The 266,384-nt window shown below is 39.9% G+C and overlaps 12 protein-coding genes across 19 annotated transcripts; 4 read left to right on the forward strand and 8 right to left on the reverse strand.

The window, feature by feature from the left end:
- Positions 1–5,734: 5,734 nt before the first annotated feature.
- On the reverse strand, positions 5,735–14,417 carry myca (MYC proto-oncogene, bHLH transcription factor a). Of its 2 annotated transcripts, XM_054622930.1 has the most exons (4): positions 14,309–14,396; positions 9,972–10,112; positions 7,357–8,025; positions 5,735–6,861 (listed from the first exon to the last, which is right to left on the reverse strand). In XM_054622930.1, the coding sequence occupies exons 3-4, from the start codon at positions 7,997–7,999 to the stop codon at positions 6,182–6,184; spliced, it is 1,323 nt and encodes a 440-aa protein (XP_054478905.1). In that variant the 5' UTR covers positions 8,000–8,025; positions 9,972–10,112; positions 14,309–14,396; the 3' UTR covers positions 5,735–6,181. The 2 variants fall into 2 exon arrangements, with proteins under 2 accessions (XP_054478905.1, XP_054478906.1); XM_054622931.1 differs by lacking the exon at positions 9,972–10,112 and having other exon boundaries at positions 14,309–14,417.
- A 5,003-nt stretch (positions 14,418–19,420) lies between these two features.
- ankha (ANKH inorganic pyrophosphate transport regulator a) lies at positions 19,421–29,208 on the forward strand. Its single transcript, XM_054622807.1, has 12 exons — positions 19,421–19,997; positions 20,936–21,152; positions 21,353–21,471; positions 21,748–21,831; positions 21,947–22,117; positions 22,280–22,414; positions 23,275–23,367; positions 23,456–23,548; positions 26,929–27,058; positions 27,177–27,300; positions 27,493–27,592; positions 28,243–29,208. The coding sequence occupies exons 1-12, from the start codon at positions 19,902–19,904 to the stop codon at positions 28,363–28,365; spliced, it is 1,485 nt and encodes a 494-aa protein (XP_054478782.1). The 5' UTR covers positions 19,421–19,901; the 3' UTR covers positions 28,366–29,208.
- Positions 29,209–29,493: 285 nt separating this feature from the next.
- LOC129110653 (titin-like) lies at positions 29,494–41,650 on the reverse strand. 3 transcript variants are annotated; one of them, XM_054622806.1, is made up of 11 exons: positions 41,315–41,650; positions 39,745–39,906; positions 38,047–38,676; positions 37,065–37,277; positions 36,100–36,468; positions 35,146–35,213; positions 34,207–34,313; positions 33,975–34,121; positions 32,751–32,882; positions 31,777–32,046; positions 29,494–31,199 (listed from the first exon to the last, which is right to left on the reverse strand). In XM_054622806.1, the coding sequence occupies exons 2-11, from the start codon at positions 39,891–39,893 to the stop codon at positions 30,987–30,989; spliced, it is 2,298 nt and encodes a 765-aa protein (XP_054478781.1). In that variant the 5' UTR covers positions 39,894–39,906; positions 41,315–41,650; the 3' UTR covers positions 29,494–30,986. The 3 variants fall into 3 exon arrangements, with proteins under 3 accessions (XP_054478781.1, XP_054478779.1, XP_054478778.1); XM_054622804.1 differs by having other exon boundaries at positions 39,745–40,025; XM_054622803.1 differs by having other exon boundaries at positions 39,745–40,028.
- Positions 41,651–43,878: 2,228 nt separating this feature from the next.
- otulina (OTU deubiquitinase with linear linkage specificity a) lies at positions 43,879–47,354 on the reverse strand. Its single transcript, XM_054623260.1, has 4 exons — positions 47,290–47,354; positions 46,298–46,549; positions 45,752–45,873; positions 43,879–44,481 (listed from the first exon to the last, which is right to left on the reverse strand). Exons 2-4 carry the CDS (start codon positions 46,409–46,411, stop codon positions 44,052–44,054), a joined length of 666 nt encoding a protein of 221 aa, XP_054479235.1. The 5' UTR covers positions 46,412–46,549; positions 47,290–47,354; the 3' UTR covers positions 43,879–44,051.
- Positions 47,355–58,791: 11,437 nt separating this feature from the next.
- Positions 58,792–130,670, reverse strand: pou6f2 (POU class 6 homeobox 2). The gene is given in 12 exon segments (XM_054622573.1): positions 58,792–59,551; positions 64,443–64,611; positions 68,110–68,263; positions 70,068–70,277; positions 75,482–75,619; positions 87,930–88,270; positions 102,992–103,211; positions 110,138–110,235; positions 124,653–124,841; positions 127,795–127,877; positions 130,584–130,642; positions 130,644–130,670. Coding segments are annotated over 12 exon segments (2,196 nt in total). The 3' UTR covers positions 58,792–59,043.
- A 1,413-nt stretch (positions 130,671–132,083) lies between these two features.
- Positions 132,084–150,107, forward strand: vps41 (VPS41 subunit of HOPS complex). Its single transcript, XM_054622574.1, has 28 exons — positions 132,084–132,280; positions 132,591–132,629; positions 136,402–136,509; positions 137,952–138,029; positions 139,125–139,199; positions 140,162–140,224; positions 140,889–140,954; positions 142,543–142,662; positions 142,752–142,898; positions 142,985–143,051; positions 144,130–144,227; positions 144,323–144,452; positions 144,587–144,702; positions 144,789–144,907; positions 145,813–145,894; positions 146,036–146,128; positions 146,227–146,354; positions 146,718–146,862; positions 146,961–147,002; positions 147,092–147,142; positions 147,219–147,356; positions 147,444–147,498; positions 147,585–147,725; positions 147,822–147,958; positions 148,527–148,626; positions 148,719–148,763; positions 148,865–148,944; positions 149,784–150,107. Exons 1-28 carry the CDS (start codon positions 132,260–132,262, stop codon positions 149,862–149,864), a joined length of 2,565 nt encoding a protein of 854 aa, XP_054478549.1. The 5' UTR covers positions 132,084–132,259; the 3' UTR covers positions 149,865–150,107.
- A 3,185-nt stretch (positions 150,108–153,292) lies between these two features.
- Positions 153,293–164,488, forward strand: LOC129110844 (microtubule-associated protein futsch-like). Of its 3 annotated transcripts, none has more exons than XM_054623080.1 (10): positions 153,293–153,355; positions 153,940–160,513; positions 160,609–160,696; positions 160,968–161,046; positions 161,134–161,242; positions 161,372–161,503; positions 162,121–162,210; positions 162,439–162,582; positions 162,696–162,880; positions 162,975–164,488. In XM_054623080.1, the coding sequence occupies exons 2-10, from the start codon at positions 153,941–153,943 to the stop codon at positions 163,141–163,143; spliced, it is 7,569 nt and encodes a 2,522-aa protein (XP_054479055.1). In that variant the 5' UTR covers positions 153,293–153,355; position 153,940; the 3' UTR covers positions 163,144–164,488. The 3 variants fall into 3 exon arrangements, with proteins under 3 accessions (XP_054479055.1, XP_054479058.1, XP_054479057.1); XM_054623083.1 differs by having other exon boundaries at positions 161,137–161,242; XM_054623082.1 differs by lacking the exon at positions 153,293–153,355 and adding an exon at positions 153,526–153,615.
- A 26,319-nt stretch (positions 164,489–190,807) lies between these two features.
- On the reverse strand, positions 190,808–192,940 carry sox17 (SRY-box transcription factor 17). The gene is made up of 2 exons (XM_054623008.1): positions 192,468–192,940; positions 190,808–192,056 (listed from the first exon to the last, which is right to left on the reverse strand). Exons 1-2 carry the CDS (start codon positions 192,763–192,765, stop codon positions 191,146–191,148), a joined length of 1,209 nt encoding a protein of 402 aa, XP_054478983.1. The 5' UTR covers positions 192,766–192,940; the 3' UTR covers positions 190,808–191,145.
- A 22,924-nt stretch (positions 192,941–215,864) lies between these two features.
- On the reverse strand, positions 215,865–217,479 carry sox32 (SRY-box transcription factor 32). The gene is made up of 2 exons (XM_054623295.1): positions 217,167–217,479; positions 215,865–216,553 (listed from the first exon to the last, which is right to left on the reverse strand). Exons 1-2 carry the CDS (start codon positions 217,477–217,479, stop codon positions 215,865–215,867), a joined length of 1,002 nt encoding a protein of 333 aa, XP_054479270.1.
- Positions 217,480–225,384: 7,905 nt separating this feature from the next.
- mrpl15 (mitochondrial ribosomal protein L15) lies at positions 225,385–229,756 on the reverse strand. The gene is made up of 5 exons (XM_054622681.1): positions 229,592–229,756; positions 229,330–229,487; positions 228,137–228,302; positions 225,977–226,100; positions 225,385–225,884 (listed from the first exon to the last, which is right to left on the reverse strand). Exons 1-5 carry the CDS (start codon positions 229,694–229,696, stop codon positions 225,547–225,549), a joined length of 891 nt encoding a protein of 296 aa, XP_054478656.1. The 5' UTR covers positions 229,697–229,756; the 3' UTR covers positions 225,385–225,546.
- lypla1 (lysophospholipase 1) lies at positions 229,404–234,023 on the forward strand. Of its 3 annotated transcripts, XM_054622684.1 has the most exons (11): positions 229,404–229,493; positions 230,066–230,352; positions 230,481–230,564; positions 230,711–230,742; positions 231,123–231,188; positions 231,339–231,386; positions 231,474–231,544; positions 231,682–231,755; positions 232,944–233,045; positions 233,328–233,504; positions 233,596–234,023. In XM_054622684.1, exons 3-11 carry the CDS (start codon positions 230,496–230,498, stop codon positions 233,653–233,655), a joined length of 699 nt encoding a protein of 232 aa, XP_054478659.1. In that variant the 5' UTR covers positions 229,404–229,493; positions 230,066–230,352; positions 230,481–230,495; the 3' UTR covers positions 233,656–234,023. The 3 variants fall into 3 exon arrangements, with proteins under 3 accessions (XP_054478659.1, XP_054478657.1, XP_054478658.1); XM_054622682.1 differs by having other exon boundaries at positions 230,066–230,564; XM_054622683.1 differs by having other exon boundaries at positions 230,069–230,564.
- Positions 234,024–235,604: 1,581 nt separating this feature from the next.
- LOC129110980 (regulator of G-protein signaling 20) lies at positions 235,605–239,951 on the reverse strand. Its single transcript, XM_054623261.1, has 4 exons — positions 239,803–239,951; positions 237,209–237,292; positions 236,870–237,104; positions 235,605–235,793 (listed from the first exon to the last, which is right to left on the reverse strand). The coding sequence occupies exons 1-4, from the start codon at positions 239,949–239,951 to the stop codon at positions 235,605–235,607; spliced, it is 657 nt and encodes a 218-aa protein (XP_054479236.1).
- Positions 239,952–266,384: the final 26,433 nt, after the last annotated feature.

The raw sequence follows: 266,384 nt of genomic DNA on the forward strand, positions 1-266,384 counted from the left end.
ACATGAACGGAAATTAAGTAATTTACAGATAAATATGGAAGATAATGGCTTTAACATTCAGTATACAGCTGTATCTACTATAGAGCAGCATTACTCTCCTCCACCAAGACTTCCTAAACTCTGCCCTACTCTTGGCCTCCACACCATGCTGAAGGGGAGCTCCTGTGGGAGAATTAGCTCTAATCCAGCTGGAGCGTCCTGCTTTGATGAGGACCGTCGGTATAATATTGCACATGACAAAGCACTCTGCTATGCACTGACGTCGCCGGTATGCAAATAGGAAAAAAAAGGGCTGACCAGCTACAGCATTCAGAGCTGAAAGTTGATACAGGGCTAAAAAAAAAGGTTTGTAAGAATAGACTTTCTATGAGATTAAGGTGGTTGAAAGTGAACGCTGAGAGGGAAGGTAATAAGGTGTGGTGGAAGAGTATTCAGGTAATCTGTAAGAAAACAAAGAAGTTTTTCATGAGAGTTTTGAATGTATACGTTGTTTTTTTCTCAAACTTTCCTTCCTTCATCAAGTTATATATATTTAAAAAGCATATGAGGTTAACCAATGACATCATTCACCAGAGGGACCAATGCTGTTGCATAACAGCCAGACATGGCTGTGAGCGCCCCACACTACTGCTCCAAATGGTCTCTCTCTGAGGCTACAAACAGCACAAAGGACTACCTACTTATTTAAATCAGAGAAATGATCTCCAGGACATAATTTGCGGGGTAACAGTGAGGTTATAATATAGATTTCGACTAATCCGTACAAGGTAAAAATGTCAGAATTCGTAGCCTTAACTTGCTTTTAACAAAATTAGGAAGACATAGAATGAGTCCTATAAAAAATCTAAGTAAAATTAAAATGTATGTCCTTGTTTGACTTGTCATAATGGTCCAAATTGTAATGAAAAATTTCAGTTAAAGGCAACGTCGTATGCTCAATCCATTCAAACCATGGATGTATAAAGAGACCCCGCCTCCAAGCCCTCAGTCCAGCCTCGATCAAATAACTCTGAATTCGACTACGAGTGCATATCACAACTTTCACGACCTAATGATTAAGGTCAGGTCTATTCAAGTGTTCGTATGGGAAGTTGATTTACCTCAAACGAAATATCCGCTTAATCACAGCAGTCTCTTTTGAGATGAAAGTCTATGAGATAAAGTATTTTAGAGCCCCATAGCATCACGTGACCGACGTGGAAGTTGTAACAACACGGTTTGGCCGCTATGTAAAATTTGTTTCAACGCCTGGCGCTTTTACTCTCGATTCAAGTGAGACAGCTAGCTCTAGCTAGCCAAACATCCTCCTTCCTATTGTTATTTTCTTCCGATTGGAAGCTGGTTAGCCTGACTTGCTAGCTTCCACTTTCCGAGTGATATGCAAACTTAACAGCACAATGTGTCCTTCCAAATGTTGACAATTTAAACTACTAACCCTGGAAAAGTATATTTGCTTGAATCAACATACTAATTCCACACATTTCTAAAAAAGGTTTATAAAACAGAAAGATATTTACAACAGCTGCAGTCTCATGATAGTTTATATATTCCCTCACACACACACAAAAGAAGTGAGAAGTCAAACTTCAGCTCCAAGTAAAGTATGTGGTGGTGTTGCATTCAAGAGCACACGTGTCACATTCCCCAGCAACACACTCTCATGTGGTAAAATTAAAACACTGCACAGGCAGCCAAACACGGGTCGCCACCGCCAACGAAAACACACTGACAGCTTTGGAGACGGAGACAGAGCATGCAAATGAGGCAGCATATTCCCAAAGAGGAAAGTGATGTCATGTGATAATAGTGACGCTGTAAAATGAGACGCAGCCAGGAGGAGAGAGAAGTCTAGCTGGCGAGCGGCTGCAGCTCTGACTTCAGGAATATGAACCGCTTTAATCTACTCCAGCTCTGAAAAACACAGGTTACATAACAGCAGACCTCCAAGTATTCCTGGGCCTCCAAAGTATCTGGAAAAGTATGTGTGCAGTCGCTGTGGCGAGGCAGTGGAGTTTGGCTCGGTTTATTTGACTGGAAAACTCTAAGATACACTTTAACGTACTCTAACGTTTACTGCACAATCACTCCAGTGAGCAGTACAAGTATCTGACAGGCTGAGAGTGAAAAGAAAAAATCCCTTCCTTACTCGAGGAATAGCAGCTATCTATAGACGTGACTCCACTTCATTCAATCGCTCTAACCGTCAGCTGCTATTATTAGTTTAAATGTTACTTTAGTTTTTTTTACATGACATAAGTACAACATTAAGAGTCCTAATCCGCTTTTATAACAGGTTCAATGACATTTATAAAAAAAAAAAAGGCACATATTTTGTGTTTCCAGCTTTTCAGATGTGAGGATTTGCTATTTTGGCTCAGTTTTACATCACTTTTACTTGAATATATTTGAGTTTTGGACTGTTGGACGGACAAAATAAGATATTTGTGAACATGACTAGTTGAATTCATCACCAGATTAATTGATAATGAGAACAATCGTTAGTTTCAGCCAATCCCCAGTTTTTGCTTCTCGTGTGTTAACATTAGGCTTACATTTGAGTTTATGGTTATTTACCATAAAAAGATATATATAAAAAATACAAGGTGAAATTTTAAGAAAATCTACACCTGGAGAGTAAACAAGTTAATAATCGTCTTTTTTGTGCAGCAGATGACTTTTTTTCATCCATATGGTTAAAAAGGATTCTGTGACTTGAATGTAACACTTATACATTAGAGCAGTGATGGAGGAAGTATTCAGATCCTTTACTTAAGTAAAAGTACTAATACCACACAGTAAAATACTTGGTTACAAGTAAAAGTCCTGCATTAAAAATGTTGTTAATTAGAAGTATGTAAGTTTAATGACGAAAATGTACTTAGAGCAACAACAAAGTAACTCAATGCAGAAAATCTGAAAAAATAAATAAAATGTATATTTGATAATAAACTACTTGTTTCAGCAGTTCATATTGTTGGGTAGATTTATAAAAACATCATATTTTAGAGGCTCTTTGAATGTTTTTGTTTGCAAAACTAATAATTTGTAAAGTAACTTAAGCTTTAAACTGTGGTGAAGTCAAACTATATTTCCCTCTGAGATATAGTTTAGTAGAAGTAGAAAGTGGTATGAAAAGAAAATACTGGAGTAAAATGCAAGTAACTCAAACTTGTACTTGAGTTTATGTACTTAGTTAAATGCCACCACTGCATCGGAGGCACAAAATGGGGCTATTTGCCTCCACCTCCACATCAGGTAGCCCGACAGTACAACAGTTCTTCTACCTGATGCTGCTGAGCCAGTTTGGACTTGAAAAGACTCTATTCATGTCATAAAGCATGAAATATTAGCAGGAGCGGTTGACAAAAGATCATCTATGCAAGCAGTTGAATTACTGTGGTTCATTTTGCAGGAGAAGAAAGGCTCTCCAGATGCTCTCGGTGACCCAGTTATCATAATTTCTTTAGGTGTTTTGCAGGTGAGAAGCGGTTAGAGGTCACAGGGAAATGCATCCGCAGAATTGTGGTTTCTAAAACAGCGATTATTTGTAACCCAGACACATAAACGTTCACTTTTCACCCAAATCAAGCCCAGTTAAAAATGTGAAACGTCCCCCTGTAGGAGCCTTTTGATGATCCTAGATAAATTACATCATCTCCTCACAAGGTTTCACTGTTTCCCTGGACAAAAACTTCAGGAGGGTGGATGCACGTTGCCATGGAGGCTTGCAGCCCTGAGGTCAGCCAGTTACAGCACTCTCCCTGCTTCACAATGCCCCCGTCCTGCCCACCCAGAAAGTCCACACAATGAACCCACACTAATCCCATCTCCTGTGGTCCTCCCATGTCTCAGTGTGGCTGTACCTCATGTCTCCAACATCTCTGCCCAACCGCCTTTTATATGCATTCACAGGCCAGGGGAAATAAAACAAATATATATATATATATAGCTCAGAAATCTTCTTTTTTGCACACACACACACACACACACACACACACACACACACACACACACACACACACACACACACACACACACACACACACACACACACAAGCTCCACATAGGAAAAGCGTATGAATTCAGGATTAGGGAGCCGTGAGCAGTATCAGATGCTATCACAGATGCCTTTTATCATCTTTTGTTATGATCACTGTACTATCACACTGACAGCAGAGATAAAACAATGCTAGAAGCAGCTCTACACTTTGAGCTCCATGGAGAATAATAATAATAATAATAATAAAAAAAAAGGCTTGGCAAGTGTACAGTAGCTTCATATAAAACACTAGACAATAGACTAACATAATGCATGCGAACATCTCCAGCAGTGTTAACAGGAGTTGGGCAGACAATAGAGAAGCCAGACGAAAATAACACTTGTCATGAGAACAATAGTTTATGTCTGCTTTTATAATCACATCACATTAAACAGCTGCAAAGCATCTCCACTGCGACTATTGCTGCTTTAAATGGAGTTTGCATCAGCCACTGGAGAGATAAAGAGGTTTCACTTTGCAGCATGATTAATCAGTGTGATTGCACAAATAGTTTACAGTGATCAATGCAGGAGACAGGAGACGCATAAAGAGCTCTTACCGCTTCATTCTCAGCTTCTGTTGCTGCTTCTGTCGCTTTTTTTATATTCCTTATGTTTTTCCCCTTTGCTGATGGTCGGACGCGCGTCTCTCACACACAAATCTCGACCTCACTTCCATGTGCTCGCGACCAGGACCACGCGCTCAGGGGAGCGCTCGGGATACGACGCGTGACGTCACGACGAGAATGGAAAAAAAATCGTCCCTCATATGAAAATAATACAGGTAATATTTATGATTATTTAGGACATAATAGAACATGCAGAGACTTCACTGGGAGTGATTTATTGGATTATTATCCACATTTATATTGATATTACAGTGAAAATATAGTTATATTTTGTTTTATATCTTAATTGAATCTCAAGTGATATTAGTGAGTTGTTAAAACACATTTTGACTGTTTGGATTGGCTACACGTGCATATATATATATATATATATATATATATATATATATATATATCTGTTTGAGACTTATAACAAACCTGTTTTGTTTTCACACATATTTTTTTATTTAAATCTAATTTTGGACGTGAAACTGAGGGATTATTTACAGTAAATGTATGTTCAAAGATACTAGGAATGTGAAGTACTTTTATAATTAACTTACAGTAAGTAAGTTCAGGAAGAAAGCCATGCAGGAAGTTAAGTGTTTGTGCATCATCTGGTGTTTTTTAAAGTGTTTCTGATGCAAAACTGGTGTCATTTAGATATCTGAATTCCATCTTTTGTCCTCAAAACTGAGCGATTAAAGTTTTTAGTGAATTTTGTTCCCTTTAGCGTCGGTAATATTGGAATATCTTCAATAACAGGCACTCACTTAGGTTAAAATGTGTCATGCAGTGCTATTTTAAAGGCTTTATGCATAGATCTGAGACCATGGTCTGAGCTTACCGTGTCTTCTTGATGATCAAAAGCTAGGACACTGACAAATATCACATCTTCAAGTGAAGGTATTAAGTCATTTTAATCCTTAAACCTTAAAGTCAGAGTGAGTTGAGTGAAGTGGAGCCTCATTACCATATCTAAACATGAGCATCTACTCCGTGTCAGTCACTTTATTCAAATCATGCAGTCATTTATGTGTCTCCCTCTTCTGAACCCACGTGTGTCTCTATTACATTTTATTGTGTCTACTGTGATGAAATGTGTGTTTGAGCTGCAAGAACAAGGACACAAATTCAAGAAGAAACATTTTTTTTTTTTTTATATTTCAAAAGAATCTAGGAACATAATGAAAAAACCAAACACTGGGTCTGAACATCCAGACAATTGAGATCCAAAAATACATTTTCTTAGGAAATATTAATTATATACAAAACATAAAAATTTATATTTTAGTTTGGGCCCCTCAACAGGGTAGCCCCATTTTTTTAATATTTTATTAATAAAAATAAACTTTTAAATATTTAATCCACCCATAACTTCAATTGAGGCAGTTTCAACATTGAAATCAAACAAGATTCCAAAACAACTTAATCCGCTTTGCATTTGCATGCAACAACAACTGTACACCCTAAGTCTTGAACTTGCATAAAAAACAAAAGGCCAAAAAAGTCTCATGATGCTGATTCAAAACTCTTAAGCGCGAGAGCTCTGCAGCTGTGTGAGTCTCTGCCTTAAAAGTTCACTTTTCCTCCTCAGCTGCTCTTTGAGTGAGAGGAGTCTCTGTTCGTCCGACTGCATGCTGTAGATGCACTCTGTGGCCTTCTTCAGGATCACCACCTTGGCCGCCTTCTCGTTGTTGGCCACCTCTGGGATCTCGTCCCGCAGGGCGAAGAAGCTCAACTTGAGCTCGTTCCTCCTCTGACGCTCCAGAACGTTATGAGTCCTTCTCTTGTCGTAGTCCTCCGTGTCAGACGTCCGTGGGCTCGAACACTTGCGGTTGCTGCTGATCTGTTTGAGGACCCTGCTGTGGCCGCCACTTCCGCCACCCCCGCTGTTGCTGCTGCTGCTGTTGTTGTTGTTGCTGCTGCTGTTGCTGTTGCTGTTGGTTTCCAGCTTCAGCCTCTTGACAGCCGGCTGCTCGTGCCTCATGGATGGATGGGCGGCGTAGTTGTGCTGGTGGGTGGAGACGTGGCACCTCTTCAGCACGAGTGGGCTGGGGTGCCTGTTCTCTGCGGGGCTGGGGTCGCACCGCTTCACCGCCTGCCTCTTCTCCACCGTGACCACGTCGATCTCCTCCTCATCCTCCTGGTCGTCTTCCTCCTCCTCCTCTTCTTCCTCATCCTCCTCCTCATCATCATCTCCATCCTCATCTTCTGCAAGACAAAAAAAAAATCAAAACAATCACACTCTTGATTCAAGGAGGCAGTTTATTCACACACACACTGCATGCCACAGACGGAGGGGGAACAATCTCCCCTTCCACATCAGCTGATTGCTCAACATTTCAGCCTGGAGCTCCTCTCACAGCAGCCTACTACACAACACGTCTCCACCTCCTGCCAATCTGACTGCACATTACATCAATTAAAAACAAGAGCTGGCCTCTTTTAAGTTAAAGTTTGAGGTCATTTCTGATTATTATTCTGAGACTTCACTGAACGTGGTACTTCACTGGGGACGGGGGACTTCAGAGTGAGTTATTGGATTATTATCCACACATTTATATTGACATTACCGTGAAAATACAGTTATATTTTGTCCAATATCTTAGTGAGTTGTCAAAAACACACACATGTTCACTGTTTAGACACTCAGGGGGAAACTCCTAACTGCACAGAGGGGTGTGTCATTGCATGATGGGTGCTTACCTGAGTCACTACAACTGCTGCTGCTGCTGCCGCTGTTTGGTGGTGTGTCCAGCCCCAGATCCTTACTGGGCGGCGTCCCGGAGCTCTGCTTGGGCGTCTCTGCTATGGGGTAAGGGAACACCACGGATGGATCAATGCACTCTGCAGCAGACGTGTTCAAGTCCTGCAGGTAGCTGCTGTTCAGCCTCCAGGTGGGCTCTGCTGCACAATCCCCCCCGGACGCAGACTCCTTCCTGGCGGCGTGCAGAGAGGCCAGCCGCTCGGAGACGACCTTCTCCAGCTTGGCGGCTGCAGAGAAGCCGCTCCACATGCAGTCCTGGATGATGATGGACTTCAGGAAGGTCTGGGAGTAGTCAGCGTCGCAGATGATGCTCTGGTTGACCGCATCGTCGCCCAGAAACTCGGTCACCATCTCCAGCTGGTCCGCCGTGGAGGGGAAGAGGCTGGACAGGGACGGCCGGCGGCTCGGGGAGAGAGGAGGGGTCGGCAGGAGCTCAAATTTCTTCCAGATGTCTTCACTTGGAGCAGGAGGCTGAAGCTGCTGAGGGTAGAAGTCCTCCTCCTCGTTGTCATAGTAGAAATACGGTTGCAGGGAGTCATAATCATAGTCATAGTTTTTACTCAAACTTGAATTAAGCGGCATTTTGTCTCCTGATGGTGGTGGTGAAGCTGCAGAGAGAGAGAGAGAGAGATTGATTATTAAAACAAAATAAAAGAGAGGAGAAGGGAGGAGTCTGCAGGTTCAAAGCAGCTGCTTGGCACAGATCCTGCTCTGCAACATTGAAGTGTAAGCAACATCACATGGTCGCTGCAAAACACCGTCTGCACGCCTCGCATGCATGCAGCGCTGCAGGTGCGCAACTGGGAAACTGGTTGTAAATGAAGTTGCAAGAAGGAAAAGAAGGGGGAAGGGGGGCAATAATTTATATTTTTTTTTATGCAAAACTAGCGTGGGAATGTGTATTTGCAAGCTGCACAAAAAAAACAACATTTTTCCTTACCTTTTTTTTTTTTTTTTTTTTTTTAGAGGAGAAGACAAAGGCGAAATCGAGCCGAAAGTCGAAATCGAGCCGAAAATGGGTAGTAAAGTTATTCCAATAAGAAAGTTGCATTAAATCCTTCCACGGGGGTTTCTGCGAGGCTGTGTGTGGCATGCATGGGGAGTTGAATGGCAGCACCAGCGACCCGGTGAGGACGACGTACAGTCTGTCATCAGCAGCGTGAGAATCACAGCTGAGAGCTCCGCCGGCTGCAATAAAAACCGCCGCATCACTCCCCCGCGGCTCCGCGCCTCCGCTGTATCCCTCCGCGCGTTTTCCCGCGAAACCCTCACCGGTGTTAAATATGTCACGTGTGTAGTGTTTTAATGGCGCATTTATCGTGTTGGATAATTCACACACGATATTAAAGTTGGGTTGGACTACAAATGGGTGATTTTAGGGGGTTGTTTAGTGCTTAGATTGGATGTTTTCAATGCACGCCGGGTCTATTTTGGGTGAGAAGTGGGAGGGGTCATAGTAGAGGAGCTCCCATTGACGGGAGGCATGCAAAAATACTAATGTAGTAGTAGTAGTAGTAGTAGTGGTAGTAGGAGGAGGAGGAGGAGGTAATTAGGGCGAGTTGTTGTACTACTATCCCGCCTATAATAACCCCAAACATCTTATGCATGTTTTACTCCCATAGTAATCCTTCAATAAAGGAGATTTACAGGTGAAATCTGTATTAATTTACCTGCTTTTGCACAATTTAGCTTTTTATTTTGAAATCCCAAATGTAAGAAAGTGTTTGCAAAAAAATAACACATGCACGTTTTACTCCCATAGTAATCTTTCAATAAAGGAGATTTACAGGTGAAATCTGTATTAATTTACCTGCTTTTGCACAATTTAGCTTTTTATTTTTAAATCCCAAATGTAAGCAAGTGTTTGCAATAAATAACACATGCCAGGTATATCTCATGCATGTTTTACTCTCATAGTAATCCTTCAATAAAGGAGATTTACAGGTGAAATCTATATTAATTTACCTGCTTTTGCACAATTTAGCTTTTTATTTTTAAATCCCAAATGTAAGCAAGTGTTTGCAATAAATAACACATGCCAGGTATATCTCATGCACGTTTTACTCTCATAGAAATCCTTCAATAAAGGAGATTTACAGGTGAAATCTATATTAATTTACCTGCTTTTGCACAATTTAGCTTTTTATTTTGAAATCCCAAATGTAAGAAAGTGTTGCAATAAATAACACATGCCAGGTTTGCACAATTTGTGCAGCGATAAAGCAACGCAGAGCTCACAGGTGCAGGAGCTTATCTCGATCTGTCTGCAGGCACTGACAGCTCTGAATGGGCTGAAAACAGGTTAATTCAACAAGCAAGACACTCTCAGTAATTGCAGTTTTCATGGTGATGTATAAAAAGAACATGCACCAATAAGATATAATGTGTGTGTGTGTGTGTGTGTGTGTGTGTGTGTGTGTGTGTGTGTGTGTGTGTGTGTGTGTGTGTGTGTGTTTGATCCTGACAGTGTAAATGCAGCTTGGGTTTTTGAGGCTGGACAGATTGGTGCCAATTAACTACAGGAAGGAAGCAATTAAAGGAATCAGATGGGTACCGCAGTTGGATGGAGGTGCCCTCCTCTGCTGTGATGGGGAGGGGGATTAAACGGGCTCGGAGCGCCCTCTGCTGGTTCAAATGGTGGCCTCTGGGAGTGGACTGGAGCCAGGTAGGTGCAGGGTCAAACCATGGAGGTGACCTTAAAGTCCACAAACAATGATGAACTGGGGGATTATTGGCCGAAAGTAAATTTAAGAAAGATTGTTTGGTGTAAAACTATGAATATATATCGGTAACACAATAGTGCTGTTTAGTGGGTTAGTGGGGCTTTTTATTGGGGTTACTAGGTCATCTAATTTAAAACATAGAGTTCTGGAAAAACATTAAATGACAAATCTGACTTAGAATGCAGCCTTTTTAAAAAGAGAGTTGTGCTATTAGTTATCAAAGCGTTTATTAAATATATATATTTATAAGTGATCTATAAACTTTATATAATTCTGAGAGTTTGTTTATTTACAATGATCAGTTTATATTTAGTTTTCATTATGTAAGACGTCTTTCTACATGTATAACTGAAACAATAGTTGAGTTAGATAAATAAATGCATATTTTGTCCAACTGTCTTAAAACAAAAAATATATGCTGTGGATTTTGTCCCCAATCACTTACTGAAAATCACCTTTTAAAGGAATCCCTTAACAGCCTTTCAGTGTACATTTTGACATGTGAGTGGTATTTTAAGATAGATATTAAACATATGAAGCTGACCTTTATAAGCAAAGTGCATCTAAAGTTTGTTGTTGATATTGGAAACAGTTGTCCGAATTTTTTTTGTTGACATAACAAAGAGAGTTATAGGTGAGTTTATGCCTTAATATTTAACATTTTTTTTGTATACCACCATTATTATAGATAGTATGACAACCAACTTGTTAATAATAAAAACTAACACCTTTGATGTCTGTGCTTTTATTCTGTTCATGTTTTTAGGTCCTGAGTGCAACCACCACCCGTTTAAACAAATGATTAACTAACATTTATAAAATAACAAAAGAAAACATGTGTACACCTGCAACATTACTGTTGTTCTCTGAAACAACTGCCATTGCAGTGAAGCGTACAGACTTGGACTTAAATCAAATTATTGTATGGTTAAGACCTTACTTAATCCAAAAAGTTATTTTAAGGAAGTTATTTCTGCTACTTTGAAAAAAAAAAAAAATGTAGGCTTATTGTCGCAGTTAAAAAAAATAAAATACAAATTTCAAAACCTGAGATTCAATTTTAAACAATTACCCAATACTTGACTTTTTTTTTTAGACCTGGCCCTTTTTACTTATAACAATTTTAAGACTAAATAATATTTCATCTTTATTATAAGGAGTGTCCACAAGCTCTCTGAGGGATGTGTGGTTCAGTAATGCTCACTGGAACATAAGTGTCCACTTCTTCAGAGGAACAAATAAATTAATCATTGAGCGGACAAATGGAGGAGAGCAGAGAGGAGGAGACAAGAGGAGAGAGGAGAGATTTCTCTTGTTATCAGAGGAAGTGGAAAAGAAAACCTAGACTGAAAGAACAACCTGTCTCCTCTCCTCTGCACTCATTCCTTCTTCCTTTCCCTCCCTTCTCTCCTTTCCTCACTTTGCCATGCTGTGTGGAGGATAGCGATCATAACCACCAGACTCATGTGTTGCGGTCATTGTGTTTATCGACTCCGGATGTTTCTTGTGTTACTCTGTGTTTTCAGAGCGTCCGGAGACACAGAGGGGAGCTTTGAGACCGGCTGGCATCATTTCCTCTGATAAGTGGAGGCCGAAGGTGCTTTTGGAGAAGTTTGATCTCAGTGAAACTGACGCTAGCACTTTTGATGGACACAGTCTGAATACAGTAAAGTGCAGAGGTTTTATTTATATGTTTTGTCAATGGCAGAGATTTCCATCTAGTTTGGCAAATGATAAATACAGCAAAAAAAACTTCTGTAACATATCGTACATGAGTTTTATATAAGTGCTGCAAAAATCATATTATAAGGATCAATATCAGCCATTTAGGTGGATTAACAGTGTTCATACTCTACAGTTATTGGTTAATACAGCTCAGACAAATGAGTTCAGAAACTAAAATCATCTACTTTTTGTAGACTGCTTAAGATATCTCACCTACCAGAAAAACAACCAAGATGTACCAAATATTTTTCACAATACAACGCAAGGTGATTATTGCACATTTCACACTCCAATAATAGCCAAAGTGCTTTTTATATAAGACAGAAAACATGTTCAATAAGACATAAATAAGAGATATGATAATAATTAGTGTTTAAACCAAAATAACAGAGTACAAACTGAGAAATTAAAATGAAAGAGTTGAAGATAAAAGTGGTAAAGCTACAGAGATTTGTGATTTCTTCTGGTGTTAATTATATTAACTAAACAAACCACTGCGAGCAAATAAAGACGCAGTTAGGCATTCTTCTTATTGACTAATGGGTCGATTATATTTTCAATATATCAAATATTTGTTTAGTCTAAAAAGTGAATAATAATCCAAGATCATTTCCCTTCAAATTGTTTGTTTTGTCCAACAAACAGCCCAAAATGATAAGATGTTAATTTCTTTTAAATTATATAAAACAGAGAAAAGAAAAAAGCTGTAAACCCACTCAAACAATTAATTTATGATCAAGATAGTGATTGTTTTTTGGCGATCGAGTCACAACATCACAGTTACGATCTACATGAAAAGATCACAATAAGTCTGAGTCTGAAATCACTCCGTATTAACATATTAGTGCACTAAATTACTTTACACCATCATAATTGATTGTCAATTATATTTATACATATATATTGAGCTCAATAAGTTCCACAATGGAACAAAGGATTAATTGTAAATCCTACAAAGCTTATGTTAATTATGTTAAGACCTGACAATTGAATACTTACAAAAATATATATTTACTGTAATAATCCCCTATTAATGTAAAAATCCCCTATGTTACGGGTATTTTACTGCCCTAAAATCTGAAGATTTTGCCTTTCTATTGTAAGAAAAACTAGAATCTTTTGAAGACTTTCGATAGTTTTAGTGTGTACAGTGGATATATTATATTTAAATCCACCACTTAAACTTTTTTCCCCCATTGAACCCAGTTAGATAAATAACTGTTGAATGAGCCAGGACGACGGTTTTCACACCACTAACACCAGCTGTCGCTCTTCCCTTTGACTCCTCTCTGAACTTCCCTAATTTTCTGACCACAAATCCAACGTCCTGTGGTCTTTTTATATAAAGCACATTCAGCACATCATGCCATGTCGTTTCCTCTTCTGTGTCTCGAGTGTGCTAAGTAATGCTGACAGGAGCTCGTAGGTCATGTGGCAGTGTTTTCACACACTTCAATTCATTCATAGATTGAGAGCCTATCATCAGACACACATAGATGAACGGAGGGTGTGTTGGACACAGTTCAGCAGGAAATCAATATCTGTTCATCTTAGCTGATGAGAGGAGGCTGCCAACGAAGCAGTCACTAATGTGAGCGTGGCAGATCTGTCAGACTACTCAAGAGATAATTGGGTCATTAATTATTGACAGTGACAACGTCAGTTATTGACTTTACAGCTACAAGAACAAAACCTGCACTACGATCATAGAAACATACTGTTTGGTGTTTAGTTGAGATTTGATTTGTCGCTTTGTGTGTGCACAGAATCTAATCTATGCAAATTAAGTCAAATTAGCAGACACGCCCTATACAAAATCAAAATCAAATAAAGGATATACACAAATAGATTAAAAAAATCATTACAGAAGAGAAAACAGAAAGAAAAAAATTGTTATATATTCAAATAAGTACCATAGGATATTAAAGGAAGTTAAAAAAGAAAGATAAAAGTTGATTTTTGTGCTAACCGCAGTAATCTTAGTATAACAAACACTCAGAAATGCTATATTAACCTTTGTATTGTAACCCTTCCTAAAATAATTGTGTTTGCTTTACTAAACCTGATACTTTCTGCTATTTAAAGATAATTTTGGGGGTAATTCTACTCCATTTGATAGACAGGAGAAAGGCCTTAAAGGATCATAGGTCGGACTCAAAAACAAATATTTGAATATATACGAATGTATATCTAACCAAAAAGGGACTTTATTTTGACATGAACTTCCCCTTTAACCCTGTCAAGTGGTGGTTCTGTATTGATTAAACAAATAACAAAAGTTGTATGACATATATTAAGATATCAGTTCAATGTATTTACTCATCTTAACCATCCTCTTAATTTTCATGCTCAAAATATCATATATTCAAACAAACAAAACATCAGTTAAACACTGGAACTAGTTTTAAATTGATCATACTGATAGATCTCAAAGAATACTCACTTTTAGAAAACCGTAACAAGCATAAGGGAACACATGCAGGTTTGGTTGAAGATAAGCAAACAGTTGTTTCTCCTCCTAGTTATTAAAGCACTAATTCAAGGCAGATTGAGTTCACCTGTAGTGACTAGTTGACTCCAGACAGCACAGATGACCTGACTCCTCCTAGAAGTCAACATGGAAGAATTTCAACAGTTGTATAACAAAAATAGAAATAGGAAGAACTTTAAAAAACATTTAAAAGCATGTTAAGTTAACGTAACAGTCCCCTTATACCGAATGACAGATAAAAAAGCAAGTAAATATAGATGATATTTGCATCTTTACTACAAAATGCATCAGGCTTTGCTCATTTATGCCTGTTAACCCCAAATCAAAAGTAGGAGAAAGGGGCAAGAAAGACAAATTAACATGAGGGGAAGGCAGTTTTAACAGCACCAATCATATTCAGAGGGTCCATCCTTCTGTGAGTGGTTTGTGTTATCTGACAATGTCGCTCAAAAGTCTGAGAACAACATAAATCAACTGTGAAGAGAAACAGCTGGCGAGTGAAGCAGTGAAGAGGAGAGACAGCCTCCACATCGTTTACCCTCGTCTCTCTCCGCCTCCTTTGACTAAACCTCTGCTAGTTCCTCTCTCTCATGACTAACAGCGACGTGCTCCTTCAATGTCAACTCAACATCAGCTGCTTTATTTGATGCTAAATTTGAACATTTTACTCAAGTTGGAAAATACCAGTGGATGTTTCCGCTCCCTGTATAAGGCAGCTCATGATCTGTGTGTTTAAAAAGCCACGTTATTCATACTGAACTTTGTTTTTCACTTATGATTATTGACACTGAAAGAAAGGTTTTGTATATCAATGTGCAGTGCAATGTCATTAAAGAAACACCTGATCACAGTCCTATAGAGACAGGAAGTGTTGAGAGTTTGTCTGTTGATGTGAGTTACTTCAAACTGAACTGATTATGAAGTGAATCAGGTGTATTCAGGTACTGGTGCTGATAGCTGTTCGACCCATAAATGACCACTAGGGGGCGTGTTGTATCACCTGTAAACCTTTTTTAAAAAAACATTTAACTAATTAAAGACTCTACTGTTTTTGTGCCTTTGATAGACTGCTTTCTCTTCTGAACTGAAATACTATTGCTGCATTTGGGTCAATTATAAATGCTTATTATATAAATGTATTTCTGGTCTATTTCATTTGTATAATTTTATTTAATGCCATTTCATATCTTCTTCAAATCTAATTTAATTCTATCTTAGTTCACTGTTCATCGTTGCTTATCGTTTTAAATGTAATGCTTTTCTTGGACCATGTGACACTATTGGAATTGTCTCTGAGTTTGAGTTGTGCTTTATAAATAAAGTGGCATTGCCAACATTTGTCATTCATTAACAGTTAGTAAATATAAATGCTACTCATTAAATCACAGCAGGCTACTGCAATGATTCTAGTTTTGCACTTATTTAAAAATTCAACTATCACCATGTTTCTATATGAAATTATTCAAAACCCTTAAGCAAGTAGTTTTCTTAAAACCAATTCTTGCAAAGTATTTAGAAAATGTAATAAACTCTCTGCATCTATATCTCTGCCAATACTTAAAGTACTGGAATATATGTTTTGCCTGCTAAATGTCTGGCAGCCAAATGTCTTCCTAAGACTTCCTAAATTCTGAACATGTATAAATCACAAAACGTCTTCGGAATAGTAAATGTTAAACAAATAGGTGTTTAGATTAGTGATAAGTAACATCCGTTCCTCTTTAAACCCATAAAATAGGTCATCCTACTCCTTAAAAACACACAATAGAATATATGTAACAGAAGGGTTTTTTATAATCTGGGAAACTTGTAAACACAGTTCTCTAAATCGTAAAAAATGAATACTAAAATGGACACGCTCATGCCAATATGAGTGATCTTGAGTAATCAGCTTTTATTGCAACTGATAAAAATGAACCAACTTTGTGTTGAACTCCATGGCATTGTTATATTGATACACAAAGATACACATTAACTCAAAAGAGGTCCTGGCTGCTCAAAGACATTCATGTAAAGATGCCTGAGCACCACTCCCTGCTTTGTTACCCAAAACCAAAAAAACACACCTTACGACACAAGAAGGACACATGTGGATAAACGCTGCACCAAACACACTTCTATGAAAAAACAGGTTGTAAAAATCAATGATTGCCTTTTCAAAATAAAACCACAAAGTCCTCTATTATTGAGTTAGCAGTATATGTAATAAAATACTGACATTATGAAGCATTTCTATTGCAGCTTTAGGATTTAACACACAAAGTGTACTTGCAGGTACGGGCTCAATCATCTGACTTTAGTTAGGCATGTCTGCTCGTAAAAGGCTGTGTACTCCAGAAGCCCCTCAGGCACCAAGCAGACACACAAACAGCTCTGTGCTGTGACTGAACATTACTCACAGCTCTTACAACAGTAGCATGTGTTCACTTGACATTCACTGTAAACAGACCATAGCAGCTACCTGTGTGTGTGTGTTTGTGTGTGTTTGTGTGTGTGTGTGTGTGTGTGTGTGTGTGTGTGTGTGTGTGTGTGTGTGTGTGTGTGTGTGTGTGTGTGTGTGTTTGTGTGTGTGTCTGAGCATAAAGCTTAATGAGCAATCTTAAGCATTCATCTCATGTCGAAAACTTAATTCACTTTTATGTTGAAACAAATGTTGTACAACATGCAATTTGCAATTTATCTATCTTTCACAATTAAATAAGTTTCTTACCAGTGGAATAGTGTTTATTTTCTGGCATGCCTCCGAATCAGGATCGTGTTTAATGCCAAGTAAGTTTTCTCATACACAGAATTTTCCTTGGATTTCTTTTTTTGTTATCATAATCAACAAAGTAAGAAAATAAGTAATACCAAACTCAAGTCCATGTGAAATAGAAAAATATACAAACGAAAACATAATAATAATAATAATAATAATAATAATAATAATAATAATAATAATAATAATAATAATAATGATAATAATAAAATAAAAAGAGCCACACACAAACCAAGTCACCTAAAACATGAGTATGAGCCAACATGCAAGAACTAGTTTGTTTACATTCCCGGTTGATTAAAAAGGCTAAAAGCAGCATTTATTAATTGACGAGAATCAAACTCTACTGGCATAATGACTTATCTTTTGTACACACTCACTTGTTATTAGATATATTACAGAAACAAAAGTAATAGTGCAACATATTTGGGTAAAATAACAACACAAAATTCAAAATTCAGTCTTATGTGATCACACAAACTTACTCTCAGTCCAGAGTTTGTGATACGAATGTGCATAATGTACATTTTGTCACAGTATTTTGTCAAATACATCTATGACAGAAATACACTTCGCACAATTGAAGAGAAATTGATCTGATTTCGTTTTACTGGGTGACAATGTTTATTCCTTTTTAACATTTTTGTTGTCTTTTTCTCAAAAGTGATAAAAGAAGTACTACCATGAGCCTTCCACATAGCACATATTGTATTCGTATTAGTTTGTTTCTGTACTTTTGCTCTGGTTTATGCTCTTAGATGCTTGTTTAAGAAAGGAGATGCACTTATGACTTCTGGTGACTAGTAGTTCTCTTGAATACCTATGTTGAAGACACTTATTGTAAGTCGCTTTGGATAAAAGCATCTGCTAAATGACTGTAATGTAATGTAATGTAATATATTGTTAAGTATTTGCATAAAAAATATTCTAAATGAATAACATTCAAATAAATAAAAGTAGACATGTCATGGAATTAATTTGTCTTGCTTTGTCCACCAGGAGTCAGTATTTCCCTGTAGATATTGCCATGTCAGGGTTTTATTTGTTTATTTGCTGTCTTGAAAGGAGGGACGGTGTAAACACAAGATGCGTGGAGATATATTTGTATAACATTTAGGTTTATTGACCATCTTTGTACCAAATTTCAGTCAAACTTCCCCATTATTTGGTGTCTTGTACATTCAGAAACCCTCATCCAAACATGTACACTTACACGCCAGCTGAACTGACACCTAGTCAGAACAACACATGTTTTTCTGTGTGTGTGTGCTTTAACGTAAACACACATTATGCAGACTCTCTCTCTCTGTGTGTGTGTGTGTGTGTGTGTGTGTGTGTGTGTGTGTGTGTGTGTGTGTTTGTGCTACAGTGATAATGAGGTTTAGAATGTCTGATGACATCACAGCCCAGTTTTATTTGTTTATTTGCTGTCTTGAAAGGAGGGACGGTGTAAACACAAGATGCGTGGAGATATATTTGTATAACATTTAGGTTTATTGACCATCTTTGTACCAAACTTCCCCATTATTTGGTGTCTTGTACATTCAGAAACCCTCATCCTTTATAAGATAAAGGATTATCTTATCTTATCTCATCCAAACATGTACATTTACACGCCAGCTAGTCAGAACAACACATGTTTATATGTGTGTGTGCTTTAACGTAAACACACATTATGCAGACCTCTCTCTCTCTGTGTGTGTGGTAGTCTCTCTCTCTCTGTGGTAGTCTCTCTCTCTCTCTCTCTCTCTGTGTGTGTGGTAGTCTCTCTCTCTCTGTGTGGTAGTCTCTCTCTCTCTCTCTGTGTGTGTGGTAGTCTCTCTCTCTCTCTCTGTGTGTGTGGTAGTCTCTCTCTCTCTGTGTGTGTGGTAGTCTCTCTCTCTCTCTCTCTCTCTCTCTCTCTCTGTGTTTGTGTTACAGTGATAACGAGGGTTTAGAACGTCCGATGACGTCACAGCCTGTCCCACGTGCGGGCGGCAGTGTGTTGCTGTCGAGCCGTCTCGGGGAGGGGTACACACAGAGAGAGAGAGAGAGAGAGACTACCACACACACACAGACTACCACACACACAGAGAGAGAGACTACCACACACACAGAGAGAGAGAGAGAGAGACTACCACACCACACACACAGAGAGAGAGAGAGACACACACACACAGAGAGAGAGAGAGACTACCACACACACAGAGAGAGAGAGACTACCACACACAGAGAGAGAGAGAGAGAGAGAGACTACCACACACACACACAGAGAGAGAGAGAGAGAGAGACTACCACACAGACAGAGAGACACACACACACACACACACACACACATATATATATATATACAACAACCGGACCACTGCGCAGCACACAGTGCGCAGTCCGCCGCTGGAGCCTGCACACTAATCCTCACCCGTTTTGGGATTTAAAAAAAGAAAACCGCCTCCTCCTCGCTCTCTGTTTAAATACCCCCCCACGTGCCTCTCCCTCTCTCTCCCTCCCTCTTTTTTTGATGATGATTTGCGGTGAAGATGCCCTCCTCGTCTGACATTACCCCCGTTGACCTTCGCCTCCGCTCGGCAGCGTCGAAGCGCCGCTACCGGAGCTCCCCGTCCCCGTCCCCTCCTCCTCCTCCCTCCTCTTCTCCCTCCTCCTCGCTACATATATACAGGTGCTTCAACCGTCGTGTTGTCTCCGCAAATCATTGATTATTTTTTATTTTTTTGTTCCACACATTTTTTATTTTTTAAATAAATCAAGACCGAGGCAGATGCCCCTCGCTCTGTCATCCCGGCTTGTACTATGGTGGAGTTTCCATCTCTCAGTCCTTACTGGCCTCTCATCCGCTTTCTGGTGCCGTTGGCGATCACCAACGTCGCCATCGACCTCGGAGAACAGGTAACGTCTCCGTAACGTCTCTGTAACGTCTCTTTACCGGTCCGTTGTATTCGCTGTCATAGCCGCTAACGGTTTTTCAATTTCAAACGGCCGCTGTGTGAGAATTCTATTCCCAGTGTGTGTGTGTGTGTGTGTGTCAACCAACGGCTGTCAGGGGAAACCCCGTTTTGAATTCTGAATTTTTTAATTTTGACCGTTTGTTTGTCCGTTAAAAGACGGTTGGCTGTCCGTTAAAAGACGGTTGGCTGCCGGTGGTGTAGCTTGCGTTAGCTTAGCATTAAAGGGGGGGTTCATATACATTATCAATGGAGGATGTTTCTGTCACTAAATGCATACGTCATTGTATTACCCAGCAGCACACTACTGTGATTTATCAGACATTCATTTAATCAGTAAATCTTAAGGCCATTTTTATTTTTTATTTCTGTTGTAGATCATTTGATTTTGCTTTCATTTCCCCTTTTTTCCCCTGTTTTTTAGGCATTTCCTGTTAGCTGCCCTCTCTTCCCAGGAGACCTTGAGCAGATAGTACAATAAAAACACACACATTATGGCTGTGAGATGTTAGGATTAAGCTTATGTAATGTCTCTGTAGCTGGTATTAATAGCACACACAGACACACACAGAGCTGCAAAGGAAAAAGGATCCGCTGTCGTTGTTTTTGAATGGAAATAAATCTGATATCAAGTGTGGGTGTTTCCTGTCCAGAATATATATTACACTAGTCAAAGGTCTCTTTTTTATTGTGTCTGTAAAGCACATGCAGGTTTCTATTTTTCTATGCAGGGCTGTGGTGGAGCGCCATCTGGTCAGAGATAAAGTTAGGCCAAGTCATGGTCATGTGGGCGAGTCATGCTGCCATACTGAACTTCTCCTCCCCTTCTCCTCCTCCCTTCGTTCGCTGTCTCACTCCTCACCCTCTCCTCTCTTTCCACAGGCCCTCAACAGGGGCATAGCCACAGTCAAAGAGGATGCGATCGAAATGCTGGCCAGCTACGGACTGGCCTACTCCCTGATGAAGTTCTTCACCGGACCCATGAGCGACTTCAAGAACGTGGGTTTGGTGTTCGTCAACAGCAGGAGGGACCGGAGGAAGGCCGTGCTCTGCATGGCGACGGCCGGGGTCATCGCGTTCGTCCTACACATCTTGATAGGTGTGTGTTTTTTAAAGGGGTTGTTTGTGCACAATGCGATGACACGCTGTGCTTAAACTGCATCCGATGAAAAATACAATTTTTGGGTGGCAAACCCTAAGTTTCATGATCACAGCTCCCTCTATCGCAGATCTTCTGCTGCTCAAAACAATGTAAACATGATCTTCTTAACCTCTACTTAATCCTCTTTTTCTCCATAGCTTACACAGATTTAGGATACTACATCATTAATAAGCTCCACCATGTGGATGATTCTGTCGGGGGCAAGACAAGAAAGGCTTTCTTATACCTGGCTGCATTCCCTTTGTTGGATGCGATGGTGAGTGTACAGTACAGCAAGCTTATTCTACATCAGCAGTCAGACATTTTACCATGCAATCATGGATTTAAACACCCTGGACCTATAAATCGCTAGTTTTTAATCCTCTGTCCATGCTGGTTGTCAAGTGAGAGAGTATTTCCCGCTTTAAAGTCTAGCTCTCTTCCATTGTTTGAAGCCTGTCATCCAGCTGTGGTTGGGGAAAATGTCCAAAATAGAGCTTTTGTTTAAAGCTTGGTGTCTTGTGATAACACTATGCATTGTTCTGCTTTGAAGGCTTGGATTCATGCAGGGATACTTCTCAAGCACAAGTACAGCGTCATAGTAGGCTCAGCCTCCATCTCTGATGTTGTGGCCCAGGTAACAAAATCCATTATTTTTCAATTTAATGCAGAAGGCTACATTTGAGGAGTTGGGAGACAGTTTTGTACTCTTTCATTTTTTGTCTGTTAATCATTGCTGTTGTTTCCTGCAGATTGTGTTCGTGGCCATCCTCCTCCACAGTAACCTAGAGTGTGTGGAACCTTTACTCATCCCGATCCTTTCCCTATATATGGGTGCCTTGGTCCGTTTCACCATCGTTGGTCTGGGTTACTACTGTAACATTCACGACAACATCCCAGACTCCAGTGGAATGGATGTGGGCGTAAGTGCTGTCTTTTTATTCCAAAAATTGTTACGACAGGAGTAAATGAGGTTCTGGGACCTTTTACATTTAAACAAAAGGACAATGGAGTTAGTTCATTTTAGTAAATGTTGTCTTTTCTACAACTAGAGTGGTTTTTCAGATGTGTCTTGATCCCTGCAGGGTGATGCCACTATCAAAAAGATGCTGAGTTTCTGGTGGCCCCTTGCCCTCATCCTGGCCACTCAGCGTATCAGCCGACCCATCGTCAACCTCTTTGTGTCTCGCGACCTCAAGGGGACCGCTGATGCCACAAAGGTGTGTGTGTGTGTGTGCGTGTGTGTGCGTGTGTGTGTGTGTGTGTGTGTGTGTGTGTGTGTGTGTGTGTGTGTGTGTGTGTGTGTGTGTGTGTGTGTGTGTGTGTGTGTGTGTGTGTGTGTCAGGAATTGAATTAAACATATCTGAAATTTTGCTCTAGAAAGCATTTTCCTGTTATTCCTTACAGTCACCAACTACCGATTATGATTAAGAAGAACTTGTTTGTTTTTATCATTTAATCTGGATGTTATTAATAATGCTGCAACGAATAACTTTATACTTTTACTAGTATAATTATAGACTCTTGTTTGACATAATTTAGAGGGACTATACAGCTTTGTGAAGCCAGCGAACAAATTCTTCCCTCAAGTTATTGCAGATGAAAAGCCAGATGCTAACAAACTGCCTCTGGAGCTTTCTGGCTTACAGAGACCCAAACTACTAGAGACAATACAAAGCTGTTTACCAGAACCAACTGGAAATCATTGACAACACTGGCTGCCAGTGGTTTGGGTGATTCACCACGTTCGTGTGAAACTCAGGGCATGATTACACTGAGTGAAAACATTCCTACATGGCCCTACTGTTCCTGCGTAAAGCCTGACGCTGTCCGTTGTTGTTGTTTGGGGACACAATGACAAGCTCAAGGCTGTTATCCAATCACAAACGTGTGAAAAACCGCACCGGCGCTGGGAAAGTGAGGGACACACGTGTTGCTTTCATGCCTACTATTGTTAGACAGCTTTCATTAATTTAGCTGTGTGTGTGTGTGTGTGTGTGTGTGTGCTGCATGTGGTATTTCCAACATTTAATGTGTGGCATGCTGACAACTTATAGCGGCTGTGTCTTTGTCATTCCAGGCCGTGGCTGTCCTCACGGCCACATACCCTGTGGGTCACATGCCCTACGGTTGGTTAACTGAACTGAGAGCAGTGTACCCTGCCTTTGACAAGGTAATCCATACTGACCATTATTAGTGCTTTGCCGCAGTTGTAACAGTTTATCTTTTACGCCACTGAAAATGTGCTTTCTTGTCAACAGAACAATCCCAGCAACAAGATGAACGCTGGCACCCCGGTCACCAAGTCCCATATTAAAAAGTTTACATCCTGCTGTCTGGCTCTGTCACTCACGGTAAGATAAGGGCAAATATTTTATCTTTTGCTTTTTCAGGCACTTCATTTTACTCTCAGAATATAGCATGGTTTATTTCAGAAAGAGGTGAGGTTAACAGTTTTGTTTTTATGGTCTGGGTGGAAAAATTCCTTGATGTCTGGCTGGAATTTTTGAGAAAAAATGAATGCGGTTTGGAGGTGAAACAATTAATGAAATGATAGACCACTGCCATTTTTTTGTCTCTACCTGCTCAGATGGGAGAATTTGCAGCTTTTACTCTTTGTTATATCATCATAGATTATACAGAGAAAAAAAGTTGCAGCCCTTTCTTTCCAGACATTGCTGTAATATATATCGTGTTATTCAATTTCTACCCCCATCCAGTTTTTACAGCTAGCATGAAGTTCCAGTATTCATTTTCAGTCCTACACTTGAAGTGAATTTGTTTACAGCCTACGGTGTCCTTCTTTGAGATTTGACCTCTCCTACAGTAGGTGTCAGTTGTCATACAGTGGTGCCCTAAAGCAACCTCGTATGCAAAGCAAATAATTCCTTCTTTTGTATTAATGCCTGCATACTATACTATTATACTGCATACACCATATCTATTTTGACAGCAAATGTATTATGGATTTTCAAGGTTGTAAATCTAATTCTGCACATGCTAAATAAAAAAACCACAAATTCACCCACAACAGAACACCTCTGCTATGTTTACACTTTTCTAATCCTGCTGCACCACAGATTGAAAGATACTGAGGGTAGGTCAAGGTTCATTTCTAAGAGTGGCAGAACTAGTCCAGTGTTCTGCAGTAACATGTTAGACATGTCTCACAGAGATTTTTGCAAAGCTTGCCAAAGGCAATGTTGACAAGATAGCCACTGAATATCTCTGAACTTGACTGCTTTCCCAGAAGCAAAGGCAAAATTTAGGAGTGCTAAAAAAAGGCCCAAACATTCAAGTAAATTATGCTTGAACAGCTGCACACTAATGTGTACAGTGATGGGGGTTTAGAGCGTAGTTGCAGGCATACTGAATGTAATTTTCCTTAGCAGTCATGTAGTGGTTTCAGGTTGCGGTGAGAGAGAGAGAGAGAGAGAGAGACATTAGGGTGGAATTTGTGAAGAGGGTAAGGGTCTTTTGTCTCCCCTCAACACTCCCACCCAGGCTTTAAGAGCTTTATGTAATGGGCATTCACGCAAAACATATCCGTTAACATATTCCAAAAGCATCTCTCAGGTGTACTTTTTCCGCTAAGTAATGAGTGCTGCAGTGTCATTATGTTGTTTTTTCAGCAAAATGTTTTTAATAATTATGTCATAGGGATCAGCATGAACACTGTATGATTGAGGCTCTCTGAGTGTCTTGCAGTGCAAACTGCATGTCTGTTAGGTAAAAAGAAGCTCTTGACCCAGTTAGTTGCCGTAACAGCCCGAATAAGAAAAACAGGAAGTTTGTGGCTAAGGTTTGGTCTTTTTAGGAGGAGGAGGAGGAGGAGGAGTAGGAGTAGGAGGAGAGTTGCACACCAGATGTGGAATCCCAGAGCTATAAACATGCATTTGATGGTGCTTTGAACAGCAAAACAGACAGATAGGTATGTTCTGTAGCGGTGTTGAAAAAACACAAGCTGACAGCCATCATGCCTGGGCTTGTTCCGATTACACATGAAAGACAAAACAATGTTAACGTAACGGAGGCTGACGAAGAGTATTTGAGAAGGGAACTAAGCGATGTCCTGTGACAAATTGTTTTCACCTTTATGAAAACAGACTTGGTCGTGGCAGTGAGTGTGGATGTCAGGGGAGACGGCGGCTTTGCTTGAGCCAAGCAAATTAGTTATGTGCCAACATCTTCATAAAATAATGATAGATGGTAACGCGATGCCAAAATGAAATCACCAGTTACCAATAATCTATTCGTATATTTCGGTGCAGAGGACCAACAACCACAAAACCACATCAACTTTCCGACTACATGTGTTATTGTTTAAGGAGATTGAGATGGTGAAAGGTTTATAGAATCACTCCGGCCGTTTGTTGTTTCAGTGTTATCCCATTTAATCTTGTGCCGTGTGTCATCCTTTCTCCTGACCTTGTTTTTTTCTTTCCATAAAGTATGACTCAATGTTGACAACATAAAATAATTAAACATTTAATCATTTAATCCTTTTGTCCAAAGCAAGGTAAAATAAGGGACATAAATTTTAACATATCATTGAGGCGCACTGAGCTCGGGACAGTGTAGCGGGAAGGACGGATGTCAACAGTGTATATTGAGAAGACAAGGGGACCAAGTAAAGATCCTTGCGGTACCCCAGTGGAAAGAAAATGATGCTTGGGACTCTCAGCATCCCCGTGAGAACTGAGCCCTGTGAGAAAGTACTCAATCGATAGAAGTGCAGTACTTGAGATTGTGTCAAAGGATGCCAACAAGTCCAGCAAGATGAGATCTCGAGGTTTGCATAGGAACAATAGTAGCGATACAGGCCTGAAGTTTTTAACTTGAGATGGGTTGAGGATCGGCCTTTTTCTAAAAACGGGGTAGACTGCGGGAACACATTGGGAGGAAAGCACCTGAAGCCAGTGTTCAGTGGTGGAAGATAACAGCATGTCCAAATCAGCAACACTATTGCACAACTGTCCTGTTGGTAGGGGTAAATAACAATAAAAGATGTTTGCCATTGCATTGCATTCAAATCACGAATGGTTTCATAGGTGAATTTCCATTTGTTGGAAATGATAAAGTCTCACCTCTTCACCCAGTTCCCCGAACAGAAAGCATGATTGGTGGAAAGCTAAGCTGGAGTAGCAGTAGTTTGTGGGACGTATCCAGGTTTCAGAGGGTTAATTTGTGTAATGCGTGACTGGCTCGCAAAGACGGGGTTAAATCAGCTTTATTGACAGCAGATGGCCATTCCACAGACAAAGTGAGAGGAAGGTACAAGTGGGCGAGGACTTGCTGGAAAGCACGAGTGTTTTCTAGATGATGTTGCGTTGTTGCATATGGGTGAGATTTTGCCATTGCTTTGAGTGACAAGAACATTCTGGAAAAACACCTGGATCTCTAGTACCCCTGGTTCTTGTTCTATGATTTGTGTGCAGGATACTATCTTTATGCAATTTCAAACAAATGGACTTATTATTCATGTTCAGATCAGACAGGTTTATTCTTCTGTTTACCACTCCCTGACGTGCAACTGCTTCCAGAAACAATATCATTGTCTGTCATGTGTTTGCTCACTCGCTTGTTCTACTTGAGCTTCAAAGGGCCCACTTTCAATCGGAAACCACTTGAGTTAATGAACTAATGAAATCCAATGAGGCGTGCCGGGCGACTCTATTGTGGTGCAGCGGACGCGAAAAATGAATTTTGCTTTTGTTGGTTTTGTTTTTTCCAGCTTTGCTTTATGGTGTTTTGGACTCCTCATCTATCAGAGAAGATCCTGGTTGATGTCATTGGAGTGGACTTTGCTTTCGCTGAGCTGTGTGTGGTCCCGCTCCGAATATTCTCCTTTTTTCCCCTGCCAGGTAAGACACTCCATTAGATGTTTTTCAGCGGCAGTGTCCAGCTGCATTTCCCCTCCTGCTGTGGCTTTAGCTGGGACCAGTGGGGTGATGTTTCCACTTTGTGTGTGTGTGTTTTCAGTAACTGTTCGGGCTCATTTGACTGGATGGCTCATGACCCTGAAAAAGACCTTTGTGCTGGCCCCCAGCTCGGTTCTCCGCATCATTGTCCTCATCACCAGTCTAGTTGTGCTGCCTTATATGGGGTAAGTGAACACTTCAAAGAACAGTGTCAGGGTCACAAAGGTCAGCACTGTGACTCAGGCTTACTGTGTTATTTCACACAGTATCGTGTGTTATTCTGGTAAAATTGTAATTATTTTCCTTTTTATTCCTGGACCAATCAAACAGGACGATGATCCACTTCCACGTTGTTATGATAATGCTTTGTATTTCAGGGTTCACGGGGCCACACTCGGGGTTGGGTCCCTGCTGGCCGGCTTCATAGGAGAGTCGACAATGGTTGCCATAGCAGCGTGCTATGTTTATCGACAACAGGTGAGAACACCTGGATTGAGCTCACTGCAGACTCTAGAGCACACAGCCAATCTGTGCTTTCTGCAGCAAACCTTTTCAACCAGGCGCGTCCTTTCACTTATAATTATCACGTTGTTTAGCTTGAGTAGAGATGTAGCAAAACTAATCCATCATGGATACATGCAACAAAGAAGACCTTTCATTTAGGATGGATATAACCGCGTGTTTCAAACATTCTAAAGGTATTTTCTTACTTATGTTTGTTGCATTTGATGATATCAGTCCCTAAATGAGGGGAGATTTGCACATGATGCTGAACAATATACTCTCCTTAAGATCTGAAAAGTCCCATGTTTCTATAGTCCCACTGGGAAATCTTTACTTTCTCTTTTTCTGAAAAGTCCTACTGTCTTCACGGTCAAGTCCCCTAAACATCCCAATTTGTGTTTCAAGTTTGTAATGAGTTAATGCCGATAACCAGAAGCATATGAGGCTCTGCATGCTCCTGAGTACTTCCATGCTATACCGTGCTCTTCTAATTTGCAGCTCTTCTAAATATTAGATTAGCACAGTCTCAGTTGCAGTTTGTGGCTTTTCTAGTTCTCCTTTTTTTTCTCAGTGACTTGTAAGGATTGTATGGATTTCATTTCTCTCCGTTTCTGTTTTTGCAGAAGAACAACGAGATGTCCAATGAGCTGGTGGTGGAGGGCGAGGACTCAGCCCCGATGAGCGAGGTGTGCACCAGGACTCAGATGGACGCCATAGAGGAGCTCCAGGAGGAAGAACAGGAGTGAACTCTGACTGCAGGGGAGAGGTAAAGCCGGCCTCCATGTGGGATTTTGCTGAAGAAGAGACTGCCGAGTGTTACAGTGCTGGAGAGGGGACCCGGGTATGGTTTTGGTTTCAGAGGTTCTCCCGACAGACTGAACTTTGAATAAGAGTGACGAGGTCTTCCTCACGTCGACCTCCACACCGTTAAAAACGCACACTGTAAAGAAAGCCATGCACCTCCAATTGTTCATCCATCAGTGTAAATACCGTGACGTCTTCCGACCTTTTCCTCTGTTCTCATAGTTTTTGCATCATCACATCGGCTGGTGTATTAACCACTTTCATGTGTTTACTGGTAAACAAGGGAAAACAACACAGGAGAACTTTTTCCTCCTAGGCATCGAGAATGAAACGTCTGTGGAGTGGAAGTGGAGTTGCCAAAATACAGAGTTCATTATTTTATGTTACTTTATCAAGATTAAGCGGCAAGGCCTTGCTTGAATTCAAATATAGACATGTTGTGGGACTTGTGGGTTGTGCAATCGTATTTTACATACAAACGGTGTACAGATTATTGTTGTTTTATATAGGTAATGGAATGTGTATATTTAATTGCCCGGAGGGGTCGGGAATCCCTCGTCATATCATTGCGTGTGTTACAGAATACAGTTATGATTGTTCACTTTCCATGCAGTCTGGGAGTCCATCTACTTTTTGTTTTGCCAAGCATTTTCCTGGTAGTATTCAGGCTGTCGTACGTACTGTATATAATGTATAGGCATTCTTATTTGGCAAAATAAATTGCTTTATTATTATTATTATTAATGCTTGTGTTTTGTTGATGTTGGATTTTGGGTCCTCATTGTTTGGGGATGTAAAAATTGTAATTGCAAAAATCAACCAATATTTTTCTGTTTTTAAATAACCCAATATACACAAACCTCAGTTTTGCACATTTGATGAATGTGAGAAAATATGGAAATGACCTTACAGCATGTGGGCTATGCATGAATACTGAAAGACATAACCAATGTACAGTATTGTATATCCTACTGTAGTCCTACGGTGATGTTACTTTGAGGACTCCCTGTTGGACCCCGTCTAAACCGGGACTGATAGAGCTGCTAAAGAAAATAGTCCACACCAATAAGTTTGAGAGTTTAGGAAAAGCCATTGTATTCAACCATGTTTTACAGACAGGAGTCTATGAGACCCCAAACAGACTTAATGTGTCATTTTCTGTAGCATACTTCTGAAACTTCAGTTCAAATTCATGTTAACAGTTCTCATGAAATTAATAAAAGCTATAACAAGCTGATACAAATCAAAGAGAGAAAAAAAAATTACAAAAATTGTACTTTCATTTTATCCAAATGCCATCCAAAAATCTGACAGAGAAAGAACATTCCTGCAAATGGCATAATCAATGTTTTACTGTTAACAGATCACCTTCGCCTGCTCTGGAATTAGGGCGAGAAAATGGCCTCTTTTTCCGCCAATAACCAACATTCATTCTTATTGTGCATTATTTCTAAGGCAACATGGAGGACCAAGCAAGCTTTTACTACTGAATCCAGTGGCTGGTGGTTGGAACTGTTGCCAGTATTTGCAGCAAGATTGGCACGTTTTTTGCCCTCAGAACAGCTTGGTTAAAGGCAACATGTTACACATTTAGTTTGACACACACACACACACACACACACACACACACGTACACACACACACAATTGCAAACATACACACAGACCTTCATAAATCACACCTCTGACACAGAGGCTGTGATTTATCGTCCAAGTCCTCCGATCGGGTGTGAGCGGTTGTTAAACCTGATAAATCATCGAACCTTCACTGACTAATTCACTCTTTCACTTGATTTAAAATGCAACTTTTCATATGATGAAAAAAAATAAATTAATACACAATTTAAAGAAACCAAATTCCAGTGTAAACACTAATCGTTTTGGCGCGGTTGGCAGCTCCGTTGTGTCGATAAGGATTTTGAAGAGAAAAATGTAAAACAAGAAAAGTTTCTCAGAAGATTTGGGCTTTTTTCCCCGACCTGAAAGTGAAAGTGACACCCTGCTAACTAATTTGGACTTAACTGAGATGCTGCTGCAAATATCAGATGCACATATATGTACATGCACCCAAATAGAAAACTCTGTATACAGAACAGTGTGTACAAAAGTGTGTAAACCACATCTTGTACAAGGTCTCAAATCAGCATTTTCATTTTTTAAAGGAATAGAGCAACAATTTGGGGAAAAACTCTTCTTTGCTCTCTTGCCGTAAGTTAGACGTGAAGATCGATACTCCTCCAATGTCTGTATGTTTATTATGAAGCTACAGCAAGCAGCCGGTTAGCTCACCAAAAAGACTGGAAACAGCCATTCAGACAGAGCCAGGCTAGCCGTTTCCCTCCGTTTGCAGTCTTTGTGCTAAGCTAAGCTAACCAGCTGCTGGCTGTACTTTCATATTTAAATATACCGACATGAATGGTATTGATCTTCTCATCAAACTGTCAGCATGAAAACAAATGTCCCAACATGTCAAACTCTTCCTTTTTAATTGGCGTAATTAATTCACCTTCATTGACCTGAGGAGTGTTTTGTTTGTATGGCAGGAGATTTCTCTGCAGCGGCAATCAGCTGGAGTTGAGCTGCTCGTGTGGCTCTTCTGCAGCTTCTACAACTGGCACATTGTAGTGGCGGTCATCCTCCGTGACGAGGCACACAGACGGCCAGTCGTCCTTATGGTCGTCTGGGTAGTAGGTGACAAACTCCTCTGTGTCGGCCTTGTACAGTCTGTAAACTTGAATGGTGCACTGCAAGGCGTAGCCCAGCAGGAACATCTCCACCTGGGGGGAAAAACCAAGCACACAGCAGTGAGATAATAGCACGGTTCCAGAAAAGCCCAAAATTAAAATGCACAATGTTTAATCAACTGCTCAAGCACATGATATTTATGGGTGGGGTTTCTTTATGTGAAAAGAGTAAGTAAAAGCTTCAATCACTGGACTGAAAATAACAATTAAATCACTCAGCAGCTTTTCCTTCCTGAAGCCTCCTCGCCCCACGAGGCTCGGCTCCAAAAACAGAAAAACAAAAACAAGCTGCAACATGTCGAACAGTTAAAGTCTCACTATGAGAAAGTTACACGCCCCAAATGTCATAACTAATGTTGTTTTTGTTTGTTATCAGCAGAAATGTATCGCTGTATTTGAAAAGGGCAGGAAAATCCTAGCTGCTAATTTCTACTAAGTGTTGTTTACCACAAAGAAGCTTCAGGTAAATGCCCCCTACCTGCCAGGAAACTACTGTATACAGCCGGTAAAACACGACTTTAAATGCCTGTTCAAGCGAGACTGCGGTCTGCTGGTCAGCAACAACAACAACAACAAAAAAAAAAAAAAGGAGCTCAGGGTTTTCTCCTACCTGCTCCAGCCCGGCGCTGAGGCCCACGTGGCTGAGGTGGTTGGAGAGGAAGGAGCGCGGGCAGTCGGACGAGTCCCGAGCGAACAGCAGCCAGCAGAAGAGCGGGACGTCTCCGCTGCCCAGCATGCAACTGTGCAGCTCCGCCGCTCTGCTCAGCATCAGCAGCTTGAGCGCCTCCAGCAGCCCCAGCTCCTCTTCTCCTCCCTGGAACACTCGCTCGCACAGCTGCTGACGCTCTGCGGCGGAGGAGCAGTCCACCGCCGCCCGCCACTGGAAAACAAATCAATGACATTAATCGATAACTATTTCGATGAGCATTTAAGTCGTTTATCGAGCATCTGCTTGGTATAATTTATTGCTGCAGTTTTCTGTTTGATTTCATTTTAAACTGTTATTATGAAACTTGTATTTGCTGAAGGGCTGTTGGAGTTGCCACATTTTTTTGCATATACATTAGTTCACAGGAATATTTTTGGAAGCAGCACCGACCAGAATAACACAACACTGTCTATTATGAGTGCAAATGTATGGAATTTATAACGTCATGCACAAACCTGCACACAGTCACCTCTCATAAAGCAAAAGAAGTCTGACATTTAAACACCAGAATTCCTCTCAAGCTACCAGGGGCAGTGGTTGACTATACATTCTGCATGGGGCCCTTTTACGGTTAAAGTAAAGAGGCACTGTGGTTTTAACAGTTGAAACGGTTTCTTGTGAGGCTGGGGGGTCCGTCTATCTCTCCAAAATCCTTTAGGGGCATAACATGGCTGTGAGTTTGACACTGAGACGAAGCAGTGCGGCATTTAGAAGACTACCTCCCTTTAACATGTGGAAGCGATTACATCCAAAAGCTCTGTGGATGAATATCAATACCCTCAGTGTCCTCGGGAGAACTAAAAATAGTGCAGTGGTTTACGCTAAAGTACTTTCTCACTGTATGCGTGTTTCTGGGTAGATTTTGCAGCCGGTACCTTATTTTGGAGGAGCTCCAAGTAGCCTTTTAGCTGCAGGGTGGCATCTCCGGTCCCGTCTCCCTGCAGGCAGTCTCCAGGAAATGTCCACTGACTAATCAGACCTTCCTGGGCCTCCAGTTGCTTCAACAGCTGTAATTAAAATGCTCAGATGAGATTTTGGCTGTGTTTAAATGAGCTGAAGCACTGATATCAAAACATAGACATTAGAAAAGTTAGTCTTTTGTATTTTTTATTTTGTTTTGTGGCTTTTCTATGCTGTAACGGTCTTATTAAAGTAACCTTTTTCTAAGCCCCTCTCCCCAAACAGCAATTGACCAACCATGGCTTAGCAACCGTAGCTAGGCACGGCAGCTCTATCAAGCTAATGTTGAACAAAACAGCAGATGTGTTAGGAAGTAACTAATTAACTAGGACAGTGTGTTAATCTTCTCTTACTCAAACTGTAATTTTTAGCCCGGCTAACTAGCACACTACCTCCTGTAATAACCAAACTTTACTTTAAAACCAAAGAGCATTTCACAGGTTACATTAAAATAACATTCAAATTACTCATTACTAACACATCCACTATGCTGCATTTCTCTAACATTTTTAGACTCTGTCCTGCTCGAAAATATGTAGTCTGTTTGCCAAGCAGCCAAACCGGATCAGTCGGTTCTGACATACTTCCTTTTCACACTGATAAAAAACAAACAGTACACTGAAATACAAAGGCCCGATCAGACAGAGCACTTTTTGCAGGTTGCCTTTTTTGTTGAAGCCTGCAAAGATAAAATAAACAGCAGCTCTCTGCATTGTTTTTTAGGCAACCGCTGACCTGTTTTTAGCCTCACCGTTATTACTGTGTTTTAAATAGTTAGATGGACTAGCTTTAATGTATTTTGCCATCGGGTGTATATTTAACTATTTAACTAGAAACATTGAAAAGACGAACAGAGTCAGGGTATTCAAATCATAGAGCTAGCTGGATGACGTTAGCTTAAACAGCTGGCTACAGCGAATGAAAACAGGAAACAATAGTCTGATTTTTCACTTGTTATTGTGGTAAAAAAAAAAAAGAAAAGATTGTCGATGGTCTATCTCCATCTTTATCGCAGTAAATCGCATAACAGTTATTTGCTTTCCGAGAATGGAACGCTCAACGTGCATAGCAACGGTAACTAAGGGGCATGGGGCGTAGCCAACTGATGCCATCTTCCTAAGCGGGTATTTGGTATTTACCATGTTGACGTCCTCCTCCTCCTGCAGCCAGGCGGGCAGCTGGGTGCTGTGGGAGAGCACCTGGAACAGGGTGGCTCTGAGGGCGCAGTAGTTATCACCCCTCACCCTCCTCACGCTGCCAAACCTCTGGGACATCTCTTTATAACCCTAAAGACATCACAGGAAGTCTCTTTAAGACATTCATGTGAGAAAGATAAAAAAAAATGTCTTCCCAGGAGCTACAGACACCGACCTTTCTAATGAGAGCACTCTTGGCAGTGTTTCCTTTCCACTCTCTCTCACTGTAAGTCAGAACATCCACCGCCGGACCCAAACTACATCTGTCCTCCACCTTTAAAACTGAGGAAAGAGGGAGGAAATGATGAGCAAAACAAAAAAGGACTATTGTCTATCATTTATATGACAAACATTAAGACTCATGTGCGAAATCTCTGATGCAATTGGTGTATACACTGAACTTAAGCACACTTTTTTTTTCATGAGTTGAAATAAAATACTTTTCTTACACATTTAAGAGACTGGTTTCCTTCAAATTCTCTGCACAAATTTGTTTTAATGCGTGTTAGTGAGCCCCTCCTTTGACAAGATCATCGACCTGACAGGTGTGGTCCATTAAGATGCTGATTAAACAGCATGATTATTACACAGGTGTGCCTTGGAATGGTTACAATAGAAGCTCACTTAAAATGTGCAGGTTTATCACATGACACAATGCCAAAGATGTCACAAGTTGTTAAGGGTGCCATAGGCATGCTGACGGCAGGAATGTCCACCAGGGCATTTGCGCTTTAACTAAATGATCATTTTACCACCATAAGCCACCTCCAGTGTCATTTCCCAGAATCTGTAACCATAGTGTTGTGAAAGCCGTAGTTCAGAGTGCTCTAAAACTGCACATTGCATAGTTGCCCGTTATTGTGACCAGTGTAACGAACACCTGTAATCAGGCTGCTTCATCAGCATCTTGATACGCCACACCCGTCAGGTGAATGGAGTATCTTGGCAAAGTAGAAGGGCTCACTAACACGGATTGCAACAAAAGCGTGCCACAAAATGTGAGATAAATAAGCCTTTAATCTTTTATTTGTACTCATGAAAAATGGGAGCAAAAAACAAAAGTGTTGCGTTTATTTTTTTGTTACGTGTGAATGTGTGATTTGGATTTACTGACCTGTAGTTTCTGGTTTATCGTTTTGTGACGCTGACAACTCCTCTGCTCCTCTGTAAAGGTCTTCTTCACTAGAAAGGAACAAACAAAACACTTGAGCAACTGAACCCTCAAAGTACAATACTTGATGCATAAGGCTGCCATTGATTACTTTTCTTCAATGAGAACTCCTTTGAAACGACCAAAGCCAACAATGAATTTATGCTATTTACGATCAAGTATTTGTGTGTTTATAAAGCCTGACATGTTGTATTCTTCTGTGCCATAGAGCTCCATTCATCCACTGTGTTGCACAGGTGACAAGTTCCTTCATTTCAGTGAACATGGACACTGATGTTTATTTTTAGTTAATCCCACACAAACACCATCCTGCTGCTGTAAGTACTCACTAGCACACCAAATTGGTACTAATCTGCAGCTGAATATAGTCCCCAACCAATGCACAGTTTATTTACTCTGTTAAGTAACGTTCGCTAGATAAACACAGTGCCTGGCTATTTTAAGAACGAACTAACTATGGAGTTTAAAGTGTCTAAAGGTCAGAGTGTGTGGAGAGACGGACAAACACATTGTGGGTTTTGGTATTTTTCTAGAATTTGTTAACAAAAAAAATCTATACACAGAACTAAAATCTTACTCTTTAAACTCCCAATAAACGGAAAACTGTTACATTTCTTAATATTCCAAATCATGACCGTAAACACTGAAATATTGACATCATTTTGTATTTTCTCATGTTTATGTACAATTTACTTTGTGGCGTATCAGTATGCAAACACAGAAATCACAACTGATTACACATGCACTTTTTAAACAAGGTCTCTGGGAATGATGTGTACGATTTCTTCAAAGCTGAAGTCTATGTTGCCACACAGTTTACAACTGTCTCTTTCTGTGTTTTGTCAGGTATTATTACACAACACTCTATAATGCAACCATAAAATGATCATAACAAACCTGTTCCTCATGCCCTCTTCAGCAGAGTCTTCCTCTTTTCTGACAGGTATCTCTCCAGCGTTTACATCGGGGGAAACGCTCACTCCCAGCTGCTCCTCTTTTCCAGTTTCCTCCTGAATCTCATCATCCTTCTCATTCTCGGCCTTTGCCTCTTCCTTAATCTCATCATCTTTCTCAGTTTCGGCCTTTGCCTCTTCCTTAATCTCCTCTTCCTTGTCTTCAACTTTGGGAACATCTTCTTCTTTGTCCTGCCCTTTCACCATCACTTCCTCCACAATATCCTGTTTGATGTTCTCCAAGGAAGTGACCTCCTTTGATCTCGTAGTTGTTTGCTCAACATCTGGCTCTGCATCCTGATCAGACTTTAAGCTGGAGAGAGAACACATATTTGTTACTTTTCCTGTTTTTAAATTATACAACTCAAAAGTATGCTATTTATTTAAAAGTATTGACATTATTTATTATGACAGATACATTTAGTCATACAAATATTGTAGGATAAAAAGTATAAAGAAGGTATAAGACCAGAAACAGTGGTAAGCAATAGACAATGATCTTACTATAAAGCAAGGAACATCTGTCTGTCTGCCTGACTTTTAATATTAATAAACTTTGAACAAACAGGCGGCCACATATCTAAACTTTTTATTATTTATTATTTTAAAAAAGTAGACTGATGGGGGCCCAGGACCTTGACTTAAGGTAAAGTCTGCCCCTGGTGTGCATTTCATTGGTGTTTCTAACCGCTACCTGGGTGTGTGTCGCAACTATGTCATGGTAGAGTATGAAGTTGTTTGTATGAGCGGTCTGAGCATGTTTTGAACTGACACTGCACTGGTTTTGCTAATGCAACAAGCCGTGGTGTTTAAATGCCCCCTAGTGGTCACAGCGCGGCTCCCAAACACACAGCTAGTAAACAGTTACATAAACGATCAACTTGTTTTGATGTCACTGAACCCACTGACCTCTCGCTGGCGTCTGCCGGAGTTGTGGTCTCTGGCTCCCTGATGCCGTTGGTGGAGTTTGGTTCCTCGCCGCTGTGGTCGAGTCCCGCGGGCTCTGACCCAGGAGAAGACTCACAGACATCGTGGCTTTTTAGGACTTCAGGACCGCCCTCCTCCTCCTCCTCCTCCTCGCACACTGAAGCACCGCCATTCTCTGCATCCTCCGTCACAGCACTAGACACAGGGCGATAGGAGAAAGATATGAATTACTAAAAGCTCAGTCTGCTAATGCACACCACAGATTGCACAGGATCAGGGTCGTGTGATTATCAAATTGGAATTTCAGTTTTGCAACGGTGTATTTATTGCTTGACAAATCAATGAACTTTATCACATCCCGAATTGATTTTGTGATGGCAGTGACCATAGATGTGAAAGGCATAATGATTCATTTGACGTTGGCCTCGCCACAGCGAACAATAGGAAAATAAAAATATTGGCACATGATCTGTATCTTGTATGTAGCAGCATTAGAAAAATACTGTAAATACAATATGAGCCATTAGACCTCCTCCTAGTATAAACATACTCCATGGTATCTTTTGAGATATGAAAAAAAATCTTTTTATAGGTTGTCTCGTTCAAGTTGAGACCAGTCCAAAAAAAGAGAAATGATTCTTCTCTAATTTGTTTTATTTGAATATATCTAAGTGAACTAAAGAGGCAAAATGATAAAGTATTTTACAATAACAAAAGGTGGAAATCTGGAAGAAATATTCCCACTAACTTTGGTGAAGTAGAAAATGTTTTTTCTGCTTTCCTAACCTTTATTCATGCATCCAGTGCCTCATATTTAACTTGCTAAATATGCTAGATAAATATGAATGTATTGCTCAGCCTGAATGGTCACATATTCCAATTCAACCTCATGATGTGTTTTTTTTTAAACCAACATCCAAAATAGCAGCAGAGACTTTGCAGTCTGTCTTGCCGTGTGACTCACCAGCTCGGAGACTCTGAGTCGTTCTCCTGACTGACCGCAGAGATGGACGACGTCAGATCAGCTGCTGCAGAGAGCGGAGGGTGTGGCTCAGATGTGTCTTCATTGTTTGGAGAAAACTCCCCTAGTGGCTCAGCTACAGTGTTTACAATACTGACTTTGGATCCTGCTTCATCTTCTTCTTCATCATGAGTGTTGTCCTCTGTAATGTGCTCTCTTGTTGTGTTTAACTCAGTGAGGTTTTCACAAACTACCTCTGCTGTTATTGAGCTGCTGTCAGGGATTTTGAACTGCTCCGAGGTTGGAATTTCTTCTTCTGTTGTCGCATTTGTTGCTGTAAAATCCTCCCAATTGACTGTGGCGTGTTCCTCCAGCAGAGAGTTCAAAGTGCATTGCATGAGTTCAGCTTGTCCGCTCTCTGCAGGACGGTCCTTCACATCTTCATCTTGCACTGCGACGGAGTTCTCTTGGAGTTCAGACCCTTTGCTGGGCGAAGGCGTTGCCGTTTGTATGACTTCCTTCTGCAAGGCTCCGTTCTCCTGAGTGTTGTTGGGCTCCGTCTCTGCAACCTCAGGACTGTGCTTCACCTGCACGACCACTTCCACCTTTATACCGGCTTCATCTGGCATTTTTCTGGGTGATAAAACACAGGCAGGATGAGCAATTTCACATCATCCAATAAAAAAAACATCCTTTAAAACTCAGCAGCTTTGATATCTTGAGTAATGGTGATGTCATGAACAAGACCCGAGAGTAGATACGTGATCATGCATAACATTTAGCAGCAAGAAGTATGAAGATTATTTATTTAATTTAGGTGTGGAGGAAGTGGGACATGTAAAATCAAAACTGTCATCTTTCCTCAGTATCACTGTACTAACCACTAGTGTGAAATGACAACAACAAAAAACCCATTAAGACCTCTGGAAGTCCCCCAGCTCTATTCTCAGCACTCCTTATGATATTATGTGATTTGGTTACATAAGACAACCTACGTTAAGGGGAAAAACCTAAATGTTATTCTTGTACAAGTTATGCAGCAGTAGGTCACATCTTTAAAGGAAATTTTTATGATTTTGCATTTGTCCACGTCAAAAAAAAACGTTTAAAAACAGGCAGCAGCACAAGCACGATGTTAGTTTAAATGTCTCTGTGGAAAATGTTCTATACTTTCTCTATTAAGTAAATTCCTAACTTCACTATGATGTCATTCTAATAAAACTGCCATTTTTACGAGTCAGAGATACGGAAAATAATATGGAGGGGGACCAAATCAAAGTCCTGTGAGGAGCTACTGGCAGCTAAGGTTGTGGCGTCGGGGTGTGTGAGATTCTACAAAGAGCAACTTTTCTTTTTTAACAACATTGGTATCATCTCAACAGGGTAAACAAAATGTGATTTGGACTGTTAGCAGAAACGGAGTGTCCTCCAGGTTTCTGTCTTCTTTATGTAGCCATTCTCACATGCTCTAATGTGTATCTCCGCTTTATTTTTCTGTATTAGTTCGTTGCTGTCAGGTTTACTCTACGTCTGTGGGATCATGAAAATGTCTTTGAACCTGATTTACAGATATTAAATAACATTTCTCTTTCCCCTGAAGTTTTCAACCATGTCACCAGATCATGTAGTGACATAAGTAGTGATAATGTAAAGGTCCCCAAACAGCAAAAAAATGAACTGTTACTGCGACGGTTATCTCACCTGATGTTCTCATCCCTTTCAGGACCACAGGTGCCCACCACAATGGCTTCACCCGTGGGCACCGTGGCCTTCGCGTCATCCTTCAGCAAACCACTTCTTTCCTCCGCATTTCCACAGGGACTCTCGGCGGGACAGCAAAAGTTCCCCATCTGCTCGCTCCTTCTGCTCGGGAGGTCAGACAAGTTAAATAGTCTGATCTCCAAAAAACAAACCCCACAAGCGACCTGATGAGTCGCTGAAGCCTGAAGACTTCAGGGGTCCATGATGAGGAGAGAGTCAAGCTGCTGAACAGGAAGACAACATGTTTATGTTTTGTTATAGAGTTGTTCACTAAAAGCACAACATGAATGAAGACTAAAAACACTAAATTAATCATGTGACACATTCTATAACCTGTCCTGAATTATAGCTGGAGCTCATTGTTATAAATCAAATACTATATTATGATAGATGTTACCAAAACAGCAGTGGTTAATCATTCTGTATCTAAATATCATGTTGTCACATTTATTTGGTTCTCATCCATCAAAATGTCTCTAAATATTTCATATATTTCAATATTTCATTATGAGGGGAAAGAAAGACAAGCTGTGTGGTTCATGTTTACTTACTAACAACGACTACACCAAAACCCTACAGCATGATTTTAAATATCTAAAAAGTAACCACACATATACAACAGACAATATGTGGAACTATCCGGCCCTACAAGCAAACATTCAATACAGTTAAATGTTTCTACTAATAAGACAGCAGTTCAACAACAATTTGTCTGTCTCTAGTGGCAAAAGAAGTCGTCAATTCCACATTTTTTGAATATTGTTTGGGATTTAAGTCATTGAAATTGTGTGACTTGTGTCTAAATACAGTTTCCTGAACTTACTGCACTGTTCTTACTTAAAAGGGATATCAGAAATAGCATTAAAACACTTCAGATGATACCTGGTCCTTCAGCTTGACAGTGAAATGAACAATCAATGTTTCTACCTTCTTATCATGCACCGATTATTTAGATGGAATCAAAAGCATATGGTCATACACTAATTATTGTATGCTATTGTTCACTTTTCACCCCAGAATTAAGATTTAAGTTAACAGCTCAAAATGAATACTTATAATACCATATCCATATCAATAACATGGTCAGGAGGATTTACTTAAACCAGAGATTTCCAACATGTGTTGCTTTTGACCCCTTTAAAAAAACAAATTATCTGGAACCTCTTATCTCAAACTGTGGCCTTAATATGAACATGAATTACTATTATTATTATTATTATTATTAGTTAAATCAATGATTGGATAGTTTCAATTGATTATTGTTGACTTTTCACCCAATATTGAGATTTTCAGGCAGTAGCATAGGTTTACAGCTCAAAATGAATACTTATATAAATATATATACTAAATATAAATGATTAAATATAAATCAAATACTGTATTATGACAGATGTTACTCATTCTGTATCTAAATATCTGGTTTTCTATCAAAAATGTCTCTAAATATACATCCAATGTCATCCTAAACAACACATTCACTGATATCACTGAGGACAGAAAACAAACATACCTGTGTGGAGTTTATTCAGACACACACTCCTCATGTGGTTTCACTTTCTGTTTCCTGTAAAGGCAGCTGGAGTTAGCTCCCAGGCTAGCTGAGGTACACTTACAACATGAATCACGAGCTGCTAAACGCCTGGAGTCGCTGCTGCCATGTAGCTATCCTTCTACAAACCACCACAGGGTCGTCCTCTAACGCGTTACGTCTCATAAACAACGTTTATTCGCCGCTTTGTGTGAGAAACATCTGTCTTTACGCGGACGTGTAGCTTAGCAGGTCACGGCTCCAGTCCCAGCGCGTGACGTCATAGTCGTGTGCGCCAAGGGGTTCTGCTGCGTTCAGGCGCTCCTCGGAAACTCGAGGCTTCACGTTAACGCCGGTGGGGTTTTTTGTTTTTGCACATAATCAATCAATCGTGACCAAAAAAAATGTAATATTAATTTTTGTCACGTCATATTTATTTTATATCTGTTGATTAAAAGGACATGTTTACAGTACAATAATACCTTTTTTTAAATTGTTATCAAATAACTATTTAGTTGTAGCGGTACTGATTCTCCAGATTCCAGCTGATCGTGAAGAAGCTGTTGACCAGCTTTCAACCTCATAATACAGAAATATTTACTTTTAACAATGAAAAAATACCTTCTAAATTATAATGAAAAAGGTCCTTTTTCGAGTAGAAAATAAATTGTATAAAAGGGGGTTTCAACTCATATATATATATATTATATATACAGTGCCAGTCAAAAGTTTGGACACACCTTCTCATTCAACTACTTTGAAGAATCTAAAATATAAAACATATTCTGGTTTGTTGAGCATTTGTTTGTTTACCACATAATTCCATATGTGTTCCTTCATAGTTTGGATGTCTTCAATATTAATCTACAATGTATCTACAAAAAAAAAATAAAAAAAATAAAGAAAAAACATTGAATGAGAAGGTGTGTCCAAACTTTTGACTGGTATTGTAAATGTGTTGTCCTGTTATGTGGTCTGAACGTCATATTTATTTTATATCTGTTGATTAAAATGGCATGTTTACAGTACAATAATACCTTTTTTTAAATTGTTATCAAATAAATATTTAGTTGTAGCGGTACTGATTCTCCAGATTCCAGCTGATCGTGAAGAAACTGTTGACCAGCTTTCAACCTCATAATACAGAAATATTTACTTTTAACAATGAAAAAATACCTTCTAAATTATAATGAAAAAAGTCCTCTTGAAATATTATTTTTTCGATTAGAAAATAAATTGTATAAAATATTATATATACAGTTTGGACACACCTTCTCATTCAACTACTTTGAAGAATGTAAAATATAAAACATATTCTGGTTTGTTGAGCATTTGTTTGTTTACCACATAATTCCATATGTGTTCCTTCATAGTTTGGATGTCTTCAATATTAATCTACAATGTAGAAAAAATAAAACCATTGAATGAGAAGGTGTGTCCAAACTTTTGACTGGTACTGTAAATATATACCTACCAATAAGCATGAAAACAAGCCTGCAGCCAAGTATAAACTCTTGCATCAGCAGGTAACATATGAGGAAAGGTTTAGTTAAATATTTACTCAAGCGAGGATTCAGACTGCTTCAATGCCTAAACCAGAAAAGAAAAGCAGGAAACAGCAAAGAAGCCTCTAAGGGCCTAAAGACTAGAGTTTCTGACCGAATCTGCAAACATGATGTCAGCATTAACCTGCTCAACAGGTGATCTGACCCTCCAATCAACTCAGGATTGTGACATTCAGCTAAAATGAATTGGGGGGAAAGTGTAGGACACTTAGTATCATAATATATCTAAAGCTTTAAAGACACACACAAAACGAACATTTATAAATGAATTGCTCACCCCTGGTTGCCTTGAATTCTTGAAGAAAACATGTTTTTAAATAGACAAGTTATAGGAGTAAATAGGAGGTCAGATTTTTACAAAAGCGAAACTATATTGATCTAGTGCAGGTGCACTGCGAGCCCGTGCACGAGACGACAGTGGAGGACGTGTTCCAACACCTTTACTACCATACCATTTAGTACGGTCCCTGTCAATACACAGTATTTCAAATGCAGAATGCCAATGATACCCGGATGGTCTACAACATGTGATTGCATTCTGCAGTGTACCAGCATGCTTTCAAAGATACTCTAAAACAAAAGCTGCGTTTCAAACAGCATACTTTTCTTTACTTTTAGTATATAATGCAGCTGACCTTATAAAGTAGGAACTGTAGCATGCAGTATGCAATCATTTGGGGCATACTTCCTCTTATCATGACTGGAACTTTTGTCATACTAAATCTTTTCTGGCATGCTAAATAGTATGTTACAAGTCTACCTTGTGGTATTGTGGCAATGTTTTTTGTTTTAAATATGAATTTTAAGGACACACATTTGCAAAGGGCCAAACGTTTCCTAGATATTAAAACAAATAAACGTAAATTCAACATTATAAAAATGTATGTTCAAATGATAAATAAGGGGCATTATGAACATGTTTTTGTTGTTGGGCAACACAAGCTGTGAGAACAGAAAAGCAGTGGATTATAGCAAGTCCATTTTTATTTTCAAACATTCTTCTTCCCTGTTATACAAATTATGAATGCCAAATTCTTTTTTTAACATTATATACATAAAAAGCACTTCATTGCTGCGCGTAAAGAGTTCACAATAAAACTTCTTCATTGTGTATGTGCTCATTCAAGCATTGTCTGCTGTAACTTGATCTTCAATCACTGCACGTCCTTCAGCTCCTCTATGTGACTGATCAGCTCCTGTGGCAGTTCCAGCTCTGACACCAGATCCAAGCAGCGCTTCACGAGGAGGTTCATGTTTTCCCTTGAGCTGCTGGAGCAGTCAGTGGACCCACAACGAGGCTTTTGCTGCTGGTGAGAAACGTCCAGGTCCATTTTTTCTCCCTTCTTGCAGCAGTCTATTTCTTTACACCCCTCTCCTCCACAGCCCCCTGCCTCCGCCTGCTCCACCTCCAGATCCTCCATGCTCTCAGAGACGGAGGTCACACTGGGAGGAGGATTCTCCAAAGCCATCCTGATGCCCTCCATGATTGAGTCTTCATGCTGCGATACACGCTGCAGGAGGTCGGTCACAGAGGCTGGGAGGGGGTTTTCCGGATGTTGGATCTGGCACCAGCAGCATATAGCACTGTGACGTGAGACACAAAGAGGGTTCAGTGTTGATACAATGGCACAGAGAAGAGACTGGGACAGAAACCAGCTGGACACAAAAGAGACTTCAATAATGACTAGAAAGAAAGAGAGAGAGGCTCATGATGTTTCTGTGCAAAAGAAGAGACTGAAAGAGTTTTTAAACAAGTGTTTTTAAAAGAATGAGTACAAATTGTTAGTTTCCATCATTAATGATTATGAGGGGGAAAAAAGACAAGCTGTGTGGTTCATGTTTACTGATTGACGAATCCTACAACAAAATCCTGTAGCACGATTCAAAATATATAAAAAGAAACAACACAATTACATTACAACAGACAATATATGGAACTATCCAGCCCTACACACAGACTGTTTTCAGCTCCATACTCCCCGTTTTAAAGGCTTTTACGTCAACAAAAAACAACAGCAACAAAAAACAGCCACCATGAAGCAAACGTTCAATACAGTTAAATGTTTTTGCTAATAAGAGAGCAGTTCAACAACAATTTGTCTGTCTCTAGTGGCAAAAGAAGTCGTCAATTCCACATTTTTCGAATATTGTTTGGGATTTAAGTCATTGAAATTGTGTGACTTGTGTCTAAATACAGTTTCCTGAACTTACTGCACTGTTCTTACTTAAAAGGGATATCAGAAATAGCATTAAAACACTTCAGATGATACCTGGTCCTTCAGCTTGACAGTGAAATGAACAATCAATGTTTCTACCTTCTTATCATGCACCGATTATTTAGATGGAATCAAAAGCATATGGTCATACACTAATTATTGTATGTTATTGTTCACTTTTCACCCCAGAATTAAGATTTACAGTAGCTACTGTGTGCGGCATAAGTTAACAGCTCAAAATGAATACTTATAATACCATATCCATATCAATAACATGGTCAGGAGGATTTATGTGTTGCTTTTGACCCCTTTAAAAAAAAAAAGCAACACTTATCTGGAACCTCTTATCTCAAACTGTGGCCTTAATATGAACATGAATTACTATTATTATTATTATTATTATTAGTTAAATCAATGATTGGATAGTTTCAATTGATGGAGTGTGAAGAGGCATTAAGAAGTAAAGTATCCAGTATTTTAGAGGTATAAAATATAGAAAATAATCATAATTTTGGGTATTTATTATACATCATGTCACAAACTTTTAAACATATTGGGACTCCACAGTTTTATCCACTGTTCTAACCCAACATGCATCTCCTAAATACACCACACTTAAGGGATAAATGATGGTCTACCTCACAATTCCTTTGAGCCGGCCCACAGCTACAGTCCGAGCTGCTCCTTCCCTGAACCCGAGGTCAAAACCGGCCTGAAGAGAGGCCTCCTCCCCGGCCTCAACTCCTTCCACATAACCGTCCTGAACGCACCATCAGTCAGGAGGGAAAACATCACATTAGCACAGTACACTTAACTGTAATCCACTTTTATATATATATATATATATATATATATATATATATATATATATATATATATATATAATATATATATAGGTGTATCCAAACTTTTGATATGGTACTAATATATATATATATATATATATATATATATATATATATACAGAAATATTTACTTTTAACAATGAAAAAATACCTTCTAAATTATAATGAAAAAGGTCCTTTTTCGAGTAGAAAATAAATTGTGTAAAGGGGGTTTCAACCCATATATAATAAAATATATTATATATATATGATATATAAATATATGATACATATATATATATATATATATATATATATATATACATATATATATATATATATATATATATATAGCTTTACCTTGACTCTCTTCTTCATGTTGGATGCCCACTCTCTGCTGAGTAAATTGAGGTCGTCTGCATTCTCATCAAAAACATCTTCGCTGTAAGAAGCAGCTTTAACCCAAGACATCATGAGAGTTAAACGATCCTATTTATTTAAAAGGCTGTTAACATGCCACATGGATCTGCACAACAGTGTCAAATCTGCTCCCTGTGCAGCAACTTCTGGTTGAGCTACGTCATCATCCTGCGCCTGGAAGAGAAAATCCACCTAAAAAAAAAGGAATTTGGTAGCACGCCATAAAAATATTGAAAGTTATTTTTATTTATTTTTACTGTATAATAAAGGAACATTTTCAAATACGCTGACCAACACAATTTTCAAAATAAGAACATTTTATATATATATTTTTTTTGTATTTATTACATTTATAAAAACTCTACCTGTTTTTATTGCTTTTTATAATTCATCATTTATATTTTTTTATTTTTAAATAAAATGTATTATTTTAAAATCTGTCAATATAACTGCTAATTGGTGCAATTGTACAGATTACAAGAGTCTGAATGCAATAAACTTTATTTTAAATAGATAGATTCATTCAATTATTTATTCTTTTTTTGCACATTGTCATTGTTTCATTAAAGATATTCCTTTTTTGTTTTATATTTTGTTATTTTATTGATTTTTAATACTGTGTTCAACCCTGCATTTTTTTTTTGTGGAAATTTGTTGTTTATTAAAGGAGGGGAAAAGTTAATACAATTTATCAAAGTGGAAAACTTTAGAATGACATTGACAATTTGATCTCCCTGAAGCTTGAAAACAATAATTTAGATAATATCGGACTCATGTAGAAACAAACATAGCTGAATTGATCTAATTTCATTGTACATAAATAGCAGAAACATTATTGTAAATGGAAGGCTTTTCAATTTCTACATGAATTTGTTAAAAAAAATCTAAATATCTGAGAAATGTCAGGAAACGACATACAATTCATTAATTACCTGCATTACTGTTTTTTTTGAAGTGCCCACTTTATGACAACTCAATTTAAAAATGTCAATTAGATGATGTTTGAGGAAAATATGTTTTCTTTTAGGGTGTACTTTTCCTTTAATGCACTCTTCTTCTGTGGTGAAACCCTGGTGAACACTGCCATCTAGCAATATTATCACATACAAGTATATTTAAATCCTGCAGGGGGCGCTAGTGTCTCGCTGTAAAACTGGACTACACAGAAAACTGAGAGGACTTAAAGACATCAGACATCCTCAAACATCAACTGTGTTTACATATGACAGTAGAACAATTCAACCTCTTAACACAGATCATATGAGGTTAAGTTTTAGTTTTGACTCTTTTATGATTATGACTCCTTGAATCTTTTATTTCTGCATCACAGTTTATATTCCTAAAGGCATTGTGTTGTTTTATGTTATATCTAGCTGTTTAATAAAATAAAGACATAAACAATTAACATAATAACACACATTATTTTCATTTTGCTAAAGTTAAGATGTCAAGAAAATATATATCATATCATTTTAGGCTGTCATTCTTTATGACTTATAAGTAAGTAGAATTTAATTCAATGTTTCAGTGGAATAAAACGAAATATAAGAATGAGACAGTTTTGCATATTAATTAGGAAAGTGTTTTTAATTCCACATAAGGAAAATAATGCATAGAGACTGATGTTTCCTTTTTGTTTGCATCAGCTGATAAGCAAAACATGTAATTTAATATTACTGTCAAATAAATGCATCTTATACGTCTGGTCAGAAACATGTTGTCAGGGTGTCAAAAATCATGTCTGCTGATGTCTTCTTCTTCTTCTTGTTCTTCTTCTTCTTGTTCTTCTTGTTGTTGTTGTTGTTGTTGTTGTTGTTGTTGTTGTTGTTGTTCTTCTTCTTCTTCTTCTTCTTCTTCTTCTTCTTCTTCTTCTTCTTCTTCTTCTTCCATGAAAACACTTAGTGCAGTTCAAATCACTGTCCAGTGCATCTCTACAGCTTCCTGTTTAAGTTTTCAAACCACAAAATGTCATTCGTCATGACAAACACATTATTCACTCATCAATAATGCATCTCACCTCCCCGTTTCTTCCCCTCACTGTTGAGTAGGGAGATGTTTTATTTTCAGATTTTCTCATTCTTTACGGAAAACACAGGAGAGAGCGGACACGTGCCTTTGGTTGGAAGACATTTTACAGCAGCCGGACAACAACGGCCTTGAGAATACTCCGAGGCCACGGTGGAGTTGTCTCCCGCTCTGCAAATGGAGGCCTCATTCACGGCAGCCACACCTTCAGCAACACACCCCCCACCCCCACCCCCACCACCCCTCGCTCAAAGAGTCAAAACAACAAAACCGGGGCAATCACCTGACACATTTCCATCCAATTTCCACTGCAGAATGTGTTCATTTTCAGGCTAATGGCATGTCATTTTGCCGGAGCCTTTGGTCAAGAATTAATCCTGGAATCAAAACAGATTTTCCGGGGAGCAATCTTCCATCAAGTATTGATTTTTTTACACTCACCGAGCCTGTACTCCCTAATTTAACCTGACAGCCAGCAGCACAATGGACTGGGAGCACCTTGGCATCTCACAGAGGGAGCTCTCTCTCCTCCTCCTCCTCCTCCTCTTCCTCCTCCTCCTCCTCCTCCTCCTCTTCTCCATGAAGTGAAAGAGAGATTGAGAAGGAGAAGAAAAAAAAAAAAAAAGAGCATTGCTTACAGAAAACACAGAGATAAAGCTCCCGTCTCTCTGTTTTACCTCTAATTATGTTTTCTAGTGCGCTGCAACTTGGGCAGGTGAGGCTGAGAGGGGAGAAGGGGGAGAGTGTTCTGGGGCCATCAGCTATCATTATGTGCCTGTTGACATCTCCCTGTCTTTGAGTGATTCTCATCTGTGATCTGTGATTTTCCTCAGAGGCACGAAAGAGGGGTTTCATCATGGCCCCGGTAAAAAGGGCCCAAAGTGTCCGTACAGACCAGTCACTAATAAGAAAGCAAAGATGTGTCCGACCATGTCACTCCTCTCTCATCCATATCCGCTCTCTCCATGCCTTCAGATATGCAATCATTCCCCACCCCCCCCCCCCCCACACCTCCTCTTGTGCCTTCCTCTGTGTGCTGTAAGTATACTATACCGTACGTATAGAGGTCAGCAGGATGAGAGGATGATGGAGGGCAGGGCCGGCTATTTTCCTCTAGCTCTTAAAGCCGCGGTGACCCATGAGCAGGAGAGTTGCACTTTGCCAAAGGGGGCTTCCATGCGCTGCTTACAAACTACCTGTCGAGAGGGGAAACAATTTCAGTTTTCATTCGCTGCTTTTAACTCATCGTCGTCTGTTTTTCAGGGATAAACGTGGCGTGGTGCTTCTATTTGGTCATGTTTTACATTAAGCACCACATTATTATACACTGACAGGGCCGTAACCATGGAGAGATTTAAAGAGGATGGGACCCCTGAGTGGAAACATCATTAATGGTAATTTTGCATCTTTTTCTGCAGTATTTTCCAGGTTTACTATAACTCTAACTCGCTGTTCAGATCCTTTTCAAAGCTCTTTCGCACAGCAGATCCACTGACTAACTAAATACTATGGAAGAGTGATTTCCAACCTTTGTTGCTCGTGACCCCTCACATACAAAATGTCCACTCAGCAGAGTAACTACATGAGCACCGAAGTGGAGAAAAGATGTGAATGAGAAAAGTTTTCAGGCTGGACGGCAAACGGTGCAATGAATAGAAAGGTTGTAATGCAGAACCAACATCAGACCTAAAATATGTAAATAGATCTTAACCTTTAAATAATAACCTAAAGCTAGTTTTGGAAGATGTGACAATAATGCCTATTATTAACCGAAATGAAAAGACGTTAAGTCGTGTCCTGATTTATCAACTTTCTTGGAGGTTGCGTCAAAATTTACATAACAGAAAAACTGTGATTTTAGCAGAAAAAAATGGTTAAACGGGGGCCAACGGTAATTATTTGCCTACTTGCAGGTTGATCCAGCTTTTATCGTGACTTCAAAACAAAATTAACATTTAAAGATGATAATACTTGACTGAATCAATTTAATATATGAAATTAAAATAGTAATAAATAGTAATAGTAATAGTAATATAATAATTGGCCCGGTATATTGAGGATTGGGGTAGTGAGGCCTTCCGCAGCAATATTCATTTTATTCATTTATTTTCACCCTAAAAAGATAACTCAGTGGCTCAAAGCTGAGATGTGGTATTTATCTAACATTTTAATTATTTCAAATACATAACACCCATTCTTGTATACAGACTGCCGCCCAGAAGGTTAAGCAAAGAAATGAGTTTGTGGTGAGGTAGGGATTTAAAAGATTTATTTAAAATAAAAGTTTCTCTTTGAGGACACAACTCATTGATAAACTTCACACCTGATAACTTTCAGTTGAAAGGCAGATTGAGACGAAATGTGATGAGTCGTATAAAACACATATGAAAATAATTGATTTAATGCTCAAGGTCAACGCAAAGAGAGACGTATTCTCGTTCACAAACTACATGGAGCCATACGGACTCCGCTGTGGTCGGTGATTATTAAATAATTAAGAAACTATTCACTGACATAGATTTTATTGTGGTTTTGATCGTTTTCATCATGTCCTTGTGCATCTTCCCATTCGATCACTGTATTCAAAAGAAACACATTCAGCATGTGCACGGCTACAAGGATGTGAACTTTTAAATAAAGTGTTATTAATTATATTCTTTGTCTTTAACTATATAGAAATGTAGAATAAAGACCAATAGTGGAGGAAGTAATAATAGCAACTGTAGTATATAGTAAAGTGTTTTCAACAAGTTTTACTTTAAGCATGTAAACTTAACCACATGTCTACCTACCTGTCTTCATTTCTGCTTGTTTACCTGCCTGTCAATCTACCTATATGTCTATACACCTGCCTGTCTACCTGCATGTCTAACTACCTGTCTCTCTATCTACCTGTCTCTCTATCTACCTGTCTCTCTAACTACCTGTCTCTCTATCTACCTGTCTATCTACCTGTCTCTCTATCTACCTGTCTCTCTATCTACCTGTCTCTCTAACTACCTGTCTCTCTATCTACCTGTCTCTCTACCTGTCTCTCTATCTACCTGTCTCTCTATCTACCTGTCTCTCTACCTACCTGTCTATCTACCTGTCTCTCTATCTACCTGTCTCTCTATCTACCTGTCTATCTACCTGTCTCTCTCTATCTACCTGTCTCTCTATCTACCTGTCTCTCTACCTACCTGCCTGTCTACCTACAGAGTCTTCATCAGGCTGCTAGCTCGACACATGTGAGTACTAACATCAGCCATGTTTGTTGTTTACATTCATAATGATTATTTTGGGGGTGTGGCTCTGGAGGGAGGCCTGAAGTGATGGGCTGTCAGTGTTGCCAGGTTGGTCACTTTCTCACTACATTTAGGGACACTGTTTTATCACTGTTTTAAAAAAAATCTTTAATCTGGTTTACATTTACTCATCCATTCTCATTTTGATTGCCAACACTTGGTTTAATTTAAATAACCAGTTTACAATATTTTATATAAAAAAATCTGAATCTGCAACAACTTTTAAATAAATGTAGAGTCGGAAAAAGTACAATAATTGGCTCTGAAATGTATTGGAGTAGAAGTATAAAGTAGCAGGAAATGGAAAGTACCTCAAAATTCTACTTACGTCCAGAACTTGAGAAAACGTTTTCCACCTCTGGTGTACAGACTGTAGAGTGTGCAGGAGGCAGCTGGGAAGCAGATGTGCATCAGCAGCTGTCTCACCTGTGTGTTTTAAGACTTTTTAGGAAAAAAAAAGATTCCTGCACAGAAACACTAAGCAGAGTTTAAGGCGGCGGGAGAACACAGACATCACGGCCTAAACACATGCATTCAAAAACTGCTAGAAAGTTAAATGGACTATGAGCCGATACAATCAGCTGCTCATGTCGGACAGGTGTCTCTGTAAAGAGCCGGGCTATTAACTCCTCTACCTGCAAATACCTCACAGCGTGTCACTGCTAATAACGCTAAAAAAACCACAAGAACAAAACATAAACACAGGAACAACAGTGAAAGCAAAAGGGATCATATGCATGGCCGACCCCCGATTGCATGTGAGGATTGGTAATTGCCCCCCCAGAGGCATCTGGGTGTGCAGAGCAGCAAAGTGGGAGACGCCTGAGCAGCTCGGGGCTTCACAGTCAGCGTTGCCAACATCTCAACCTTGAGGAAGGAGTGAAAACACGAAGGCGGAGGAGCGGGAGGGTGAGGGATCCGCCGACAGTTCATTTACCCAGAACATCAGCCCACCGTGCATCGTCTGAGAGATAAGGAAAGTGAATGCTTCATGCCTGATGGAAAACAAAGGCAGCAATTTAAAACCATCTGCATCCAACACATGCACTCTCTCCCTCCACCTCTCTGTTTCTGTGTCCTGACTGATATTGAAACATAATCCATTTGGTAGCGCCGACATGTCATATACTCTTTTTCATGTCCGGCCTCCCCTCTATTTCAGGTGGTTGCAAGTCTCTGAAGAGGAATGTTTCATTGCAACAAGTCAGACCGCAGTCTTCACTTTGATTCTGTTTGGAAAGAATATATATATAGAGAGAGAGAAATGGAGGGACACGAAGAACGGACAAACAGTTTGAATCCTTCTTAAGGAGACCTCAGCTGTCCTTTTAGGTTCATAAAATAACAATAAACCACAACATTCAGAGGTCAAAACTCGTCTCTACTGGATAACTGTCTTTACTAGAAACATCATACACCACAAAGTCTTCAGGTGTGAATCCTCAAACATCTATATACTGCTATATGATCTTTGCAAAGTTAAGAAAAGGAGAAGAAAATGTAGTTTTAATGTTGATGATGCATTTGTCCTTCTGTGAAGCATATACACCCGACACATTCATTTATCGCACTTTATAACTTAACTTAAATTCCTACTCTCTGTAGTGAATATGGTGCTTTATTTTCTATTTACCTCTCATTATTACTATGAATGGCTTGTGGGTCCTTCCTGAAAGAGGGATCCTTCCTTTGCTCTTCTTCTGTTATTCATAAGTGTTTTATGATTGATTATTTGTTTAACTTATGTTTGATTTGTACATATTATGAATTAATAACACATGTTTCTAAGTAGTATTCAAAATCTATTTGTTTTACAGAGTCTTATAAAAATAAAAGAGATAAGTTTGTGTTGACAATAAAGGCCCCCATTTGTAGTGTGGCATCCGACTTAAAATCTAGTTTGAAGGCCTTAACTTCAAACACGGTGCATTGCTTGATTCTTGAACCAGACTTTGTGTACCAGAAACCTCAGGACGTTTCACCAAGACACTGAGAACATGATGAGTTTGGTTATTTGGGCATTTATGGATACGTTTAAAATATATGTTGTATCTTATTCATGAAATTAAAATGTTAACATGTTCTCTTAAGACCTGGCAGTGGTGGGATCCTATCTTAAGTTGAAAGATTGTAAAGATCTCTGGCACAAACTTTTGATTTCAAGCCTTATAAATAAAATTTACTTTACTGAATTAACATCAAACCTTCATGAAAAATGGATCACAAACTGTTGATTTGAATCATGTTGGATGAGCAGTGGGAATCCTTTTGATGAAAAATATCTCAGACGATTAAGACATCTTGACAGTGTTTGAGTTGAACGTGTCTTCAGGTCTGAGAACTCTGCTTAATAAATTGGCTTCTTTACTCTTGTTTGTTGAATCCCGGATACTATAAAACCCAAAACTTGTGCACAAAGAGAAACTTTTTGTGCATCTTATCAGATTCACATCCCGAAATGATTGATAGGAATCTTAAACCTTGACATTTACTCTGTAATTCTGCACCAGTATTCCTTTTAACCGAGCTGTTACCTTTATTCAAAAGCAACGACTGTGCTGCTGCAGGCAGAGAACAGAAAGTAAACTTTTATCAGCTGCGGAATACAAACAGTTTGAGAAAACAGATATGGGTCAGGAGCTGCATCTGCACAATTACATTGTTAATGGGAAAGACAATAAAAATGGCGCGCATGGAAAACAAAAAGAATAACATCAAATAACTGACTGGAGCCGTACACCTCAGCCATCACCACTCAAAAATGAAGGGGGGTGAGGGAGCTGAAAGGAAGACGAAAAAGCATCTTGAACATCAGTTTTCAGTCTAATGTTAATAATTTATGTTGTCTGTGCTTTTTATTATTATTATTTATTTATTTACTACTTTCTTTTCAGCAGCCTGCCCGTTTTTTCAAAGGCTTCATGGACAGGGAAGCCGTACCAAACTTTTGAGTTTAGTTTCAAAAGGCTTTCTCCCCTTTTATTTATACATTTCTCCTTCTTTACACTTGTCTTGTTGTTATTTGGCGAGGCAAACACATGAAGCTTTGATGAGAAGCAAACCTGACATGTAGCCTATTCTTCTCCACTGACCCCGAGGAAATTTAAATAAATAGCTAAATATTGTTTGTAAGGCTCCTTTTGTACCCCCCTTCTGTCATTAAACACATCAAAGAGTCAGTTCATCTATTCAACAACAAAAGGTCAAATGTCAAATAACATCTTAAATATGAATTTGTGCACGGGATGATTTAAGATGCACTTGACCGTGAGCCCTCGGAGAGAGAAAGTCAGGACAAGTTGGATTTTATTTGACGTTTTCCATCACTGTGTTTATGTGTGGAGTTGAAAAGATGAAAAGAGGAGTTGGTGATGTTTGTGGAATATTTGTATGTTACTGAAACGTTTGAACTCAGCAGCAGACTGTACCTGTGTATGTATTTCTATCTATCTATCTATCTATCTATCTATCTATCTATCTGTCTGTCTGTCTGTCTATCTATCATCCATCCATCCATCTATCTATCTATTTCAGTGACAGTATATTGAAACCAATGATTAGTGAATGTACAATTGACGGCATTTCAATATGTGATTTAAAGTTGAACCACACCAAACTGCATACATTTTGCTACAGAGAGACGGTCGCTAGTTGTCGTTAGCACAATCTTAGCTTAGAGCAGTTTAGCAACAATAAATAGCATGAATTCCACTAGCGTCATAACTGAAATGGCTGTTACTGCTAACCTGCCCAGCCCGTTAGCCTTAGCAGGAGTGCAGATGTTTTTTTCATGGTTTAGTCACTACCTCATTTATGTTAGGCTACCAAAATTTGAAATCAATAATAGATTCATCTACAGTATAGTATATTTAAATATGTGATTTAAAGGCTGTTTGATTACTCCAAATCATGTGAATTCCAATAGAGTCATACTCAGTAAACTGCTACTCTGCTAAACTAGTTAGCTTTAGCAGTTTTTTCCATCATAACTGAATAAAACTAAGTGGGTATCTCTCAAGCTTGTCCGTCTCTCTGATAATGTTACATGCATCGTTGTGCCAAATGGTACAATTCTATGGCATAATTATATTTAGATTGAAAAAAAATATGCAAACAAATCTTGCATTCATTTAAAATCTAATTCAGTTTTGAACAAATATGTATTTATACCTTTAAGGGGAAGAATTTATGTTTAAAAAAAATAAAATCATTGTACTGAAAACAGGACACACAATTCATGTCAAACAATTGTTTATTACTAATTATGGTACAAATCAATGTGACAGACTTGAAGCTTTTTTTTTCTTTTTTTTTTTTGGAAATACACAAAGTGCTGCTTAACTGACCAAACAGATATTGCTCTATAGATTAAGTACAGCTTTCAGTCTATAAAAAAATTAAAACCAACCTCTGCAGGCTCTTCAGCTTTGGTTTCGAGTTCTTCGGACTTATTAACAAAACATCAAACCAGTTCGTTTGTGTTAGTAAAATTTCACAAAAGCATTCAAAGGTGATTATTAACAAGTCATCCTAATTGGGTTAAGAGCAACATCACTGTAATCTCCTTTTTTTTTTTCTACGCGGGTCTACAGGTCTGTGAGAACTGAGAGGTGAAACGTCACAATGAATGAGAAATAATGCAACAATAATAAAAAACTAATGGCAAGAGAGTCGTGTGGCTCAGGAAACCACTTCACAAAAATAAAACAATCATGTGTCACATAATAATAAATAAAACACAAGCCTCTCCCTCCACATCGAAGGTGAACATCGACACACACACACACACACACACACAGTGCAGAGTAACCTTCTGTCTTTTCTTCTGACCCGCTGCTGCTTGTATGGCGTTTTTGTATGATTCTCACGAGAACAGTGCTGAGGTAAACCTTGGATGAACTACTGTACATTTCTACTTTCAATTATTTTATCTCAGTTTTTTTTTAAAGATTGTCAACATCATGAATCTATTTCTCTGTACAATGTGCATAACTATAGAGCTTTGGTCCAGCATTGAAAAGTTGAGCAAAAGGCATAACTCCTTTCTGTATCTTCATTTTACTTTTTATTCTTTTTTGGTTTTGGTTACAGCTTTATTGATAAGCTTTCGAATAGATGTATTTTCTACCTGCAGGAGCCTGCTGCTTAATCATTGTCTGGTGGATGAATGCAAACATGTAGTTTTTTGGCCAAAGATGTGCCTGAATGTAATAATGGAAGCAACATAAAAAGTGGAAATACAATAAAAACATAATTAATCTGTGAAGTAGAAGTTGCCGTAGACGTACAAATGAAAATGTACTTGAATATATGATTAAATAAATAAAAATGAAGATTATATTAAAAATATCTCTGCACCAAAAGAAATGAGCTCACATGACCTCACTTATTTCTTTAAAGACACAGACATGTAAAGCTTTTTTATGTGTTTTTCTAACATTTGTACGTGTGTTTTTTTCAGGCAGTGAAGAAGAACACAGCCGAGCACAGGGGACCGAAAGACTGAGATAACCAATGTGACGTGGAAGGACGGACATCCAGCAGACACATGATTCTGAATAAATTGCATCAAATTTTGCCTCACTTCAAATTAAGTTCACTCGTTCTGACATGTGACACTTATTCTCAACATTCACTTTTTTTTTTTGTCTGTTCCTGTGAGGGGTTTTTGTGAGAACCAAATAATTGTAGGGACGATGTTGCCTGGAATATTGACATATCCTTACAAGGTAATACTATGTAAAATGAACAATTTAGTACACAGTAATGGAGAGTCAAATGACTGAAATCAATTCCTACCTGAACAATAACCACAAATACATGACATTTTGAACAGAATCTGTAAAAAATGAACCTTTTAAAGAATTTTACTGTAGCAGAAATAAATTCATAGGTGCAGAAAAACATATCATTTCCTTAAAATGGTTGATTGTAAACCTTCACTTATAAGAGAGGAACGTAGAATATAAAGGAAACATTTATCGTTGCAGAAAAACATATTTTCGTTGAAATATTCAGGTTATAAAAACTGGAATGAGCTCAGTAGTTTGGTCGGTGGTAACAAACAGGCTTCAACCGAACATGTTTATTAAGTGTTGGGGGATAATTAAAGGGTAAAGGTGTTATTTTCAGTGATCTTAATTTGGGTATGCCTTGTGAAATTGATCTTAGCCATGGCTCTAAAAACAATAACAAAAGAATCCTTCTGCATGTGGTTTGGGTTGAAGCATGCAAAAGTAAATTTGCTTAAAAAGAAAATGCATCCAACACGTTTTCTATATTGTTGTGAAAGGTTATTACAGCCGACACTGATTCGGCTGTTTGACATGGTAGTGTGTGTGTTTTTTTTTGTTAAAGTGGACCCACAGATTAAAACACTTTAAAAAAAAAAAGCTGTGTGAACAAGTAAAAAATGAAAATACAAAAAGGTAAAGTCTTCACCAGTCCTTGAGCTGAAATGTATGTGTTCTTTGGCTATCAGGCTTTGGCAACAGAATGACACAGTAGCTCAAAACAAAGCTGCAGTAGACTTGACAGACACTGAAACTCATCATCATCATCATCATCATCATCATCATCAAGTGAAAGTCCTTAGTTTACTCCCTCCATCATCCTCTGAAACAATCTCATGAGATTATTAATAAATACCTGTAAAAGTTGTACAAAGTTACACTGTGACTGAAAATATTTGCAGATGAAACACAAATCAGAGGCCAACGACATTATTATGCATTTGTTTAACAGCAAAGTTGTTTTTTTTTCAAAAAGAGAAACTTTATCAGTGTGATTTCAATTCGAAGACAGCACTTTTCTTTTTTTTTTCTTTTTCTTCAAAGATATTTACATAAAAACAATGAGGGAATAAAAGTAAGCGAGACAAAGATAAAATGTATACTCAACCTCACACATATAGCTTAGATTTGCCAGTACAAATGTAAAAATTTAGAGCACATTTACATTACAAAATTATTCTTAGTACTCAGATGCAACAGACTTTGGTAAATAGTGTTTTGATTTGGTATGATCTCTTTACTAAATCCCTCCTCGTGGGAACCAAAATTTGGGCGATAGTCTGGTCTGTGAGGCCAGAATCTAAAACTCTTTGAAACAGCACACCGTATGTTTTTACATAATTCTCAGATATTAATCTCTTTTTTTTTTTTTTCCATGTTTTTGGTTTCGCCAAGGTCATTTACATAGCTGTGGTAATCACACTGACAACACATAGTTTTTTGTTTGCAAACTCATGACTGTCCGTCCAGGTGACTTGGGAACATTTTTTTCAGTTCTCACTTCAAGATGAGTTCATCCACCTTTGTTGTTTTTCAACGGCTGCCACTTTGCTGCTCCGCTGTTTTTTGCCGGAGAGCTCGTTCATTTCGGGAGCTCCTCTAGAGAATCAGTGAGAGGGTCCATTGGTGCAGCCGGGCCGAGCTCGGGCTGTTTCAAACGCTTTATTGTGTTTTTCAAGGCTTGCCTCTTGTTGCAGAACCAGACACGCACCACCTCCCTGTCATAGTTCAGCTTCTCGGCTATTTCCGTCATTTCCTGTCCGGAGGGGTGCGTGTTCTTCTCAAAGTGGCTGTTGAGGATCTCGAGCGCCTGCGGGGTGAAAGAGGTCCTCCGCTTGCGTTTTTTGGAAGGCTCGCTGCCGATAAACTCAGTCAGGTTCTGCATGCCGGATCGGTGGCGGGCCTCAGCCTCCGCCATCCAGCGCTCCAGAACGGGCTTAATCTTCTGGGCGCTTTTAGGGGTGATGTCCAACTTCTCAAACCTGGCAGGATATAAAAGGCCAGGGTTCAGTTTGCCTGTCAGACTGCTACCTATAGTGTTCTCTTGGGCTTCCTGTGGTAGGAAAAAGTGGCTTCTCAGGATGGTGTGTCTGGGGAGAATTGAGAAAAAAGAATCTTAGGTGCCCTGCCAGAACAAGGGATAAGCTGCCTGCCTTTTGTCTCCTGAACCAGAATGCCACAGGGACGGAGACTAACATCCAGGTACACATCCGAGCCAAACTCCTGTATTCAAGCCTGGAAACACCTCAGCTGCAGCAGCTGGAGGTGACGGTTGCCAGTCGTGTGTTAATTTTCTGGAGGAGGCTGTGCCTCTGTCCCAAATTGGCAATAGTGGAGCAAGGAGATGGAGCCAATGGCTAAAATCAGGTCCAGTTGAACCAAAAAACATACAAAACATCTAACTAAATACTGCACTTCAAAAATTCTATAAAATTCAACAAAACAGGAATTACTTCAAAATGTCCCATTTCTTTCCCTCAGGTGGTAAAAAAAACAAAAATCCACTAATGCATGCAGTTAAATATGGCACCATCATTTATTTACAAAAAGAGCTTGAATTATTAATCAAAATGTACATTTAATACATTTTTCAAACTTTCTTTCATCCTCTAACAACGTCTCATTTTATATTTAATAAGAATACATTTGCACACTCTAATCCTGAAAGTTCCTGCAACTCTACGGCAGCTCGACACGTAATTCTGACTTTACATGAACTCTGCACAATTTTAGAAAGTCGCAGTAAGAATGCACAATGAAGCTTTTTATAAAAACCCTGCTAGCCGGCAGCCCAATGACCCTGTCTGGTGCTTTTGCCTGTGATATGAACATATGCATTCCTCTCATGTCTGTAATGTTCATGGTATTTAAAGGAAATCCCTTTATCTTCATTTTGTTTAGATATGTTGTTTTGTTTTAATTTAATGTTATGACCTGAGCATGACTAATAGTGGATTTTTTTTGATCACTACCGACATCGATATTTGAGATTTTAAAAACTTTTTTTAATGTTTTTTAACCATAAATTATCAGAACACATTCTTGATAAATCAGTTTATTAAAGATTACAAATTTGACAACGCACACCCAACAAGGTGCAGTCCCGTAGTAGAAAATATTGTATTTTGTAAACATTGTAATGTTGTTTTAGATATTTGCTATTTATGGTAATTTACAAGCTACATGGTAATGGATGGACCAGGTTTACTACATGACAGTTAACCCACAACGCAGTCAAGTGATTTTAATAATTCTTTAGAGTTTATTGTTTGTTTTATTGCTGTTTGTCTTTTGACGGAGCGACAGTAAACAGGAGAAGAAAGGTACGAGGATGGTATTCAACAGTTATTTAGTACTTAAACCTTTTAAACTGAAGGAGCAAATCAGGATTCAGTCTGTTTTTTTAATGGGTGTGCCTATGAGAGACTGGACTCAACTCTACTTGACATTTTCTTGTTTTTTGTTTGTTGTGTTGTGACCTTGGGGATCTTGTAGGTGTAATTTGTTCTCAAGTCTCTCTCTCTGACTTTTTAAAGTATTTTGTTGCATTTTTGAGATTATTTGATAGCAGACAGTATAGATGTGACGGGAAATGAAGGGAGACAGAAGAGGGTTTTCATGTAACAAAAGACCCCAACTGGACTCAAACACACTCAGTGATTTTCCAGAATAAATAAAGGTTAACTAAGTAACTAACATACAATGTACGCACAGACAAATCTTCATAAACATCAGATGTTTATGAGTAGAGAAAGGAGGGCGTGGTAATATGGCCAAAACCTTCAATCACAATATAGGTAATTTCATATCTCGATAATGATATCTATCATGATAGAGCATGTTTTCTGGTAATTCAGTAAATAAATATTCTATATAAAATAACAATATGGTTTTGTATGCTTCTGTATTAAATACTTGACACATGAAAAGTATTTTTTTCTTATTGAATTAAGAACTTTAGTGCAATATAATCCGATTTTCGGAGAAATTTGAGTTAGATTGTACTTGTTATTATCAATTATATAACATAACTGTGTATCAGTATGTCTAAATTTATGATTTAATCAGGATGTGATTACATTGAAAGACAATACATTATAATACTGAATTATAGCCCAGCCCTTAGAGGAAGATTTAAATTGTCATAATAGCTGCTTTTTTAGGAATAATTGAATACACAAGCACACATGAGTTAACTAAAAGTGTTTCTGGGACAAACATGAGGTTGACGTGTGTGAATGCTTTTAGTAGAACAACTCCTGAACTGACAGCCGCGACAGCAGAGATCTACTCTGCTCTCTGTGGAGCAAACAATGCACACAAGACCGTTTTAATGGCGAGGTGAGCTGCTGCAGACAACAACGGTGACGGAGAGATGACCATGCGTGCATGAACTTCCTCTGCTTCTACACTTGGTTGGTGCATTCCTTCTTGTCGACAGGCGGTATTATTTATAACCTCGTCCTAAACAGAGGAGGGCTCCATACTGCGGGGGATACATTAGTAAATATGAGGAGTCACCAGAGACAGGACATTTCATGGATCAACAGGAACCGCAGATACTAAAATGAGTTGAGAGCAGCTCAGCTGGGGTATGCACTCCCTCCTCTAGTGCATCCGCACGAGGGAGATTTCCCTGAATGCACCTCCAGCCTCTCTTCTTAAAAGTAGCTTAGGAGGCTGCTCAGACATTCTGTAGGTTAAGGCCGCAGTTACAGTTTGCCTGAATGTTTGCAGCCACGAACCAGAGTCTTTGAGAGGAGAATGCTTACGTATGACCTAAAATATACAGTATGTGAAGAGATTTACCTCAACAACAATAGATATGACTACTATTATTTTTCATACATCCGGATAAGACTAAGATACAGGGAGAAATGGCTGATCTGACAATATATACAGAGGGACAATATCATTTTTTCAACTGTCAGAGATTGAGCCACACTGTTTATACTTTGGTATCTGACCTATATGAGTATCTCTGGCTGTTATAGACCTTTGTGGGAAATGTTAAAGGGCATTGAATAGGAGAGTTTAATGGCAAAATCATTTTATATGACTGAAATTAATGTGATACATCAAGCAGCTTAATTGATCATAATTTATAAATCACTATATATAGTGATATATTGGTAGAAAATTACAAAAAATGTAATATTAGTCAAAAAAAAAATAGATTTTGACAAAAAACAACATTTAATTTAAAATAAAGTGTTGTTTTCAGGTATTGTACACGCAATATTGAAAACTTGAGAACAATAATCTCCACTTGTGATATAAATTTGAATGTGTATGAGGTTGATGGTCTAGCTCTTCTTCAGGTAACTGATAAAATAAATAAGTTAATGTTTTTAATTATGTTGACTCAAATGTGTTTTGAAAGAGTTAGCTAAATAGGAAAGAGTTTATAATAGTTGCATTGAATTCTTGGCAGTGTGAGAACATTAATAAAGGGGAGTTTCTATCTTAAATGGGGTATTTAAAATTACAATTGTGTGACTTTTTGTGTTTACATTTTTTATACTCATATTAGCTAAAACAGGCCAAATTTGAGCCAGAAGAGGACACACTGGCACATCATCGGTTTGATGACGCCCTCTTTATAAAGCCTGTGCCTGTTTAAATAAACGAATAAATTGCCTGGAAACATACTGAGCAATGAAAGGAGACGAGATGGAAGCATCTGTCAGTGTCTGTTCACCGTCTGGGTTCAGAGCCGGAGCCCCAGAGCCACCGTGACGTCCCGTCTCTCCTCAAACTTCATGTCTGTGTTGATGTTAACTAAACTAAAGCATGTGAAGTTTGCCCCTCTACTTAAAACATCAGGATGTCATGTCCAATGTCATACAAACAAAAAAAAAATTGTCTTAACGGCATGAATAACAGCCCACAGAGTGTTTATTTTTGAAGCTAATGGCTTTTAATGTATGTTATAAATATTTGAATTATGCCTCGCTGTAAATATTTCATGTGTGATTCCAAGACTTTAAACATTAGTCGGAGACGGCTCTCCGGCCTCTGTACTGTTTCACATTTTATCGGCTGTTTGATGTTGATGTGATGAAATTTTTAAAAGTGCGTGGTTACGCCGTGTCACATAAACAGTACAGGTCATCAGCAAAGAATATGCAGAGGGACATTAAAATTAATACAGGAAGCTGGAAACGGAGGGGAATACTTAAAAACTGATGCAGAACAGGCTACAATTGTGTTACATTTTGTGTGTTTTTGGCAAAGAAAAGTTGTCAAACACACACTTCCTTTAATTAGATTTTAGAAAAGATTTATCATTTACCTATGTGTCAACTTTTGAATTAATCTAACACTTTAAATTGTTTTTACGCATGGTTGAATAACATATTTTACTATCTGGTTCTCTTGAAAAATTAATATTTGGGCATGATGTAGCCCAATTATTCTGACTTGAATGAGAAATGTGGCTCATTTGGTGTCTTCATGCTAAATGTTATTCAAGTGGAAAAACAGGAGGGATGAAACACTGATTGTCTGATTGTCTTATGAATATATAATGCACCATTTATGACTAAACTGTCCTGGTGGCAGCGGTAAAACATGGCAATCTTATTAACAGATCATCGCCGTCAAGCTCTCTCATGTTCAGGCGGAGCAGCCGGCGTCAGGCCTTAGTAATTATTAAATGCTTTAAGTGCTTCGTGTTATACTTGTGTATGTATTTTACATAAGTAACACCCGGCTGTCATGTCAGCGGGTGAAGAGGAACGGAGAGGAGGAAGGGCGAGTACAGACATGAGAGCTCCGTTTGTCAGGGTGGTGGTAGTCAATTATGTATTTTAATATCTTAATAATGTTAAAACACTGAATGAAAAATAGATGTGAGCACCAGACAACTCAGTGAGGCTGCACGACTTTCTTTGCTCTCATTTGTCAGAATTAGATCATATCGATCAGAAATAATGAACCGTTTGTTGTTTGAGTTTTACCCTCTTTGTTTGATCTTACCTGCAGATGGCAGACTGGCTGTACGCCGGCCCCTCGGCGGCACTGAGCGCCTGGCCCACCTGAGTCTGAGTCAGGCCCAGAGACAGCCGGCGGATCTTGAATGCTTTGGCGAATTCACGAATCTCCTCCAGGTTGACCCCGTCCACCTCGCTGGGGGCGGTCTGCGGGTCTGCAATACAACACACACACACACACACATCTCATTTTATTAGCCCTCTGCTCCGCTGTTGCTTTCCTCATTTCTTCCAGAGTGAATGAAGCAAACATCTAGACGTATGTGATCATGATCGTCTCTAAACCACTTTTAGAAAATAGTCCCGCTCTGGGTCAGAACTTATTATTTCTCTCCGCCCTTCTGCTGTAAACCCTCAGAAATGTTTGGACAAATAAATTCATCTGAGGTGTGAAAGCAGGCGCGCCACGGCTTTGACTTGCAAGAGTAAATCTTTAATCCAACATACAAAAGTATTTGGACAAAACCTCATGACGCAGAGTTTGTTAATTCAATAGATGAGCAGATAAATACTGGAGGTCCTTTGCTTTTATCTCATCTGTTTGAAGACACATACTAAAGCTGGTACTCTGTAATACGCATCAAATAACATTTAAAGACATTATTTCATACAGCTGACCCTGTGTGAAGACTGCTGAGGCCTTCAAACATGCACCAACGATTCCCGGCTCCAGTCCAACAGAGAAAAAGAAAACAAAAACAGCGTTTCTGAATCTCCGGCATTTGCGCAGATCCGAAAAACATCACTGAAGCATTTTGACAAATTTCCACGCTAATAAAAAGTGATTTCACATTGTACATCAATGTCAGGTGCCCCGGCATCCTGCTTACTAAAGCAAAGTTTGTGCGTCTGAATTATTCATCTTGGTCATTATCAATGAATTATTAAAGGAATCTTCCAAGCGTATTTAAGCAAAAATCTATGGGGCTGCCATCTCGTTGTGCCTCATAAGTGACGTGTAGCGTATGCGGCGTGCTCCAGACGTGTGAACACTTGGAAGATGGGGGACTGGAGACTGCGAGCCGACTAAATGGGAGGGATGAGCACTCACAGCTTCGGGTCCCATCATCTCCACATTGATGAGCATCTCTTCATCATTCCCCACAGAGTCTATTTGCTCAGTGGTTTTAAAGACTAATGGTACTCTAGAGCGACTGGTCTAACCTCGGGATCCACATTTGTCTTTGGACATGAAGTCAAGCATGGTTTTAAGATTTAAACACTTCTAATCTATTTTGCAATAATGAATGGAGAAGTAAAGCTTTCATAAACAAAGAGAGAAGTAAGTAAAAATGTTTGAAAGGACAAATTAAAAAAACACTGAAACAATGGAGACAATCAATTTCTTGGCCTCCAAAAGCTCCTTTTTTTCACAGCAATAATGCACGAATAAGCTTAATAATTACAACACGCAATTTTTGAATTGTAAAAGGAAAATGAGAATAAAAAACACCATCATAAATTACAGATAAGACTCATGCTATTATGCGGCAGACACACAATGAAGTCAAGCTTTTGTCTGTCCGGCCTTCACTTGAGGTGAAAAACTGTTTTTCTTTTGTTGAAATGCTCATCATCCACCTGAAGAAGACTAAATGATGATGTTTGTAGTTGTGACCTTCATTTAAATCTAAAAAGTCTTAGAAAATGTAACTAGGAAACGTAAATAAATACTGTTCCCTTGTTCCTCATCAACTGTTGTTTAAACCTTATTTACACCTGCAATTACCATGTAATCTGTATTTGCATACATTATACTGTCTTTGCATTTTAACCTTGGATCAATAAGCATTCTTGTTATGTCAATGCTTACTGCACTGTGATCAGATACCAACATGCAACATGGTCAATAAATGCTAAATTGGGTGCTGCTAGAAAACTGTCCAATGCTCAGCTGCATTCTCTTGATAAATAGAAATATAAAGTTAAAATGAAAACAACCTCAAGGCAAAACATTGCTGAACTTTTTTCTTTGTGATTGACATTTTCCCATCTGATTATTTGTAAATAACAGTAACAGACATTCTCAGCGTTTTAATCTGTTTTTGGCACTTTGTTTGTGGCCGGCGAATGCAATGACATTTCATCTTCTCTCCTCAGCAGACGACTCTGATTCTGTCATGGGATTTTCTCTCTGTATGTATGCTGCAAGTGATATTGAGAGGAAGTGATATGGCTTGTACTCAGCATAAAGCATTAATTATATTTACTGCAGAACTGAGCCACAATGATTTTGTGCAGACTCAAAAATGGTTTATACAATTTTTTTCCAGGCTACGAGTAAACACAAATGAAACACGGTGTCTACAACAAGTTGATCAATGGCGACTTGTTTTTTATTAAATTCAGTGGCATTGTAGCTGCCTTTGAAATGAGTTTACATGGAGTTTAGGGGGAATCGACTCTGACAAATGAAATTTATCTGAATAAAACAGAGTTTTAAAAGGCTATAGCTGCATGCTGACAGGCTGTGGCCCAGTGATTTATAGACCCACGCATTGAGAGAATGAAACTTATGTTCATTAAACATAACACACGCCACTTTGGATCGTCTAATAAACCAAAGAAATAACAGTCAGGACAAATGAAACAATCGTAGGAGGTGGGGATCAGTCAAAAGTTGTCCACACAGAGTAACGTAGATACTGTGGGGCCGCTCTGTTGAATCTTTAAAAGGGACAGTTCAGCCAAATTACTAAGCATATTTCTATTCTCTTACCTCTGGTATTAAGCCATGGAGAGAGTTTGGCTTTAATCTTGATTAGTTTTGAAATGTTTGCCTCCACTTCAATACAATGGAAGTAAATTTCATTATTTGAAACATTTAAAAAATTGCATATACAATCTGCAGCAACATGTCTTTACAGAAACTGTGTCCCATTACTCTGGATATTCCACAGAACATGTTTTCATAGAGAATATTTATTCAGTGCGAAGTAGTTTAAATTAAAACAATTCAAAGTGAAGTCTTTGCACTGCAAAAATGCCCATATGATCATGTCATTTCTGTCTATACTTGGTTATATATTTATAATAAAGGTAATTCTTATCAAGATTTCATTAAATTCATTATAATCATATTTATTTTTTATCTCTATTTTCCTTTTTTCTTTTTTTTAAAGAGCGAGTCTATTGATATTGTACATATTTTTTATTGCCAACAAATCACATGCCAATGCCTTTGTAGCCGATTCCTGATTAACTTATTCCTTTGTACCACAGAGCTCTATTGTCCAAAAACAATTAAATATGACGCAAAAACACTGAGTAACATGTTCCTTCATTTGGTTGAACACACATTGTAGTTTATTTTGAATGAATACCACATAACCAGTTGTGCTGCTGTAAAATACTTACTATAGCACCAAATGTATATTAATCGGCTGATGAAAATACTACTCCTGTTTGGGTGACGTTTGCTAAAAGCAACAATGCACAGTTGTTTTTTAGGAAATAATTAAGCTTTTAAAAAAAAAAATCTATATCGTTGTAAACGTGAGAGAATATGTTTTGTTGTTATTTGGGTGACGTCACCCTTTCACGCACATTTACAGCCATATAATATGTTTCAAGAGCCAGTGGACCTGTTGTGGTTCTTTCTTCCATGTATTTGAAGACATGTTGTGTTTTTGTGAGCTGTGTCGGACACTTACTGCTGACCAGCTGGCCCACGCTGAGAGCCGAGGAAGAGGAGGAGGTGGAGGAGGAGGAAGAGGCCTGGTGGAGAGGACTCTGTCTGTGGGGCATGTGGAGCAGGTTGGGCTGAGACGATGCCGGGCCTGTCTGACCCTGCTGAGCCTGAGGCAGCTGGACACACACACAAACACACACACATACAGCTGATGTAATATATTGACAGCATGCGGTACAGAAAAATATCTATTATTTCCTCACCTACATCATCACAATAATCGGCCTTTACAGTTATCGTGTCATTATGGTAATTGTGCTATAATATTAAATCTAATTAAACGTCATTAAATTAGCCACTTAGCAGATGAATATAATGGCATTTACCTTGTAGCCTATGATGAATAAATGTTAATTACGGCCTGCAGTATCTAAACTGACAGCGCAGAATATAGTGTCAATAGTCTGCTCAATAGACTACAGCAGTGGTTTACTATTGCCAGCAGACAGTGAGAGTCAGCTCAGGTACTCCACAGCTAAACAACTGCTTCTCTGCAGAAAACAACTCAGTTCAAAAAAAAGAAAACTGCTCGTGACAATTAGAGTCTTCTCTCTCGTCATCAGACCTGCGAGGATGCCAATAATGGCAGCCTGCATCTGAAATATAAATGTGGACACAGCAGTCCCCATATCAAACATAATTCATGATCCACAAGCTATGTTCTCTGATGGCGAAAAAAACGATGTATTTTCATGTTTTATGCACATTTGAATTGCTTTTACAAGATCAAGATGGTACGTCTTCTCTCTTAAAGCGAAAAGCTGTCTCTGCCATAAGCTAGGCCGGCTTCTCCTCTCCTTCTTTGCTATTAATTATTTTCTCTGTGGCATGTGTTTGTTTGGTTGGTGCGGGGTGTCAACAGCGATGCACACACTGTCAGGACTGTTGACAGGCACTGAGAATTATCTAGCTTCACTGGAAATATTCTAGACTGCAGACTCTGACAACCGTAAATTATGCCCATGGAACAATGTGTACATGCGGGCTTTGAAGTGGAGACAAAAGCATAAACATTATTACAAATGCATTAATTCATTCAAGAGTATGATCTGGTGTTTTGGGGAGCCACAATTAGGTGTCCATCTGAAGTTCATCCGTTCTTAACTGTACAGGCCTTCAATGTGAACTTTTACCCTGTAATTCTGCGCTGACATCGTCATTATCGAGTCAATAACATTTTCTTTGGTGTGTGCATGCATCTGACTGCACAACTGAACCCTGTATAGATCTTCAAATTGGAAGGAGAAAATGTTTTAGAGTTTTAACCTCAAATCTAGCGTACAAAAACCCCCCACAAAAAATAAAGAACTTGATTGTGTAATGCACCTTCCTTTAAATCAAAACAAAATACTTCTTGTTCAGGTCAGAGAGGACAAATCATAAGGATCGAGAGTGTGATTGAGGAAGGAGAGAAGGAGGGAGAGGTTGGAGAACAGAGGCATGAGTGTTTGAGTTTTAAGTGGTGTGATGAAAAGTGTGTCATTGTTGTTTTTTTTGGTGTTTTGGGCTCTGCAGGGTAGCAGCAGGCTCCCTGAGAATGAGTCTTAAAGGTTGGCTGACAAGTGCCTTCCAAACATGCACATAGTGAAACATGCAAACACTCACACTCACACATTGTGAACAATTGTACCAAAAGCTGCAATTTCCCCGAGTGGAATGACGCAAATGATCGTTATGAGTGTTGAAGCAGGAAAAAGGTGTTCAGCATAAAGCAGACCTGACTAGCAGTGCTGGAATAAAGCTTTCATGAATAACCAGAGCTCTGGTCTGACTCCACTAGGTGTTGCTCATTCAACAGTTTTAAAGTCTCATCTCTTGATCATTGTTGAAGCAGCAGTCTAAGTATACAATAATAAGCGGCTCTACAACATATCTTCCTCTATATCTGTGTGCGTGTTTGTGCATTAGAGTGTATCTTACCTGCTGTCCGGGCTTGATTGGTGACAGCGTGATTCCCTGGGTGTTGATGACGGGCAGGATCTGATTGCCGATCACCGTGGCGATGATCTGGCCTTGAGCATTGGTCAGAAGCTGAGGTGTAATTGGCTGTACCTGCAGTGCTGGGTTGCCACCCCCTGATTGGCTGGAGGGCCCTGCAGAGTTGGGCATCAGTGGGATTGTTCCAATTATCTACGAAGGGGGTAGAGAGGAGACGAAATCAGCCGGGCAGTTTAAAAAAAAAGAAAAGAAGATGGAGCAGAGAGGGTAAACGCTACTGGAGGTATCAGTCTTAATGATCTCTGCCGCTGAGAGTCTTTTTTTTGGCCTTTTTGGAAACAAAGCATGAGCCGGTCATTTAGCCGTGTTGTGAGGTTAATCAGAGCGCTCAGTGTTCCGAGTCGATTCGAGTGTGATTTTCAAAGAAAAAAAACATGCACAAAGCTTCCACTGATCATCTGTCTGCTGGTTTTACAGGCTCGAGCAAGTGAAGCCAAAGCAGACTGCTGGGAGCGCACTGCAAAAGGTCAGCGCTGAATACCTGTGTGTGTGATGGTGCACACCACTGACTGTATTATCTATCACCAGGCCGAGCCCGGGATGAGTGTGCGTATGTGTGACTGTGTGTGTGTGTGTGTGTGTGTGTGTGTGTGTGTGTGTGTATGTGTGTCTAAGTGTGTTTGTGCTTAAGTGTCTTTGTCTGTCTCTGGTGAGAAGGAGTGAGGCTGCAGAGAGAGACCCCCATTTCACCCCTCTCTCTCTCTCTCTCTCTCACACCCAGGCAGAAAGGAAGGAGTGGAAAGAGAGAGCAAGAGAAGAAACAATGAGAGGGAGGAAAGAGGAGCATCGGAGAGTGAGACAGGACCTTGTGTTTCTAATTCGACTCTCAGGGTCCCAGGGGTACTTCACCCCCCCCCCCTTCAGCCCAGGCTTTCCTCTCCTCTGTGGCTGTAATCAGGAAGGGCAGATCAAAGGGGGCGGCAGAGTGTCACTGCAGCGTTTTAGCTCTCAGAGCTGCCAGAGTGTGGCCAAGAGTGGCGCTTTAGGGGGGACTTAGCGCCTCTTCACCATGATGAAGGTTAATGTCATCTGGGGACTGGTTCTGAGCAGCCGTGGCCCCGGCCCCGCCCCCCCCCCCCGCTGACATCGCTCCTGCACCAGGCCTCATTACACCAGAGAGCAGCTCAACGTGGATGAGGCGCCCATCATTTCAAATTCTGTTATCTGGCAACTGGACAAAGAGATGCTTTTGCAAAAAACTGCGCCGTCTTCAGCTCTTAAAGTTCATATTTTAGTTTAAGCTTCTACACCTCGACACAGAACCACAAACAGCTCCTACATATTATTAGCCAGGCCTTGTGTGGCTCCCTTATAGCCACCGCTGCTGATGTGTTTCAGCACTAGGTCCTCCTCACCCCTCCCCTCCCCTCCCCTCGTCTCTTTGACATAATAGGGAGGGATCAGTGAGAGAAAGGTGGGCCGACAATCTGTAATTCATCCCTGCCACGGCTCATTTGCTTACGTTGCTTCGCATTAGGGGAGAGATAATTTATCTCTCTCTCCGCGCCGGCTTTACAAATTCACTGTAATGCTCTCCTGCCACTTAGCATATTTTATTGCCCTGCCTGACGCTCTTGTCTCCGGAGTCCCACTGATCCCGCTTTGCGCGCCGCTGTGGCAGGGAACTTGTTCCGCTCAATTATTCATCGTCATTGGACTAAGTGGTTGTTCTATAAGCATAATAAAATAGCAGGCAGCTGACAGCTTAGCTCTCGTCCCCGTCCCACCATGCAATGCTTCTCCATCGGACTATCTCAGGCAGATGTTTCCTGGCAGCGTCTCACAGCTCTTCTTGAGCTGGAAGGGGAAACGTTCTTAGAAGAGTCAACTGCTTGAGAGATAATTCATAGACAGAAGGGAAGACTTTATTATACACTTTCCTGATGGGGAAAGGTTTACGGAGCATGGTCCTCATTTACAAAAGTATTTGTGAGTTTATAAATAAGGATAATGATAATCAAACCTCAATACTATTTTACTTTTTGAGCGCTTCTGTTTCACAAAAAAGGGAATTTAATGACACAATGAGTGATCAGAATCTCAGGTATACATATTCTTTTAACATTAATCATCAGACCTAAATCAAGAATACTTTTTTCACTTCAGCTTATATTTAAGCAAAGTTCATCACCTAACACTTTTTGGCAGTTTCGCAACATTCCTACATTTTCCGTATCAAATGAGGTATTGTTTTGATATTAATGCCAAACCTCAGCTATCAAAAAATCTAACATTTTCTACAAATGCCCGACACAATACATACTGACACCATTTCCCACTATATGCTTATGCGTTATAAGAAGTGCAACTCTATGTTACACCATGTTACGTCCAAATCTCTAACTAACCTTGTTATTTTCTTGTGAGACAAAAGTGACAACAGCAATGCCAAGTTATTTGTTTCATTCATTTAAACGTTGCTATAAATTCCTCATGTTTTTACTGATTATGAACACCGCTGAAGTTACTCTTGAGAAGGTTGCATGTGCGCTTCAAAAGCTGCAGTCCTCAAAATAAACCTGCAGGAACTTTACTCTCTGAACAAAAAGCTCAAATTTGCTGGAGACATGCAATCATTTTCATTTCTTCAGGTGCAATTTAATCATAACACCATTTCACAAATACGCAGCTTTCTCTCGTTCACTGCAGAGGCCCTCTCCTCAGTTATCTTTCAGTTTGTTCTCGTTTATTTGGCTTCCTGTGTTTGCTTCCCGCTCCACTTCGTATGGCATGAGAGTAACGTGCCTCTCTCCACCCAGCAGAACTCATTAAGATTATGCTGCTCTTGTTTCCACAGAAATGTCATCTCATCTCTCCAGCCAGGGCAATCTGTATCTTTAGCCATGGTCGCCAGGCAATATCTCTGCCCATTTTCTCTCCTCCACTGTTCATGCGGTGAATTCGAGACCCAAGAGGGAAAATGTTTGGGAAGTTTGGACTCGTGTCAACAAACAAGTCCAAAAAAGCTAACATTCAGAGCAAAGCAAAGGCTAAAACAGCAGACTCATAGTGGTCGACTGGATAGAAGACATTTCCTGGGTAAGCTGTCGGCTATTTTCTATTAATTTAACAGCCTTTGTACAATTTTCTCAAATATACAAGATGTATTACAGTAGATTAATGCAGCAAGGATTACTTGTTTATTTATCTGACAAAATCATCAAACATTAGGTTGTTGCAGAGACTCAAATGCGAGTATTTGCTGCTTTTCTGTGTTTTATATCATTTCACATTTTGTATCTTTGGTTTTGGGATTGTTGGTCGAACAAAACAAGCAATCTGGAAACTTGTACTTCATTGAAAGAATAATTGATAGTGAAAATAATCAATAGCTGTAGCCCTACAGAAGATTTACAGTTACAAGGGCAACAGCAGTTTACACTGCGGTTACACTTAATCTAAGGGCTGGAAGCTTCCGTCAATACAAAGGGGCACACTTGCTCTGCAGGTTAACCGTGCATGTGTTCCTTACCTGTTGTTCGCTGCATTAGTTCCAACAGAGTCGACCTCAGGGGCACAAAGCCCGAATGCTGGGAGTAAAAGGGATGCATGGCCTGACAACCCAAATTTGGGGAGAAACGGGTTCCATACAGAAAGCTAAGGAACCAGTGTTTTATCAAACTGGGACTTTCCACACACACAAACCAGTTCGGTGCTGTCTACACCGCTCAGGACGTGCGGTACGCTCCATGAAGCGGCCGCTAATGTCCTCATTTCCCCAGCACAGTTTTACTGCCATATTAAAGCTGCAGGCAAAGTGAGAATTTGAATTGAATAGAAGATGTTCAAAAAAATGCCACAAAGAAAAAAATTAAATCTAGAGTGGCAGTGATTTAGCAATATTCTGGCTTTTATCCACAGCCTTAATCACTGTTGTAGAGGCGGTGAGGATAAAAAGAGCCTCATTGATTTCCCTTGGAGAATAAAGAAGCTGGGGCCAATATAATTAAGGTTTAAAAACATATTGAACTCCAAACGTCCATCAATCACGGCACTTTTTCAAGGTCCCCAGAGCTCTCGCTTATGAAAAGGTCTTTTGACTGAGATGTGGAGGAAATTAAAAGGTCAAAGACAGTACACCACGTTTTTAGTGACTTTTTACTCAAAGAGAACGGTGATGATAAAGATTGTTCTCTCATTTCCATTGAAACACTACCCTGAATGGATGAAAGCAGATCTCTAGGAAATACAAACCCCCAAAAAATCCTGTTTTGTAGCTTTTCCATGCTGAAAGCTCTCAGAGTGTGTTTGGTGGATCTCTAGCCTTGTTTGAGGTATGTATTCGCCTGTATAATCTCCTCAGTGTTGGGGGGGAAAGGGGGTGTGGGACCTTCTGATATGGTAGTGCGTGTTTCAGAGCCCTCCGCCTGAATAATGCTGTGGAATAATGAGGTGGGGAGTAAAGGCTGTAGCCCACGGCTTTGACCGTCTCTGTGACCTGATTATGTCAGGGACTGTCAGCCGCCAAGACACTACAAAAGCACAGAGCATCCCATCAAGTCCATATCCACAGTGATCTGTCCCCAGTGCTCCAGGCACCTTGTGAGTCCATACTGTCTCATTAGCGACGTTTAGCATCAAGCGCTCGCACACGGACAACACTTTACTATAAACAGGGAGGCCTGGTCACACTGGTGGAACTGAAATGTAAATTCAGTGGGCTATAAGTCAAGTTTAACAATTAAAATTCAACCGTTTTTGCTCGTTTTTAGTGGCAGGAAATTTCACCTAGTGCTTTGGTTTCACCATGTTTGTGTTAAGTTTATACTGAGAACAGAACAAGGGTTAAAAGATGAAACAGGGGTTAAGCTAAATAACACAGAGTGGCATGAAAGGGCACATTGTCCACACAATTTTCCTTTAATATGTGCTGTGTGCACCTGCGATAAGATGATTCATTAGATAGGGCCCCACAATGACAAGCATCATCGTTCAAGCCTCTGGCTACTGATGGAACAATTCTGCAGCCACCCTGTAAATATGACAAGGTCAGCGTTTTACAGCGACAGGCGCATGCGGATGGGAGAAAGAAGGGCTTTGTTTATTCCCAAAAAGCTTAATATATGTTCGGGGGGGGGGGGCAACCAGAGTGTAGACAAACAGCTTGGAGACAACACACAGCTTCCCCACTAGAAATCTATGAGGAAAGATCAGAAATACTATACAAATGTTTTGTTTGGAGCTGCACATTCGTAGGTGATAGATGGTCCAGCAACATCTCTTACAGATCCGTTACCAAAGGAACTGTAGTATTTAATTAGCTGTATGTATAATAGATCATTCAGAATGTATTCTTTTTTTATCATGTCAGCTACATGACAATACACAGCACCCACCTGTCCTTGTGCGTTGGTGACCAGCTGTCCGGTGGCTCCTTGCAGGTTTGACAAGGCGTTTCCAAACACCTGGGAACCGGCGATGGATCCCATGGCTGCTGCCGCTGCTACCGCCGCCTGGCTGGCCAACGGATTCAGCTGGTGAGGGCAGAGAAATCAATCATCAAAATTGTACCTTTATGTACCCGGCATGCAGATGTTTATTAGTTTAATGTTAATTCCTAAAAAAAGCAGGTTTAGGAGAGCTCTGTGTGTGTGTGTGTGTGTGTGTGTGTGTGGGGGGGGGGCTTCATTGTTGCAGAGGCCAGAAAAAGGCTAACTGCACTGGTCTGCGTAGACCAGTAGTCCATCATACAGTTCCCAGAGGTCTGTGCTCCTGAACCCAGTGGGAGGCTCAAGGGTAGGGAGGAGCAGAGAGAACGGGAGGGTGGTTGTGAATAAGTGGCCATTTTACCGCTCTAAGTGCTTCCTCTGGCCCCCGAGGCTCCCCACGGGCCGAGCCGAGCCTCTCCGCCCGCAGCATCGGCCCAACAGCATCTGCTTTCACAATAGAGCCGGGCCGTGTGGCCATGCATCACTGTATCGCCAACCCCCTTCGATATGCTTCGACTAAGAATTCCTCCTGCGTCATAATGCACTATGGCGCAGTGTTACTTCTGTAGGAGAGGAGGGGTAAAATGACCGTCTTTACCCCTCGCTGTAATGGACTCATCTGGTCTGGCCTGTGGTTGTGAAAAGAGGCTCCTTGCATCGGGGACAGGTTGTAGAGCCCAGCCACATCGCCGAGATTACCCATATAAATCAAGCTAACCACTTATTAGGGGGCTGAAAATGCACTGCTGATTTGGTTGTAGTGCAGCAGAGCAAAGTCTTATTAGGTTGAGTAAGTAGATCAAAGACCAAGACGAGATAGGAGACCTCCCAATTACTCAACAGAATAGAGAAATAATAGAAACATTGCTTAGAAGCAGGCTGCCTGCTCCCTGCTGCTAATACTGGGTGGAAACATATTCAAACAAAATTGCTGAAATTGAAAGTAGAGTTTATATAAAAAGGTATTGCATGTGTTTTTTTAAATTGCATTTTTGTAAAAATACAACGTGCTGTAAAAGAAACTATTTTACTAAGAGCATCAATGTTTCCGCACTCTCTGTTCTCTGCAGGGAATTCAGCTGTATTCATCTGAAATCATTCAGTTGCCATTCATTTTTTTTTATTTTTTATCTTACCCCAGCACCATATATTATTACACTTTCTGAAATCAAATGATGAAAAAATGCCACAGAGCGATCAATACTTTTTCATTGACAGTAAAGGTTAAGCACATTAAGAATGACACTGCATTTGTCTTATGAAATCATATTTCATGTAGGTGGCCTCAAATTGGCCGTGATTGATATTGCCTCCTCTCGTCTGAAAGTCATCCAGTTTTTCCTCGATAATCGCAAGATTGTCTTTTTATGTGTCCAGCAGTCGTCCTTCGGAGAGTTCAAAGTCTCAAATGTTAGAAAAGAACCTGATTCTAACTTTATATGCAGAAGTAACAGAAGAGATAACAGAACCTCAGTAAAGCTACAACATTATGTAACCTACGTGTAACTGCGGAATAATGTGTTACCTAGTTTGGATGCTCCAACAGTTAAACAGTAATTTGCATTTGTATAGCTCCTTTCTAGTGTTCTGCTTTACACCACACATCAGCATTCACCCGTTCAAACACACACATACTCTCATACTCATAGACTGTTGGCATAGGCTGCCATGCAAGGTGCCAATCTGCCCGTCAGGATCAGGATGCTCATTCACACACCAATGGCAAAGTTTGGGGTTCAGTTTCTTGCCCAAGGACACTGCGACATGTGGACCAGAGGAGCCGGGGATCGAACCAACCCTTAAGGGATATAACTGAAATATCTTCATAAATATACACAGTTTAAACATTTATACTGCAAAATAAATACATTTTTGTACTACTATCATTATCACAATCGCCAAATTTATGACTACACAGTTATTATGGTCTCTGACTTACTCTCATTTAAAGAAAAGTTTGAATTAAAACTTTGGTTTTGAAAAGCTTTTAGAATTTTTAAAAGTGCAACAGCTAAAACATCTCGCCAGGCCGTGGATAAAATAAGTTTTGTGTTATATAAACAGTTATCAAAATCACATACCAAGATAGATTTGGCCAACACTTGTCTAAGCATGTATAATGCACATTAACACCACTATCTTCTCTTATTAAACTAACCGTACTAACATGAAACGCGAACTAGGCGAAAGTTGTAATAGTTCTTTCATGTTAGATAATATTGGCCATGTTTTTTGCTGTCTGGAGACCAAGACAATATAAATATATATCCGGGAGGACACCGACAGTGGAAACAGCTCATCATGTGATTTAAATGTTCACTATGTCAGAATTTATTCAGAAAAAGCGTTTCCATATCACATTTAGCGCATCGATATTTTTCAACCGCAAAAACTTTCTTGCACAATTGATGATGCTTTATACTTCAAAATGCGCATAAAAAAATATGCCAAACATGGCTACTCAGCAGATAAATCCCTCTTAATTTATGGCATAAAAAGTAGAACTGGTAGTTGAAAGGAAAAAATAAAACCTGGACCAGCTACCGGTGGTGGTAGCTTCTGTTTTGTGAATATAAAATGTCTTTTTAAGTGTTGATGTAGGGGTCTCTAAGCCATTTTGGTGAAAACAGTATTATGGGTGTTGTGATAGTGAATGTGGACACAGAGAAAAGCCAACAGGGCCAGTTAAACAGAGTTAAAAAAAGGCTACAGATCAACAAACAGATAATGTGATCTGCCCGGGCGAGCACACCCTGAGCCCCCCTGAAAATCTGCTGTGCTTGGTGTCATTGCGTGAGTGATGGGTAGTTGGAGAAGCTTTCAGATTTATTTGAAACATTATCATTGGGTTTCATTCGATGATAGCCCTTTCAGGTGCTATGTTATTCTGCTAAATCTAGGTGAAAAGAGAGCAGGCTTTACCGCTGCCTCTTTACTGGCGGTGGGTAATATGGATAGCAGTTGGAAGGAGAGCCAGGAATAAGGAGAGGCGAGGCTGTGTTCAACACCTAAACAGGTGATTTTCCGCCACGGTGACTCCTCTCAACACCTCGGCGGGAGGCACAAAATGACAGACCTGGCCTAGCATTTGTACTGATTGCATGTGTTGGAGGAGATAAACAGTGATCTTCCAGTTTGCAGAGCCTGCATGTTAACCATTGTGTTTCATTCTTTTCATTCCCAAATGAAAAGGGTCGTCTAAGAGGACTTTCAGCACTCTCAGTCAGTGCCGGCATAACAAAAACAAACTGAAGCCAGTGTATCTGTTAAAGAAATGTTTGAAATGTTAAATTCAAGTCAGAAATGTCTATTTTGCCAAGACATTCTCATTTTGTGTGGCAGCAAATCTTTGCACTACTCAAGCCTCCATTATATCATGTGACATCATCTTGTCACCTTTTAGTCACCACCACTGCTATCACTCTCTGCACTATCATAGTTTATTATAGCCAAATATAAAAGGCTACACAGGGATCAGCAAGCACAAAATAAGTGTCTCTGAAAGGACAAAAAAATAAATAAAAAGCCTGCAAATTCTTAAAAATGCATCTTTTCTCTGGGTGATATGAAGGGGAGGGAATCTAAACTCGGCCAGGCGCTCCGTTGCCTGTTTGACCATGAGGGTCACCTGGTGCAGCAACCCGTGTAATCTCAGGAATAGAAGGAAAAATAGCGTCCCCGCAAACCGTGGAGAGACCCCTGGAAACCAAAATTGTCTGACACAAACTAACTGTGGAGTTTATTCTTGGATTTGCTCTTTTCATGTGGCCGTTTAAAACTTAATTGCTTTTTTTTGTTGCGCGACCTGCACAGGACAAAAAAAGAGCAAAGATAAATGGACAAAGTGGTGCAGACACCGGCAGCCAGGCAGATTTGTCTACGCTCAGTCTTCAGCGGTGTGTAAAACTTATTTTCTGCTCATCTATGATTCAACAACAGAATCAAACATATATAATATATCAGAGTTAAAGGAGGATATAAGACCACAGAGAAAGATTAAAGCAAATTGGTGATCAGTAATGGCTTTAATTGACAATGAAAGCAGATATTTGTGAACCAAAATATTTTTCTTTTCAAAAAGTCTTTCAGATTGAAAACAGGTGGAATATGTTAGTTTGGAAGAATATGACACACGCCAAAGTTTTCATGGTTTACTTGCTGCCACAAAATTGCTTCAAAGTGGGTCAAACTGTAAATAAAGAGTCATTGCACTATTGTTTCTGAGAAGAATGTCCTTTATCTCAGGGACAACATGGAAGTTTCCCTCGTTTATCCCGGCCCCACATCTCCGTCTCCTCCCTGCTCTTTTTTCCCCACTTCGGAGTGAATGTAATCAGCTGTGACATGAGAAAACGCGCTCTCTGTCTGTCAGGACTCTGCTAGTCTTCTGCTGACAGTCCTCTGCTGACTCTCCCTCCTCCCCCAAATCGGCCTTTCCCCCACCTCCCTGTCTCCCCTCCCTCGCTTCCTCCGTGCTTATGAACATCAAAATGCCATTAGGCCCTCCGAAACACCTCTGGTCCCTTGGTTAACGGGGGCCTCGCACTGTGGTCGTGCACTCTGAGTCCTCCGAGCCCCGGCTATTGCTCACCACTGGGCCTCTGGTCCAGCCGTTGTGAAAAACAAACCCCTAAAAAAAAGAGCCATTCTTGAGGAAAAATATTGGGAAGTGAAAGACGGATAGAACAACTGGGGCAGATAACACCCGGCACAATACAATAACGCTGCACCCGGAGACGGTCGGACATTGTAATTGCTTAAGGCATTGGAGGGACGGCGGTGGCAGCCGGTGTGGATGTGGAGGTGGCACGGCGGGCGCTAATGGAGTGATGTCATATGAAACGGCAGAATGACAGCTAGTTAACTGAGGAGGTTTGGCTGATCAAATAAAATGCATTAACTCCAGGAAATGGATATCGCGGGCAGCCAGAGAAATGGCCATATCTAATGAGGCAAAATGCAAATGAAGGAGGAAAAGAGTCGTGAAAACGTTTAAACTAACTATAAAGGGATGATGGAGTGTCGGACAGTGGCCGTCAATCTCCCCACTCATTACCCTCATGTGAAATTAACAGCAGCTTTAATCATGACATAAAATCTGCTCCAGCCCATTTGTTGATAATTGTGAGGCACCGAGGTTCAGAGTGGGTTTCTTGTCATCAATCACAGCAGCAGTGTATTTCCTCTGGTTAGGGGACACTCTGCGAGCAAAAACACAAGTTATACTACATTCCTCTTACACTATCTCTCTTCCTGAGGAATGATCTATAATATTTAGCTGTTTCCAGATGTATTAAATTTGAAACTACTTGGTGATTAAGTATCTACGGGAAAGTGCTGACCATTTCAGCTCATGATGTGACATATTTGGTGCAGTTATTTCTGTACCATGCTAGCGTTGGGTTGGAAATCATAGCAGCGTTAAACCGGTGTTGCAGTTAATCTACTGCTGCTCCGGCTTTGACTTTAAAGTGGATACCTGGCTAGGTTTTTTTTCGGTTGCTGTGAGAAAATGAAAAATAAAAATCATTAAAGTCAGGAGATCAGACTATAAAGAAATTATGAACACCAGGATTTTGGTGTATTATTGAAGACCCTCCTCAGCCTTTGGATGACAAGTACCTAAATGATTCAATACGTAATAAAATATATTTCTTGATTTCAGGAGTTCCATTCCCGTTGCAACGACTGCTATCCCATTTGTTTTCGTTAAGTTGGAAATCTCTTTTCACTCTGCTGTTGTTTGACATATAAATATAGCATTTGAATGACTTTAATATCCTTCTAATCAATGTCCGGTGATCTTTTGATGTCCTCAATTCAATATAGGAAGGGTCATCCATGCCGCAGCTTTATAAACACAATAAAGGTAAATGATTACTCTCCACTCTGGTGTCCAAAAATACGGCCAGTAATGAAGAGAAATGGAGGAGTTTGAGGGGAGGCCTGTCATGTGTCATTGGCCAACTCTAAGCCCTAAGATTAATCACGAGAGAGGGGCTCTGTGGCTAAGATGTGGTCACCCTTGATCGATAAATCCGCCTCCCTCCCCTCCCTCCACGTCTCTCTGCTTCACTGTCTCTTTCTTCTTCTCCAAAATATACACAACCGTCGGCACAAGCTAAATCAGCATAAGTGGGGAGATGAATTGATGACATTTACAGCCGTATTTGTATTGATTACTAGAGTTTTGACTTCTGAGGCTCCCCTCTCTGAGGAGTTGACTTAAGGATATTAAGATTTTTTTAATTCTAGTTGAGTCTATTTACGAAACCATAAATTGCACATTCCTTTAATTAAAAAAAAAAGTCCATCCACTAGGAAAAATATAAAAATGCACCTCATAGAGTTCAGGGCAGCAGGGTACAGTTTAGAGGAATTTCAATTTACGCAGTCCACTATACATTGCGAAATACCGAATCTAGTCTCTGCTAAACCACGACTGAAAACACTGTGGAGAAGAATTTCTGGTAATATTCTGCAGGGACCACAAATGGGACTTTTGACTTGGTCTATGAGGAGGGCATAATGCAATAACATTGCATTAGAAGGGTCTTTTTACAGCGTGGCAGTGCTGCACGGCCGTATTCCTTGTGTGAACCGGTGCTCTGTTTGCGGTCACTAATGGGCATCAGAAATTACAGGCAGTGGAATCGCGCCCCGCGGGGGGACTGGCCTCCTCAGCGGAGCGGAGCACTTAGACAGTGTCTGGGAGCCTGCTGGAGGAGGAAGGGGGGAACTCAATGTCACAGCCCTGCCTCATAATTAAAGAAACCCTATTCCTTATCCTCTGTTAGGTGAGCCCTCGCTTGGTGCTCTATGTGAAGGCTCCCCTGTGGGCGTCTAATACGTGTTGCCCCCAATGTGCATGTGGGCTGATCGGGGAGCTGTGCCTTTCTGCTGGGTGTCAGAGCTGGAAGCCCTCTGACCAACGCGAGAGTAGCGGGCGCCACGTTTAGAAGAATCACAGACCTCAAAAATCAAAGGGGGTGAGGTCTGAAAACCCAATAAAACCAGAAAAGCCAAAAAGTAAGTGCAAGGCAGCCTGTAGGAGTAATTTAAAAAAAGTTACCAAATGATCCTTCTGAAATATGATAAATTTAAGTTTCTCCCTATTTATAAATTCAGGGCTCATCGTTGGTCCTTAAGTCTGTAGATTTCCTTCCTGCCTAATCCCTCATTTGAAGTAAATAAAAGTAGTAGAGCTGTCATGGTCAGGTTGTTTTCCTCATCTAGCTCCCATGCTTTATAATTATTCATATGAAATGTGGTTCTGTTGATGGGCAACAGTCTTATTTTCTGCTTCAGTCAACAGTGCACATTTGTATTTCTAAATTGTGGAGCGCTTGTTATGTAAGGCAATTTTCTGCCTTCTTAAGAGCCGGATCTCCTGTGCATTAATAAGAGGCTAGGCTGAGCTGCTGGAGAGCTGAGGGCCCGTTCATGCTCCAAACCACACAGCCAAAACCAGCAGCACACAGTCTGCCACCACAAACCGTTTTATACATACTTAACAGTTTTATGAGGAAAGAGGGATTTTAAAACAGGTGTTATTATGGATAATGGTCAGATGTGAGATGTCTTAAAGCTCATGTGTATTCAGATCTTTTTGCAACTTCCCCTTAAGATTATTGTTAAATCTGGTAAAAAATAGAGAACCGCAGGAAATACTGAGATCATGAACCAAGATTTCCACTTTTTTTTTTTACTTACTCACCTCTATTTACCTGATTATTTATGTTTTCTGACAACTGCCGGTCTGAATGCTTTTTTAAAGGCTCATTGAAATACTAAATACATTCATTAAATGTGCATTTCCTTCCCAAAGAAGTTAAAGATAATAAGTCAAATCATTTCAGAATGAGGAGCAAATCAGTGGCCTCATTATTAGATATGGCCCAACCCTTTACTACTACTACTACTACTACTACTACTACTACTACTACTAAAGTAAACAAACATAATTATATAAGTGACTTTGTAAAATAATACAATGAGCAGCATGTATTTGTTTGGCTTTGACAAGCAATCACCACAATTGTATGCTGATGGTAATTTAATCTGTAAAATGATATTCCTATTAATAAACTCAGTGATCTTTATACCAAACCACAGACAACACAGTTGAGTTATGAGACATTTGATAGATAATGGACTCTTCCCTCAACAGAAGCGTTTCCAGTTTCATCGACAAGCCACAGCATAAGCCATTGGGTCTACATTTGAGCAAGTCATTTTAATTTTGATTTAATGCCCCATGGAATGATGGCGGCCCGTTTCGCTAAATTGAATAGACGTGGAGCTAATCTGGAAAATCAATTAATCGATGTGCAAGGCTCATTTAATACACATGTTAATATAATGGGGGAGACACCCCACCGCCCATAATGAAAAGACACATTTGGAGCAAATTGGACAGTGGTGATTTTAACAGCGGTTGACATCAGTAAAAGTGCACTGCAGTGGAGAAAAAAAATAAAATGACATGAGTGTCTGAAGGGGGCCTCAGCTGGAGACAAAAGCAGCAGAGTAGGGCCCGAGACTAGAGGAGGATGGTGGAGGGAACGGGAGGAGATGGAGGGCAGAATGGCAAGGAGGTGAGGAGAGAGGGAGAGTGCAGACAGCCGGGCCTCTGAAAGGCCGTTGTGGTTGGCAGCCGCTGACCTTGGTGACGATGGGTTTTCACCAGAGGCTTTCTAATGAAGGCTGATTGCCAGGGAATAGTGAGGAAGCCAAGGGGTAGAAAGGAGAAGAGAGGGAAGAGAGAGAAGAGAGAGAGAGGGAGAAAAGGATAGAGGAGAGGCTCAGGTAATTGCAGCACTTGTGGGTCTGAGGCCCTGCGGTCCTGTGATGCCGGGGTGCAGTGGGGAAGAAGAGAGATGTCTGTGGACGCTTTGGTGGTAAATTGTGGAGCACAGGGGTAGGAGGCAGGCCCCTAGGCTGTAATTACCCCTATGAGTGTGCAGCTGGAGAGTGGACAGGCCCAGTGTGGGGCTCTGACAGCGATCAAGGAGACGACTGCGAAGGGGAGTCGAGACAGACACACAGACAGACGGCAGGAGTCTGACGGAGGAGCAAGACAGGACGCCTCCATCTCCCTGCCAGGCAGGCAGGGAGATGGAGGCACACACACACACCCGAAAACCAGCCAGCCAGACACTGGACCAAGGTCAGAGGCTATTAGCTGACACACAACATGCCGGGGACAAGACAGCCATGACAAGAGACAGTGTTGAAGATGCTGCTCCCGGATGGAGAAAGACATAATGTAGAAGGATTTGGCTAAAAAAGAAAAAAAAAGGCAACTAATTAGACCAGAGCCAAAAAGAGAGAGAGAGAAGGATGTTGGGGCTCCACTGGATGGCGCAGCAGGGTTAGGGGGGTCCTCGGCATTGGAACTGGAATAAGAGAGTTGATAGGCTGGCCTAAGCTTCCCGCTGCCACGGATCAGTATGTTCTACCTCTCCTCTCCCTGCCTGTGCTGATGTAACCCACTGGAGTGGCAAATTACACCAGACCTACAGCTGTAGCCCGACATTATGATTAATTTGATCAGTAATTTCTCCTGTTTTTCATTTTAATCGCCGCGACCATTCTGCTGTGGCAGGTCTTTCAGATCTAATTAAGATCAATTCCGGTGTAACAGACTTGGCGAGCGCCTTCACCCCGTCAAATCCCCGAGCTCTCCGGGCGTGGAGAAAACCTGCAGCTCTAATCAATCAACTTCCAGGCAAAATCCAGCGCGCTCCCGCAATCAGCCCATTAACACACTTAAGCAAATTTCATAATCTCCCCCCGTCTATTTGTCATCACTGTGGTGGCTATTTCAGGCAGCCACAGGCCGCATGTACTCTGCATGTTGGGGAGCAGAGAGGGAGTGGGCGGGGCAGAAAGGTAAATTCTGATTCTGTTTAACCAAATTAGCTGCAGTAATCTGAGTTCAGACCATTGACTCAAGGGGACACCGTCTGTTGTTGTATGATTTGCATTGTAATCGGGATATTAATGAGGCAACTAATGAATTCTGTTTCACAAATTAAAAGCACCAAACACTAAAAACTCTAGGGATGTAACGAATGCTCAGGATTACCTCACTATGGGTTTACCAAGAAGATCACACAGCTCCCATGAGAAGAGAATTACAATGGGACATTAATTGGAACATAATGAGTGTTTGTCTCTGCAGCTCTGTGCTGTATTTTCAGCAAATAGTTGAATGGCTGGGTGATTCTGCACGTCTGAATAATGACGGGGGGAAATAGGGGTGTTATCTGCATAATGCTGATTGTATTATGGTAATTATGAGTTGTCTTTACCAGCTCCTCTGGGTGAAGCATGGAAACACCAGGAATGCCTTTCTGGGTGTTCAATTAAAACAAACAAAAGGAGGTTCACGGTGACAATTCACGTGTCTTTGTGAGAAGGTCTCTGCTTAGGGAGTCTCCAGGAAATTGAAAAAAACTTTTGTGAATTAACCACAGTGATTCTGGGACAAAAACAAATCCAATCACTGACCCCGGCGGATGGAGAGAGGAGGAGCCGCTGTTTAAATCCTATTGCATCTTTGAGTGGGTGCTGAGGCTGCGACCTGTCCTTGGGCGAGCCCCTCGCTGGGTGACACACTCTTTGACAACAGCAGCACTGACCCAGAGAAACTAAACCTTTTACGGCCTTTATGCCTCTCCCACACACACCACACACACACACACACACACACACACACACACACACACACACACACACACACACACACACACACACACACACACACACACACACACACACACACACACACACACACAGACGCACTTCATAATCCTATTTGATGAGCCAATATCTTAATGATACCTGATGTGGCCCTTTGGCCCCCCCTCAAGGGAGGTCTGTCCTCAGTCATCATAATCAGCCTCACTGCTTCTTTTAGAAGAAGATAATCCGTATAATGCTAAGGGGTCTCCGCCTTATCAATGCAGGGAGCTTGTTCTAAAGTAACCCTGCTGCCTTTGTGAGTCAGAGAGGGAGAGCACAGATTCTAGGGAATTTAACAAAATAGTGTTTTCCTCATAAATCAGAGACTTATAAGTAGGACGGTCTGATTATAGTGCATCTGTTATCCGAGGTCTTTGTGCGTTGCCTGGTGAAAGCTTAATGTGTGAATCTGTGTGTTGGTCAGTAGTCCTTGTATCCACAGTCAGACTGGACAGTGTGTTTGGTGCAATGTAGCGGCTAGCCTTTGGAGCCCATTAAATCCAGAGGCTGTTTTTCCTGCTGAGTCTCACTAGGCCCTGACAGGGCCGGAGAGGGCTGCAAGGGGGAAACAAATAGCCCAACTCATCCCGGCCATAAAGAAGGTTGCACCACAACCCAATAAGGGTCTGACGCTGATGAATGTGACCAGGGACAGAAAGGCGACCCTGGCCAGTCTCCACCAGAAATGAAACCACAGGGATATAAAATAGGTTATTATCGTCACACAGTGACAGCCAAACGGACAGAAGGGCAGAGATGGATGGACGGACAAAGTGACGAAAAAGGAGGTTGAGTAGGAAGAGCAGGGAAGATTAAGGGACTGATTGCAGCCAGAAAGTCCAAGGTTAAATAACCTCAGAATCCCTCCTGAATCTGCGGCAGGAGGATCTGAGTCGTAGTTCTTCTCTGGTTGTGAGGTTTGATGAGCTCAAATGCGTCAAAGCTTCAGCAAAGAGATTCATATTATAATAGCTCCACATAGAGAGTAGAGCTGCCAGCCAAGATCAAGTGCTGACAGAGAATCAAGCATCGTGTACGCTGCTTATGCACGTCAGTTCTTTAAGTGGAGTAACTACACATCAAATAGAATGTGTAGTTACTAATTAGTGGGGTCTTTTTTATTTGTCTTTGTGGTATAATTAATGAATTGTGTACCTGATATGCATTATTACTGGAAGTCTTGTATCTGCATACAATGGCGAGAGTTGAGATCATGCAAAAGCAAAGCCCCAATCTTACATATTTATCGGAAATACTGCTGATAGAGGCCGACATATTGGATTTATTTAATCAGATATTAGTATGATGTAACCAATGAATTCACATTAAATACTGTTTTGTGGTATTTATTCAATAAAAACACAACTTTATAAATCTTCTAGAAAAGTATATGATCTTTTATAAAAGCCTGAAAAGAAAGTTGTTGTATGAATATCTGAAATGATAGCTAAGCGGTGATATGTAGCTAGAGAATCATGTGACCTTGGACCAACAAGAGTTAAAGACAGTGACTAATCAAGCAAAAGTCGGTTCCATATGGGCATGAGGCCGACTCTATGAGTTAACGTATCAGAATGAGTTGGATTGGTGCAGCTCATGGACTCACCGACAGAGGCATGGGTGGGGTGACGGGCGAGGGGAGGCTGCGGGCCGGCGACTGGTTGGGCCGATGCGGCGGGGAGTGCTGCTGCTGTCCGGAGGCGGAGGAGCAGGTAGAGCCCGGAGACGGGACAGAGGTCTGCTGCTGGCTGGGCGGGGTCATGTGATGCTGGGATGACAGCTGGTTCTGGGTGTGGGCGAGGGTCTGTTGGTGATGGTGTTGCTGCTGTTGCTGTTGATGCTGCTGTTGTTGTTGTTGTTGCTGCTGCTGCTGCTGCTGGTGGTGGTGATGCTGCATCTGTTGGAGCTGCTGCAGGTGTTGGAGCTGGGAGCTCAGTGATGAGGTAGCTGTTGATGAAAGAACAGTGACTTGTTTTGTTTTTTGTCTTTGCGCTGGAGACCTGAACTCTGCATATAGAGAGCAACAAACGCAAATCAAATTGAGACTGACGTGTGTTTTAGCACATAAACAGCAAGCCCTCGTTATTTGAAGAACATGCTCACACCTCAGATAGAAACACTGTACACATGGAGGTGTGGGATGTATGGCAAGTACAGTGACAGACAGATGCAAATTGCATGGAGCCACAACAAGGTCCTCCAGGGTTTTTAGGCTGCACGATGGAGTCAGTGAATTTAATTTAGCTAGTTGGAGGACAAAGCCATCAAGCCTGACTGATATAATTGCTCTCTCTGGAGCCAAAAGTCTTCATTGTGACTTGGAGAATGTCAGAATCTTTGGTTTAATGGCTTAAAATCTCATAAGAAAGAGACATCCATCTTCACTGGAGGACTTCAGAAATAAACCCATTAACTAATTGGATCCAATAATGGAGCGCCATTAGAAGCTAATTTCTACATTTAAATGCTTATAAATTTTTCTGCTGTTTAAAAAAACGGTTAACACTCAGGCTGTGCCGGTCTGCAGCCACACCAGCATGCAAATACGCCCAAGGACCCAGAACGTCCACCTCAAATATTATATCGAAAGAAATCTTGGCGTGAACACTGTGCAGGTGCACCTCAACTTCATGGTTATTTTCTATGGCTGTTCACTCAAAAAACATCTGAATACAGAATACAGTGGATCACATAAATCCATACCCCAACATGGACAGCAAATAATGTCTACTAAAGGTATCAACCGTAGTACAATATGTGGAGAATCGGGCTAAAAAACATCAAAGCTGACCTTCACAGCTCTTTAAAACAAAAAGGACAACCTGAGTTTCCATACAGATATGATGGATAGAAAAGTGTTTTTATACCTGTGCTCACATTCAGAAAGCTCTTTACAGCGTTTTTATCAGTCAGACTAAAAGAAACTATGTTCTATATAGAAACATGTGAGTATACAGTGATACGATAAATGTATTCATGGGCCATGCTAGATGCAAAGGGCATACAAAAAATAAAATACCAATGGCCTTAAACCTTAGAATATAATGTTCCTACACACAGTTCATCTTTTGCCTTTGACCCTGTGATGTTACAGCTCTGTATAGAAAATAACAGAAACGGATCACAACATGATTTTCTCAGGATTGAAAGAGGATACAAGCTCGGCGGGGACAAGAGTCTGATCTCTGTGTTGATATCTGACTGGACTGCACTACAGAAAGAAACTGTTGTGGAGTTTAACAGATTTGAACCGAGGCCAGAAGATAGAAATACAGGGTAAAGCATAAACTTTATATACTGTACTAAATCAATCAATCATGTATACTGAATTATATGATTATTGTGCATCATCTATAGCCAATTAGCTTAGAATTGTCAAACTGGTGAATAAATCAAACAACATATTTACAAGATTGAAAAGTTAAAAAATTATAACTGGTTAAATTGCACAAAGGAAACTATTTTTCTCCCTAAACTACTTTTATGAAACCCCTTTTCCCTTAATTATATATATTAAAAAGGGCTTTCAAATTACCTTACTACAGATTTTGTTTAATTTGACACATTGCATATGTATGTGGATATATATAACACGTTACAACACCCCTCACTACAACATAATGTAAAGCACTATGAGAAAACTGGTGCATTTTAACACAATGCACTGTTAAAATGTCTTGAAACACAAAGGAATGAATAACAATAGAGTGTTTGTGAACATCTGTTGATAATGCAGCAGAACAATAGTGAACACAGGCGTAGGCGAGCTTGTATACATACAGAATCAATGCACTTAAATAATTTACGTATGGTTGCCTCATAAAAGATGAATAAAACATCAGGACAGACATGTCTTTGATTAGTGTGGTCACTACGACTCCGGGACAGGCACATATGAACATTTGATGAACATCAGATCATCCTCCTCTTTCCTCACTGTGGCAGAAGCCAGCGTCCTCTTGGCCAGTAAACAGTCCACTTTTATAGTTCTTCTACCTCCTGACGCATTGACACCTCTCTCACACCCCTCATCATGAATTAAATATCACCTGCGCAAACGGCAAGAGTCCGATTCTCACTTGAAATGTTGGGGCAAGTTGTCTAGCAAGCGGCGAGCCCCCTGACACGACCGGCTCTTTTCCTTTGCAACTTCGCCACGACAAAATGTTGAGAACCTTTTATTATTTATTTTTTTAAAGATGGAATAAAAACAGAACAAAGACGGAGAAACTAAAGGAGGGGTAAAATGAGATTTCTGTCAAAAAATTATCGAAACCAGGAGAAGATCAAAGACGACTGAAGAATTTCCTGCAGCGCCAACCATTACGCCGAGGAACAAGAGGTACAACAAAAAATATGAGGCAAAAGAAAACAAATACAGAGGGAATATGGAAGAAGCCCCATGTGGCCTTATTATAAGGGCTACACCGCAGGTACTATATTCTTTAACAGCAGTGCTTTATAAATTCTGTCATCTTGTTAAGATTGTCAGGACCACTGACCCTCCCTTCCCCTCTAACTGGGCAACTGGCATTTTCTGAAGCTCATTCTTTTAACCCCAGCTGTCTGATTGCTTTGGTTGAGCACATAATCCAAACGGCTTGTCTCAGCTAATTGTTTGTGCTCCTTCCTCCAGCAGACGCAGGGCCGAGGATGAGAGTGGGGAGCTTCACTTATGATGGAGAGAGGGCGAAAAAAGGGTGCCGGGATCCTACACTGCTCATTATATCTCCCACTGTCTCTTTGTTGTGTTTCATATTCACCAGTTCTCCCGACTGCGATAGAAGCGGCGCTCCCACTTGATCATAACGCCCGGGGGGGGGCATAAGAGCAAGGGGGTCCCACTTTCACTGTTGTCACAACTCGCCTGTGTTAATGTTTATAATGAGGAATGAGCCAGATCATAAAAAAAGAGAGCCACGCAGCTAAATGATCAGATACAAGCTGAACTGTGGAGTTTTGTGCTCCATTTAACCATTTAACAACAATCATTTGGGACTATGAAACACCAGCACTGAGAAGTCTACGGCCTCCAACCTCAGTGCTTTGAGAAACTGTCTGCCATCTCTTTCTTCTCTCTTTTTTTTTTTTTTTTGCTTTAGTGCCACAGTAGAAATCAACTGTTATCTTTGACTGTCCCGGCCCAAGCTCGTGAAGTACTGGAGGACGAAGCGAGACTGATTGTCGGAGGTCGAAAGGCTAGGTCAAAGTCAGCTCATTCGTCAGACAAAATGCTATTTTTGTTTCCCGTGCGGTTGAGGAGTGAAGGTGGGGGGGGGGACGCAGCCTGCTCTCTCATTACCAGCGCTATCCCAGTAGTCCCTGCCAACCCCCCTTATTATGGCACTTTTCTCTCTGGGGATGATTCGACTCCTTGTTTTCCCCTCAATGCACAACACCTTGGTTTACAACCATTTCACTTAGAGTTATCTTATATATCGTTTGTGTGAGCAGGTGGAGTCAAAGCAGGATCCAGACCTTTAACATATCTGCCACGTGCATAACTACTCAACCAAGATGTGAGCTTTGAGAAACATGCAGGACATTAATGCTGAAATACTGCCACAAAGGCAAAGTATGTGTGATGTGCATGTGTGAAAATATACAAACTACATAACATACCCGTTCTTCCTTAAAACTAAGCAGCAGCTGTAAATGTATTGCGCAAAAAGAAATATCTAATGATGCATTTAGGCTTGCCAGAAAGCTTATAGGAATAGGTGCCCATCATATTATATCCCTTAGAAAAGGCCCAGCCAAGGCCAACAGGAAGAGGGACTATAGTCATCATGTCCACACAAAAGGACTGCATCAAAATGTGTGTGCTCCACACAGAATAAAGTACGGTCAGGCGAAGGCAGAAGTGATTAACTCATGTCGCAGGAATTCAAGTATCCTGGGGGTCAAAAAGGAGAAAAAAAAACAACAACTGTACAAAAACCTTGGTTAGAAAGTATTGAGTTCACAAGGATGAATAAAATCTAGTCGCCTTTATGTCAGATCAGTGTGAGAGGGGACAAACAAGCTCCCCATTACTGCTCTGCCTCACGTTCCGCTATGGGAGTTCATAAACCACTGTCTCAATTGCCTTTTCAGAGAGTCACACTGATAATTACTCCACTGGAGGTAAGGAGATTTAGCCTCTATGAGATCTGGTAATTACAAAGGTGGTCAAAGGAAGGTCATTTTTACTCTGCGGATTAGATCGGAGCACCCGCTCACTGATGAAGTGGATAACATCACTGGTTCTACTCATTTCTTTAGTAAACTTTTATCTACGTTGGTCACTTTGTGTCACATTGACAACCCTTCGTCCATGTAAGTAAATTCATCATTTTCATTAGGGATTATTCAGTCGATTTCTTTTCCTTAACAATAATCGATTTAGCCTTTTCACTGTCAACTTATACGCAACTCAATAGTTGTTGTTTTTTAAACAGACATGAAAAAGAAAGAAAAGCAAAAAATGTGTTGGGCATTCCTCAATGTAATATAGAAATGCCGTGCATAGAAAATGTAACAGAAGTACCAAAGTTATTTTAGCAAAATTTTATTAAAATATTAAAAGGTAAAACTCCTCTCATGCAAAAAGATGGCAACGAGTGCTATATTATTGCTGTATGTATTACAGTATGTTCTTATTACGGATGCAATAAACTTTAAATAGCATTTTACTGCTGTTAGAGGTGGAGAAACGATTTTGTACACTGCGTTACACACGTTAGAGTGTCATTCCTAACGATGCATCATGTTTTGTTAGCTTTTATATGTTGTGCATGTGCAATCTTTATCTGTGAATTTGTCAACTACAGAGTCCTTATAAATGCGGTGGAGTAAAAATGTAGTGAAGAAGTATAAAGCGGCATAAATTGAAAATACTCCTTACCTCCCTTTTTACTAGCGAGTCCAAACAATTGGTAATCACGTTAAAGAAATGGAAAAATAGGTTTGGCCTTGGCGATGGCTGGAATAAACATGGAGAAAATGAAACTTTAAAAAGGGAACTAGTGAACTACTGAATAAAAACATTACTCAGAGCCACAGCAGGCAATATCACTGTTTCAGCCCTGCTGAAGGGGAACTCGGCAACTACAAAAAAATAAATAAAAAAAATAGGCAGTTAAGGTTTGAGTGGAGTCGCAGAGCCACAGGATTTTAGAGAGTAAACCACATCGCTTGTAGGGATCCAGAGATAATGCTTTCACTTTGTGATGCAAGGCAATATCAAGCTGTGTTGTAGAATTCTCACTCTGGGGGAAGCATTTCAAAGAATCAAATCCTCTCCATGGAGATGTTGCACATACAAGAAAATCCCCGTGTGCTTGATAATGTTGCCCTTTTTCTGTGTTGCTTATTGATTTCCAAAGTGTGGTCCTGGGACCTCTAGGGGCCCTTGAGGGAGTTCCAGGAGGTCCCAAGCAAAGAAAGGTCTAGTTTAAATTCATGATTTCCTGGGATAGAATAATATTGTAGCTTCTTCTACCTTTTAATACAGATCTGTGCAATCAAACTGTGTGCTAATGAGGCTAAAAGTGTGCATGTTTTCCTTCCAACTAAAGACTATATGAGTTAGTTTAACCAATGAGTTGAACTCTCTCTGCTTGAGGGTTTGTTTATCAGTGAAATTAATTGGTTCACTGTCCGATTTAAAGAAAAATAAAATAAAAAAAGACTCTTGAATCTCCTTAGCCACAACTGAACCACCTTACAATGTGGTTCTTTAGGACATAACATTATTCAATCACATGACGAAGCACTTTAATGTAAATTTTCCTTCTTGGAAAGATGTATGATTAGAAACCTTAAGATGTACTGCTGGTAAGGGCTCGTTTTTTATGTCGCGAAAGTTTCAATGGTTTCAATTTTAAGAATTCATCTAAAAGGGGAAGTATTTAACTACATAAACTTCATCTAAATATACTGTTGTATACAACGTCTTCTTAAATCAAATTAAAGACCACATAAACTAGATCTTTTGTGCACATTGAGGGTTTCCCTCTGCCTTTGGACGCAATGAGTTTCACTCTCATTTCAGATACTATATAGACAGTTTGTACTACTGTGTCGGCCAGTCAGGGGTCCCTATGCTTTTGTCCTTCAGAGTCCAGAAGGTGCCGGACCCCCGCCTTCCCTCCACCCCCCTCTTTTAAAAAAAAAGAGTCTGTCTGCCTGCCAGGACAGACTGGGTTATTACAGCGTGTTCATGGTCCCATCATGTGTCGTCAGACCAAAGAGGAGGCCGCAAGTAAAAGCCTCATGCAAAATTTATGTTCATGCGGCTGTTTCAGTGGGCGGAAAAATCAATATTGCGGGCCTGATGCACGGAGATGACTGAGTGCTCTCTGACTGACAGTAAAAGCTGAGAGAGATTGAGGGGCTACATTTACTGCTCTAGAAATGGAGAGGAGTGGAGTTGCTCCTAATAGTCTATCTGCCTTAAATTTGAATATCATTGTGGATTATTTTGGTAACAACTTGGATTTTGAGGGCTTAAAGAAATTAGGGAGAAGAGAACAAATGAGGAATGAGCCAGCTTGTTTTCAAATCATCTGAAACACATCTTGCGTCGTGGTTTCTGAGCAGCTACAGTATCGTATATTATGGGGTTATTAAGCCTTCCCTTCCTCTCCAACTTACACAGATATAAAATGATTGTAGAATAATCAAAAGACAATGTGGGTATGAGGAGGACATCATAGGGATTTTGTTCTGCGCTGCTTCGCTTACATATGCTTTTGATAGCGCACCACATACCCACAGTGCATTTGGGGAGGAATGTGAGAAGAGAGCCAAAGAAAGTGAGAAAAAGAAATTCAGTGGGATGAAATAACCCCAAACAATGGGATTTGCTTTCCATTCTTCTGCCTCCATCTTCTGTCTTTAATTATTCCCTTTGGTTGTCTGAGGGAGCGTGTAAGCACTTTCACACAGCACAACATGCCCAGCAGCACAACACTGTCTGCCTTAGTGATGTGGAGACTTCTGAGTGACACTGAGCCTCTTGTGATTATTAATGCTGTTTAATACAACACAGGGCAGCCGATATGATTGAGGGAAAAAACAGATTTCAAAATGCATGCATTCAAAATGCAATGTGAGTGGAATTATGTACAACACGAGATGTTGGGATACATTTTCCCCCGTGCTACATAAACAATGTGTACACCATGAAAAGAAGGCTAATATTTTGTAGATGCAACACTGAAAGTGTGTATTTGATAACAAGTACCTACTGTGCTCTATTTTGTACACAGCATTTAATGGAACTTCAGCTGATCCTGGTGGGATCCTTTGTGCCGGTTTAGTAGTTTCTCCCTGAATCGTATATGAGATATTTGAGAGCCCAGAACGATGTATGATGAATGAAGTAGCATGCTACTTATACGCTTATCGTGCTCACTGACTAGCAACAGGTTCAGCAAAGGGCAGCGGCAGTAAATGAAATTCCGCACCGGGACAATATATCATCAAAAGAAATGTATGCACCCGAAACTTACAAGCCTTCTTCAGATGCGGACAAGGTGCCTGACGGGGCTGGCTGGGGGAGGTGGTGAGGATGGGATGGTAGGGAAGAAAAAAAGGGGGGGAAATGGGAGAAAACGGGGGATTTTTTTTTTCTGGATGGGTGACGAGCGAGCGAGGGGAAGCAGCAGATTTTGTTGAATCAGTTCTATTTTCATTCCGGCTGATCTGTGTCTTTTAACCATTTCACTGCAGCTGGAAAATGAAAGTACCGGGGCTAATTTCACAGTGAGAGCTCACTGAACAAAACCCCCCACGGTCTGTGGAAAAAGGTGCTAAGTCTACTTTGTCATTGTGAATTACGGCAGCGTAATTCAGGAAACGGGGCTTGTGGGTATGAGAGAAAAAGAAAAAAAAAGAAATATGTTCAGAAAGAAATTCAAGAAAATCTTTTTTTCCCTCCCTAGCTGGAGATAGTGAGTTTTACTTCTGATCTGAAAGTAACAGATATCTCTCTCCCCAAACACGCCGTCCTGTACTGATGCCACAGGATCCATCTGTGATGTGTCTCCAGTTAGTCCAGAAATAGCACCCACGGGACTTAACACACTCCTCAGGGCTCCTACGGGACCTTTTAAGCTGCAGTGATACTGATAAAAGCCCCACAAATCTGGCCCCCAGATACCTCAGCCATTAATTAAGGTAATTAGGCCCTGTCCAGCAATTAGTAACCACAGATAGCTTTTAGCAGCGGCCAAGGCGTCCCTGCTGGTGAGGGGTTTGGTTCCATACCATCTGCTGACAAATGTCACCGCAGACTCTTTGGTTTCACAGACGGGGAACTGGAGAGCCGTGTTTAAAAATGACCTCTGTGTGATCCTGACCGGCTCCCAGACTCCCACAGCCCCGCTGCAGCAGCGAACGCTTTGTTTGTTCTTCTCACTTCTTTGGTTCTGTTCTCTTTCAAACATGGAGGTAGCGAGCTCTATGAAAATCCATACATGCTGTACACGACCAGAGTGGGAATAGGAAACATTCACTGCACAAGGTATCGATCAAAATTAGAACAGGGCTGTAACAGAGTGTAAGTAGTATTGATTAGAGCGTAATGCTACATTGATTTGCTTGTATTATTAAGTTCATGATAGATCCATATTGATAAGATGTTAGTTTACATTATAATGTTATATATATAGTTATAATAAAAGTGTAGATACAATATATCAAAATGAAGCTGTAAATATAGTAGTAATAAGCAGGTTTTCACAGTGATTTATTACTCAAAATAATTATTTACATCAGGACATTCCTGAATGCAAAGAACCTGTGATACACAAAAATCCCAGTAAAAGCATCAACAAGGCAAAGACCAACTGTAAAATGTGAGAAACATTCACAAGCAAATTTGGCATTCTTACTAATGTGAAAATGCAGCAGTGTGTGTATTTCATCCTGTGGCAGAGGTGTGTGATTTAAGGCGCTCTGGGTAAATACACTGATAAAAACCTTAGCGAACAGATCATGCAATAACTCACATTACTGGCAAATGGGAAATAAAGGATGCAGCTGTGCTACTTTACACAATTCCACATTTGAAGCAATCGGTGATAACACCATTTTCATTCCGGTTCAGTCCCATAAAATTACCATTAACATTACAACTCATGCAGAACACAGATAAATGTAAAATGTCACCCAGTTCTGCCAGGCGGGAATTCCAGTTCCACAAGATTACCATCTCTGCCTGCTCTCTCCCACTGCACCTTGTCTAATATTTCATTTACAACATTTCATAAGTTCATTTTCCCCTCACTGACCATGTAAATCACAAATCAATTTTCATTTAAAATGCTTGACTACAGATTTGTTGCTGAAAGCCACTGGATTGCGCCTCAGCAATATGGCAGACCTTTAGCAAATCTTCCGGAAACAGTCTGGCCAGAAAACGGAGGGAAAAAGTGAGATGTAATTTCTACAAAACAACTCCGGGGCCAAGTGGTCAAGGCATTTACTGGAAGCATTTTACAGGTGCTGAAATATCATAAACAATACACATAATGTACTGTTATTTGTTTCAGATTCACTACTCCCCTCATTTATTGAAACGTCAGACTTGTGATCGACTGGTTTACTCACCAGGAACAAATGGGTGATTATTATTATGATGAAAAGATGAACACTATTGATTGGGCATAATTGTTGGGGACATCTCATCAATATCTTATCTTATAATAATCTTAGATGCTGAATATTTATTAAGGATATCAATGTGCAGAAGATTTTAGCGACGGTTAAGATCATTTCGATTTTATTAAAAAATACCCACATAACTTGCAATATTTTTCATTGCCAAACTGTTAATTTAGTTGGACGGACACAACAGTATGCACGTTTTAGATTTAATAACTTAATTACTGGGGGAAAGGGGTTATCTGTTAGAGCTCAGGAGCTAAGGGGATAGAAAACAGCTGGATTAAAATGAAATAATTCGGCATCTTCCTAATTATTCATGTAATTGGAAGCTAATTTGAAAATTTGGCATGTACGTATTCAAAACCTATTCTCTCCTAATACAAAATCCATTTAAATAAAAGCATTAGACTCCCTGCATACACAGTGCAGACAGACTTACTGTGTAATGTAGAGGGACTGTCTTGTAGATTGTGTGTTTATGGCAGGAGGTTTGCAAAGAGCCTCCCCTCAGTGTTTACCAGTGAGGGCAGATGTCAGGGTTTGCTGTGGAGGAGCAGACACAGCCACATCTGATTAACAATATTATTGTCCTCCTCCACACCGCCATAAAGACTCATCCTCCCCCCCCTCTTTTTTCTTTTCTTTTCTTTCTATTTCAGGCTCTGGCAGTGTGCTGTCCTGTGGCATGGCTGAGCCAGAGTGACACTGCCACCATCCACAGAAAAAAAAAAAAAAACACGAGTCAAGAGCCAGAAGGTTAAGACAAACAGCACGACCGTGTCTTACCAGACAGAAAACGTGAAAATATCTTGGGATACATAGATTTAAAAAAAAATATATATATTGCTGTATATATTTAAATACACTGTGCGTCATTTGTACTTTTATTTCCGTGCAATTATGAAATGTATCTAGCTTGAATTCAGAACAAAATCATTGACATGTCTGCAACAAGTGAAACACCAGGGGGGAAATTTACTTACATCTCAGCTTCAAAAAAAGACATCAGAGCATAAATCATGAGTCTCGTGGGAGTGTCTGTGTGCTCGTACGTGCAGGTACAGTAAACCTGCGCTCCAGCCTGAGTGTAAATGTGTGTGTTTGATTCTAACCCTCTCATCGCTCCTCTGTACATTTTGATTGGTGATTTTTTTTTTCTTCTTACTTCCGTCGCCAAAGTGTCACAGAGGCAGTAACCCTGCACGTTTCCAAGCTGCTTATTGAAGACAAACAATAAAACCACTGGCAGATATCAATGGCAGAGATGAGAACCCGGGTGCCATATCTGCTGGGACTGCCTGGCGAACCTTGCCTCTGCCTGCGCTTCATCTCCAGCAGCACTTCTCACTCTCAATTATTTGGCTGCTGTCACAACAAATCAATCAAATTACCGCTCCAGGACTGTGTGCAGCTGCTCCTATTGCACCGCTAGTTGCATTAGCTTTGAAATGTATGAGGTCTACATTTTATCACTGTTATTTATTTAATGCAGCTCTCTCCCCTGCGACTCATCGTACAACCACGGCAAAGTTAAATCATTAAAGGACGACGTGGAATACACACTGCCTGAGAACACTTCAGATTAAACAGCGATAAGGGAGAAGGGATGGGTTTGGCCTCTATTGTGTTAAAATGGCAGGTGTTGATGTGAGGAAATGTGGACCGCTTGCTCTGGGTCCTCTTAATGCACTCCTCTATCGGCTGAATGTGCACACCAAAAAAAAACCAAACACATTTCTTTTCTTATCCCAAAATGATTCACACAACGAGCAGCTAGTGTGGCTGTAACAAACCCAAAAAATGATGTTTGAATTTCTCTATCTCCGATAATGTAATGGGTAAAGGGACACAGAGGCATTCCCACAGCAGACAGGGGTTAAGTCAGCGGCCCGGCCCGGTGATCTAACCTCTTAAAGGAGCAGCAGTCAGCTGAGGCAGAAGAGATGCAGTCTGACATGTCTTACTAGTGTGGAAACATTTGGCTCTTCCCCCGAGGAAGCCCATCCTTTGTTGGTGTAATGAGCAGAGTGATTTCCCTAATTTGTATCGTACCCAACGCCCGCAACCTGCCAACGACACCGCTGAACATTTTCATCAAAACGGCAGACGTGCCTTTGATTGGCACTGACACCGGGTCTCATTACTGCAGGTGAGTGGGATGCCGACCTTTATCGGGGCGCCTGAGTGCTGTTTTGCGTTTCCTGCGGACGAGTACAGAGGAACAATGCTCTCACCTCACCATTAGAACTCAGCTCTCTGATGTGATGCGCTGCCTGGCTTTCTGCTCAGAGCAAATAAGATGGGATATGCTTATTAATATGAAAGAGCTCCGGTAAACTAGCTCCTTGCATTACCTTTGAGTGAGTCTTAGGGAAGAGGAGTAGACAGATGAGACTTTGTTCTGCTTCCTCCCATTGGGCATTACATGTACAGTGCTTTGATACAACTAGTTTTACGAGTATGGTAATCATGTTTTGCTTGTTATAAAATCATGTGAAATGAAAACCTATTAAAAATGCATCAGAAAGTAAGCATCATATCTAACAACAACAAAATATCTGTACATGTTCCGTCTGCATCAGTCGTTCATACTTATGCTTGAAATTGTGAAAATCACGTATGTTTCTTTTTATTCATATGAGCCGTCACATTTAAAGACCTCTAGCATGACCCAACCTAGTTCTTGCCTCTGTGAAGTCAGCTAGAATTGTGTGCACTCTGTCACAAAAGATAACTTTCTCCCTTGTTTAGTTTCATTGGGAATTTGTTTTTACTGCATGTTTGCAGGCATAAATCATTCTGACAAATAACCAGTTACACTGGTGCCTGTGTTTACTGAGCTTGCCACAAGATGCTGCTCAGTTTTATTTAAGCAACTGCTCCAAATTTATAGCACAACCCCATTACAGTGTTAGTTATTCATCACAGTCTGAGAGAGCTGCCCTCCTAAAGCTCACAGCGGTTCAGCCGGTCCCCTCCTGTCAACATGCATGCTTACAGAGCCAGCTGTGATTAGTATGATGAAACGTGTGATCAAAGATGCCGTTGTTACTATTTTATCTGATTTATATCTTTCATTTCTTTTCATTTCTATTCATTTAATTTCCCTCATTACAACAGAATATGAACATTTTGGAAATGCAACAACAAATTAGACTGAAAAAATATATATGTATTAAAATATAACTTATTGAACATAACATTCTCATAAAGACTATGACTGTGAGTCTAAAAGCATGCCTGCTCTCATGTAAATAATCCAATTCCTCCACCCTCAGCCGCCCATTCCCCAAGACAAACAGTCTTATTAGTTGGTCATTAGCTGCCTCATTACATTTAAATACAGCCATTGGCCGGGCTCCTCCTGGAGTCTCATTACTGTGGCTCACAGTTGTCTTGTGTCTGATCTGACGCTAATTAGCTAACAGCGTGAGTGCTGTAAAGCACACTTGCTCCTGAGGTCGTGAAATGAGCCGACTGCTCCCTGGCGACAGTGCACCGCTGTATTATATGTGTGATTAATCAGGCCTGGAGACCCGGAGGGGCGGGGGGGAGGGGGAGAGGGGGGGATACGGGGGCAGAGGCCAGAGTTGCAGTTGTCTGACAGAGGTGCTGTGCCAGCAGGCCTCATTCAGCGGAGCTGTGATGAGCTCAGACAGGGGAGAGTGGAGGAGCGTCGCGTGGCCAGAGGGGCCCGGACACAGTCAAGACATTTAGCTTCACTCGTGACTTGTGTCACTTTCTCTCCATGGAGGTCCCTTCAATGCATCCCCTTTAGATAAGAGGACGTGCGAACAGGCAGTCTGTCAGTCCACACGCTTAAAAAAAGATCTGCCACAGAGGCATTTCTCCACAAGTTTTTTTTGCTATCTCTCATGGACGGGGGATTTTATCAAGACTTTGGATTCCAGGCTGTGTGTGGGTTTGTTTGTCAGTGGACAATAAGGATGACTGAGAGGTGTTTGTTTTGGATTCTGACACCCTGACAATGTGTTTGTCGATCATTTCATCAGATCACTGAAGCCTCTGGGCTGTTCCTCGTGCACCAGGAGGAAGATCTGTTGAAGTGTGAGTCAGACGGGCCTGCTGGGCCCATTATCGTCCACTACTGATGGATACATTGAAGGCCTCGCCGGATAGATGCGGGTTTATTAAAAGCTCTGCCCACAGCGATGGCTGCTGTTATTTATGCATGTTTGTGTCCATTAGGCTTCTACCTCCACATTTCCTCACTCGGGGCATCTGTCCATCCATTTCCCCACATCAGGGGAGCTTTCCCCTGCACTTTGTGCTGCACTGGCATTATTGTAATCTCCATCCTAAAAACACACTGCTTTACATGTAGCCTGGCATCTTTTTACATTAGTGCTGCTCTCTCATCCAAGATTTATGACTGATGGTTTCCCCATCCATCGCTCAATCTAATGGTATAAAAGAGACAATGTTTTAAACATTAAAATGAAAACCATTTACAACTATGATCAAAAGAGAACACTTGGGCATTAAAGTTTAAAAGGCTAGGATAAGTACAGCCATGTGGATGGACAGATGAGGTGGAAAAAAAGATAAAAAAGTGAAGTACAGTGCACTCTTGTGTACAGGAAAGAGGCATAAAGTGCTTTTGCGCTGCACTGCAAAACGTTGACCTGTAATTAATATGGTTGTTCCTTGGGGCAAGTTGAGGATAGCGGCTTTTTGGGATACAAATCCCTGAAGGATTCTTACCTGGTCAAAAGCTTTGTAAAACATTTTTATGAAAAAACGAACAAAAACTAGTCTGTGTCAGACAATGGATGTATAACAAACGGGTGTTGGGATCTTTATTTGTTGTATTTATTACTAATCAATATTGTGTCTAATACAGAAAAATCTGGAATTCTTTTTTTTTTTACACTATCCATTAACTTCCTCGAGTACCTGAATTATTTTCTACTTTCTCCCTGAGATGTCACGTTGACCCTGTTTTGTCATAAGAATGAGTCGCTGTATGTCTGCACTGCCCTCCTTTCTTACCTTGCAGGTTCTGGAGAGGGAGCGTCATGATGCCCCCTGCAGCAGCAGCAGCCACCAGGCTCTGGATGTTGGCCGTGGGCAGCGAGAGAACGAGGCCCTGCTGCCCGCCCAGGTGTCCGCCTGCGTTGAAGGGGATGAGGATGGGCTGGTTCATGCCTGGCCCCGCCCCGGACATCACGCCGCCTACCGCGTTGGCCAGCTGCTGGGCCACCAGGAGAGACTGCAGTAGACACACACATGTATTATATGATAATATATAATCACAGATGGGTAGTTTTATTTATTAGCAAAATTATCATCAATAATGTGGAAAAAGTTAAGCATAATATATTCCTTCTTATAATGAATAAACACTTTGACACTTTTGATCAGCTCAAATAACTTTACTATATTTGAGGTACAATGACAAGAAAACTGTTTAAAAGTAAATTCTATACACCTACCCTAATTTATAAAGATTATAATCCTTTCATAGTTATAAGTTATATTCTTTTGTCCCTGTAGAGCGTAAATATATTTTTGATAACTCATTTTGAACAGGGGGCTGAGAAATAGAGTAGGAGGTGTGCAGTTGGATTTCAGCAGGTAAACCTGTGAAAATGAGGATGAGGTCTAATGTGTTTGCATTGGGTCGCTGTTTACATTAAAGAATGTCAGTACAGCTATCCAGTCACTTTCGCTATCCAATTAAGTAGTTTAAATGAAATCCCTCTCATAGCTAAATGGTGCACGTGGAAATACGTCCCATCACAGAGGCTGAAGATGCTCTATCCTCCTTTTAAATGTAAATAAATAGTGTTGAATTATCAAACATTTAACTTGGTCTTTGAATGTTTATAGTACAATATTGTTTTCAGAATGTATTGGATTTCAGTAACATCATTTTTTATTTAGAATAGACAATTAACACCGTTAATGTAAATTATTCTATTTTGCACAAAATCCTTAATTAACTATTTTGTAGAACAAAAACTTGATTAAAATCCTCTGTGTTAGATAATTGATAACTGATTATTATCTGACAACATTTCTTGTTTTACAGAAGAAAAACACAGATTAAGGGCGTCACATTTGATTGATGGATATACATGTATATATATACAGTGGGGCAAAAAAGTATTTAGTCAGCCACCAATTGTGCAAGTTCTCCCACTTAAAAAGATGAGAGACACCTGTAATTTTCATCATAGGTACACTTCAACTAAAGAATCCAGGAAATCACATTGTAGGATTTTTAATGAATTAATTGGTAAATTCCTCGGTAAAATAAGTATTTGGTCACCTACAAACAAGCAAGATTTCTGGCTTTAAGAGGCTCCTCTGTCCTCCACTCGTTACCTGTATTAATGGCACCTGTTTGAACTTGTTATCAGTATAAAAGACACCTGTCCACAACCTCAGTCACACTCCAAACTCCACTATGGCCAAGACCAAAGAGCTGTCAAAGGACACCAGAAACAAAATTGTAGATCTGCACCAGGCTGGGAAGACTGAATCTGCAATAGGTAAGCAGCTTGGTGTGAAGAAATCGACTGTGGGAGCAATTATTAGAAAATGGAAGACATACAAGACCACTGATAATCTCCCTCGATCTGGGGCTCCACGCAAGATCTCACCCCGTGGGGCCAAAATGATCACAAGAACGGTGAACAAAAATCCCAGAACCACACGGGGGGACCTAGTGAATGACCTGCAGAGAGCTGGGACCGAAGTAACAAAGGCTACCATCAGTAACACACTACGCCGCCAGGGACTCAAATCCTGCAGTGCCAGACGTGTCCCCCTGCTTAAGCCAGTACATGTCCAGGCCCGTCTGAAGTTTGCTGGAGAGCATTTGGATGATCCAGAAGAGGATCGGGAGAATGTCATATGGTCAGATGAAACCAAAATAGAACTTTTTGGTAAAAACTCAACTTGTCGTGTTTGGAGGAGAAAGAATGCCGAGTTGCATCCAAAGAACACCATACCTACTGTGAAGCATGGGGGTGGAAACATCATGCTTTGGGGCTGTTTTTCTGCAAGGGGACCAGGACGACTGATCCGTGTAAAGGAAAGAATGAATGGGGCCATGTATCGTGAGATTTTGAGTGAAAACCTCCTTCCATCAGCAAGGGCATTGAAGATGAAACGTGGCTGGGTCTTTCAGCATGACAATGATCCCAAACACACCGCCCGGGCAACGAAGGAGTGGCTTCGTAAGAAGCATTTCAAGGTCCTGGAGTGGCCTAGCCAGTCTCCAGATCTCAACCCCATAGAAAATCTGTGGAGGGAGTTGAAAGTCCGTGTTGCCCAGCGACAGCCCCAAAACATCACTGCTCTAGAGGAGATCTGCATGAAGGAATGGGCCAAAATACCAGCAACAGTGTGTGAAAAGCTTGTGAAGACTTACAGAAAACGTTTGACCTCTGTCATTGCCAACAAAGGGTATATAACAAAGTATTGAGATGAACTTTTGTTATTGACCAAATACTTATTTTCCACCATAATTTGTAAATATATTCTTTAAAAATCAGACAATGTGATTTTCAGGAATTGTTTTTCTCATTTTGTCTCTCATAGTTTAGGTATACCTATGATGAAAATTACAGGCGTCTCTCATCTTTTTAAGTGGGAGAACTTGCACAATTGGTGGCTGACTGAATACTTTTTTGCCCCACTGTATATATATATATATACATGTATATCCATCAATCAAATGTGATGCCCTTAATCTGTTTTTCTTCTGTAAAACAAGAAATGTTGGCAGATAATTCAGTGTTATCAATTATCTAACACAGAGGATTTTAATCAAGTTTTTGTTCTACAAAATAGTTAATTAAGGATTTTGTGCCCCACTGTATGTGTGTGTATATATATATACACACTATTTTATATTCTGGGACGCATAATTGAGTCAAGTAAAGCAGATGCCACCAAAGTGACTGTATCACTAATTAATGTGTTTTGATGAATGCAGTTGTTTTGCAGATGAATTATGTGCTTTGCTGTGTCACAGACTGACAGAGATGAAATCCAATCTTTGTGAAAGAGCTGAGAATATTTATTTTACAGAGATGCAGAATTATTTATGTTTCATCCCATTGAACAAATCCCTGGTACCACAGAAATGTGCCTGAAATACACAGTGCTTTTCTAAAAAAACGTAGCAGTACTTTACTCTTTTGATGAGGGATATAACACATCACTCTCAAGTCTTCATTCATTCACATTAGTTCAAGTGGATTCGGTGCAGTCATACCCATAGAGGAAAAGATATGTTATCAGAAGCATCGCTCTGAGATATTTTGCACAGTAGAAGATCTCTTCAAATGTATTTTCCGCGGAAGTCGGTTTGAGAAAATACACCGACACATTTTTCATCGAGAGCTTTGAGCCAGAAGTGGTAATGTTTGTACCATGGATGAAATCTCCATGAATACACAGGGAATGACATCTTAAATTCTGTTCATTCGGATAAAACCTTTTTTTTCAAATTATGTCAGCCTTTGAGCATGTCAAACTGAATTTAGAGAGGAGGGGCGAGACAGGAGATACCGAGGATGCTGCACAATCCCACAAAATTACTGTTTAAACATTGAATTGAATTGTTTGGAATAAAATAATACACTGTCAGCTTGTGTTGTGTCCACGGTAAAGCAGCCTTTTAGACGTTGCTAGGTAAGCCTGGCTGCACTGTGTTGACTCCTCCACTGTGACTTAAGTTCACAAGCCTTTAACTCCAATTGTCAGCTATCTGCTTCTGTTTTGCATGGCGTGTCTGCAGCTTGCACAGGATGCAGAGCGGGCTGACTGGTGCGAAGACCCCACCATACTCCCAAATCTGGTGCTCCTAGGTGACAGGCGTGTCACTGTGATAACCCTGCATGGTGCAGAACGCCTGCACCCGCTGCGACATACATGCAATCACGTTTTTTTTTTTTTTTGTTTTTTTTTAGAGGTACAAGGTCGTGTGGGTTTAAAGCCGTAATGCACAGAGATCTCAGGGCAAAATATCTGCACTGAGAGACAACTGAATACCTGTTTGTGTTTCTGAGCTGTTCAAAGAATCACAAAGAACGTGGAGAGGTGATTGTTGCTGGCAGGAGTAATCATACACACCATATAGGATTCCTCTTTCTCAACATTTGCTTTGATACACAACAGCCGCGCATAATAAATTACAATATCTGACGCTTCTGAGAGCATTCAAAATGACATTTGCCATTAACTTTAAAAAAAAAAAATGAAATAATAATTCGGGAGCGTAAAGAATCCTCAAAGGACAATAACAAAGGCAACCCGTTTGTTAGCTGCAAGTGACATATGTTTAATCTTGCGTTTTAACGAAATTTAATCTTGAATAGAAGCAACATATAATCAAAGACAGTCTTTGAACATTTCATCTGTGAGTCAAACAAAATGAGACTGCCAGGCTTGACAGCAAAGACAGCCTCACATAGAAGAGAATAACATTAAAAGACATTTCTGCAATTATCAGATGTAGCCCTAATTTATTTATCATTACAGGCAGCTTTGAGAAACAGGCAGCTGCACAGAGACGTCACTTTGGAGATATATTTTTTTTTTTTTAAAGCATAGAAAATATCTTAGCCTTAAGGCTGTTTGTTGTGCCAGTTTACACACCGTATATATACACATCAAGAATACATTTACCGTGAACATAATTAGCTCGACTCTGCAGCCGCACAACAAGCTTTAACTACGAGAATCCACAGCACCTCTCATCTAGATTAACAGGCAGTTCACCTTCTGGCTTTTCGCCCAAATACTTTCAATCTTCCTCTCCATAGGTGCTGTGGTACAGTGTGTGGCAGGCTGACGGCTGAGTGTTGAGAAGTGGTCTCCTAGGGGCCACGCTGATGCAGGGACTGGGTGTGTGTTGGGCTCTGGATGGGGAAGCAGGCCCACTCATGACTGGATGTGGTACCCAGCCTCTCTGCCCATCAGGGGAGAATAGGCCCTTCTATCTGCTTGGCAGCTCTGGCACTGAGAAATTGCCCATAATCACCCAGATAGCAGACTTTTGTCATCCCTAACTGCGAGTGGGAAACTGAAGGAAGGTGGATTCATGTTGGGTAAACTACCATCGGATAATGGTTGTTCGAACAATATCCGGCTCTGGAGCGAGAATCTATCAAAACATATTGATCCTGGAACAAGAGAATTGGGTATGGCATGCGGAGCGCCTTTGTTTCTGAAAAGTGTTAGCTTCACAGAGACTGTACTGACAGCATTAATATATTAGATGGTGACTGTTGAGAGCCGCCTGCTGAGGCTCAGACTGTAACTGCTTCCCGCTCGAGATGCCTTCCTTTTGTGTTTATTTCTTATCTATTACAGAAACAGTGGCTTTGACCGGCGAGGGCATCTGTAATCAGAACACTGCTTTTAATTAAGCTCATTCTTCATTTCCACTCGCAGCAGATTGACTCCTTCACTGGGGATTTCTCACCCAACAAGCCTTAACAACGAAACTGAACGACTCTCCTTCTCTCATGTTTCCTCCTTTGTTTATCCTGATGAGGATTGACTGTCATTGAGTAACACTGAGTGCAGGGAGAATGGCCTTATTAAAGCGGGTGGAGGGAACCTGACGCTGGTGTGTGTGTGTGTTTGTGTGTTTGAGCGGTGACATTGAGCAACACTAATGAGGTAGATGTTCATTAAACATCGCGGAGCCACCAGGCCAATAAATCCAATCAGATAGGACAAAGCCAGATTGAGCTATTAACAGGGCTGCAGGCTCGGGCTCTTTGCTTCCCTGCTTGTTTTGACAAGGCCTGTATTGTCAGCTCATTAGTGCCACAAGTCAATTACATTTGATGCGCGATGACAAAATACTTTAGGATTTCACATCTTAGATGAAAATGATCCACAGTGTAGCATTCAGGAAGTGAGTGTTTTCTCTTTTTTTAGGGGGGGTTTCACTCACCACATGCACTGAAAGACTATGAAGTTAATTATTGAAACTGTCAAAATGCCTTAATCTTATTCTCATTATGGCTGTGATCAGAGTAAACATAACTCAATTAACAGAGCAGAGTTAGTTGTCAGTTTTTTTGAGTTGCTCTTAATATAATGAACTTAGTTTGGTATCTTTCATACATGGAGGCAGAAACGTAAACTACGAGGAAGCCCACGGCAAACACAACGAGGAGACTGGGGACAAAGTTAGACAGCTCATCATCAAAAAGACGAGTGTGTCATTTATCTTCATTACAGTATCATACGGACAGATACGGTACGACGATGCTTGTCAAACCAAACAGTGGATGTATTTGATTTCACACATTCCACATCGTTTCTACATTACCCAACCAGACTAGACGACCATCACAGTCAGACATGGAGGCTTAATGACTTTGGGGCAGTCAACTCTCTGCTTTAGTCAGCTACATTTGTTTGCAGTATATTTAGGAGATCAGAAGTCAGTTAGAATAAGGTGGAGACAGTGGGCTATGGAGATAGTTAAAACAATAAAATAAAATACAGTATGAAGAACTTGAAAGACTTAAGATTTAGAAGCAAAGTTTTCAGGGACCTAAACAGACAAAAAACAATAGGTAATCAGGAGATTATAAATTGATTATTTTTGCATCTGAAAGGTTATAATATTTCAGTTTATCTTACACACACGACACTGCTGCTTGAAAAAACTGGGTTCAAGAGCACAAACCGTTTAATATTTGTTCGTCTAACAACTTATTATGCTAGTTTTATTTAATAAAATGTATCCAGAGTTCTGTAAGCTTGATTAAAAGAAGGATAATTCAACTTTTATAGTTGAGTACAGCTGTCATAACTCCAAATTTGAGTAATGTGGCAGTTTCGGCTTTTGCAGACTTCATAAATGCCTCAAGCAGGTGGTTGAAACCTGATGAGCAGCCTCGTTATGTTTCCTAATGGATCATTTTATTGGTTCTTTTATTTTATTATACTTTTTATGTCTTCTAATATTTACAATATTTTTTTTCCTTTTATTAGGCCTTCCAGCGAACGCATTTATAATGATTGTACCTGTATAACCGGAACAACAATAAAATATCTTGAATACAAATATTAACTTACCAGGAGCTTTCACATTATCATTGATTAAACAGAGTGTCTTAAGTTTGGGTTCAGTTTGTCGGAGAAATCTTCGCTCACCTGTGGACCCATTGGGAATCCCGGGTGGGACTGGCCCAGGTGACTCTGCTCAGAGTGACTGCTGCTGGTGTCAGACTGGACCGAACCGTCACGAGCTCCTGGGAGAGCGACAGGCAGAGATCCACGCAGTGAAGAAAAGAAAAAGAGACAACAAAGAATCCAGCTTAGATCAACACAGACAATACAAGTAGATAAATAACACACACCACGTTGTGATATTACTACACAGTGTCGTACAGCGCAGAGGAGGGCAGTTGGGAAAGGAGGGGAATTTGTGTTTAAGTGCTTTATCAATAACCGCTGTAGCGCTGAATAAATTACCAACCAGCGGAGAGGCTCATTGATGAGGGATGATGCATACTGGCGGGTCCCCGATGGCCTAGATTACCGCTGAGAGATAGAGCTCCACCACAAACGCTGGGGCCATATTATTCAGCCATTTACATCAGCGAGTATCACTCATCTAAACCCAATCCCCCCCTCTCCACGTTAAGCCTGCAGCTACGAGACACAATTAGACCTGTTTGCTATGAGGGCAGAGTGGAGTGGAGCAGACAGGGACATGATAATAAGCTTGCTGATGGCTGCAGGGAAAACAAAGGACACCAACAATTGGATATCATCGCGATCGCCATCTCACAGAATCTCCACAGTGCACAGAGCGTGGGCTGCTCTAAAAGGTTGAAAGAGGCCGCTTTGACCCTCACCCTTTGACCTCGATGATATCGGGATTGCACGAGGCCTCGCTGTTGACACAAAGGCTCGCCGAGTGCAAAGACGAGTCAATCTTGCAGAAAGAACTGTCAGAAAAATTAAACGTCTCTTAGATGTCTTTCACCAAACCGACTTTATTTAATTTTCTGGGGAGTATTCGTTTAAAAGAAGAGAAAAACTAAAAAGCTGGAAGAATCTAACGTGAAGGATGTTTAGATCCTACTAAAACAGGAATGTGCTGAAAGAAACAACAGGAACACTCAGGATGATTTTCTCAAAATAAGGGATTGCTTTCGTATTTCAGAAAAGATGTGCAGAAGATAAACGTCTTTGGTAATAAGTTGGTGAAGTTGTATCGCCAAAAATGCCGTAAAAGTATGTGCTATTATAAACAAGGACTCCTGTTCTACTACCGACAGGCTGTCGATAAAGTGGATAACCTCTTCCCTATGATTCACGTCTGCCAATGACAACGTCAGGCCTTTTATTGACACCAACAGCTATAATTTACAACATTAGCCTTAACCTGTAAACACAGCTGTCCTACAAGCAAATATCCAAAGAACTAAAGCAGTTTCTTTGATTTTTTTGGTGTATCTTATTTTAGAGACAAGTTGTTTGGGGCGGCTGTGGCGTAGTGGAGAGCCCGGCTTCGGCAGTCGATGTGTCCTTGGGCAAGACACTTAACCCCAAGTTGCTCCTGAAGGCTTTGCCATCGGTGTGGACTGGATGTTGTATGAATGTTAGTTAGAGTCTGATGGTGGCACCTTGCATGGTAGCCTGTCATCAGTGTGTGAATGGGTGAATGATATGTAATATACTGCTGATTGTAAGTCGCTTTGGATAAAAGCGTCTGCTAAATCACTGTACTGTAATGTAATGTCAAGTACTCTGACTTCTTCCTTAGTCTTTCTGCTCTGACAAGTTTTGTGTTTGAATTTAAAAGGCACACCTTTTTTCTCAGCTGAAAACAACATGAATAGGTTTTTTTTATTTATTGTAAAACATTCTGTTGAGTGCATGCAGTGGTTTGCAGTCCTTTTCTAAAAGCTTTATACTGAGCAGTCTATTGAATAGCCTTGCCAGAAAGATCTCATTGCCTGTCATGTATATTTAAGCATTACATTTTTAACTCCCCTCCGCCAACTAAAATCATTTCATCTTTACATAAAATCCAAATAATTGGTGAGTGGCATGACCCAACAAACCTCCAGCATTTGATGGCTGATGTGAAAGCCCAAGGGGGGGAGCCTGCTTTTTCTAGCTGGTTTCCTACCTCTGGCTGGCTGGCTGGCCCTGCTTCTCGATGAAGGTCCACATCCTCTCGCTTATCAACCCCGCAACGCAGTGGATATTTTGACAAGCCAGTCTCTTTTCACCAATTATTTCACCCATTATGGATCACGTTGTGCACGACCCCACCCTGTGCACTCAGTATGTGGAATTAAGATCAATCCGAGCATACAGGAGAGACTTTGTGGCTGTATTAGAGTCAATATAAAGTGACAGATAGAGTACACTATCATCATAACCTGCTGCATAATTGTAGATTTATTTTGGAGGGTGAATATTATGAGGCCATATTTTTTTGCTGGTTTTCATTAGCGGTATTGTCTCCAAGCAGTTAATTCCCACTTTGGATGTTAAATCAAAGTAACGCCTTTTAGTCTGATTTTCATTTACAGCAACTTTCCCACCACCTCACAGCCAATTCTCCAAATGCTGCTGACACACTGTGCTTTTGTGCCAGTTCATTTTCTATTTATAATCATAACAAAGCTAATTTGCTAAATGAAGATATTCAGCTATTATGAAGGAATGAGACTTTATAACATCGATATGCTCCAAACAGTATGGCTCATGACTGTAGTTAAGATATTGGTTGTGAATAATGTATTCTATCTGATAAGCAGTGTGGGAGACTTTCTGAATAACGATTCTTTGATGCCTTCATTTCACAATAACTTAGAAAGCTTCATCCCCTTGCAAATATCTGTAACGTTAACACGTTTATCGCAGGGGAAAAAAATCGATAATAAATAAATACACATGCACATCTTTCCCCAAAGGATTTGTGTAATTTCTTTAACTAAATTAAATAGCTGACAGGAGAAATGCCCGGGGAGTCGGTCTTCAATTCTTTTTTATTGCTAGAATCTTTGTACATGTTTTGCTTTTCTTAAAAAAAATAAAAAAAAAAAAAAAAAAAAAAAAAAAAAAAATCTACTTATCCAATGTGAATGATTCTTAAATGGATTTCCAGATGGAGATTAATACTATATACAGGGGGAAAAGGGAAAATATCTCGATCAAACCTTTACTAAAAAGAAAGTCCTTTGATGCCATAAAACACAGGTTACACAATGGGTAAAATGAAATGAATGGATGTATTGATGTGAGGAGAGATGAAAGAAGAGGCCAAACGGATGAAAGAACAGGCAATGCACATTCAACATAGCTTTACATTTATCTAGGAAATTCAGGCTTGGTCTTTTTGAGCAGTAACTACCGTTACAGTATAAGTACCCTTTAAATCAAAATCATTTAGCCCTTAAATGTACAGGTATGGAAGATTCCACAGCCTTGACTGAAGGTAAGGTATGAATCAAATTACATGAATCAAGTCTTAAAAATTCCAAACTCATGCTGACAGTGACATGATGATATTTTCTGTGTACATTTTTTATTTATTTAAGTGAATTAATTCTATTTATTACAGGGCCAAGAGTGCGATTTGATGCGACTTATGTCATGGAAATATTGCCAATATCCACCGCTATATAAATTCTCTTTCATTGATCACCAAAGTGGCCACTGGAGAGCGACTTTCAATGCCACACAAGGCAGAAGGTCTCTCTGCGCTGTGTGTGAGTGTGTGTGAGTGTGTGTGTGTGTGTGTGTGTGTGTGTGTGTGTGTGTGTGTGTGTGTGTGTGTGTGTGTGTGTGTGTGTGTGTGTGTGTGTGTGTGTGTGTGTGTGTGTGTGTGTGTCGGGCGGTTGAGGGGGGGCAAAGAGCCATATTTATTTGACTTGGTTCAGTCTGTCTTAATGCAGGGTGCCCCAAGGACTACACCACAAAACAATTAGCCTGGATTTCATAAAGCAATCAGCATGCCACCTTGTCTAATGCAACCGCTTCATACATTGACAGTCTGAATAAAATGGGTGTTATTGAAAGCTTTGTGTTCATGTTAGCTTTCGCCTCAAAGCATTCATGAATCAATTTTTGCCCATAAAAGAAGCTTTAACACTTAAGCTATTTTAGTGGAAATGCATTATGTAAGTTGTCAAATGCACGAGAGAGGCCTGGTAACGATTCAGGCTATTCAGAATGAACAGCCAACCCCCATTTTTATAATGGTCCTTTTGAAAATGTCTGGCTGAGTGCATGTGTTTGCTATTAGGATGGTGTCAATCATTTTGCCTCTGAAATCTAATCCATAGAAAATAATTTCACATGTGAACACATTTAAAAAAAAAAAAAAAAAAGCAGGATTATAAGAGGATTACATTAGTAATTGTTATAATACATGGAATTATTGAAGTAGAGATAATTATTATAGCACACAAATATGCAAAACAGCAATATTATTTTTGTCATGAAATTCAAAGAGCGTTTGTGGGACAGCGATCTGTGAGCTGTTGAAGCGTAAAGGATGGGCCCAGAAAAACAAGCCACATCATACACAAGCTTTAATTCCGTCAATACACAACCAATTGTCCCAGATTGCTTGACCATTGATTTTGTTAATACCACTTTGAAAGTTGATGTTGCATTGCAAAGAGAGTGGAGGGAGAAAGAAATGTAGAGCGACAGCTCATTTCACTTTCACTATTCTATCTAAAGCAGCCTGGAATAAAGTCCAAAGAGGCATTGTTACACAGTGCCATATGGAAGAGAGCCGGCTTTAACATACAGTGTTGGTTTCATAGTGATTTACTTAACTCCTTGTAGAATGCAAGAGGGCCAGCTCAGTGTTTCATTACTCCCACCAAAGCCCTCAACAATAACACAGGGCATAATCTGCTGCCAATAACTCCAGGTGCTCTTAGTCAGATGGCTCCCTCCGGACCGGCAGGGAAGTAATACTCTGTTTAGAGGCTGGGGTGGAGAAGCTGCAGAGGATAGGTCAATAGCGTTTCTGGGGATAGAAAATCACCAGAGACGGACTTTTGAGTGGCTTCCTGTAACACTATTAGATACATTATGGCCACTGCTGCTGCTAGAAGAGCTGTCATTTCCTTAATTAAGAGCCCAGCGCAGGGCAAGAGGGAGAAGAGGCCACGGCTCTCTTTCCGGGGCCTCTAACATTAAAGCCTGATTCCTCATCGCACAAGGGCGGATAGAAAAAAAATAAAATCTATCTCATTCATTATTCTGGCACAGGGTGGAATTATGGAGTTAAGGAATTACATAGGAGGTGGTGCCGTGGAGTGTGCCGAACAGAACAGGATTTTACACCTCAGCAGTTCTGTGACTTTTTTCTGAGGCGATTGTTAAGCCACGAGCAGCGGAGGGAAGACTCAGAGGACAAGAAGAAGAAGAAGAAGAAGCAGAAGGACAAGGCAGAGAGGAAATGCATGCGACGGTGTAATAGATGTCTCCTCTGGCTGGAGGTGTTGAATGTAAACAAAAAGGAAATAGTACACTTCAGTGTGTAAAATCAAGCCCCCGGTTTCTGGATGAATCTGCATGCAAACGATGCTTAGAGCAGTGAGGACTCTGTGCTCCAACACTTATGCTCTCACTCGTGGCCACAGGTCTTTACCAAAATGCTCTTTGACATGAGAGTGCTCTGCTCCAGCTCTTACCTGTCTCTCCCTTGATGCTGGAGTGGAGATGGAAGCAGCACAAGCATGAGAGGGGACCAGAGGGAGGTAAATTGGTGAGAAGAGGCAATGCCCATTTCAAAGGTCAAGAAGGAGAGACGGGTGTGATGGAGGGAGGAGGATGGAGAAGGGAAGAGGAAGGAGGAGGGGAGGGGGGGAGGAGAGGAGAGGGCTTTTGTGTTGCATCTTCACAGGGGACTTGGGACACTTTGCACACGAGCACATCTGTTACGGAGCGTCCTCCTCATTCCCAAAGCAATGTCAACCTGATTAGCTCAGGGTTGAAAGAGGCAAATAACAATCCACATTATTCTTCATCCTTTTATAGCCATCAGCGAAGGTGGGACGCCGAGATGGAGGCTGTAGCTTTAGAGAGCAGTAAGCCTTTTAGGAGTTCCCTGCTTCTCCATTGCTCCTCCTCCCGAATTACTTAAATGATATTTGCTGTAAATAGGATTCTGCTGCCGGCCGCCTGCAACCCTCTGCTGAATAAAGGCTTTCTTCTCACTCTGTGTCACTAATCCTTTGTTCATACTTTGTCGGTATAGAAACACAAGGCTTTCTATGACTAGAGTTGAAACGATTATCATCAGTTAGTTGATCAATGAGAAAATTGTGAATTACAATAACTGATAAAGTCAATTTTCAGGCAATCAAACCGTGTTTTAAAACACTTAAAGTAAATATTTGGGTTTTGGACTGTTGTTCAGACAAAATGAGATATCTATATAACTTTAACAAAGAAAACAATAAAATCCGACTGAAAGCTCCATAGTTAAAACTCTAAATAAAAGTGAGAAATAATTTCTGTAATTTTAAGACAAGGGCTGAATGTCTTGGTCAATCAACATGACATTAATCAAGAACAATTCACCAATTAATTAATAGTTAGCAGTTATTTATCAAGCCATGTCAAACATTCCCTGGATACAGCTTCTCAAATGTGATGATTTGTTTTTTTTTAATCTGTTTTACATCAAAGCAACGAAAAAACAAAGAAATATCACCTCGGGCTCTGGAAGATTTAGATGGACATATTTGACTATTTTCCAAATTTTTTAGATTGAACGTTCAATTAAAAACAAATTAACAGATTAATCGTTAATAAAAAATCATAATTAGTTGCAGATGAACCTCAAACAAGTATCTTCAAACTGTAATCACTCTAAAAACAACATTATTTTTGGATATTTGTGTCCATCCGATGTTGCATCTGGTCAGCTGCAGGACATTTAGAAGTAGTGGGGTGTGAGGGCAGTCCAGGGCGAAGTGTGTGTGTGTGTGTGTGTGTGTGTGTGTGTGCGGGGGGGCTAGACACCCACATGTCATGCCTGACACATCAGCCTGCGCCCCCCAGGCTATCCGGCACTAATGCTGCCTATGTCCCACTTTCTACCCCTTGCCCCTCAAAAAAACCCTCCTCTCCTCCCCCCTCCTCACCCGTTCCTTCTGTCATAGAGGTATTATAACAATGGATCACACCGGCGCTGCAGCACAGGCTCAATCACTATAGGATGACATCAGGTGATACGAGCTGCACGAGACTTTATCTTACCTCCACTGAACCTGAGCTCCACAGAGTTTATTTAGAAAATAGTTTATCTGGAAAAATACCTGTATTAGTTCTTACGTCTATTCCCCCGTTGCAGTGATATTTACAGAGCTGAGTGGGTTAAGGTGGAAACAAGCAAATAATCATGTAGCTTAAAAGAAACCAAGACCATCCCATCCCATCCCACCCCACCAAGCACATTATTCTGGTGGAGCAGACAAATAGTGGAAGGAGAGACGTCTGGAAGTAGTATTGCTTTGAAGCCCATAACTCTATTCTGGAGAAAAGAATCATCACAGTGTTATTCCACATCCTCAGATATAAAGGGAAAAAACATAATAACTTCTCGATAGCCTGGATCTCCACTGCCCTATACTAGCACCCCTCCTCCCTCCGCCCGCCCACACCCATGCCTCATCCACCATACACCCACTTCTCCTGCCTCAATCTTTGGTTTCAAAGGAAGCGAATCAGCCAGAAGGACAGAAGGTTATGCATTAGTACTGGTCATTGCTCAAAGAGCGAGCGTTATAAATAATAAAGGCTTGTGAAGGACACAGGGGCTGTGGGATGCATCTCTGGTTCACGCCACACAAGTCAAAGACAAGACTGTAATTTCTATTCCGAAAATGTGACCCTTGCAGCTTCAATTACATCTCAACAACACCAACCGTGTCCATGCCAGGAGATGTGATGCCTCTTTGTTAGCTCTACATGAAAGGCTTATTGATATTTGTTATGGAGCGCATGCTACGCAACATATACGTTTTTCTGAAAATGATTTTCTAACTTAAAAGAAAAGAGTATAACTAAAATAAATGCATATTGAAATTCAATTTATTTTCTCCACAGCTATCCACCTACACAACTTGTGATGTGCTTTTGTTTTGGAGCACTTTCTAGTCAAGGCAACAATAATCTTCTTAACTTTAAATAAACAAACAACAGGGAGAATTATATTGTCAGTTATTCTGAAGTTCCTTATTTTGCTCAAAGTCATTTCTGCATAACCAAGCATCCGTGAAACCTGACGACCTTTACTGCTGTTCACATCGAAAACAAGTAGTCTGCCTAGTGCTCATCCTCGCTGTCCTCCATGCCACGCAGTGATTGTGTTGCTGTAGCCATGAGCACTGCGGGCACATTAGCAAATGTATTACACCTGCTTTATAGGCATGCATTAAGCTTGTTTTCAAGTTTGCGCAGACAGCTGAAACCCCCATAATGAGATCCACCTCCTGGGGAGAGACGTGTTCTCCCTCGGTCTCCTTTATCCACTCTCATTTACTCAGCGTGGCCCATTCAGCACTGGGTTTTGCGCCACTTTATTACTTAACCTCACCACACAACATTACGTGGCTCTTTGCATCAGCAAGCAGCCTATCCCACCATGCATCCTGCTCACTAAGCTGATTACACAAAAATAATAAGAACTCGTGCCTCCAGCAGTGTGTGTGTGTGTGTGTGTGTGTGTGTGTGTGTGTGTGTGTGCGTGTCTCTTTGCCAATTCATACACACGTCTACACACACAAAGGCAAAAGAGAATTTTGCACGAAAGACAGTCCCTTATCTAAATTACATAATGATATTATGAAGTATGCATTAAGTATATTAATATACAAAATGAGTGGATTTTATCGTTTTGCAATAAGAAGAAATTAGCAAGTCAAGTTGTGAGTTTTGCAAATGTAAAATTTGGAACTTTAAGGCAGCATGAGTGGGATCTGCGGTTTGTTAACTCAATAATAAAGTTGGCCCGTCCTCCGGGACTCAACAAGGGTTAAAGCGCTCGCCAGCGGGTGAAAGCCAACTGGTTTTTTTTGTAAAATCCTACTCATTTTGTTGTAACAAAGAGAAGGAAAAATATATGTCCACATTTTGAAAACTTTCCGTATGTGTTTTCCAAGTAAGCTGAAACCATCTCACCACTGTCCACCATTAGTTGTTATTGTTTCCAGCTAAATAGCTCCATCTATTCTTATGTGTAGACAATAGTGTCCATCAACACCACATTAAAAAAATGAAACAAATCTAATGTGAAACTGAAATCTTTTACTTTCAGTAAACTGAATTTGGTCACTTATAAGCCAAATACTAGATTTAAAAAGGCGGATACTCGTATCAAAATCTAAGTAAAAAAATGGTTGGTGAAACATTCGCCTTGTAAAAATTGCTGCATTTAAGGAGAAGAAGGGCTTCTGGTTGGTTGTTCAATTGGTTGGTTGGTCTTGTTCAACCAAGTTTGCGGCTCTGGTTCGGGTGGGTTTTTTTGCAGATTGGCTTGGTTCTAAAAAACTCATACCTGGGCATCACTTGTCAATATGTTTTGTCTAATAAATAAAGCGTATTGTTTGATATTTGACTACAGGCGCATCTCCTGCGACAGAATTTTTTCGGAAAACATAGAAATATGGTCAGGTGCACGCTAGTCGGCCATTGGTGTTATTATCATTAAATTGAAAAATAATTGGGTGAGAAATTATTTAATATCCTGCACATAGATTTTTATGTTTATTTACAATTATTTAAGCCAATTTAGTTACTTTTGATCGACCGCATCGATCGGTTAAACAGTAGGCAAAATGTCAGTCGAAAAAAAATTCTGTGGTTGGCTTCAGCTCCAAGGAGAAGTACTGCTACTTCTCTAATAATGCAACTCTAAATTCTCTCCAAAATAAAGTCCTGTGTGGGTGACTAGTCTATGAATAGTCCGGATGACATCAATTTCACTAATCCAGCATACAATCTGATTGTAAATGAAGCCTAACAAACCTGGAAACACATAACAGCCAGCAGCAGCATTACAGCAGATGTGGCATTCGGTGTGGACTTTTTGTTCTGAATGACCTCCAATAACAGGAATCAATGAAAGATTCATTTTGCTCTTTTGGGGAGGGGGGTCTCTAGGTGACCTTTGTGAAAATGTTCCACCATTTTGGCAGAATCCGAATAAGTGCAGACCATTTCATGTAGACAGTAAGTGTATGAAATGAGTGCTCCTGTCGTTCCAGCCTGGCTCACTTTGACAGCATGATGATAGAAGCGTCACATCCTTGGGAGAGTAAATGCAAACTGACAAGAGATGAGCCTTTGGTTGCTGAATATAATACGGAATTGTGCTCTGAGTGTCTTATTATCTTGTCTGTTGATGTCTGAAAGGGGGAGATTTGCTTGAGAAGAGAAGACAGAAACTGTACGCATCCAACACCATCCCGTCCTTTGAAAAAAAATTGCTTGCCCTACTAACCACAGCTTTCCCACCTAATGTCCACTTCTACTTGGAATAAATACAAGGCGGCAGGATGTTTGTGGTGCCTCGTAGCCCCTGTTAGCTGAAGTGGAAGACTATTTGCACAGGCAAGCTTTTAGGAGGAGAACGACCCTTTCACCGCTGCAGTAAGCATGTGGTGGGTGTAGAAGGTGGACAATTTACTGTAGACAAACATGACCGCTACTGTCATTGTCTCCGACCGACTTCTCCTTCTCATACTGGCACAAACTCTTATACATAGACGACTAAAACTCAAGTCAACCATCAACTCCGCGGGGAAGAAAAGTTGTGGTTGGCTGTCTAGATATGAAAACACATACAGTATTAGGCACATGTAATCGTGGCACAAAGTAGAAATGCAGTGATATCAGGGTGAAGATTAAAAAACGTGTATATTGATGTACACTGCCAGAAAGTAAAGTACACAATTCCATATTTATCAAGCCTTTTGTAACAAAAAGCCTGAGCGACAGGATATATTGTATATATATGATCTTATAATTAGGGGGGGTGTGTTTAACTAATAAGCTGTATGTTGTCCTCAGCAGATTACTAACTATCCTCACAGTTGTATAAATCATACACTGTGTATATGTTCAGTTTGAGTGAATTTAGGATAATTTTTGTTTTGTCTACACAGTATATATACAGTAACACTAACATTCTAGAGAAGCCAATTAAGCCGTGACATGATTTGCATTTCCCTGGAACTTTTAAGGGTGTGCTGTTATTCCGTGCATGGGGTAAGTGTATTGGTTTGTGCCAAAATGTCACTCATGAAATTGGAGCACTATATCATAGAGAATATGCAAAATAAAAGCTGTAAAAAAAGAACAAAGTTTAGATTGTTCTATACTATGAAACTGGAGACTCCAGAAATGATTCATGCTTCTTTACCACAATGCAAGTAAAAGGGAAGAATGTTAATATTGTGGCTTCTGCACAGTTCAGAACCACATAAAGAAAACCGCTGAATAATGTAACTTTAAAACACTTTTCATATCGGTGATATTCATGTTGATAACACAATGGTGAGAATTGCAAACTTAAAACAATATCTTTGTAACCACAAGAGTACAAATACAAGCAAATGTGGCTCAACATAAAGTCCAACTGGTGTAGGAACCCTAGAAATCTGAGCTATTGTCTGAAATGTTTGCTAGTTGTTGTTTATCAAGGGTCAAAATACCTTTAGATACATTACTTCTCATTGTGTGGAAATTGAGCCTCTTCAAAATGTCAGCTTGTCTGGAATCAAGACAAACAGGGCAGCTTTTACCGTTATGGCCACATGTGTTACGCTCAATTGCTTTTAGAGAGGGTTCATAGACCCGACGCAATTCATAGCGGGTTATATAATCTATCATCCGCGGTTTAAACATTAAAGTTTACAATATGTTCACTCAAACTTCAACTGAGTACCCAACAAAACAAGGAGACTACCATTCTAACTCTAAACAGAGTCAAACAAAAAGAGAATAATGCAAGTGACCTATCACTATCACTAAACTTTCTCTCTGGAAGCATTTAAGGAAGTTTATGGAGAAATGTCAGTTCTTCAACACCCCCACCACACACACACACACACACACACACACACACACACACACACACACACACACACACACACACACACACACACACACACACACACACACACACACACACACACACACACACACACACACACACACACACACACACACACACACACACTCTCCTATTCCTCCCTCTTATCTCCCCCAGCAAAAGACACTACTGTGCCACGTTTCCTCGTCCGTCCCTTCCTTCCTCTCTGACAGGTCATGTGGGCAGTGGGTTCCCAAACCAAACCTGCCGCTGGCAAAGCCCAGGGCGCCGCCACCGGGCAGAGAGAAACCATCCCCCAAAAATACTCACTGGAGAGCCATCAGACAGGCCATCAGCGAACACCCAGCACAAAGTAGACAGAAATCATTTTACAATACAGCAAAATGTTACTTTCATGTTTACCTAAGTAACTTCTCATTGCCAAAGGCATATTGGTAACGTAAGGCCAAAATAGCTTCAAATATAAATAACTAGTGAAGCTTTTAATAAGTGTACGTGAGAAAAAGAGAAGCAGAAAGTAGCAGCAGCAGAGGAGTCAAAAAGAGACTGATCAGAAACAAAGAAAGAGGGAGAGACTTGATGCTTATTAAACCAAATTGCAACACTTCTGAGACAAATCCTGCAGTACACAGTCCTTGTTTAGAAGACTTTCGCCTCGGGTTATTCCAGAAAAAAAGGATTTAAAAGACAGCTGAACTCTCGCTGATTAGGTTTGAGCACATTTGGCTAGCCCTTGTCCAAATTCTTATTAAAGTTCGTTCGGAAATATTTGGCAATCTCAGTATATAGGCACTATACTACACTCTCTGCTACTTCCCAGGAAACACGCACACACAAACATACACACAGGCATCCAGACGTGATGATATTCTATTAACAACTCTCATTAAAATCTTGAAAAACAGAAATGATGCACTGTTTACTGCGGTATAAATTCATGACCAGCAATAAAACAATTATATGTCAGAATCTCATACACACTAAGACATGCACATGTGCACAAATAAACACAGTTCAACCTTTCAGAAATGCAAAAACCAGACAAACAGATCATTACCAGCAGAATAGACAATTAGAAAAGATAATTTACAAAAAGGCATCTTAAGACGTTAAAGATTGTTTTTGTTACCTTGCATCCACATCAAAAACAAAAACTACAATATCACAAATTGGGTGACATAAAAAGTAAAAGATGAGAATATGTCTGGCAAATTAGCTCTCCTCAGGAAGTCTACTAATTTGCACAATATTAAGAACAGTCTCTTCAAAGAAGCGTTCTAATAAATTTAAGCAAATATAAACAAAGTCTTAGAATTCATTTGTTTAGTGGAGATTGATACATTTCACAAATACTAAGGATGAGAGACCAATTCCTTGAAATGAAATATATAAGTATAAGATTATGTAGATCTCTCCACAAGGACAAATCTGTTAAATCTGCAGTTACAATCTACAATTCAATGTTATTACAAATATTAATTTTGTAATCATATTATTTTTTTCTAATGACTTTAAAACCTCTTCTAATGAAAGCCTCTCAGGAAACTACATTACCTTTATCATTTCATCAAATAATTTGAAATTGTAATTTATATCATTATGCTTATTGATTCATAATGTGGCCCAGTGAATTAGTCAACATAATTGAAACACCTCACACTAGAAAAACACACACAGACGCAGACACAACCAAAATAGAGTGTGAACACTCAATTAATAAGATAACTGCAACAATAATGAGGCATGCTGATATAGAAATTGCCTCATTTATAAGATCATTTGTAAATGAAGATGGCAAAAGACTAAAAATGACTGAATAAACTGAGAATAAATAACTGTAAGAAGAGAAGTCTCTGCAATGATCTAGAAGCAATAAGAATGTATCTGATGTGCTTATGATAAATATTAAATCTGACATAAAGTAGAGCTTTTAATTTCACAATTATCTGAAAAGTTACTATTAATTGTAACAATGTAACAAATATAATATTTTCTCCATTTGAATGAAGAAGAAAAAAAAGACCATCACATTACCAAACAACACCAGAGTTGTGAAGGTGGGGTGGAAGCAAAATATCTTGACAGCTATAATATTTTTAAGGGTAAATTAAACTTTTAGAAACATTTTATATAAAAGGAGAGCCATGCAAATATGCTGCCATAAAATATACAAAAGTTATAAAGCACCAAATGTACCAGTATTTAAGACAAACAGTGCAACTAAAATGTACCGCATCTTCAAAGGAAACATTTCTGCAGTGTAACTGCTTTTTGTTTTCTCAATTCTCTTTCAACTAACAAGACTGTCCCCTACAAAAAAAAATCTTCACACCCCAAAATCATATAAAATACAATTTCCCCATGAAGATGTCAAAGCTTTAAAAGAGCCAAACATTGACTTGGACATTGCACTTAAACTTAGTTTGCTGTCTGACACTGTTGACACCTGTCCCAGCACTGGAAGCTCTCTGTTCTCACCTCTCCGCCGCCTAAACCAGACTTCAGCCGACAGCTTTTTGAAGGCGAAGGGACAAACTGGAAAGGCGAGAGCCGACTTACCGTACAGCTTGTTGGGAGTGCCGTCTCTGTCCGTGGCCTCGGAGGGCAGGAGCAGGGGCTCGTCGTTCAGATCGCTGTCCGGGGTCGCCGCTTTGTTGTCCGCCCGGAGTTCTGCCGCGCTCATGTCGCTGCGCAGGGAGAGCAGCGGCTTGCTCAGCTGCCCTGTAATCATCGGATCCTGGAGGGGAGCTGCTAGCCCAGGTGGGAAACAGGGAGGAGGGGAAAAAAGACAAAAACACCCCTGGTTAGATGTGCTTCGGCGTCTCACCCTCACCGGCTCCTTCTCTACGTCTCTACTCACTCTCTCTCTACCCGGCTTCTCCTTTCTATCGCTCACTCATCACTCTCTCTCCTCTCTCTCTCTCTCTCTCTCTCTCTCTTGCTCCCTCCCTCTCCCAGCTCTCTCTTTTATCTGAGGCTGGTGCTACCCCGCTGATACTGCTGGCTGCTGCCTGGTGAAGAACTGTTACGGATCGCGTGGCGTTACCATTATACCCTGCAGTCCTAAAACGGTGATACATCCATCTCCAAGGGCTCATTACTACCTGACATGTGCCTCATCTTCAGCAAACACTAAGCTGACAGCAGTCTACAAAAGAGGTCTATGGGATGTGTGCTGATAAATAAATATAATTCTACATCTAAAGAGAAGATATGAGCTAAAATACACACCAGTGATTATATCAATTTTCACTAAGTCAGGGACATAAAATGAGATCAAAGGTGACATCTTGCAGCAGAGAGTGAGGCAACATGAACTCAAGGCCTGATTTAAACAAGAGATGAAGTCACTGATGTTCCCAAAATTTTATCCCAATTATTTTCATTTTTTGTCAGCACTTAGGAACAAAAATGAAGAACATGTACATGACATGATGAGCGCATTATCTGTCTGAACATCTCAATAGAATAAAAATCAGCAAAGAGAATAATTGAAATAACTAAAGCACCGCGGTTTATAAATACAAAAAAAAAGCATGCTTAAGAGCATTTTTTATCAAATGTTTGATTAATAGAATCGAGTCTACGTATATTTTTATGACTTTTACAAATATCAAAAGTTTCTTGAAAGCCGTTGCTCTTACCTAAACAAAGCTCCAGAAGAAAAGAGTCGTAAAAAAAAAAAAAAAAAAAAAAAGTCCAAATGTTGCAGTCAGTCAAAACAGCAGCTACAACATGCCACCACAGCGCAGAGACCAGCTAGTACATGTTTCTACTGAACCAGAAGCAGCCTCCTCAACCCTCGTGTATCTGTGTGGCCACCACAGGTTCAAGCCTGGGGTTGCTTCCTAGGACAGACTCTGGAGATGTCACCTCCTCCCTTTCCCTCTCTCTCACACACACACACACACACACACACACACACACACACACACACACACACACACACACACACACACACACACACACACACACACACACACACACACACACACACACACACACAAACACAACACACACACACACAAACACACACTCCCCCTGTCTCTTCCCTCTTGTGTCCTCTGACTGGAGAGCTCCTCAGACAGTGTTCAACCCACCTCAGGCTCTGAGACACAGAACAGCAGGACTACTGCTCTCTTCCTTATTTATGAATAAAGTCCAGCCTAAATATATCTGAGCAAAGGACAGGTGACCAGCACATTTAGGCACAGAAAGAGGGTTAGTCTTATCTTACCCCCTACACCCATCAGCCAGCCCCCCCTTTCCCCCTTCCACCACCATCACTTCCATCAGGGTGGTCGATGAGTTTCTGCCCACAGGGGCCTTTTTAATGTGCTCATCACGGGAATCAGCCCTCTTTGATATGACACATGATAATCTATGAAAATGTTAATCAATAGAAATAGTTTAAGCTGTCGTTAAAAAAAACGTAAGCCAACTGGTCAATACTCATATCCCGGGTAACAATGTCACTAGTCATCAGGGCTTCATTTGTGGAGCACTTAAATGTGGGACACTGCGCATCAATGCATCTCTCTGCCCGTCGAGGTAAACACATTTTCCCCTCTGTCTGAGCCTGGCCACACTATGCATGCATTTGGGTCCACCCCCCACCCCCTACTCCCACCTCCTCTCCTTTGAGTTGCTTGATAGGTCCACTGGAGGGCAAAATTAATACCTAATTGAATCTTGCAGTCATCAAAATAATCAATAGTTTTTTATTATTTATTCTTCACAGTCTGTTGACTGTTTGAAAGCTCAGAGGGACAGGGCAGAGCACAGGCAGCCCTGAAATTTCTACCGTTTCACAATGTAATTTTCACTGGGGCATGATAGTTTGCAAGACCTATAAAAAATGAGAGTAGTGGTTTTTTTGTTAGGAGGTGAGGGGGAAAAAATAAAGGAAAAATGGGAATCTTTGCCCCAGCAGCTATGATGAAAAATAGAATAAACAAGCTACTGACACTTCAGAGAAGGGCATGGTCCTTTCTGTCCATCCCTCCATCTTTTTCCCTTTCCCCTTTTCTCCTTATTTCATCATATCAGGAGTGTGGCGGTACCTCTCTAATGCTGGCATTTCTCTTCCTGACAGACTCCAAACAAGTGCTGGGAATGAGATCAGAGCTCTAATCTTCCCCTGGCCTCTGAGGCTGGAGGATAAGGGGGCAACACATCTCTCACCATCTCACGCAGCTGTTAATTACCTCATTTCAAAACAGTTTGCTTTGCCTATTTGCGATCATGCCACCAGGTTGGGTGTGTTTATCAATTTAAGCTGAGGAAGTGATGTAATTACACATAATGGGATAACTGTAATCTTATTGTAAAAATCCGTAATAAAAAGGGATATTCAAAAATTAGCATAAGAAATTACATTACTGATTCTAAGCAGTGCTTGTGTAAGGGATTAGCTTCATTTTTTTAAAGTAACCCTCAGACCTCTGATTAGCAATAATGTGAGTTTGTTCATGTGTGTGTCTAAGAGGGCTGGCGGGAGCAGACATGAGGGAGGTTTGTCTCATTTCTTTTCTGCTCACTGAGTCTGGCCACAGCTCGGGAACAGGTTGCAGGAACAAGAAAAAGCACTTGATCCCCTCTCTGCCTCCCGCTCACCAAACTCCCCCAGTGGCCGAATAATCGGTGGTTAGCAGAGTCCCGGGCGCCATCAGATACCCATGCTAATAGCTAGTGGTCTTACCAGTGCTGTCGCAGTGTGAGGGACACTGTGTGAGGGATTTCAGCCTGTGACCGACACACTCCACTCCAACTATCGAGGATCCTCTGGTTATTGAACAGAGAAAAAAACAAAACATCAGTACTCATCATTATTGTCATAATATAAGAATAAGATAAAACAATCATCTCAAATATTTATACCAGTATTCAACATGGACTGCCAAAACAGCTGGAAAGTACAACAGAGTATCTACTGTAAAGCTGTGTTTATACAAATGCAGACCAAGTTAAACATTTGCTGGTTTGAGCTTTTAAAAATGGGAGTATCTGTTCTTTATTTTTGTCAAAAATGATAGTAAACTGAATACGTTTCGGTCGAGCTAGGTATGTATTCACCTTACTTGACAGAAAGATCTTCAATTTCCTATCTTTGGTTGATGGATATGGTAATTTTTCACTATTTTCTGACATTTTATGGATAAAATGGTTCATTTTTTAATTGAGAAAAGAATAGGCGGATTAATCGATGAAGAAATGATTGCTTGTTAAGATTATATACTAGAAATTTAACTTTTCCTCATAGTTAAAAAAAAAGAAAATCTCAACTCTTTGTTTTTATTTCATTTATCTCTGTATTTAGCGTTAATGTATTTTTTATTTTCAATTATCCTGAATCTGTCTGATAAGTGTCATAATTGCAGCTCCTCCTTATTTCTTATCTTTTCGCATTGCACTGCGGAGAAATATTGCACAACAACAACAACAACAGTACTCTCCAAAGTCAAGCTTTTTCTAGAATGCATACTGACATTTATGTCATTTTTTCCATTTCTCCAGTATGTAGTACGGAATTAGGACATAGCTTTTGAGTTTTATTATCTCCATAATGCACTGGTGACCTGTCCATTTTCCTGTCTTTTGCCCAGTGCATGCTGGGATAGGCCTCAGCACACCTGTGACCCTTAACTTGATAAGCTGTTGTGAAAAAAATAATTTAAGACTGAAGTTTAAAATATATCCAAAATACTCTCCATCATGGTTGAGACTTCTCTGTCAGACATCACGTGTTCTTATAAACATTAATGCTGTCATATAATGTGTTTTCCTTGTCTGTCATTTATTCCAAGCACAAATCATCTATTGTCTGCAATCAATCTATGGCAGCTTTATTTCTCATTACCACTGTTCAAAGTATTCCTTGTAATGCAATCGTAATGAAAGGATATAGATACTTTCAAAATTGATGTCCAAAATCTGCAATAAGAAATTCGGTTTTGTTGCTACAGTAAAATTATTTATTGTGTCACCTTTTTGGTAAATCTTTTATTTAGTTTACCTGGAAAAAATGAATTAAACAAATATGAAGGCTTATTTTGCTCTAATAATATAGGAATGCTTGACACAAATAAATACTGTTAATTTGTTGGAGGTATGCGAGACTAAAAGAAGAAAAACATTCCAGTGTTTTAGGAAAAATCTTTCCTTTCTTAAAGTTATGGTGATGATTTAACTACTTTTAAAAAGACTCAACATTAAAAAAATATATTTCAAGAACTAAAATACTGAACTTTACATTTTTGTGTCAATGTATTATTCAAAGGCCAACAATAATTCATAACACCTACTTTGAATAACTGTTCTGCTATTTCACCATACTGTACTGGGCAAATATCCCAAGACCCAAATGTCTAATGTGGTAAGTTAAATGATGATTTGTCTCCCCCTTAGGGTTAATAACCAAACTGTTACCTCTTTCATGGTAAATTGATCTTAGTGTAGTTTTACCAAAACCCCTTCATTCTATCCATTAGTAGTGCTATTAATGATTTCTGTGATTTATTCATGAAAAATGCAGTAGGTTAGTATTATTTTATCTTTCACATAACCAGCTACGCTACTTGCCCTGAATACACTACTTTGGAATAGCAGGCCTGCAGTATAAATAGTCAAAATTTGAGGTGATTTTTTTCAAAACTCATTAATATGATCAGGAGTTATTCCCCTCTACTCCACTAAAGCTAAAATGCTCCCCAGTGGATGGTCGGTGGGTCAGTGAAGGCTGAGCGCTATCAAAGCAGTGTATTAAAAGGAGCTCTTTGAAGCTTGTAAACCACGGTGCCCAGCAGGTCCACAGCAGATAGACGCCTCTGATTGGCCAGGTGTGTGTGTGTGTGTGTGTTTTTTTTGGGCTAGATCGATCCACGGAGCTGACATTCTGGAGCATCAAAGCTTTCAGCACACTAATCTGACTCCTCCTATGAGGGCAAGGGTTGTTTTTTATTATTTTCCTTTTTTTTTCTCCCCCTCCATAAAATGCTCATATCTCAGAGGGGCTCCTGCATGCTTATGATATGAGAGTGAGCGAAATATGTGTTTTAAAGGGGAATGAAAACATATTGAAATCAAGCTCCTACACTGTATTTATCAACCAATAAATAATGCAACACTATAGAGAGCGATAGGGAGAGCAGCAGAGAATCACAGGGCCATCCGTGGGGCAGAGCACTGGCAGTAGAGTGACACCGCAGAGATTCACACACCGCTGCTCCTCAAAGTCAGTATCCCCTCACACCGTCTCTGGAGACCTGCGCCACATACACACTCATGAAAGGTGTGAAAATCTGATTTCCCAAAAAGGATCGGTAATTCTCGGCGAGGGTGGAAGCCGCAATCAATAAATCATTGCTAAGTAGATTGTAAAGAAAAAAAAAATGATTCCCCCTTGGTATCAGTGCATTAGGATTCTCCTGAGGATGGATGAGACGAGATGAGGGTGTGAGACAATCTCAATAAAGAAGAGGCAAATCATACCTTTGCCATTCATCTGGACTCTGGCAAGCAGCTGTCAGCAGGGTGAGGAAGGACCAGGGAGAGTCGACTATTATCTGAGGGATTCATTTGGCCATCAGGTCCAGGAATGTCTGGAAATATACAAAGCCAATAAGCTAATTGGCTGCCTTTACAACAGGCATGAACAAAGCCTTCTACGGCATTTCAATGTTGTGAATTTTCTAAAATTATAACTCTTCAAGCAGGGAAAGCAGAGGGTTTTTGTCTATCATGGGATGGCAGTGGTGGAAAGTAACAAAGTACATTTAGTCACGTATAGTACTGTATCATTTTGAGGTAGAAGTTGTATTTTATACAACTTTATCCCTCTACTCATTAACATTAACATTTTACATTGAAGAATCAGATTTTACAAAACACGATGCATTGATAAAATGAGCTTTACCTTGACCAAACATATTGTACTAATACATCACTCCGAAAGGGTACATTCTGCATAACAAGTACTTTTATCTTAAGTATATTTTTCTAACAATACTAATACTAATAATAAATCAGGACTTTTACTTGCAGTATTGCAATTTCTACTAGTGGAATAAGTATTCAGATCCGTTATTAGAGGTCCTGCATTTAAACTTCTCCTAAGTCTGAAGACATTACCAGTAAGAGTAAACATACTCATTATGCATCAGAATTAACCATGAAGATGTTTTATGTGTTATTAAATGTTTTATATTGTAGCTGGCTGGGGGTTTGCCGCTCTGAACTGTTGTTATGGACTGCAGACTCCTCATTATAAAATGCACGGTATGTTATATTGCTTATTATATATTTTGAATTAAAAATATCAAACTGCAAAGTGACCCATTACAGTAACTTTTTAGCTGTCAGATAAATGCATTTAGCTCGTGGAATAAAAATGTACAGTACCAGTCAAAAGTTTGGACACAGCTTCTCATTCAACTACTTTGAAGAATCTAAAATATAAAACATATTCTGGTTTGTTGAGCATTTGTTTGTTTACCACATAATTCCATATGTGTTCCTTCATAGTTTGGATGTCTTCAATATTAATCTACAATGTAGAAAAAAAATAAAAATAAAGAAAAACCATTGAATGAGAAGGTGTGTCCAAACTTTTGACTGGTACTGTATTTTAAATTAAAGATATCAAACTGCAAAATGACCCATTACGTTAACTTTTTAGCTGTCAGATAAATGCATTTAGTGGATTAAAAATGTACAATATATCTCACTGAAATGTAGTAGAGAAAAAGTATAAAGTACCATAAAATAAAAGAAATCATGTAAAGTAGCACAAAAGTACTTCAAAAACTGCAATTAAATAGATTTGATGCTCAAATATGAACAGAAGTAAATACAAAAGTTTGTAAAAGCTTATAAAAGTATAAAAGCTTTTGACAAATATGAATATCACCTTAAAAATGCCTCACCTGTGTCACCTCATGGCGTCTCTGCCAGAACGACTTCAATACCCAGAATGCTTAGCGGCGGTGTGTCTGTCATGTGACTGAACTTATGACAGACGGAGCAGCTTCGACAACACAAACACTCCTTTGCTGCGTCGTGGATTCATATGTTTTGACATGAGGCAAACCTAATTGCGAGATTGTGGCACTTTTAACATGTTCTATGTGGAAACGTTGTGAAATATTGTTAATAATCTGCTGACAGCGATGGCGGATGTGGAGGAGCAGGTATGCTAATGTTAGCATGCTACTGTTGTGTTCTGTGTATGCATCAAAATGAATGAAGCATATTGGTTTGATTTGGCTTGTTGTGTTGCTGTTTGACAGTGTAAATGTGTGATTGTATGGTAGGTCTACATTGATGTGATGTTTATGTCAGTAAGCTGTGTTGCCCTGCATACTTTCTGCAGTCTGTGTTTGACTTAAATCATGATTTAATGTCACTTTAAATGTACTATTGCATGTTTTGGTGCTTTACTACAGTAAGACATTTAATGATGGGCTGTTTTAAATCCTTTCCAAATATCTCTTCATTCAGGCCAGGAAACAAAGTGAGGAATTCACAGATGAGTCTGAGGTAAGAAACATCAATTTGTGGTAAACAAACAAATGCTCAACAAACCAGAATATGTTTTATATTTTAGATTCTTCAAAGTAGTTGAATGAGAAGGTGTGTCCAAAACTTTTGACTGGTACTGTAGATGTTAAAGGGGGCGGCGGGGGGGAAATAACACCTGAAAATGTCCTGCAGTTGCACCAGTATGTCGATGTAATGATGCATCAAGAGCAGCATATTGTTGATGACAGGGGTGTGCATAGTTCTGTCAAGCATGGGTGATTTTTGAACTCTGGTGAAGCTGGCTGCCTACTGAAAGGACTGTAATACATAGCCAGCCTTTATCAGCCCAGCTTGATCCCGGAAGGATCTTTGTCAGATTTTTTGAGAGGTGTCAAACACTCATGAATTACAGATAGCTTTCCAGATCTGTCAATATTACGACTGAACTTCGGCATGTTACGGTACACTTGTGCTTCCGAGAATCACAAGTAGGCTAAATAAAATATAGCTTCATACATCAGCCTGGCAGGAAGGGAAGAGTCTTTATAGGAAGCAGAGAATCGAATGAAATATCAGGGAAAGGCTCTCAGAGGAAAACGGTTAAGAGTGAGCGAAGAAAAAACGAGAAGGGTAAAATTCCAGGCTTGTAAGTAGAAAGAGCTCCTGCATCCTGTTTTCTGTGTGTGTTCAGTACTGTGGGACATGAACACTCACAGGGAAAACAAGCGCCATGGTTGTGTCTCACCTTCAAGTGGCTGCAAGTAGCAGACTCTTTACTTATAATACTGCAACATAATGAAGCAATCATGCTACTGCTGTTACCTGGTTGACAGCAGGCTCACTGGATAAAGGAAGTGGGGGCCTGTGTGCTCTACACTCTGCTGCTCACAGAGGAAATAAGCAGGGTAACAATTTGTTCTTGAAAGTAAAAGGCATGCTCTTCATCACCTTTGTAATGTGGCCAGACTAGTCTGATTTGTTTTGAGATAACACAAGCAATAAACCAGGCTGTAAGTGTTTTTGTTTGGTGTTGTTGTGATGCCTCGTGTAGTCCAGGAAATAGGGATCATTTTAACTCTTTTCACTAAAACACTGAAACCCCCTCCAAAAAATGTACCTGACAAATGTATACTGGAGAGTTAGGAGAATTCATCAGGAAGTATCTGATCACTTGGATCCAGATTAAAGGATCTTTTTTCACTTCATTTATAACATGTGTGCTCAGTTCTAACTTTATTTAAAGTGGGAAGGGTTAACATTTCTAAGGAGAATGATTGTCTGACATTGTGTCGAAATGTTGTCTTAAAATTGACTTTGACAGCCGTGAGTGTTTGAGTCAGCAAAAAATTCTGAGGTGGGCGGAGAAGTGGATTACTTTGTTAATACTTCGGGAGATATTTTCTCAAGTTTAGCCTTAATGCACATTTCTAACTTGTGTATTTGATTAATGTAACTGACACAAGGGACAGCTCAGCCTATTTTATCTTAACTGCCAATGGACAAAGAATACGGCAGAAACTGTTAAAATACAAAGGCGGTTAAACAAATGGCAAGTTATAAAATATTTAGTTACAAAATATGCTTTTATCTATGGTCCTAAAAAAGTCCAAAATATGGGTGGGCTACCTAAAGAAAACCTGCTTCACCTCAACCTTTCAGCTTGAAGGAGATCACAGTCTACCACGTCTCCCCAGAATCTCTCATCTGTGTTTCTATGGGATGAGATCACGTGACTGTGCTGAGGTTTTTATACTCATTCATTTAAGTTTTCCCTTTTATTCGTCACCAATCTGTACATTGAGTTTGAGACGTAAATAAATGGAGGTGTGGGTGGGAGGATAAACAATTCAATTCTTAACATTGAATAGGACATGTCCTCCAATCTACTATATCTAAGTTAGTGACTATTGGGGTCTTGAGTGTGTATATGAAAGCTGCACGTTGTCCTTATTGTAGACAGAAGGTTTCAGCCTTAACTGTCAATAACCAAAGAAAAATGGCCAAAATGGTTACAGCACAAAGGCCAACTCAGTAGTTGACAAAACAAAAGGCAACTTACAAGAGATGGCAGAAGTTTGAAAATGGGTGGTTTCTCTCTGGGGATGAAGTTTGCTTTTTGTTGTTTGATACACCTTTGAAACCTGTGACAAATGCTCCCGCATCAGAAATCTCACAACCAGAATACACAGGAAATAGCCTAGATATGGCGTTGTTGAGTGGGAAAGGATTGTTTTTGAAAATAACATTTTTTCCACGCTATTGTCCCCCACCTCCAACCCAGTAGCACATAATGGCAGACAATGTTTTGAGTTGATGCACCCTCTGGGCAGCCACAGACTGTGCAGCATTGGTTATAAACTGAATTATGAGTAATATTCAGGCTGTGACTGGCCGCGAGTGTTGGCTCATGCTGGAAAGTGTAACGCAGTAGAATACCTTAAATTTGCTTTATGAAATGACTGAATTCATGTTTGTCACTGGGGATGAAGTGTCTCATGAAAACACTGCTTTATGCTGCATTTCACGCAATGTAATGGAAATCTGTTTGTGCATACTTCTCCTGATACACACATGGAAGACACATACATTTATTGAAGGAGGCCAGAATACATATACAATTGACCGTTAGTCCTGCTGGGTTCAGTGTCTTGCTCAGTGACACTGTGGAAGTGAAACCATCCCAAAATATATTAGTGACATATTTTGATGCAGATTGTGACATGGATGCTGCTGAAGACTATGAAGGACTCAGGTTATATCATCTGTTTAACAGTAGTATTATACTGCATGTGTATATATGCAGTGTATATAAATATATTTATATATTCTTTTAAATAATTGTTTAATCATTTCATTATTTTTTAAAGAACATGTTCTGTGTTTCCATATTCTCAAATGATGCATTTATTTGCCATTTATGATAGTTAACTACATATAGGCATACATAAGACATTTGTCATTTGGGCTACTGGATATATAATAATGGGCTTTTTTAAATTTTTTATTATATCGATATGGTTATGTTAGACGAGATATCTTCTTGGATTTAGGATATCGTAATATTGCAGTAAAATGAAGTGTTGTCTTTTCCTGGTTTTAAAGGGTGCGTTACCGTAAAGGGATGCCATTTTCTATACATACCAGACTGTTCTGTTCTGTTATCTGCTGTTAACCGCTTCGTCATTATATCCAGATTACTGATGATACTTTATCTCATTGTAAAAGCACCAATAGACTACCCTACAATATTTTTGCAATATCAATATCGAGGTATTCGTAAAAGATTAGTATCAGCAAAATATTTTTTTTAGAGTAATTCAAATTTTAAATGGTTTACATCCATGTTTACTACCTAGCTGTTTTCTTTCTGCCTATGTTGATGCATAGAAATGTTACTGTGTTTTTGACGCGTTACCTCAACCAACTGTCAGTCAGTGGAGTAGTGTGAAACCAAAGGCTGAATGTGTTGGACCTTACACATAAAAACATTGCTCCATAGCGCCACTACTGGTCAAAAACTCTACAGGGCACCTTTAAGTTGACTTGAACGCATAAAAAAAAATCACAAAGTCAAAGTCCACCCCTTTGTTGATCGTCTTCTGACTCAGATTTTAAGATGGAGCACAGGATTTAAATAAATTGAGATGAACATTTTGGGTTTTGTGGCTTTCCCAGAACATTATGAACTATAGCATTTGTTAGAGGACACCGTGTTGTTCTATGAAATGCCTGTAAGAAAATGTTTATCACATAGTGAACGCCCATCTTACAAGTCTACTCTGTCAACCAGGAGGAGGAAAGCGAGGAGGAGCCCAAGCTGAAGTATGAGAGGCTCTCCAATGGGGTGACAGAAATCCTCCAGAAGGATGCAGCCAGCTGTATGACCGTCCACGACAAGGTAAAAGTTAAAATCCACAAAAGCACGAGGGCATCAGAGTCTCAAGTCCACCACAGGTTTCACATTGTTTATGTGCACGTTGGAGAGATGGCAGTCCATTCTATTCTCACCTCCCCCCTGCTTTTCCTCTCAGGGAGGTGCATCAGGAGACACAAGGCGCGATTGTCTTCTCTTTTTATTCCCACTCTAACATGTTTTTTTTTTTGCTCCTCTCCTCTGTTTGTCCAATGTTGATATTTTTTTTTTAAAGCGGCCACTCTCGGCGAGATGGTTAATCGTTGTGGCATCCGGCAGCACACATGCACGCCTGAGCAGAGCAAAAAGTCATACCCAGTTATGTCTCCTCACCTGATGTTTTATTAACCGCTATTGATTTTCATTTATTTATTTTTACTTTGAGGATTTGGTCCCCTCTTATGTTTTTTTTTTTTTTTTTTTTTTTTTTTTTTGCAAACCTCAAAATAGCAAGCGTGCCACAGTGAGAGACGTCGGGTTGCTGAAATTCAAAATTTGATCTGACTGTCTTTCTCCCTGGGATTATTTTATGCTTGTGTACCTTCTGCCATCCAGCTACCTGTGTGGTCACCCCCCCACCTTCCGCGGCGGCAAACTCCCACAACCTTAAAGCCACCGGTCGGCACATATTGCCTTATGTTGCCTCATATTTTAAGTGTCTGAATCGGAATTTCATTTGAACAATTCCATTCTAATAAATCCCTTTAAGAGTCGCTCCGCCTCACAAGGTTGAACCTTTTATTTATTTATTTTTGGTTATTTTATTTGGGGGAGATTGCAGGGGCTCTGTCTGACATGCTCAGCTGTGCCTGTAAATATAAGCATTTCATTATAGACTGCACTGAAGCATGGTGGACTCGCCGCACATCCACATGCTGGTCTAGGAGGGAGGGGGATTAGGAGGAGGCCACGGAGCAGGGGCTGAGGTGGAAGAACACACACTTAATCTAATGCCAAAAGCCCCCAGTTTCTATAATTTTTTTGTCCCAGTGGACTCACGTACACACACACACACACACACATATACTCACATGCACTTTTGCTGAAGCACATAACACAGAGAGCAGTTGCTGCTCAGTAGAAATAATAGCTCTGTGCCAGGCAGGGAGGTGATTGGCTTGCACGGGAAAGAAGTCAGATGTACAGTGCATTTATTATGCTTAAGCATTTTAATTTGAGGGGGGAAAAAAATGCCATTTCACACTGTATGCTTTAATAAATAGGGCTTTTCCAGCCCCCTGCAATTTCACAGTTTTGCCTCCAAGCCCACCCAATCCCCACGCTGCTCATGTCGCTCCGGCTCCAGGAATTTTTTATTTTTATCCTTCCACAGCCTTCATCAGCACAAGATTTATTTATTTTTTTAAGTCTTGAATATGTTTCTCGTGTCTTCTGGTTTAATTTACATCGCATTTGTCCCTTTTCAGTTTCTTGCACTAGGTACCCATTTCGGAAAAGTCTTCCTGCTGGACATCCAAGGAAATGTAACTCAGAAGTTTGAAATTGTAAGTACATTAAAGATACATAAGAATATATTTATGAAAGGCATTAGACCTACTGGTACATGAGATTAACTTTTAGCCATGAAAAAGATGAAATTATAATGTAACTAATTATATGATAAATTATTAATATTACAACACTTAATAATGCTCATGACTCAGGTGATTTTCTGACTTTTCCTCTAGCGCCAACAGCAGGTTGACATTTGTGTTTTTTTAAGTGAAATGTCCACATAATTAATTGATGGACTGCCATTAAATTTGGTGCACATATTTGTGTCCTCTTTAAGATGAATCATAATCACTTTTGTGAGCCCGTTTTCATCAATTGCCATATTGGATTTATAACCAGCTGTGATCTCTGATATCACATCGGATTTAGTTCCACTATTAAACTTTACCCACACATTTCTGCTCCCTCGATCTGGAGGACATGACTTCTGAACAACAACTTAATTTGAAAGTAAAAACCATTCAGTAATCATGGCTGATTTGACCGTGGTGTCCCTGCTGAGCACATTGATTCAAGTGCTACTCACCTAAGGAACTTATCAACCATTGACAGAAACATGGACGCTGTTTTACTAAACAGAAGAGACCCTGCTAAGTTCTGGCTGTTGGATTTTTGACGTAGTTTCAAAATAAAGCGTTCAGAGAAAAGCAGAAAAGGATTTAAAATGCATACCAAATACCCAGGTGAACCTAATGCACTGGAGAATTCAAGCAAACAAACTTTGTCTCCTTCAGTCTTCACAGTCAAACCTTTAGGGAAGGTTTTTAAGTAACATTTGCTATAATTTATGCCATTTGGTTGATCCTTTTATCTAAAGAGCCCTATACTGTCATGAATGTGTAAACTTTAAAAGCATCAGCAGTGAATTTGGAGCCTCTAACCTTCACAGTGTTAATGCCACGCTCTATGCATTGACACATATGGGACTGTGCATCCATTATGTAGTCAAATTTTTTTTTTTGCCTTTCGCTTTTTCTGGCATTTCACTTAATGGGGTAAAATGTCAGCCAGCAACATTTGGCAGGCCGCAAAGATATTCACACCACCCTCTAAAAAAAAGATGCCATGATATTGTGTCTCCGCAGAGTTCAGTGAAGATCAACCAGATCAGTCTGGATGAAAGTGGAGAGCATGTGGGCATCTGCTCCGAGGATGGGAAGGTGAGATCTCTCTGCTCATCACCGCTGGTTACTGAGCCTTGGGCCGGCAGGAAAAAAAACATATAAATTCATCTTTCATAATTCATCCTCAGATTCCTATAAAACTCATCTTATCACGGTGAAACTGTATGCTAATGATGTGGAACTGGAGGTGTTTGGTAGTGATGTTTTACCTCCACAGTCGGAGCATTAACTTGAAGTTTTATCTTTACCATATCTGCACATCTTTTTTTCATGATGCGTGAATTTCTAAAAAAGCTTGTACCTGTTTTGACTAGTGGGGGGAAAGGATTGCACTCCGATCCGTCGAGCTGTCAGTCAGCCATCATCCGTGTATGGATACCCTCTCCATGTTCTCCACCTGGCTGTTATCTTGTCTCTTCTCATCATTACCACCATCCTTCATGGATTTCGCAGTCAAGATATGCTCTCTGATATCACCCTCCCCTTACTTCTAGCACTCCGGTGGCAGAAACAAGATCTTGTCGCACAAAAAAAAAGTGGAGCAGACAATTAAAATCAATGCTACAGCAATTGTTCGCCCTCAACCAATTCAGTTGGCTGTTAATCCTTTCAAAATCTAACTTAATCCTTAATCGCTGGTGCGGTTCGGAAAAAGGAGATTGCATCAGAGTTTTATATTATTCTTCTACTTTAAAAAAAAAAATCCCCTGTTTTGGGGCCTCATATGAAGAGAAACCGGGTGTCGTGTACTCTAATGGTACATTAGGGTTTGTTGTAGCCAACTGAGGCTGAGGTCGGGTTTGTAAACCCTGCAGGCTTCAAAGAATCAACTTGTCCACTAATTGGTGACCCAGCGGAGAAGTAGAGAGCCAATCAAAGTCTTTTCTGACCACAATTCCCCTCCGCTGGCCTCAGATAGTTGCAGAGGCAGCAATTAAAGGAGAAATTTTGAGTTATTCACCTTTGCTTTCCGTTCTCCCGTCTCATCTTTGTTTCAGGTTCAAGTGTTTGGTCTCTATACAAGAGAGGGCTTCCACGAGAACTTTGACTGTCCCATCAAAGTAAGTTGATGTTACATTGCCTGAAAACTTGAAGGAATGCTTCACCCGCAAAATGACCATCTGTATATCAAGTACTCACCTGTGTTAACTTGAACTCTTCAAGAAAACTGTTTTCCTTAAAGAACAGAAACATGTCTTGATGAAATGAAGTTAAAAAGGAGCCTTGTTTAACGGCAGCAAAACTTTATCAAAAAAATAATTAATCAAAGTTTAATTTATCCAGTATTCTTCTCACTACTTATCAAACACATGCATCCTTGATTAAAAAAAAAACCTTACAATTTAAAACACTTGGGACTCTGACAGATGAGTAGAACGCCTCCACAAGCGTAAAACTATTTAAGTGTTTTAAATAGATCAATCTTAGTGTAGATGCATGTGTTTTGGAAGTAGTTTTACTGTTGTTATATGCAGAGTTCATCAAGACTTTTCCCCATTTTTTTGATTCTTTATCAATGTGGAGGCAGGCAAGAAAATAAAGTTTTATTTCAAGAATCAAAAGTAACACAGGGTGATTAATTGAAAAACAAATGGTCATTTTCTGGGTATTCCTTTTAAATGCCTCAGTATGCATTATTTTGCTTCAGCATTACCTGCATATAACATAACACAAATATCACATTTTTGACACTCTATTATCTGTCACTTATATAATGATTTGCAGGTGGTGGCGTTACATCCTCAATTCAGCAGATCAAACAACAAACAGTTTGTCACCGGGGGCAACAAGGTAGGTTTGAGTAGTACTTCTCCCCCCCCGCAGAATCATTATGTTCAGTTTTTCACCATTTCCTGCCACAATAATTCCTCCTGATTGTGTCCGGAGTGAAACCGAAACCAGCAAACCTTCTCACTTTGGCTCTGCGGACGGCGATGCACCGGCCTTTGTCTGCCGTGAAAGGCTCTTAGTTTTTCCGTCTCTTTGCTGGAGTGCTCTCGGGAGAGCTGCCCATTTTCACAAAGTGCTGTTCGCTCAACAGTGTTTGAAAGGCAATGCTTCACAAGCACGGCAAGTAGATGTCATTATCAAGAGGGTACATAGTCTTATGGATTGTGATCTCCATCCTAAAAAGTCTCTGGGAGGTATCTAACTGCGGAAGGTGAAAACCATCTTGGACATTATTTTTGTAATTTTGTTTTTTGGAAGTAAAACCACTTATTACCGCACGCCGATTCCTATACACACAACTATAAACTGTTAGGACGTAACGTCATTCCAAAAAACATCAATAAATAAAGTATACTGACATTTATACAACAGGGGTGAGGGAAAAACAACTTCTTTTTTTTTTTTTTTTTTTTTTTTTTATGAAACCCCATTGTTAGTGTTACTTTGCCATTTTCTTTCAATTGCCACTGATTCCTCTCAGTTCCAAGTTGTGAAGGCCTCCACAATGTGCCTGTGATGAAAATCAATAAGCCTCAACGGGAGCCACATCCTGTCAAAGGAAATTCAATTTTGTCTCCACAGTTCTTTTGTCATATCATCTCTTTGTAGAGCAAACTGTTTATTAACACAGCCCAACTGCTGAATTAAAGAGCCTATACAACCTTCCCTCGGCATCCTTGGTAATATTATGCACATTTAGAGGTTTATATAGTAAGGACAGTAACAATGCGGGGAATGCGAATGACAGGCTTTGTCCTCGACGGCTTGTACAACACAAGGCCTGAGCATTAAACGGCAGTTGATGAAGTAGTCCAGCGGCCGCCTTGATACCACATTGCATTGTGGTTTAAAAACACTCATGCTGAGGTTCGACACCTCTGTTAGACAGTGAATATACATTTGTGTTTAAATACTTGTTCCTATACTTGTATACAATAAATGGTATGTATCCTTAAGACGCCTTAACCATTATGATTGGAGGAATAAGGATGTATGAAATCATGCTTTCAACACTTTTTCTTCTGGGCCTTCACATCATCTTCTACTTGAAAATTACGTCGACTATGTGAAACTGTTAAATTATTTCTTCCACCACTGAATGAGAAGCTAATGTGGAGCTTTCTCACTTAAATGGAGACTAATGAGCAATCTGTCTTCATTGTCTTTGTGCCTAAATGCTCTGTAGTGGAATTCAAATCTTCAAATAAGGACTAAATTATCTTTTTTACGTCATCATTTACAGGCTTAATTATAAGTTTGCCTCCAGTTTAAGTTGAATCTATGAAGCTGGTTCACTCTTTTATCAGAAACAGCTCCTGACTGGCTCTTGCTGTGTAATGTGCTGTTCATCTGCTGCCCTCTGTAGGCCGGGCTGCACGACTGCAAACTCTGTATCTAGAACCAAATGTGCCCCCGTTGTCTTCCTCAGCTGCTCCTGTATGAAAGAAACTGGCTGAATCGCTGGAAGACGTCTGTTCTCCACGAAGGCGAAGGCTCCATCACTAATATCCAGTGGAGAGCTAACCTCATTGCCTGGGCCAACAATGTGGTGAGTGATCAGTCACCAGCCTTAATAAAAAGTATATTACTGAATGTTTAAAGATGTTAACGTTTGTTTTTTGTTCTCATGTCTTTTAGGGAGTTAAAATCTATGATATCGGCACAAAGCAGCGGATCACAAACGTGCTTCGGGACAACGTCAGTCTGAGGCCTGACATGTACCCGTGCAGCCTCTGTTGGAAGGACAACAGCTCCCTCATTGTCGGCTGGGGCACTTCCATCAAGGTTTGCTACTTTTCTATTTAAATGAATTACTCACACTAGCTATTCCAATGTTTCTGACTTTCTGTAATCTTCTTATATCTCCTCAGATTTGTGTTGTGAAAGAGAGAAATCCTACTGAAATGAGAGACCTGCCCAGCCGCTATGTGGAAATAGGTAAAAATTTACATTGCAGTTTATAGTAAACTATATGATGGTAAACTTTATTTATAGAGGACTTTGCTACACAAAGGCTACAGTGTTGATCACAACATAAAGCAAGAATAAAACTAGATAACACAGGATTAAAACATGGTGGTTAAAATCAATAAGAAAAAATGAGAGGGAGCCAAATTAAGTTAAATCAAAGAGTTTTACAATAAAAACAACTGTTGTTGTACTCGACATCAGTCTCCAGACCACTTTTTGAAGGTCTCTCTCTCTCTCTCTCTGAAACGGTCTTGTCTCGGTCTCAAAGACAAAGACGTCTCTGGATTATATTTCAAGACCACAGCTGTAGGGATACCACTGAACTACATGTGCATTTTCAGATTTATTTGTTATTATTATTACTGTGATTGGATGTTAAACTTTCTGTTTTAAATGCAACCAATAAATTGACTCACAAAACATATAAGAGGAGTATGAAATAAAGAGGGTTAAGTTTAGTTCAAGTCCTTAGTGTTTGTTCAAATGGTTTGCAAAAGGAAATTCTCAAATGTAAAATTCACCTTTGCAATGCTTTTTGTATTATTTTATCAAGACATTTCTCATGTTTCACAACATGCTCATATATTCAGTATTAATGGCAATGAAAGAGGCGAGTGAGAAGGAATCTTCTTTTTGTCTCTATGGGAATGTGGATCTTTCAGATTAATTCGAGGAGTTCCTTTGTGGTTTGCATGTTCCACAATTTATCATAAGTGTGTCATGCAGTGTGGGACTCACCCTTGGTCTTGGTCTTGAAACACTCTGATCTTGGTCATGACTTGATCTCGGTTTAGGTGGTTTTAATTACAAAACTGGATAAAAGTGTGATTTAATCCGGATGCAGGGAGATTTTGACAATAAGGAGAGTAGCAAGTCAATAAAGTAAAACAGTAGATCTCACATTCTGGTTAAAGATACAGCAACAAATGCATAGAAGATCATTATGTTAACAGTCCAAATGTACAGATGATTTAAATGCCCTCTAACATACTGTATATCATATTGTCATTCAGGCTTTTTTGTTTGGTGTCTTTTCTTCAAACAGTTTCCGCATTTGAGACCGAGTTCTTCATCAGTGGTCTGGCTCCGCTGGCAGATCAGCTCGTCACCCTGTACTTTGTGAAGGAGAACTCTGATCACATGGTAACTCAATTTCTTTTACATCTATATTGATAAAGAGGCAACTTTGGTGTAAGAGTTTTTACTCATTGTGGGTGTGTGTGCGCGTGTGTTTGCAGGATGAGGAGTTTCGAGCGCGGCCTCGTCTCGACATCATCCAGCCTCTCCCCGAGACCTGCGAGGAGATCTCCTCAGACGCGCTGACCGTGCGCAACTTCCAAGACAACGAGTGCAGAGACTACCGCCTCGGTGAGACCATAAAACCGGCCCTCAGAGAAATGTCACGCGGCCTTTTACTGCGCCCTGATTTCATTATGCATCGACCATCAAATGTCAGCTCTAATGCGCAATACGCAAAGGCATAAATGTATTTTCATTAACAGAGCATGCTGAGGGAGAGTCGCTCTTCTACATCATCAGTCCCAAAGACATCGTCGTGGCCAAAGAGCGAGACCAGGATGACCACATCGATTGGCTGCTCGAAAAGAAGAAATATGAGGTCTGCGTGGTTGAATTTTATGAATGTTGCAAAAGGTTACGGTCTACAATTATATGGTTTGACCGTGTGTTCCGTTACTGCGACAGGAGGCGCTGATGGCTGCAGAGATCAGCTTCAAAAACATCAAGAGACACGACGTCCAGAAAATCGGGATGGCTTACATCAATCACTTAGTGGAGAAAGGAGACTATGACAGTGCTGCGAGGTAGGTTTAACTTCTGCAGATATAGAGTCAGTTAATACTTTTGAGAAGTGAGATATTTGGAAAAACATCTGTTTTTTACAGCCCAGGGTCCTTATTACAGAACTTTATATTTTAAGGGTTAAATAGAATGTTTCACTCATGTCTTTATTTGGTATTGTAGAAGGAAGGACTCCTATTAGACATAATCTAATTATTTTCACTAAAATTAACATGATTTCTGAACAGATAAGATGATATTTTTATACATGTGCAACACAAATTCAACCATAAACCTAAACAAAGGAATCTGAACTCAAGATTCCCTTATTATGTTTTCTGGGGCTTTAACTAGTACGTTTTTTTTTACATTTATTTTATATAACTTCTATTTTTCAAGGATATTCCCAATTAAATGTAAAATCTCTTTTACAAGAGAGTCCTGGCCAAGACTGCAGCATGAAAGTTTCACATAAAAGCACAAACAACAGACTTAAAACAATCACAAAAAAGCGTCAACCAAAGAATTAGACAAAGTTGTTCAGTAGCAGGACATTAATGGTTCAAATAATCCTTAATCCTGTTATTACAGTTTGCCTTGCTTATAAAATGATCTATTCTAGACGAAAACTTTAAAAGCTCTTTCATCCAAGAGGTGCAATGATGTGTGCAGAAACCCGAATCTGGGACAAATCGTACCGCAGAATTGCGAACTAAACCTAACACAGAAGACAAATTTGTTTGCATATTTAAAATATCACCATAATCAATTGTTGATAAAAGCTTGAAGAGAAAGAAAAACAGCATGTGATGTGCAGAAGATGTCATGTATAACATTCCTTATTAATTAACACTGCCACTGCTAACAAAGTCTGAAGGCAGAATGTTCTTGTTTCATCTCAATGATTCATGTGCTTCTGATTATTCAGGAAGTGTCAGAAGGTTCTTGGAAAAAACATGGATCTATGGGAAAATGAAGTATATCGGTTCAAGACCATCGGACAGTTAAAGGTGGGAATTTCTGTTCCTGTATTGAACTTAATTACTGAAGTCATTCATAATGATTTGATTATGAAATGTTGTGCATATTTTGTGTTTTTTCTTCCCGTATCAGTCTCTTATCAATATTGCTCCACCTTCCTCTAATTTCAGGCCATCAGTCAGTACTTGCCCAGAGGAGATCTGCGTCTCAGACCGGCCATCTATGAAATGATCTTGCATGAATTTCTCAAAACTGACTATGAGGTACTTTGTCCCTCGATAATCTTAACATCCTGTGTAGTTAATCCACTTGTTAATCATCAGCTTAATGGTTTGTCCCTCCTCCTTTGTTGTCCACAAAGGGTTTTGCCACACTGATCCGGGAATGGCCTGGAGAGCTTTATAACAACATGGCCATCGTTCAGGCGGTCACCGATCACCTGAAGAGGGACCCCACCAACAGAACGCTGCTCACCACGTTGGCTGAACTGTAAGGGAACTTAACGTGTGCATTAATCTACCAAATTAATAAATATCAACTGAAAACAAAAAAAACACAAGTTACTGTTTTTAAATATTTCAACAAAATGGGTAAAAATCTTGTGCATCATTTTATGAACATTTGATTGGAATTCAGTGTCTCTTATTTGGTATTTTTGACACTCTAAGATCTAGACTGGAGTTTTAAATCAAGTTCTGTGTATCTGAACAAAATTTTGGCTGCACAATTTTTATCTGCAAAGATAAAGTCACTGAGGTTCCTGCAGGGCTGAATGAATAATGCTTTGAATGAATTAAAAATGACACAAAATGATTTTATAATGTAACCTGTTGGTCCTTGTTGCTGTTGCAGGTACACGTACGACCAGCGGTACGACAGAGCCTTAGAAATCTACCTGAGACTGAGGCACAAAGATGTTTACCAGCTGATCCACAAACACAACCTTTTCTCCTCCATAGAGGACAAGATTGTGCTCCTCATGGACTTTGACAAAGAGGTAAAAGCCTGGTCACAGACTGAAAAATAAATATGCACATTTTAATTATTTTCATTTCACATGTTTGAATTATAAATTCTCTAAATTTACGTTATCAGAAAGCTGTCGACATGCTTCTGGACAATGAGGACAAGTTATCTGTAAGTGTTCCTGGCTTTCCTCAGTATTCAATTAAGGATGTGATGAAAATCTGCAGCCCACTGATCCTGTTTCTCTTCTCTACTAATAGACAGACAGGGTGGTGGAAGAACTAACAGACAGACCGGAGCTTCTGCACGTGGTGAGTTGAGATAACTTTAAATGAAAATAACTCAAAATGTAATCCAGAACTGATTTGACTCATCTTTTCCCCACAGTATCTCCATAAACTGTTTAAGCGGGATCACCACAAAGGCCAGAAATACCACGAGAGACAGATTGTCCTGTACGCCGAATATGACCGTCCGAATCTCTTGCCATTCCTGAGAGACAGCACACACTGCCCACTTGAAAAGGTACAATTCTTACATGTCCTCTTACTGCACATCCAAGTCTCCAGAAGTTACAAGACTTGAATTATGTTGTGTCCTCTTTTCTGTCAGGCTCTCGAGGTTTGTCAGCAGAGGAACTTTGTAGAGGAGACTGTCTTCCTGCTCAGTAAGTGTTAATTAATGTTCGTTTTCCTGCATTAAGGATTTTTGAAATGATTCAAAAGGAAACTAATCCAGCATGTTGGCTCCCAGGCAGGATGGGGAACTGCAGACGAGCTCTGCAGATGATCATGGAGGAGCTGGAGGACGTGGACAAGGCCATAGAGTTTGCCAAAGAGCAGGACGATGCAGAGCTCTGGGAGGATCTCATCTCCTACTCTATTGACAAACCACGTAGGATACAGTCTCTTATAGACCCTGTCATTCTGTCTTTCTGTGCCGTTTTCTCACTTTCATAATATTTCTTTGTCCCTGCTATTGTCTCCCCAGCATTCATCACGGGCCTCCTTAATAACATCGGTACTCATGTGGATCCCATCCTGCTCATCCATCGCATTAAGGAGGGCATGGAGATCCCAAACCTCAGGGATTCACTTGTAAAAATCCTCCAGGACTACAATCTACAAGTAAGTCAATAAAGTTATCTTTCTTTATTTAATTTTGTTTGGCCTACAGGTGATTTAACAATAATACAGATATTAAAACTGTTCTTCACTACTAGTTTAGCTTGTTTTTAGTTAAAATAAAAGATAAAACCTAAAATAACCACCACAGGTACCAGTGTAGTTAGTTGGGATTTGCATTATTACTTAAAAATCAACAAAGATCAACAAAATAACTCAAGTGATTCTGTTTTATTGCAAGCTGCAGCTTCAATATAAGCGGAGCAAAAACATTTAAAGCCTTTTTATTTTGTAAACACAGAAATTGATTTTTTTTCTTAGGACAAAATCATATTAGATGGTAAATTACATTGTGGAGTAACATAGTTTAATATTTATGTGGATCGTATAACCTCAGGAGCTCCATGTTGAAGTAATGTATCACTCTAGCAGTACTTTGAGTCATTTTATAGGGGGAAATATTAAGTTAATAATAATTATTATAATATATTTTATTTTACTTAATTGCTCAGCCCTACTATTCATCATGTTGTTTTTTGTATTAACCAGCGTTTGTTTCCTCCTTTCTAAGATTCTTCTGAGGGAAGGATGTAAGAAGATCCTGGTGGCCGACTCCCTCTCGCTGCTTCAGAAGATGCACCGAACACAGATGAGAGGAGTCAGGGTCGACGGTGGGTTCACTTTCTTTGGGTTCATGCAGAAGCAGTGGAGATTAAGTCCTTTTTTAAACTGTACTCATGCAAGTGTTGGTTTTTCTTTTCAGAGGAGAACATTTGTGAATCGTGTCATGCTACAATATTACCGTCAGGTGGGTTTTCCTTTGTAGTTCTAACAAAGTATTTTACTCTTGTATTGCATTTGGAAGCTATTCATTGCTTGTTGTTTTGCTTCAAACGCTGTGTGTTTCAGATATGGCCAAACCCTTCAACGTGGTTGTGTTTCACTGCAGACACATGTTTCACATGGAGTGTTTACCATCTTCAGGAACAGTAAGTAACTTTGCTTTCTCTGTTTCTATTGGCAACTTTGAATCAGATGAAGTCAGAATCCGATATGGAGTCCCTCAAGGGTCAATTATTGGTCCACTACTGTTTAATTTGATCCCCCTTGGGTTCCTATACTCAGCAATACAACATTTGATATCACTCTATGGTGATGACACACTGTTATACATATATGTTTTCACTGCCCAGTTAATGATCTAATCCTATGCATTGCTGATATCAAATATTAGATGTGACCATGGCCAAAATCTGTCAACTGCCCTGTTGGTAAAACCTTATGAGCACTTAACCAGAGACACATATTTCATATCTCAAAGACTGCTTTTTATCATCTTAGAAGTATATTTGAAGTTGGATGGTTTCTGCCGCAGTCAGAATCTAAGGTCTGCTAGAAAAGTAAATTGTTTTTGGAAGCAGACTTAAAAACACATATTTTATCCAAAGCTTTTAGTTAGATTGAAAGTGTGTGATTAACGGCTAAAACTTTTCTTTTTGAATCAGTATTATTATTACATTTATATTAATAATAATAATATGTTATTGTATTCCTTTTTTATTTTATTACCTTCTTATTTAAATGTTTTTAATCTAAATTTACATGATTCTAATTTTTTTATTTGATTTACTTTTTATGAAAGCACATTGAGTATATGCCTGTTGTATCAAATGTGTGGTATTAATAAACTTGAATTTAATCTGTGTCACTCAACACATTATTTATTTCATTTCGTGTTGAGTTTACTTGTTTTACTTTTTTATCTGAGAATCTTAAACATTACTTGGTGTGCTATATTGAGACTCCTGCATCTTTCCCCCTCTTTCAGATTCCTGGGGTGCAGTTTTGTAACATCTGCAGTGCGAAGAAGCGCGGGCCAGGAAGTGGAATCCTGGAGATGAAAAAATAAACACAGATTTATGCACTCACACTGTTATTATTGATGCCTTTCCCTTCCCCCTGTTGCTTTCTATTTGCTGTCAGTGCATTGATCAATGGATATCACCTTACTTCCCTCTGCCAAAATGCAAAACATATATATTGGATTGTCTCTGTATATTTAAATCTAACAACTATAAAGTGCTTTACTTGTTTTGCTTGCCACTAATGTGATTTTGCGATAAAATATCTGCAACGTCGAAAAATAAAATCACACAAAAACTTTTTCTGGTTTGTGTCTGATAATCATGCATGTCAATCAATTCCTAAAAGAAAATAAGATGAATATACTCTTCAGTGTTTTAGCTTTTGTTTACTTTCTACTATGGTGTCTATAGTTGAAAACACATTTGGAAAATTAAAGATTCAGCATACTGTGTAAGTTTGTAATAATCACACTGAAGGTAGTGGAAAGCAGCAAATTTGAAAAAGGACAAGTAATTGATTTTGTCAGACTCCTTCCTCAAATTACAGCTATAACAAAAAAAACATATAACAAACCTCAGACCTGTTAAGAAGATGTACAATTATGCCAAAAGCATGAATAATTTGTGGTATTTAGCTATGATGTTTGATGCTAGTGAAATATACAGATGCACTATTCGTTCTTCAAATATTTAATGGTTTTGTTCCTTCGATATTAACAGACGCTATGAAAAAAACCCAACTAGGTGCACAAGAGTTGGTGATGGATAACTAAAGAAAAACTGACAAACTCAACATAGAAACCCAGCTGACTTTAAAGACCTGACCTGAAAGTATTTAGATCTTTGACTAGTAAAAGTGGAAATACTAGTGTATATAAACTCAGTATGAGTGAAAGTACTGCATTGAAACTCTAAGGTAAAGGTACTAAAGGTTACTAAGTGAAAGTACCAAAAGTAAAAGTGCTCATTACGGCCCATTTCATTATAAAACTGGATTGTATTTATTGATGCACAAATGTGTTCATCACTTTTAATGCTGCAGGTGGTTTAGATGGAGCTGATTGTAATTACAGTGACTTAAACTACAATAATATATCATTGATTAGTTGATTTATATTTCATATTAGCAATCGGAATCTGCAGTCACTAAAGCTATAAGTGCATTTATTTCCTCCCGCATTGACTATTGTAACGCCCTATTCTCCTCACTCAGTACATCTGCACTTAACTGTTTACAGTCAATCCAGAATGCTGCAGCTGGACTACTGACCAGGACTAATCGACGGTCTCACATTACCCCCATTCTCAAATCTCTCCACAGGCCTTTGTATAACTCCAGGTCTGCTTTTAAACTTGTTTTTATTATTTATTGACTGTCTTCTGTACCATTTTAACACGTTTTATTGTTTTATGTCTTGTTTTTATTGAATTATTTTTGTTTTCCTGCTGACTGTAATTCCCGCACTTTGTGACCCCTGTCTGTGAAAAGCACTTTATAAATAAAATGTATTATTATTATTATTATTATTATTATTATTATTATTATAAGTAGTAGATGGGTAGAGTGTGATATTTTTATTTTCTTAAAATATACAGTACCAGTCAAAAGTTTTGGACACACCTTCTCATTAAAATACTTTGAAGAATCTAAAACATAAAACATGTTCTGGTTTGTTGAGCATTTGTTTGTTTACCACACAATTCCATATGTATCCTTCATAGTTCAATATTAATCTACAATGTAGAAAAAAATAAAAATAAAGAAAAACCATTGAATGAGAAGGTCTGTCCAAACTTTTGACTGGTACTGTATATTCAACATGCATCTATTGTTTTTTAACCCTATATTCAGCCTATGTACAATGCATATAAAAAGTATTCACCCCCCTTGGATGTTTTCCCCTTTTGTTGCTTTTATACATGAAATCATGGTCAATATAATTTGATGCCAGTTAGTTGCTGGACCTCTGTTGAATTAGGTCAGTCACTTTAACCAGTAACATATATACTGATATTTACACATCTGAACAAATCTCACAAGTGTTCCCTTTATTATTACACCAACATTATTTAAATAGACGTTGTGTTTGCAGAGATATACTCTTTTTATTATGGGTATGCAATTTTCGAGCTGAGGCCTAAAAAATAGGTGTGGTGTTGTCAAAAAGGCCAAATTATATTGACCATGATTTCATGTATAAAAGCAACAAAAGGGGGGGGGGGATACTTTTTATAGGCATTGTATATGTATAACAGTGTGTCATCACCATAGAGTGATATCAAATGTTGTATTGCTGAGTATAGGAACCCAAGGGGGATCAAATTAAACAGTAGTGGACCAAGAATTGACCCTTGAGGGACTCCATATCGGATGCTGACTTCATCTGATTCAAAGTTCATGTATAAAAGCAACAAAAGGGGAAAACATCCAAGGGGGGTGAATACTTTTTATAGGCATTGTATATCTCATACTATTAACAAATGTTTATCTTCAAACTAGGCATCAAAAAACAGTTGGACCAAGAATTGATTTCCATATCGGATGCTGACTTCAATTCAAAGTTCATGTATAAAAGCAACAAAAGGGGAAAACATCCAAGGGGGGTGAATACTTTTTATAGGCATTGTATATGTATAACAGTGTGTCATCACCATAGAGTGATATCAAATGTTATATTGCTGAGTATAGGAACCCAAGGGGGATCAAATTAAACAGTAGTGGACCAAGAATTGACCCTTGAGGGACTCCATATCGGATGCTGACTTCATCTGATTCAAAGTTCATGTATAAAAGTAACAAAAGGGAAAACATCCAAGGGGGGTGAATACTTTTTATAGGCATTGTATATCTCATACTATTAACTTTTATACTTCAAACTAGAAAAAACATTAATAAAAATTATATAGAATATGGCATTAATTATATCCCCCCCCCCCAAAAGAATTAAAACGTTGTGTTTGCAGAGATATATATATGTATTATGGGTATGCAAAAATAAAAGGTTAAAGGGGTGAATATTTATGTAAACACTTATTTTACACTATATATTTTTAATTAATAGAATTAGTTTGTAAAAATCTGTTTTTATGAAAAAACATTTTTTTGCAAATTCTTGTCAAAAAACAAATTATATTCATGATTTCATGTATAAAAGCAACAAAAGGGGAAAACATCCAAGGGGGGGTGAATACTTTTTATAGGCATTGTATATCTCATACTATTAACTTTTATCTTCAAACTAGGCAGAAAAAACATTAATATAAAAAAACATTATATAAAAAAACATTATATATAAAAAACATTATATATATATATATATATATATAATATGGCATTAATTACTAAAGAAAAACCCTTATTCCCCCCCAAAAAAGAAAACTCCCCTCGTTCGGCCGCTACGTCACTTCCGCCGTTTCCCTTCCGGAAGTACAGTTAATTTTTATTCACAGGAAGAAGAAAAAAAAACACACACATACACACACACACACACACACACACAGACACACAGCTGTTGTTGAAAAAGAAAACATCAAAGTGAGTTTCATTTACGGGTGTGTTGGCTCTGTCTCTCCTCCGCAGACACCGGTGCAGGGAGGACTCCTCTCCCCGCTCTCCTCCTCCTGGTTCCCGTCACTCGATCGGCTCATTTGTGGCGAGTTGGCTGCTGCTAGCGTTAGCTCCCATCACTAGCCACCAGCTAGCTAGCTCGCTAACTCACCATTCCTGGCGAGTTTGCACAACTCCTGGTGACAAGAATGCCTGTCATTAAGGTCGTAGATATAGATTGAGAATACGTGAGTAAATGTGCATCGTGCATTGTGTGACTAGGATTCATCACTGTTTAGGTTGTTTGTGAAGGCAAAACCGGGCATGGCTGTGGAAAGGAATGTGGTTCAAAGTAATGTAGTGTTAGTGTTTAATTTAGTAGATTAATTCAGTTTGGATGCATGTATTCTGTGTTGACTTCAGCAGATGTATGTCAACAGAAAGGGAAAGAGAAACTGCAGGATGTGTGGAAGAAAAGTGGTAATCCTGGCTCATTGTATTAGATAGAAATGTTAGAGATATGTTGCATTTCCTCTTTTGTCTTGGCTTCACAGTTCTTATTGTTTTGACAGAATGCCAGCCCCAAAGAGAGGATCATCTCCTCATGATTCTCAGCCCAAGATGAGGAAGTTGGATGAGGATGTGGAGGATCTGCCATCCAAAACTGCACCAGCTACCAATTATAGGTCCCTTAAAACTGGAGATACACTAGAAAACACAGCAGCCCCACGGACTAAGAAAAAACTGTCTACTTCAGCGGAAGGGGGGAATAATGCCACCAGGCCACCCCAACAGAGTTCCCCTCCAAAGGACTCCAGCATAACCATTTCTGACCCGCCTGTGAAAAAAGCCAAGCTCCTAAAAGCCACAAGTGCCTCCTGCGGAGAAGCTCCCTCACAGAGAGCTACCTCCAAAGCTTCTCTGAAGCGAACAGCCTCCACAGAGTCCGAGGATGATCTGAGTAGTGATGGTAGTAAGACGGACCTCTTCAGAGAGAGGGATGACGGCGACAAGGCCCGCTGCATAAAAAAATATTCTAATCGAGTCAAAGCAAAACGCAAGGTTGAAGAGTCAGCGTCTGACACACAGGAGACAAGCAGAGGGTCGCCATCTGCACCTGAGGACCCTGTTCAGATGGACCACAATTATGGTCGATTTTCAGATTCAAGTGTGGGAGAGGAGAATCAGGATGAGAAAAAAGAATCTGCACGGTCTGTCACTGAACAAGAGGGACAAGAAATGTCAGTTAATGCCACACAAGCAGAGTCAAAGGAAACTTTTGTCTCTATAGGAGGGAGTGCTAAAGCTAGCATTGGATTTGAGTGTGCAGCTGATGAACCTAAACATGAGGAATTACAAAATCCAGACAGCCAGAAGCTCATGGATAATCACACAGAAGCATCATGTAGAGAAATATTGGACTCAGTCACTGCAACAGCTGCAGGGTCGCCTTGCATCCCATCTGAGGCAGGGGATAATGAAAAGACGGACTTTGCCATCAAAATCCATGAGGATGTAGATAATGAAACACTTGCAACGTCAGTGGAAACACTATATTCTAGTACTGGAGAGGCAAATCCAGGCTGTGAAGGTGAAGTACAGGTAGATGTAAGGACATCTTGTGGAAGTAAGACAGATGTGATCCGGGAAACTGAAACTAAGGTGATCACAGAGTCTGTTTCTCAGGACATAAAGCTGGATATCAAATGTAAAAGTAATGAAGAAGAGCATAAAGTGCAAGAAGTAAGTGAAGCAGCCAGCGTCTCTGCAGACCACAGTGATGAAGAAGATAAAGCATTGTCAAACAAAACAAACTCTGCACCAGAAGAGATCCTGGCAGGAGGTAGTAATCCAGAAAGTCAGACTGAAGAAAACCCAACACCAGATACCCAAACAGACCTCAGTGTCAAAATTCAAGTTACCTTCAAAAAGGAATCGAAATTGGAGGATCAAGTGGGCCATGAAGTACCAGGTACAATTACCAACTCATGTGATGGTGTGAACAAACTAGTCAGAAAGTCTGAAGAAAAGCTTGAAAGTGAAAGGAGAGGCGTTGAGTTCCCGTCGGCTCAGATTGTTGCTGCTCCTGGGTCTCCTGCTGAGCTACAACTGAGCCAAGAGGTGCTGGACAAGACAACTGACATACGTACTGAAATACTGACACCAGATTGTGAGTCTGTTCTTGAGCAAAATCAATGCAAGGCTCTCTCAGATTGTGATGCAGTTTCAGATGGTCCGATAGACATGGACACGCAGACTAAAATAACACCAGAGGGGAGATCTGACTCAGCACCGAAAGAGGATAAACAAAACCAGGGAAACCACAAAGTGGAAGACCACAATAGAGAAATACCTGTTGAAGTCCAAAACGATGCAATGACAAGTAAAGAAAAAGAGGAAGAGATTCAATTTGAATGTGCCACTGCAACACCAGAGCAGGCGATTTCTAACCAAGAGGCTACAGTGGAAATACAAAGCCAGAATAACCAGGGTGTCAGTGAACATGTCACAGACATATCTACAGAATTAAATGAGGATCATGTGTTAAATTCTAAAATAATGGAAAATGAGGAAGAGAACTTTGAATGCACTAGTAGTGGACCTGAGAGACAGACGGCAACGGCATCAGAGATTTCTAATGACGCATCTACAGTGGAAATACAAAGCCAGGAGAGACCAGGAGACAGTGAACACACCACGGACATGTCTGATAAAGCACAAAAACATCCATTTGCGAATTGTCAGGACGCCAAAGATGAAGGAAGGGTCGATGCTGAAAGTGTTGCTGCTACTGAGAGTCAAATAGAAGCGACTACAACAACATCAGAGGAGATTTCTAACATTGCACCTAAAGTGGAAATAAAAAGTCAAGAAGTCATTGAATCTACCACACACATATCTGCTGTACATCATGAGGATCATGAGGTCAAAAATATGGAAAAAGAAAACGAGGTGAGCTTTGAATCTGTGACTGTACCAGAGAGTCAAATCGAAATGGAAATGCAAACTACATCGACATCAGATATTTCAAATCCATCCGCTTCAGTGGAAATAGAGAAAAGCCAAACAGAAGTGGACATGCAAACTACAACAGCATCAGAGGCGTTCTCTAACACAGCATCGACAGTGGAAGTACTAAGTCAGAAAAGTCAAAATGAAGTGAATGTAGCGGAGACATTGGCGGAGATTTCTGACATGGCGCCTACAATAAAAACGCAGGCCCACAGGAGCCAAGAAGTCATCGAACCTGCTACGGACAAATCGGAGAAAGCTCAAGAAGGTCTAATGACTCAGGAGCCAGAGAGAAATGGAAATGAAAACATGGCGTTAACAGAATGTGTCAGTGCACCTGAGAATCAAAGAGTGGATTTGCAGACAACAGCAACACCAGAGGAGACTTTTCATCAGACAACTACAGTAGAAAGTCAAAACCAGAGAAGTCTGAAGGTCAACGAACTCACTACAGATGCTGAAGTACTTAAAGAACTTATTGATGCCAATACTGAGAGTGAAGAAAACACGAAAAAGCCTAGTGCAGAATGTGTGGATGCCACTGAGAATCAAACTAAAATGGATGCGCAAACAATAGCAATGCCTGAGGAGATCTCTAATCCACCACCTACATTGGAAATACAAAGCTCGGGAAGCCAGGCGGTCAGTGAACTCAACACAGAAGTTCAAAAACATCTAGTGAACATAAGTTGTGAGCCTAAGGAAAACGAAGACGAGGTTAATGCTGAATGTGTCGATGTTCCACAAGTTCAAATGAATATGGAAACTTCTACAACACCAGAGAAGGCTTCTAATGCAGCAGAACAGCAAAACCAAGGTATGGAGGAAGTCCATGAACCCGCAGCGGTCTTATCAAATCAAGCTCACACGCCTCTTTCTATGGCTGAAAGTAAGGATAATGAAAAAATGCAGACAAAGCAGAGTGCTGATGATATCCAAGTGGATATGGACGTAATAAGTGGATCAATAGGGGGGGTTGATTCAGCTTTAGAGGAGGAAACAGGGAGGCAAGTGATTAATGAGGTTAAAGAAGAGGCTGCAATCCTTTCCTGTGATAAGGCTGACGGTGATGTTGTCACTGTCAGTAATATTGAAGGACACGCAGAAGGAGCTGGAAGCAATGAGGTAATAGTCTTTGTTTGTGGCCAACCAGATGACGTTGATGTTGTAATTCAGGCGTCAGAAGAGCAGATTAAGACGGTCAATCAGTCAGAGGGTGAGATTCACGAAAACCAGATCGTGTATGAGCCCATTAGTAGTCCCGAGAGTAACGATGAGCGAGAGATTTCTACAGCATCAGAGAACCACAATGGTGTGTCTTTACTGGACATACAGAGCAACCAGCAGATGGAAGGAGATTCGGCTACCAATGAAGTAAACAGTTGTAACAAACAACTGGAAAATTATGAAAATGTCAGGCAACAAGTTTGTGTCGCAGACGGCCAAGAAATTGAAATGGAAGTACAAGCTGTCAGGGTGCCAGATAGTTGTGTCCCTTCACAGTCGGAGCGAAGTAACACGAATGAGGATGTGAAACAAGTTGCAGTGATCAGTTCTAGTGATGACATCAGCGGGCCAGATGGTCAGTCAGGAGATGCCCCAGAAACAAGTGAAAGCAATGGGTATCCGGACTGCGTCAGTGCCACAGAGTTTCCTGAACACGTGCAGGAGGACTCTGGATATCAGGAGGTTTCAGACGTCACGGTGACGACGACTACAGCCACCACTAAAGATGAAATGCCAGACAGTACATCTGAGGAGTTTGTGATCTTAGAACCGATCCCAGAAGGTGAAATTCACTTCGATATTGTCACTCAAGCAGCTGCTGAATCGGGTTTGTCGGACTCGCTTTCAGAGCAGGTGAATCCAGACAGTGCTTTGGAGGGGGACATGGAAAATGAGGTGATTTTAAATGGTTCCCAGCAAACCGTCTTCCCTGAGGCGGAGGTGCAGCAGTGTCAAACATCTGATGAGATCAAAGTGACGAACACAAGTGAGGTTTTGGATGAGGGGAGCAGGCTTGGGACAGAAATCTCAATCGAGGAAGGTTTTGAAGTGATTCAAAGTTCTGATCAAAGCCAGCAACCATCATCCGCCATGAGTTACCGTAAGGCTGCAAAGATTGACATGGCATGCTCTCGCACTCTAGTCACAAACAAAGCAGTGATAGAGAACACTGGGGTTATTTTGGATATACAGGAAGTGCAGATTCTGGAGGATATAGAAATAGGTCGTGAGATCGTAGTAGCAGAGGAAGAGAATGATGAAGACAGTGACATTATAATAATAGAAAAACCCCAGAAAACACCTGAGGTAGACCCTCCTAAAGAGTCTGAGACTAAAGATGACACTTGTGGGACCAGCTTGAAGCAAAACAGCACAGCTGAAAAGACTGAAGATGATAAAAAGGGACCGGGGGCAGTCAAACCGAAGAAACAAGAAATGAACACACAGGCCAGAACCAAAGCCCGTCTGGCAGCTCTGGCCGAGCAAAAGGCTGCAGCCTCTAAGAGAACAGCAAACCGACAGCAGCTGAACCTCTTAGCTTTGTGTCAGGAGATCGCAGAGGACATCGCCACAGACAGCATGCTGCTGAAGAGGATTGAAGAAGAGAAACAAGCAGCAGCGGCGGTAGCAGCAGCAGCAGCAGCAGCAGCAGCATCAGCAGCAGCAGCAGCAGCCAAGAGCGAGGCCAGCCAGAAGGAAAGTCCACCTGTCAAGACGCAGGAGGCGGACCCTGTTGTAGTTGCGACTCCTGCTGGACCAGAAGGGAGCTCTGATCCGGTGACCCCTGCTGAGGAGGCATCCACTGCCCACCCCTCGACAGACGACTCAGCTGAAGCCAAGCCTCCCGCAGAGCCTGCAGCAGAACCTCCGAAGAGGCGTTTCTTCGTCACACAGATATCTGTGCCACTGAAAGCCCACGAGAAAAAGAAGCTCACCAGATATCAAAGACTAAGACAGGTTGAGCTGCAGAGAGAGAAAATGTCTTGGGCTCGTGTAAAGAAACTTAAATCCGACCAAGCAAATCAGATGTTTTCAGACATGGATTGGCAAGGACCCCTGTCTGCGTCCTCTCCATTCTCCGTGAGTCCTGTGCCCGCGGCTCCTCCACCTGCAGCAAGTCCATCGAAAACACCCCTCCCAAGTCCGGCCTCAACAAGCAAGCCTGCAACACCCGCGGCAGAAGTCCCCAAGGTTGACCCTCCTAAGCCAGAACCCACTAAGACTGAACCCCCCAAAACAGAAACGTCCAAAAGTGAACCCACTAAACCTGAACCTGACAAAGCTGACGCCTCCAAAACTGGGACTCCTAATGCTGGAACCCGTAAATCCGCAAGGCAAAGTAAGGCTCAAACTCCTAAAGAGACCCCTGCTCCGGCTCCCGCCCCAAAGGTGACCAGATCAGCAGCCAAGAGGACGCTCCCGGCGATACCCCCGCCCATGCCCAACGGACTCAATGCCCCAAAACAGAAGCCTGTTGAGTACAAGCCATACAGACCCAGGCCCAAGTATTCCTTTGATGACTTTGAACTCGATGATGACCCGTTACCAGTGGCTGCAACAAGACCCGGCCTTCAGGCGAGGCCAACACAGCCGACAAGACCGAACGTTCAGTCAAACCCCGCAGCTCAATCTAGACCCACAGTTCAGTCTAAACCAACACTTTCATCACATCTTGCCAACCAGGCGAAACTCAGAGCTCAGACCACGCCTGCTGGACAGATCTCAGGTCAGTCAAGGCCCAGCGTTGCAGCTTCAGCTCAGTCAAAGCCCGCCGGTTCCAACGCTCCACATTTAAAGCCTGCCGTTGCAACAACACCCCAGTCAAAGTTCACAGCTACTGCCGCAGCGTCTTCAAAACAGGCTCCTTCAGTCAAAGTTCAAATGAAGTCTCCTGTTTTGACGACACCCCAGTCAAGAGCCGTGTCGGCTCCGGGTCAGTCCAAACCCGCTGCCTCTGCTTCACCGCAGTCAAAGCCAGCTGGAAGTGGAAGTACAGCTCAGCTCAAGCAAACGACATCTCAGGCTGCTGGTTCGACCACATCTGAGCCCTCTGCTTCAAAGGCCGATGTCGGTTCAATGCCCCAGAAAACCCCGAATCCACCGTCATCAGGAGACGGCAAATGCAAGGTAACTCAAATATGAATCATGCCGTGATGTGTGTCGCAAACAGCATTTTAGGAAGAAAAATGTTGATCATCTCCTGTCTCTTTTTTCTTCCGTAGGATACAGCTGATCCCACCTCTGCCATTCCCTCTGAAGACGGCTCGAAAGTGTCAGGTGACACGCTGAAGAGTGAGGAAAAGCCTGCAGGTATGCATTCACTTACAGTTGGCGTGAATTTAAATATCTGTCATGTTGTTGTCACATTATTTCATTATTTCATGCTCTCACTGTTATCACAGGATTATGAAACCTTAGTGAAAGGCACCCTACTATGTGTATATTATGATGTTAATTATCAAGGAAGACTGTTATATTGATATCATGTCACAGTTATTACATGACAACATGGAGCCGAAATATTATTTTTAGATTTACAAAATGTGTACTCGTGTTTAAGGATCTTTCCTTTTCCCTACAGTCACTGGTGTTGCTCCTTCTCCAGAGACCAAGACAGAAACAGTCGACTCAGCCGAGAAGACACCGAAAAAACCTCAAGAGTAGGAGGTTTCTCTGAAGCAAATTTGACATGTTTTTCCCGGTAGCAGCAGGAATCTGAAGTAATGTGATGTGTGTTTGTATCACAGCAGAGCAGGGGAGCCGCAGGACGGCAGGACTCCTCTCTCTGATGCTTGTCTGCAGAAAGAAGTCAAGAAACTAAAGGAGGCTGACAAAGATGGCACCCAAACCATTATTGTAAGCATCCTCTTGTTGTTATTATACAACTAAACTAGAGGTCAGAAATCTCAGGGTAGTTGAGGGAGTTATTGTGAATATTTTTCAGAATAAATCCAAGTGGTGATCTGTGTTCTCTTTGCCTCGTAGGATGCAGGACAGAAGCATTTCGGAGCAGTGGCCTGCAACGTGTGTGGGATGCTCTTCTCTGCTGCCAACCCTGAAGATGAATCCCAGCATTTACTCTTCCACAACCAGTTCATCAGCGCTGTCAAATATGTGGTGAGAGGATGTTTCCTCATATTACAAGTCTTATTATTTGTCTTTCCTACTGTCCAACAACATTGTCTCATCAGGGCAATACACAGATGCTGACTCACTGCCCCATGAAAGCAAACAGAACTTTTTCAGAGTGTATCTTGAGTGTATAAAACATTATTCTCGCTTACTTCAGTGATTTATAAATGAGAGCCACTCTTTATTCTGAAAGCTGCTTTTCTTAATGTTCTACATGCTTTACTCTTTCACTTGCAATTTTCATATCATTTTATGACATTATATGATCCCTGTTAAGAAAACAGTGTCGTTGCAGCAGCATGCAAGATGATGTAGCTATAAAATTATGGAGAGAACAAGTCTGAAATAAATAAATGATAACAATAATAACAATATTTTAACAGATAATATGACAGAATTGTTGAAAAACAAGTAGATCAATCTAATATAAGCAGCAACAATAATAACTGTAATGAAGTATGTGCATTTGCAATATGTGTAGCACATAGGAAGTTACTGTATTTATCAAATGAAGAACATGAATGCCTCATGAGGACAATACAAACATTCCTTGGGAGTTTCTCTGACATAAATTCCTCTCTTTTCTCCCCTCATTTTTTCAGGGATGGAAAAAAGAGAGAATACTGTCAGAGTATCCTGACGGCAAGATCATTCTTGTCCTGCCAGATGATCCCAAATATGCTCTGAAGAAGGTACAGTATGTTAGCAGGGACTGACCTTTGCCATTACATGATCATTTAATGTTTGTGGTTATCACTAGTGAGGACAGCTCTGCTTAATCAATTAATGTATATTTTGTTTTAGGTGAGGAAATGTCATTTAGAAAGTAAAATAAAGACAGTTTTTTTTGGCTGTATCCTCTAGAACCACCGACACCAGCATGTTATTTCTTGACTACACAGTAACTGTTTGTTTCTCAGGTGGAGGAGATCAGGGAGATGGTGGACAACGACCTCGGCTTCCAGCAGGTGGAGACCAAGTGTCCCTCTCAGACCAAGACCTTCCTCTTCATCTCCAACGACAAGAAAGTGGGTGGATGCCTGATAGCAGAGCACATACAAGAGGTAAGAGATTGCCATCTGGTGTCATCAGCACATGTTTATCACGTAAAAACAACAATAATAGAATCACAGAGTGCGTTTTAGTTTTATAAGCTGAACATTGTGAATGATCTCAGGGATACAGGGTGATCGAGGAGCCGGTACCCGAGGGTTCGGAGGGAGAAAAGGTGATGTTTGAACGTCAGAGAGCTTGGTGCTGCTCCACAACAGCCGAGCCGGCCATCTGTGGCATCAGCCGCATCTGGGTGGTCAACACGATGAGACGCCAGGGCATCGCCTCGCGCATGCTGGAGTGCCTCAGGTCAGCGTGGCTCCAAAACAACCAAACCAACATCTGATGTTATGTCACCTCAAAACAAATTGACACTTTTGTTTTTTTGTTTTTTCTCTCACAGGAACAACTTCATATACGGGTCGTACCTGAGCAAAGACGAGATTGCTTTCTCCGACCCGACGCCTGATGGAAAACTCTTTGCCACACATTATTTTGGCACATCTCAGTTTTTGGTTTATAACTTTGTGAGTGGAACGCAATCGTCCCGGCCCAACAATGATGCGGTATGACAGTCTTCAGGAAAAGGTAACAATGGATTTAACCGAGACGCCCACTGACCAACGGGACGCACCATCACTAAACAGTGTCTGATGCAGAATCTGTGTTTGCATAACAATTATAAAAAACTGTAAATTACTCCTTTGAGAGGACACACACATTGGTTTAAATCTCAGGATGAAAACAACAAGGTGTTGTTGAAAAATTTGTATTAATTCACCCTTTAATCCCTCCCCGAATAGTATTTTGAAAAAAAAAAAAAAGAGTATTTTCTTTATACATTTTTAAGTAAACAATTGGTTTTATTAGAAGTATCGAGTTTACATGCATGATCTGACAGCAATAGAAAACAAAGAGCATTTCATTGGGTTTTTATTTTACTCCCTGAGAAGAATAAGGTCACATTAAATAAAACGGTTATTTTAGATTATTATGTTATTATTTTGTTTTCATGTTTTTTACTTACATGATGTAAACTATGTGTACATTGAGGTTATTTCATCCCTTTACAAGTTAAAGTGACACTGCCACTGTCTGAAGTTGGGTTTTAAGCAGCAGTGATGATGCTTAACGGTCAAAACTACACCATTTCTATTGGGCTGTTAAACTTGTATTTTTTTCCCCCCTCTGATTTCACTGTCATGTTTTATTGCAACATTTCAAACTGATCATCCAAACCAGGTGATTTAATTGGAGAATCATTTCAACAGTCTGGTAGAAGAGATGTGGTTTAGAGATGTAGCTCGGGCATTACTTGTGTGCTCTAATTCTTTTTAGATCACCTCGCCTGAAACGTTGTTTTCGAGCTGAGCCATAAACTATACACCATTTAGCAGGGCATTGTAGCCTTTACTGTGTGAGTGCTGTCTTCTAATTTCACCGAGGCTGTCTATTGCTTTATTTGTGCCTGAATGATTAAATGTGTGACTTAAGATGTTAATTTGTTTTCTTAGCCATGCGTTATGGCCTTTTTTATTAAGTTAGTGTAGAGTATCATCCTCCTATTCCTTAGTAACAACAAATTAAAATGTGTATCAAATTATCATGTAGAGTTATGCATACTATAACAACCTTTATAATGGATGAGCACGGCTTTGAGGCTCAGGTGTTAAATGTCATCCAGGTTCAGCCTTTATGATTGCAAACAGGAGTATTTGCTCAGTGATCAACACGAGGGGTTGAGATGAACCCCTCTCAACACAGATCTACAGTATCATTATAATCCATCCCTTATTTTCTTCTTCCTTGTTAAAGCAGTTGCTTTTTAGAAAGATGTGTCGTGTAAGAAAAATAAATTTGATTTATACGAAGCTGTTATGTAAATATTTATTTAAATAATAAACGATTTAAAACATTTTTGTTTGTCCCCCTCCTCTTCTTGGAATAAATGTGATCTGAGCTTTTACATACATTTTACTACTGAGCCCATAACTCCGAGTGTTGTATTGGTCACCAATGCCATCTAGTGGACATTGCTGTTTGTGTTTCAGTGACATTTAAAGGTATTTTTACTGAGCATTGTTTTGGTTTAAAAATACTCATTATCTCCAAAAGAAAAATAAACAGAATTTGTAGCTTTTTAAGACGCATTCATGTTAGAGATAAGTGTAAAAATGCGTAAATTGTCTGGCTGTTTTCTCTTTGTAGTTGCAGATGTAAACACTAACCCTCTTAGTGCATTCCTCGACACTCCTGTCACAACACGGACCAGCTCGATGGCAACTTCTGAGAAACAAAACAGCCTAAGAACAACACGGATACTTCCTCAGGCTGAGAGTGAGAAAACAGCTCCCACTGATCAGCGGGAGAAAACAACCCAGCTGAGCTTCCTTAGGTTCTTTAACACACCAGTCACCTTGGCCTGTTGACTTTCTCTGACGCTGGGATCATCTCGATCATCTGACTTTCTCCTAAATGCACACAAAGTTAAACCCAATCGAGAATCCACAGGGGTTTAACTGGATTTAGTTAAGGGAAAAAGGTCATCACAAAGTAAAAGACAATACTCAACTATTGGAAATAAACACTTTTATTCTTACACATTAATTTAAAGAGACAAAAATGTCACAGCTGCCACATTGAAACCATAAAACAATCTATCCTAATTATAACGGTAAGGTTATTGTTTATACATATTAAGCTATGGGAGTGCAAATCAATAATGTGTTATTTACACTTTAGACAACCAAGATACAAAACATTAAATAAAGCATCAAGAGTATTTACTGGCAATTTCTACAATTTGCACTCAACCTGTGACATGTTCAGTTGCTTGTTTTAGCACCTGAGCTGCGACTTCAACCGTTCACTCGGTTCAGTGCGGGTTGGCCTAGGTGCCTGACATCTGCAGGGACTTTATCTGTTTTAAGAGCTTTAAAAACAAGATTACAGTAATGCCCTGGGTACTTGATCTGTTGACAGGCAAACCTATAAGAAGAAAAAGAGCTGCTCTGGAGTGCGCGTGGCAAATGCACAGTCAGGATGTCACGAAAACACGGTCGCTACTTTAACAATAAACTTACAAGCTTTTAACAAACATGGTAAAATATGAAGGTTAAGCCATTGGCTTGTAACGCATTCGGCAGTTGGCTCAAATGAGTTGACATGTTCGTGTATTATGCCAAGGCTATGGCAACATCAAAATGTAGGCACCAAAACAATATATTATTCTCTAGCTCAACTATGTTCACTGATTTGGACCAAAAAAGTCCTTAGTTTTTGTGTTAGATAGCTCAAATGTCCTTACAGGATGGGACAATTCTGACCACAAAAATTGTAAAGTATGTCCAACATATCAGGCTCCTGAACCCTTCTGCTCATAACGCCTTGACCTTTCCCGGGCTGCACCACCACGACCTCGCCATCGGGCGGAGGCTCCATCAGCGGGTGCACTTTGTTGTCCTTCATCTTAAACTCGATGACACCGACGCCGGGCAGCGTGCCGTTCTTCTCTGCCCACATCCTGGTGTCCTCCAGGTCGTCCTTTGTTTCCATGGTGCCTTCACCATTGGCGCTGCCCTTGCTGACGGTGCTCAGGTCGTCCTGACATGCGTCTGAGTCACTCGCATGGGGCAGAGAAAAGTAGGTGCACTTGCTTGAAAACGACGACTTCTTGTCTTCCAGTTCAGACTTTGTGCTGAAAAGGGAATATGGGGGGTTCTCCTCTGTGTCCTCGCTTTGAGAGTTTGTGAAGGTTTTGTTTATTCCAACCGGGTCTGACACAGACTTTCTGATCAGGGTGTTTTCTCTAAGGACCCAATGTTCGCTATCAATAGAGACTCTGTCTTCGGGCCTGACTTGTGCATTAAAAGCAACGCAGTGTGTTGCTTCACTTACGGTGTCCACTGCATTAGTGGAATTGAAGTAAGACAACTCAGACATCGCTTTGGACTGGGCTATGTGGAAGGGAGAGAAAATGCTTGAATGCTCTTTCTTTTTCTGTTTGGGTGCAGAAGGAGGCCTTTCACTCTCTTCCTCGTCAGGTTTAGCCTCTTTCTTGCCGTACAGTCTCTCGATTGTTCTTCTCACAAAGCCTTTAGTGATGGATTTCCGCACCGAGTCGTCTTCGCTGCTAGACAGCTCTGTTGAAGTCTGAGACTGGTACCCGCCACTGGCTGAGGTCTCTGTTCTGGTCTCTGGTATGTTTGAGCTTGGGAAACATCTGTGCTGGATATCTGTGGCAGCCTTTGCCAGGAACATGTCCCTAATGGATCTGACCTTGTTGCTTTCAGGCTCCGATGTTATGACGCCACTGGAATCGTAGCTGAATGATAATGACGACTGAAGAGCTGATTGGGTGCCGGGAGCCGACTGAGATGTGGGCGATTTGGAGGGTGAATCTTCAACATCTGGCTCAAGAGGTGCATATCTTTGTGATAAACGTCTGATGGCAGAACTCTCTGTTGTCTTCTGGGCATTGGCAACTTGTTTTTCCAGAAGAATCACTCTCTCTGCGACAGATTGGGATATTATCTCTTCAGTTTGAAGCTTGACTTTTTCCACAACCTTTTCACATTTTGTATCTTTAGACTGTGCAGGAGCTTCTTGATGTTCTATATAGCTCTCCTTTGTAAATTTGTCCATGTTGGCATGTTCCTCCTCTGAGCTGGACTCTTTGGCATTGTAGCTTGAGTTGTTGATTTGTTTGTCTTCAACCTTTGGTTGCTCTATCTCTACGTGCTCCTCACAGCTGCTGTGGTCATTCCCACTATCTTCATCTTCATTAAATTCATTAGTCTTTGTTAAACGGTCAGATTTTATCAAACTGCTATTGTCTTTTCTGGTATATGAATCCTGATTTTCTATAAAATGTCTTGGATCCCCTCCTACAGTATCACAAATGTATGTTTCATCAGCATGGTGGTCCTCTTCATCTGAGCTGACATTGTCCTCCTCTGTCTCTTCTGCCAAAGTCTTTAACTCTCTATATTTTCTTGTCTGTTTCCTGTGATCCAGAAGATTAACAAGGTGTTCTTCCTCCTCTTCCTCTACCCCAGACAAACTTTCCTCAATGATAACCTTTAGTTTTTTACTTTCAACCTCCGGCTGCTCTTCCTCTGAAGATGGATCATCAAAATCTGAGTCACATGTGCTCTCGTCAACACTCACATTCAACCCCATACAGGCTGCTTGATGTTCAACCACTGGCTGCTCTTCCTCTGACGAAGACATGTTGTGACTATCTTGGCTGGAAAGTCTCTCCTTCCCTCTTCCATTCAGTTCTGAATAGTAGTTTGAGCTTGCTCGCTTGTCCTCTTCCTCCTCAGAGTGACTTTCAGGGTTGGACAAGTCGTTACTTCCCGTGCTCTCCTGTTTTATCTCCTCATGTTCAACTTCTGGCTCCTCTTCTGAACTATGTCGCTCACCTGCTTCTGAGCTAGATACACTTTGCTTACAAAGCATCTTCTGCTCTAAATCTTTAGTGGCATTTGACATGTGCTGCCCTTCCTCGTCTGAAACTGACTCTTCATCACGGTTAAGCTCATTGTCAGGGATGCTCTCCTCACTGTGCATCTGCAGCTGATTATCTTCCATGTCTTGCTCCTCTGCCTCAGAGGTACTACTGTCTGTCCCGTTATCGTTTGCAAAGAACACTGTACTGTAAAGCTGCTCTTCTTCAGGTATTTGTTTATCAATAGGTTCAGCTGGTGGAGAATTGTCCACACCATTCTGCCCATATAGGCTTTCCTTGTCTTTAGGGTCTTTAGTTATACTACCCATGCTCAATTGTTTTGGCTCGTTAATGTCTGTGAATTTTTTAATAATGGAGCTCACATCAATATTTACTTTCTCATCTTGAGCAACATCCCTGACATTAACAGTATCTTCTGTGGAGAAATGGGATATATCCCCATTAATGTAATCTTTTGATTCCACTTTTTCAATCTTTTCTTCATTGTCACTGTCACTGTCACCTTTGACTTTTGAAAGAGAGGTCAACTCCTCCTTGAGCCTCTCAGGTATGTCAAGATTATCCACAATCTCATCAATACCCTTTTCGTCAATGCCACAGTCTTTATCAGGACCGGCCTCTGTCAGGACTTCTTGCTCTGAATTATTTGGTGTTGAGCTGCGACTCTTACATTTGTCGCTCAGATCCTGAAAGCCCTTCCAACTTTCCAGGAGCTGTTTCGAAGCTGACTGCTGTAAATCGGTCAAACTAACTTTTAACTCGTGGGAATCCTCAATGCTGGCCATTTTTCTGAGAGAATCGATCATTTTCAAAGATTCGGCACAGCTAACATTGTTTGCATTCAGCTCATCCATCTTCATGTCGGCTAGGCCTTCTTTTAGGGTCATGACAGACAAGAAAGCAAGGAGAGCTTTAGATGATGAGCCAAACGTAGAGGCCACATGAGACGAGAAGTCAGGAAGGCTGTTGGACTTTTCCAGACATGATGGACGTTTGTTTTGTGTGATTTGTCTAATTGACTTTATTGAGTAGCAAATCTCCTCAAGCACAGGTTTCATTTCTGGCTGGTTTGCGATGTTTAATGGCTGGGCGATTATTTGTGTTATGGATTTCTCTAGGTCATCTAACATCTGATTGTCATCACTCTGATTAGCGTCCAATGGCATGAGAGTGTTACAAGTTAGTGTTTTGTCCAGTTCAGCTGTTGAGTTTATTGACTGTGGCGTTTGGTGACGCCTCCTTTGGGGTGACGTTTTGCTTCGTGTCTTTTTTGTTGGTTCTGATGCATTGTCTGAGGAGAGATTTCTTGAGAGCAGCCTTTCACTAGACTTGTGTCTGACAGGTGGTGACACTATGTCCAGAGACTGAGAATATGGAGACCGTCTCTTATGTAATTTTGGTCTATTAAGCCTTCGCTCAGTGGTAGTGCTGGCATTTGGTGTTGAATGTCTTGGTATTCCAATATCTGGAGGCTGGTTATGTAATGATGACAATTTTGGAGAGTAATGATGAAGTTCAGAGGGGATTTTCCTGGTTTGTGATTTTCTCTCCGGAGATGGACTGCTCATAAGTTTGACATTTTTCACCAAGGGTTTAGGGGACGATGCTTCTTTTTGAGTGAAAAATTGTGTTTTATCTGTTTTTGTCTCTTTAAGTGGAAGATCACTTGGTGTCGGAGCTTCACTTGATGAAATACTGAATGATGACATTCTCTCTTCAGATGTTAAACTAGTCGGAGATGCAGAAGAACAACATGACAGGCTACTTTTCAAATTTGAGATGCTGTTTGATTGCCGTGTCTCTTCTGGTCGGCTTTCACTGGGTCGTTGTCTCCCTGTTGAACAGATGCCGTTTGTCAGCACATTATCAGCCACTGTGTTGATGGGAGTAGATGATGTGCTTGTCTCTGAAGTGGCATCACTACATAAAGTATATTTATCCAGACAAGCCCTTCTGAGAGACATTTTCCTGTCAAGAGATTTATTACTGACCAAAGGGGCCCTTTTAATGGATGGTGTTCTTGGTAATGGTGCCGCGCTCTGCGTGGAAGGACTGTCATTGTGAATTAATGTCGTCATTTCCATTGTGTGGTCGGTAGGTGATACGGCCTTGTCAGATGGAGGATTGATGGATAATGGATGTTTATCTGACGTTTGAGTGCTCACTGATGCACCCATCATGGAATATTCTGTGTTTGGTATATCGTTGTCTTCAGCAGGTGGTGGTGGCGGCAGTGGTAGCTCCATTGAAGATGTATCTTTTTGAAAATATATTTTGATTCGACTTGATTTGTTTTCCACCTCACTGCCTGTTGGAATTTCTGTTGAGGTCTCGTTAATTGGTGGAATTATTTCAGAACAGACGAGAGGTTTAATTTCGTCTGTTATAATCTGAGCTAAATTATCGTAGTTTTCTGTGTTTGTAGTGGTTGCGTGACTGTAGACGGTTTGCTGATTGACTGTGGCTTTAACCATTGATTGACTTGATGATTTGTTTTCAAAGGACCGGATTCTTTGTTTGATAGAAGCTCCTAGCCCATCCTGAGTCAGCGGGCCAATTTTGAGAGTTTGTACTCCTGATGTGTCCTCCAAACAATTTATTTCATCTGCCACAATCATCAAACCTTTCGTATTTTCAGTCTCGACACACCTTCCGTTTTCTGTTTGTACGAGAGTAAGTGCTTCTATTTTTTTACTTTCCTCATCTGGGTAAGCTGAGGGGTTGAGACGGGCTTTCTCCAGCCAGTTTTCCACGTATTCATTAGTGACAGCGCTGGAGGAGTTAAAAGCAGGCAGTGACATGCTTTCACTGACATCATAGGACTCTTTTTCGATCCTTTTTTCTTGATGCATTGATGTCTGCCGCGTCAGTATTCCCTGTGGTTGGCTTACTTCATTGGGAGCAACATTCAGGCTGCATTGTTCAGTAAAACCTGTCTCACTTGTAGTTTCTTTCAATGCAGATGGTATGTTTGAATCTTTGGGATTACACTTTATCGTGTCATCTGCCTGTTGTGAGCTTCCTGCTGTGTCACCCCTGTCTCCATTTTGTGTTGGTCCCTTTTTTAGCTTCATCGTGCTTTTTACTGATTTCGATTTATTCCCATAAATCTTCTTAATGAACCCAGCACTAGAGAAAGTTTTCACTTTCCTACTTTTCTCGGTCGCTCCTGCAGAATTTTCTTTTCGTCTTTTCCCTGGTGGCGTAAGCCGACGAACACGCTTGGTGATCACTTTGGGTTTTGAGGATACCCACTTATCTTTGTTGACCTCCATTTGTTGGGGCTTGGTTTTGTCTTTAGGGGGCATTGGGAATCGTTGCTGAGCATTTGCTGCTTTAATTGCACCCGTCCTCAGTGAAGGCAAGGTTAAATCAGATGTTCCTGACATGCTCTCTGCTCTCCAGATGCTAATTGACTCAGAAGCTGTCGATGGTCTCCAGGGCTGGGGTTCAAACTCATTACCAGAGGAGAGCTGTCCAGTTTCTGAAGTAGCCGGCCTGGAAAAAGGAATCCCAAAGGCAGACATACCCTGTGAACAAAGGTTTGCAAGGAAATTATCCTGGCACCTCTGCTGTTCAAATACATGTAAGACAGTTTCAGAGACCTCCTCTCCACTGGATTCAATCTGTATGACCTCAGTCATTCCTGTTGATTTGAACGTGGACACATTTGTGTTGTTGGCATCCACAGAGCATTGTCTTCTAGGTTTGGGCACTGGCCTGCTGTTCTTCTGTTTGACCATGCAGTACTGCTCTGTCACGGCTCCATTTTCTGTCTGCTCTCTGTAGGAGTAAGAACCAACCATGCCTTCCTGAATCCCCTCTGCCATCACTGATTGTATGCTCTCCACAGAGGCTTGCCTTTTTCTAATTTGCTTGTGCCCTGGTGTAGGAGCTCTCCTAGGGGACTCCACGTCTGTATGTACTTTGCTAACATCCTCTTCATTATAACTCTCACTGAAAGCTCCATTGCCCAGCGGAGGTGGTTCCTCGTCATTGTTATCCTGAGTTTTGTCCTTGTTGATGGTTTCAATGGAGGCAGCAGGACATTGTAAATCCAGTGAGTTTGATTTTAGTGAGCTGATCTCCTCTGCCACAGGCTGCGATAAACAGGTCACATTAAGCTGATTGGCTACACTCGAGCGTGCAAGAGTGGTCGTCCAATGAATGGTTTCCTCTTCCTTAATTGTCAGCCGCACCTTCATCTCCACTGTCATGCTACCGTCTTGGTTCACTCGAAAGGACTTCTCAATGTCGTCATCTGTGGGTATGAAGCTGTCCTGCTCCTCAGCTCCAAGGCCAAGGCAGGTGTCCGGTGTTTCTGGTACCGACTCCAGCATATGACCGGACTCCAACCCGACAGAGTCACTGGGATGGTCGTATGAACTTTCAGCAATGGAGTTATGAATACGATTCACGATGTACCTCTCCGATGAGGTGGAGAAATTTCTTGACTTTGGAGTGTATGATTGTGACTTCTTTTTACCTTTTCAGTCAGTCAGAGGAGCCCAAAACATTTATGTTAATGTTGAAAAATTAAGAAGAAAGGTCCAAAGATTTTAGGCAAGGATTGAAGAGGACAGGCAGGTGGTTTGAAGAGTAAACCCAAGAAGTATGGAAGGAGAAGAAAGAGAAAAAAGAGAAGTTAGAAAGACAGTACAGCTATTCACAGCTCATAAAGAACAATAGGCCGACAGCCACATAGGCATTGTATGTAGGTCATCCACGGCATTATAATACGTAATATCATTGCCTCAGCACTTTCTCAATCTTCATCCCATGAGAGCAGGTAGATTAAGGCCGACACTCTGTACGTGTCCATCAGTGAGAATACATCAACTCAACAAAACTAAATGATAACAAAGATATCCATCAAAAAATCTTATATAAACTTACGTTTTAAAGCCTTTGGTCTTCTATGACCCTTTCGTTTGGTAGGCAGCGTGGTTGGAGCCGGTGATTTCTGTGCATTGTAGTTTGCATTCCTGAATGGCTCCCTGCCTACAGCCACTACTGTCCCAGAACACATTATCAAACCTGGAAGGCCATCCACCTGCAGCAGACAGAAAAATACGTCACTCTAATGGCATTTGACCACGTGAGCACTTGATAGAATTGGTAAAAGAGAAAATCCTTGAATCTACATATGTCAGAGAGTGATATGATAGTAAATTACATGCATGTAGTATATGTATGACAAGACTTTATTTAATGTATTCTTTGTCAAAATGGCACCTTGCAATACCAGCCAGCTCTGAAATTAGAATATATCCTTGGCCTAAAGCCTTACAGAGTAGTTTCCCAGAATGCCTTTCTACGTATCAGGGTGAGTTGTTTAAGAAGATTACTACTTTCTCTCCTCATGTGACGTCTACTTACAGGCCAGGTTCAAGCCAGTCTTCTATACGGGCAACAATGAGGCTTCCAAAACCTGAAACATATCTTTGAGTTGTCTTTGAACAGACACATTTTATAGGAATGTAGGTCCATTCTTGAAGGGCTGAATGATCATTTTTGTGTTCTACGTCAAATATATTCTGGAGATGTGAGATTATTATGAATTAATATGGTTGCAGAATGAGGCTTTTATGTTTCAGATTTGTCCTCAATAACTTTGTCATTCTGTTTGTTAGTAAGTACAGCAGACTTTATTGGTATTATAAGGGAATAAGAGAATATATTATGGTGTCTTAGTAAATTTTCAGTCTGTAGGGGTTGTACAATCCTATTTTCTTCTTTGAGAGGAATTATTTTGTATGTGTTGGAAGGAGAAAACTCACACGTCTGCCATCAGCTGTGTGTAATTTCACCACACGGAACTGCATCAGCTCTGAAATATATTCCAGGATGGACTCAAAAGTTGGTGTACTCCTCTTGTGAAGCAGCACAAATTGTTTTACAGTTGGGTCACCATTGCGGAAAACCAGTAGCGTCTTTGGCGTGTGCACAAGCATCGACTCATGCTTGTGGTTGTTCCTGCCGGGGAAAAACCGGGCCTGCTGCACCGTCCGACGCCGGGAACTAACAGGCCTGGCGTGGTACCACGGCGCCAGCTTCTTCCTGGCCAGAGCCAGGTTGATTGGTGTTACCTTCCGTCTGTCAGAGCAAATGTAGGATTTCCCATCCTCCAGTTCATCCAAAGTATGAACCGCATGAATCCCTCGGGGAGTGGTGATGTTCCTCACCCCAAACGCCAGGGGAACCTTTTCGAGAGGTTGTCCAGGAGCGCATCAAATGTTTTAAAGGTGCGATTGTTGATGACCATGCGCAGGCCATTGAACTGAGGATCTCCACTTTTGTAGAAGCAGACCCTCTTTGATAAGATGGGGTTGTTGATGCTTGGGTGGCGTGGGGTGCCGAAGGTGTGCCCACTCCCAAAGGACTGCTCAGGGAGCACCCTCCGAGACCCCGTGTCATTCATCATCGCTGATTGACTGCAAAGTGAGAATAAGGGAAGTATTAGATATTGAGTATGAACATTAGGGTACTTGATACTTCCTAGTTTAGGTTCTGTTTTGCAAACAGCACAATAAATGGTGAAGTAATGATTCAGATCCCCAAAAGGTTTCTAAAGTCTTCACATAAAACATTTCACATTTTTACAATAAACAATAATCTTCATTTATATTGTGTTGTCCACTTTTATAAATACATAAAGAAAAAAGGTATTAAATAGCCTAATTGCTGTCAGTGATGCAGTAACAAATAATCGTGACAAGAATAAAGCATGGTTTGGTTTATGATAAAATGTCAAACGAGACATTCGCGTGTCAACTTCTGTAATTGGGTAATCATAGGAACATAACACCATGTGTAAGACAATTTAAATGGTTCATGAGGTGTAAACAGCTAATGTGTAAACGGCAAACGAGGTCTCATAAACATATGTTGTTTACTTCGTTGGACCAGGCCATCAGGTAAATTACGTGACTTCTGGGAACCTGTCATGTAACTGGCATCTTCAATTATTTGATTAAGGGGTTTTAACAACACAGGAGAGCACTTAACAAGTGATACAGAAATGTTTGACAGATTATTCTCTCTTGCAAGTATTTGTTATTTTTAGTTATAATCTATGTAAACCTAAACAAAACAAAAACGATGTTTCAAAACACTTCAAATCAATCAATTAAACCTTTTTGCACATTGAATTTCCTAATAATTGTACATGTCACATGGAAATTTAAGGGTTTATTGACCTTTAAAAAAAAAAACTGATTTTGTTAAAAGTGATCAAAAATGTATTTAATATACCAACATGGTATTATTCCTATGATATTCAGGATAGAACATTTGTAGTTATTGTGACAAATTCCCATCAAAACAAGATTTTATTAAGATTTATTGCCATAGCAATTTCTACTGCTGCAAGTGTAGCAGCACATAATCACAGATTATAACTGGAGGCAGTAAACAAGCAATTAAATATATAAGAACTTCACTCACCTACGCCGGCGTCATGAAATTCCCAACCGTTTTGAAAGGATCCATCAAATGTTATACCGTGCTTTACATGATGATGGCTGTTGAACTAACTGCACAGCAACAGTTTATTTCTGGAGACACCATCCTGGTTAATTTGCTTAATCTTTGGACAACGTTAATCTCCGCTGCAAGTGCATTGCTTGGCAATCCTCTTGGGTAAGGTGTGTCTCACCGATGCACGTAGAGCTGTCATAGCAGGGCGAAGAGGTGGTCTAAGGACCTGACATTTATTCATTATATGTTTTATGTGTTAAATTGGCCGGAAACATGTTTGTGCAGGAGTTTTCCCTATAGGAATATATTGTCAATGGGGTCTTTTTCTAAACCAAAATCATTTTTTTAACTAAATAAAATTCCCACAATTCATTCTTACAATGAGATACAAGTGAAATGAAACTAACACCAGTTCGAGAGTGATTTAAACCAGTTGCTTTACAGTACTACAAAGCATATTTTTATGTTTTTGTACATGTGTTGCTCTTATTTGAGACATTGTACCTGCAGAAGGTTATAAACCAAAAGGAGAGAAGGGTTTTCTCCACCAGTGGCAGCAGATGGTAAATTGGCGTCCGGTTGTGATATTCGTGCAGGGTTGTAATCTCATTGAGGACCTCTTTAGATAATAAGGATTAAGGAGCTCTCCAATGACAGGACCCTTAGAAAAGCCCTTCAATGAAAGGAGTGAACAATCACCTTGTTACCTCTTAATAATGTAAAATCACATTATAAATTATAAAATGATATCTGTGATTATTTTTGTCTTTGACCCTGTGTGATCTGAACACACACAAGGCATGTAAGTATAAAATAAGACTCTTAAAAATAACATGAACATTCCTTTAATAGCAAACACGCACAGAGGCTTTTATAGTCCAAACAAAAATACACGTGCAATAAAATAGTGCTCATTCTAGAAATACAATAAAGTTTAACAGGGTAGTGGAGTCCAGTAGATAAGGTTGAACCGTATTACTGAGGACATTAGCCGGTCATGTATATGCTTAACCATGAACTATCTTGAGTTGCATAACAGTTACAGAAACTGGACTGAGTTGAATCTATTTCTGTAGCGAAAGGGATTAGTCGACAAGGGATGACTTCATTCCTCAGTAAACCTGGGGCTGACGTTGAGGAATCAAAGGAATATACAAGAGTTATCAGGTTTCAGCTCGGTTTCAGCTCGGTTTCAGCGGATAAAGTGATGACACTCTTGTCATATTTCTTAGTTTGGTGCTGTAAAAAATATCTCAGGTGTGTATGAAACGGACGATATGTGATGTAGGAAAGAATTCCTGCTGAGGCCGACCAGACAGAGATTCAGGAATGCCACAGGAGGCTCCCATGTTCCTAGCCCATGACCCGTTCCTAAAACAACAACGAGCACAAAAATGTGAAAAATCCGTCAAAGGAAGCTAGAGGGGGGTGGTGGGGGGGGACGACAATGGAGGAAGCCCTCAAGAGTAAACAGGTAGGCCACGAAGCCTGCATGCCCCTCATTCCAGCCCTCCGCTCCAGAGATAAGAGACGGGTTAGGTTGAAACCAAGCGGATGAAAACTGGTTGGTCACACTGATACAGCAGCACAGATCCTGCCAAACATACTGGGATCCAGTCTCAAAATAGGCCCGAGCTGCATCTCTGCACTCGGAGCAGCGTGACAGGTAATAGCAACAAATGTCTGAAGCTCCATTTGTCACATAACCTTTCACGTCACAGAGTTATAACGAACCAGCTGGTGATATGAATACTGTTATTTTTCCTTCACATGATTACACGTGAAATCACACGCTGCCATGACAGAGATATCTGTCTCTGCGTTCCCGGTGCATTGCCACCCCTGCCATTCTCTATTTTTAAGCCCTTGCGCCTATACTGCAACTAATTGGCGCCAAGTTAGATTCAAACCTATGCTGTTAATGGGAAAAAATGTGTGATATGTTTTGGCCCTTGTCCCCTTTCTATATTTGGCCCAGCGTCCTCTATGCAGCTGTTCCTCCAGATCTGTCTGCCTGTGTTCCCATCAAACACCTCTCTTCAGTCTGCATGTATCGCTTCAATTCAAGAGGCAAAGAGTGCTTCTGCTTAAAGGGCAGAAATACATGGGTGGCTCCATAAAAAATAAAAGCAGTTTGCTCTGATGTTGGGCCATGTTTAGCCTCTGTATTTGCATGTGAAATAAAATGCCTAGCTCGTTTTTTTAGCCCCTTGTAAAAACTGTTTAAAATTCCAAGCATTGCAGCTGCCAGGAATTCAATTATAAGTGATACAGCTGCACTGTGACATACAGACATTCACTTAAATTAAAAGACAAGCAAATTATCCTGCATATATATATAATCTCTTTTCAACTTTACTTGCAGCCAAAATCAGAATTCTTCAAGATGTCTTTAAATGTATGCAGTAACATTGATAAATTCCATTTTTCCTTTGAGGGCAGTTGAATGTGAGCTAAAAAAAAAGACAACTTGGCAAACGTTGCGCCAAAAATATGCTTACTATTCAAAATTCCATTCGAGTTACATGATGTTATATCTTTTCTTTTCCCCTTCCTTACTTCCAGTGGAATTCCCAGATTTTGAATGAAACCCTGCCAGACAGGACTCACACTGTAAGGTCACGGCACCGTCTGTCCCCTCCCATCCAAAACCCATAGCACAACAGTCAAGAGGTCCCCACCCCATCCATTTTGAGCGCTCTGTATCAGCTGTGCCAAGCTTTTAATCTGCCTGGTGACATCCCAGTGTTTCCTGCATGGGACAGAGGGAAAGATAAGCACGCTCCTCTGTGCGGTAAATCACTCTGCACTCCCACTCGTTCACTGATATGACCATTATTCAATTAGGCGGCACTCAAACTGGCCACAATGATTGGTAATTACTATAAGAGGCTTGGTGATTGTTTTCACATATTTTCTTTTTCTTCTCATAACATCTGCTAGAATTGTTAAATGGCAAAAATAACAACGTTTGTCATGGCCAGTGGTGGAAAGAAGCACATTTTCAAAGAGTGGTACTGACTACCTTAAAATATATATTCCTCTGCAATCTAAGAAACAAGAAGACAGAGAAAAACTGAACTACGTTTATTAACTTTGTTATCCATATCTTTCTTTACACAACATTACAAATGGTTATCTAGTATAATGAGGAATAACCCACTACATAATACACTACACACACACATTAGCTTGCCAGTAGTTTATGGCTAATGTTTACTAGCATTAGAATAATCTTCAGCCAGTTAAGCTAAGACATTCTGGAAAAAGTAAACATTTTTATCTTTTACTTGTGAAGCTGTTAACTACATTGCTATGTCTACCAGTAGTAGCCGAATACACCTCAATTTGATAACTTTGGGTACTGTTGCATTAGATTAACTGGTAGAATGAGGGATAACCCACATAGCATCTAGCTAATGTTACTGGTTTACCGCTGGACTTGGACACAGTCTATGGAGCTAACGCATACCAAGAGCTACCGTTAGCATTTACTGTAGGTTATTAATAAAAGCATACAATTACAAATGTGCACTTGTGAAGCAGCTTCTACATTACTGTGCCAAATATGCTGCTTGGTGATCCACATAAGAGAGTTTGAAACAGTCATGCTTGAGCACAATTTGACTCATTAGATTCTTTTTACATTATTAGGCTCAACATTTCAGAGGGAAACATATTGGAGCCGACTTTTTGCTCCATTTATTTGAAAGCAATGCTTAAAATGAGCTTTTTACATTTAAAATTTCAAACATTTGATCAGTTTCTAAAACAAAATACAATTTCATAGCTACACTTGCGTAACAGTATTTAAAGTAGTTTAAATTAAATACTGCTAGCATTAGTCATAATACTCAATTGGTACGTAATATGATATAACACAATAAATATAGCCAATTTTTCTTTTGATACTTTCAGTAGCCTACATTTTGCTGCTACTTTAGTATTTTTTCCTTAAGCCACATTTTATGTGAAATAAAGTATTTAAAATTCCGGTAGGCCTAATGCTACCTTAGTAAACTGTCTTTTGTTAAATACTTAACCAATATATAAATAAACAGTCAAACTGTTTTACCCTTATTTTACAAGAATAGTCTCTGTGAATCTCTTTTTTAGAGTCTTGGCCAAATCTACAATACAGTTTAAAGACAATAAAAACACAGTACATTTTCAACATCGAGGCTACAGGAACCAGACAATGTGGACATAAAAAATAATTACATGAAGGAAACAAAGACAAAACACAATGGCAGATTAAAAAGTGGTGTGTCTGTTGAAAGTCTGCAGATTGTGAGGATACAGTACATCAGCAACAAAAGCCTCTCTACAGTAATATAAATACTGATATGCACAGAATGTGAACTATTATTCTCCAGAGGGCAGTGGCAGTCAGGGTCCTCCTCACCAAAGGGCTCAATACCGCATGGCTGGTAGCTTTGGAGGGCCCGGGCGGAGGGCCAGTCCGCTGACGGGACAACATGGCTACGCGCGACCCAGATAGCAGCAAGGGGTGAGGAGTGATTTATCCGTCTGTGTTCGCATCAGACAACCTTCCTCTGATTAAGGGTCAGTCACTAAGCGACAGAGCCGAGTGGAGTGGACATGGGCGAGACAGGCGGCCTCCCCGTGTGAGACACTGGCATCCTGACGGCCTCACAAATGGACTTTCCAGACGCTGCTACCAGCACATGTACTGTACTCCATGCCTTTTGAACTATACACAGTCATATACACACATTTACCAGTGGAGCATTTACACAGGAATGTGCACGTAGTCATTATTTCTCCTCTCTCTTTTATTCATATGCGCTGGCTGACTAACACACACACACACACACACACACACACACACACACACACACACACACACACACACACACACACACACACACACACACACACACACACACACACACCAGAGCCAAGATAAAGACTTATTGAGCTGGCCTTGACATTCGCTTAACCCAACAACAAAAGGATGTGGTGAATCTGAGTCGCCCACTGTTTGACTCGTCTCTGTAGGCTGTTAAAGACCACTGTTCCTGCTGTTCAGGGTTCACAAACAGGTTACTGCCCCCATCAATTTGAATAGAAATGGTGTCTATTGTATCCATATATTGTAAGGGAATTCTGTAGGGATGAAAAGTACCCTTGTCATAGTTGTTTTAAAGTAAATCATCTGTTGATACATGATGTTGAAGCATTTTTTTGCAATAGTGAAGAAAAGATGGACTCTAGTTTGAGGATGGTTCATAGGATGATTTCATATAAAGCTCAGAGTCCATTACATTATGAAACATCTGTTAGTTCCCCTCATTTATTATTCTGATTCCTGTTTTTGTTGCATCTTTCACACCTCACACATTTATATATATATCACAATCTCAGCCCTATAACACTGTCCAAATGACATAATGTGTCACAACCCCAGCTGCTAGTTCAATTACATTTGTAGTATTGCGTGATGTCCTGTGTTGCTTTCTTTTTCTTTAGTTTCCTTTGTTGTAGTTATTGTTGCTGTCTTCCCCTGTGCTGTCTAAACCACAATGCCCCTTTCACAGTGACTAAGTAGCTGTAGCTCAGAGTCTTCCTTCCAGTTAACTAATACTTATATCATGTACAGTACTTTCACTTGAGCATGAACTTAAAACTTCTCTTTCCAGTTAAGCTATTGAATGGTGTATTCAAAGAAAATCTGTTTACAATATTGCTGTGAATTTACATTAAAAGTTACAAGGGAGTGGTTGCATCTTGCTTTGCGATACGTGCAGCTTGATATTTTTTTATAAATGTTTTGAATTGTTATATCTAATAGCAAAAAGGTACTTAATCTGAGGACAGAATCATTTACATGTTCAATATTTGGGGCTAATATGGATTTGATGAAGTAGAAATCATCACCAATATTGGATCTGGGTGACAGAGAGAGAGATTTTCATACAGTAACGGGATCGAAATAGTTACAAAGCCGTTAAGAAAAACAGTAAATGGTAAAGATCAACAGTTCAAATAAAAAATTGAACAATACAACAACAATCTGTCCATGGATTATTGGCGCCATAATCCCCTCAGAATTTTACAACATGCAGGAAGACAAACCCTGGAAACATACTTCATGATGTCAGATATGCAGAACATTCAGAAGACTTTACTCCATAATTCAACTGTACTAAATATAGACGCATAATGTATTTATATGGTTATTAAACCCCGTCAAAGCAGTCTCTTAACAGCACACAATATTGCCTGCCGTCCTCTCTCCGTAGATCGAGCTGTAATTGTCATCAGACAATAATCAGAAGCAGCCTGAGTGTACATACCCGCCCAGATACGCATACACATATCTCTGCATATTTAAGGTATTACATTAATAAAGTAGCAACTCTGAAATGGAAATTGTACTTTTAGTATATAATAATACACTTAAGACTTATTTTGAAGTTGGCCTAACGATTTTGTACAGCTGTTTTAAATTATGCATGTTTATACGCCTAATGATTTTCGTCGTTCATCATATATCTCAAGCTGTAGAAATATGAATCTTATAAATATTTAATGAATCTACATTAACTTTATTATTATGACAGAATCTTTACATTCTCTGCAACCTTAAATGTGTAGCTGTTTGCTAAAATATTTCTCATCTTTTTGATTATTGATACATTATTGATACATTATTTCACATTATGACATTTTGTTATGCACACATTATGTAATTATGATATAATTAAAAAAAAAAATTATGTTACCTTTATTTTACCAGAATATTCCCATTGAGATTTAAAATCTCTTTTTTTAAGGGGACTCCTGGCAAAGAGGGCAGCATACAAGTTTGACATTAAAGCACAAACATTAGAATTAAAACCATAAGGCAAATTGTATTGACCAATTCATTTGAAGATTCCTATCAGTAACAGCACATTTACATTCAGTGCTAAAATAGTCTGTAATCCTGTTTTTAAAATTGACCTTTCTTATCTAGTTTAAAATCCCTCTGCAGCTTTCAAAATGAGGATGTGCAAGCAAAATCTAACTCGCAGTGTAGCATTAGAAACCATTTCAGTGACTTGTTATTCGGGGTAACGGTAATAATGACAGCAGAGCTGGAGCTTGAAATATCTCGCTGTGCGTGACCACAGCAGGACTTCTCTCGGGGATTACTGGACCACGTCACCTCACCTGGATCATATGGGACTTACATGCTCTTCCTGTCTCTCTCTCTCATAAATTCTCACAAGGACTCTGGACTCTTGTTTTGTCAATGCAATAAAACCTCATCTCATGAATATCATATACATTTAACTATAGGTACAACTCAATTTAATTTGTAAGCAAGTATTTTACTGAGAATATTGCTCACTGTCCATGATTCCTATGGGAGGCAAATATTGAAAAACAGAGAAGGGCCATAATATTAATGTTTATGTAATAATTAGTCAAAATGCAAGTAAGATCTCCCTTTAAATGATCTGTAAATATAATCAAACTTGTTAGCTGATAAATCAGACTTTTTACAATTGTTACAGATTACAATTATTTTAATCAATTAATCAGCATGTAAGAAATCATAGATTCACTTTTATTATTAACCGTTATTACATACTTAACCGATTCTAAATATTATGATCATCAGGGACAATTATTTTTACATATGTTAGTTTATAAATCAGATATAATCAATCAATGTAATTCAATAATGCTTTTTAAAAAGAAATACAGAAAGTTTGTACAGTTTTCATATCAACCCAATTCGAGAAATATGTTTTTTCTTTTTATAAAAGTTGTCTCTTTACCTGTCAATAAGTTAATTTTATTTTTTTATTAAATTTGTTTAACAGACCCACACCTGGTAGAGGTTTAATATCACAGTTAGCCTCATGTAGTCCTGTGCACAGCTGACCCCTGGTGGCAACAAGTGACAGTACAACTAACACTCTTTAGCAGCTGCAAAACCCAACCACTACAGCAACTCTCAAACTAAGAAAACATTAGATCAGAATTTAGAAATGAACATTTTTCTGTCAGTATGACTGTGTTACAGACTGTTCAGACGTGACAGGACAGACCGGTCCCACAGAGAGGAGACAGGACCTGCAGAGGGAGGAACACACTGTCAGCTTTTAGGGAACTGGAAGTAGACTGTTTGTTTTTTTCAGTGGAAATGTGTTTGATATTTGTTTGAAGCTCATAATCCAATAACATGAGCCCAAATACACTTCCTGTGTAAGAGACAGCTTTCAGACTGATTGTGTTATTGAAAAAGAAAAATACCAAACAGTGTCTAGACATTTGTTCTGGCTGAAGGTTCACACAATTTAAACATTTATCTAAAAAAAATATGATACTGTAACTTGGTTTGTTGAGATGGAAACTTCAATCATTACATTTTAGATGGTAGACTTTTGGGTTTTATATTCAAACAAAGAAGGAGCCACAAAATGTATCATTTAGTTAGTCAGAAATACAGTGTGTTAAATAAATATCAATAGATTAGTACTGAATAGTAATAGAATAGTCTTACAAATCTCAAACCAAATCTTGACCCCAAATGTGGTGAAACTCTGTACAAAAATAAAGATATTAAAACAGACATAAAGTTAAATTAAAATCTCAATAACAGTTTACATAACTCTTCTAAAATGGCAATGCAACTAGCTACTATAATAAACCAATAAACAGCAAATACAAAGTTTTTTTATCGAATGTGAATAAGACAAGAACACAAACACATGAACATACACATACAGACTCATTCAGACACGCACACACATACAGATATAATGAGACAACAAAGGGTAGTTGACCCGGGTCATGACACTCTGCCCTCTCCTCTCTTTATTTAGACTATATTTTTATGTATTTTTATTCTTTAGGAAGTCCTACCGGTGATTCCCAAAATGGTGCTAGTGGTGTGAATTTGTCAGAGAAGGGTTTCCTCTCGGATAAAGGATGTTCCCAGCCAATCTTTCATGGATGGAGCAAACAGGAGTCATTGGAACGAGGAAGTGGAGACAGGTGCTCTGTGGAAGATTCAAAGATCCACAGAAAGAAAAAAAACATGAACAGACAATAGTCCACATTTATCTTGTGAACCCCACCTCAGAGTATTTTCACCGCCATTGAATTCATCCAGTTTCTAAATAAATCACTGTACCTCAACCTCTTCTGTCAGACATAGCTTACTATTTCAACCAGATTTTCCATAAATTTTACTATTACTTTTACTATTACTTTCAGCTATATATTTCAACAACTTATCGATTGGCTAAATAGTTGTTTATCCCTTAGTTGTAGTAAGTAATCCTTTAGCTAGCTATATCAACTGTTTGCACAAATTAGGCCACATTGAGGTTTTAGATAACTATTTCAACTCTTTATATTTTAAAGCTATTTCTCCATTAATTTACTATCTATCGCAAACCCATCAGTAAACGTTACTATTTCGACCATTTATCGATTAAGTATTTCAACCGTTGATCCATGAGCTAACTATTTCAATCATCACTCCGTTACTTTTAACTCAAACATTTATTCATTGGCTAACTGTTTCAACAGTCTAGCTGCTCCAACAGTTAACTAACTATTTTAACTGTTTCAAACCGGTTTGTCTTATTCACCATTAGCCCATTAGCTTACTGTCTAAACAGTTAATTAGTTACTATTAACTAGCTATTTCAACTGTTTATACCCATTTGGGTTTTAACTAACTATTATCTTTTTATCCTTTAATTTAGCTATTTAACCATCCATTAACTAGCTTTCACAAACATCTACCCAATAGCTGCTATTTCGAACATTTATCCATTAGCCAACTATTTCAACGATAAATCCTTTACTTTTAATTTAAACATTTATCTACAGGTAACTGTTTTAACAGTCGCTTAAGCTAACTATTTCCAATGTTTCTATTAGTATACTTGTACCTTTTTCATCTTATGCCCAAAGCTAACTGCTTCAACAGTTTATCCATTAACTACTTTTTCGACAACCTTTCAACTGTTTCACTACGTTCAATTACTTTAGCTAACTGTTTAACTTTTTCCTCACTTTTTGTAGCCAATGTTACGTTTTGATGGACTCTCAGTTGGGTTCAAGTGTTAACCTCTGGCTCAATTAGTGCTTATTTTCTCGTATTTTGTCATTTATATTTTATTAGCTCAATTATTTGAGCTTTTCCATAATATTTCAAGGTAGACACTGAAATAAATTTACTGTAAAAGATGTACGTCTTTGGTTTTTCATTCAAACTTTTGAAAAAATGCTGTTAATTTCCTTTTTCCTTTGTAATGGCTACAAACGTAAGTTAGTCAGTAATGATGTTTAGTTTGTCATGACGTCCTTTGGGAGGCTACTAATCAGCATTGCTCACTTTCCTTGGCCTTCATATTTAGTCAGAAGGGAAGGTGCAGAGCCAGCAGGGAATCCTGTACAGAGAGGACACAGGACCTGAAGAGAACAAATTACATCTGTACTCTGCCAACACCTTTCTGCCTTCCAAAGAAAAACACAGTGGAGAGGAAACTGACTGCTGATGTAGTCATCTTATACTCACTACCGCGCCTGGACGTGAGCTAAAAATTGTCCTGAATGCCACAAGAGGATTCGAACAAAAGAACAGGGAGCGCTGAGCTGATCAGGAGCCTGGAGCTGATTCAGCTCCCTGAGTCAATTCCTGACTGTGAAACAAGTGTGCCAAATGTGCCAAATGTGCCGGCCAGCTTGAACAAAAAAACATTCCTAGCCTCTCTTTGTCATAGTGTACTGTGTGGCAATTGTTTATCATTTCTGCTTTTATTCGCCATCAAAATCTTTTTTCCCTCTATTAAACATGAATTAAGTTATTCCTATGTATCACCTGTAAATTTCCCCTAAATAGCTTCAAAGTTAGAATTAAATGTTTGAAGGTATCACACATATGGGCATATTGTGTGAAATGTTAAAATGAGCACATACTTATGGCTTCAACATAACATTAAAGAAAGAAATGTTGATGTCTAATGCATACTTTTGTACAACTTTCCTTGTGTTTCCAAAGACATATAGGCCTACTAAATATACTGACAGTGTGTCGGTTAAAAACAAAATGACATATTGGCTCATTAAAAGGAAAATCTACAGTGCTGTGAGAGTGTCATATATTGTACAGATTGTTCAGGTCCCTGAGGCAAATTCGTGATTTTTGTTATTAGGCTTTATGAATAAAACTGACTTGACTTGACTTGCATTGCAGTGTGAATCCTTATATGAAGCAAAATTTTACCAAAAACCAAAGATTTCTATGTGTTATGTGTCACGTTTTTAAAATAAAATGTATTGTTTCTCAGGGGAAGAAAGGCTTGTGTTTTAGGTGAGACTGTTTTACGTTTTGAAGATTATTGGGCTATACATTTAGTTTATAGTCCTGATTAATTCTTCTGGTTGCATGGTGAGAATTCGAGTTGGGTTTTTTTGTGGCAGATTTTTGTAAATTGTGGTCGAGAAAATAAAGTTCTTTGTATGCAATGTAATGTTTTATGTCCATGTAGTTTGGCCTCTTGTGTGCATGTCACACAATGAACATAAATAACTAACATACTGCTATTTGGGAACTTAAAATCTTGACCACAATCAAGAAAATAAAGAAGAAACAAGAAATAAAAAGCAAGTACTGATGCAAAGCTGTTAAATTGTGTTGCACCTTATGTTACCGAACCATTGCAAGCCGTGCAACAAAAATACTTCCAAAACCATTTGTGAATAATCCCTGTGAAGTTTGACATAGCAGCTGACATCTTGGCACAAAAAAGTGGGGGTACCTGTTCAGTCTATTGACACACGAGACAACTATTTATAACTGAATGTGTGACAAAAGCAGAGCTGGAATCAGAAGAAAAATAAACTATTGAGTCACAGCGTGGAGATTGACTGGATCCACTATATATAGTGGGAACACAACTGGACGGTGGTGTGACTGGAGACCATAAAAGCGATCAGGCCAGAGAGGGACAACATATGCCTGGGATTATGAGCAACCAGCCCTGCTTTAGTCAAGAGACACACCCTCTCCTGCAGCTGTCTCACATGCTGTATTTGCAATCTACTATCAATGACTTAATCAGTTTGGGCCCTCACAGCCTCTCTGTGTCTGTCGCTGAAACGGGACAAAGGAATTTTCACCTCGACCAGTTTGCTGAGAGCGTTTTTTTATGTGTCCTACTAGCTGACATTTATGATCGAACCAAACACATTTCAAACACAGACTTTGTGTTTGTTTGATGTGCATGTGTGTTTTGTTGTCATATTAACTTCAGACGAGGCTTTGTTGACAATTAGACTTTTTTAATTGACTTATTTACTTGTTATTTGGGGTTATGGCTGCAACTCGATGAACCTTCTTATTTTTATTTTTTTTTACAGTTGATCAATTTATCATTTAGTCTATAGAATATAAAAGTTAAAAATGGTGTTCCTAGTATACAGTGAGATGCCTTCAGGTTCCTTGTTTTGTCCAGCTAACAGACCAAACCTAAACAAATTCAATTTACAATATTACATAGAAAAACAGGAAGCAAGAGGCTCTTTTATTCAGCCATTATGAAATACTATTAGATGTTTAATCAAGTAAATGTTTCTGAATTATTCTTATTAGCCTGTTTTTGCACAAACCACTGCTCTACAGAATCCAAAATTAAAAATCATTCTTGAAAAATGTTTTTTAAGTTACTCTTCTTGTTTCTAATGGTGCAAAGTTAATAGAGAGAAAAAACAATTCTGCATAATTTCTTGCATCAGGATTTGGCTCATGAAGAGTATTATCTGTACATCCAGCATTCATCCACACCCAATGTGGCTTTATAATGAAAAACTCTCTCACTGAACTTCACTGTTTGCATCTCAGTTGGTCAAATAAAGTTGACATTGATGGTTTAATGGAGGCTGAATGAAATACATTGCATCTGGCTTTGTGGGTGAATGAGGCTGCGTTTTGTGAGCGGCAGCTACCTGAGATGAGATTAGGGCAGTGCCATGATTAAGTGCTGCTGCGTTAATGTAGCCGACCGTCCTGCTGTAATCTCTGAGTGGCTGTCTGCAGACTGCTGGCAGCGAGGCCTCGGGACAAACACACACACACACACACACCTGCATACACACACACACACACACACACACACACACACACACACACACACACACACACACACACACACACACACACACACACACACACACACACACACACACACACACACACAGCGGCTGACAAAACCATGAAAGCTCACATTTCCTGAGCTTTGAGCTGCTCGGACTTTTGACTTTCTTGCTTTTACCTGGGAACGTCTCGGTGCTGCTGCTCACGTAATTCAAATGTAAATACTACAAATAACTAACAAAGACTTTTTAAAGAATTTGAATGACGACACGCTGTTTATGATTTCTGAAATTGTACATTTTGAAATGTATATGAGTTCATGAGCACATTTTATATTATTCAGATGCTATTTTTTTTAAATATGGTTGTATATTAATGTATATTTGCACTAAATCACATTTTAAAAAAATCAATTTTTTATTTGTCACTCTAGTCTTAAGGGTAGCCACACTGAATTGCACTATACATTCTTTTTGTTTGTGACAAATAAAACCTTTTAATCCTTGAATATGGGAATACATTTTGTTTCAAAAAGATTTCAGGTTCTCTAGATACTCGCCTTCCATTTAAAAGATAAAATATATTGAATTCAACAGAAAAAAAGACAACACACATTAATAATAATAATAAGAATTTTCCACAAAAAACAGTCAAACTCTCATATTAATATCTACCTAATTTTGTTATCCAACACCTTCCTGTGTCTTAAAGATAAACAGTGAGCTCTTCCTCGTCAATTAGCCCTGATCAATTAGTGTGAGGAGATAATATCATGGCTGACATGGGGGGTCTGCCTCTCCCTAAGTCTGCACAGGTGACCCCCCACCCGCTCTGCTGATGCCTCGGGGATGGTGGCCTGAGCCTGTTGTTATGCACCCATTAGCCCCAACAACAGGGAGGATAAACCGGCCACTCAGCTGCAGACTGAATTTAAACACATTCACACCAATTACAGTGGATTGTTCTGCACGGCCCGAAGGGAAATAAGTCAGTTTGTGTGCGAGGGAAGTTAGAGGACACAACAACACCTCACACAAATCACACAAACTTGTGTGGAGTAAAAACACTCGAAAGTCAAAAAGATTCTGCTGTTTTAACCTGAATAAGACTATTTTTTTCTTGACATTAACAAGAGCCGATACCATTAAAACGACCGTGGGAACAACCAGAAATATTTACCTTGAGGTCCGACCATTACTTCTCCTACATAAGAGAATATTTCAAAACATTCAGCACGAACAAAGCGCATTAATATATACACCTCTGGAGCATGTTTCCTCTGAAGTGCTAAAAATGGATGGTGAGGTCAGGGTGATTGACCCCTCAGAGAAGAACCTCTTCCTTTAAAATAGGGAAAATCTCTATTTATAAAACGGACTCCTTTGTCAGCTATAAATACCATGAATCTTCCTCAAGGTTTGATGTAATCTCTTAACGATTTTTAACTGATAAACTTGACGTATGATGCAACAACAGACTGGCGGTAGTGGATAAATATATCATATCCTTTTAGAAATAAACCCTGATCCTATTGTTGTGTAATTATGCAAAGCTGGAGAACGGAATTGAATCATACTTCAAGTTCAGCTGTAAAAATACACAAAATAAAGTGTCACCATTGTTTAACAGAGGTGTAGTGAATTTTAATGGCCCCTTTCATTAATCAGAAGAGACTAAATCACTCACAGACAGGATGTCCGGAGCATAAACTGTGCTCCCATGCTGCGAAAACAAGGCGCCATGTGTAACGCAGACACTGAGATTACCTCCACTCCGTCCGGGCCAGGAAGCCGGGTCGCGGCCCTACGCTGCCTTGCTTCCAGGTGAGCAACTGGTGCTGCCGGGAGCCCATTTATGCTCCATGTGGAAGAGGGAAAAACCAACAGAGAGAGCGGAATGTAATACGGAGCCAAAGCTGAATGAATGTTATGAGTGGGAAAACATCTGAAAAGTGAATAGTTCACTAAGCATTTTCATATTGTTTATTACAAAGTAACGGACCAATCAGTAGTGACGTCTTTTAGCTGATGTAGCTTTTAAATTAGAAATGAATAAATATATTAAATCAATGTGAAAGAAAGCTTCATTCAGTGTTTTCTAAAATAATAAGATAATGGGAAATAATAAATACAAGAGAGGATGAGTCTATTTTCAAACATTTATTTTTCAAAAGTGCAAAAAGTATAAAAAACACTTCAGTATATACATCAACTTTAAAATAGTGGCTGTTCAATATTCATTATCACAAAATCAATCCCTGCAAGAGAGGAAGAAAAAGTTAAAACCAGTGTTTGAAATCTTCTATGGCTTTTTCTTACAGTACAACAGTCTTCTCCAAAGCGGCATTTCAAAATCTCAGGGGCCTAGTAGTGTAGGCTGGCAATGACAAATACAAATAAAAATAAAATAAAAACATTTTTGTTCAAATTTAGCTACAGAGATTTGAGGTCAGATCATGTGTCCTTGCAGCAGGGTAACAGGCCGGGTAGGAGGTTAGGAGTTGTTGTAGCTACAGTAATACACAGCTGTGCTGGCGTCTGACAGCACCGATGATATCAGGCTCTCAGGTCCCTGCATGCCAGCCTCGTGTGGCCCGTACGGCAAGCCTGTCATGTCCGCACGCGCCGAAGAGGAACTCAAATACTGCTCGAACTCGCTGCGGTCCACCTCGGCCAGCAGCTCAGAGTGGTGCATCTGCTCCACGCTGTCTGCCGGGTGAGGGTGGGAGTCAGGTGGTGGGGAGAGCTGTCCTGCTCCGCCGGGATGCCGTTTGGGGTGGCCGGGACTGCAGTGCTGAGTGTAGTACATGGCCAGAGGGTTGGGGCATCCCATGTAGGAAGGGGGAAGGGTGGAAGGCTGAGGGGGCTGATCCTGAGCCGAGGCAGGGTGTCGGTGCAGGATGGAGCTGCTGCTGCTGTGGTGGTTGGAGTGGGGGTCCTGGGGCTGGTACTCCGCCGCCTGGGAGTGGTAAGCGTACGCAGGCATCATGTGGCAGTCCTCTTGTGAATGTTGGGGGAAGAACATGAGGTCTGACTCTACAGCGTCCAGAGGAGAAGTGTCTGGCGTAGGGAGGCTGTAAGTTTCATAAGAGGGGCCCCCAAGAGCCTGATGGTCTCGGTAGTGGCTGAGCGGCTGCGGGGGACCGTGGAAGCCGTGCTCGTGGTAGCCAAGGCCCAGACCCTCAACGCACACCCTGCCGTCTCCGGACATGGACGGGCCCTGGTGATCGGACACGCCGTGGACCAGAAAGCCAGAGTCCAGCCTCTTAATCCTCTTCACCTGCTTCCGCCGCCGGGGCCGGTACTTGTAGTTGGGGTGATCCTGCATGTGCTGAACCCGGAGCCGCTCGGCCTCCTCCACAAAGGGCTGCTTCTCTGTGACAGGAAGGGCTTTCCACGATTTCCCTGCAGGTCAAGAGGAGAGAGCAACATCAATGATTTGTCAGCAGATACTGTACTCAAGTCTGGTGATGCACACAAAAATAGCTTGTTGCCCTATTAGGGGGGCAGGGACGGGTTTTTGAGGTTGCATGTGCAGCTTAAGCCAAACACAGTAACTTTTAATAACATAATAACTTCACCAACCACTGGCTATGATTGAGAAATGACAAAAATACAATTTGATTTAAAACATTAACAACTAAATGAACAAGCAGGTAAAAAAACAGAAACAAATAGTAATACAATCTCTCTCTGATAACTTTACATGTATAAAGTTATCATAGAGAGATCTTATTACTTATTTACTTATTATTATTATTAGATCTTATTGTATATATCTAATCATGTGATGAGATAAAGAATAACATGACTTACCCAACATTTTGCTGAGCTCCGCGTTGTGCAGGTCTGGGTTTTGCTGCGCCAGTCTCTTGCGCTCATCCTTGGCCCACACCATGAACGCGTTCATGGGCCGTCGGATCCGTGGCTCCGTCTTTCCGCGGTTCTGGCTGCCGGAGGCGGCGGCGCACGGCTCGTTCTTCACTTTGGCGTCCGCAAGAGGACTGAGCGGGTCGGCCCACTGGCAGTGTCCCATTCCCGGCATCATGACTGACATCGTACACCTTGCCTGGGTCTGATCGTCGCTGGCGTACCCCGCATCGGGACTACTCATCTCTGTCCAGATGGGAGGGTTTTTGGAGAGGCAGCAAGCAGCAACACACTAGGACTGAGAACCAGCAGACAGATGGAAAAAAAAAAAAAAAAAAAAAAGGACTTAACACGGTTTCTGGCTTTAAAGCTGGAAACACAGTTAGTCACATCCACACAAGAAGTCGTCTGGACTGTTAGTGAAGTGGATACTCAGTGTGGATGTGAAGGCTGGTGCGATATAAACTCACAGGCAGCCAATCACCGTGTGGTGGGAGTGCCTTCTGCTGCAAAGGTGTAAAAAAAAAAAAAGTTGGAGTAGTCCGCCTCCGACCCTTGTTTGAAGCGCAGAGAGATGTGTAATAGATGCACATTATAAATAATAAAAGAATACATGCCCATGTGCACAACATGTGTTTTATGGAGGGATATAAACCCAGGTTTAGTGCAAAGGTTTTTAAAAGCTGGCACTTTTTTTGGGGTTTGAAAAGAGGTGAAACTGATGAACTCTTTAATCCACAATTTATTTAGTCCAGTTTTAATTCACATTGTCTTGTATGACAGTGATGCGCAGACATCACTACACTTGATCGACAGCCTGTGTATTGGAGGGGGTGAAGTGTGTTAAAAGCTTGATTATCAGGTTTAAGTGGAGAGGTAATGGCTCCTCGTTCCCAACTTTTACGCACGACCGTCTCGATGGAGACTTTCTTTGATTGCAGCTTAATGAGAAGAGCTGGACAAAAGGGCGTTAATGGAGGATTTACATTTCCTACAAGTGAAATCAAGAGGTTTAAATAAGAAAGATTAAATAAACACCCATAACGTTTTAGTTTAGACTCTGACACAAAAGAAACCTGTAAAATGTTGTGATTCTGGTGCGCTTTTGTCTGCGGCTCTGAGGCTGAAATGTCGTGGATACACTGTCGTTGTCCGACTAGACGTCGGTCTGGGATGTTAATGAACCCAACAAACAGCTGATTGATTAAGTTGAGGGCGTAAAACAGAGTTTGCAGTATCACATTTATGAAGAGAACAGATATATCTGGGGAAAAAAAGTCAAAATATCTCAGTTTTTACTTGGGATGGGAATAATCCAAAGTCTGTAATGACTGAAACATAAACCAGCATATTCAAAAGAATCAGAAAGTCATTTATTATTTTATTGTGGTCAGGTATTATACTTCTTTCAACAACTCATACAAAGCTTTAAGGTGCATTTCACCTAAAATATCTGAGCTATTAGGTCCCAATTAAATGATGTTTACCTCACTGGATGCTCATTCACTTCATTGTATACTTAATAAGCTTTGTCTGAGTTTAAAAGGGAAAAAGGCTTATTCACTGTACAAATAATACATTTTGCCTCTAAACTATATCTCCCTTAGACTTGATTTTGAGTAAGAGTTTGAGGTGAAACTTTATGACTGCTTCACTGAGCAGCAATCATGGAATATGTGTCGATGAAATCAGCCAGTGTTATCAAATATAAACTTCATTAACTCTATGAAACACACATGCAAGCTGCAGAAATGTGTGAGACTGTGTATCTTTTGCCAGGCCAGGACGGTGACACGGTGGGGGAAAGGTTAAAGCAACCTGTTGCACCTCAAATGTCCAGACTTGGAATGTTTATATAGCAGAGAATGAAGGCCCTGTCTGTGGCCAGAAACCCAAACATCACCCACAGGCCGATGCCGGTTCTTAGGTTCTTATCGGAGCCAGCAGACCTCAACCTGTCAGCTCTTCTCGGACCGTTCCCATCTCGCTGTGGTTTACGGTCCCTGTGACATGGCAAAAGGGGGCTGACAGAAATATGAGAGATGCTTATGCAACCTTTTCGTGCCCCCTGTTCAGACACCAACGGGGGACACAGAGAGCACGCCGGGTGACCCTCTAGGGGTTGGTGGGAGGGTGTTTTGGATGGAGGGTCCGGCCAAGCACTGCATGGGACAGGATCTGGACTATAATACTGTCATCGTCTATTTTACTGCTTATGACCTGATAAGGTTTTTCCCCCCTCCTGTCCTAAGAGAGTGGAGAAAGAGAGACTGTGTGTGTTTGCATGTGTGTCTCTGTGAATGCGTGTGCAGAGATGGGCGTGGGCATGAGCGTGCCCTGGCCACTCTCTCTCTCTCTCTCTCTCTCTCTCTCTCGCTCTCTCTCGCTGTGTGTGGGAGTGAAAATCCTGTCTTTTGATGGGAGAAGTCATAAAGTCTGGAGTCGTAGCCACATTTCCTCTACAAGGTGAGGTTCAGAGTCAGCCCAAAGGAGTGGTGGTGGTGTTGGGGGGGATGAGGGAAGGTGACACGCCTCATACCCTCCCCCCTCCTCCTCCTCCTCCCTCCATTCCCCCCCTGTCCCTCCACCATGTCCCCCACCCCGTGCCTGGGGAGTCTGGGGCTGGGTGGGGGCCAGGGCTCCCGACGCCAGCCTCTGGACTCAGCGCTCAGGGAGAGGTCACTTGGCTTGCTTACACAATGGCATTATCTCAGTTCCAGCCTCGGCTACTGCAGCGGTGAGCACTTCCTGTCCCTCTGCAAGCACTTCCTGTCCTTGGCGCAGAAGCACAAACTGTCCGCCTTCCAAGTGAGTTCTGAAAGTGGAGCTGCTGGTCGCCAGTCTCGCTGTGTTAATGTCTGTGGGTGGCTTTCTTGGGAATTTGCACAATGTGTTTGCTGGCTCCTTTGTGCCGTGCTGCGAGGCAGTGGTGTTAGTTTAAATCACAGGGACGGAAGGTATATATATGTTAGCACTCTGCGCTGATCCCCTGAGCCACTCGAGCTGCGAAGGCCTGAGCCGGACAAAGCCACAGAAGGGAAAAGTGCTCCGAGTTTGAACAATACTCTAATTAGCGGCAAACATTTAGGGACTCTGCCCTATTCTTAAAATCTTGCACTTCTTCAAGGATGTTTATTTGATTTATGGAGTAGTCAATATAAACAGATATTTAATTTGCAATCATTTTGATATTCAGTTAATCATTTGTGCAATTTATCAATAAAAAAAAATAAAAAAAACATTTGCTTGTGTCTTTGTCTCATAAGAGAATATTTTCTCTTTCTCTCTGTGTTATCATGATTAGTTGAAGGTTTTTTGGTGGTGGTCTGCATTTTTAAACATTTGCTTGTGTCTTTGCATAAGAACCTTAACATTGATTTGGAGTTGTGTTTCAGTTCAATACAGTCACTCTGCTTTTTGCTCTGTTTTTGTTCTCCACCAGCTGCTGAGGGAAATATCTGTCTCTGTAGCTGCTAAACGCTCCACTTTGTTCACCAGATAGTCTTGAGTGTGTCTCTCTGCTGTGTGGTGCTGAGCAGGTTTACTGAAATCAGTTGCTGTCTACTGGATAACACCATGACAGTGGCGACTCAAAACAAAACAGTTGTGGTCCTGAAATCTAAAACAATGAGTTTAAAGCGCTAAAACGCTCCTAGAGCTGAGGGAAACTACAGATTTGGGTGATAACTTTGATCCACTGTTGCACTAAATGTTAATTAGTGCTGCTTTAAAAATATGGGTTCTGAATACTTCTAAAGCAGTTTGTCAATTCAACAATGTTTTACATCCTACAGCCAGATTTGTATTATGAAAAATAGTCTTTTTTTTTTCCCATGTAGGTGTCTCGACAACAAAAGAGGGTTGGTGTTAAAGGTTTACTTTGATAAATCATTCATAAAAGTATCTATAGGTAAAACCATGGTTAATTGCAGCCCTACATCAAACCCAGGTTATAGCTCTTCTTTTCATGTGTATTGTAGGAAAATAAATTGGAAGCCATACAGTCAGTGTGTAGACATTTGTCATTATCAATGGTGAGATAGTGATTGTTTAGATTATCTGATTAGACTTTGACTTCCTCCAACACCTGCTCTGGAGAGCGGGAGGTGTTTCAGGATGGGGGAAGGGCCGTCGTCGGGAGGAGAGAATGAGGAGGGTTAAGGAGGGGTGCACATAACAGGTGTGCAGAAGAGAAAGGAGGAAATAAAGTCTGGATTCTGTAAATAGAAATCACACCTTTTCCCCTAAGCTGGAAGTTTTAACACTAATAAAGTCACTTTGGAATTCAAATTGAGTTTCGATTCTGCTGTCAAACTGTGCAGGGAATTAGTAGTAGTTTGAATATATCAAGGAACAGTGCAACCTTTTTATGGCTTTTTGGTTGGAGGTTGATCTTTAGTAACCTGAGAATCATACCATGATGAAGATTGCAGATATGAGAGGTTAAGGTGGTTAAATTATTCTCACAAAAAGGATATGAGAGTTTATGTTCATGATCATGTTTTTTCCACGGGTCCGTCTTTGGTCACAGGAAATAGGGACTTGAAATTCTGAAGAATGACACCAGAAAAACAAAACAGAAACTGATCACGCTGCTTAAAGCGTTGCATCTCACTCACATACACACATAGATGTCTTTATGTGCTATTGGTGGTGCAGTCTTCCCTCTCACTCAGGGGATTGCTGGGAAAGTGTCCTTGCCCGAGTGCACACAAAAAAGAAAGGGTAGCACTGCTGGGATGTTGTCTCCCTCATACGAGCGGGGGGACACAGAGGAAGCCGCCTCCACTCTCGTCTCATTGTTCTGGAGGCGTTAATCTGTCGGGGATCTGCCAGGAATCAGGTGGGAATCTACTCGGCCCTGTCGTGTTTATTGGCCAGCTCACTACACGTGTGAGCAAAGAGGACATTTCGATATCTTCACCCCCGTGCCCGTCTGCAGCACCATCCGGCCCCCCCTCCGCCAGATGAAGATGCTCTAACGATAAAACTATTTCTTGTTTGTCTCTGCTGGTCCGTTTGGAGATGAACACATCCGCCTTATCTTCTCGCCTCGCCCCTCATTCTCCTTTCTGTTTGACGAATCTTAAATATGCCTTTAGTCATGCTAACATGAGGATGTTTGGAAACTTTTTCACGGCAAGTTGTGGTGACCTCAGGGTCTGCAAGCTGCCAGGGGTCAGCCAACAATAAAACGGAAGCAACAAGTAAAATAATCAAAGTCTCTTTCCTGAGAACATCCAAAGTGCTGTAGTTTCACTCAGGCGACTTGGAGGAGGCAGCAATGTAAAATTATAATTTCAAGTATATTAGGCTGTGAATCAGTGCCATCAAATGTTGGAAGAGGCCTTTGCAAATGAAACATCTCGGAGAAGATGATTACACACATTTTAACCAAATAAAAAGTACATACAATTGAAAATTATGAGAAAATATAGCCAGGCTAGCAGTTTCAACTTGTTTCCTGTCTTCATGCAAAGCTAAGCTAACGTCTAAAGGCTGTAGCTTCACATTTAGTTCATAGACATGACATTGGATTTGAACTTCAAGAAAATAAGTACCAAAAGCTCTGTCAAAGGTCAAAGAGGAAGTCAGTCTGTAAACTGTGATGGATGTTTACAACGGAAATTCTATTTAATAATTTCACTTCTCACTTATATTTTCTCTTTTAAATAAACTAAGCTAACCTTGGATTTGTCTAAAACCTATATTATCATTTTACTGCTTGTGTTTTAGTTAAATCTGACTTTGTTGCCTGTTCTCAGCAATTCATCTGCTGTGTACAAACCAACAGAAACAATAGTCAAACCTTTAAAACTAACAACCAAGTCGTAATAAAACACAGTTATCCTTTAACTCCAGTGTGTACTTTAACTCAGCAACCCCCCTTTGCTCTCATGACTTTCACTCATTTGTTACTGTGCTTGCACGCCTTTCTTCCAACTCCACAGGGAGAAGGAAGTATTAATAGAACGTCTTGATTGACTGATGAATGACCATTAGCAAGCGGGGAAAGGGAAAACCCAGGTTTCCTTAGTGAAACGAGCAGGGAGGTCATCCACACGGGAGAGCAGACTCTTTCATCTCTTCACTTTTACTGGCCCGACCCAAATCCTCCGCCGCCGGCCGGTACATTGTCCTGACGGAGACTAATCGAGACCCGTGTTTATCATTTTTATGACTTTATCCATTAAGGCAGAGGTACGGTGGGCTTCCTGTTCTCCAGGTTCCTTGACGGGACAAGGCGCATTATTAGGGTCAACCTCAGCTCCCATCTCGCCACGCCATTGTTCCTACTGGTGCAATGACCATTCCCAAACTGATAAGCCTTGTCTATTTTGGGTCTTTCTTTTCTTTTTGTCCTTGACACGAGTATGAGCCTGAAATAACTTTTTAAGTTCTTTAAAGAGAGAACAAAACATGCACATGAATACTTGCAAATATCAGAAAACATCAGAAAGTGAACTGCAGCTTTATAATAAACCATTCTATAATTTTATTTTACAATCAAAGGGATGACGTTCTACTCCTAAACAATAACTTACGTGCCAACAATACTTTTGTCTAGCTACACAGATAAACACCAAAGTCATTTTTCTCATTTTCAGCTCTCACACATTTCCTGCTTTTGCTTTGTATGGCAAAAGTATTGGTGAGAAAACAAATGATAGATTATGTCCAAACGGCATTATTGTTTTCCTGACAGCCACCAGCCACATAAATACTACTCTTTGCAACTTGACCTGCCTTTGACCCCTCCGCCCGAGAAGTCCCTCAATTCATCTAATCTGTTTTGCAGCAACACGATGATGCATGCAGAAGAGATTGCACCATCACCAGAAGAGACTTTTTGAGATGAAATGAATTCATTACTGATCAAACTCTCCTGACTCATTTTTTCGGACACGTATGAAGAGACAGTGAGGCCTTTGTATATGACAATCAGGGTGTGAATTGATTCCTCAGTCGCTCAAATAGTCTGAATCCTTTCATGTGTGGCCTTTGCCTTGGTGAGGCGCTAAAGCGTAGAACAAAAAACGCAGATACCCCCGAGGGTGCTAACAGGACGCCAAGGCGGCCCAGGGTGACCAACGTCGATCAATAATGCCGTGTGTGATCAGTGGCATCGCACCTTGCAAGAATCTGGATCAATAGAGGTGAGCGAGGGAGCTGCAGAGACAGAAGATAAGAGGAAAGATCACGGCTCGAACTCATCCTGAGCTGTGGTGGAAACAAAATCATAAGACTCAGTTTGAATGGGACTTTTTATAATATTTTTTATCATAGTCAAATAATGCAACGTCATTTCTGGAGATTACAGAACAAATACTCCAAAAGTCATGGCTGGAACTTCCTCATAGACGTTTCAACTTCTCCTTTAATGGACTGCGGTTACAAGCTCCTTAAAACTGTTCTCCCACATGATTACTGATCTTTTACACTACCTATTTATGACGCAACACTTTTATATCATCATGCAAAGTGAGCTGCACAGGAGTCTTTATTAAACCAAACAACATTAGTGAGTGCTCTGCAGACCCTTGTGTCCTTTTTTTATTGTGCTAAAGTGAGAGAAATGACTGAGGAATGTGTTGTTTTCACACAGCTGTGGTTTTATGGAGGAAATGCACTGTGTGTGTGAGGGCTTCCTCCCTGTGTTGTTCCCTTTACACTAACGCTGTATAGAAACAAGCAGCACTGAGAGGAAGAGCCGACCCACCTTTAATCAGATTCACACATATTTTATGTTAAATAGTTTATTTTCTCTCGCTCAAGGCTCCCGTCAAATTAATGTCAAACTAACTAAATCGCGACGCAGATGGATTGGTGTCACATTGACGAGACTGTGCCGTGGAATTAAAAATCAACCTCAGGCGTGAAAATTTGTACTTTCACCTTTTTTTTAATTTCCTATTTGAGAGCAAAGTGAGAGCTGACATTAACATGTTCCAAAAACACATCATTAAGATGAAACATGGCTGTTTTAGTCACACTGAAATGAACTCCATGAGAGCATTTTATCAATACATTATCTCACATATCTGGCCTATCTTACACTTCAAGGAGTTCCTGTGTTTGACTAAACCTCTCAGTGTCTGAGTTCACCTGATGGAGATTATCTCCTCAGGTCATTTACACACAATGGTCTGGATCATCAATATCTACTCACCCGTTACAGCTGTCGGCTGCTGCACCAAAGCCCACCATGCAGCCTCGGTTTAAAGGAATACATTTTTACTACATATGCAACTTTGTAGATCGAATATTTTTTTGCCAAGATGAGAAGATTGATACCACTCAAATATGAAGCTACTGTTAGCAGTTGGTTAGCTTAGCTTAACCTATAACTAACTAGCGTAAGCCTGTTCAAAGAACAGAACAACTGATCACTGATTAACACGTTACATATATAGAATATTTTTATTAGCAAAAAATTGTTGTTTTGCAGTGGGTTATGTACAACCTGTGTCTGTAAAACAGACACATTTGCAAACACATGCCAAAGCAACCTGATAATATGTCAACATTTTGTCACATAAAGCATATACATTTCTGCTTTCCATGAATTAAACAAATGAGATGTAACGTTTGTAACGTTTCATTTAACTCTGAGCAAGAAAACCAAATGATGAATTTCCCAAACTAGCTATTCTTTTAAAGCATATGCAGGCCCATGTTAAATAATTACTCATGCTTAAAGGTCAAGTGTGTATAAATTAGTGGCATCCAGCAATGAGGTTGCAGATTGCAAGCAACTGAAACTTCCCCCTTGTGCCAAGTGTTTAAGAGAACTACTGTGTCCGACGTAAAAACACGAGCCAGTGCTTGGTTTTTCCATTATGGCCTACTGTAGAAACATGACGGTGCAACATCACAGACTGCATGATTCTTGTTTCCAGATGATTGCACACAAACATACTTATTTATATAAGCCTATATTCCATTTCTGCCAATAGGTTGCTCTAAATCCCACACACTTGACCCTTTAAATGAGTAAAAGGCGTTATAAAAAACATTCTATTCAAACTATTCTACACTGATTAAAATCCTTCTTATGTTTAATTTCTTACAATCACATTCAAGCGATCACTGTCAGCTGATCAGCATCCCCTCCTGTGATTATTCCAACATGATAACATGGGAAAAGCTCATATCAGGAAACTCGGGGGAAAGTCCCTACTGATATTATCACGTTTCTGCATCCAGACAAAAGCCCACCACTACCTATACTGACAGTCTGCAGTGGGTGAAACAATGGAGACCCAAGAGGACGCTAGTCGCAGCTGAAAAATGGCATCCAGATATTCTGATCAATGCCCGTGGTGCGTACTTTGAACTTTGCTGTAATTGTTGCATTCTGTGCAGCGGCAGGTTCGGCTTTTTTGGCTCGACACCATCCAAAACATGTGTTATCGCTGCAAGCTGTGGAGCATGGGGCCTTATCAGATGGCCTTGTGGCCTTACAATAACACAGGCTCTATCATGCCTTAGCAGACCCGTATCTGGCAGCGGTGTCATAGAACAACAATAAATACAACCTGCAAGCGATGCACATAATGTCACTCAAGATGCTCATGAGAATAAACTAAATCTGATTTGACAAATATATCAAACTGAGGAAGCTTTTTAGGCAAGAGAGTAAGTATGATTGCTTTGTAATGATGGCAAATCCCAACTCAAGAAATATTCTTTAAGGGAATTTATGAAAAAATGACGTCAACTCGAGCATGATTCTGTGCATTTTAACCACAAACCAGATTTCACAGCCTTTGCCTCATGCTGTCACGTCTTGCTGTACTATAAGGCACAGATTTACAGAGTAAATCAAAGCAGACTATTTCCTCAGCTCAGAGGAAAACCCCTCGGAGGAGAATGAGTTGATAAAGTCCCAATGTGCCCACGGCTTCCTCTCAGATAAATAAATACATAAATAAAAACACGCCTGGCCACTTCAGATTGATTGTTCCTCTGTAGGCTGTGAAGTAGAGGCTATATTGTTTATAATAAATAAGTCCATTAACAGATTTGGCCCAGGTGGATGACATGGCCTCCGTGAAAGCCATTCACCCCCCTGCAGGCACCTAGACCCCAGCGGGGCAACAATACTTCCATTTAAGGAAGTGATGGCCAAGGAAAAGGGGGGACTACAGAGGTTAGTGTTGGTTTGACTGGGCTGAGACCATGTCATGTTTTCTGGAGTGATAAGAGCCGGAGCAGGAAGCTGTGAGAGGGCAGGAAGGAAGAGAGCTGAGGTCTGGAAGGAGAGAGGGGAGCTGTGGAGACGGAAGATGAGGGTAGAAGAGAGTGCAGCAGCAAAAACAAGACATTTAAAAAAAAAGATAATAATCCAAAAATGATCCCAGGAAATGCAATAAATCTTAAATGCATGCAACCGTATGTGGTGTTTGAGTGAAATGCTGTGTGCACTGTGCATAATGCATGCAGGCGGACGGGAGGGAGGGAGGGAGGGAGGGCTGAGCTCTGCTGGGAAACGCAGAGGGAACCTGGGGTCCAGGGGGAAGTGAGTGGATGACTAAATCTGGTCTGAAAGGCCACGCTAACATACACCTGCTTCCCGCAATCAAACAGGCCACACAATGATGACGATATCAAGCATCAGGCTTTTTGTCTGTTAACACCAAACTGAGTAGATTGTCAAGAAGAAAAACAGCATTCCCTAAAACCGGCACCAAACAGTTATGGTTCAAAATAAAAGGGAAGTTAAAAGAAAGTGGAGCTCAAATGGTTTCTGACTCTGAATATTGCAAGAAGAAGGGCATAAGGTGGGGGGGGCATAATGGCCCTTCCCCCACTTCGTAACCTACCACCTTCCTACCTGCTACTTAAGGCGCCCTTGTTCCGACCACACCCATCTTCAAACCTGCCCTTTATTTTTATCTCAACTACACCCCTGTATAGTTTCCTGACTGCATCTTGCACGGCTGTGATGCTATCGCTGCCCACAGACAGACAGACAGACAGACCAAACACCCGTCAAAGTACTCAAGACGGCGTCTGTGGTAGTTCAATACAGTAGCACTCGCACACAGACACACAGGGTGAATACAATACCACATGTTGTTGCGACTGTTAAAAATGCACCACTTTTATTGAAGAAACTATAAAAGAAAAATCTGGCTTTTCATCAGATGAGAGCAAGAAAAAGCATTTTTACTTTCTCACAGAGAGTTTCTCAATAAGAAGATTGAGGCTGTTCTCATTTCTGTTCAGTCAATGTGTAGATGAAGTCAGCAGCCAGTTAGCTTAGCATAAAGGTTGGAAACAAGAAAAACAGCTAGCTGAGCTTTAGAGATGCTGGGTGTTGGATTATTTGTCCAGGAAACCTCCTTGGCTAGCTGTTTCCCCCTGTTTCCAATCAATATGCTAAACTAAGCTAAGCTAAACTAAGCTAACTATTTAAGTTCATTAACTTCATGTTTAATGAACATATTTGACAGTTATTTCCTCTCATCTTACACTCGTCAAGAAAGAAAATGAACATACTACCCAAACGCAACACGTTAACAAATGACATGTATTGTGGAAATAAACTAACCAAAACGCGACAGCAGTATGCAGATGCAAGTAAACTTTAGAAAATCACGACAAAGAAGGACCTTAACTTCTAAAGGATCAACTATCTGTCTTCAAACTGTTTGAATTACTTCAAAGGTAAACACACATTCAGAGTTTTCACTGAGCTCCAAGTGGACTTTCACTCCCAGGTGAGAATATCAGCAGCTCAGTGCCACCACACGCTCATCTTTCACCCTTTTTAATCAATCTGTTCATCTAAAAGGATTTCTCTATTTTGAGATTTTAATCCAGTGTCTGAGTTAATCTCTGAAACTCGGGGATTGGAGGAGAGGGACGGACGGGGGCATCAAAGCCACTCAACTTCAGCCCTGCTCTCACAATTACACCCACAAGGCATCAAGGCGACCAATAAATCACGCGCCCATAATGCCTCTCGGAAAATTAATTTTTTTTGAGGCTCGGGACTCGGTCATGTAGGTCAGATAGTCAAGCGCTGGTTTGGTCCATTTCCAGACATTTTTCAGTCAGATTAAAAACATGGAAGGAAACAAGTGTAAATGATGGTCAGCCTCAGGCAGGTTGTGTTTAGAAACAACAGATCAGATGGATTAGGAGGGTTGACCTTAAGACATAATAATATAATGTGGATTCTTCATACTGCATGTGGAGTTTTAAGGGTATTGCCTCCTGTCTGACATTTCAAAGTGAATGTTTATGTTCTGCTTTACTGTGTTTTACAGATGGATTATGAATCAGTGCAACAGAGGGAGCCCTCCGCTGGAACTCAAAGGCATTACACACAAACCTGAAAGACCTTTTTCTCATTCTCATGGCTCCTAATAACAAACTACTCAGTATTTAGACTAAATAAATCTACACACATGCTGCCTTGTCTGTGTTTTACCTTCTTCCAGGGCTGCAGACCTGATTGGAGAGTAATCAGCTGCACTGACACACCTGAGTCCGGTGTGCATCTTGAATAAAAGGCTTAGAAGAAGCAATGCTGTGTTGGCAGATCTCATCGCATTGCACATCTTTGCATTGTGGCTTTGGTTCTTGTTTATTTTTTTTTATTACAGCGAAACACCCATGCAACACATTTTCACTCATCCACTCACTACACCACTGAATTTACAGATTTCTCTATTCTGTTTGTTTGCTTCAGTTCAATTATTTTTATTTTTGGCTAACATATCACTTCATTTCTTAAGTGTACCTGTGTGTCTCCCATTTTTGTTAAATCTTGAGCCGGGCTTCAACAGAAGTAAACTCCAAAGAGTTCCCTTACAGAAAAAGACCAGGATCACATCATTAATTATAAAAGGTTTAAGAACAGGAAGATAGGGATGATGAACAACATGACAATATTGATCCCATAAAATACACAGAAGACAACACACCTTTAGTTAAAAGATTAAAGCTCGGTTTGCTGCCTAGAGTACATGTACACACACATACATATTGTATATATATACAATTTTCCGCCACTTAAGGAAGTATTTTAACATGTTCCACAGTTTCTATATTTTTTCTTTCCTGATTACAGTAAATAAAAAACAACCCTTTGTTTAAAATAACAGCTGAGGGCTTTTCCAGCAAACAGCTACAGCATTTTTGTTGCTTCCAAACCTGTAATATCTATTTTTTGAGACCATATATATGAGCTAAAAGTTTTTAAAAGTTTATTCAAGTATTTAGAGTTATAGACAGATAATAAAATAGGAAAGTTCCATCCTAAAATATTACATTAAATTGTTCCTATGCGGTTTCCAAAATAGGGACATTTATTGGCATTACCAAACTGTGTAATGAAATGTCCTGATTCAAGCATCGGACAGCAAATTCATCCTGTGTGATGTTGGCAAGAATTTGAATGCCCTGTGTGATTGTATTTATAAATTCTTGTTTCCCAACTCATTTGACTGTTTTAATGTGTTTCAATGCTCTCACATGCGTTAAAATGAGTCTTCTTAACAGATTAAACATTTCATCGGTTGTGTTTGAAATGGACCCAGGTCAGAGCCAGAGAGTCTGGCCTCTACTTGCCCTCGGAGGACTTTATTAGAGGTCTATTACTGTAAAGCTGCTATCAGCTATTGAGGAGGGGTGGGGGGTCTCCCTTGCTGCCACTAAGCAGTAAATAAATATGAGCCTATTGTATTCTTGTAGCCTCACTGTCCTTGCTCTTCCATGCTGAGTAAACGCTCACATACAATGGGAGGCCGGACTGCCTTGTCATTCCTGATCCTCCTAGATTGCTCTTCCAGGTCCTCAGCCTGGGAAAGTGGCGGCAGAGGAAGGAGGAAGCAATGAACAGAGAAGGGATTTGAGGGAATGTCTTACTGTGTGGCATCCCAGAAGCTGATCTGATCCAAAATCATCAACGTATTCCTGTTGAAAGCAGAGGAGGAAGTAACTACTTAAGGCCATTTTTATCGTACTTGTATTTGACTTTATTTTACTCTACTGATACTTTATACGTTTAAAACACCACATTTCTGCACACAGCAAAGTTCTCCATCTTACCAAGTATTTTATTTATAATTGAGTTGAGAAAGTCTTCTTTTCTTGAATCAAGTGAAACAAAATCTGCCATTGCGGCGACATAATTTCAACCTGTTCTAATAGAAGTCAGCGGCTTTGCATTTTCTTGGATAAGGTGTAATTATTTTCCCACAATTGTGAAGAACCTCTTATTCTGTCTTTTTAAGAATTTCAGAAATTAAAAATAGAAAGTTGGCTGACAAAATCTGACTTGACTAGATTATTCACCCTTTATTTAAAAATGTTATAGGACTCAATAAGTGATTACTAAGATTATATGTTTTGAAGTGACACAATATGATAACATATGATTATCAATTAGGTTGCCACTGCCACTTGTAGCTACAGCCTGCAACGTGTCCTCATACAATGGTTTGTACGATATCTTATGAAAAGTTATAACATCTAACAAAGTGAGTATTTTTTGTGTGTTATCCTACACATCAGTAAACCTGTGCAAGACCCTGCAGGGCAGAAACCTGTTTAGACAACAAAACTACTTGCTTAAATTTGGAAAAAGATCATAGTTTGGGTTAAAACAAGTATGTTCGTTACATAACTGTTGTAGGGAGTTAAGAACGTAAGTTACTTAACAAAAGTAAGGCAAAATAAGTTAACGATTTTGGTATAACGTGGGACTTGAACTGCTGTTTCCTGGGTAATAGTCCTGTGTTTGTTTCCTCATGACTGGGTTATATACGAATTATAGTGCATTTCTTTTTGTGAGCGTAAATTGAAGCTGGGATTGAGAACAGTAGCTGCTTCAAGACTCAAGATTTTGAATGAGGACGCTTGCTTGTAATGCATTCATTTTACAGTTTTGTATTTCTCTACAACCATTTGATGGTTTCTGTGTATACGCTGAGTCTAAACTAGAAAGATTAAAGAAAGAAATTGAAAGTTGTGGAGGTTTATGGCCACCTCGGGCAGCCTGGTGGAGCTTCCTCTCCAGTTTCTCCACAGGAAGAGTGCTGACAGAGCTCTCAGAGTTCCTTGCATGGAGGCAGCAGCGAGGCCTTGAGTTAGGAGGGTCACCCCCCCCTTCCCACATGGGACGGCATTATTCAGACCTGCCGCTGCGCCGCGAGCCCCGGCATGAGGCTGCCAATAACCAGGCACAGGCGGGCGCTGCCGTCCTGTAATCACCGATGACATACATGAAGTAGTTTTCCAGATCGGTTTTCCTGTCCTTCCAGCTGCGAGTGGGGCAAAACAGCACAGGAAGAATAACACAAGTTGCAGCCGGGCTCAGGGAATGTGGCCTTAACAAACACAGCACAAGTATAAAAAAGTTAAAAGGCCCACTGCTCGCTCCTCCAGAGAGCCTCGGAGCGAGGGAAGTGAGGCTACGTCCTGAGAGAAGGTCCAACCTTCCTCAACACCCACATAGACTCAACAATAACCTGCCACTCAAACCAAACACTGTTTACTCTGCATTACCTGCCAGGCCCGGAGACCCAAATCAAGACCACTTTTCTGACATGTTATCTTGTATGTATTTTCGACTCACATTTATCTCAATCTCCGCCGCTTCTGGGTGTTGAATCAGCTTTTTCCTGCTGATCTTAATATCTGCAAAGAGATCTCCGAGTAAGGAGCCTGTGTAGACTTTGCATTTATATGTGTTTAAGTCTTTGTGGTAATTGGTTTGAATCAGAATGAGAATATGGTTTGTTGTCAAGTAAGGTTCTCATAGTCTACATGGACTTTCCTTTGGTATATAATTGGTACATAAAAATAAACCTAATAAGAGAAAATAAAACCAAAAGAAAGATGTTTGGAAAGAAAAGTACACTGTTTTAAACACAATTTACGTGCTCTGGCTTTACTTTATCACAAACACTTTAACTGTAACCTGGTAATTTTTCTCTAAGTATTTCTTCTCCCAGCAACCTTAACCTCAATCCACTTGGTCCCATCCTTTTGACCTTATGACCCCTTTAAATGAAGCTTGTGCCCTTTTATCACCAGCTTCATACGTCTACTGGCTGTGAACAGTTCAACCAAAGACAGATATATTTTCCTTGTTTTATTTTTATTGTTTCAAAAGGGCCAGAGAGTAAGTATTTTTTAATATTCATATAAAAAGGCAGAACCTAGAAGTAATTCTCAGAAATATATGTTCTTTTCTGCTTTCCCACCATGCTAACTATCTCATGATCCCTCAGATGAATCTCGTGACCTTTTGGAGGGCGTCTGACCGTGAATACAAGATGTTAAGTTCAGGCTTTTTTTCCTCCACTGTAACCTCCATATCAGAGCATTATAACCAAAGTGATTTTACAGCAGCAGCTTAGCACACAGTGCGTTGCCCTCAGGTGCTAGCAGCTTGCTGCTGTATGCACACAGTCCGCTACCTGCTGAGGGGCCTGGTGAGCTGTTAGGATTTTACCTGCTAAGTCAATCAGCAGAGGTGTTAAAGACGCCACGTCAACACAAACTAACAGGTGCCCACTGACAACGCCTGAGGGGATGGATCCACTGTAACTTCACCTCAGTGCCACTGCTGTTGTCATTATATGGAAATGCTAGTTATAAAACATGCAGATGCTCACATTACATGTAAATTTGAAATAGCTCGATTATTATTCATTGAGTTACCGTCAGAGTAATGAACATATTTTTACTTAACCTCTTTAGCACATGCAAACACACACATATATAAACACAATTATACTTAACTATGAGAAACACATGTCAGACGGAAACGTTTTATCCAGCTCATGGGGCTAACGTTAGCTTAATTAGCTAGAGAGCAATAATAAAATCTTTCTTTTATTTCTGATAAATGAAGCCAATGAGGAAGTGCCTTAAACTTGCATTCTTTCTAATTCTTTCAAAAACTAGTCTGATTGTTTAGAAGTCTATGAGAAAATGGCTCTACTTCTCACTTGATTTATTCCCTCAGTAAACACTTCAAACATGAGTTTATGGTCTCAATCTCTAGTTTCAAGTCTTCATCAATACAGCATGATGTTCATTTAGTAAATTATGGTCCCATTTAGAGTCCTCCAAAAATAGATCCCCGGCTGTCGATGTGAGACATAAAGTAGGGAATGCAGAGTGTGTATGGATGAATTATTGACAGTCTGTACAATCCATTTACCATCGCTGTTGTCCTTAGGTAAAAGTAGCTGTCTAGTGACCTAATCAAGAGTTTTAACACACTTCTATTTCTCCACTTTGAAAGACCACAACAGACATTCAAAAATGCAGACTCATTTGAAAGGGAACCATTGTTATTGACAGTCTGTTTGCAGATGTTTTCATCTTATAAATGTAACGCAGAGTATTGTTATTGACAGTCTGCTACCACGCTGTTGTCCGGTGTGGGATTTAACACGTCATGTTTTCATTTTATAAATTTAACGCTTTCACAGTGTGTTTTCAGTTCAAATTGTATTCACAGTCTTATATGTCAAGAATTTTATGACAAAATGCAACTCTTGAACTGCAAAATTAGCTTTTAAATTGACTAACATCATAAGTGTAATTCTAGGCTCAATTCAAACTGAATAAAAGAAGAAAGGTCTTTGCATTACGACTCATTTTGAACTTTGAGTAGTAAATCTTCCACTGTCATTAGGCTTAACTGGATATGTGCTGTGCAAGAAGAGAAATCTTGAAAGGTGAAGCAACAACATGTACAAATATGTAACTGAGTGAGTGGGAAATGTAAAAGATTCGTTCCTGGTTACGGTTCCTGTTGTGTTATTCCTGTGAAAAGGGAGGCGGTGGCCAAATAACTAGAAAATGCATCTTTTTTTTAAATCAAGAAACAATCACATCCTGAAATAGGGCTGATCAGTGCGTCTCAACTCTGTATCTGGAATGATCATTTAATCAGTATTAGAAAACAATGATGCTCCCACTGACGCGCACACACACACACACACACACACACACACTCATGCAGATAAAGTCATGGACATACTCGCAGACTGAGTCATGATGCACCCGAGGACGCTAAGGAAGGTGTGACGTTATTTCCACATGAAATGATATGGCAGGAATTACTCTGAACAACACGCCACATTTCATTCTGATGATTTGATGTAAAAATACCTTTGCTGTTGTCAAAACTGATTTAAAAATTTGACCAGCATATAGGCTACACATACAAATCATCATATACTTAAAGATAGATATAGAAAAAAACACACCCCAGACACAAACAAACACTTTGAGGATTGTGTTTGTGTTAATCATCCCCTGAGTGTTTGTTGACAGGCGTTAGCGTCTTTGCTGATAGTGAGTATTGTATCGGCCCAGCAGGTCACAGGGACACGCCCAGCCGCTCTATTCTCCTCAGCCTGTCTGTCAGTCTGTTACAGTAATCATCTGTCCGTCTGTCTCTAGGCCGACGTCATAATAACCACAGAGAGGTTTCTCTTTCTGCACACCAGGATGAGACCTGGTCCTTCTCATTTGGGACTTTAGTTATACGACTGCAAATATAATTAACTTATGATTTATTAAAGGGTTAGTTCACCCAGGTTAATATCCAGCCATGCAGATGTTTTGGTTTTATGGGGACTGTTTTTTAAAGATATTCATGTAACTTTAATACTCCAAGACTGTATTACTTTAAATACTTGCACTTTAATTATTTCCATTTTCTTTACACTTTGACCTCACTGCTTATTAGCAGAAAATAAAATATACAATTTACTCAACAACCTGTAATGCATTTGACAGCTAAAGTTATTTACATTTCATACAAAACATGTAACCATCTTATAAAATATGTTGCATTATTATGCATTAAACAAGTAAGCAGGATATAAATTAGTGACAATTAATATATTAAGTATATAAATGCACCAATAATAATAACTCAACTATATAATTATAGTAAAATACTTACAGGGGTGTTTTTTGCTACATTGAGTCATTTACTTTCAATCCTTTAAGTACTTTTAATTAATAATATTTACTTACTTTTACTTGACACACATTTTCAATGCAGGATCTTTTGTTTACTGTGTGGTATCTTGTGGTACTTAAATAAATTATTGAAATACTTTGGTAGCTTTCATTTTATTGGGTTGTAAAATATCAATCTCTGGGATTTCTGCTGAATACAGTCAAATATGTTATATAACATGTTTCAAAAGATTCAACAGCAACATCTTCTTGAGAATAAAAGAGAAGTGGATGTGGAGAAGCAGAAATGTTTGAAACAGATATCTCAAAATGTGGGGAAATAAAAACCAGAACTATCTACTTGGACAGATACCACACGAGTTAAGAGAAAATGTTGTTAAGTGACCCTTTAAGCGTGTTCCTGAGCTAAAGTCTGCACACACCTGAAGTAACACACGATGCAAACCTGTCAGACACACAGGTGAAAGGCTGCTGAAACTCCAAAGCAGCGGTCTGATGAGGTTATAGTAATCTGATCGGCCCAATTAGTTCATGATTGGAGCCGACTGACATAATGAAGTGATCAGACGCTTAAATTCAACCAGACATTCCTGTTCTTCTGAGCTCACTTGGGAACTACTGCAGATTTGTTTTATTTATTTACATTTTCCAGTTGTAAACAATGAAAACCTTCTCTTTGCTACATCTTTTATTTAGGATAAGAAACTGAGGAGTATCTCACTTCCTGTTTGAGTTTTCCGCAGAGGTCCCTGCAGGATATAATACTCGGATGAGCACTATCTCCAGACTGCAGCCTCGTGTTTACCCAAAGGAAACTATTAATGACCTTCGTGCAGGAGTTAAGACCATAAAAACCTAATAATGGCTCACAAAATCTCAAACATGTTACAGGTAAGAGAGCTCAAATCTATTTTTAGGTTTAATATAAACGCCAGCTATTTGACCTGTTGATATTGGACACACAGAGTTGGCATATTTACATATTTAATCTCTAACGAGGAAAGTATTTTACAGGTGAGGAATCTGAATTACAGCATGTTTGACATGTGGAGATTCCTCACATTCCTCACAGGTGATAAGATCAAACATGACTCTGTGAGCTTTACAGCATATTTCTGTCCATTCCTGGAATAAATAAATCTGCAGGGAGATGAAATAAACGTTTGGTGGATGGAAGAAACTAACAGTTTATATTTATTGTTGTACTCATTTCCCTTAAAACAACTGGGGAAAAAACTCAGAATATGTGGTTTTGTTTGTTAATGACAAATGACATCTTGAGAAAATGACCAAGTAAGACAAGTAATGCTGAATAAAAGATTGTTAAAAGACGAAATTTTGATTTATTTAAAAGGTGTAATGTCACCGAAATAAATCACAACACAACACAAGTTTGCTTTTAAAGAAGAAAAATATTCCTTTCCATTTATATTCCAGTTTCACCTCTTACAGATTCACTTTTCAGTTGTTTTATGATGATTTAACAAAACCAGAAGCCTATTAAAAACACAGCCCTCTAAACATTTGACAAAGATATCTGATTTGTCCAGCTGCCATTTCCATCGCTGTTTATTGTTGATGATATTTTCACCTGAAACGCTGATATCATCCCGTTGTTTTTCCTTCAGGAAGTTCCTGCAACTGCTCATTAATTGTTGCTGAGGGGCCGACGTTTGAGAAAAACAACAAGTTGAACTGAGAGCTTTGAGTTCAAGTTACTCAAAAGAGGGAAAACAAGGACCAATAACACATAAAGCCGTAATATTTTCACGTGCATTCCACTGATTACTTTGCATCAGAGCACATTTCTGCATTCCACATTGCAGAGTGTTTTGTAATATTGTCATGGGAATTGAACTGACGTCAGATTTCTTCCGCTTATTCAGGTGGCTGTTGGATTGAAGCAGCTCTTCACTTTCCTAATCAGCTCTTCTGCTCTCTCCTCCGATAAGGTCATCCTTCCCTTGGCCGTCCATTTCCTCCCAACAACTCCACATCGGATTTCCATCACTGACTCATTTCCAAACGCTGCTGCCGTCTGTCTTTTCGCTTGGAGGAGCACGTTTTTAGTTGTGATATCTTATTGAGGAATTAGTAACTCAACCCGACTGAGCCATCTCTGGCGTTCGGTGGAAGTTAGGCCCAAAAAATCCCAAATGTGCACTGCTGCTTTCAGGTTGCTTCCTTCAAGGAGGCTAAAGGCAGGAAAAAAACTCTTTGCATGTTGGAGTTTTGATTTGGTTAACCGGCAATTTTCCTAAAATATGTTATTTTGTAAAAGTTCTCTGATTTATAATATTTGTCAATACAAAAACACAAATGTTATTTCATTGTTTATTTGCTGAAATTAACATATCAGCATCATTTTTTAACAATATTTAGATGTTTTCAAAAAAGGTACAGTCATTAAAGAGGTAAATCCAGGGTGATACAATAACAGATGTGTAAATGGATCACTTCACTCCGACTGTTTGTCTTCTATCTACTGATCTTATCCTAATGACTGTGGGGAAAAAAATCCTGTTCACATTTTATCAATTACAACAGAACGACAATGTGCAGGATTCTTTTGGTTTATTTCACATTATTTATTTTATTATTATTTATTTATAAAATATTGATGTTGTACATGAGATGTGGTTTGATTGCTCTTGTCCATAAAAAGAGATAAATAAAGTAAAAAATATATTTTAATTCACCGTAATGATAACAGATCTATGCAAATTTCTAAATGTGTACTTTTGTTGTACATCTGATCCGAAATGCATTTCTTTTTACAGTGTGGGATCATTAAAAGGTTTCGCCGTTGCAGCACCTGACATGTTGGACGACCTGAATCTTACATCCGTCTAAGTTCGACCTCGAGGCTCTGACACAGAAAACACAGAGCCAGGGAAGTAAACATTTTCCTAAATGAGTAAACATTTGGCAGCCAGAGTCGAATGAGGTCGGAGATATGTCGATTTTGGGGCATATTTTTAGAGCCTTTGTGAAATGTTTTAAAATGAAACAGGAAGTTGGGAAGTTTATGCCCCTGGCGCCCACCCTGCTTCCCTCTGTAAGCCAAGAAAGACATGAGGATGGAGATAAAAACCGTGTGTCAACAGTTCAGCTTCTGCCAAAGGGCGGGTAGATTAGCTCCAACATTGTTTAATCTTACAGATATATAAAATCATTCGCAGTCATCTTAGAGGGAAACTCCTCACGTTTTACACATCAGGTTCAGATGAGGAGACAAAACATTCCCACACCAATGAGTCAAATAATGCAGCTCTGTCAGTGTGTTGGTGTATCAATATATGCTTGTTACATGCATAGTATCTTTTCAAAATAAACCTCCGTCATCACAATAAGTTCAAATTTAGGCAAACAAAATCACTTAGTTAGGTTTAGCAAAAGAGCATGATTGGACGGTGACAAACAAGTCACATGACCAACGAAACTTACGCTCATGTGACTTACAATCGACGTGACACAAAGTCAACATGCACTTTTAGTTTTGTATGTGACACAAAGTCCTGTGTTTGTTTGCTCCATTCACCTCAAAACCATAAAGTATACATCATATAGTTTACAGAAGAAAAAAAACAACAATTCTAAGAGTCACAATTCATGTAAAGATTTTTGAGAAAAATTACTTTCAGTCCCCCTTATAGCATTTAAAATAAGTTTATAAGCCATATTGAAATGGTTTATAACCGACTATAACATAGTTGTAGGCAGGTATGAGGCCGTTTTTAAGTGATAATTATTGTAAAGTTGTCAACAATTATAACTTCTTGTTAAAAACCCATTAGAACATTAATGTATCAATATATTAGTAAACACTTATATCTGCTTACATCTACGTTATAATGTGTTAAAAACATTGTTTAACATGTTTATATGCTAAAGAGGGGGATTTAAAGGGTTTTTCTCACCTGAAAATATTCATATATGGATATATAATTTAGTAAAAAAAGGTTATAAATATGCTGATGAGAATTGTGCCAGCACGTTTACACAATAATGTGAAATGAACATCTTTGATAAAAACACAAAAATGATTTATCTCCGACTATAAACTTATATTTAAAGGTGACATATGCATGGAGGGTCTAACAAAACAAAAATATGCTTTCCTGTTGCATTGTGGGAAGTGTATTATCCAGTGATTTTGCAGCATTGGTCCATTTAAGGGACCAAAAGTCATATTTTAAAAAAAATATTAATAAAGACATGAACATTGTAAGGTGAATTGGTTATTTATTTATTATAATTACATTGGAAGACAGTACAGTAGTCACTTAACACAAAACACCATATATACCTTCAGCAGTCATTATCAAATGCTCCGCTGAGATCATTTAAATAAATACACCATGTTTAGTGTTTTCACGAGACAGAGCGTCCCTCTCTGTGGCTGCTCTGCTGATGGTAGCTGCTGCTGTGGTCCACGGACTCAGGCCTGTGAGTGCTCGGGCCCAGGTACTGTTCGAACTCGCTGCGGTCCAGATCGTACAGCATGTCCAGCTGGACCTGTTCCAGGTAAAACTCAAAGGAGGGACCTGCAGGACCCAGTAGGCCCCCGTAAACCCAGCTGGACTCCCCCTGATCCACATGGGGACCTGCAGCGCTGGAGAAGCCGTGATGCATGTGCCCGTGCTGATTGCTAAAGTACAGCTGGGGCTCTGCAGGGTACGCAGGAGGGTTTGAGTAAAACACAGACTTATTTGATAAGACGTCAACTGCTGTGTCGGGATAAACTGGAGTGTGTGGGTAGCTGTTACGCATAGAGGTGTAGTTAGTTGGTGAGTGTGTGAAAGCAGTGCTGCTTGGGTAGGATTGCTGCTGGTTCTGGAGCAGGTAGGTGAGGTTGAAGGGCACTTGGAAGCCGGGGCTGCAGAGCGAGGAGTGAGGGACCTCTGCACCCTGCTGGGGTTTGGAGCTCTTCTTCAGCTGCCTCCTCCTGCGGGGCCGGTACTTGTAGTTGGGGTAGTCGATGGTGTGCTGGACTCTCAGACGCTCCGCTTCCTGCATGTACGGACGCTTCTCGACCAGGGACATGGCCTTCCAAGATTTCCCTGCAGGAGCACAGAAGGGTTAATGATCTGCATAGTCATCGGTTTAGCAAAACTGACTTAAAATGTGAAATGTGAATCAACATTTCAAGTACTACCCTGAGCCTTCCTCGTAGCACTTATTGCATTCGTATTAGTTGCTGCACTTACTGTATTCGTATCAGTTCGCTGCACTTATTGAATTTGTATTTGTTTACTGCACTTATCCTATTCGTAGTAGTTTGTAGCACTTACTATATTCGGATTAGTCTGTTGCAACTACTGTTTTCGTAGTAATCTGCCTCTGCACTATACTTTTGCTCTGGTTTATGCTTTAAGATGCTTGTTTAAGAAAGGAGATGCACTTATGACTTCTGGTGACTAGTAGTTCTCTTGAATACCTATGTTGAATACACTTCCTGTAAGTCGCTTTGGATAAAAGCGTCTGCTAAATGACTGTAATGTAATGTAACATTTTAAGCTTCTGAGCTCTTATAAGACCCATTTAAAGCAAGATCTTAGAGGGTTTTCCCCCATATGAGAACTACAAGCATTACACATTGAAACACTTTAAGATGCTTAATGGCAACTTTAACTTTGGTACTTTGGAACCTGGGCTCATCAATAGATTTCTTACCTAGTATTTTGCTCAGATCCGTGTTCTCCAGGTCCGGGTTAAGCTGCGCCAGCCGCCTGCGCTCCTCTTTGGTCCAGATGATGAATGCGTTCAGGGGCCTCCGGACTCTCTGCTGCGTGGACGCAGACTTGGCCTCGGGGCTGGCGCAGCTGGAGTCCGAGGTCACTGACAGCGGGCTGGAGGGCCCTGAGCTCGGGCAGCGCACCTCGGTCATCTGCTCCCCGTCGACCGAGCCCGAGTCCTCGGCCTCCAACATGGCGCTGTTTTTGGCGCAGAACTGGAAAGCAGCAGCGGTGTCGTGGTTGAAATGCATGTTTACAGACGGTGGTGGTGGTGGTGGTGGTGGTGGTGATGGTGTCGTGGCTCTGTCATACTCCTGGTGATGCACAGGGATGGATATATGTAGGAGCTCCACCAATGGGAGGCCTGGAGGAGTGGATTTAAGGTGTGAATTCCAGGTGTTTTCTCGGGTCGGTGATAGGCCCATCCGACGGCCCAATCAACCAGCCCACCAAACTTAAGATGGGAAGAAGAGACCTGAGTCTGTAATAAAACTCAATTTGGCTTTTATATAACAAAAGGGCAACGTGTAAAGTGTGAATTAATCGAAAAGAGGCACAACACAATCAGATGTGTCCATTAAAGATAAAGTGTTGAACCCAATCACATCGTTTTCCCCTCTTCATGAGACACATGCATGGGGAATAAAGCACATCATAAAGCAAACTGATTAAAGTCACAGTAAAAAGCAAGAAATATTGCAGTTTATACCTCTGTTAAAGACTGGCATTGTGTTTCATCCTTCTTTCATTACCAATAATCAATATGTTGGACCGCTCCTGTATCTGTGCACACTTGCGTTTTTAATTTGAGAAACATAGATATTCTCCTAGATTCACTTATTAAAACCATATTAGGGAAAATTAAATAACACCTTTGCCTTTATCGGAGAGAAAAAGGAATCTAATCAATGGGTCCTGAAAGGCAGCAGGGTATTGATGGGTGAACATCAAAGTGTCCAGGAGGCAGGGCTGGTTACTAATTACATTGTGGCCCTCGGCTCTTATCGGCCATCCACTGTCTCTATCAAAGTACAGTTTACAGGACTGAAACACACCATGATCAAGGAGTGTTTATTACACGATTACCGCTGACAAATATTTGCACGACGCAAAAAAAACCCTGATAGGTGTGTGCACAAAAGGGGGCGTGATGAGCTCACATGTAGGACATCAAATAACAAAAATAGATCTGCATTCACTCTGACATTTATTAATCTAAATAAAGCCATGGGGAAAACGCACTGAAATAGACTGAGTGACTCACCAGAGAAGAGATAAAAGTGTATTGAAATCAGTCAAACCTCCAGCACAGATTCAGACTCACAGAAACTACAACAGGACGGCTGCAGCTTTTTTTTCCCCTTTTCAGCCTTTAATTTATATACCTGCAGCATTTATTTGGTTAATTGTTCACAATGTATATGATATTAAAAAGGTGATACAATGAAAAAACCCTCCAAACTTTAAATTATCTTATTCTTGTTATAAATAAAAAGCAGAATATTATATTAATCCCTCTTGAAGAATAAGTCTTGTTGGGAATTATTTATAACATAGGAATATTTTGGTTCTAGGGAAATTTGAAAATAATGCAATAGAAAAACACTTGTTAATGGGGAAACAATGGCTTTTTTTTTGTGGTGGCACAAAGCATAAGAAATAAGGATAAAGTGGGCAAAACTATGATTACAAATAGTACAATAACGTTGTTACTGGAAAAACCACAGAACTGAATATTTCATAACTATTGGCCATAAAAACAATGCAAAAATAAATAATGATAATTTTGTGCATCCCCCTTTGATGATCTCTCCAGAAACTCTACAGGCGTGTGATCCCACTTTAATATGACAGGATGCCATTACAGGTGCTCGCTTCCTCTGTGTGGGTTCAATGAATATCTGTCTTTGAGACTGGAGACCAACATCACACAGACAATAGACGTCATTATGGTGACAGCGACCTTAACTCTGCAATACACGGTCCCACAGCTCAACCTGCACCTGCATTGCTTTGTCCCTGCAGACGAGTCACTTATGCAACCTCTTTACATTGTAAGTACTGTGTGTATTATGGGTTAGAGCAGAGAGGTTAATACACAAGGGAAAGCAGGACTGGTTTGGATTTTGTTTGTGCTGGAGAACACCTGCAGAAAACATCTAAATCTGCACTTTAAAGGCGTCTATACACCTATGCACACTTTATATTATGGGGGATTTTTCCTGTTAGTGGAGCATATTGGACTTTGTTTTAACCCTGCTCGAGAAGTAAACCAGACCTGGTGGAGCTTGATATCTTAATCAAAAGACCTGATCAATACTGTGACATTGGCACGTTCAATAAGTGATAAAGGCAGCTGTGCTCCTCATCTCCCTTTGACAACTGGACTCAAACCATTTTGTATCAGTCGAAACTGATAAATTGGCTTTGAGAGAAAAAAAAGTCTGATAAAATCAATACAGACCTAAAAAAATGTATATTTTTAAGGCATATTTAAATCAGAATTATACATTTAAATAAACAATGGTTGTGTGTAGTTTGTTGGTATTTGGTGGAGGGGTGGGGGGGTGGTTTTCTTCAAAGCTTGTCAGAACCAGAGGCTGAATAAAGGCTGAATAAAGGCTGAATCCACATCACCCGGTGTGGAACGGGACGCACGCGCCAACGCGCTGTGAAAAGCACTAATGGATTTAATCAATTAGCTTGAACGACTCAGCGTGAATACAATAACGGTGGTTTCGGCTGAGCTGCTCTGTGAAATAGAGCCGGCTAAATATGAGATATAGTTCTGGATTAATATGGGAATTAAAAGCTTGGAAATGTCATCAACATTACAGAACCAGACAAACACAGCTTCTCATTCAACTGCTGTGAAGAATGTAAAATATAAAAACATATTCTGAGTTTGTTGAGCATTTGTTTGTTTGCCACATAATTCCATATGTGTTCCTTCATAGTAATAATAATTAAGCCTTTATTAGTCCCACAATGGGGAAATTAATTATAGTTTGGATGTCTTCAATATTAATATACAATGTAGAAAAAAATAAAAATAAAGAAAAAAACATTGAATCAGAAGGTGTGTCCAAACTTTTGACTGGTACTGTACATATATATAAATAAATAAATAAAAAAAATATATGTATATACAGTACCAGTCAAAAATGTGGACAAACCTTCTCATTCAACTGCTGTGAAGAATCTAACATATAAAACATATTCTGGTTTGTTGAGCATTTGTTTGTTTACCACATAATTCCATATGTGTTCCTTCATAGTTTGGATGTCTTCAATATTAATCTACAATGTAGAAAAAAAATAAAAATAAAGAAAAAACATTGAATGAGAAGGTGTGTCCAAACTTTTGACTGGTACTGTATATTGTGCATTCATTTACCACCAGAGTTTGAAAAATAAAAACTTTTTTTTTGTTTTTGCCCCAGCTGGAAAAACTACATACATAATAAAAATGACACGCCCTTATTGGTGCGACGTCACTCGGGTGGGAGGGGCAAACACCAGACAGGAAGTTGGCCCTGCAGAACATGAGATGAGGAAAATTACATTTTATAAGTCCCTTAAATTGACATAGCTAATATATTCCACAAATCTTTGATGGAAACATGCAGGTGATTCGTGTAGTGTTAGGATGCTTTGCTAACACCACGATTACCATAATACACTTACCAAGCTTAAGTTTAGCCTTCACCTCTTAACCCATTCATAAGCAATCCTAATGAATCTATGGCACCAGTTATTTTAACAGAATTTTGGACATCAAGCATTTTCTTTTACTTAAATTAAATGTGTTCAATGAAATTTAGATTTTAATCATAAGAAAGGCAGTTCTGTAGTGTATGAGCTGTAGACAGATTTTTTAACTTTCAGTAAGACAGTTTAGCAGAAATGAACATGGTAGGCCTCAAAATGTATGATGATAAACAGGAAAAGGAAAAAGTGGATGTGAAATTATATCAAAGTGTGAATTAAATAGTGAAATAAATGTGCTTTAAACCAGCCTAAATCAATGATAAGATGTGCTGTCTTGAGGTTTGGGTCAAAGGGCCGCTCCTCTTTGGAATATGATATAACCTCTTTTCCTCCGAAGATGGATAACATCTTCAGTATTACCGAAATGCATCATCTGTTGGGCCCATATTCTTACTTCTAAAAGCAAGAAAGCTTACAAAAAGTTGGAAATTCAAAGACTGTCCCAATCATACGTTATTCAACCTCATAAAAAAATAAAAAGATGTGTCATCTGCCCTTTATTCTGGCCCTGTTGATGAACCCTAATCTATAAGGTGACAGTAGGGTATCATTGCATTGTCTCACAGCCAAACAAGCAGAATGGGCACAATGCTTTCTGAATAGGGATTGTTCTCAGCGGCTTTCTGATCACAATGTGCCATTGTATTGGACAGAACTCATATATGGGACACTCCTCTACGTCTTCACTTTGGATCGGTGATGGCCAGGCGGACACAGGTAGAGCTGAAGACCTGCAGGAGTGCGTGACAGTTTAGCAAAGCAGGGCCCTCGTGGAGTCTCTGGGTGATGCTTGGGGTTTGGATATCGGCTGGATTTGGAGCATTTATTCATGGTCTGATACGATTTGTAGACTAAAAGGATGGTTACCTGAAGACATTTTTGAGGTGCGGAAAATAGCTTTTTTTGTCAATGAAGATGCCACAACAGCTGCTGAACTCCTCTATTTTATGGATATTTGAGGATTTGCCCCCCTGAAGACATCTATCCAAAGACGAAATAGAAAAGCAGGATACCTGTGTCTTAACCCTCCGATAATGAAGCACTGTATTCCTGACTGTCCTCAGTGCCATCCCACCGACTTTCCCTACAGTGGCTCATTCTTACAGCGCTGCATTGTTTCGTAGCTGGAAGGTGTGAAGGGGATATAATGACCATGAATCTTCGCGGCGAGGGGACTGTATTGCATTGTGTTGTATTGTATGGGCACAGCAGGCCGGCATCGAGATACACTCTGTCCGGACTCAGACACCATTCTATGCAGTGGAGGTGACCCCCCCCCCCCCCAACCTCCACCTCTTAGTCACGTGTTTGAGCAGATTCAACAGTAGACTGAGGGCCGGGGGTCCTGGGTGCTAGCCTCTACACTCCCCGTGTAAACAGCGCCCTGCCCGGCCCTACGTCAGGCCAGCTGAGAGGATTACATGCCCCCCTGGTGTAGACGGGCTTAATGCGGCCTCATTAGCAGAACACAATGACGCCCACACCTCCGAGCAGAGATAACAGGCCGGGCTCAGCCAGACTTCAAACACAGACTACCAGGTGGTGCAATGTGCAGGGTGCAAAGCCAAAACAGCAAAACCTGAGTACTGAGGATTTGCACTTCTGCACTGGTTTTATCCAGATCACATCATTTAAGGATTTAAACGATTAGTTTATCAACCGCTGATCAATATGAACTAATTCCAGTGTCTCACAATGTGAGGATTCACTGCTTTTCATGGTTTGAGATCATTATATATTTATAATATTTGTGTTTTTGACTGTGAGTAGGATAAAGCAAGCAATTATGAGATGTAACATTTTAGTTTTTTTGTGAGATAAATACATAGCAGGTATTTAAAAAATATATATATATAACAAAAGTGTCTGTTACGTAAAACACATTTCAAATTAGTCAAAGTACTTTTAATAATATATTTTAAGATTTAACAGAGACAGACAATTCGTTTCTTTTGTACTGCTGGGCTTTTTTTTTTTAGCACACAATCAAATAATTCATCTTAAAAACAATCGACCGACTAATAGTTAATGAAAATAATCATTAGTTGCACTCCACAACAGTTTAAAAATCTAATTTGAATTATTATTATGTTGGTAAATGACTAATGTGCACTTAATGTTGATATACGAGGTCCAAATTTTGGTTAATTCGAGAAAACATCCATCAGCTCTTCAGTCTGGCTCTTCAATTGTATTCACATTGGTCTCTAATTGTATTGCATCCGTCTATCATGCAGACTGGCTAATGAGGCAAAGCTTCACTCATGCCGATTTAAAAAAAAAGTGCTATTCTTTGTAAATTAGGAATTGTATTCTACTGATAAGAGTCTTATCTGAGGAATTGAATGAGTCTACCAGTTATTTTATTGTCCAGACAGCTGAGCTTTGGATGTCAGTGGCTTCTTACCACAGCAGGCTGTTTATTATATATTATATTATATATTTACATCCATGTTTGTGCACACAAAGATCCCCAAAAGATTATGTGTAAATCTGACCTTGATGCAGCACCACTCAGGCCCACGTGTGGTGTTGCAGACGGAAAGAAAAGACGGCTGCATTTAGCTGTAATTAGCCCTAATTATTAACTGGAACTAGCCTGAGACCTGTGAGACACCGTGATATCTGTGTCTGTCCTAAACGGCTCATTCACGGCAGCAGATAACCAAAACAATCTGGTCTGCTCAGCTCCAGCAGCAATGAATGTTGAATGTTTAATTAAATAGTGTGAACTGGTTAGACTCAGACATTAGATTATTTGGAGCAGAAACCTGAGGCCCCTAAAAACAGACTAACAAACCTTTTTAGCCAAAGTGAATGGCTGTTTTTATTAAGTGTGATTGATGGAGAGAAAAATACTTGATTGGATTTCTTTATTCCTTTTAAAGCAAACTCTCTGCAGCCACACGTTCACAGAGCTGATGTTTGTGCTCGCTCTTTTTCTCTCTTTTGCTCGTCTGAGACTTGATACGAATTCAAAAGAATCTGCTGCTTTGAAGATAAGCGCTGTAGTTCTGCCATAAACAATGATTGTGCTGTTTCTTTCCTGTGGCGTGATTTATTTAAAGTATTATGCTGTAAGGATTTGGGCTGGTTTTCCTGGCAGGGCCGGCTGTGTACGTATCCACTACTAGTTTATTGGATACTTGAGATTTAGGAAAACACTCAGGGAACCACAAGCAAAGTCATCAAAGTGTAACCTTATGGTCTCTTATGGTAACACCTTATGACACGTACAAATACGGTAAGAAACTCACCTAAAAATGCTTCATTTTTATTAATATATGTAACAAACTTCAGATAATTAATCATAATTAACTCATCATATTTCTTGTCACTTTATTTTTATTCCTATAATAATAATAATGGAGACCTGCCTACCAGTAACTAACATGGCAGAGGGGACTTTGTATAGAAACACAATGCTTGTGGTCCTGCACACACACACACACACACACACACACACACACACACACACACACACACACACACACACACACACACACACACACACACACACACACACACACACACACACACACACACACACACACAAACATATGCTTCCTTTGATAAAGTGTTTTAAACCAGCAGAAACTCTATGGCAGCGTCCCTTAAGACAATATCTGCGTAAAATACCAAGTTATTTATAGCAAGTGTGCCATTTGGACTTCAAAAAATAAACATGAGCGTAATGGAGAGTCCGAACACAAGAGAACAATTATACAGCCAACGTACCCACGAGAGTTTATTTGTGGTACAGGCAGGGTGTAAAGTGCCGTTAAGTGTTGATTGCAATATCTCAAAATCTTAATGAGATTTCGCTTTACAATAGATTCACTTTTTAAATCTCAGCACTGTGGAATAGAAAGAGAAAAAAAAGACCTGAAATATGAAAACTCAGTGAAAGTGTGGGTGATAAATACCACGTTGAGATTAAGTCCCAGTAGTTCCCTTAAATATCAAAGCATAAACATTTATTCCATGGCACTTTTATGTCTGAAGCCTAACGGGGGCAGAGTTGTATGTATACGTGTTTGCCTGTGATTGTACTCCAAGAGGATGGAGAGGGATCTTTTGAACGTCCACACCAGGATACAGCTGCATATGACTAATTTAAAACTCCCCTTTCTACAGCCTAGGCAACCCATTTCACAAGTAACACACATCACCAGGCATCTGTTTCCTGTTTTCATTCTTTGAGTTATCTTATTTTCCTTATTTCCCCCTCACCTGTTACAGTTCACGTTCCTTCCATCACGCCGCACGAGCCGGTTGTGCTCTGACACGAGGCCGTCGGACATCAGACATTCAAACTCATGAATGTGGAACAACAAATTGTAAATACTGTTTTAAACACCAAAAGATTAGAAAATGTAGTTTTCAAGATAAAGTTTATTGACAACACTTCATTCTTAAACAGTCTTTTCCAAGTTTTAATATATAAAGGAAACATGTCAAAGACTTTCAACATCCCAAAATCAGTATTTTTCAGATTTTGGCCATGAGATACTGTACATAAACATTTATTATACACCTCCTCACACCTACGAGCTGTAATATTTCAGGAGTTTCTCATCAGTTGGTTTCAGGATCTTCTTCTCCGGCATGCTAACGACCCAGCCTGGAGCGAGGCCAAAGAAGATCTGTCGAACATCCTTCCTCATGGAGAGCATGCGATACAGTTCATCCTTTGAAATGTCTGGCAAAATATACCCGTACTTCTGTGCCAGGGCTAGCCGGGCCTGCTGGATTTTCTCTGGGTCTGCCAAGTAACCCCTGTTCTCAGCATCTGTGTAATACCGGACCATATCCTCCCCTGGTAGCATGCGCTTTGGAATGGGCTGCCCACGTAAGAAGAATGGGACGGGCTTGATGACAATCCCTGCAAAAAAGAGAATATATTCATCATCTGAAATACGCAAGATGGACATTATAACGTCAGTGAGGGCGTAAGACTGATCATTCATTAGTTACCGAGACTTATAGGGTCGTAGAAGCTGGTAGTGATGACCCCTCCGTTCCTCTCAATGGCAGCTACAGCTCCTTCAGAAGCCCTCTGAACCTCAATGTTGATTTTTGCAGCAAAAATGTCGGAACCCTGGAACAGAGAAAGAACATGAAAGGAGGAACTTCTGGCAGAGCAGTGGGACAAAAACAAAGGTCAAAAACAACATCTTGATCTGTGACCGAATGACAGGATTGTTATGTGGCGCCACCTTCTGGCACAAGATGATCCAAGAGTCTTAGAGGGACCTGGTTGGTCTGCATCCTGAATACCCAGTTTAATTGTTTAGCAATTTAAACTTGGGACCTTCTTACGTTGGCATGTTTGTTTGTCCAAATTGTTATCAAATGGCTCAGTGAGCAATGGAAACAAAACCAAAGTGTCTAGACTGTAATTAAGTTGCTGTCAGCATTAGGTATTTTCCTTGTAGTGTTATATAAATATTAAAGCTAGATTTTTACAGCAACAATGAACTCATACATAGAAAATACTGTGTTTGTGGAAATATTGCCATATTGTATATTTCTCTACCACATAATTTACTGCAGCTACAACGGGTACAGTAGTATGGAGTGAGGGAGGTTTTTAGAGCTGAACAAATATGTAAATCTAAGCTTTTTCAAGCTTGTAATAATGGAACATGAAGAAATGCAAAGTCCCTAAATCCATCTCCTAATCTTTTATACCAAAGTATTGTTGCCAGGAAAAATAAGCAGTTCTCCTAGGTTTTTTAGTGAAACATTAACCTTCCAGAATAAAATAAATTCTTAGACAAATAAATAGGGTCCTCCCGATACGATACTATCACGGTACTTAGGTGGCGATTCGATATGTATTACGATTCTGTAAGTATTGTGATTCGATATTACGATTTCTTTTGGTTATTTTTTTTTTTTAAAACACTGGACCATGGAAAACAGTTGAATCATACCTTCAAATACAACACAGTCAAATTCACTTAGAGCTTTCCAAGTTTTAATTCCTAAATCTTAACATTAACTAATGACTGCAGGTCAGCCAATAGAGAAAATAAATAAAAATGTGCCCTATTATTGTATAGCCCGTCAACTGCACACAAACTGACAGATTAAGAAATGTATGCCACTCAGGCTACTTTTAAACAATAAATAAAAGGTAAATTAAATAGAATGAATAAAAGTTTACTTAAAATATAAACTTTGAAATAAACAAAAAGTAGGCTATGCTTCACTGTTGTTTGCATGTAGGCTATGCATTTTTACATATTTTCTGACCTGCTGGGGAGCTTACTGAAACATGTATCCAGTGTTCGTTGTTTGCTGCTAGCAGGTTTGGCTTTCTCCGCCGTTTTGTCTGATAACTCAGGATGGTGTTGAGTGTTATGGGCACGTATGTTGGTCGTATTACCACAATACTTTATCTTTCCGTGGCATAGTTTGCAGACAGCATTGCTCACGTCTAACTCATTTTTTCCTCGTAAATTATGAAAGCCAAAGTTCTTCCAGACGTGCGATTTAAACTGTTGAGGTGCAGCATGAATCTCGGGACTAACGTCTGACATGTTTGCTGTCCAACATATTAGCCTTTGTATTCCTACCGAGCTACTACGTGTGAAGCTGCGCTTCTAGCCGGAAGGAAATCATGAACGAATAGATTGCGCCATCTGTAGGATTATAATCTGTAGGATTATAATCTGTAGGATTATAAACGGCAACGTTTTTTTCCGCCTTGAATAAAATAATTAAAAGTAGGCTACAGACAAAATATCGATTTGGGAGGCAGCGTGGCGATTTAAAAATCGTCACACACAAGAATTGCGATTCGTAACTGAATCGATTTTTCCCCCCATCCCTACAAATAAACATTAATTTCCTTTGACAAAAATGTAATGTTTCCCTCTTTAGCCACAATATAAACCAAATGATTTCTCCAATATTGTTTCTCTTATTTACACTGAATGCAAATTTATAAAAAAAATCTCCAGTTACAACTGAAAGACACAACTAGAGATATCTAGTAAAGTTAGAAGTAAAGCGGTAAAGTTAGATGTTTTTAACCCTAAAGGATTGGAGAACAACTTTTTAACTCTTGTTTCATTGATGCTATGGGTGGAAAAAAAGACCATAATAAACAACATGCTTCAATCATACCTCATCAACGAGCTGGACTCCATAGTCCCTCTTCAGAGGCTGGATTGTGACTCCTCTGGCATTCACCAGCTGGGTCAGGTCTATGGGCTGGGTTGGGTCCACTCGTCCCAGATCAATCAGGTACTGCAGTCGTTTCAGTGACAGAGGCTGGTACTGTGGCCGCCGACTGGGGAGGAGCACACAAACATTGTTGTTAAATGGGTACAATTACTTGAGCTCACCAGAATCTGGTGCTCAATTTAGCAAAAATAAAGAAATCAAATACAAAAAAGCAGTCATCTGTGCTAAAACCACACTACACTGAAATATTGACAAAGCAACCAAAATAATAAAAAATCATAATTTCTTGGGGAAAGAACAATTATGGATCTTATTGTGGAAATGTCTCTCTTTATTGCTTCCAACCCTCAAATGCATCACCATGCATTTAGTGGTTTGAATGGAGTTTAACCACCAAATAGTGACAAATACCCAAATATAATAATAATAATAATTTATTCGCACATATATTGTACAGTTGTATAAGACAGACTAACTGAGGCAGTAGTAGTAGTTTAGTTTAAGAAATGCATCTAGTCGGGAATGCTTGTGAGAATAATGCTATTTTTTTTATTTATTTAAGTGTAACAGGGAATCATAAAGGCCATTTGCTCCTTGCATTTTAATGCCATCTTGCAAAGTATGATCTATTTGTTTGTGTAACTTATAACTTATCCACCTAGCACTGTATTCGTATTAGTTTGTTTCTGCAGTTATTGTATTCGTATTAGTTTGTTTCTGCACTTATTGTATTTGTATTAGTTTGTTTCTGCACTTATTGTATTATTGTATTCAGGGGAGTGTATTAGTTTGTTTCTGCACTTATTGTATTTGTATTTAGTTTGTTTATTGTATTTGTATTAGTTTGTTTCTGCACTTATTGTATTCGTTATTAGTTTGTTGCACTTATTGTATTCGTATTAGTTTGTTTCTGTACTTTTGCTCTGGTTTATGCTCTTAGATGCTTGTTTAAGAAAGGAGATGCACTTATGACTTCTGGTTCTAGTAGTTCTCTTGAATACCTATGTTGAATACACTTATTCTAAGTCTCTTTGGATAAAAGCATCTGCTAAATGACTGTAATGTAATGTCATGTAACAACAAAGAATGCATTTTAATTGCAAGCCACCCACTGGTTAGTTCCAGATGTTTACCTGTGTCCTTCATTGTAGCCATATTTAGGTATCGCGAGATAAAACGGGGTCTGACCCCCTTCAAATCCCAGCCGAGGCCGGGTGCCTCTCTGCCGCTCTCCTTTGTGCCCTCTACCGCTCCTGTTCCCTCCATGCTGTCCTCTGCCCCTCCTTGTGTCCTACAGGTACAGAACCAGGTGGTTAGCATTTGTCTCCACTGGCTAGCATAACATGCTAACTAGCTAGAATAAGCTTTAATTAAGCTGCTACATTTAAAACTTACCTCCTTTCTGGCTCCTGGTTCAGGCCGCAGATTCGCCAAAGTTACCCGGGGGAGACTCTGCAACACTTCTAACGCTTTACTGCCAGGTTTTTTGGGGAAAGACATGTTTTCTGTCGCTCACATGTCAGAGACCAAGGACATGTAGGGTCACGTGACCGAGGGGAGCGGAAGTACTTCTTCTTAGCTCCGGGCTTCAAAATAAAAGCACGGCCGTCAAAATGTACTATAATCTGTTGAGCTGTGATTTATTTTTGGTGTTTGGTAATAATTATTCCCATAATTAAGGTAGCAATTTAAAAATATGTAATTAATGTTTTAACGTTTAATCGATAAAAAGAAGAAATACTTTTTTTTTTTTTTAATATGTCTCAAAGGTCACGACACAATCTGCTACAATTCCATTGTTTACATATAATATATTTTTTTGTTCTGTAATACTTTTGTTGTGACTTAATTTAATTTCCTGTATTTCAGAAGGTGTCGAAATGTGCTTAGCTGTTTAACCGTTATTAAAGTAGCGGCCATTGACATCTCAACGAACCAATCCGCGCACGGCATCTGTGACGAACCTCTGGTGGCAGCCAATCACATAGACGAGGGGGCGGCGACATCTGTGACGAACCTCTGGGGACAGCCAATCACGTAGACGAGGGGGCGGGACTATAAACTGTGTCAGTCCAGGTGGCGAGTGGTGTTATCCGGGCTGCGTGTTATTTCTCAACAAAATCCAACTTCTGCAAAGGAATTGACGACTGCCAGAGGTGATACAAAGCAGGAGCTCGTTGACCTCCATCTTGGGTCGACATCTGTCTTTTAACCGTGTTGCATTTGACAGCCAGAGTCGTGCAAAGAGTCTGCACAGCTAACAGTAGCTACTTGTTCCTACCAGCTGCTTCAGCGCTGCATGTGCGGCAATAACATGTCAGTGCCTTTACCTGCCATTGTGCCTGCTGCCCGCAAAGCCACTGCAGCGGTGAGTTAACAAGTCAAAGCACTAGTTAAAGTTAAAACAAAAGCAATTGTTACAATGAATACTCTGCTAAATAAATAAATAAATAAATAAAACACTGTCAAATGATGTCATTTAACACCTGTTCTTTACCTGTTTGTTTGTTACAGGTGATATTTCTGCATGGCCTTGGTGATACTGGGTAAGTTACATGCAGACAGATTTATTATTTTTTGCTCCTTTGGTGCAAAATTATAAGTGTCTTTCATAGAGACAAATAAGATAAGATAAGATAATCCTTTATTAGTCCCGCAGTGGGGACATTTACAGGATTACAGCAGCATAGATATATTGCAAACAAGAGACATAGTAAAAAAAAATAAGTATTATAAATAAGCAAATGAGCAATTAAAAAACAGTAAAGAATCCACAGTAACTGAAATATTATATATACAGACAGAAACTATTATAACTATTGTATTGCACAGTGTATTAGTGTCATGTGGTCTACTGGGAGACCACATGACACTAATACACTTTTACTTTTGTTCTAATTGTTTTTAATTTTGTCCAATATGACAGACATGGCTGGGCTGAAGGTTTCGCAGGCATCAGGTCACCACATGTGAAATACATCTGTCCTCACGCGTAAGTATCCACAGCAGCTATAAAATCACACAGGGTGTCTGAGAGTACTGTAAAAGTCTATAAGTCTGAAAGCATAATATAGTGTATCTTCCACTGTAATAGACATTAAAGGTGTAAATATCTAAACTTGTTTTCTTCATTGATTTACAGTCCCACCATGCCTGTGTCTTTGAACATGAGGATGTCCATGCCTTCTTGGTAAGTATCACAGTATTTGAACCTATTTGAAGAGACTGCGGTTCTTCACAAACACAATAAACCTCACATGTTTTCTCTCATGTAAAGGTTTGATATCCACGGGTTGAGCCCAGACGCAGCTGAAGATGAGGCTGGTATTAAAAGAGCGTCAGAGAACAGTACGTCCTTAAATTTCATATTTAGCTCATGGTGGAGATGTGTTGCTATTTTTGTGGGAGTTGCATAAAGAGCGTGTTTATGTCTGTGAGTCAGATTTGATTGCGAGTGTCATTTTCTTTTTTAAATTCCTCCACAGTTAAAGCTTTGATAGACCAAGAAGTGAAGAATGGAATACCTTCACACAGAATTCTCCTGGGTGGATTTTCACAGGTATGTGTGGCTTGTATGCAGATTTTTGGTTACATAACACTGTTTTTAGGGTGAGTCAGCACTAAAAACAGTTATTCAAATACATGTACAACATGTATTTGAATAACCAAATCCTAAAGGTACACAGACATAAGTGCACTTCTGAAGGGGCAGAGTCTTAAAATATAAATGCATACTTTTTACTTTTACCTAGGCATGCTTAGAATAAATCCGAGGTCAAGAACTTGCTATTTTGGATTAAAGAAGCTTAAATGTGAAGGAATTACAGTGTAGATCTGATGCATAATTATGAGTGTGACTAACCATAAGAATAATACCAGACTGTTTAGGCCATGCACTTAGTTTATAGTAATCACAAAAATCAGTAGGAGTTGTGTTGTAGGCAGCGGAAGAAAAGAGAAACACCTTTACTTTGGAGGCAAAAACACATTAGATTTATCTTCATCGAGGTCAACAATTGTCTTAATTAGTTTAAAGTAAAGCAAATAAATCAAACGCATTTAGTGAATAGGAAAACAGGGTTTGGCGCAAGTGAGATTAGTCTTAGAAGTAAGATTCAAGCAACAACTTTTGGGGAAAAGTGTTGAGAAATTTGTGGCTAAGATATGAAGCTACAGCCAGTAGCTGGTTAGCTTAGCTTGGTTTATCTTAGAAAACAGGGGGAAGCTAGCCTTGCTCTGCCCAAAAGAAAGAATATTTATTTACCAGCACCTCTAAAGCTCACTTATCAACATGTTACATCTCAGTTGTACAAAAACCAAGGTGTAAAAATGACATTACAACATTTTACTGTGGGTTATGCATAGGAATGTTTCTTGGGCGCTGAACACTTGCCATACAACCAGAAGAGACTCTAGGAAGTCACTGTGCTTGTCCAAGAAATAGATCTGGTACATTCAATCCTTAATCCTTTACTGTGAGGATCACAAGGTCAACACCGATAGTAGAACTTGAGAGATTTGAGATTTAACACATCAGTTGTCAGTATCACTTTGTGTAGGTCGAGCTCTGCAGCAACGCCAACAAGGATTTACAGCACTGCAGTACAATTGCAAATGGACAAAGCTATGTTATTGGCCGCCATGATGCCAATTCTTTTATGCTTTTTGTTGCTGTCGATAATAGAGACAAGAGATATGCGACAAGGATTTTTTTTTTTTAACCAAATTGTTTGTTTGTTTTTTCCAGGGTGGAGCATTGTCTCTCTACACCGCTTTGACAACTCAGCAGAAGCTAGCTGGAGTAGTCGCTCTGAGCTGTTGGCTTCCTCTCCGCAACTCCTTCCCTCAGGTAGACAAAAATAAATGAATCTAATTTACATTTTCAGTCTCTTAAATGCAAATTCATCAGTGGTTTAGTAAATATTAAAACGGAATTTAAATGAAATTGTTCACCTGAAAGTTCATATTCATTTTTTTAATTACTCAATAATATACATAAAATGCACCCAATGTTCACGTTTTTGTGAATTGCTCCTTTAATGGAATTACAGTAAAGGAATACTTCCCACTGCTAAATCATAATCTGTCATAACAAGATAATGTGAATAATCCTAATCTCTTCTATTCTCAGGCATCTGCCAACAGTGTAAACAAGGACATGCATGTCCTGCAATGCCACGGAGATGCCGACCCCCTGGTGCCCTTTATGTTTGGCAGCCAGACAGCGGAGAAGATGAAAAGCCTCATCAATCCAGCCAACATCACCTTCAAGTCGTACCGGGGTCTACCTCACAGCGCCTGTCCAGAGGTCAGCGTTGGGGAAAGTCTCGTGTGACTCAAGAGCTCTAGTTTCGTTCTGTGTTATTGACCTTATTTTGTTTCATTCTGTATCTGTGCAGGAAATGGTGGATGTCAAACGATTCATCGAGAAGCACCTTCCTCCCATCAGCGCTGAATGAACCTCGGGAGAAGCCGCACAACCGCACAGCGCCATCAGGGTCCATTTGGGCTTCAACCCAGCGGGACTCTGTGGACTCCGGGAACCACTGACTTACTTGACAATAAAACCACGCTGCTACTTTAAAAAGCCAGACAGGACTGGTGCTTCATGTTAACCCCGGAGAAGCGTAACCGTAAACAACATTGACTCCTGAGCTGGAGCCGCACACGACCCTCAGTGTTAGAGTAACAGTAGTTGCTTGATTGTAAAGCTACTTGCCATTAAGACAAGCCATTTCTTGCAGGAAACACATGTATTGGAATAACTAGGGCTATACTTTATGGTTAATTACCTACTATCTCACAATAAATGGCCTGTTGTTTAATGCCCTTTTTTTTTTTTTTTTTTTAATGGAGCCTATGTGTAGTCGTGCTAAAACAAGTTATTAGTCGATAAACTCATTTATTTTAGGAAATTTATCCAGCAAAAATTAATTAATATTTGTTGCTTCCAGCTTCTGAGATTTAAGTATTCGCTGATATTTTTTCTCTTTAAAGGTCCAGCATGTAAGATTTAAGGTAGAGTATGTTTTTATTAGTAGTTATTGACCGGAAACTAAAGGATTGTTGTGTTTTCGTTGCTTTTGAATGAGCCGTTTATATCTACTTAAGGAGGAGGCTCTCTTCACGGAGCCGACCGCCATGTTGCTACAGTAACTCAGAACAGAAAAAGCAAACACTGGCTCTAGAGATGGAAAAGGGCCATGTGCGTGGGCCACCGTAGCCCTCCTACACGCTTGGCACACAGGTGTTTTAGTTGGTTGCAATCTGCAACGTCCCCACTAGATGTCACTAAATCCTACATACTGGACCTTTGAATTATTGTAAATATAATATTTTGTTGCTGGACAAAAAAACAACAACTTTTAAGACAACCACCTGGGCTTTCATAAGACGTGATGGAATTTTTTTGGTATTGTATCGTCTTATAGACAAAAAAATGACTCAAAGAAAAAATCGAATTAATTAAAATGGAATGAATTTTTTTTTGCAGCCTTAATCTGTAGAAAATTCCATTAGTTACACAAATTTTACACATTTTTCAAACAAAAAACAAATGCATAAAAAGGTTAAATTTGAAAGCAGGTTAATATGCAATGCACATGTATAGCATTTAATATATGTAACTATATGTTGAACACGACAGAAAAAACAACATACGATTGTGCTTTATTTAATTTGTGAGAATTCAAATAACTATTTCACACAAATTTATTTCTAAATACACAAATATATCAGTGGTCACGGTCATGTATTCAGTTTTTCCCACGTTTTGTTTAAATGAAATAGTATATGACTAATATCACAGTATTGAAACACAAACGAGATCTATTTCTGGCCGTCAGCTCATCGAGTCGTAAAAACTTTTTTATCTTTGAGAAGAGCTGAAAGCACCAACATGTGAAGTCATTGTCGCACCCTTCATGTTAGACCAAAGGTGCTAGTGTGTAGAAGATCTTATTCCAAGGCACTTTCCTTCTTCTTAAGTTGCTGTTAAATAAAACCTATTGGATCCTACAAGAACTGGATATGCATTAAGGCTCACAATATACCTAAATACAAATGCAGTGCTCACAGATGCATGCTTTTCCTCATTAAACAAGGTAGAAAAGTGCAATGTCAAGCGCTAGGGATTATATAAAAATATAGATATGTTTTCGAACAAGTGACTGATGCTGTAGGGCATTTGTTCTCGTTTGCTCCAAGTGTTTTGGTAAGATAATCATGGGTAAATAAACAGCAGTTAACGGCTGGATAAAGACCAGTTTTTATGTAGTGTTCATTTTCCTGTCTGTCTTGTTTTCTAAATAGCAGGACTCCAACAGGAACACACACAAGACTCCTTCAGGGCCGGGACGCATGCGCCATTTTGGAAAAAAAAAAGCTAAGTGTTGCGGCAGTGGAGGGTCTATGGCTCGGGGGGAGGCTCCTCCAGGCTCTTCATCAGATCTGTGTACGCCGATGAGTTTATGAAGCGAGGGTAGGAGTCTCTCTGCATCAGCGTGTAGATCTGCTGCTGGGCGTCGTCGAACGTGTGCGAGGTCGCCTCCAGCATGTTGCGGTTTATCACCTCTCGGACACGCGAGTCCAAACTGACCTGGAGAAGATGAGCAGGTAAAAGGATGTCAACACGCCATATAGAGCTCAAGAAAACGAAAGGGCTCCTATACTTACAAATGTTCTAATGTTCTGTTGCATCAGTCACTTTTTTACCAAACATGGATATCTCAGGCTCTGGAGGGCCTGTCTGCTCCAGAGCCCCAAATTAAATTTACTCCATCTTGGCTATTTTGTTTTAAGAGGGGACATAAAATGTGTCTTTACCGGCCCTTTAAGGAGACACATGCCTGTGTAAAAGCTGCGTGTTGTGAGCACAATATTGATGGAATAAAATCACCTGTATTAACATTATAAATCAATAAAAATGTGTGCGATAATATGATATGTAAAGCAAAAGAAAACTTGTGCAGTAGGTTGGGCTGTCAGGACATCAGATTTTCACAATACAGCTGTCGTGGCCAAGAACTTACAATAATGATATCAATATGATAACTATAGAAAATTTGAAGAAGAAAATGTATAATCAGTCAAAGTTTTAGTAAACTTTTATGCAAAAATGCTCCTGCTGCTCTTGACGATTTGTTAAAAATTGACATTTAATAGTCAAATAAAAAGTTAGCAGTACAACAAAACAAGCCTATTTTCTTGAATGTCGAACTCTTCCTCAACATAAAAAAACTTTTTCAACTCTTTGTTGGACAATTAACGAGATTTCAATACGTCATCTCATGTTCTGGGAAGTTATAAAAGGAACTTTTTCTTATTTCTGAAATGTCGACAAAACAAATTGACACAAAGGGATTAATCAAGAAAATAAGCATAAGTTGCACCCCTAAATGATTATTATCACATTGATATTGTAAAATAAAATCAGAAAATAGCCATCAAAAATTTCCAAAAGCCGGATACACCGTCTTAAAATTTGCTTATTTTGTCTGACCAAAAGTCCAAAACCCAAAGATATTAAAGTTACGATGATGATGTTGATGATGATATAAAGAGGAAAGCAGCAAGTCCTCACATTTAAGAAACTGAAACTAATTAGGTTATTAAATGAGTTGTTATAGTTCAGCACTATAATCATTGTAGCTGTAACATCACACAGTGGCTCACCTCCTTAGGTGAAAGGATTGAGATGAAGTCCTCGTAGATCTGACGGACTTTCTCCTCCACCACGGTCTTGTTCGTCTCCTTTTTGAGCCCCTCGCAGGCGAGCCAGAACATCATGTTCTCCTCGCTGAACTCCGTCCGCAGGAACTGCCTGAAGCAGCCGCGACCCGCTGCACTTTTCATCACCTTTTCAAACGACATCGTCCAGCAGCGAGCGTCATCCAGAGTGGGCATCGGGCTTAGAGGTAAAATAACCGTGAATGCATTGGTTATAATGGTTCAATGTTATTCAATTCTCTCAGGAAGGACACACTGAAAAGGGTCACGGTGTTCGGCCATTACCTTTCTTCACAATTAGTGGTTCCCTCTGTTCTGCACTCAAAAGTGGACCTCTGTATTGTCTCGTCCTCACTCCTAACAGTCAAACTGGAAGAAAAAAATCACACACAATGAGGCCATGAATAGCTTTTCATCCAGATGCCGCAGCCGAGCATTTAAAATAACTCTAGAGTCCTTTTACTGTCAGCCGTTCTGACTGGAAATAAGGTTTTTTGCGAGAGCATGAAATCAAACCTGTAAATCAGCAGTATCTCTAATACACTTAAAGTAAAAAACTATGTGGGCACACAAGCATTATATCACATTAAGAGTGGAGCAATCTGTCCATTAAATATGATTTTTTTTTTTGCCATTGTACGTTTTCTGCAAACCACAGGACAAGTTAAACGTTGGCGTTTGCAGAAAAGCACACTGCCTGGTTAGCGTGGTGAAACATTTGGTTGGATTAAGGCAACAAAACTTGGTTAAGGTTAGAGAAAAATGATTAAAGTTTTGTTAACGTAACAAGCGTCCTTAGCAGACTTTGCTAACTGAGTAACGTTACGTATCAAGCGATTACTTTTGATTTGTTATTATATATATTATATAACACTTGCTCTGCCCAAATGCAAAAACGTCCGCAGAAACGTACAAAGCCAACATATTTTCCAGGCAGCTGGGCTCAATGTGCTGGACTATTTTGTGGCAGGGCGTTTCCTGGAGTTGTCGTCACAGTGAGGTTGCCATGAAGAAGACTCCAGGCTCCAGTCTATTTCTCAAAATGTTGAACCACTCCTTTAACTGGCATTGAAAAGTGCCGCCCAAATCATGAAAAACAGCCCCTTAAAAACAGTACATTCCTTCTGTTACATAACTTTACAAAGACATTCTGTTATTCCATATTAAAGGCATCGCACGTTGGTTGTTCCACATTTAAAATGACAGAACACCTGCAGTAGATTCAGGAGGATCTACTGAGAACGTTTTGCGTAAATAGTTAAATCTCCTGTGGGGATCACCTGTGCGTTATTATGTACCCAACACCTGATGTAGCAGCTGGCTGCAGACTTAATTGGTTCAGGTGAGAGTCCACTGTGTGCCATCCCATCTGGGAACGCGGCTGTTGTGGCTGTGCAACAATTGATACAGATGTAGAGACAGAATGTGTTGCTCCTCCCCCAGTGGAGTGAATTAACGCGGCCGTGTTCTGCGGGCAACAGGTCGACCGTCCTCGAGAGGACGCACAAGTAGACGGTTGATGACACCCAAAACAGATTAAAACCCCTGAGGGCCTCCGTCCAATGAGATCCAGTTTGGGTCACAGGCCCTCTGTGTTCCTGTTTTTCTGTGATGATGGTGTTTGCCGTGGTGTTGTTGAATGGGTGGGAGGACGGAAGTCGTGTTTACTACTGAGCTGCTGCTATTAAATGAGGCCGAGAGGGACGTCTTCATGTTATAGAATGATGCAGTCTGCTGCTCTGTCGCGTTACATTTAGTGTGGCTAAAGTACATAACATAGGATTTACCATCGTCCTTTCATAAAAACACTAAAAAACAGACGGGTTTAAACCAAACTCCTGCCAAGAGTTCCTTTAAACAATTAAAACCTGTTGCATTCCCAAATGTTTTTCATTAATGAGCTACACCAGGCTCGCATGAAAAGCAAACCTTTTAGAATTCATTTGGAAGCTTCTTGCACTGAGCCGGTACATGAATGCACCACGCAGGCAGACTTCTTAACTCGCCCCTTTAGACTGCATGCAAACAAAGCGGCAACAATTATTATTTGTGGCTAAAATACAACTGCTGAAGCATGCACGCAGAAATCATAAGCAGAGGGGAACATGGTTCACATTAACAGTGTAGTGAGGATGAAGAGTATGCATGCCGAGCAGATGGATTAACACAGTTGAAAACAACAGTATGGTCCTTTTTTAAAAAGCATTTGAATGGACAAACAAAGAAGTATGGCAGGCTTGACGGGAAATAAGCGCGTTTATTTTTAAGAATTACCAGATATCTTCAATATTTAAGACTTCAAAAACCTGCATATTTGTGGTTAAATATCTGCTCCAGTTTTATACTATGTAGCCAGAATATTGTTTTTTTATTTTTCTAATCTATGCTACATTAAAAGTAATAGTTTCTATTGATGTATAACTGTCTTTATTGTCCATTAGAGAAACTGTGGGTTGTAACTAATTATAGTTTTCATTACAGATTATTCAGCAGAATATTCTTTATGATTAATTGAACGATTAATTGATTGTCTCGTCTAAAAAAAAATGCTAAATAATCATGAAAAATGTCTTGTTTTGTCCATAACTCAAAATATACTTAATTGACATGACATAGCCAGTTATGAATTAAGCAGTTGCCTATCCATATCCCATATACTGCCTCATCTATGAACCCACTGGCTGTTGCAGCTCTAATCTAGCCTTACACTCCTTCTGCGTTTTAATGCTGCACCACAGTGAGACAGGACTCTCAGAAGGCAAGTGCGTGGTCTTAAATTGAACCAGAGGAGGACCTGCATGTCCCCCACCACCCCTCCCCATCCACCTCTCTCTCTCTCCAGCCCCTCTGTGTGGGAGAAGCAGTGGAGGTTTCATTACCAGGAGCAGCTGCAGCAGCAGCACCAGCAGAAGCAGCAGGCGTTCGAGGCGTTGGTGGGGGTGTTTCCCATTCTGTGGAGGACACTGGCAGCTGCTTCCTGATGAACCTGCATCTGTCTCTTACGCATCTCCACCCGCTCTGAGCCCATGTACTGGAGGAGGAGAACACATGGAGACCACAGTGAGAGGGTTTTTTTCTTTTTTTTTCTTTTTGCATTACTGTAACATCACTGCATTTAAGCTGGAGCATCACATAAAAAACAACACAAAGGGATTAAAGATCTGAAATCCTTCTTAAACCTGGTTGTTAAAGCAATGAAGCTTCATCCTTTAAAATAAAGTGGTTACATTTGCTAAATTAAAACAATAAAATATACAGGTAAACGTGTCTTGAGGAATGCACGACCACTACATGATCATGAGGCGTGGGGGGGTCAACTGTGCAACCTCAATAATCGACATTAAACAGCTCTAAATGTCCTACCGGTTTGTTGGATCATGCTGAATGCAACAACAACAAAAAAAAGAGAAGCAAACTGAGGAAAAATGCGCCTTCCTCTATAGTCTCTCGTCTCTCTCTCTCTCTCTCTCTCTCCCTCTGTGTGTGAGGGATGAGCAGCAGCCTAATGACAGCGACAAGGCGTTACTCTGGGACCGCAGCAGTCGCATCCATCCAGTCGCATCTTCTGGAGGATGCACGCACACAAACACACGCTCACATGCATGATGGTCTAATGGAAGCAATCAGCCCAGAGCAAAGCAGCGTGCAGCCATTTATAGAAACATAATGACATTATTTGATCAGAAAAGCTGATAAATTTTGATTTTTTTTTTTCTTTCTTTCTTTCAAGGCAGATGTGCAGATCATGTATTTGATTTGCGACATTATCATTTTAGCTCAGAACCCCAACATGCACAAATGGTAAATGAATGCTGTTATTTCTGCCTGCTGGAATATCCACATAAAGATGCTTCAGCTTCACTGGATCCTCACATCCATCTGCTTTATCCTCCTCCTCCATCCCCAAAAACATAATATCCCCATATATGCACCAACACGAGGGGCTGTGATGACAGAAGTCAGATATGAATGTCTACTCACTGTGTCACCATGAATGCCACAATACAGGTGATTTTTGGCTCGTGCACATCCGTCTGCCTCGACTCGACTCAAACCGGTTGCTGTCCTCCCTGCGCATGCGTTTTGCTGCAAGTGTGAAAATATTCACATCCCAAATGTGGGATGTCTGTTACAGCAATGGCTTCCTCTGGACAGATCATATTTATATTTTATATTATTCATTACTGATCTGTAATATGGTTCAACATGTATTATATTATATTATACTTCCTTTCTGCCTCACCAAAACCCCCCATGATAGATTATTTATTATAAAACTGCATGGAAATATAAGGATTTATAAATATTGCAAGGTAAATTCTTGACTCCTCACTGTCCAGCTGTCAGTTTGGAGGTTTGTTACTCTTGATCTGGTGGATATGTGTAGATGGAAATAAGTTCTGCACGCCCACGCTCTGAATAATTCAATTAAACATCTGGAAAACCCCCAGTCCTCACATCTGCAACATCCCCCTTTCCTGGTGCTGTCACTGGGTGCAGTACCGCGTTTGTCCACCAGAGGACAGCAGTGGTTCATTCAGTGTGGAGAGCATGTAACACATTTTGAGTTAGAGTTAAACAGAGATTCTGCAGAGAAGCTAATGTCTGAGTTTAAGCCTCATGTTTCAATTAATGTTTTTTTTTACATAACTCATTTAACCAGTCTGTTATCTTTCTGGTCAGTTTAATCTGTCTACACAATCATAATGCTGTGGTGGTGGAAATGAACTGAGAATAAATACTCAAGTACTTAAGTAATTGTATGAGTATTTCCATTTTATGCCTTTTTATACTTTTTTAACTTAATTTCAGAGGGAAGTTATGTACAATTTACTATCTGGCAGCTCCAGTTAATAGCTACTTTCAATAATTCCATTTTGCCCCAAATAACATGTGATAAACTAATTAATTAATCCACATTGCATTGTCAATGCCAAGGAGACATTTTACTAAAAACGCCTCTCACATGGCTTCATATAACTGTTACAGGCCAAAGAGGAGCGTTCAACGATGAACAAACCAAAAGTTGGCTTGTTGAACCATTGCACCACTTTTAAATACAAGCCTGCTAATTATTTGATGAGATGCCAGAGACATAGAAGAGGCAATTATCTGAACACCAGCGTACTTCACCATTAATAGCCTGCTCTTCATGTATAGAATCAGTGTCATGGTCTCATTTTATATAGAAAAATCTTTCATTACTATCAGTCAGTCCATCAATTAATGTATTTTGGAATTCAAACAAATCAGAAATGGTTATGCTTTTCTTCTTCCTTCACCCAAAAATCCACAATACAAACGGAACCGTGAGCTTGTTGAACTGTTGCATCACTATTTCCTACCAGATTAACCATCTCATGACCCTTTGGAGGAGCCAAACCCTTAGCTACAACAGTGAAATGCTACAATCTAATAATGTAAGATATGAGAATATACTGTATATCAGTCACAGGGGGTATTTTTCTGCAGAACCAGTACTTTCATATTCAATATTTCATGTATATTTGATGATACTTCTGTACCTTTTTCTGCGCTTGGATTTTGAATGCAGGACTTCTTCTTACAATGGAGTACTTTTACATTTTGGTATTCAAACTTTTACTTGTTAACAGCCAGAAACTGACATAGTTTAAATATTTTCAGATCAAAACGTCAGAACTAGCCCTTTATAAAATGTAATATGTAAAAATAAAAATTCCTTCCCAATTCATTAAAACCCCCAAATTCTGAGAAAGGATACCAACATAGTGCTATCAGCTTTGCCTCCTCTAGATGTAGAGTACATTTAACTTAGACCCAGATTAAAAGGACCAAATATTCTAAAAATATAAGGTGCTGTTTGTTTGTGGTTTTATGTACAGCAGCTACCCTTTCATGAATGAGCCCTTAAATCTTCTATCATTGGATAATCTGACCAAAACAGAATTTATCTCCCTGCAGTACAGCCACATACTGTATATAGGAGGAGGAAAACCAATCAAATCGAATACATTTTCGTCATTGCACAGCACATATTGTGGAATCAGATTATCCACTGCTGCTGAAGTTTCAAATGCGAAATTGGAAATATGCTAAATGGTGATTGCAGCGGAGGAGGACTATCCATCCCCTTCCACTTTGTGTGTGACACAGCTATAAAACACAACCTCAATGTACAGAAGTCTCTCACTAAGCCTGGTAATAAATCAAACATCTTGTAGCCGAGAAGAACTGCCTCTTAAATGGACCCTGCTCTCTGATGAGATAACTCTCACTGCGATCTATAGCTGGAACGTATAAGCACACGTGTGAGTATTTTCATCTTGCCACACGGGTGTAAGCACATATGAGCTGACAGCAGATCCAGCTCTATGTGAGCATGTGTATTATCTCCAAATTGAAATACGGTTGCAGCATTGTACAAAAACACATCCAGTAATTCAGCCGCCGAGATGTCTGCTGAGGTGCTTTACAACTAAAATCTCTAATTATGTTCACTCTGGTTATTATTTTTCCCATTTTACAAGCCTGGACCCAAATTCATTACAAGTCATTATTCCTTTGCAGTGAGAAAAGATATTTTAATGAGTCAAATATATCTTCTTTTTTTGGGCTCTGTAATATGAAGTCGAGTGACACACTGCAGAGTTTATCTTGGAGCCACAGAGGTTTCCGCTGTAATGACTCTTCTTCTCTTCTCCCCGCTGATAAAAATGTTTTTCTCTTCTGGACTGTTGCATGTTTTAGTGAGAGGGGAGGCAGAACGGGCCTGCAGGGCTCTGCTGCACAACGCCAGTTTGGGAAGATGAGGATACCTGGATGTTTCCTCAGATAATATCACATCCACTGTTGACAGGTTCGACGTGATTTATAGGTTTTTGTTCCAAACCAATTTCACCAATGTGACTCAGCAGAAGCAGCTTATTAATAAACATTTGAAGAGAAGAAAAAGTTACGGTGAGATGAAATGAAATGTACATATTGAAGAATGGGAAGAACTTTTTCTTTAATCCCTTTATTTAATATTTATGTCTTTATTACTCTTTTTTTGGTTTATCAATTGACAACATTCACTCTCTTTTAGCTCTGTTTTTGGTCTCCACCAGCTCCTGAGGGAGAAATCTGTGTTTTTAGCTCTTAAATGCTCCACTTTGTTCACCAGCTAGTCTCTAACTGTGTCTTTCTGCTGTTTGGTGCTGAGCAGGTATAGCCGTCATACTCTGCCTCTGATTGGTTGGAACTTGTTGCCTTCTTTGCAGGATTTTTTAATTTATTGCTGATGAAAAAGATTGTTGGGAGGTTGTTGAGTCCTGGATTTCATCTCAGAGGTGGATGTTTTCACTAGGATGGCCGGCTTCTTGTTCATTAATCTTGTTGATTTTAGGAGATTTTTTTTTCTTTAATTTTGCTGTGCATGATGCTCATATAGATGGAATAAAAATATAGATCCGTTGGATGTTTTAATTGTGATGTGGCGCCATAATAAAGCTTGATGTAAATCTTAATGTTGATATGTGCACATTGATTGTGCAATTGACTGTTTGTATATTGTTATAATTAAAATATTGACTAATGTTCCTTGAAGTGTTTATATACTATTTATAAATGCTAAATGAGGGGTTAAAGTAAAGAGTTATTAAATACAAATATTATCATTATTAGACCCTGCTGTGTTTGGAATCTGATCTCTGAACTCCATGTAAAATGGTCAAACAAAACTCTTAATTAAAATTGAATTCAGCATTTCATTGATTCGTGTCTTATCTATAATGAGCTCATCATAATTGTTAAGGAGCGGCCATTTTTCACATTTAAAGTTCAGAGCACATATAGGAAAGACTTACAGTGAATTGCAGTGAAGTACCAATTACACTCGGAGCGACGCTGTCATTCTTGAGGAAATTGTTTTGTCATGTGACATATGGCTCGTCAGTTGCCTTCAGGAGGGAGGAAGACAGAGTGGTGACATCCTCCATCTTAAATCACTTTCATTTTGATGAAATAACAATTTTAGAAGTGTCATAATTTGTTTTCCTCCGGGCTCCTCATGGATGTCTAAAGTGTTGGTTACAGCTGTCATTTCCAGAGTTGTTTTGTTTGCGGCATGTTGTGCAAAGCAATACGCTCTGACAGGCCCTCTGAGTGAACATCACACGTGTGATTCTTTGCAGCTGGGAGGTGGAATCACAATGATGAATATTAACCATCTAGGATTCGCATTAAAACATGTGTCTTTTATTCAGGGCGTTGTTTAAAAATGTATGTTTCTGTACAACGCTCATGCATGCATAAAGAGTAATGCTTCCTGGGCCTAACAGACCGCTGTGCGTGTGTGTGTGTGTGTGAACGTCTACATGCATAGTCTATGTTTTTGTAAACTAACAAGATATGTGGAAAAGCAAACATTACACCTTCATTCTAAAAAAACTTCCACCTTCTGCTCTAAACAGACTCCAGTCTCCCGTGAAGCCTCCCCACCAGACTTTTGAACCTGGCTGCACGGAATGTTTCGTCCCCATCGGTGAGGTCGACCTCTGATGTCGGGCGATAAAGGCCCAACGCCCGAAGGTGTTGGATGGGTTTGAGGTCCGGACTCTGTGCAGGCCAGTCAACATCTTCAACACCAAACTGGGAGGACATCAAATATTTCTGTTATGTTTATTTATTTATTTATTTCTGACTTATGTCTTATTTAAGCTTTATTTTTTGTGAAATACTGGTGACTTTTACTTCTCCAGGCTTTAAAAAACTCTTTCAAACAGAACAATCCACAAAAGAAAAAAACAAACACTATTTGGTTGAACTTCTGCCCATTTCATGTCACAACGAAGGACAAAACTCGTTTTCATTTAATATATTTAATATACATATATTTAGCTTGTCTTTTATTAAATACATATATTTAATAAATGACAAGCAACAAAGTTTTGAAAACTCTCAAACATCATTGTGAGATCTCCCGTATGACGAATAAGATTTCTCGAAATCTGATATCCAGTACAATCAATAAATCTTATCTTTCTGTTGATTCAGCACAGAGAGGAAAAAATGAATCAACATATTTTGAATAATCCAATTCCAGTGTTATGTATTATGTTCAAATAACTTTATATAAAATGCCCTGTCTACTGTTTTCAATGTGCTATTTGCTGGAAAATACACATTAAAGTAATCTAAGTTCGGGTTTTAACCGCAACAGGAACAACTGAGCATCACATAATCCAATACAATAGCCCTGCCATCAGCGATTCCTGCTCTCCCAGGGGGAAGAGGCTGTAATGAGAAGCACAGAGAGCAGGTAATGAAGTGATGAGGATGGAGGTACTTCATATTCACGCTTCATTCGCTGCAAGATGGCAACAGTTTCCACAGGAAGTCTAAAGACACATCAGAAAAAGAACCGTTTCTTCCACTGATGCGTTTTTCTTCGTATACCTGGGAAGCTGAAATCACTGAATGGATCATCCTCTGGTTTTCTGGTTGAGTCTGACTTATCCAGCTCATACGTCTCCTCCTCTCAGTCCCTTACTGCTCATACATCCTGTACACAACATATATCCTGCTGTTTTCAGCCCAGCCAATCAGGTGGCCGTCTTTCTACATCCGTCCTGAAGCCTGTGAGGGTTTAATGTCCCTCTGCGTCGATTACTCCGATTCAAAGCTTAACTCGTCTCCTCGAGGACAGAGACTTGAAAGATATGGCAACTAATTAGAGATCTCTTAGGAATAAAAATGAAGGTTGGGAGGAATGGAACATTCTCCTCCAAAAATAATTGGACTGAGACAGTTGATGGCTTGCAGATGTACTGCTGCACTGAGGCAGTAAAAAAAAAAAAAAAAAAAAGACCAGGTGTCTCTCCTTCATGCCAGTTGGTCTCATATTTTTAGGATTTGTCAAGGATCCATCTGATTTCCTCACTATACCGGAGAGAGATCTGGTAGCTGTAAAGCAGCCTCCTGTATCATCAGAAGTGATTAGCAGTACTTTCATTCCCCCAGCAGCAATGTGGTTAGCGATAAACAGAGCTACAAAGGGAGAGAGCAACATGGAAGCAGTGAAATTAAGAAATAAATGGTTTAAAATGTTAAGGCTGGACAGAAATTTGTGTAAGGAACATAAATACCTTCATTTTATGCTTTTAAGCTGATTGTTTTACCACAAAAGTCAATGCAATTTGACCTGAATAATGATTTGAGTCTTGTTTTTGAGATACCTGTACCTGACTCTTGGAGCCAGTAGGCTTTCTGAACCACAAGAATCTGTATCTTCCTGTTTGCATGCGCCTGTTTTCCTGCCTGAGTTCCTGTTTATCTGTAGACTCTGGCACTTGAACTTATTCATTCCAATTAGCTCATGTATCTCCATTTTAGTCATTAAATCCCCCAACTATTCCTGTCTGCATTTGGGTCCTATATTCCTTTATGCCTCACGCTCACAGCCGTGACATTTATTGTCCATTTGTTGCATAATAGATACACTTTATTATTATTATTATTGGGCAGCTAGTAGCAGGCCTCCAACTTCAACTTCATCAACGATCTACTTTGAGGGGCTTCCACCTTTAACTTAGTAATAGGAAGCTCCCACAGACAAACCAAAGTATTTGAATACTGAAACTGTGCTAACACAATAATAACAATAAAGATTGTTGGGGTTACTTAAAAAGATTGGTAATTTAGACACTCCAAAATCTCTTAGAAAGAGAAAGAAAATAGAAAGAGAAAGAAAATATTAGAAAGCCTTTATTATAGAGGCTAAATCATTAAAAAGGCCAATATGTTTCGACAACTCCTCCCCCTACTACTACTACTACTACTACTACTACTACTACTACTACTACTACTACTACTACTACTACTACTACTACTACTTAATAGGATAACATATTATAATTAAATATAATAATAAAACAAGTATAGCTCTGATATAAAAGTAAGTAAGTAATAAAACCGTGTAAGTCCCTATCAAAGTTGGATGAAAATAAGTATTTATAAAAGAATAAAGTGGTTAACTGAGAAAGTAAGATAACTTAGGCATAAACAAGGTAGGATGTAAATATAGAATACGTATTTAAAATAAACTGTTATGAACAATATTAAAGGCAAACCAGGTTTAAAAATAATAATAAACAAACGCAGATAGTGCCTAACCCTAACCCTTTGATGAAGACACCTTTTGGACCGTTAAGATGCTAATAACAGGCAGATTAGTTGTAAGTTATATGGGGTGAGAAATGGAGATTTATTTTTCTATATTCTCAATGAATCTCTATGATACAGTATTGTTTAGCTTTATGGTGAAAGTGAGTCAGATTCAAGCTTAATTTCAACCAAACATTCTACTTCTGTGTTTTGGTTTTATAGGGCAGTAGAGTGTGCACCTTTCCTTGAAGAAAAGAAAGTCCTTCCTGCACTGAAACGCTTTGTGATCCTTTATTCCGCCGCCTGGAGAGCTGCCTTGTTGCATCATCTTGAGCACCCACTACACAGTAGGTAATTCACAGCTGACGCCGTTGGCATTTTCCTTTTTATTTTCAGCAGTTTGTTTATGACAAAGGGAGCAGGAGGACACTGGGCGGCAGATTCACGCCCACACACATGCAATGGGTCATTTAGTCCTTGAGGGCTCATCGCCTCTACATAACAAAAGCATCACACTTAAATGACAGATTTGCAGTTGTTTTATATATATATATAATTTGGATAAACATATTGTTTTTCCATCCACTGGATCTGCAAACCCCTAGTAGCAGCTTAAAAAAAAAAAAAAAGCACAATTTAAAAGCTCTGTTCTCTGGAGTTGTTTGAATCCGTTCACCTCCATTAATTTTCCTTGAGAGGTTTAAGAGGTAAATTAGTTATTCTAAATAGAGGTACAGGCAAGGTGTCTGGGTGAAGGTGGTGGAGTGGAAAATGTTGTTTTGCTGCAGTGTTTGCAGACTGATATGAGGCAGTAATGTGGCATACTGGATAACACAGCAGCTGCTCAGAAGAAGAGACAGTTCTATTTATGGATGCAAAAGCTGCCTGTCATGATTTTTTAGTCGTTTGTAGTGTTTCTTATACAACACAGTGAGTCATGGGGATTCACAATGTAAAAAGTATGTTTTGGATTTTTGATTGTAATTGCAAAAATAAGCTGTTTATATCTTGAGGCATATTTTTACTCTGTTGGATGCAGAACGTTAAGACTTGAATGTCATCGAAGATCTCGGTTGTTTACGGTTGATTACTATTTTCCATATTTTTATTTACTGATTAATAATTCCAATTGTAGAGATTGATTTTCTGTTACTGATAACTTGAAATGGTCTTCGGAGATAAAGAGACGATTCACTTTTGTAGCTGCGCTTTATTTATTCAGGAACCTCAAGATCTTGTTTACAAAAGGTACTTGAAGGCAAAAGATAGAGATTCAAAATAAAAGATAATTCAGTCACACAAAGCAGTCATCACACACAGACGCACAAATTAAACCATTCATGAGTATTATTGAAAATAACATTCAGTAGTACCTTGTTTTGCAGTACAATAATAGTTGGTGCAGCCACTGAGATGAGACCTGTCTTTTAATAAATCCTCTGCCTCCCCAGTCTCTGTTCAGTTGAATAACCTTCTCATTGAGCTGTTATTGAGAATAAATGACCTTTATCTCAGTCAGAGCTGCTCAAAATAGAAAGACAGAGGGGAGTCAAACAAATTGGTTAAAGCAGATACTTCAAAGAGTTTTTTCTTTATGTTTGAAATTTAAGGTTAAGAGGGTTATTTATCCTGTCTTAGTCTTGGACCTTCCAATTAGCTATATTCAAAGCAGCACAATGAATATGAAGGGACATTTTAATACAGTTATTCATAAAGTGCATACATGAAGAAATCCCTGGAGGAGGCTGCCTATCTGCTATTTAAGGTGTTAAGAACAGAAGACAATTACACAATTCTGCAATAAGATGACATGTTTTTTTCATGTTCAAACACAAAGCTGTGATGATTGATGTAAAGGTCAAAGGTTTTTTTGCTACATAGTAGGAGCTATAAGCTGAAGGAACAAAAGATAAATTGAAATGAAAGTTAGCTCATTGTTAAACAGAGGAGGTGGATATTTTTTTTAATAGCAATGTAGCCAAGATTTCTGCCCACAGAGGGCCTGTTTCAAAGTAGTTTCTCGTGTTTACAGTATGCAGTGTGACTAAAGCTGATACATTTTGCCAATAGGAACGCCACAATCGTGTCCAAAAATAATATAATATGAAAATTATATAATTACATTTTATGGACAAACAAATATGATTTTTTTTCTGTTGCAATTTTTAAAGTATAGCTTACTGGTTCAATCCCTGGACCTAGTGATATTTATGAATGACTGAGCCATGGATATGGAGGAGCACTCCCCTCCCTCTTTTCTGTTTTGTTCTCTCTCTCTGCCTGCTTCTTAATTTCATGGTTATGTTTATTCAGTGCAAAGCATATAATGCAATTATTTCCATGCAGTTGTAGGAATAAACTCCTTTCTAAGGTTGGAGAAACGTCTATTGTTATTCTTTCAAAAGGCCCGGTTAAACACACGCTGAGAAGAAAGCTGTTTTTCTCCTGATAAAAATGTGAGGTTTTCAAGGTTTTCACCACACAATGTTTGTCCTACAATCCACAGACAAACACATGGGGTTGGACAATGGGAAAACAAGAGATTTATGATTCTTTTGTGTCTTCAACTTTTAGAAAATGTTAGCGACGCGGCTCTATGAATGACGAGCAGTTGGTTGGTGGATTTCTTGGTCAGTCTTAACAGCTATTGGATAGTATTCCATGTCATTTTGTACAAACATTCATGATACCCAGAGCATGCATAATAATCACTTTGGTGATCTCCACATTTTTTATCTAACGCCATCACCAGGACAAAGTTAAGTGGTTATTAGAAAATATGAGCATGCTAATACGCAAGTCTATGATTGTGAGAACGTCATGACATCAATTAATTAAATAGGGAGTCCCTTCACATAATTCAGGATTGGCTCTGTACAGTAGGCCTAAAGTAAACTAACTGAATATCAACATATATACCTAATATTTTGATATAAATTTAATTTATTTTCCTAGATTTAATCAATTTAGCTTGAACTGAACAGACCCACAGTCATTCTAAGTCTTGAATCAATCTGTCTCTGCTGATGTACCATCATTATTGTCTGCAAACCCTTCAACCCAGTAACAAATGTGAGCAATGATCCAAGTCCAACCTGTAATAAATACGCACACCTGGGAAATGAATCTGCGAGGCTGTCAGAGCAGATCTGATCTAATGGCTGTCAAATCTGTTTCACTGTACACCTGTTTGGACCGAGTGCATGCTGGAATAAGGCTTCAACAGCCAGGGGGGACGTTAGTGTTGGACTGCTGAAATTATTGTATCCACTCTCTGATTTTACTGCTCTTGGTTTAGTGTGAGCTATAAAAAGAGAAGAGGAGAATTTAATGAGATTCTACAGCTACAGTATAAGGCACCATACTGGTTTTATAGTCTCCAGTATCCCAGGAGAAACTGTATGGCCTTTATCAAATCAGCTTGTGTGTGTGTGTGTGTGTGTGTGTGTGTGTGTGTGTGTGTGTGTGTGTGTGTGTGTGTGTGTGTGTGTGTGTGTGTGTGTGTGTGTGTGTGTGTGTGTGTGTGTGTGTTTGTTGTCTTGAAATTTGATTGACAGTGTGAGTGACCGGGGTGAGGTTGAAATTCTCAAGGGAAAGCCATTAGTTGCATCTTTTTTTCACTGTTCATTTATGAAAATAAATTGGAAAAAGGAAAATAATGCAAATAAAGGCTGCAGAGGAAAAGTCAAAGCAGAGTAATAAAGTAGCATTTATCATTCACATTAATAAAGTGTCAATCAAAACAGCCTTTTCTCTTAGTCAAGATATCCCCAGAGGGCAGAGCAGAAATAATATTAGTTTTCATCATATATTAGGCAAAATCCCATTAACACCATCACCATGTTTCCCCATGTAATATTAGATAAGAGGTAAAAAAAAATACAATTTGGAGACATCAATCAAAACAAGGCGAAGATAAGCACAATGAAAATGGAAAATTACCATAACAGAAGATACCTTTTTTTGTTTCTTTAATGTGTACAGTTATGACAAGACTCTATGAAGTCACTGCGCCAAGTCAAGAAGTAGTGCAGCGCACAATCCAACGTTAAAACCGGAAAAGGGGCGTTTTTACATGGCAGATTAAACAAAGGAGATATTACATGTAATAAGTGAGCTTTAGAGGTGTTAGTAGGCAGCTTTTTCCCTTTGGACAGGGACAGGCCATCTTTTTTCCCTGTTTCCAGTCTTTATGTTATGATAGTTATCGATATTTTCATCTAACTCTCAACAATAATGTGAATAAGCGTATTGCATAAAATATCAAACTATTCTTGTAACTGGTTTTTTTATGTTAAATGGGTTCTGGATTCTGGCAGTATTTGTTTAAACCGGACTTGGTGTTTCACATTGAATTTTAGGATTTTTCAGCAAAGTTGACTTGCCTGAGCAAAGTTTCCCTTTTCCCTTTTAGGCTGCTGTCCAACACATGTTTTATCAGCATGGAAACATCTCCAGTGGCTCTCCAAGTTCAATCTCTGACATCTTAAACCTGTAATCAGGGTCTCTTTGATCTTCTGTTGTCTTTCTGAGTAATTTCTGGCAGTGGAATCTGTTTGTCCTCCGCTTTGATGAGCTAAATCAGGCATCTCTCTTGATGTGTTGAGTTTCGTCCCACATCATTTCCAAGCGGTGAGTCACATCAGAAAGATCCTTAAGTTCCTATGCATGCATTTAAATCACTCTTACTGCCTTGTCATCCATTCAAGTCAAACATGCATATAGAAAGATTGACATCAAAGTAGAAAAATAACTATAGGCATGTTGGGATTACATGATTGAAAGTAATACCAGAGAGGGTGGGAATTGCAAGATATGTCTGGTCATGTTAATGGTTTCTGTTTAAGCTAAAATTGAATTTAAATCTTTTAATTGTTCCAACAATCAGTGGACAAATTCTGTAGTTTGTTAGAAGACCAGTGCGGATGTGTGTGGAAGAGAAGGGACAGGCTAAGAGGAGTTTTTGAAAACTGGCAAACACCAGACTTCATACATATTCAACTCGCTGAAGCAATGCAGGAAGAGAGCGAGCAAAACTGCTCTGAGGGGGAGAACCATCTAAAACATTTACCACCTTGAAAAACAGTCATCCACTTTATAAAGCATCTAGTCGTATCTAAAAGTTTTTAGACGTGCTGTTTCTTGACTCAAGTTTAAAATTAAACTGCAGTGTGGTTATCAACTGTCTCTGTGTGGGTCCTGATTTATTGAGCACTGGATGAGAAAGCTAAACTTACTGGGCCGTTACCTCCAATGATTCTTCTCAACCAGTGCACAAACCAAAATCACTTCAACGCTTCCCTGATTTCTTTTCTGTTTGGTGGGCCTGTTCGTTCCCCCATGTGAAGCGAGAAGTCAATTGGTGATTTATTTGTTACGTAACTTGCGTACTTCAGTAACAGCACTTTCTTAAGTTATTTGAACCAAAACAAAGATATTTTCCTAAACTGAACCAAGTAGTTTTGTTGCCTAAAGCTAACTAAGTTGTTTCCTGTGAAGAAGGAAGTTTATTTTGAAAAGACTGTATGCATGTTACCAGCAGAAATTGACACGTGTTGTTGGCTTTCTTGAAAAAATGCATGAAAAATGAGGTGCAAGTTTTCCTAAGATAGCATACGAACCGTCGTCTCAGGAGTTCTCCAGCCAATGTTGTTGCTATAGTTAAAAATACAACAAATGTATGAATCTGTATATTGTATTTGGTGAATTCTTAGTCTACATCTTGTGGTTGATTTGAATTTAGCCCATCATTTCTTTTTCTTTTTTTTTTTTACCATCAAAGGATGCAGGATTATGAGTAATTGGGTGATTATCATCAAAGCATCCCCTATTCATCAATTAACACAAAAAGGCATCTAATTAACCTTTCAATCACTCCTGATGTCTGATGGAAAATACAGTCTATTGAGTGGACCTCAGCCTGCATCAGTTTAAAACCTCCCTCTTTCTTCCTGCACTGTGGCAGCCATATGTTTTTCCTCTCCCCTGTGCGAGTGAAAGGGCAATTGGTCCAGAACACCTAGGATGTCAGCTTTAATCACTTCCAAATGAGCTGACATGACATAACTGACAGCAGCTGACTGTAAACCCATGGAGCCCATGGGAGGGCAGGTCAGAGATGATATAATTAAAACTGTGTGAAAGAGAAAGCCTGAACACAGCTTATTGATCTTATATATAAACCAGTTACGCTGTGGGGCAAATTTTTATTACTTTTGCAAAGGGATCTTCCAGGTAGATTCTGGATGGTTGTCTCTTGTGTCCTTAAAGAGGTAACCAATTACCCAGTGAAGTTATTCACTGAGCACACTCTGGCCTTCAGGGATAGCACAATTTAGTAGGAAAAGGTAAACAGTAAATGGGATTTTTCTGTATGCTGCCCGTAACCTCTGGGGTGACAAATATAAAAGCACAGTGTAGAGGGAAAAGCATTTTTCTGTATTACTGTAAATCAGCAGCTGGGAGACTGTGCTTCTCTGTCAATATCTGATGCGTTTTTCATCAGAAACAAATAAATAATGCACTTTTGATTGAGATATTTGTCTGGTAAATCAATTCACAATCAGACCAGCAGTGAGCCAATCAGCCAGGCTTTGAATAATTCAGGTTTCTGTATATTTGAATAATTATGCTTTTTTTCTTATTTTGCACTGGCCATACTTCAAAGACAGAAAATCCATCTCACAATAACGACTTCTTTTGTACGTTTTATGAGAGTTTTCAGTGTTGACACAAAAACACACGTTGTTTTTTTTGTTGTTTTCTTTGTTGTATTTTTTGTTGTATTTTTTGTTGTATTTTTTGTTGTATTTTTTGTTGTATTTTTTGTTGTATTTTTTGTTGTATTTTGACCATACAAATCTATATTTATTAATTATATGTATTTGATCAGTCGGACAATAACTAAGACTGTTTTCATTCAATTTGAAGTTGAAGAGACATTTGCTCCAGCTATTTGTGAATCAGAACTTATAAGCCTGATACAGAGTAACTAAATTCCCAAGTATGTTCCACGTAAAATAATATAATTTTCCTGTAACAACAGAAAAGTAATTGTCAGCTTAAAAAAATACCTACAGACAGTTTATTTCTTCTCAAGTTCCAAGATTGTTCCTACTTATTCCCTAACTTCACATTGTTTTCTATTGTATTCTTCAAATACACATACATACTTAACTCATAAACAATTGGTACAAAAATTCCACTGTGAATTGAGAAGAATTAAGATGTCCGTTATCGTTTCAAAATATGACAAAAGAGCTACAATGGGAAATGGAAAGAAATGTGATTTGCATTTCTAAAATCACAGCCTCAATGTGCCTGTGTTTCCTGTCTTTTGGCTTGTGTTTCTTATTTTTTGTTTCCAATAAACTGAAAGATTCTGCCAGGATCTATGGCAACAAATCATCCAACAACATTCAGCTACTTATCTCGAATAACCTAATGTGTCATGGTGCCTCATGTAGACAAACAGATGGTGACATAAGACAGTTGCTTAACAGGGTTGTTTTAATTTGCTAAATACAATGAAGGAACAACTTGATTAGTTGGTACTGACAATACAAGGCAGTTTTAACACGCAGGATGACACTTAAGTTGCAGGCTGGTTGATGACACGTTAAGGACTTTAGAGGATGTTAGCATGTAAATGCCGTTTAGCTGCCTCTCAAAATCTGAAATTGAGTAAATGCCGCAGTGGCTTAATAGATGCTTTACACAGGTTACTGTACAATATATATTCTGGGGTCACTTGTTTTGTCCTTCCCTGGATTACATCATTATTTATGAGCACAGAGCAGCCATTGAACCACCACTAACAGTAGATGTTCTGGGTTGAGATAAAAAACAAACAAATCCTCCTCTGCACTGAAGGCAGTTGATCCCATGGGAAGGCCTATAAATAGCACAACACTTTCAAGGACATTTCCAAGTGTCATGATACACATTTTGAGCTTTTCCCATGTCACTTCACACCACGGGGTCAAGGTTGTGAACGGGGGATGGGTCGACCTAGGATTTTATTGCAGGTCGGCAAAATTAAACACAATAAGTTGATTGACAAAACAAGAATGATAAATGGACTGTACCTGTATAGCACTTTTTCTAGTCTTCCGACCACTCAAAGCGCTTTTACATTACTAGTCATTCACCCATTCACACACTGATGACAGGGGCTACAATGCAAGGTGCCACCTGCTCATCAGGATTCACACCCATTCATACACCGATGGCACAGCCTTCGGGAGCAACTCGGGGTTAAGTGTCTTGCCCAAGGACACATCGACATGGACTGCCGGAGCCAGGGATCGAACCGCCAATCCTCTGATTGGAGGACGACCCTGCTCTCCACTGAGCCACAGAGAGCCATTCAATAGTGTGCAAAATGACTTAAAGTTATAGTATGTAACATTGTTGGTTGTTGTTTGTAAATACAGCATTCAAAATTGACCCATCCTCTCCGACTAGGCGAGTAAGAGGGATAGAGAGCGCAGCGGTGACTCAGAGGAATCAAACGTTATTTCCTAATAGTTTCACAGCGGGTCCGTTCTAAAGCACAAATATACACACATCCACACTTCTAAACAAACCTGGGGGAAGGTGCCAGATTTTGAATGAATTCAGCCCAAGGCACACCTCTACGTATCACACACAGCAAAATAAGATAAAAATAGGAAATACAGGCAAACGGCAGGGTCTCTTCAGGGTCAGACCCCGCCACACACTTCTATAGGGTCATAAGTGAAGATTGAGAGGGATTTTTTTTGTATCCGTTTGTACATTGTTTTGGGGAAGTTGTTTCATATTATAGCTTTAAATGAAGTGTTATGTCATTCATACACTATTTGGTAAGGACCTTAGACTTGTGCTTCTACATGTCCATGTATGTTGGACTGAATTTGTGTGCTTTTGTATACATGTATTTCTTGGTGAACATGAGGAAAAGTAGTTTTATTATGGCAGACCCAACCACAATTTAAAAAAAAGATATTGTATCATTTCTAGCCTCAGCTGAAAATGAGATCCTAATCTCAAATATATTAAACATATTTTAATATTTGAGGTGATCCAAAAGGATAATAAATATCACAGAGATGCTGGCACTTCAATCATACAGAGCAGGCTTCCTCTGACCCTCGAGGGGCTGCTTGGTGCCTCGAAATATGATTTTTGCCCGCACAATAAAGTTTCGTAAAGGAATCATGTTGATGTCCTGAACTTCTTTACCTCCTTGGCAATTAGAAGGTGATGACCCATGCTGATCTAAAAAATGTGTGACCATGTCCTCCTGAGGCATGTATTTCTGGCTGATAGATGTTTCTAAGATACTAAAGAAGAAATGATAACAGTCCTATAATTGCCTCGGGCATGTATTTCAGAGCATGTAAGGTCATTCCGGTATTTGTACGAGGGATAGAGTGCCTATTAGCAGGGTGCCTGTCAGGCTATAGACCATTAATGCTATGGTACTAGCTGGTTGTCTGAAGAGCAGTCTGGGGAGCCTCTGGCCCCAAAACGTCTTAAGCAATATGAAGATGGTTGATGCTAAATAATAGCTTAGATACTAAATTAATCATAGCTTGAGCCACTATATTTTATATAACAATCTCCATTTGTTTGACCTGAGAGAATTATAATAGTATTGCTTAATTATATAATAAATCAACAACTGTTGGTGTGGGGATGAAACACTCAGCAGATTCCACTTAAGGTATTAATACAGATGACTGCATTTATAGATCTAATCGCTGAAGCATGCAGGAAATAAAAGGATATTGGCAACATTATTGATGTGGTTTTTTTACTGACAAGATGCACCGTTTTACAAAATGATTGTAATTTTTCTGTCAGAAGGTGATCTGCATAAATTTCCATCTGATTTTTACTTTGAAACTCAATATCTTTCAAAATGTCAGCCATCCACATGACGCAGGCAGCAGATATTTATTGAGGCTCATCGTTCATGCTCAATACATAATCATGATTTTTATAATATCTGTCTTTCTGTGCTTTTGTTTTGTCTTGAGAGGCGGAAAAAGTCACCATGATGATATCATATTCCCAAAAAAGGTAAGTATCAAACAGGCTGTCACGTCTTCCATCTCCATAATAAAAGAAAACAGTTTCCTGTGATCATCAACGACCTGAACGCACTACAGTTTCTTTAGTCTTTTGTCATGTTAATGTTATTTTGAAATACTGAATCGTTGATGAAAGGGATGATGCTCATGTAAATGTGTCCATACAATATCTTCATTTGTACACAGATATTTGCATAACGCACAAATCATGTATGGACAAAGAATATTAAAGGCTCTCAATACGTAAATCCGAGCATATCTATTGCCTCCACATAACAAACAGTACAAACAATGGCAACAGTGCTGACAGAGCTAAGAGTGTTAACCTGGGGGGATATCGAAAAGCCAGGCCCGGCTTACGGATATGTAAACAAACCACAGAGAAGCTTGCATGACAAGACACAGGGGGGGAGGGCGTTAGGATATGTAAACAAACCACAGAGAAGCTTGCATGACAAGACACACAGAGGGAGAGTAACTTCATTCTCTGCTCAGGTAGACCTTACTCCACTTTCACAAAATAAGAGTCAGGAATCACATAAAGACGAATCAACCTACCGTATTTTCCCATTAGCTAGCCAGATGGGAATCTTTTTTCGCGCGACTATAAGGCGGTGAAACCAGTCAGTCAAACTTCCTCCACTTGTACCATTGATTCGGATATGTAAACAAACCACAGAGAAGCTTGCATGACAAGACACACAGATGGGGAGAGTAACTTCATTCTCTGCTCAGGTAGACCTTACTCCACTTTCACAAAATACGAGTCAGGAATCACATAAAGACGAAAATCAACCTAATGTTCCTGTACTCACAATTCGAAGAACCTAAGTGTAAAGGTAATATCATAGTTGATCTCAGGTGACCATTCAACTCAAAATCAACTTAATTTCAACCAGCAGTAACCGAGAGAAACTTATTCCACAATAGACCATTTCTTTTTGCCTCTGTTTTGTGATTAACAGGCAGTGCACCGCATGTTTTAGACTGTAGACGGTCTTGTTGTTGCCTGATGGATGCCTGGTGTGTTCCACTTTGACGGGGCTTATTAGTAAGAGTAATGCCTGGAGTCTTGAGTCCAACTCTGCATGCGTGTCTGTGTAGGGTTCGTGTTTGGGTTGGTTCTTCATAGTCAAGAATAGGGGCAAGTGTTTCAGGCACATCTGTTGCCTCCATGCAGCTGAAATACATTTTACATTGAAAGGAAACCACTTAAGAAGGGGAAAAATGCATCAATGTACAGCACAAGACCCCTTTTTACAAGAAGTATTCAAAAGAGCATCACCCTTCAAATTTTTTTGTAAAAATACACCATTAATCATTGTATATTTAATCTCAAAATCCCATTACATTTACTTCCTGGAAAACAGTCTTTCTGTTTAGATAAAATAAAATAAAACAGTTACTTATCGGTTCCTAAGAAATTATAGGAAACTACAGGACATTTGTGTGTGTAGTGAAAAAATAACTTTTTAACAAATTACTCCCAAGCAACTGACAAACTTTTGGGCAATGAAACATTTAGCAGGTTGTTACTGTAAAGATGAAGCCATAAATCAGTTGATAAACCATGTGATTCCGTCTAAGTAAAATAAAGATTAATTGCCAGAAAACCTTTCTGACTGGAATTTGAGAAGAAAAATTATTAGAAAAAGGCATTTGGTTTGCACCTGTGGTTTCTTTAATCTACACAAACAAATCCGTTAGCTATCCAAAATCAAATATGCAGTGTCAGTGCAACAGTTTAGTCTATGATGTAGCTCCTTTTGATGCTCTCAGGTGTGTTATTATACGTCTTCCTGCCATCAGTACTCCGGCTCCTCCACCAATAAATATACAAAGAGCTCAATTGGCTCGGCTTCCTCGTGGGCTGCACCTGGCACTCTGCTCAGTCTCCAACCCGCTCACTTTCACATCTGAGTCTGTAGAAATGTGTTCTGAATATAATATGAAGCCTGTGTGAAATGCAATCTAGTAGTTTTTACAATATTCATGGCTTGCTTTTTTAATGATGTTGTTTCCACTAGTGTAGATACAGTGTGTCTCATATATACATACATATTTTATATGACATCCTTTCTTATGGCTGTAAGTGTGTAACTTTAATCTCAGGGGAATATATTCTACATGGAATTGAGGAAATATGACAGTCACTTGATTTCCCCTACCTTTTCAACAAGAATAAAATGAGATAATCTGATTTTATATTTTATCTGCAGTGGAATCTTTGAATTGGTTGATATGCCCCTGACTGTGTCTTCCCTCACAGCCTTAGACTGTTGCAGATCATTTTACAGTGCTTTAATCAGATTATAGTAATTGCTATTTGATTTATTTTTGGATAGGACACTATGAAAGTCATAGACAGCAGAAGTAAAGATTGACTTGTCATGGCTCTCAGCAAGTCATCTGCTCATTTGAAAACAGATTAATTACACCACTGTGATGCAGCCTTGCAAAATGGGATTTATATCTTGTTCACACTGATGGATTAAGTGCTCTGGAAGTTTTCTGTTGCTGTTCAGAAAATGCAAAAATATCTTAATTGTCATGCAATCATAATCAGGAAAATGTGCTTCAAATTATTAAATTACAAGTACTCAATGTTGGAAAATGTCCCCTGAGAATATAATTATTACTCATGCAGTTCTGTCAGAGCAGAATTTAACTGTTGTAATTGTTTGAGGTGCTGCAATGTTGAAAGCAAAATTCCTCGATGAATTGATTAGAGAATAATGAAAAGTGATTCTTTAATTCCTGCTCTACTTTTATATACTGTTGGGTAGCTTCATTTATATCAAAATATTATATTATATCAACTCTTCTTAAATTTTGTTTGCAATAATCTTAATCTGCAGAGTAACTAGTAACTAAAGCTGTCAGAAAAAGAGGGGAGTAGAAGTGAAAAGAAAATACTCGTAAACACTTTACACTAGTAAAGATAGATACCTTGGAAAGGATTTCATTGTGGGGTTGTGTGAAGAAAAAAAGCATACATGCTTAATCCTCTCCTCACATATACATGAGTTACAATGCCCTTCATTAATTCACTGGAGTCTGCAACACCTTGAGGACTGTGGAGGTTGTTCATCAGACAATCCAATCCCCCGCGGTGTTCGAGCGTTCCTTGATCATGATTTCGACTGTGGCCTTAATGAATTTTGACTATGATACAGAGCATGTGGGGTTAAAAAGAGACCTTATACTCGTCTGCCCAAGCACTAGATGAAAACGATATAGACCAACCAGGTTCTTGATTGTTTCAGGTTTCTCACTATCCAAAATGTCTTAACGGAATTCAGTTCTGTGACATAATCAATGGATCTTCTGCTTCTACCTTGAAAAGACTCAACAAGTATGAAACTTTTTGTCACGATAGGTTATTGTTTAAACTGTGTAAATGCTTGGTGTTACACTTGCACTTACAGTATTTCTCATTGACAGCCGCACACAGTAATATGAAGTGAAATAAATCTGTGTAAATTAGCAAAAGCCAGAGAATTAATAATGATTCATTCAGATTTCATGCCTGACAGTCTGTGATCAGCATGTTTTCACTATAAAATTTACATGTGTAGTAAAAAGTGCTCTGAAATAAGGCATAAATGCCACATCAAGTCATTTACTTTTCATACTCAGAACATTTTATCATATTAAGCCATTTTCTGAATCTCTGTGCAAAAATAAAGGAATCTCTGTGCAAAAATAAAGTATAACCTTCACCGTACGGTGAAGGTTATACTTGTAGTATTTATTTTATTATTATACTTAATCCTTCTGCGCTGTATTCAGATTCTCACATGCATTCAGTTTTTCTGTTCACAGTGGCACACCATGCTGTCATTATTCCACTATAAGCACTCTCTGGCCATTTAAAGCTCCCAGCACCATTGCACATGAGAGCCAAGACTACTAGAGCCAAACTCCTGACTGCTTGGCAGCAGATGCAGCTGATGTGTCGAATCCATGTTTAGATTTAATTGTCAGAGCAGCTGGGCTTTTAGAAAGGAACATTGTGCAGAAAATTAATACTTAAGGCCTCTAAACAAGCAGTCATGCCTGGAAGTTTTTCTGTGGCACAGAGATAAATGACCATCCCTCTGATGGCTCTGGAAGTGTGACTTATCACATCATGAACATCCATGATGACCCAACTTAAGGTCTCCTGTCAGGAGTAAAAAAACAAAAAAACAATCTCACTTGAGAACCTTGAAAGCATGAAGTTATGAAACGAGCAGGTTATCATATGGTGGAAAGGGTCATGTCTCCACCTCTCTATACTCTCAGATGAAGAGGGAAATAAATCAGTGTGTCGGACACTGAGGTGGGGATTCCCAGGAGGCCTTTGCTTCATCCTTTTGTTGAAACTTCAAAGAATATTTCACATGGGAACCATCTTTGCTTTCTCTTCCTCCCCTCCTGGGATCAGTAGACTGTGGGGCTGCTGTGTGCTGCTTTTATGCTCGGGAGCAGTCACATTGTTCTGCTTTCTTGATCTACCGGATAAACTGTTGGACTGTAGATAGAAAACAGACCGTAGATAATGAGATGTGAGATTATTAGATTACTAAGGAACTAATTTAATGGTTGAAAACACATCATTAACATATAATTTACACTTTGCAGAGCCTGAGAAATGTAGTTAATATTTATTAAACTATTTATTTTGCTTATGTTTTAAAATTATATTTATTCATCCATTTTGGTAATAAAATAATTTAATTGCACATGACCAGAGTAAATTGGCCTCTTTTGATCGTACTGATCGTTCGTCTTCGTTTTCTGCATTATAGTTTTATTATTGAAACACAGCGCAGACAATAACTTCACAGCCGCTCACACACAACATGTTGTTGGTGGAGAAGATTTTCAGCGAGACTGAAGAAGACATAAAGCTTGCAATTTGTCACAAGTGCAAGTCCAAAATAAACGTTGGAGGAACAACTAACTTAATCAGACACTTCAATCATATTATAATTCATTCCCATGAATGCTGCATTGATTTATATTATGATGCGTTTAAGCTCTACTCCGTAAAAATTAGCATTGGGAAAGTCAATTATAACGCTATCATGATGTGTTCAAATGTAATCTTATAAAATGTTGTTTATGGCAAGAAACTTGAGTATATACAGTTGTTTGAAGGAGATGGTTTCACAGCAATATAAAAAAGATACGAGAGGGAATTATGATCCGTTTAACTTCCTATCACTATCTCGAAGCATCCTTGGTACTGCAGGATCACGTTGCTCTCTCAAATACAAACTCAGATTAGGTTTTGATAGTGTGCTTTTGGTTTATGGACAGCGGCAACTTTTCATGTGTAAACTGATCGTTTCTGTAATGTCTTATAATGTTTGGGCTTCAAAAATAGAAGCAGATTCAAAACTTGTGGTATTAAAACCTCGTCCACCTTTTTATCATGCATGAATTCAATAGCCGGTAGGTAGGTAATGGATCTCTCCATTCTGACATTGCCATCTCTTTCCTACAGCCTGCCTTGTCACATTGAGCATACACGCATAGTATGCAGTATGTGGCATGAATAATTTACCAGGACGATGCTGTTATTCTTCTCTCTGCAAATATCCTGGTGATCATGATTGCCTCAGAACCATCATCACCCCTGAAATCCATTTCAAACAGAGTATTTATATTCTCTGCCCAATACCTTCTGTGTAATCTCCTGCTAATTCATAATCATCCATCATCCACCAGTCTGCTCTCAGCACACCTTAGATACTAACCACACATCACATGCTGCATCAGGCAGACCAGATGGAACAATGGAAATAGAAATAACCAGCTTCTAATAGTCAATTAAATTCAGTGCTGGTGTCGTTCATTCCTAACTGTGGGTCAAGTGGCTAATCTCGCTCAGCTGGACGGACAAGCCCTGAGGTCGGGAGAAAGTCACATTGTCAATGTGCATTTCATGATATCTTCGCCTTATTTGTCTCACTGTGGCTGAAGCAGTTCACTCTGATTTATCAGTCACATACAGAGCTAAAATAAGGGATTATGAGGACGTTGGATAGTTGCAATTGACAGAAATGGGGCTCAAATTGGGTTTTGGTCTTACTGCCCTGCAGGGAGAGTTTCGTAGATGGCAGGTTGTACAGCTCTGGTTCAAACCACGATGTGTCACAGAGCAGGCTCCGATCTATGCCGAAGCTAATAAGGAGGGATTTCCCTTCAGGGATCATTTGTGACGGACTAAAACCATCCTGCTTTATTGAAGAGGTTGACTGGAGAACATTTTGAAATATTCTTTGACTAGTAATCAGCACAAAACCAGCCTGTAACTCTTTCCTTTTTTTTTTTTTACATATTGTTTCCTGCTGAGCATCTGCATACATGGTGTACAGTGTATTTAATGAGCCAATCATTTGCAGAGCTTTTAGGATCAAAGCATTTGGGTGTTCATGGTCAAACTTCATATGACAACTCCACACTCTGCAGGCTATTTGTACTTCACTGGGTACTTCATTAAGTTGTAGCTGGAGGTACATTTTAATTGGTGCCAGTGAGGTAAGAGCTGACTCTGACTTAGACATATCTGTGTGCTTTTACCAGTTGGAATTTTTTATTCACGATGCACCATTTATACAAAATGTAGTGCACTCTCTCTTTGCACATGGCAATCAATGAAGTTCTGTCACTCTGCTCTGATTTTAGTGGTTGTAAAGCTGAATATGAATCTAAAGCTACATGCCAAGCCACTGTCTTTATGTCCTGATAATTTAGTTGCTGCTGACAGGGTTTAATAGAAATGCACTCTTCCTGATATATGTATTAATATTTGCCTGTCCAGTTTCCCAAAAGCAGCTGTCAAATGAATTAGAGCAAACGACTGAAGTCACTCTTGGAAACATCATTCTCCATCGATGTATGCTTCTGGATCCAAACTTTAACGATCCATATGGGGATATGGATCATTAGGTTTGCTTCATTATGTGTTTTTAACTTGCAGCACTGATGGTAGCACACCAAGAGATCATTTACATAAGCTTGTGTCTGAAAAACATCCTGTAGATTTTATAGTACATGCGCTGGGGGAAAAAGTTTTCAGCTCTTTTAGTAAAAGTTATAGCATCAGAATCTACTTTAAAGTGCCACAATTCAACACACTGATTATGGAGAATGGCCCAATTCACAATAAAGGTTATTCAGTTATCATTTATGATGGCTGTAACTGACCCAGTATCCAAAATGAATTGATTTACACTGAAGATTTCATTGTCATTGTTGTTTCAACAGTAGAACTTTAGCTTCTACCTTCCGTTAGCCGCACACATAAAAAATATTTATATTTTTGAGGTTGTGTTACTTGCTTAAATGCACATTTGGAATCATAGAAGTAGTTAACCTCTCACCCAATGTTGTTATATACATCTGTTTGTGCCTTTTTATGTTCTAAAGCCATTAATCATTTTGTACTGATTATTCAACCAGTTGAGTTTCATGTCCATCCAAGCTGTAGAGGAGCTCCAACTTTGAGTCACAGATTGTCTAAGGAAAAAAACAGAACTTTAACTTCCCAGGAGCACCTGACCAAAAACTTTATTCCACAATTTAAAGCTTGGGAAGGAAACATTGGAGAAATCAGCAAGAGTCTTGAAAGTATCAAAATGAAAAACTCAGCCCAGAGTTGCCATTCTTTTCCAATGTAAGTAGCTAGCAGTACTAGTTCCAAAAGTTGCTAAATCTTGCGAGAAAGTTGCCAAGTCAGAAACACTGACAGCCCTGCTATTGTTAGTTCTCACAGCTGTCAGGCTAAGAGCTTCAAGAAGACTCTGTTGAGGCACAATAAGTGCACGGGCAGAGTGCGTGCAGGTAAAGCGGCAGGTAGCCCGTCCAGTTATTTCATCTGGGATCATGGGTCCTTTGTCCTTCGAAAGCCACAAATACTTAAATTTTTCCTTTTTGTTGTAAAAGCATTTGGTTTATTGATGGCTGTTGGGATAGAATTTCAACAAATACAACAATACAACAAATTATCAAGCTTAGCTTGAAGATTATGCAATTGTTCACCAAAGTCGAGCTATTGAGACATTTAACTATAAACAAAAAAAATCAAACTCATCATGGGACCGGGGCCTTTTGCAATCCATCCAATATAGTTACTGAGATATTACAGTCATAAAGAAACCAACAGACCAACACTGAAAAATATATACATTTCTAATTATATAACTCTTTCCCTGAGAACACTGCAGGACAAAGTTGGAAACGACTGCTTCCCTTCAGTATAACAA

Source organism: Anoplopoma fimbria, chromosome 21, assembly GCF_027596085.1.
Source record: "Anoplopoma fimbria isolate UVic2021 breed Golden Eagle Sablefish chromosome 21, Afim_UVic_2022, whole genome shotgun sequence".
NCBI lineage: Eukaryota > Metazoa > Chordata > Actinopteri > Perciformes > Anoplopomatidae > Anoplopoma > Anoplopoma fimbria.

What these genes read in the sequence shown, in the direction of transcription:
- vps41 (XM_054622574.1), top strand. Translation starts at nt 132,260, where the DNA reads ATGGCGGATGTGGAGGAGCAG. An exon ending in GACTATGACAGTGCTGCGAG is followed by an intron (nt 144,908 to 145,812) that starts GTAGGTTTAACT and finishes CTGATTATTCAG; the next exon opens with GAAGTGTCAGAAGGTTCTTG. An exon ending in ACAATGAGGACAAGTTATCT is followed by an intron (nt 147,003 to 147,091) that starts GTAAGTGTTCCT and finishes CTCTACTAATAG; the next exon opens with ACAGACAGGGTGGTGGAAGA.
- myca (XM_054622931.1), bottom strand. Translation starts at nt 7,999, where the DNA reads ATGCCGCTTAATTCAAGTTTGAGTAAAAACTATGACTATGATTATGAC. An exon ending in CAGCAGTTGTAGTGACTCAG is followed by an intron (nt 6,862 to 7,356) that starts GTAAGCACCCAT and finishes TTTGTCTTGCAG; the next exon opens with AAGATGAGGATGGAGATGAT.
- LOC129110653 (XM_054622806.1), bottom strand. Translation starts at nt 39,893, where the DNA reads ATGGGGAACTTTTGCTGTCCCGCCGAGAGTCCCTGTGGAAATGCGGAG. An exon ending in GAAAGGGATGAGAACATCAG is followed by an intron (nt 38,677 to 39,744) that starts GTGAGATAACCG and finishes TTTATCACCCAG; the next exon opens with AAAAATGCCAGATGAAGCCG. An exon ending in GACTCAGAGTCTCCGAGCTG is followed by an intron (nt 37,278 to 38,046) that starts GTGAGTCACACG and finishes CCCTGTGTCTAG; the next exon opens with TGCTGTGACGGAGGATGCAG.
- otulina (XM_054623260.1), bottom strand. Translation starts at nt 46,411, where the DNA reads ATGATGTCTTGGGTTAAAGCTGCTTCTTACAGCGAAGATGTTTTTGAT. An exon ending in ACATGAAGAAGAGAGTCAAG is followed by an intron (nt 45,874 to 46,297) that starts GTAAAGCTATAT and finishes TGGTGCGTTCAG; the next exon opens with GACGGTTATGTGGAAGGAGT. An exon ending in CGGCTCAAAGGAATTGTGAG is followed by an intron (nt 44,482 to 45,751) that starts GTAGACCATCAT and finishes CTCACGTCACAG; the next exon opens with TGCTATATGCTGCTGGTGCC.
- LOC129110844 (XM_054623080.1), top strand. Translation starts at nt 153,941, where the DNA reads ATGCCAGCCCCAAAGAGAGGATCATCTCCTCATGATTCTCAGCCCAAG. An exon ending in TCAGCGCTGTCAAATATGTG is followed by an intron (nt 161,504 to 162,120) that starts GTGAGAGGATGT and finishes TCATTTTTTCAG; the next exon opens with GGATGGAAAAAAGAGAGAAT. An exon ending in TAGCAGAGCACATACAAGAG is followed by an intron (nt 162,583 to 162,695) that starts GTAAGAGATTGC and finishes GAATGATCTCAG; the next exon opens with GGATACAGGGTGATCGAGGA.
- sox17 (XM_054623008.1), bottom strand. Translation starts at nt 192,765, where the DNA reads ATGAGTAGTCCCGATGCGGGGTACGCCAGCGACGATCAGACCCAGGCA. An exon ending in GGAGCTCAGCAAAATGTTGG is followed by an intron (nt 192,057 to 192,467) that starts GTAAGTCATGTT and finishes CTTGACCTGCAG; the next exon opens with GGAAATCGTGGAAAGCCCTT.
- ankha (XM_054622807.1), top strand. Translation starts at nt 19,902, where the DNA reads ATGGTGGAGTTTCCATCTCTCAGTCCTTACTGGCCTCTCATCCGCTTT. An exon ending in CGTCCTACACATCTTGATAG is followed by an intron (nt 21,153 to 21,352) that starts GTGTGTGTTTTT and finishes TTTTCTCCATAG; the next exon opens with CTTACACAGATTTAGGATAC. An exon ending in TGTACCCTGCCTTTGACAAG is followed by an intron (nt 23,368 to 23,455) that starts GTAATCCATACT and finishes TCTTGTCAACAG; the next exon opens with AACAATCCCAGCAACAAGAT.
- LOC129110980 (XM_054623261.1), bottom strand. Translation starts at nt 239,951, where the DNA reads ATGGGCTCAGAGCGGGTGGAGATGCGTAAGAGACAGATGCAGGTTCAT. An exon ending in TGCTGCTGCAGCTGCTCCTG is followed by an intron (nt 237,293 to 239,802) that starts GTAATGAAACCT and finishes TTTTTCTTCCAG; the next exon opens with TTTGACTGTTAGGAGTGAGG. An exon ending in ACCACTAATTGTGAAGAAAG is followed by an intron (nt 237,105 to 237,208) that starts GTAATGGCCGAA and finishes TTTACCTCTAAG; the next exon opens with CCCGATGCCCACTCTGGATG.
- lypla1 (XM_054622682.1), top strand. Translation starts at nt 230,496, where the DNA reads ATGTGCGGCAATAACATGTCAGTGCCTTTACCTGCCATTGTGCCTGCT. An exon ending in CATGGCCTTGGTGATACTGG is followed by an intron (nt 230,743 to 231,122) that starts GTAAGTTACATG and finishes CCAATATGACAG; the next exon opens with ACATGGCTGGGCTGAAGGTT. An exon ending in AGGATGTCCATGCCTTCTTG is followed by an intron (nt 231,387 to 231,473) that starts GTAAGTATCACA and finishes TCTCATGTAAAG; the next exon opens with GTTTGATATCCACGGGTTGA.
- mrpl15 (XM_054622681.1), bottom strand. Translation starts at nt 229,696, where the DNA reads ATGTCTTTCCCCAAAAAACCTGGCAGTAAAGCGTTAGAAGTGTTGCAG. An exon ending in GGCTACAATGAAGGACACAG is followed by an intron (nt 228,303 to 229,329) that starts GTAAACATCTGG and finishes GCTCCTCCCCAG; the next exon opens with TCGGCGGCCACAGTACCAGC. An exon ending in CTACGACCCTATAAGTCTCG is followed by an intron (nt 225,885 to 225,976) that starts GTAACTAATGAA and finishes TCTTTTTTGCAG; the next exon opens with GGATTGTCATCAAGCCCGTC.
- sox32 (XM_054623295.1), bottom strand. Translation starts at nt 217,479, where the DNA reads ATGCATTTCAACCACGACACCGCTGCTGCTTTCCAGTTCTGCGCCAAA. An exon ending in GGATCTGAGCAAAATACTAG is followed by an intron (nt 216,554 to 217,166) that starts GTAAGAAATCTA and finishes GTGCTCCTGCAG; the next exon opens with GGAAATCTTGGAAGGCCATG.